Below are 288,358 nucleotides of genomic sequence, written 5' to 3' on the forward strand. Positions count from 1 at the left end.
CTAGCATCGTTGCTAATAGCTGTGCTGCTTTCTTCTTACCTCACTTCGTCTTGCCATCAATTGTCGGCTGTGATTTTTTTTTAAACTTTATTGAACAGTTCCGGAAACAATCACATTCACCATTACTGCCGCAAACAGTGCGCCGCTCTGTGACGTCTCCTTCTGTTAGCCGCACACGCGGGTCTCTTTGCGGTTCAAATCGGGACTGAGCTTCAAGACCTGCAGTTGTGAACGTAGCCTAAATGTGCTAAGATGACAGAGAGACCCCAGAGATGCTTTTAGCATGTTCCTGCTTCGGTTCTCAAAGGTATTGTCTAAATACAGACGCAAGCCTCTTTGCCTGCAAGCAATATATTATTTTCATTCCACTGCAGCATTATGACGTGCTTTGTGTTGATCTGTTGCATAAAAGCCTAAAAAGAAAACACTTCAACTACCTCATTTGTAGGTATGATGTGATAAAATGTGGAAACGTTTGAGGCACGGTTACCTGCACTGGTCGTGTTGTTGTTGTTCTGCGCGATACATCCAGGACCTGAATGAGTAATTAAGCCCGGTCATTACCGATCACAGCGCTGACACTGGGCAGGCCTGTCATATTTCCTCATAAGAGGAAATTAGAGGGATTGCGATGAGAGGGGAGCTTGCTAATTGGGACACGGTGCTGAGGCTGGTCTGTGTCATGGAGTTAAGAGGCATTTAGACAGGGCAGCAGACCTCCTCACGCTACACTGATTCTAATTTATCTCCCGCTCCCTCGGCCCCTGCCTCGCAGTGGCCGAGACCCGCCGTGTCACGGCTGCCATGTCACGTCCTCTCCCTCTCCGTCTCCTGTCTAATCCATATCGGTCCGTTTTCTGTCCATCTTCCCTCAGATCAACCCGTCGTTCGTGGCTTTTAGCTCTCCCGCGGTGGATTGTTGTGTTAACCATTAGCTTCTGGTTTGTCAGACTGGTTGTCTCCATCCACTGGGATTTCGCTCAGGTTGACCCTTTAAGCCCGACCATAAAGACATCATATATTTGTAGACACCGTCATTGGGCGGGTTCTGCCTGTGCTGCGATGCGTCAGAGCGTCCGCCATGTTGAATGTGGCAAATCTGCAGTTAGTCTGAGTCACTTAAACAGTATCAGAGGGACTTTAATCTTAGAACATACTTTGTATTCGTAATATTTTTATTTTTGTAATATTACGAGTTTATTGTCGTATCCTTTTGAGCTTCATTCTCCTGAATTTATTCTCGTAAAGAATAAAAATAATCAAAAGAATCTAACCTGGCCCTATTACTCCAGGACTGAAATAGTTCCGCAAACTGTGACTATTCTGGAAATGGCCCCCTCATAATATGAATTTTTTCTCATAATATTACAACTTTTGTCTTTTTTTTTTTTTTTTTACTTTATTGTCCTTGTACTTTTTTTTTCTCATATTAGTAACTTTCTTATTAATACTCTCCCAAAACGTCTGTTCCTAATCTGTGACTATACCAGAACGTAAAAGGTTCACATGTGACACGGTTTTATGAAATAATGAAGACCACAATGTTTAGATTTAACCAATTGACTTTTAGTTAATATATATATATATATATATATATATATATATATATATATATATATATATATATATATATATATATATATATATATATATAGATATAGATATATATAGATATATATAGATATATACGGATGTTATAGCGTTCGACGTTTCTTTATGCTTAAGTCGTATCCCCGTACAAAGAAGCCATAAAGAAAAAGAGACGTCGACAAGAAGAGTTCCAGCCTTTGTCCTCTGTCGCCGTCCACTTTATCTCGTCTGCCCTGACAACTTGCTAGGCGCCGTGTTTACGATGAAAGCGAGGCCAAAACCCAGCAGAGATAACAAGCTAGCAAATCAAAAGCTGTTTTTTTTTTTTATTTATCTTTAAAAAGAGAGGGCAAAAAAACAAAAATGTTTCTGTGCAGAGAGACCAGAAGCGTCTGTTCCTCAGGCGATCTTCTGACGCCCAGGGTGAATATTGAACCCACTCCACCAGCTTTTGCTCCGTGCTTTCCGTTCTCTTTTCAGGCAAGCCTTCCAACGTCCACTTTTGTTTTTTTTACGCTGTCGTTCTCAGGGCCGCTGCACGCGAGAGAACTGCAAGTACCTCCACCCGCCCGCTCACCTGAAGACCCAGCTGGAGATCAACGGGCGGAACAACCTGATCCAGCAGAAGACGGCCGCCGCCATGCTGGCTCAGCAGATGCAGTTCATGATCCCCGGAACAACCATGCAGCCTGTGGTCAGTGCTGGTTCTCTGCTGTGGGTAAATGACACGCCAACTCTGCTGTCCGGCTTACAAATCATTGCAAATGTGCGCTTTTTTTCTGCTGCCGCTCTGACACTGCGACGCAAAACTCCCAGCTTCCCAGCCGCCATCGCGGCAGGTGTGAAAGTGTATGGCTGCGTCTACGCGCAGCCAGGCGCAGCTAAAGCGGAACTTGCCTTTTCAGCAAAATCTGTCCAGGAGGCACAGAGGTGGAAAACAAAATAAATCTTGTCTCTCGCTTTCCGCTCTCGCCGCGTCCTCTTTGAAACATTTTCCTCTGTGTTACCCCCAGCTGCCTGTCCCCCCCCCCCCCCCCCCCCCAGCGGCTAACCTTTTCTCTCGTCTGCCATACATCCACGGCGGTACATAGCAGGACGCATGTTTTCACCGAAGGACATTAAGCCAGCTTTAACAGTTCCAAGTCATTTAGGTTATTTCTAGTGACTGATAATCCAGAATAATGAGACGTTTACATAAATGTCCTCAGTACACTGCAAAAACAGAAATAAAAATAAGTAAAATTTTCTTTAAATGAGTGTATTTGTCCTTGATTTGAGCAGGTAAGATGATTTGCCAATGGAATAAGATTTTTCCACTTAAAATAGGAACAATTCATCTCCATCATCTTATTTCAAGTGCAGGATGTCTAAATATCTTATTTTAGGGGTACAAATACTCATTCCATTGGCAAATAATCTTATTTACCTGCTCAAATCAAGGACGAATAGACTAACTTTAAGAACATTTTACTTGTTTTAGATCCGTTTTTGCAGTGTATTTAGTAGAAAGGCCTTTTAAACTCCATGATTTGGGCATCTTTCCTTATGTTTTGCACAATTGTTTGCAACATTTAGCAAGCAGAAGTCATTTTTGGACGGATTTAACGTCGGAGAGTGAAAGAAAAAAAGGTTTTAATATCAAGTTCCGACCGTACACTGCAAAAACGGATCTAAAAATAAGTAAAATGTTCTTAAAATTTGTGTTTTTGTCCCTAATTTGAGCAGGTAAATAAGATTATCTGCCAATGGAATGAGTATTTTGATCCCTAAAATAAGATAATTAGATATACTGCACTTGAAATAAGATGATGGAGATGAGTTGTTCCTATTTTAAGTGCAAAAATCTTATTCTATTGGCAGATGATCTTATTTACCTGCTCAAATCAGGGAAAAATACACAAATTTTAAGAACATTTTACTTATTTTTAGTTCTGTTTTTATGTCATTTCTCTCTCGTCTCTCATCTGCTTCCGTCTCTCGGTGCCTGTCAGTCGCTTGCTTTTTTGCCGAAGAATGTGGCAAAAGGGAAACCTCTGATCTTCTCTCCGTCCCTAGCAGACGTTTCCAGTCAGCCAGGGCATGGGCTCCAGTGCTGGGTTGAGCTACGCCCCTTACCTGACCCCGATGTCCCACAGCATGGGCCTGGTCCCCACCGACATTCTGCCCAGCGCTCCCGTCATCGTGCCCGGCAGCCCGCCCGTGTCGGTGACGGCCGCTTCCTCCTCCAACCAGAAGCTGCTGCGTGCCGACAAGCTGGAGGTGACCCAAGCAAACTGTTGGTTTTTTTTTTTTTTTAATGTTATAATTTGTTTTAGGGCTGAACGATTTTGGAAAATAATCTAATTGCGATTTTTTTTTCTTCATATTGCGATTTAATGCGATTTTTTTCCCCCCCAGTTTAATTTATCATGTCTTTTTAAACATATACAAACAACAAATCATTTTGTTTCCTCGCTGTGCAGATCAGGTGCTAAAAGACCCACAGCATCTAAACTCAGAGCAGAAATTATTGCGTTCTGCCTACGATATATTTCAACCAAAATTGCAATTTTGACTTTTCTCTGCATTAACCACAAGCAACAAAAATGGCGTCTAAATAAAGACGTTTGTAAACAAGGACTATTTAAAACAAGAACTTTTAATGTTTCTATTAATCAGAATATTATTCAAGAGAACAGCTTTTAGTTGATTTGGACATCAATCCTTGTTGAACATAAAGTGCAACCAATAAACAATTCTATGTAATAAACTGATTGACCTGTACTTAATGCTATGTATGATTATATAAACTCTAAAACAAGTAATAAAATTAGATTATCTCACTGCTGCAACTGTCTTCCCTTCCATGTGGAGGCAAACCCACTTTAAACATTTTACCAACACCTAATGGACGTGTCTAATTCCCTGATTGTTACATAGCCAAAAATTGCAGACCTCTGCGATTTGGAAATTGCGGTTTTTTAAATCGCGATTATATTGAAAATGCAGTTAATTGTTCAGCCCTAATTAGTTTACTGAAAAAACAAAAAAAAAAAAACAAGCCAGTGCTCGTGTTTCGTTTAGTACGGATCTCTGTAGGCGGGGACGGGAACGGACCGCCTCGTTCTCCTTCATAAGCCAGCGCCGCCGTTCTTGAGCATAAGTTTCTCCAAATACTTCGACTTCTTCTTAGAGCCGCCACGTGAGAGAACGAGGTATGATAATTCGCGGCGATCCGAGCTGTAAATTGACTCAACACGAGAAGCGGCAGCCGCCAGACAGCCGCAGTCAAACCGGGACGTTTAAAACAACTCTGAACGTCTCCATCTGCCCTCTTGGCAAACAAGTCTGGAGAAGAATAACTGTGGGATTGCGAAAGAGTCCATGAGGAAGACTTCTTTTTTTTCTTTCCCTTACGGCACCATATTTATCAAGATAAACAGTAATCTACCTAAGACCTGAAGGTGATGCGTGGGCGTGTGCCTGTATGTGTTTTTCTGCAGGAGTGCCATCACTTAGCAACTGAATGGAGCTGGCTTTAATTAAGCTGCATCCCTCTGAGACACGTATGCACTCCTACACCAAAGCCAACATGCATGCTCGTGTGTGTGTGTGTGTGTGTGTGTGTGTGTGTGTGTGTGTGTGTGTGTGTGTGTGTGTGTGTGTGTGTGTGTAAGTTTTTGCGCAGACATGTAGGCGTGCTTTGTTATGTGTAGATCGGCACGAGCATTCGTGTATGCCACATTTGAAATTATGGCTGAACGATTTTGGAAAATAATCTAATTGCGATTTTTTTTCTTAATATTGTGATTTAATGCAATTTTTTTTTCCAGTTTAATTTATCATGTCTTTTTAAATATATACAAACAACAAATCAATTTGTTTCCTCGCTGTGCAGATTAGTTGCTAAAACACCCACAGCATCTAAACTCAGAGCAGAAATGATTGCGTTCTGCCTACAATATATTTCAACCAAAATTGCAATTTTGACTTTTCTCTGCATTAACCACAAGCAACAAAAATGGCGTCTAAATAAAGATGTTTGTAAACAAGGACTATTTAAAACAAGAACTTTTAATGTTTCTATTAATCAGAATATTATTCAAGAGAACAGCTTTTAGTTGATTTGGACATCAATCCTTGTTGAACATAAAGTGCAACCAACAAGCAAGTTTATGTATTAAACTGATTGACCAGTACTTAATGCTATGTATGATTATATAAACTCTAAAACAAGTAATACAAGTTAGAATATTTCACTCCCTGCAACTGTCTTCCCTTCCATGTGGAGGCAAACCCACTTTAAACATTTTACCAACACCTAATGGACGTGTCTAATTCCCTGATTGTTACATAGCCAAAAATTGCAGACCTCTGCGATTTGGAAATTGCGTTTTTTTAAATCGTGATTATATTGAAAATGCGATTAATTATTCAGCCCTATTTGAAACAGGCCTATTTAGGTTTCCTTCGTTAACGCCAGTTTGTAAAATGAAGCGGACAAATCCATGCCTGCCTTCATTTTACCAACGCGTCTCCGATGTTTTAGATGTTTTCCTGTTCCCGGTCGGATAAAAAAAAACACTGGTTTTTGTCAACGGCGTGATCGTCTCGTCTCCCCCACAGGTCTGCCGCGAGTTCCAGCGGGGCAACTGCGCCCGCGGCGAGACGGACTGCCGCTTCGCGCACCCGAGCGACAGCCCCATGATCGACACCAGCGACAACACGGTCACGGTGTGCATGGACTACATCAAGAGCCGCTGCTCCCGCGAGAAGTGCAAGTACTTTCACCCCCCGGCCCACCTGCAGGCCAAGATTAAGGCCGCCCAGCACCAGGCCAACCAGACGGCCGTGGCTGCGCAGGCTGCGGCCACGGCTGCAGCCATGGTGAGAGCGCCGCCCTACTGGCCGCCCGCTGTGCTCTCAGGCACGGCGGGTCAAAACACTTTTAAGTGACGTGTTTATCCAACAAGCTTAGGGCTGCTTTTCTAATTCTGATGTGTCTGCCTGTTTACAGCTATTGTGAAACACTGTAAAAAAAAAAAAAAAAAAAGTTTGTTTTCTGTTTTATTCTGGGGACATCCGGAGGTTTTCTTTCTGTTTTGGTCGTAAATAGTCTCACCGCTGGCAAAAACAACACGTCTCGCTCACGTTGACGTACAATGTGGAGCCCTGCTTTATTACCGTGCACAAACGCTGCCTTATCCTGGCGGACTCTAGGCCACGGCTCGGCGACAACAGTCGCTCCGACGAGAGGACGGCTGTACGCGACAAACAGGGTTTAGCCAGACCTAAACAGATCAGGAACAATCTGCTGTTATTTCACCGCAGCCTTCTTTTATTTCTCAATGCCCTTGGTTCGCACGGAGACAATGCGTCGGCTCCCCCCCCCACCACCACCACCACCCACCACCTCCATCCCACTTCGCTGCTCTCAGTGATAAGTGCAGTTCTCTGCAGATCAGTTGCAAATTGAATCAGGGGTGGATGTAGCATGACGGGGTGGGAGTTTCACCCTGCTTTAGGTTGAGTCATCCCCACTGACAGGGGAAAAGGTAGAGGAGGATGTAAAAACCCAAAGTACGCCGTTCACTTTTGGCTGCCCCCCCCCTCCCACCCCGCCGCCTTCCCCCGAGGCATTGAGTGGCTTCTTTTGATTGGTCCTTTGGCTGCTGCACTTGCACACCTTGCACTGCGCCAGTGTGCTGACTGACTCCCTTTCTTTCCCTCCATGGCATGGGGCATGCTTTACGCCTTGCACACACACCGTACCTCTCATTGGCTGGCTCCATCGCTGCTTGCTCTTCCTCTCTCCCTCTCTCTCTCTCTCTCTCTCCTCTGCGAGGCCACAGTGTGGAATGACGAGGCAGGTTAGGCGTGTTCGCTCACGTGGTCGCAGCTGCATATGGAAAACAGCAGCGCATTTAAACCCTTCGCGTTCCCATGAACCTTTTCACGGTTTATGTCACTATTACTGTTACGTGATAGGCCGACACAAAGTAGCGCGCGATTGATACGTATGACTACAAATAAGTTGTAGCAGAATGGTGAATGGGAGCATCAGTCAGAGAAGCAGGTATATAGTAACTGTGGAGGAGCTGCAGGGATCCAATGAAAACTAGAGAAGGATCTCCGTCTCTACACTGCAAAAACGGAACTAAACATGACTAAAATTTTCTTAAAATTTGTGTATCTGTCCTTGATTTGAGCAAGTAAATAAGATGATCTGCCAATAGAATAAGATTTTTGCACTTCAAATAGGAACAACTCATCACCATCATCTTATTTCAAGTGCAGGATGTCTAATTATCTTGATTCAGGGGTCAAAATGCTCATTCCATTGGCAAATGATCATATTTACCTGCTCAGATCAAGGACAAAAACACAATGTTTAAGAACATTTTGCTTATTTTTTTATCCGTATTTGCAGTGTAGATGTGCTTGGCGTGTAGAACTGCAAAAGAAGGAACTAAAAGTAAGTCACATTTTCTTGAAATGAGTGCATTTGTTCTTGATTTGAGCAGGAAAGTTTAAACGATCCGCCAATGGAATAAGATTTATGCACTTAAAATAGGAACAACTCATCTCCAACATCGTATTTCAAGTGAAGTATATCCAATTATCTTATTTTAGGGGTGAAAACACTCATTTGATTGGCAGATAATTGTATTTACCCGCTCAAATGAAGGTCAAATAAACCCATTTCAAGGCAATATTACTTACTTTTACTTCCCTTTTTGTAGCGTACAGGTAGGTCCCTAAATACTGCGGCTGTGATTGCAGCTAAGGTTGGCATACAATACAAAGTATTGACCCAGTGGGGGTGCAGAATACAAATGAAATTCTCAGTTTCCGGATTTTTATAGGCGAAAAATAATGAAAATCATGAATCATTTTCCTTCCTCTTCACAATAACGCACAACTTCGTGTTGGTCTATTATATAAAAGGTCCGATAAAATACACGACAGCTTCCAGCTATATGAATACTTACAATATGTAGAAAATTCTACTTTAGCCTCTTGTGACTTGTGTTTCCTCTGCTTCGTAATTTCAGTATGCAGGCGTCATACGCTTCAGTTTATCGTCTTTATGACCCGGTTCCCAAACCACCTTCAGCTGTTCCAGTCTGTGCCGGAGGTGACGAGGGGTTAACCTCAGGACGGCGAGTTGTCTCGTCAGCATCTTTAATCCAATTGTCTCTGAGCCCTCGGCCTGAGCCGCGGCACTTTTTATTGAAGCGGATCCATAAAAATCTGCGCGTCCCGCGCCGCTAAAAATAGCAAAGGTCGCCGTCTATAATTCCACAAAGTGTTCAGTAGATAAGATTACCCACGGGCGGATGCAGTCGCCGTTGTTTTACCGTTTGCCACGTTGTGCTGCTTTGCCGCGGCTGTGACCGTCCTCCTCATCGCTAGTCAAACGCAGCCATCTTTGCTTTCCATGTCACCTCAGTAGGCCGCCTTTCATTCGCACTAACCAAGCGCTTCAGGTCTGCAAACGCCATCAGCAATGCAAGATGTCTGCACAGTGAGAAAACCCCCACATACATCAAGCAAGAGGCTTGTGCATGGACCATCGCATTCATGTGTTTTATTTATTTTTTGTTTCGTTTTATTTGTGCCCGGCATTCACTTTGAGTTGGAAAGTAAACCTGCCGAGGTCAGTTAGGATTCCTACATATGTACGGATTAAACTTGAAGCTATTTCTGTTTTTGTTTTTTTTTTATGCCATAAGCTTTGGAATAAACAGAGCTCCACATTCTGCTATTTAAACTCCTCCCAACTCGCGTCACTTTGTCCACGCTAAAAAGCTCCGCGCCCTCACAACTGACTCCAACCCATCACCAGATTTTTTTTTTTTATACGGACAGCACTACAGAAAGAGGGTGTGATTGTTTTTTGTTGTTGTTGTCAGAACCGCTGCAACGCAGACAGCCTCCCTCGCTAATTGTGCTAATCTCCTATTTGAAATAAGCCCGCGCAGGAGCCTATTTACTTCATTCTTATTTTCTTTGGGTGTTTTTTTATTTTTTTTTATTTTTTTGCCGGCTTCGAGGGCAGAGCTGCGTAATTTAACCTCACACTGCAAAAACCAACCTAAAAATAGGTCAATTTTTCTTAAAATGAATGTATTTGTCCTTGATTTGAGCAGGTAAATCAGATGATCTGCCAATGGAATAAGATTTTTTTTTTTACTTAAAATAGGAACAACTCATCTCCATCATCTTATTTCAAGTGCAGGATGTCTAATTATCTTATTTTAGTGGTAAAAATACTCATTCCACTGACAGATGATCTTAATTAACTGCTCAAATCGAGGACAAAAACACATATTTTTAAGAACATTTTACTCATTTTTATATGCGTTTTTGCAGTGCTGGTAGAGGAGCGCTGAAACTCTCGTCCTTTAATAGAAGGAGAGCCTCTGTACTGATCACATACCTTTTTGAGTGTAATCAGCTTTGTTCTTTGATATATTTCCAGTTAACTTTCAGGGAAGAAGAAAAAAAAAAAAAGCTCTCCTTGTAGGTTTATAGTACATATTAGAATCTTGCTTTTTAACCAAAAATGGTAATATAGCTGCTTTTTTTGTTTTTTCCGCTTTTGTACTAATTACAATAGTAGCTATGTTTCTTTAAAAGGTAAAAAAAAAACGAAACAGATTCTTTTGTTTATGTGCATGCCTATTGTTTTGTATGTGGTATACTGGCATTCAGATTATTTTTGTTTTTGTTTTTTTCCTTCTCACCTATCCACAATGCAATGCTGTCCCCCATGATGCACCTCTGCTTGCTGTTACCTGTATGTTAATACGCTTGAATCCCATTGGCCATCATGTGCTCGCTGCCTGCTAATTAAAGACTCAGTCGACTGCCAAAGCAATGAAGCGACCCCTCGAGGCAACTGTAGACCTGGTACTTGGACCTTTCACCTTTTGCTTTGCATGTAGCTTCTTTAATTGTACTTGTAGCCACTCACAGAATTTAATTTTGGCTCTTTTTTTGTTGTTGTGAAACCCTGTAAGACACTTTTAATGTGTAGACCTTTTAAGCAGTTACGAACACCTGTGGATTTTCCTAGCTTTTGTGTTTTTGTAGTGTTGGACGTAAAGCTAAAAAATAACTCCTGCTACCACACTACTTCCTTTTAATGTGTTTCCATTTCTTGCTTTTTTTTTTGGTTACGTGCCGTGCATAGAGAAAGTAACGCATTACAATAATACTGGTGCGGACGCGAGCGAGCGCGAGGCTCAGATCTGTGCTTTCTGTTTGTGTCTTGCAAGGCGTTCCCCCACGGCGTCCTCCAGCCCCTACCAAAGAGACCAGCACTTGAGAAGAGCAACGGCGCCAGCTCCCTGTTCAACCCCAGTGTTTTGCACTACCAGCAGGCGCTGGCCAACGCACAGCTCCAGCAGCCCGCTTTCTTTCCCACAGGTGAGCGCTTGCACTCGGGTGCATGCGGCGCACGGATGCCCGCGTAGGTACGCACGGCGTCGTGGGTAGGTTTGAGCGGTCGCATTGATCCCAAGCTAAGGGCCAGGGGGGAAGGACAGTGCTGCCGTAGACCAGAGCAACAAAAAAAGGGATATATTCAGTGGTGGTTCTAGACCAAATTTAGCAGGGGGGCCAGGGTGGGGCCAGTGTTTTTTCACAGAGGCACAGAACAAAAGATTGGGTGAAAAAAAGCCTTAATAGGTCAACATTTCATCGTTTAATATATTAAGTAAGCCAAAGAGCCACTTGTGGCTCTGGAACTGCAGGTTGCAGACCCCTGATCTTTTCTCAATACAGCAGGAGCTTAATGTGAAACAGCTACATTTTTTTTAATTATTGTTATTTTTTATATTTATTTTTAAATTATTTTGTTATTTTATTATTGGGTAAAGCCATAAACGTAAAAATACAACTGATCCAAATGACCTGTCAGTCACGGTATCTTTGTCAGCATTTATCATCCTAAGAAATTTAATATCATGTTTTTAGTACAGGGGCAATAACAGGGGCCAGAAACAGTTCTACAGGGGCCCTGGCCCCTGTTGGCCCCTGTCTAGAACCGGCCCTGGATATATTACCATCGAAATTTCATCCACCCGCTCCATTTTATAGGTCATTCCAAAAAAAAGTAAAAAAATCAAAGCAACTGGACTTGTTTTCCGTAGTTGAAGACGTTTCGCTTCCTCTCCAGGAAGCTTTTTCAATTAAAAAAGTCTGGAGTAACAATCTGGAGTAACAACATTACTCCAGATTGTTACTCCAGATTACTCCAGACTTTTTGAATTTAGAAAGCTTCCTGGAGAGGAAGCGAAACGTCTTCAACTACGGAAAACAAGTCCAGTTGCTTTGTTTTTTTACTTTTTTTTTTTTGGAATGACCATGACCTGGATGACTGAGAATCTTCACCGGTCCATTTTATAGTTTTTTTTTTCCTTGGCGTATGTATTTTTAACATATAAACTAGCTACAAAATGATTCCTACCCCTTAAACATCTCTGCACAGACCTCAAGTTTTATCTGGATTTTATGTCACAGACCGACACATAGTAGTGCAGGACGGCAAAAAAAAGGAGGAAAATAAAACATCGTTTGCACAAATACGTATTTGTATAAAATCCAATGTGGCTCTACATGCAGACACCCTGTACTCTAGATTAAAAGCCGTCAGAAGCCACCTTTGTAGTAGATCAAGACCAAATGTGGGTGATTGCAGGTAGGTGGGAGCTGCAGAGATCCACCGCTCGGGTGGAAGAAACATTTAGTTGTGCGCGCCACACATGCGTCTTTAATACCAAATGTGATTAAAGACTGCTACCTTCATTCCCCATGGCTGCAGCATCCTGCTGTGGGGATCCAGAGACAGGGAGGTTGATCCTAGTTACTGGGAAGATGAGTGGAGCTAAATACAGGTTAGTCCTGGAGGAACACCTAATCAAACGATCTTCAATCTGACTCTAGTTTGAGCTGTTTAGCAAAAACATTTAAGTGTTTTTTACTTGTACAAAAGGTATCACTCTCCTTCCTCTTTAGAATTTACCCAATGTTGTTGGTCTGTGATGTAAATTTCCAATAAAGCCCGCTGAAGTCCGCAGCTGTAACCAAAAGTATAAAAAATATATACTTTAGTGGTATAAATCAGCCGTCTACACTGCAAAAACTGATCTAAAAATAAGTAAAATGTTCTTAAAGTTAATGTATTTATCCTTGATTTGAGCAGCTAAATAAGATTATCTGCCAATGGAATGAGTATTTTGAACCCTAAATTAAGATAATTAGATATCCTACACTTGAAATAAGATGATGGAGATGAATTGTTCCTATATTAAGTGCATAAATCTTATTCCATTGGCAAATCATTTTATGTACCTGCTCAAATCAAGGACAAATACACTCATATTAAGAACATTTTACTTATTTCTAGTTCCGTTTTTGCAGTGTACAGCTAATATGTCAGTCAGTAGCAACAGCAGGTTGTAGGTATTTTATTGTCTCTTGTCTTGAGCTCCCCAATTACTTTATACAATTAAGCTTTAGGTCATATAAACTAATATTTAAAACCCCAGATGTCCGACATATAGAAAAATAAACCTCAACTATCTCAATTTAATCTAAAAGCCGATGGAAAAGTCAACCTCGATGTGCTTTTACTCTGTGTGTGACGCCACAGCTTTATTTACCTTCCCCTTATCTGACCTGAAAGTTATCGAAGTATCCGCGCCTCAGCTTTTACCGAGCAGTTTAGTTCACCGACAGCCGAGATGTAAAGGCAAAACAAGTTAAAGGGAACAGGGTTACTTCTGCGCCCTCCCACAGAGCTTTGTTAACCTCCAGCTCGGGTTGACGATGCCGGACGTAGCTGCAGCGCCGCCCACTAATGCAGGAGCCCCGTCAGGAGAATGCCTCCGCTTGCTTTTTGTCGGCTGCTTCCGTTATTAGCCGGCCTCACTGCTGTAACAGTAGCATCCGAGCTGACTGATGCTCTTTGTTGTTGTCTTGTCTAACTTTGTTGTTCTCCTCCTCCTCAATTAACCCATTTCTTCCCTCCTCTCTCTCTCTCTCTCTCTCTCTCTCTCTCCCTCTCTGTGTGTCTCACTCATTCTCTGTCTTTCTCTGCATAAACACAACAGGGTCAGTGTTGTGCATGACCCCCGCTAGCAGTCTTGGTAGGTCCTGATGTTGCTCTCTCACTCTCTCACACACACGTTGGGGCTGATTTCGGGGGGGATGAGGGAGGGGGGGGGGGGGTCTGCAGCCCTCACAGACGAGGCAGCCCCTCGAGGTGGCGGCGAAACGTTCCTGGGCGTCAACGCGCCTCCAGCGCCTCACGTTCGCCTCACCTGGAGGAGCTGCGGCTTTAAGCTCCTGTTTCCCCACCGGCCGACTCTGTTGCTAACGGCTCTTCTGCTCACGATTAAAAGTGCTGATCCGACACGTTTTGGTTTTGCTGTGCTGTCTTAACCCAGGAAATTTTAAATCAGTTTCCCAGAGAAATTACACAAAACGGCAATCCCAGCGGGGAAAGTTGCAGCGCCTCGCAAAAAGTGTTCACGCCCCTGTGGCCTTTGTCACATTTTGTCACGTTACAGCTACAAACTTCCAGTGTGTTCTCTTGGGATTTGACGCGGCGGATGAACCCGGAGTAGTGCATGATTGTGAAACATCAAATTGTTTAATTTTTTTTAAATTTTTTCAAATTCTTCAAATTTTTTCTAATTCTTAAACTTTTTCAAATTCCTTCACATTTTTTTCAAATTCCTTCAAATTTGTCAAACTCCTTCAAATTTTTTCAAATTGCTTCAAATTTTTCAAATTCTTCTATTTCTTCTAATTCTTCAATTTTTTCAAATTCTTCCAATTTTTTCTAATTCTTAAACTTTTTCAAATTCCTTCACATTTTTTTCAAATTTTTCAAATTGCTTCAAATTTTTTCAAATTGCTTCAAATTTTTCAAATTCTTCTATTTCTTCTAATTCTTCAATTTTTTTCAAATTCTTCAAATTTTTTCTAATTCTTTAACTTTTTCAAATTCCTTCACATTTTTTTTTTAAATTTTCAAATTCCTTCAAATTTTTTCAAATTGCCTCAAATTTTTCAAATTCTTCTATTTCTTCCAATTCTTCAATTTTTTCAAATTCTTCAAATTTTTTCTAATTCTTAAACATTTTCAAATACCTTCACATTTTTTTCAAATTCTTCAAATTCCTTCAAATTTTTCAAATTCTTCTATTTCTTCTAATTCTTCAATTTTTTCAAATTCTTCAATTTTTTTCTAATTCTTAAACTTTTTCAAATTCCTTCACATTTTTTTCAAATTTTTAAAATTTCTTCAAATTTTTTCAAATTGCCTCAAATTTTTCAAATTCTTCTATTTCTTCCAATTCTTAAATTTTTTCAAATTCTTCAAATTTTTCCTAATTCTTAAACATTTTCAAATCCCTTCACATTTTTTTCAAATTCCTTCAAATTTTTCTAATTCTTCTAATTCTTCTAATTCTTAAATTTTTTCAAATTCTGCAATTTTTTCAAATTCTTCAAATCTGATTTCAATGTTTCTCAGCTATTTCTTCTCTTCTGCATGGATCTTCTGCATCTTCTGCTCAAATCATTCTGCAGATTAGCATTCTCACTCGCTGTTACGCAGGAACAGCTTTTTCTAGTTTAAATAAATTTTTTCCACCGTTGCCACATTTATGGGGCAGACAAATAATCGTTTTACAGATATTATTGGTTTAGAAAAATGAAAACCACGTGTCACTTTACCATCACGTCACAATCATGCCCCGCTGTGGGCCGGTTCATCACCTAAAACCTCAATCCGCCGTTGTAACGTGACAAAATTCGATGGAGTTCAAGGAGCCTGACTGTTATTTGCGAGGCGGCAGCTAGAAATGAGTGCTATTAACATTTCCCAGAGAGTTTCCTAGAGTTGCGTGTTTCAGACATGTTGCCCCGGCAGCAGCCATGTGGTGTCTTCCTGCTGTCCACGTCGTCGGGCCAACTCATCTTTGCCCCCCCGCCGACCAAAATTCCCCCGTATCGCATCGCATTTAACTTCTCTGGGAAAGACGTAAAACTGATTTGCACAGACAAATTTCCTTACTTTGTGATTGTAATCAGCTTCTCTCCTCTTGTTTTTTTTTTGTTTGTTTGTTTGTTATTTCCCCCCCCTCCTCTCTCCCATGCTGTCCTTATCTTCCTCTCTTTCTTTCTGTCCTCCTTGCTTTGCATTGTGAATGGTTGCATGCCATCTGCCGGCGTAACCCTAACGATGGCTCGCTGGCCCCTCTCTTACCACATCCACCACCGCCGTCGACACACGCGCCACGACTGTTGCCATGGTTGCCATAATGCTCCACCTACCTGTTCATTGCTACCCCCCCCCTACACCCCCTCCTCCAAAACAAAGTCCCAATGATGTACAGTGCTACGCCTGCTACTGTCTCTGCAGCAACAACTCCTGCCACAAGTGTCCCCTACGCAGCAACAGCACCAGCCAATCAGGTTTGCTCCTTTTAAAGCTTTCTTTCATCAGTCCCCGGAGCTCTGAATAAGTGCTGCCTCCTAATAGTGAGCCGCAACAACCCGCAGCTTTAGCCGTACTCCAATCATCCATGTGGCTGCGCAGGGCGAGCTCACGCTGGCATGAAAGCCAGCGAGTGGGTGTTTTCCACACAATTTAAGGCAGACGGGGGGGGGGGGGGGGGGTGACCGAGCGGGCCTCTGCTCAAATCCACCACGCGCTCCTGGGAAGCACTTCTTCAGAGCTCCCACATTTGCAAGTAGTACTTGTGTTGTGTTGCACCACTTCCTTGGTTTTGTTTTTGCACGTCTAAGCTTTGTTCTCTACTTCTCCTGTCGTCTGAAACACAATGCGGCCTCTCAGCCTGCAGCGGGGGGGGGGGACGGCTTGCTTTTTGATGCAGAGACCACAAAGTTCATTTCCTCGCTTGCATTAAATCAAACTAAATGTTTCCTGTTTTAAGTTGTCGTTTTTAAGCCACTTATAAATAGGGCTGGAAGATCCATTGGTTCCAAAGCTTTAATTTCCAGGCTGATGTCTTGAGATGTTGCTCCAATATTTCTACATAATGTTCTTTCTTCGTCTATTTTGGAAAGTGCACCAGTCCCTCCTGCAGCAAAAAGCTCAACATGATGCCACTGCCCCCCCTGTGCCCTTTCTTTCCTCCAAGTGTTAACAATTGTGGCTAAACACTTAATATTTAGTTTCAGTGGACCACAGGACGAGCTCTTTGTCCCTGAATGCGTTTGCAAGCTGTAAACCTGTAATTTAGTACCAGACAGTGAGAGGAGAAAAAAAAAAAAAAAAAAGGCCTTTTCTTTCCATACACCGTAAATAAGTATCTGGTTTCCTCTCACTGCAAAAACAGAACTAAAAATAAGTTAAAATTTTCTTGAAATGAGTGTATTGGTGCTTTATTTGAGCAGGTAAATAACATTATCTGCCAATGGAATGAGTAATTTTACCCCTAAAATAAGATATTTAGGTATAATGCACTTGAAATAAGCAGATAAGTTCTTCCTATTTTAAGTGCAAAAATCTTATTCCACTGGCAGATTATCTTATTTACCCGCTCAAATAAAGTACAAATACACTCATTTAAAAAAAAAATTAACTTATTTTTAGTTCTGTTTTTGCAGTGTAGAGGAAACCAGATACTTATTTACGGTATTATTTAGTTCTGGTTTTGCAGTGCGCCCGTTTCGCTTTTTCCTGGATGCAGGATCACAGCGAGCGGTAAATCATACGAGAAAACAGACCCAGGCTACGCTTGTTAGGGTGAGACAGGAAAAATAACGCACGTCTCAGGACGGCGGCAGCACGCTGGCCTCGCTCAGGCAGCTGGCAGTCATCTGCTGCTGGATCTGTGCAGAGGTGCTCTGAGGACACACAGGAACGTGCTCCACATGTTAAGCTGCACCAGCCAGGCCCTTGATGTGTGTGCGGCCTTTTCTTTTAGATTACTTTTTTTTTACGATGCTATGACGGCGGTCCGACGTTTAGTCGCAGAAGCCCGAACGGCAACAGGAACGCATCCCTCTCCTCTTCTCCGTTGTCATTAATCACAGCCCCCCCCTTTTTACCCGACGCGGTATGGACCCTCATAGGCCGGCGGCGCGCACACTTCCTGTGAGTCACCGTCTCTTCCTGTAATTGGCATGCAGCAGAAGTAGCAGCAGGAAGCAGAGCCGCTCTTTAAAGATGCATGTGGGACAAGGAGCTGGAAGAAAGGGTGACGTCAGCCTCCGCTGTCTGCCTCCGTCTGCCTCCTCTCCTCTCCGCCCGCCCGGCCGGCAGTCAGGACGCAGTAAACGCACATCATCATCATCATCATCATCATCCTCATCCTCATTATTAGCCGTGCTACATGCAGTCCACGCCTTGTTTACTCCACTGGTCCCAGTCATGTGGGCTTTATCAACTACAGAGCCAGAGCGCTTTTTTATCGACGACTCTTGCTGTTCTCACCGGCCGAAAGCCCCCCCCCCCCCCCCCCCAACCCAGCTGGTTTGAATTTCTTTTTAATTCTGATCCTGAAATATAAATTAGACCGGATGTTAACAAATGTAGATGGACATCGTAAGATGAACATAACTAACGCATAGCCTCCAGTGTGATGCAGACAGGGGGGGCGACAGGTTCAGAGTCTGGTCAACTCACGCCCCCCCCCCCCCCCCCCCCCCCCCCCCCAGCCATTGATGTGACACGACATGAGGGAGCCAATCACGTCATTCCATGTCTGAGCATAATATTAACCACATACTGCCAATGCTGTGTCCCTGGTAACATCCCTGCTGCTGCTGCTGCTGCTGAAGGTGTTTCTGGGGCTGCAGCGCCCTCTAGTGGCAGATCAGACGACTGCGCACAGTTAGGCTCAGCTACACGCACAGGTCGTCTCATGACTCTTAACTGAATCCTCATCTGTGGCATCACCGCTCCGTTTTATGTAACGCAGCGCTTCCTTGTGTGCTGTGGAGCGCTCCCACCACACACCGCGCGTCCTTATGTCGCGTGTGTGTGTGTGACGGGATCAGTGGCTTCTGTCCTGCTGGCTGTGTGCTGTCTATTAGCAGGAACCATGCAGGGCTTTGTTCTGCATTGGCTTTCTGCCTGGGGCCACCAACATGAAGGCAGCCTGCAGCTTCTCTACCTTCACCCCCCCCCCTTACCTCATCTTTGTCTGTTTTCCTTTTTCTTTTTATCTGTTTATGTTTTTTTTGTTTTTGATGCGCTGTGGATCGGTTATTATATTACAGATCAGATTAAGGGTGACCTGGGGGGAAAAAAAATCAGAATTATTGCAAATATGGTGCCTTGCAAAAGTATTAACATCCTATAACACATTTTGCTACGTTACAGTCAACTTTAATGTATTTTATTTGAATTTATTGCGATAGATGAATACAAACATATTATTGTGTAGTAAAAATAGAAAAAAAGTGAAAAGAGGGGCATGCAATTAAATCCAGGAAGCCTTATGCTGCATTCAGACGAAACACGTTCTGAGCATCAAGGGCATCAGGGTTACAAGCAAATTCTATGGAGGGGCTCCAAGACGTCATGCAAATCTTGTGCTGTGCGTTTTGAAGCTTTACGCACGTTTCTTGCTGCGCGTTGGGCTTTATGGGCTTTAAGCGCCTCTAGAGAGCTCAACGCTAGAGTTGGAAAATCTGGACAGCTGGATACAGTTCGTCAACCAATCAGAGAGACTCTATGTGACGTAGTGGCGGATTAGCTGGAATGGGACACCTGCACTGCAAAAACGGAACTAAAAATAAGTAAAATTTTCTTGAAATGAGTGTTTGTCCTTGATTTGAGAACGTAAATAAGATGATCTGCCAATGGAATGAGTATCTTGACCCCTAAAATAAGATAATTAGATATTCTGCCCTCTAAACAAGATGATGGAGATGAGTTGTTCCTATTTTAAGTGCAAAAATCTCATTCCAATTGGCAGATCATCTTATTTACCTGCTCAAATCAAGGACAAATACACTCATTTCAAGAAAATTTTACTTATTTTTGGTTTTTGTTTTAGTTCGACAGAGGAAAAGAACGGGGCAGCTCCTCCCTACACACTGCAAAAAGGGAACTTAAAGTAAGTAACATTTTCTTGAAATTTGAGCAGGTAAATAAGATTATTTGCCAATGAAATGAGATTTTTGCACTTAAAATAAGAACAATTCATCCCCATCATCTTATTTCAAGTGCAGGATATCTAATTATGTTATTTTAGGGGTAAAAATACTCATTCCATTGGCAAATAGTCTTATTTAGCTGCTCAAATCAAGGAAAAATACACTAATTTTAAGAAAATTGTACTTACTTTTAGTTCCCTTTTTGCAGTGCATGAGACACTTTGCCACAGCGTTGAGGCTCTAGAGAGCGCGTCTGACTTTTACGTGCACAAGCGTCCAGGTTGAGGCGTTGCACAACTTTTTGACTCTGAAAAGGCGTTTTGTGTGAGTGCAGATTTACGCTGAAACAAATGAAAGTCCAGTGGAACCAGTTGGAACGCAACGTCCCTGCAGTAAAACGGGGCGGTGGCAGCATCATGCTGTGGGAAGATGGATGAAGCTAGATACAGCGCGATGCCGGAACAACACCGGCCATGATGAGAAAACAAATACTTTTGCAAGGCACTCCTAGTAAGTGTGGAACAGCAGGTTGGTGGAAGAGTCCCAACACTGCAAAAACGGATCTAAAAATAAGTAAAATTTTCTTAAAGTTAGTGTATTTATCCTTGATTTGAGCAGGTAAATAAGATTATCTGCCAATGGAATGAGTATTTTGACCCCTAAAATAAGATATTTAGACATCCTGTACTTGAAATAAGGTGATGAAGATGAATTGTTCCTATTTTAAGTGAAAACATCTTATTCCATTGGCAAATCATCTTATTTACCTGCTCAAATCAAGGACAAATACATTAATTTTAAAGAATATTTTACTTATTTCTAGGTCCGTTTTTGCAGTGAACCCAGCAACAACTAAGACAGACAACTAAGGTTTAGTTTCATCACTGCCTCTCTACTTACCTGTTGTCTTGATGTCTGAGTGTGCCTCAAAAGAAATAATATCAGAGCCGCCGCCACAACCTTGTCAAAGAGCTTCAGATAAGCTGATCCAAACTTACTGGAATCAGCAGGAAGAACAAATACGGTTGGAGCCAAATCCCCACACTGCAAAAACAGAAATAAAAATAAGTAAAATTTTCTTTAAATGAGTGTATTTGTCCTTGATTTGAGCAGGTAAATAAGATGATTTGCCAATGGAATAAGATTTTTCCACTTAAAATAGGAACAATTCATCTCCATGATCTTATTTCAAGTGCAGGATGTCTAATTATCTTATTTTAGGGGCAAATATACTCATTCCATTGGCAAATAATCTTATTTACCTGCTCAGATCAAGGACGAATAGACTAACTTTAAGAAAATTTTACATGTTTTAGATCTGTTTTTGCAGTGCAGAAGCCAAAAGCCATTGTTTAGTTTAATAAATGGCTGATTTTAATTTCGCGTTCACCCAGAGCTGACTTCTGCTTGTGAAGGTTTTGCCTTTTGGACGTAAAAACTAAAACAATCTCCTCCCCTTGTTGTCTCTGTGTCTCTCTGGCTTGCAGATCATCCTGAAGTGAGCGTCAGGAGGGAAGCGGAGTGTCAGGAAGCTGCACTAGGAAGCCCAAAACAGCCCCTCTGTAAATACTACCTTGCCTCTCCCATAGAGGTCCAGCAACCTGCATGCTAAGAGTGTAACACTTCAATTTAACCACAAGAACTGCAGTGCCGGTGTAACACACACACACACAGAAAACAGAAGATATACACATATATTATATATATATATATAAATACTGTATGTATTGTTAGAAAACAGGATACGAACTTAAAAAAAAGTCACAAATATTCTTATGTATTGTGCAAGCATAGCAGATACACTATTTTAGACCCTTTCGCCCCCTTTAGTTGGTTGAAACAGATGTTTGGTTGAAGCAGCAGACTTTAAAGAGCACCACACCTTCGCGTTCGGCTTTCTCCCGCGCTGCTTGAAACGTTAACTATCCACGGCTTGGATAAGGTGGCCCACAGAGCACACGCCCTCCTGAATCGGTCTAGTTTGTTTTTTTTTTTCTCTTTTGTTGCCCGTTGCTGCAAAGTCGACCCGCTCGCCCCTTTATTCGCCGAGCTCTGCTTGTTTGCATGCGGTCAGGACCGGAGAGGCTGACGGCCCGAGCCTGTGCCAAGGGCTGGACAAAGCTGGAGGGTGTAACCTCAGACATACCAAGCCTTGTTTGTGTACGTGCGAGTGTGTGCGTTGTGTGCGTCGTATCAGGAAACTGATGGTCTGCCGGCAGACTGCGACTCTAAGCGAGGACTTGCAAAAGATAGCAACTCCAGGCCTGGTAGAAGAGTTTTATCTCTTTTTTTTTTTTTTTTTTTTTTTTTTTTTTAGGACCAGGGGACATGTGAGGGACTTAAGTGCTAAATCTAAACTTAAAAAAAAAAAAAATTTGAAAAAAAATAACAAAAAAAAAACAAACGGTGCATTTGACGACACTCGTCAAGCAAAAAAAAAAAAAGATGACTTGAACTTGAACTGGAGGGCTATCTGTGACCGTCGGTTGTCCTGTCCAACCCTACTATCACCGATAATCCTGTTTCCATTTTAGAAAACTGTAGAAGTGCCTAAAAAATTTTAAAAGAAGCTCATCGACGACACATTTAAAAGAAAAAAAAAACAAAAACAACAAAAAAAAAAAACATTTCCAGGGGTGGATCGCTAAAGAGTCCCAACCACCACCGGCTGTTAAAACTGTACGGACTCCTTTTTATCGGGGGGGGGGGAAGACGTTTTACGCGTTGCCGGGAGACGGCTTCCCGGCAACCGCTCATTTTACATCACAAGTGACTTTACTGGAAGAAGAGGATTTCACGGGGATCGACAAATCAAAACTAGCTTTGTAGAATGTTTGGTGACGTTCCACGGTGTGTCCGTCGTTTCTCACATCGGTCCCAGCGGTGTACACGAGGGAACGCGAGTGAGAAAACAACGTATTGTAAAACTGTGTAATGTATGTAAAGTGTCTGTTATTTTGAACGTTTCTAGAAAATGTATTTGGACTTATTTAAAGAAGTTGTGTTGTGTCTACTATCAAGGTGTGTTTGAATTCCCGCCTCCCTCAACAAGCATTATTCTTTCTGGGGTTTTTTTGTTTTTTTTTTTAGGCCAAGATCAGAAAAAAATCTAATTTGGATTTTTATTTTAAGCTTTGTCTTTTAATGTTTTACTCCATTTGATCAAAAATCCGACATAATCTCATGGTGCTTGATCAACACTGACAATCCACAATCAAAACAGTTTTTTTTTTTTGTTTTGTTTTACGCACATTGTGCACTGTATGTACCCCGTAGCAACAATAATCTCATAGTGGCCAATAACAGGATTTTGGTCATTTTGAAATGAACAAAGGCCAATAATGTAATAACTTTCCAATATTATTATAAAGCTTTTCAGCAAGTACCCTAACATATGTTGTATAGTGTAATAGGGCACGTTATTGGCATGGCGTTGAAAAAAATCATTTAAAAAGTTAAAACCCTAACTCTCCTTTCTACCACATTTCAGTAAATTATCAAACTACTACCTGCACTTCAAAATAATTATTTAAGTATGCACCCATTTTATGAAAACATGAATAAGACATTTACAAATATTCTACATAAAGGTATTTTACAGCAGATATATTTCTAACTGGCTCTTGAATTTAGGAGGGAGAGTGTTGCACCGTGCTTGTCCTTTAAGAATAAATATCATCCAGTATATATTTTAAAAATCAAATTCCATAAAAATGGGCGAAAAGGTATTTTAATCCTAAGAAATGCAGTCCTATTTATGCATTACTAAATTATCAACTGCAGTTCTTTATTATTTTGTCATTATTTTTGCCTTTCAGGGTGCCCCCATAAAAACTCCTTGGAACCTTGTTACAGAGGAAAGTGCTTATAAATAATATCAGTTGTAATAATCAGACCCATACAGTGTTAATTTTTTAAGATTTATTATATTTTTGTCCTGTTTTTGTTGTAATATAACAACAAATTCTGTAGTTCAGTTCAGCTGTGTTATGTAGACTATTTTGTGTTGTAGTTGTTTAATTTCCAAACAACAAAGGGGCTCGATTTGAACCCCTATAATAGCTCTGCTGCCAACTAGTGGTTAAATATAGAATTTCATGAAAACTAGCCCCTTATTCCCAGAATTTATTTCCATTTGTATCAAAAGTTTCTCTATTGCCGTTAGCCGATGCTAAATTATTTATTTAAATATATCCCATACAGTTGATGTAAATTAGTCACAGGTCTCACCATACAGGACGCCTGAATTAAACTATATTTAAAAAATGTGGTTTGAATGGGAGCAAACATATTAACTGTTAAAAAATAAAATAAAACATGGCCAAAGGGTCTACAGAGGTAACTGCTTTACCACTAGCATGGCAAAATGTTTAATGTCTCAAATTGTTTATTACATTATTGGTTCTGTTACTGTTTAGGACGTTTTAAAATGGTCAAAATGTTATCGGTAGTATTGCGTTATCGGCCATTATTACCTTATTTGTTGCTACGTACACTTTTGTGAAAGGTGGTAAAATGTCCTATTTTGTTGTAATTTATCTTGCGTCGCTCTCGGCGAGGTTTTTGCTCAAAGATGATGTTGTAAACTATTCTGTTTTTGAGATGAATGTAATTTATTGAGCTGCGCTGCGTCTCTGCACGGGTCGGTCCTTTTTTTTCAAAGACGGAAGCCCTTGGTCCGGTCGGCAGAGGGAGGCCGAAGAAGCTCGCCCAACGGCGGAGCCGAAACCGATTCCGGTTCCGTCTCGCCTTTTCATCGAGGATGAAAAGAACATTTTGGGGGTAAAAAAAAAAAAAAAGATGACGACGGTGGCAGCGTTGAGCATAGTACTAGAGTTGCTTGTGTTATTGGAGGAAATAAAGTTTATTGTATAGATGACATTTTACCGACAAAAAAAAAAAAAGTGGGGGGAAAAAAAGGCAAAGAAAATTTTGAAAAAGTTGTACTTTTCACTCTAGTCTGATAGTATTTCATAACAATATTAAGTTGGTGCGGTGGCAACCAAATGTTGCAGTTACTAAAGTTTGGTATTTTTGTAAATGACATTGTTAAGTTGATTTTTGTTTGTTTGTTTTTTGCTAGAACACTGTACACAAGGTAGATTGTAAAGAAGATATGAACATTTCTTAATCTTCAATGAGAATATAACAGTGGACTGATATTTTCATTAGCAAATAACAGCCTCTATACTGACTGTAACACTTCTAGATTTAAAATCATCAATGTTATATAGATTACATATAAATATAAATATATATATATATGTAAGAACTAAATATTCTATAAATTATTAAGTTCGGATGTAAAACTCCTCCCCCGACAAAAGATTTTTAAGTTTCACACTGAGACGTTTTATTTGAAGCGTATTTATCCGTAGATTTTAGGATTGCACTTTTTTTTTTCCACTTCCTTTAGACTTCAAAGGCATCGGTAATTAATTTAACATATTGTTGCATGGGAAAATAATAATTTTCTTTACTTACTAAACGATAACATACTGAATGTTTTTAAAATTAAAAAAAAAATAAAAATGTCTGTACGACCTGCAGCAACCTTGTGTATGGGATCCTTTTCAGATGTAAGGTTTCTTGAAATGTGTTGGCTGTCACTGATGGGATGGTTTAAAAAAAAAGAGAGAGAGAGAAAGAGAGAAATGTAAGCACTTTCTGAGCAGTTGGTCAACTGAGCAGACTCAGCTTATCCAAACACTTTGCCTTATCTTGAGTCCATCGTGCTTGAGGTTTTATGTTTCTAACAGCTCTTATAAATTATAAAAAAAAAAACAATGACTTGAACGGTCTCACTTCTCAAATCCCTTCAGAGGTTCATTTCAAATGTGAGTCTTTATATCTGAGATTTTCTTTTGTTTTCTTTTTTTTTTTTTTTCTTAAAGGATTTAATGTGTGCGTCATAAAGCAAACCGGGAGGACTGCAACCGAGCTGGTCTCCTGAGTCTGTAGTAGCCACGTTTGGTCCCATCGCCTTACAGTGGAGCAGTTTGAGCGTGTAATTCGCAGCTTATGACAGCAGAGGGCGCTACAGAGGAGACCGCAGGTTGCAGCCCTCCTTCACAAAGTTAAACTGACAATAAGACCCTCATTGGATTCATAGTTTTAATGTATTCCTTTTAAATGTATTCTTTTGCATATATTTTGTGCTATTTTATGTTTATATAGTCAGTTGTTTCTTTGGTTCCAGCGAGATAGTGTAAAATTTATTGAGAGAAAGAAATAAAGAAAATGAAATAACTTTTGTTTTTTTGGCTTTGTGTGTCTTTTTATAATGTCAAGATGTTTTCAAAGAGACTTTGGTGCTTAAACTAGAACCATATGAAACCGGCTCGTCTGGAACATCCTTTCTCTGGAATGCCCTTGTTCTGGCGTTTTTCCCTCAAAGGCCCGCTCAGAGCCCCACAGTTGGACCCAAAACCCTACTGCTGTGAAAATAAAAACACGTCCTGCATTGAGTTAGAGCTTTTTGCATTTTGGGAATATCTGAGAGTTCAGCTGTAATGTTGTTTTTAAAATCACAGATTTAAAAGAAATGAAGAGGAGGCTAAAGACTGGTGAGATTTTAGCATTATTAATATTTTAGGATCATTTCCTGTTACCGCAGTAGAGAAAAGTAAAAAAAAAAATATTTGACATATGAGGGGTCATTAATGCCCCAATAGTAATTGTATAATTTGCTTGGGTCTGTCCAAGTGAGCTCACCCTGAGAGCAGACTGCAAGTTACACAAAGAAATCCCCAAAAACCGTAAAATGCCGTCATGGGATCTACAGCACTTCCATTCTATTGTTGATTTTTAAAAAGTGCTTGTTTGTAGAATCAAATAAGATTGACGGAAGAACGCAGAACAGATACGATTTTTTTTAGACAACAATATGTGAACATTTAATAAATAACTGAATATTCAGTTGAGTCTCATATTTTTTTTATCCCAAAATCATGAACTTCACTGTCTTAATTTGTGCGATGATTAAAAAAAATATAGACTTTTTCTGCGTTCGCAGCACTTTGAGATTGCACTGCCTTCAAGTTCATCTACAAAAATGAAATCTAATGTATTCAGCCAAAACAAAAGCAGTTTTCACCATTCTGTCACGCTTTTGCTGAAGATCTACTTGGGATTAAAGTGCAACCAGTTTTGCTGAGATATTTCCGGACTTGCCCCCAAGTTTCTACCCCCTGGTATTTCTCGGCCCAGTCCTAAGCTTTCCACTTTTGTGTTCTGTATCAAGGGTTTTTGTTTTGGAAATAGTCAACGGGGTTCCACGTCATGCGTTGAGGTGAAAAAAAGCTGCTGAGGATTTCTGCAGAATCAAACTTGAGACTACCGTTCGCCTCCTGAGCTGTCATATTCTAGAACAGGGGTTCCCAAACCAGAGACTGGTGATCTCCTTTTAGCGGGTGGGATTATGAGAATAAATTTGTATTTTTATAAGAACTCTTACAAAAATGTATTCCCACTAAGTTAAAATGAGAAATGTTGAGCATCTTGTAAAGTTTTACTTTGGTATCGGATTCAAAAATAAGAAAATACTAAATCTTTTTAGCACATCAACAAAAGAATCATCTAGCCACCCCAAACAGGTGACACCCCCTGATCTAAAACTGCAACCTACCAGGAGGCATTAAGAGATCAGAGACATGGCGAAGGAAGACCAGTACCGAGCCACCGCTATACAAGACAGGTTGAAATATCAAGGCTGGGCCAAGAAAGATTTTAAATGGCCTCGTCATTGACCTTATGCCCCTATTAGTGACTTTAACGACCATATTAGTGGCCTTAAAAGACTATTAGGCTACGTTCCCACAGCAGGCAAATGTGACCCAAGTCTGCTGTTTTTATGGTTTTCATCTTTTCACTTTTTTTTTAAATAAAGCTTTATTGAGACCTGCAGTAGGAACTCAACCTTCGTGACCTTAATGCCCTTGTTGCCATTTTCAGAATTATAGGATTTTGGATGAGAGGTGAAACCCCTTCAAGAAACAACAGTAGAAGTCCATTTGTCTTCTACATAGGGGGCAACTCACCCTGCAAACTATTTTACTTTTTTTTGCTAACCGTATAGATTGATGTCCTATAGTCCTTTTTACATATCCTAGTCATCATTTTGACAATTTACTACAGATTTGTTGAAATCCTGCTTTTTTGTCCAAAACCCTCTATGTGGCGCCCTCTTCAGGTTCAGCGAGTGTCTTGCATTGAATTTCAAATCAGTATTGCCATTGGCTCAAAAGATTTTGTGATGTCATTGACAATAACTGACGCTGGTAGCTCTGCCGCTGTGGAGCATAAAGGCGGCTACGTCTCGTACGCCTCTGTAGCGAGTTGCAGCTGGAGCAGTGAACGTTGCTGTATTTCTAGCGATTTTCAGGTTGGCGACAATTATTAGCTTAGCATTCAGTTAGTTTATTTAGCATTTATTTAGCTTTCTCTAGTAGCCCAGACCTGACCCGCACGTTTCCTGGTCCGCCGGGTGAGTTACACATTAAGGACATGTTTATTTATGATTTTCTTTTTGATTTTTTTTTTTATTATTATTATTGTAATGTCCAGACCTGACCCGCTGGTTTCCTGGTCCGCCAGGCACCCCCTCTTCTAGACACGTTTTTTTCTTCACATTTATTGTGATTGGGCGTAGTAAGGTTCTGCTACAGGGGTGAGTTACACTTTAAAGACATGTTTATTTATGATTTTATTTTTTATTTATTTATTATTATTATTATTGTAACTTTAAGCCATAACAAAATTAGAGTGAGACACTTAAAAAAAAGCCCTTGGTTCTGGTACAGGGGTGAGTTACACTTTAAAGACATGTTTATTTATGATTTTCTTTTTTATTTATTTATTATTATTATTGTAACTTTAAGCCATAACAAAATTAGAGTGAGACACTTAAAAAAAAGCACTTGGTTCTGGTACAGGGGTGAGTTACACTTTAAAGACATGTTTATTTATGATTTTCTTTTTTATTTATTTATTATTATTATTATTATTATTATTATTGTAACTTTAAGCCATAACAAAAGTAGAGTGAGACACTTAAAAAAATGTAAATAGCAAATTATAACAAATTATACATTTCCACGTATAGATATTCTAAGAAAGACAAATCTTAAATGTTGGTGTCTGGGGTTTCCTATTTCTAATATTTTAGATTGACTTAGAGGACTGTAGTTGCTCAGTAATAAAATGGATAGATTGCTGTTGTTATATTATTTTTTCAGACCTAAGTGACATGAAAATGTGGGGTTATTTTTCCGAGCAGCCCCTCCTCCCCTCCCTGTTAAATAGTGGCACTAATCACCCTCCATATCTTCCAGGAAACGCTAGCATCCAGAGGATGAGCCGACTCCAGAGGCGTGGATTCCCAGCCCCACTGTCTTCTTTAAGGCTACATCTGCTCTTTTGCCTTTGACTCGGCTCAACCCCACGGTGCAGAGAAATGTAGCCCTGGTTCCATTTCGTCTGCGCCCTAAAAAAAAAAAAAAGAAGAAGATGATCCGTCTTGCCGTTTCTAATTATAGCCGCTCTTATTTTTACCCCACCGCCGCCTTATTGCATTATGGATGCCCCAGGAATGGTGTCCCTTCGAGGTAGCGTGGGAATATCTCAGTAGAGAGGCTGCTCCAGCATCCATTCCTGTGTGGCTGTGGGAGCATCCCCGTCTTCCGGAGGCTGGCCGCGGGCTCCTTGTGCGTGGGGATGCGCTTGTCTCTCCTCTGCGCGCCGGGTTTGACTCCAGAGGAGCGGTAGGGGCGATGCGGGAGTACAAGGTGGTGGTGCTGGGCAGCGGCGGGGTGGGCAAGTCCGCGCTCACGGTCCAGTTCGTCACCGGGACCTTCATAGAGAAGTACGACCCGACCATTGAAGATTTCTACAGGAAGGAGATCGAGGTGGACTCCTCCCCGTCGGTGCTGGAGATCCTGGACACGGCGGGCACGGAGCAGTTCGCCTCCATGCGGGACCTGTACATCAGGAACGGCCAGGGCTTCATCCTGGTCTACAGCCTGGTCAACCAGCAAAGTTTTCAGGACATCAAGCCCATGAGGGACCAGATCATCAGGGTCAAGAGGTGAGACCACGTGTTCCTCCATAGATGGGTTCTTCTCCACGCTGGTAGGGATGAGATAAGCTTGATATAGGCCACATGGCAGACTGCCCAGGGCGGCACCGCCTAGGGGGGCGGCACAAAGGCTGGGGAAATAAACCTGGAAATGATCCCCTGAAAAAATACCTTCAGGTGCTCTGTTAATGACGTAACGATTATGCTGTGAGAAAATATTGTTGTACACCACATATTCTGATGACGCCGACGTTGGTATGTATTATGCTGCTAAATCAAGGGCCAATGTGAACACTTATTTAAAGTAGTCTTTTCTGCACCTTCGTCCATCTCCAGTTCAAAATCTGACACATTTAGACATTTGGATTATTCTTCACTAATTTTTTTATTTTATATTTTTTAAACCCAGCAAAAGTTTTTTTTTTCTAATCTGGAAAACAAACACACACACGCAACTTTACAATGAAACAAGTGTGAAAATGATTCATCTAAATCAGTCAACGTGAAATTGGTACGCTGCTGTTTTTAATTAGTTGTAGGGTGTAAAGTTGTTTTGCAGAGCTGGCTTTGATGAGGAAGTGGGCTTGTTTTTTTTTTTTTGTTTTTGTTTTTTATTTTGTCCTGTTTGAGGCAGCATGAGCCATTTCTGCAAGAACCGTCAGTGATGTGTGGGGAACCGACTAAGAAAAATGGTTAACTCAAAACATCAAAAAACACTTAGAAGGCCTTTTTTATCCCAAATGAAATCCGGCTCAACAATCCCATCCTGCCATCTCCCTCCTCCTCCTCCTCCTCTTCTTCTTCTTCCCCTGAGTGCTTCGTGAGAGGCTCCAACCAGCTTCCCCGAACAAGAGCCCAGCTGCAGCTCACCTGTCACACAGCAGCTATCTGAAGTCTCCCAGATTTCTTCTTCTGCGTCTTTCACACTTGATTTAACCCTAGGGCGGCTTTGATCAGCTCAGGCAATGACTCAGTCTATCCACTGAGCTCATCTGTGGGGGGAAAACCTGCAATCTATCCCTTTCTGAGCGGTGATGTAGTTGTAAATTCTTGGCTCTGAGCCTCTTTTAATTTATGTGAGGCTGCTCGCTCAAAATGTGTTGAACAGATGATTTGGTTTGCTTTTACTTCAAGACCGAAGCCTGTTAAAAAAAAAAACAGGACTAAAGATAACAAAAGCCAGGTTAAATATTCGATTTACCTGCCATCTCGAGGTTTGAGGTGAAGGAGGGGCTAATTAATGAAGTGCTGCGGGGTTAAATTCCCATTTGTGAGGTTCAGCTCAGCTCCTGGAGCGAACCGGATGACCCGAGTGGAAGCGGCAACCGCGTCAGAGCTGACGACGCACAGCAGAGGCGAATGCATGAGGGAACTCCACAGACATGAATAATATAACGATGGCGAACAGCAGCCTCCAGTCAGCTGACGCCCTTAACAGCTGCCTCACCGAGCCACCAGGTTTCTACCTGTATTTTTACTCTGCTCTGCATAACCTCAGATAAGATAAAAAAGCCTCGGAAATGATCAGGATTATACAAGGCCTTGGTTTTCCCGTTACAACCACAAACTTCATTGTATTTTATATGGATTATATCAGGGGCGTCAAACTCATTTTGGTTTAGGGGCCGCATTCAGCTTAATCTGATCTCAAGAGGGCCACACGAGTAAACTCATTGCAAGATTAAATAGAACTAATAAAAGTGGATGTGTTGATTTTTATATTAAATGAATTTCACTTTTACACAATATATTATGAATAACCTCACCGTTTTTAAGAAAAGTATGTGCAATTTCAACAATACTTTTACTCAGTTAAACATTTACTTGTGCATTATGCATAAGAACTGATCACAGTGATTGGACAATGTTGAAAAACATTTATTCAAATTTTTTGGAAGTTAAAAACACTGTCCTGCATGACAATATACACCAAACAGATAAAAATTATGAAATGATTATAAATTTTCCACATCTGAAGCTCAGCGCTACCATCTGCTGATTAAAACACAGCACCACCTGTGGACAATATAGGAACTGCAGATTTTCAATTAAACCAAGTACATGTTTTTTTCAATAATTGTTTTATCATTCTCTTCCTTTTATCTCCTCTTTCTTTCACCTTTTCTTTTTTTCTTCTTGTTCTTCCTTTCCTCTCCTACTTTCTCATTGTAGTGTCCATATCATTTGAGATATTCCCCGCATGAATCATAATAAAACTATTCACATTCATAAATCAAGCGGAGCACTATGGCAAAAGCAGTACTGCTCCACTTGTGAAAGACAAATCTAATGAGCTCTTTTTGGCATTAAGACAACAATTCTTATTGCCACATTGCCAGCAAGGACACTGGGGGAAAAAAATCATTGTTGAATAATGATAATGCATTTAGCCAACGGGCCGGACTAAATTGTTCGGCGGGCCGGAACCGGCCCGCGGGCCGTATGTTCGACACCCCTGGATTATATGTTATAGACCAAGACGGAGTAGAGCATGGGTGTAAAGTGGTTCTAAAGCCACATATGCATACCTCTCAACTTTTGACGACTGTTGAGAGTGAGATTGTTGACGGGGGGGGGTGCTGTTGTTCCATTCAAGACTGTCCAACGGGGGGGGGGGTATGGTGCTGTCGGTCGATTGAAGACGGTCACTATTTTACTCGGACTTTGCTTTCATTTTACAGTTTGTAATAACACATGACGACTTACCATTTAATTCGCACACAACACGGACCGTACAACTGTTTCACTTTGGATGAGGGAAACTGGTTTGCGCGGCGGCGGTCCTTGCAGCTGTGTTACCTCTACTAATGGACGTGCGGAAACCATTGTACCGCAAATTGGTTCCGCCATGACGCGAAGCGTCCGTACGCGTGCGTTTCAAGAGTGAGATTTTCGTTGTAAGATTGAGATTTTCAAAGTAATGCGTGTGAGCGTGTGCAATTGATGAAATGCGTGTGTCACACGGTCAATGCGTGAGAGTTGAGAGCTATGCATATGGCTTTAAAAAAATAGAAAAAAATTGGTGTTTTTAGCCCAATTTAGTCTGATACAAGGAGCGCATTAATCTGAAAAGCAGCCAAATGGCTCATAGTCGCTTTTGAGGTGCTGCAGAGATATGCAGCTCATGTGGGAAAATCTGTGAGTGGCAGGAGGAAATCAACAGGAAGTCTTATTTGTAGTAGTGTAGTGTGTGCTGCAGTCAAATCATGCCAAACCTTTCTGCCCGCATGCGAAACGCAATATCCAGCACCATACCTACTAGTCCGCTAATGCAGACCTAATACTTACAATTATGCTCTAGCAAATAAAACGCAACGCAGTGATTGTTATGGTGACAAAATGTGGAACAAATCAAGGAATATTAAAGAGTCCAGTGTCTGATCAGGGTCTAATGATCAGGTTCTATATCAACACATGCAGAACTGTATTCAAGCAACACTGTTAGCTCCTGGACTCCATTAGCTAGCTCTCCTCCTTCCAAACTTGTTGCTGAGCCAGCAGCAGAAACAACAAACAGCACACTGAGATGCGTGCCCACTCACTACAGCTTAATGGGATTGTGTTGGGTTGGCAGCCAAGAAGACATCAGGCCTCCATTAGGCAGCCACAGGAATGCTAAAGCCTATGCAGGGAAGCATGGGCAACAAAAGGTAAGATCCCGCAGACTCCTGCTGGGCGCGCAACTTTAGCATCTGATCCATCCGACCTCATGGAAATTGTTATGTGTGAAAAACAACGTCCGGGTGTGGCCCTCCCAGCTTTCCGATCACCTCCTTGCTGTGTTGAGGTTTATTGTCCCCTAAGCCCAGGAGGAGAGAGCGCGTTCAAAGCAGTGGAGCCGCATTTTCACGCTGCACTGATGCTGTGTCTAATGGCAGGAGGTGAGCGTCACGCGCTGCTGAATGGGAATAGGGTGGAGAGAGCAAAACTACGCGTCCCAGAGGGCACTTTGGTGTAGGTACGAAGCAGTTTTTCTGACCAGAGGCTTTTAGTGTTTGCAATCAGGGTGGAGAGAGTTGTTTAAGCAGCCGGCTCCTAGCAAAGTACTAATTGGATTTGATATATTTACTGCTGCATGCTTGCTGAAGACTTTCAGCATAGCTCATCATTTAACACACGCTTGGAAGCTGCGATAGATCCGAAGATACTCTTAGTGGTGTTGTTCCAATCCAGTCTAGAAAATAAAAAAAAAGAATCCTTTTGGTCTAAAGATTGTAACTAAATAACAAAAACAAAGTCCCCCCCCTTGTTAATTACATGGCAACCTCTTCAACTTATCTTGTAACCCCTTAGGGGTACAAAAACGCTTTGATGTCTATCTCCAATTTGCCACATTTAGATGACTATCACCGCTAGTCGCCACCAGGGAGCTGGAAAACAGAGACTGTACTCCCAGATGCCAAGTGAATGGAGAGCGTGAGCGTCCATGTCGTTTATAAAGCGCCTACAACCTTTTATTGGCTGAAACAGAGAGAGAGGTGGGGAGCAGCTTTTATAAGTCCAGTGTTTACCCATTCAAGGTGTATTTTCATTAAGTTATAAAGGGGGTGCAGGAAGTTCTGTCATAACCAACCGTTACTCCTGAAGTGGACATGTTTTAAGATAAGAGACAGGAAATACTCACCAGTCTGCAGGGGATTACAGAATTAAATTTTAAAGAAATGTTATGTTTATACAGGTTATGTTTCTAGAAAGTTTCCAGACCCACCTGCAGAATCAAAATCTGGACAACAGATAATGAAAGTGCAGCCGTGAAACTGAACGGGACTTAACCAGGTAATCAGGAAGGTGACGAAGGGCCTGTTTGGGAGTGAATGGGGAGAGGTGAGGAGAAGAAGACCCTGGTGGCTCGTGGAGGGAGGTTTCCGTAAAGCAAGGTAGACGAAGGATGGAGGTCTTGACAGAGGCTGAACCGAGCGTTGAACAGCGGGCAGGCGGTGGGTTTTCCCAGTGAGGAATTTCACTGAGACGTTTTGCCGAAGAGATCTGGGTTTGTTGTGCGCAGCAACCAAAAGGTGATGAAGACAAAGGAGGTGAGCTCAGAGCAGACAATCTTCCACGGAGGAAGACAAAAACTCAAAAAGTTACAGTGATGAGCTAAATGGGCTTGACTCTACCAAGAACGGTTGATCATGAAGTGGTCTGCAAGTCCAACAGCTCCTTAACTCTCCAGCAGCCAAATGGAAGATCGTCAACAGGTGAGTATCTCTAGCAGAGATCATCTGTTCAGGATCTCACACACCAGGATAATGACAATATAGGGATCCAGAGGATTTTTTTTAAAGTCAGCAGAACTAGCAGGTTTGTCATGTTTTTCAACTGAGTACGACAACACGTTGCTTTAGGTTATTGCCCATCATACACTTGTCGTACTGTAGCATGGCCAATTCAATCCCCCGCTAAACCAGGCTGACAAGTCAAAAATACTGTGGTATGAGCGATGAATCCTCTAAATGCCACTTACACCATACATGTGCACCACTGCTACAAAAGTGCTACTTAAAATGTTGCAGCAGTGACAGAAACGTACCGCCACTCACTATCATTCCACGCCATGCAGACGTTCCACTTGCACTGATGAAGGTTTAATTAACTCGGCATGCTGAATGCTTGGGTCGGCTCCAAATGACAGTAGTTGGACTTGTTTTTTGGTTAATTTGGCTAATTACTGTTTGACCACTTGAGGGCACTTATAGACTCTATAAAGACTCCATTTAACTGTCTTCCCAAGATGTTATTCGGATAATTGCACTTACTCTGTTCCTACACGGACATAAACAACATTTTTACCAAACCAGTTGTATCGTAGGCAACCCGTATACTCCATTGACATGACTGGCATTAGGGTTTGAAGAAAAAAAAATGTGCTCCATTTGATTTTAAGACTGAATTTGTAAAACACTATTTTTTCATGTCCCAGCGTATGTGGCAGGGTTAGAAACTGTGACAAAAGCAAAGAAAATTTAGAGGTCGCTAATTTTTTGGCCACTTGAGGGTAGTAGAAAAAAGATGAGGCCACACTACTGACCTATGAACAGCCAAGTTAAGATTAACATAATAAAATGCTGATGCTGTTGTAGAGTGCTGTCACGTGTGTTGCCACATTTTTTATAGGTTGACCTAAACGGGAATAATTTAGCACTGATTTTCGCTATGAAATTGGTAAGATTGGTTTAAATGTGCCCAAGACTATCAAGCCACACAAAGTTTGAGAAATGTTTTATCTGTGATGGTGATTTGGGATTAATTTTAATTGTCTTTGGCTCATGAAGTCCTTATAAGCTTACTTAAATCATAACTGTCAGTAAGATGAAAATACGTGAGTAAAAAGTGCCTGGATTGCATTAGCGGTTAGAAAAGCTTGTTACCCCTCTCTTCTCTAATACTCTAAATATCCTCTTCACTTTGAGAAAACACAATAGTTTCATCTTAGTCAGACCCCAAAAAAAACAGTATGTTACAGTAAAACACAGTAAGTTTCAGTATGGCCCATGTACTGTACTCATCTTTATTGTTATGGCATGTAAGGCAGCACAGAGCTGTTGGTATCACTGTTGCCTTGCAGCAAATTAAAATACAAAATAAACACTCCTATGGCAATTTCTTCCATTTGCGGTTATTTGTTGTCGTGAGTAGTCTTCTTGTTTAACTACCAAAAGAACAGCTGCTGATTGTTGATACGTCTTTACAATTAATTGGGCAAGTTTTTCTATCTGCTTTTCATTTTTGCAAAAGATAAAGAACATCTGAAGCAAATGTAAAAACTTTCATATTGAAGGATCTGCACCCCAGTCAGATTGGGTAAAGACATAAAGTTGGGAAAGCAAATGGATAGTTAGAACAGGCCCTGACAAATGCCAATTTATACTATGATTAAAATATTAAATCTATTCAATTTGTCGTGTTTTTAGTAGACAGTTATTTAATAAATTGCTAGATTGGTTCAGATCTTATTTATCACACTGGAAGTACTTTGTGCCATTTGACAATTGGAGATCTCAGCGAACAAAGCTTACACTTGAGGTTCCTCAAGGCTCCTTTCTTTGACACCTTAGCTCCGATTATGGAGCACTACAACATCTAGTACCATGTACCATGATGCACAACTTTATGTTTTTGTGTAACAACATGACCACAGTCAACTATAGGCACTCACTCAGAGTGGATGGGTCAGAATGTTCTCCAACGTACTACAGAAGACACAGAAAAAAGTGTTTTAGGCACCAGAAATGCAAGAGTTAGAACCCAAAAACCTAAACAGAGTCAAGAAACCTAGATGTTACTGTGGGCGTAAATTTGAGGATCCACACAAAGTCTATTGCATAATCAGCCTCCCAAAAAGATTGATATATAAATAACAGTAATGCGTTTTCTTTCAAGACAGACTACAGAGAAATTAGCAAGTTTTATTTTTTGAGGGTTCGCTTGTTGTAATTGCGTCAATACTTGTCTCATTAAATAACAATCACCCAAAACGCTGCTGCCAGAGTCCTTACCAACATCAGAAAAACGGATCACATCACACCCATTCTTAAATCCCTCCTTTTTTTTTGAGATTGTAAGTTTTAAAACACTTTCATTGGTCTATAGGGCACTGAATGGGCACTAAATTAATCTTGAGTTGCTCGATCGGCATAAACTTTGCAGACTCCTTTATGTCTTCAAACACCTCCTCACTCGGAGTCCTGAGGACCAGAGCTAAAAAGGAGAAGGTGGGATCTAGTCTCTATCCTCCTGAAAACCTGAGAGGAGCACAATCTGTTTTAAATTCAGAACCGAGAACATTACTCTGTACCGCAGCTTTCCTATTAAAGGTCAAATGTTACTTTTAGCTGATTTAGTCTTTTCTTAGCATTTCATGTTAAGAAATGCTAAGAAATGCTCATGTTTTTTTCAATGCATTTTTTTTGTTTGAATATATATTTTTTAAATGATCTGTTTTTTTTCTTTCTCACTGCAAAAACGGATCTAAAAACAAGTAAAATGTTCTTAAAGTTAGTCTATTTGTCCTTGATTTGACCAGGTAAATAAGATTATCTGCCAATGGAATGAGTATCTTTACCCCTAAAATAAGATAATTAGACATCCTGCACTTGAAATAAGATGATGGAGATGAGTTGTTCCTATTTTAAGTGGAAAAAAATCTTATTCCATTGGCAAATAGACTTATTTACCTGCTCAAATCAAGGACAAATACACTAATTTCAAGAAAATTTTACCTATTTTTAGTTCTGTTTTTGCAGTGCTCGTTTTTTTGTAAAGCACTTTGAATGACCTCCTGCACGAATGTTGCTTTACAAATAAACTTACCTTGCCTCACTAATCACCGGTCCATAGAACCTATAAGTCTCAAAATAATCCAAACTATCCCTTTAAGCTCCTGTCTGTGGGTTCCCAGCGTCTTTCCTGCTTAGCCTGCCGATTATTTTAAAGCAAGTTATCTTGGTTTATAACAGGATTATTTACAGTCTGTTTATGTAATATGCCCGATTTCTCCGTTGTGCCACTTGCACGCCTGCAGTATGGGCTCTACAGAAGCTTTGTTCTCCAGCAGTAACACCCATTGGGAGTTGACGCAGAGTTGGTGCTGTAGAAGCTGCGATTGTTGCGATACAAGGCGGCGTTGTTGCACACGCCGCAACTCTCTCCTCCGACAATGAATTAACAACAGATGCCGAGAGAAGAGAGAGATGGCTGCGGGGCCTCGTGCCGGAGACGCCTTGACTGTTTGTTTGTAGTTTACATGTGTTTTTCGCCCCTTCTGTGGGGCTTGTGAAAGCGAATTACTGAAGTCACTGCGGACATTTAGCACAGCAGGTAGCCCAATAAATGTGATGCAGCCGTTGGGGGTTCTGAATGGAAAACCATGTAAAGATGCATTTTGCGTGTGTGTTGGAGTGGTGCATGTTTGTATTTTTCCATCCAGCAGCCGAAACAACACCCTGCAGAGGTAAATGGCAATAACCTGTTTTTCGTGTGGCTTGTTAAAGTTGTTCCAGATTCCCCCTGCGTGGCGATGATGCAGCTTCTTAACCCGAGGCTGTTCCGAAACCGAGCTACAGCTTCAGAAAGCTCCACCGAAAACATTTTGTATTATTCTCAAAACATCTTCTGATTCTGCGGCTCTCTTCCCGCCCTTATTAACACCTGCGGGAGTTTCAGCCAAGCACTCGCAGCATATTTCACCTGAGTTGAAATCTCCTGGACATGGAGATGCCTTCCAGCTCTTTGGCTGTTTTTTTTGGGGGGTAACAACTGTCCTTTTTGGGCCCTTGAGGGCAGCTAAAACTGGATGTTGACCCATAGTTCACATCTACACCAAAAAAAGATGCTGTGACAAATTTGTTCACAAGCTATTTTAATCGACGTTTTACCCGGATCCGTTTTTTTTGCTAGAATTTATGTTGAGAAATCCTAACTTTAATCTAACTACATTTGTTTATTTGAGAACAATGTTAAGAAACAATAGTTTTTGACAAAAACACCAGTGTACAATTATTGGGACCTCTAACAGCTTCTTTAACACACCGTAAGTGGAGCTGAAGCGTTTTGCACTTACATTTAGTTGATAATTAAATCAAATCACTTTTTAAGTTGATCATCATTTCTAGGAATGAATTAGTTATCCATGAGTTCCTGTTTCCCTGGGGTATAAATCGGCCGTGACACAGAGGCCTGTTTCTTTAAGCTAGAATCTAGAGTAAGTCTCCATAACAGCCATCAGATACTATTTATGGGCTACTTATGGTTTGGGAGTAAAACTGTTTGTGTCCTACCATCACAAACGTAAGTGGGAAGTTTTCTAAATGCTACAGGTCCTATAGCTTGAACTTTGTGCTTCATTTTACAAGACAAAGGATAAACATTTAAAAAAGGCACATTATCACTGTTAGGTATGGCGGAGGTTCTGTGATTCTGCAGGCCTGGTATTCCTCTAAATGGCCTGGGAACCTTGTTAGAGTGCATTATATCATGATTTCTTTGACATACCGTATTTTCCGGACTATAAGTCGCTCCGGAGTACAAGTCGCACCAGCCGTAAAATGCATAATAAAGAAAGAAAAAACATATATAAGTCGCACTGGAGTATAAGTCGCATACTCCCCCAAAATAAATTTTGGGGGTAATTTATTTGATAATATACAACATCAAGAACAGACATGTCATCTTGAAAGGCAATTTTAATTAAAAATAGAACGGAGGCAACAACAGGCTGAATAATTGTACCAGTGTTTCCCGCAGCGCTATCTTGGCGAGGCGGCCGCTTTGCCAAACTCACACTACCGCCTCGCCAACATTCCAAAAAAAAGTCGATATGCTTGCATGTTTATTTGACGGTAACAGGCGTTTTTTTGTTGTTGCTTTCGCGCGTGCATATAGTGAAATAACAGGCGCTCCCCTCCGCCGGTCGTCCGCGCAAAGCTTGTCTTCTGTTTGGTGTAAAAATAAAAGGTGTAATGATATACCGGTAAAAATGTGTAATAATTTCACACATAAGTCGTTCCAGAGTATAAGTCGCACCCCCGGCCAAACTATGAAAAGAACTGCGACTTATAGTCCGGAAAATATGGTACTTAGATATTTTAAAAATGTACACTACATCTGGTGGATTATTAGATCTATAAGGACTATGATGGGAGAAAAATGACCAAACCAACACAGAGATGTTTCCCCAAAACACATAAACAACCTTCCTCCTCGACCCCTCTCAGTCCCCAGATCTAAACCCAACAGAAAACCCATGAGGTCAAACATCTAGAGAGACTTGGTAAAAAGAAATGGTCTCTCTGTAGGGTCCAACCTTACAAAATATTACAGAAAACTACGTGTTACACTGTTGGCAAAAGGGGGGTGGGGGTACAAAGCAGGAACAGCAGATTGAACTACCTCTGATTTAGTTAATTTAGGATGCATTTAATTCCAGAGCTTTATTGTTCAGAGATCATATTTGGGGGAAATACCCCAAATATTCTCTTGTGTTTTTATTTCGTATGTTCATAGACTGACGCTCAGCTACACTTGTATAGACATATTGACTAGTATAATTCTGGAAACTGATGGACTCCGGTGCTTAATCCCAACCCCTGACTGATGTATTATTCAATAATACATGACACAGAGCTGTGCAGCGCCGATCCCTGCGGTACGAGGCTTCTTCATGCTGCGTTAAGCAGCTTCGCATCATCTGGTGAGGAAGGAGCAGCAGCTAGATGCTACAACAAACAATCCCAATACAACCCCCCCGCCTCGCCCAGGAGAAGCTGGCTCTCCCTGTGTCTTTGCAGTTATATATAGAGTTTCTCCTGCAAGCTTGTCAGATTGCATTTGTCTGCACGTTGCTCTCTATGTTCACACCTCACGCCCTCCAGACTTGGGCTTTCCAGGCAAACGGGCCCATGTGAGATGCCTGTCCTGCTGAGGTCAGCTGCTTCTTGTACACGCGTGTGCTGAGGGGGGTTAATGTCAAGCTGCAGGGAAGTCTTTGGCATTCAAGCATTGGCTGCTGCACTTTTACAGCTGGCTGGTGTGTTTTTTTTGTGTGTAATTCTGATGAAAAATGGTTGCCATTTCCTGCAGCTTTTTTTGCGAAGGTTGAGTGCACAGACATATATACGTAGACGCGTCGTTGGGCGCAGGTTTGCACGTCAACGTAACCGCCATATTGTATGTGGCAGAAAAAAGTTGAGTTCTGTTGTAGTGAACGTGGATCAGAGAAAATGCCTCATTCCTGTGCTGCATGGAAATCTGTTCTGGCTGATTTCACTACTTGTGTCTGCCTTCTATAAACTAAGGCTGCACCATGTTGCAAAACTGGACACACTAAAGCTGCAGAGTGGCAACACTAGGAAAAAGCTGTGCAAGACCATTCTTTTTCAAGGTTTTTAGCTTGCATACAGTACAGACTATTGCATTTAGACATAGATGTGCATACATAGATTTTCAAGTATTCTAAATAAACCAAATAATTAGCTGTGTGATTTTATATATATATATATATATATATATATATATATATATATATATATATATATATATATATATATATAAATAAATAAAATCACACAGCTAATTATTTGGTTTATTTAGTCACATGTGAAGTTTTAGGAACATACTTGGGGGAGTATTAAAGAGGTAAAACTACTAATATGAGAAAAAATGACATAGGACAATAAAGTAAAAAAAAAACATAAAAGTGGTAATGTTATGAGAAAAACGTCATATTATCAGAATTTAGAGGGAACATTTCCAGAATAGTCACAGTTTGCAGAATTATTTCACTCCTGGAGTAATAGGGCCAGGTTAGATTATTTAAATAATTTTTATTCTTTACGGGAATAAATTCAGGAGAATGAAGCTAAAGGGTATACGAAAATAAACTTGTAATATTGCAAAAATAAAAATATTATGAACACAAAGTATATTCTGAGATTAAAGTCCCTCTGATACTGTTTAAGTGACTGAGTAAATGCAGATTTGCCACATTCAACATGGCGGACGCTCTGACGCATCGCAGCACATGCAGAACCCGCCCAACGACGCGTCTACGTAAATAATGTCTATGCTTAAGTGGACTGAGGATGCCAGCTGCGTCTTTAACATTTGCGGGTCGTCGCTGCGTCGTGTGAAAATGTTCATGCTGCTCCGTAAGTATCCCACAAACTTCTGCCCGGCTTCGCTCGCTCCGTCTCTCTGCCCTCGTCTTTGGGCCAGTGAGACGTTTGCCAACTCTTTTCCACACCTCAGCTCTTTTCCCAGCAGAGCAGTGTGGCAACAGGCCACCCAATTTGTAGATAAGAGCCTAATTTCTCAATAGCACCAGCGGATCGATAAGCCGGGCCTGAAAGCACTTAGGGGTGATTGATGGTCGAGGCTATTAGCTGGTCTGTGCCATTACCTGTTGTGAGAAAATATACCTACTGTAATTGACATTCTGCTGTTATGTGATAAGTGAAACATGAGGGGGGTGTACTCGAAATTAAGTTTTATGTTGAAATGAAGTCACACCAGGATTTATTACAGTATATCACACAAGTATATTAGTCCACAGTTCGGTAAAGGCTCTCGTTTAGCACTTTTTTTTATGATCAGATGTTCTCGGGGATGTAAAAATCCCCGGAACCGATTTAAATCACTGCCCGGATTTTAAGTGTTTTTGGCCTGGGATTGTTTTAATTAAACTGCGTTGGAGGGGTTTCTAGCCCCAAAAACAGAGGAAGGGTTTATGAGCCTGACAAAGATGGATGATGATCTAGAAAAAGGAAGTCAGTAGTGGGTAAACAAGCAACCGTGAGGATTTCTGAGACTTTGACAAGGACTGAATGAGCACACCAAAGCTTCTCTGACACAGCAGCTCTGGTGGGGGGGTTCCCAGACGTGGTCCAAGCAGGGAACCGTTGGGAACAAGCCAGCCAGGGATCCAAGCAGGGCTGCTGTGCAGTCTGGAAAAGTATGGGATCTGGTTTCAGTACTAAGAAAATGAGAGCATTTGTGTTTCCAGATGTCATTTCCTGTCTCACTACCTCTATGTCCTTTCATCCTTCCCTTGAGTCCATCTTTTGTTACGCCCTCTCTCCCTAATCTCCTTCATTCTTCCCTTGTTCCTCGTATCCTTGCTGGCCGTCTTCCTTCCATCCTTCCTTTCCCTTTTTCTTCATGTCCTTCCATCTTTCCTTTCTCAATTCTTTGTCTCTCCTTCTCCCCTTTTTACTTTCCTGGTGATCTGCAACCATTCCTTCCTTGTGTCTTCCTGTTTTTTCCCTCCATTCGTGTGTCCTATTTTTCTTCCTTCCTTCCCTTTGCGCTTGTATCCTACCTCCTTTCCTTCCCTAGTGCCGTTCCATCTCCGATTGCTTTGTTTCTTCTTCCCATATCTCCTTATTTCTTCCCTTTTCTTTGTGTATTTCGTTTCACCTTCGCTTCTTTCCTTCATTTCTGTCTTCCTTGTTTCCTTTTTTCCTTCCACTTTCTGTTTTTTTTTTTTTTTTTTTTTTTTGCTGATACGATATGCAAACCCTGCCAGCTATGCACAGAAACCTTGAAAATGTTGGTATTTCTACAATAAATGTGCTCTAAAAGTCCAATCGTTGAGGGTGGCAACCGTAAAACCCCTTGGATGCAGCTACCCAGACACAAAGAAGAGGAAGAGGCTATGCTATGCCTGGTCTGTGCACATCACAAGCATTGCGTTGTCTAAACGAGCCATGGAAAACGCTACCATATAGTTCTTCGGCTCAGCTGTGAGACTACCTGGTAAAGCATGGAGGCGGGAGTGTCTATAATATGGTATAGTATAACACTAGTTGGCTGGATAACTTCCAAACTTCACATTAAAGTAAAAAAAGACAAAAAAAATGTTGTGGTAAAAATGTTTTAGCCAGTCCATCGAAGTTGGAAGAAAACGTCAGAGTTCCTCCTTTCTCTTGGTGAAATGAACTGTTAATGTGTATTATTCGCACGCGGGGGGGGGGTGGAAAAATGGTTTCTTCGACAGCTAATGTCCATGTCGCCCCGTTTTAGAGCAGCGCATTAGCTTTATTCAATTATTCAGCAACTTATCCCATTACTCCTTCGTATCGATGGCTCACGGGGAAGAAAGTTGGGACCGTCGGCCGCAGAAGCTTTTTGATCCCGGGAAATATTCTTAGTGCTTTCTTTATGTGGAGTTTGGTGAGCTTGAACAGGATGTGGAAGCTCGTTACGTAACGTCTCCAGGAATAAATAGAGCGAGAGTGTTTTCCAACCGAAACAGCTGTTCTTTATCCCGATAGATATTTGTTTGCTGCCTCCTACTGCTGTCGGACAGCAGGGGAGCCTACTGGGGGGGCTGGAGATGAATGTAGCTCCAGTGTTCATTGTTCAGCAGCCTTATTGTTTTGCAGATGCAGTAAATAGGCCAACAGAGCTGCGGCTATGTTAAACTATCATGTGTATCTCATTCAGGCTAATAATTGATCCAAATTCACTCTGAATGATGAGTCCTTTAAAAGGTAACAAATGATTTTCGACTACTGTTAAAAAAGTATTTGCCACTTTACAGATTTCTGTTCTTTTTGCCTTTTTTGTGGCACCTAAATGTTTCAAATCATCAACTCAATTTTAACAAGAGACAATGATAACCTGAGTAAATTACAATAAGCAGTTTTCCAATGATGATTTAAAAAAGCTCAACCAAACCAACCTGAGAGTATGTGAAAAATGAATCGCACCTCTGGTTAAAGGATTCACTATCTGTCATTAACCACATTTTTTTGGTTTCATTTCAGCCAAACCTGGGCTTAACTTTCAGAAACATGAATTCACATAAATAGTACCGGTCTGACAACATGAAGTAGGATGAAAGCACATAGTACCCTGAGCCAAAGAGAATTCAAGAACACACGAGAAACAAAGTCACAGACATCTCTCAGTCTAGACTGGCCTACAGAGCCATTACTGAGGCTTTTGGGACTCCAGGGACCCGCAGTGTGAGACATTATCCATCCAGCACATTAATGATTCACCCAGGAGGTCACAAAACAACTCAGAAAAAAACATCTAAAGCTCTGCAGGCCTCACATGCTTCGGCTCAGACGTCATGATTCTGCAATAACCATAAACCGCCATGGGAGAATTTCAAGGGGAAAAAACAGGAAGCTGGTTACCAACTTACACACAAAGATAAATATCACATTCTCCAAACTCCATCTCAATGACTCCCCAAGACTTTTTTTTTAACAAATTCAATGGCCTGACCTCATAAATGTGGACGCACAACTTCCAAAAAGCTGTGCTGTGGACGGGGCGGGGCCGCCGTGCTGCTTCAGGACCTGGACTGACTGCTGTAATTAAAAGAAAGACGATTTCTGCTCTAGCCGTGAAATCACAAACTTCTCACACACCTGCGTTACTCAGCACAAATCTGATTTAAAGCAAACCGGCAACTTCCACCTCCCCATGGTTGGAAAGGAAAAACAAGTCAAGGTTGGCCTAGTCAAAGTCTGGACTTCAATAAGGTTTTGATGCTGTGAAATGATCTTAAATAAGGATTGAAATCCCTCCAATGTGGCTGGATCAAAGCAATTCTGCAAGAAAGGGTTGACCAAAATTCCTTAATAGCAATCTTTAAGACAATTTCCACAAATGCCTGATGGCATTTGGATACTTTTTTCCATCTAATACAGGGCCCTGCAACCTTTACAGTCTAAAGAACCATTTTGCCTATAGTCCACTGGAAATAAACTCACTCAGAGCCGCAAATGTTGCCTGGCCTTTTGAAAAAAGACAAGTTCTGATAGTTTTGATAAAGATCTACTGTAGGAAATATGTTGTCATCGTTAAAGAAACGCCCTTTTATGTCTATTTTGAGGTTTAAACAAAGAAGATGGACGGGATGTTGATATTTCTGGCTAATGATGTAAAAAAAAAAAAAAAAGTTTCCAACATAATGAAGAAACATTGATTTAAAATGAAATATTATTGGCACTTTTAGCATCATTCAGTTGTGAAAATTAAACACAATTGTTCCAAGAAAAAAAAAAAACCTGCCAAAACATGCATTTATTATCATCACTACATTTAAATGCCATAATAAAAACATCATTTGTAGCCAAAGTTATTAAGAGCCACTGTGGACGGCCCCATCCCTCTTTCTTTACAAAGTTAAACGAGTCACAATCTTTGTCTCCTCTGCAGGTACCAGCAGGTGCCGGTGGTGCTGGTGGGTAACAAGGTGGACCTGGAGGACGAGAGGGAAGTGTCCCCCAGCGAGGGCCAGGCGCTGGCCGAGGACTGGGGCTGCCCCTTCATGGAGACGTCGGCCAAGAGCAAGACGATGGTGGACGAGCTGTTCGCCGAGATCGTCAGGCAGATGGACTTCTGCCCTCTGCCCGACCGGAGGGAGACCTGCTGCCCCGCCTGTAGCATTCAGTAGAAGCCCGGAGGAGGAGTGGTGGTGGACGGGGCGGTAGAATAGTCATTAGAGTGCAAATGTATTCATGTTAGACGGTTTAGAGGGGCAGTGGGAGGTAAAAAGCCAACTTCTACGACGTTTAGCTGTTCGCTGCGGTAAATGTAGGCGAATGCTCTCTGAAAGCGGGTTAGGGGGGGGAGTTAGATCAAAAAATATCCATCACCTCTCAGACAAAAAAAAACTGGATTTTCACTTGAACAACAAAGCAACACTCAACCTCTAGCTTCCATCAGCATCTGGTTGATTCATTCGGAGTGAAATTCTGAGGTTTCCCCTAAAGCGCCGCGGTGCCAAAGCCATCCACAAAGAGGATTGTAGTGCTAAATGCTATGTGGGAAAGCAGCCATAGGTTAACGCAGGTATGGCAATGTGCTCAGTGGCTTCACTGGTCTGTTTTCCTCCGTTTCTGTTTGTCTTTTTGCACTTTGGGGACATATCCGGCAGTGCGAGACCTTTCCACCATGTAAACTGATAAGTAACACCACTGTGATGGGTGGGTAAGGGGAGGGTTGCACAGAGAGTTCATTTCACAGCAGGACCCGCCTAACTTAACTACGAATGAATGAAAAGATGCAAGAATGTCTAAAAAAAAAAGATAAAACGCACCTTTGGGGAGAATTCCTGCAGAAGATCCCAAACGCTGACCTACTGTGGATGATGTGTGCATGAAGCTGTGCTGTCACACTGACACTGAGTACAATCGGTCCTCGCCCCAAAAGAGGCAGTATCAGTCAGTCAAACGTGTCGTTGAAACGTCCGGACACTCGTCTTCTCACTTTACGGATTGGGTGCATATGCCTTGATACGTGTATACGGTAAGCGGAAGTGTCGGCGTGTAGCTCGTCTGTCTGGGTCACATCGGATATGTTAGTGGTTTGATGTCAAAAAAACACTTATTTTCAACAAAAAATAAAACTTTATGCACAAGCGTCTCGTGTGTACTCATTGCTTATGTTAACGTCTTTGCAGAAGACTGAGGAGGTAACAGGATTAACAGTTTTCTGGTGCCCTCTGGTTCCGAAACAAGATATTTTATAATCTTTTAATGTTTTGGGGTGGGTTGAATTTTGAAGATCAAGCATTTTCTGCCATTAATCTGGCTGTAAAGCCTTTATCAAATGCATCTGAATGTCTTAATGGGCTATTACATTCATGTGGGCTTCTAAAATATAAAAATGAGATTTGACGTTAATGATGATGGTGATCAGTAAAAACAGCTACACAGAATTAAAGATAAATAAATGATGCACTGTGTCTGGAAAAAGAGTGAAAACTGAAGCATCGATATCAATACACGCCTGCCTCACACGTAATAAATTTTACGAAAATGTTCAGAATGAGATTCTTTCACACAGCTGAAATAAATCTAAACAATATGCTTAAGTTCTCCAAACTCCTCCATATTCATACTAATATACTGCATTTGAACCTGGATGCTTTGCGTTTACTTTTCATTTCATTATTAAAACCCACTGAAACATTAATACCTGCTGGAGGCTTTTTGAACTTCAAGTGTCCTCTCAGCTCCTACACTTTCTCATTTGATCAAACAATATTTGAATAGTTATGGCCAATAAAAGATGTTTGGCTTTATATACATAATTTAAAATATGTGAAAAAAATGTATTTGGCAAAAAGTGCCTCCGTCTACTCCCTATCATGAGCTTTATTATTGTTCTTGTGAAAAATGGAAACATAAATAATGCTATTTTTTGTACTGTTCCTCACACTTCAACAAAGAAGGTATATTTCGAACAACAAGAGAACTAAACCAAGCAAGTAGTAAGTAAGGAAGGCATTTTTTTCCTTTGTAGTAACAAAGCTTTTTGGCAATTAATATTGAGGAGTTGGAAAGCTGGGTTGTTTCCCCTTAGAAGGTGCTGCATTGCCAAAGCCTCTCCACCAAAGTCAAGTATCTTGTTTTGGTGGAGGCAGTGATGGTATGGAGCGACATCTCCTTGACTGGAAAAACAAGATTTGTCCTCATTAGAGGCTATTTCAATGCAGAGGGATGGACAACTAAAATAATATGTAACTTCCAATATAGTTTTTATCCATAACTACTCTAAGAAGTGCATATCATTTTTCTATTTCAGCTTTATTTATGAAATGTTTAGCTGCTGAGTTCCTGGGGGTAATAAAATTGCTGAAAATAATAAATGCAGCTTTACTTATTTAGCTCTTGTCCCACTATTGGCACTAGATTGGCAAAAATATATTTGTGCTGTCTGCAAACAGAACGAAATATAGAAGTTTAGAAGCTTTTCAAATATTGTTAACACAAAATAAATAACAGTCCCAGCATTGAACCACAGGGAAGCTTTTAAACTGTAAAAACTGTAAAATGAGTTGTTTAATCCAGCCTGTTGAAATCTTTTGTCCAAAAAAAAAAATTTCAAGGAAGACTCCTCTGGTGATTTTTTTTATTTTTTATATCTAAGAATACGTCTTCACAATTTCTTATTTGTTATCTATAGCAGCTGGGATTCTTTTTAGAAACATTAGTTATTCTTCATGTTACAAATATGTGCTGCTCTTCACAAATTGTCTTGCTCTTTGTAATTAAATCCTTATGGAAAATAAATATTAATAAATAAAAATCGCAAAAATTTAGAAGACAGTGACAACAGAGAAAATATCCTGCTGTTACATGGTATTTTAGCAGATGTCATATTATCAGGAAATGCATCTGTCTGAAGAAACAGGTTAGATCTGTGAAATAGGTCCTACACATTTAACTAAATATACATAGCCACGTTATTCCAAGTTGTTGATTATTTTTCCTTTGGCTAAAATGAGAAGGTCTATCATTTTTTTTTTTTTTTTATAGTTTTAAACTGGAATATGTAGCATAGTAGAAATATACTGTTTAAAAAGTGGAAAAACTGAAGTTCAGGGCGTGAGCAAGATGTCGTCGACGTGGTGGCAACAGTGACACCTGGCGTCCGGAAGTGGAACTGCAGTCCGGTCTTTATTCCACACGGAACGTTTGTTTCGGCTCCACGGCGGACAGAAATGCGCGGTGCACACGGCTAATGCATGGCGTCCTTCAACCATAGCCGTCTCTAGCTAAAAGTTTATGTGTCTACTGCTCTGTAGTTAGTTTTAAGCTATTTTCATCCTATTATTTGTATTGATATCCGTAATTATGGCGACAAGGACCGCGTGTCGAGTTTTCCAGAGACGTAAGTAGCTGCTAGCATGAGAGCATGTAGCAGGAGAGCGCGAGGACGTTAGCTTTACGCGTTTGATAACGACAGCAGGTGAATGCAGAAGGATTATAGAAAGGTTGCCCACGGTCACAGAGGAAACACATTAGTGACACTAGTTTGTCCACATATTACACCTAAACAAAGCTCTTTCTGGGAATGGACGTCCAAGAAGATTCAGCAGACAGTCAAACCTTAGAGAAACATTAAAACAGAGAAACATTAAAAGAAGCAGTCCGAGCTCATGACAGTGACTGAAGAAAGATGTAAAATTATGTCTTGTTGTGAGTTTCATGCATGACGAATGTGACCAGCAATACCAAGGCTGATTAAACATGGTGACACCGGGTTTGTTCTCCTGAAGAACAACATAAACAAAATGCTGATGTGTGCAGCCCTTCCCAGCCAGGAGAAATCATTTTCTGTCCCAAAATATTCTGGCAGCATGTCATAGTTTTGCCTCTAAATGAATCACAAGTAGCAAGAAAATGATATATATATATATATATATATATATATATATATATATATATATATATATATATTCTCGCACGGTTCCTGTCTGGCTGTGTAGCATTAAGAATTGCTGTCTTTATGCCAAAAAGAGCCCAATAGGTTTTACTTTCACAAGTGGAGCATTACTGCTTTCGCCATAGTGCTCCGCTTGATATATATATATATATATATATATATATATATATATATATATATATATATATATATATATGCAAATAGCTTTATTAGATTTTATTCTGGGACTTTCATGATGTTCAGTGGACACAAAAACAGGAAGGTTGAAGAGAAAAATAGAGAAAAAGATGAGACGAAATGTTAAAAGGGAGAAAAGGTGAAAGAGGAGAGAAAAGGGAGAGAGAACAATAAAACATCATCTGAGTCCAAAGAAAAAGAAAAAGAAAACCAACTGATAAAGTATTACAGGTACAAACAACCAAGACCTTGATGCTGTCACTGAAGAATACATAGTGTTATTTAATACTAGATGTATAAAGTGAAAGCTAAAGCTAACTATAGAGGTTGTCTGTATAGAAGTGACCTGGATCCAAGCACCTGTAGGTGTTTGTGAGAGTGCATTTGTGTATGTCAGGTTTATCCATAAGAAAAATCCATAAAGTGAGAAGCTCAGTAGTGGTTGTGAGGAAACCATATTAAAGAAAAAACTGGAGCTTATTATGAAGAAAGTTGTTGAGCAGTTCCCCCAGTTAAAGCCCAGAAATGTAGAGCTGGGGAGTAACAAAAATAAATGGCTGCAATGAACTGAAGCAAGGCTGGAAAGACGAGCCGTCTAATTTAAAATAATATCTTATTTCTTAGATTGAATTGATGGGATCTTGTGCTTCTTCATCTTCTTCCCGTTTAAATCCTCTCCTGGTCCACTCTCAGGCTTTGCCTCCGCTGCAGCAGCTCTGCGTCCGTCGCCCGCGGAGGTGCGCGGCCAGCGTAACGCCGTCTTCTCCAGGGAGCAGGCCAGGCAGAGAGCTCTGTACCCCCGCGTCGAGAAGATCGAGGTGACCGTGCGGGGGCCGGGACTGGACGGCACGCTCCTGATCATGAACAGAGGGATGTCCACGCCGCTGAGCTGTGCCCGGCGTAAGTACGACGGGAGGCCCGCACTCTGAAGCTAAACGTAACTTTAAACTCTCTGAAACGACTTTGTTCTCTCAGATCTGACCGAGCATCACGTCAACAACTCCGCTCTGGCGATCGTTGACGGAGAACCGTGGCCCCTCCACCGGCCCCTCACCCACTCCTGCACCCTCACTCTGCTCACGTTCAAAGACAGCGACCCAACTCTCGTCAACCAGGTACAGCAGAACCATCAATTTCTTTGGAACGGGGGTTTGTTTAGAAACGTTTTTGGCATTTATTTTTCCTTCTGCCCCTCAGGCCTACTGGCGTTCCTGCGCTGCCCTGCTTGGACAGGTTCTGGAGACGGCGTTTAAGGATGATTACGCCGTGGAGCTGCTCAGCACGCCGGAAGTGCCAGGTAGAGAGGAACGCTTTCCCACGTCTTAACCCTCTCTGTAGTTTCAGAGCAGAGGACTTTAAGAAATGTCTGCTGGCTATCCCGGTAGCCCAAAAAGGACCTGAACTGGAGCAAAGCTGAATGATAACTCGGAACAGTCTGAACAATAGGGCCTAAAAAAAACCCTGATTAGTTCACAATACATAATTTATGATTTAAATTGATTTTTTTTCTTCTTCTTCTTAAAAAACTGTTAGGAACAGTGAAATTATTCAAACAAACTTTTCTATTTGACACAAAAAATTAACAAACCAAGATGAATTTCACTATTGAGCTTCAAATGCAAACCTAAAATAAGGCAAAATAAGTAAAAGGTTCCTGTGGAACAAAAATGAGGGTCCCTATGGTGATTAATAGAGCAATAACTTGCCTTTTCACAAAACTCAAACAGAAGCTGCCCGTGCCTGTGAGACGTCGCTGAGGGAAAAGGTTGACCCAGGCAGCTCTAGCAGTGAGACAATAACGGTAGACAGATTTTAAGTGAAGCTGCTAAATTACCAAAAACCCGGAAAAAGTCACTAGACTTGTTTCTAGTCCCTTTTTTAGTAAAAGTTACTATAGGGGTCTGAAAAGTCCCCAAATATGAATCTCTAAGTGGGAAACACTGGACTGTCGCCTAGTTTTCCTTCTTTACGGAGAGCAGCGCAGCAGCAGCTTCATGTACTAGACAGTAGCTGGAGGAGATGGTTTTTCAAAAGTACATTTTTACATTTCACAATGTTTAAATTAATTTTAAACTCTGAATATTATTACTATAAGTGCACAAATATACAGTAGCTATGCTCTATCGTATGCTTTACATCGTTTTAACATATTTTTTAACTGATTCTGAAGGTGTGGTGACTTTTGTTTTGGTGGGCGGTGTGCCACGATCAAAAAGATGTAGCGGAAACCCCTCTCTTTAGAGTATATTTTTCTAAACATGTATTCAACATTGCAAGCTTTTACCAAAACAATTTCCCCTTTCAGGACTTTATTATCCTGCAAAGTTACTTTATTCTGGAATCCACTGCAATTCACTGAAATTCTTAAGCTGTATGCAGATGAAATTTCCTTCTGTACGCACTCTGTGCATACAAAATGACAATAAAGTTTGTCTAAGTCTAAGTAATGTAAAACTAGGAATCATCACATAAAGTGGTCTTAGAATAACACTTGTTTTATGTCCTCTTTTCACACAAAAAAAACATAAATGTCGACTTTCTAGAGGAAACTGAACAATGTAATCATGAAATGTTTTTTTTTGTCCCTCAGGAAGATTCATTAGGAGGTCATTAACATCAAAGATCCTCACAAAGGCTGCAGAAGGGCTGCAGATCATTTTAGATTCACAGACTTTAACGCTGCTGTTCAGAGTAAATCGTTTTGAATTAGGGCAAATGTAACGTGGGATCAATCTTCTGTCTTTGTTACTTTATTATTTATCATTTTTCATGCTTTTCATTTGTTCACAGAAGTTTACTGTAGCTTTGGTGACAAAGTGCACGTCAAATAAAGCTTTGCTACTTTTTGTCTGCAATAATAATAATTAAAAAAAAAGTTAGCTTTGCAAAGTTTTCCCAGTACACCTGCAGATTAAGTAACATTTTTGAACTGCTGGGAGACTGGAGAGATGTCCATCTTTTTGGGCAAAAATTACTTATATATAATAATAACATGTTTCAGGAATTTTTATTTTTAATATGTAGATATTAAGATTACAATAATTATGGTTTTACGCTGTCCTTTCACTGTAAAGTCTTGCCATGGATAGCTTGATGGCAGCATGAAAACATCTACTGCATTCTGCAGTATTACAAGTTACTAATGCAAATTTTAAGTTGGGTATAAGTTTTAATTTGGGCTTTATCGTCGATTTGTCCGTGGTTACATTAAAATAACTTGACTGACACAATTCACTATTCGTTTGGACTTTTTCCCCGTTTTTTTTTTTTTTTGCCTTAGTGTTGGTAAATAAGGCAAAAATGCCTTTTTTAACGCTGTGAGCTTCACCATCACGGCCATTAGAGCGACTAGGGTACACTGGATGATTTGATTGAATTTGACTTTGGAAAGTGCCTTGAGATGACATGTAGCGCTATATAAATAAAACTGAATTTAATTGAACTTCCGTGTGGGCAGAGTGACGTTACAGTTGTCACGTCAATGGGGCAGTTCTCAAATGACGTTACATTTTGCCCCGAGACAGCTGGTTTCTCCACTGGTCGTACAAGCAGAGTGCAAATTACTTTTGCAACAACCGCAATACTAATTATTTTGGAAGATGACGACGTCCCAGAAGCTTCATTTCCACCTTATTCAATGGAGAAACCCAGCATAGAACAGCTGAAATGTAGAGGCCTCAAAATGAGCGGAAAGAAAGCTGTATTAGTAGAAAGGTGGGAGAGGCTCTCCTCTCTCGCAACGGATCGAACCTGAGGAAGAAACCCTCTGAATCCGCAGAGAATTACAGCTAATACTAAGAAAAAATATACATGCATTATTACAGGCCTATGTTTTAATGTGTTATAGAGCTGCTTTCAGATCTGGGCATCCAAATGTTGGCTCCTTACCACCGTGGAAATGTAGAGAGCACATCTGTTTTGTTGCTGCCATATTATTGTCTGTTGAGGCGATATTTAGGACAGATCTGTTCACTATTTGACTCAAACAAGTAAACTATTCAAGCGTTATCACTCTGCTTGTACGAATTCAAGATGGCCGCCCAGCATGCGTCTAAATTTAGTAATCTAACGTCATTTGAGGAACAGTCTATTGCTTGACTCTTGAATCATCAGGATAGTTGATTAACTCTACTGCGCCATCAAGTGGACAATAAATTTATAATAGGCAGAGCGATTATTTAACGTGAATCAGTGTTTGAAGCTTCAATATTAATAAATGAATGCCGTGTGTAATGCCAATAAACTAATTCTGGTCATGATCTTAATCCCTCTCTATGATAAAACTGCTTAAACTGAAAGGGAAAACGCAAACTACTTTGTAGTTGTGCTTATAATTAATAGTTTTGAATTTCCCCATTATGGGAGAATTAAGGTAATTAATTATCTTAACTTCTGATAATGAGAACTTTTATTTAATCAGGTAAAGCCTCTTCAAGGTCTAATGAAATCTCTTCTACACTGCAAAAACAGAACTTAAAATAAGTAAAAAGTTCCTAAAATGAGTGTATTTGTCCTTGATTTGAGCAGGTAAATAAGATGACTTGCCAATGGAATAAGATTTTTGCACTTAAAATAGGAACAACTCATCTCCATCATCTTATTTCAAGTGCAGGATATCTTAATATCCTATTTTAGGGGGTCAAAATACTCATTCCATTGGCAGATAATATTATTTACCTGCTCAAATCTAGGACAAAAACACTAATTTTAAGAACATTTTACTTATTTTTGATCCGTTTTTGCAGTGTACAAGCTAAAAAAAGTACTTTAAATCCCTTTTGAGGCGTCAAACAAGCCTCGACTGACACTCCGCAGCATCGGCTCATTGGACACACCACTGCTGTGCACTACGTTTAAAATAGGCCAACATTTCTGTATTAAAACCCTTTTTCGTGGCTCGTTGCTGCATTAAAACACCAGTTTCTGTTTTGTGACTTCCCGCAGTGACTTCAGGCGCGTTCTGCTGCGACGTCGTCCTCGACCCTCGGCTGGACTCGTGGACACCCTCTGAGGTAATGCAGATGAAAACTGCACCGACCTGAACATAAAACATGTTGGTTTCTGGGAAAGATGGCGGTGACCGGTGCGGTTCGGGATGTGCGTGGATTTTTACCTTTGCTCTCCCGTGCATCAAAGCGCCTCGTCTCTTCTCAGGAGTCTCTGCGCTCGCTGACCAGAGGGGCCCAGCAGCTGATCCATCAGAACCTGGCCTGGGAGCCTCTGGAGGTGACGCCCTCTGTGGCGCTGGAGGTTTTCTCACATAGCAGGTAAAGTTTTATCTGATCTTTTTTAGTATTTACCTCATAAAAAGGGAAAAAAGCACAACCTTCTTTCTGTCTCTCAGGTGTAAACAGGAGGAAGTGGAACAGAAAGCAGCACACAGTCCTAAAGGCACCGTTATGCTCTACAGGTGAAATTATGTTATTATTATCATTATTGTGATTATTACTATCGGTGCCAACCCTCTGTATTTTGTTTTTAGATGCGGTGAGCATGTGCTGCTGAGTGGGGGCCCCCTGGTGGCCAGAACAGGCCTGTGCTCCCAGTATGAGGTGACAGCCGTCCACAGCCTTGGCCAGGGCCCCTGGGGCCACCACCGCAGAGCTCAGGGCCTCTCCCTTCCTCTGCAGCTACAGGTAGGGGATGAGCCATACGACCACGCTAATTTCTGCCACTTTTAGGCTCTTAAATGCAACACATGCGCTTAATTTTTGCTTTTTTTTTATCAGTTTACTGGAAAATGATTAGATATGACTAGTTTAAAGACACATAATCCTATTTAACTTAAATTCTATTTATTTCTGGTACATTTTAGTCTAGTGTTTAGTTCTAATAAGTTTTTTTATTTATTTAAAGATGTTGTTGATTCAGAAATGTAACTTTTATTGACTTTTAAGATATTGTCCTGGTATGCAGGGTGTGAAAACTCCCCACTTCAACCAGGAGGGGGCGGTGTGCACATGCCATGTTTAATCCCTTAGAAGCGTCTATTAAATTAATGCATTAGAGATAAGATGAAGGACAATTAAAGGAGAAGCAGAGCTCCACTTAACCCAACTGGATTAGAAAATAAATGTATTCCAGACTTAATTTCTCAATATGATCTCAAAGTAATGTTTCCATCCATCCTTCGATCTGCCCCTCTTTCCTTCAGCTGTTACTTCCTCTCCTGGTGATTGGAGATTAGGGTGCTTGCTTCCTGGAGAGCTTGCAAGGTTCTGGGTTCAAATCCTACAGACTGCCACTCTGGGTCCCTGAGCAAGACATTTAGCCCCAATTTGCTCCCCAGGCGCCGCCCTCTGCTCCCTAAGGGACGAGTTAAATGCAGAGGAAGCATTTCGTTGGAATGTACGCTGCAATGAAAAATAAAGATAATTATAATGAAAGTAAATCTTCCATCACTCCTTTCTACTTCTTCTCTTCACTACCCCCCCCCCCCCCGCCAGCATCCATCATATCTTCCATACATCTGTATACGTCCTTCCTTCCCTAGCTCCATACTTCCTTATTTGTCCATCCTTTGTTCCCTACATCATTCACACATTAGTTGCTTCTTCCAGCTAGCATCCTTCGTCCCTACATCCGTCTATCTTTTTCCTTCCCTAGTTCGTTCCTTTCTCTACTAGTTCTTTTACTACTTCCTTGCCTAGTTCCTCCCTTAGTTCCCTCCTTCCCTAGTTCCTTCCATCCTTCCTTATTTGTCAATCCTTTGTTCCCTGTATCATTCACACATTAGTTGCTTCGTCCAGCCAGCATCCGTTCTTTCCTACATCCGTCTATCTCTTTCCTTCCCTAGTTCCTTCCTTCCTTCTCTAGTTCATCCCCTAGTTCCTTCCCTAGTTCCTCCCTTAGTTCCCCCCTTCCGTAGTTCCTTCCATGCTTCCTTATTTGTCCATCCTTTGTTCCCTGTATCATTCACATATTAGTTGCTTCTGTCAGCCAGCATCCGTTCTTCCCTACATCTGTCTTTCTCTTTCCTTCCCTAGTTCATTCCTTCCTCTACTAGTTCCTTTACTACTTCTTTCCCTAGTTCCTCCCTTAGTTCCCTCCTTCCCTAGTTCCTTCCATGCTTCCTTATTTGTCCATCCTTTATTCCCTGTATCATTTATACATTAGTTACTTCTGTCAGCCAGCATCCGATCTTCCCTACATCTAACTTTCTCTTTCCTTCCCTAGTTCCTTCCTTCCTTCTCTAGTTTATCCCCTAGTTCCTTCCCTAGTTCCTCCCTTAGTTCCCTTCTTCCGTAGTTCCTTCCATGCTTCCTTATTTGTCTATCCTTTGTTCTCTGTATCATTCACACATTAGTTGCTTCTTCCAGCCAGCATCCGTTCTTTCCTACATCTGTCTTTCTCTTTCCTTCCCTAGTTTGTTCCTTCCTCTACTAGTTCCTTTACTACTTCCTTGCCTAGTTCCTCCCTTAGTTCCCTCCTTCCGTAGTTTCTTCCATCCTTCCTTATTTGTTCATCCTTTGTTCCCTACATCGTCCACACATTAGTTACTTCTGTCAGCCAGCATCCGATCTTCCCTACATCTAACTTTCTCTTTCCTTCCCTAGTTCCTTCCTTCCTTCTCTAGTTCATCCCCTAGTTCCTTCCCTAGTCCCTTCCTTAGTTCCTTCCTTCCGTAGTTCCTTCCATGCTTCCTTATTTGTCCATCCTTTGTTCCCTGTATCATTCACACATTAGTTGCTTCTTCCAGCCAGCATCCGTTCTTCCCTACATCCGTCTATCTTTTTCCTTCCCTAGTTCCTTCCTCTACTAGTTCCTTTACTACTTCCTTGCCTAGTTCCTCCCTTAGTTCCCTCCTTCCCTAGTTCCTCCCTTAGTTCCCTCCTTCCCTAGTTCCTCCCTTAGTTCCCTCCTTCCCTGGTTCCTTCCATGCTTCCTTATTTGTCCATCCTTTATTCCCTGTATCATTTATACATTAGTTGCTTTTGTCAGCCAGCATCCATTCTTCCATAAATCTCCTTCCCTTTCCTTCCCTAGTTCCTTCCTTCCTTCCCTAGTTCCTCCCTTAGTTCCCTCCTTCCGTAGTTCCTTCCATGCTTCCTTATTTGTCCATCCTTTGTTCCCTGTATCATTCACACATTAGTTGCTTCTGTCAGCCAGCATCCGATCTTCCCTACATCTAACTTTCTCTTTCCTTCCCTAGTTCCTTCCTTCCTTTTCTAGTTCATCCCCTAGTTCCTTCCTTCCTTCTCTAGTTCATCCCCTAGTTCCTTTCATCCTTCCTTATTTGTTCATTCTTTGTTCCCTGTATCATTCACACATTAGTTGCTTCTTCCAGCCAGCATCCGTTCTTTCCTACATCTGTCTTTCTCTTTCCTTCCCTAGTTTGTTCCTTCCTCTACTAGTTCCTTTACTACTTCCTTCCCTATTTCCTCCCTTAGTTCCCTCCCTTCCGTAGTTCCTTTCATCCTTCCTTATTTGTCCGTCCTTTGTTCCCTGTATCATTCACACAGTAGTTGCTTCTGTCAGCCAGCATCCGATCTTCCCTACATCTAACTTTCTCTTTCCTTCCCCAGTTCCTTCCTTCCTTCTCTAGTTCATCCCCTAGTTCCTTCCCTAGTCCCTCCCTTAGTTCCCTCCTTCCGTAGTTCCTTCCATACTTCCTTATTTGTCCATCTTTTGTTTCCTGTATCATTCACACATTAGTTGCTTCTTCCAGCCAGCATCTGTTCTTCCCTACATCCGTCTATCTTTTTCCTTCCCTAGTTCCTTCCTCTACTAGTTCCTTTACTACTTCCTTGCCTAGTTCCTCCCTTAGTTCCCTCCTTCCCTAGTTCCTTCCATGCTTCCTTATTTGTTCATCCTTTATTCCCTGTATCATTTATATATTAGTTGCTTTTGTCAGCCAGCATCCATTCTTCCATAAATCTCCTTCCCTTTCCTTCCCTAGTTCCTTCCTTCCTTTCCTAGTTCCTCCCTTCCTTCCGTAGTTCCTTCCATGCTTCCTTATTTGTCCATCCTTTATGCCCTGTATCATTCATACATTAGTTGCTTCTGTCAGCCAGCATCCGTTCTTCCCTACATCCGTCTATCCCTTTCCTTCCCTAGTTTGTTTCTTCCTCTACTAGTTCCTTTACTACTTCCTTCCCTAGGTCCTTCCTTAGTTCCTTCCTTTCGTAGTTCCTTCCATCCTTCCTTATTTGTCCATCCTTTGTTCCCTGTATCATTCACACATTAGTTGCTTCTTACAGCTAGCAGCCGTTCTTTCCTGCATCTGTCTTTCCCTTTCCTTCCCTAGTTTGTTCCTTCCTCTATTAGTTCCTTTGCTACTTCCTTCCCTAGTTCCTTCCTTAGTTCCTTTCGTAGTTCCTTCCATCCTTCCTTATTTGTCCATCCTTTGTTCCCTGTATCATTCACACATTAGTTGCTTCTGTCAGCCAGCATCCGTTCTTCCCTACATCTAACTTTCTCTTTCCTTCCCTAGTTTGTTCCTTCCTCTACTAGTTCCTTTACTACTTCCTTTCCTAGTTCCTGCCTTAGTTCCCTCCTTCCGTAGTTCCTTCCATCCTTCCTTATTTGTCCATCCTTTGTTCCCTGTATCATCCACACATTAGTTGCTTCTGTTAGCCAGCATCCGTTCTTCCCTACATCTGTCTTTCTCTTTCCTTCCCTAGTTTGTTTCTTCCTCTACCAGTTCCTTTACTACTTCCTTTCCTAGTTCCTGCCTTAGTTCCCTCCTTCCGTAGTTCCTTCCATGCTTCCTTATTTGTCCATCCTTTATTCCCTGTATCATTTATACATTAGCTGCTTTTGTCAGCCAGCATCCATTCTTCCATAAATCTCCTTCCCTAGTTCCTTCCTTCCTTTCCTAGTTCCTCCCTTAGTTCCCTCCTTCCGTAGTTCCTTCCATGCTTCCTTATTTGTCCATCCTTTGTTCCCTGTATCATTCACACATTAGTTGCTTCTTCCAGCCAGCATCCGATCTTCCCTACATCTAACTTTCTCTTTCCTTCCCTAGTTCCTCCCTTAGTTCCTTCCTTCCCTAGTTCCTTCCTTCCTTCTCTAGTTCATCCCCTAGTTCCTTCCCTAGTTACTCCCTTAGTTCCCTCCTTCCGTAGTTCCTTCCATGCTTCCTTATTTGTCCATCCTTTGTTCCCTGTATCATTCACACATTAGTTGCTTCTGTTAGCCAGCATCCGTTCTTCCCTACATCTGTCTTTCTCTTTCCTTCCCTAGTTTGTTTCTTCCTCTACCAGTTCCTTTACTACTTCCTTTCCTAGTTCCTGCCTTAGTTGCCTCCTTCCGTAGTTCCTTCCATGCTTCCTTATTTGTCCATCCTTTATTCCCTGTATCATTTATACATTAGCTGCTTTTGTCAGCCAGCATCCATTCTTCCATAAATCTCCTTCCCTAGTTCCTTCCTTCCTTTCCTAGTTCCTCCCTTAGTTCCTTCCTTCCCTAGTTCCTTCCTTCCTTCTCTAGTTCATCCCCTAGTTCCTTTCCTAGTTCCTCCCTTAGTTCCCTCCTTCCGTAGTTCCTTCCATGCTTCCTTATTTGTCCATTCTTTGTTCCCTGTATCATTCACACATTAGTTGCTTCTTCCAGCCAGCATCCGATCTTCCCTACATCTAACTTTCTCTTTCCTTCCCTAGTTCCTCCCTTAGTTCCTCCCTTCCCTAGTTCCTTCCTTCCTTCTCTAGTTCATCCCCTAGTTCCTTCCCTAGTTCCTCCCTTAGTTCCCTCCTTCCGTAGTTCCTTCCATGCTTCCTTTTGTCCATCCTTTGTTCCCTGTATCATTCACACATTAGTTGCTTCTTCCAGCCAGCATCCGTTCTTCCCTACATCCGTCTTTCTCTTTCCTTCCCTAGTTCCTTCCTTCCTTCTCTAGTTTATCCCCTAGTTCTTTCCATCCTTCCTTATTTGTTCATCATTTGTCTCCTAAATCATTCACACATTAGTTGCTTCTTTCAGCCAGCATCCGTTTTTCCATACGCCCATCTTTCTCTCTTTCCTTCCTTAGGTCCTTCCCTCCTTTCGTAGTTTCTCCCCTAGTTTCCTTCCTAGTTGCTTATTTGTCCATCCTTTGTTCCCTACATTGTTCACGCATTAGTTGCTCCACCCTTTCTTTCTAGTCTGTCTTCATCACCCCTCCCTCCGTCTGTCTATCTTCCGTTCCTCCTCTCATCCGTCTGTCCTTTCATCCTCATGTGTAGTTTTTTACAGATTCCATCTTTAAAGCCTGACTTCTGCTTTTAGCACATTTGGTTGCATTTAGCCGGTTTTAAAACCGTACAGCTTGCAGTTGCAGGAATGTGCGCCTTGTGTTTTTGAACACGTGCCTGCATGTCACGTTTGCTCCTCCTTTCTGCAGGCTCATCACACGATCTGGAGGAAGCTGAGGCAACGGGCAGAGAAGCCGGTAAGGACAATAAACACGTCGGGGTTTTTTCCACCTCCGACAGCCGCAGCATCAAAGCTGAGGTGCTGAAGCCAGCTGACAGGAGCCTCTCGGTGTTTTAGAGGTTGTTGGACGCGTGTCCGCGCTGCAGGCCCGTCCACACTGCCTCCTGGCTGCAGCCGTCGCCTCAGATGTTGAGACGCAGCCAGAGGTTAGGATTTACCGCCGCTGTTTTTATGGCGTTCGCTGTTCTGCTGGCAGAAGCAGGGCAGATGCATCGTGGGCCGTAATCTTTAGCAAACAGCAGGTCCCTTCCTGCTGGTGCAGGACCCAGTGAGCATAACATCAAAAACACAGACATTAGCCGCAGATCCAAGGGAAAAAAACTAAGTATTTTTAAACCTCTCCCAAGTTGGGCGCTGCAAATGGGCGGAGATTTGGACTGATTCAGAGAACAATCTGCTGCGTTTGCAGGCAGCCGGGAGAAGGATCAAACATTTTGTCATCTGATTTCAGCGTTTTTCACGTCTGGATAACAAGAGAAAATATTGGTATTTTTAGCTAATTTCCTGCTCCACTGTCTTGAATATTATGTCCTTACTTCCATACTTCATTTCTTTATTTCCTTGTGTCCTTCCTCCCTTCTACACTCGTCTCCTTCCCTCCCTCCCTTTGGTCCTTCTCTCCTTCATTCTGTGCTTTTATTCATTTTTTTTCTTCCTTTCCTACCTTGTGTCCTTTGGTCTTCTCTTTCCTGTTTCTCTTTTCTTTCCTACTTAACATCCTTCCTTCCTAGTCTCCTTCCTTCCCTCTTTTTGTCCTTCTTTCCTTGTGTTCTTTCTTTAGAATATTTTCTCCTTTTTTGTCCTTTATTTCCTTTCTTTCCACCTTTTCTCTTACCTTTCTTACCTTGTGTCCTTTTCTCCTTCATTCCATGCATGTTTCCTTCCTTGTGTCCTTTGGTCCTGTCCTTCCTTCCTCCCTTCTACACTCGTCTCCTTCCCTCCCTCCCTTTGGTCCTTCTCTCATTCATTCTGTGCTTTTATTAATTTTCTTTCTTCCTTTCCTACCTTGTGTCCTTTGGTCTTCTCCTTCCTGTTTCTCTTTTCTTTCCTACTTAACATCCTTCCTTCCTAGTCTCCTTCCTTCCTTCTTTTTGTCCTTCTTTCCTTGTGTTCTTTCTTTAGAATATTTTCTCCTTTTTTGTCCTTCACTCCTTTCTTTCTACCTTTTCTCTTACCTCTCTTACCTTGTGTCCTTCTCTCCTTCATTCTATGCATCTTTCCTTCCTTCTGTCCTTTGGTCCTGTCCTTCCTCCCTTCTACAATCGTCTCCTTTCCTCTCTCCCTTTGGTCCTTCTCTTCTTCATTCTGTGCCTTTATTTTTTTTTTCTTCCTTTCCTACCTTGTGTCCTTTGGTCTTCTCCTTCCTGTTTCTCTTTTCTTTCCTACTTAACTTCCTTCCTTCCTAGTCTCCTTCCTTCCCTCTTTTTGTCCTTCTTTCCTTGTGTTCTTTCTTTAAAATGTTTGCTCCTTTTTTGTCCTTCATTCCTTTCTTTCCACTTTTTCTCTTACCTCTCTTACCTCGTGTCCTTCTCTCCTTCATTCCTTCCTTGTGTCCTTTGGTCCCGTCCTTCCTATTTCCCTTGCCTTTCCTTCTTTCATCCTTCCTTTCTTGTCCCTTTCTTCCTTCATTTTGCTAATTTTTTCCTTCTTTGATTCCTTCCTTTCTCTTTCAACCTTGCACCCTTCTCTCATTCCTTATATGCAGTTTTTCTTCGTTTTGTCCTTGTGTCCTTCATTCCTTTTCTTCCTATTTCCCTTGTCGTTCCTTCTTTCCACCCCTCCTTTCTTCTCTCCTTACTTCCTTCATTGTTTCCTCCCCTTGTCTCCTTGCTTTCTTTTGCTCCTTTTTTCTTATTTCTACATTTCTTCCTGTCTTCCTCATTTCCTTCCTTGTGTCCTTTCCTCTGTCCTTACTGTTTGTTTTCCCAGGTTTTGTATTCAAAGCTTGCTCACCATAGACATATCAGATTTAAATTCATGGTAATTTTTAGTTTTTCCTATTTAAAAATGCAGAAAAGTGACAGAGTTGTTAATTTGGGTCTTAGTTTCACATGAAAAATGTGTCGGTCGCCTGCAGCAAGGTTCTGCAAATTTAAAGTAGGCTGAAAGTTGATTTACGGCGGAGCCATGTTGGCAGAATGTATTTAGCTGCAGCCTTTCTGGCATCAGTGATTGCGTCATTTAAAGGAGAAAAAAAAAAGATGTTCATTAATAGAAACACTTAACTTGGCAGCCGATGACACTGTGCGCTGTGTGGCCTACATTTTCCTGAAATAAGACTTTTCTGAGCCGTGGCGACCTGCTGCCGGATCGTTTGCACATCCCTGTTGTCTGCAGAGGCGAATATATGCAGCTCCCATTGTGTGTGTCACGTGTGCAGCGGGGGGACGGCGTCCTGCTTGTCCTTTGTGTCCCATATGGTGACAAAGCAGGTATGCCACCGATCAGCAGCCGAGTTAGAAACTTCTGTGAAGGGCAGATAATAAGGAGCTGTTACCAAATTATGTGTTTTTTTTAAAGCTTTTAATGGATTCAACCCTGCATAAAATCCAATGTAACTGGATAAGTAAATAGAGTCCATCTTTATATAATTTAATCTGAGAATAATGCACTCACTTTTCCCTGAGTGGAAAAAAAATTTTGGTTGGAAAGAGTAAAAGTGTCGTAGTTGGAGTAAAAACAAAATGCAGGTTCACAAAAATGTTTTGTTTTTTTTATTAAGAGAAAAATCGTATCCAAACTGACCCGGGGTCTCGTTTATAAAACATCATGTAGAATCCATACTAAAAGTGTACGTACGCCAAGGAGAAGAAAACGGCGTATGCCACACAAAATTCAGATTTATAAATCCAGGCGCACACAGATTCCCTGTATAGATGAAAACAACCCGATCATGTGACCACTAAACTTTTAACATTTTCTTTGTGATGCTTTTATTGTATATTATATGTTTTTTCTTATGTATTTGCCTGCCTAGGGACTACGGATGAAAACTAGCTTTGTAGCTTTAATCCGGCATATTTACATTTGTTTTTATACTGATGTTCATCAATGTGCTTTGTCCCTATTCAAATAAATAAATAAATAGACGCCAGCTGTACCTGAATGTTTGCGTACCTGGCACCGCCTCAGGTTCTGCCCTCTACACGCCCAGATTTCACCATAAACGATCGATGCAAAGCCCCTCATGGGTGTTAATGTGGATAAAAACGGGTCAGCTGATCGTTTTTTTCCGTCATGGTGAAATGGCAACCATGGAGAAAAAGAAATTTTCACATTAAAGGACATAAAATTAACTGCATTTTTTATCGCCCTATGAACGCCTCACACGCTTTGAGTTCAGATCGACAATCTGAGGAGGGAGGGCGACCAGGAGGAATGAACCACCCAGAAACTGGAGGTGTTGCCACTTTCCCCCTGTTGGTTATTGGAGAATGCAATGGTCAGAAAATCTTTGATTGATGAAATCGCGTTCTGCAGGTCCTCCAGCCGTGCAGCATTACGCACGAGTGTGTTTGACCGTTTACAGCGATTTAAAGTGATTGCTGCACACCTTGTCACAATTATCTGTTAATCTCACCCTGGTGATCATCAGGGAGAGGAATGTGATGGTAGAAAAACCCGTTTAAATGTTGTGCAGACTTTTAATCAAGATTTCAGACGGCTTAAGCATTCTTTTATTTATTTGAAGGGTGCAATGCAACCGTGAAGAACACGTTGTTTTTGATATAATGATGTTGATCTATGATTAAAGTCTGATATGGAGGGAAATAATAGAACGTTTGAGAGGAATCCTCGTGCAGTTTGGCTTTAAGTCACAACTTTACCATCTGGGTCCAAAATGAGCTGCCGAACTTTTGCGTGGAAAGTGACATGCAGAAGTCCCATTTTGTACGTACGCCAGCTTTATAAATGAGGCCCCTGCTGTTTTGTAAAAAATAAAAGCCATCTAAACCTGGTAACTGGGTGTGTGACCCTTGGCGGTCGCCTTTTTGACCCACTCAATTTCCAGAATTATCGTAATTCAGCCGAGGTCCAACCACGGCTTCTGAGTTACATTGTAGTCCAGACCTTAAATAGTTTATTTATTTTAGTTTAGTTTTTTTAAGCCATTTACAGGTGGACTTTGGTGTGGTCCATCACCCAAATACCTATGAGGTAATAAATGACAGTTTTTCTCAAGGTAACAAACTCAGGATATTATGCTTGTTACGGTGACAAATCAATATAGGAGTCAAATGGTTTGGAATGACTTTTTTCTCCTAATCTCAGATAATAACAAATTTTAAAGGCTGCATTTTGTATAATAATATAACACTTTGAATAATCCTGTAATATTCAATAGGTGAGAATATTATGGAAAAGTTTATTTCAGTAACTTTATTCACTATGGGAAACACATTATCTAGATTAACACAGACTGATGATGTTTTAAAGCCTTTATTTCTGTTAATAGATTCCCCCCCCCTCCCCACCTCTTAATAAAAACACACAAAAAGCAAAACAGGTTAGATTGTTATTTATCAAAAGCAAGTCACTGGCAAAATTCAAGCAAAATTCAATACAATTCCTCTTTTCTTTTTTACCTTTCATGAACTTAAGTGAACAGCCTCCCTCTCCTTTCCCCCTCCCCAACTCCATGGTCTTCTTTTAAGATTAAAGTATATCATAAGAAAGCAAATGAGAAACAAAGCGCATAAAAAAAAAGAATATATATATATATATATATATATATATATATATATATATATGCCTGTACATAAATTATTAACAAAGCAAATGTAAGGTGCCGGTGCTGAAACATTAAATGTAGTGGGTGGGTATCATGCTTACTTCTCAGTCATTAAAACAAAATAGTTGAGCATGAAGCGTCTTAAGGTGAAAAGGTATTAGGGGTGTACCGCTGGTGGCCCCGCAATTAGCAGCAATTTCCCACAAAACCACACAGTGAGGCTTTACAGTGAGACATCCTGTGCTGATAGTCTGTCTAGATAGTTAAGTAACGCTCTCCAATGCTTATAGATCCTGTCGGACGAACCTGTAAGTGAGAATTTGATCTTCTTCAGTATCAAAGACCTAAAACGCCATGTAGCCAGACCTTGATAGATGGTGGTTGAGGAGACTTTCTTAGTAAAAGTATTCTCTTACGAGCAATAAGGGAAGCAAAAGCAATAATGTTGTTTTGATTAGCAAGTACCTTAAGCCTGGTACGTCTGAAATTGTTTTAAAGAATGATTGCCAAAACTTTTGACAACTTGGGACATGCCCAGAACATACATGTGGGTAACATTGCAAGGGGTCTGCAAGCATCTACTACCTTTCTCATTGAATTTTTCCTTACTATAGTGCAACTTGTGAAAGACTTTAAATTGTATTAGTGAAAATCTGGCACAACTAGATGATGAGTTGACAGCAGCAATAGCCCCTTCCCAGTAACTCTCTGACTCCCAGTTCATCTTGATCTTATGTAAAGTGGATTCACTGGCTGATGACAGTAAATTATAGTAGTAGTACGACATGTGGCCCTTTGACAGGGATTTAGATCCATCCCAAAAAAAAAGTCAGATTTGTGTAGATTAAAGGTAGAAATTACTTAGTCGAAGTTTGCAAATATACCATCAATATACCAGTCTCCTAAACTATGTAGCCCCTTGTTTTCTGATGCGGAGAAACGTGGGTTGATCTTTGCCGTAATGTACAGGTGATTATTGCAAATGGGGGTTGCTAGGAAAAGTGTGAGCAATCCGAAGTGGCGTCTTATTTGTGTCCAGATTTTTAGTGTTACAACAACAACCGGATTATAAGTTAAGTTTGATGGGGAGAGCGGCAAGGCACTGCGCTTTAAAGCCAGCAGCAATGAGGAATAGGAGGCTGACTCATTCCGGCACCAGCTGGATTGAGGGGAAGTAAACCAAGATATTATCTCATGCATGTTGGCCGCCCAGTATTAACTAATTAAATTGGGTAAACCCAGTCCCCCCAGCCGATTTGTCCCTACATAACAATGTTCTTGAGCGTTTACAGGCCCAGATGAATTATGAAATAGTGCCGTTTAAAGCTGTGAGAAGGATTTGAGAAGGAAAACGGGTAAACATTGAAAAACATACAAGTATCTTGGTAACGCATTAATTTTTAAAATTTGGACAATGGTAATTCCATCTTTGTAAATCAGATTTGACTGTCGTTGTTAATGAAGTGAGATTTTGCGCCTGCATTGTTCACAAGGAACGTGTAATTGTAAAGCTGAGGTATTTAAGACCTGTGTTGGCTACATTGAAGGGTATAGTTGATATAGCCAATAGCTAATTGGTTGATTGGGTAGTATTCACTTTTAGAAATGTTTATTTTATATCCAGATAGACAACCAAAATAATTTAATAATGTCAGGATACGTGGGATACTTGACAGACGGTCACTTATGCATAGCAGCAGATCATCTGCATATAATGAAACTTTTTTTTTTTAAGCCCCACCTTTCAATGCCCTTAAAACCTGCCTCCATTTTTTTTTAAAGTCGCTGACAGTGTTCTCAGTCATCAATGCAAATAGTAAAGGGCATAGCGGGCACCCCTGTCCTGTCGTTGATTGTCTGTACACATTGAAGCACAGGGAGTAGAGAAGAGTAGTGTGACCCATGAAATGAAGTCAGTATTAAAACTAAACTGTCTTAGGGAAAAGAGTAGATAAGCCCAGTCCACCATGTCGAAGGCCTTCTCAGCATCAAGAGAGATTATGACCTATGGGACATTAGCAGATGGAGAAAGAAAAACATCCAGAATATTTCTTATGTTGGAATATGAGTGCCTTCTCCTTATAAATCCTGTCTGGTCTTCTGAAATTATCGAAGGGATCTTCTTGTGAGTTAGGGGGGTAGAAGCTTTTTCATGTGGGAGCAGGGTGCCTTGTTTGAATGAATGGTTGAACTATTTGAGTAATAGCGGAGCTTACAGAGGGACCTGGGGATATACCACTATTCATTGGCTGTATAGGTTATTTAATTTGTGAGAGAGTGAGAACTACAAACAGGTAACCTGTTTGCTGTGTAGCAGCGCCCTGAGATGAATCGCCCCGTTTAATTCTCCATGTTTTCCAAGTAAATGACTCGGCGCCTGCACCAGTCCAGGAAGGATATTTCCAAAACAAACTGCTAAATAGGCTAAACGTTTTCGATTAACATGTGCTTTTTTTTAATCGCCATCCGAGGAATTTAGTCACATCTTTCTTGGCTCACATTTTATCATTTATCATGTGTCGTTTCCCCTCGTTCAATAACTCTTTTGATTGTAAGATCCTTTCGTATTCTCATTTTTATGGCATTATCAAGCACACATTAGTAATTACATTCTGTGTTTAGACGCTTAAATTAGTCTCCCTTTCAGCATTAACCTCCTCATATTGCTGCTCTCTGGGGAGCCGTAGACTTTGATCCCAGATATTTAAGTTATAACGAGAGGCAAGGCAGGATCATTATAGTCTTATTTTGAGTTTTTGACTTTTGGTTCTGTTTGGTATCTGGGAAAAGTTTAACTATCTCCAAAGCTGGGCTTTATCTCTAGTGTTTGGTGTGTTGGTATTGTGAAATTGCTGAGAGCTGCTGGATGTTTCTTTCACTCATCCTTTAAAGCTCTTAAAATTCAGATAATTTTGGGTAGAGTTTTGACTAAATTAGAAATGCAAACGCTTAAAATAACGTGTTTGCTTAATAATGTGTTTGCTGTTTTCTGTCTGTTCTGATAGTAATTATTGGTAAATTTAGACCAGAGGCTATTTTCTTGTTGCTATTACTCTGTTGGCATGTCTTGTCTTTCCCATGTTGAAGAGTAGCTAGAAGAGATGGACCTCTGTGTAGATTAGGCTTCTAAACGAGTATGAATAAGAAAAATTTGCTTTTACATTTATTTTATTTAAATCATCTGAGTTTCCAATAATTATGCAGCAGATATTATTTCTTATTCTTTTAGTTTTTTCCCCCCCTCACTGAATAAATGCACTCAAAGCTTGAGGCCCACTGTTCTTCTTTCGTCTGCCGCAGTCAAATGTGTCGTTTTTATGTCGGACAGTGCAGTTGTTTTTGCGTTTTTGAAGGACATCCACCTCTTGGACGTGCCTGGACCCAGAACACGGCAGAAACGGTTCAAAAAGAGCAGAAGGCGTGGGCGGACGTGTTTCGTGAGCCGGCTGCAGGCAGCAGGGAGGCACGTCCCCTGTCTGCCTCCAGCTGGCGCTCCAAACACTGCCGCCCACGCCGCAAAGGAGCATCACGACCCCACATCCATCGCTTCGGACATTTAGCCATTTCTACGTCGTTCTACCTTTAAATAAAAGATGTGGCTTTGTTTTGTTTTTTCTTCTGTGGCGTCTGCAGGTCGATGTGCCAGAACCTGAAAACGTGACTCCATCTTCTCCTCCCGACCCGGCTCAGCCTCCAACCAACCAGTAACCACCGTCCACACCGTTCAAACCCGCCACCGTGTATCACATTTGTTCAATAAATGCTAAAAACAAGCCACAAATCTCCTGCCCTTGTGTTTCTTCTGTAGCGTGAACTTGGGACACTTGCAGCTGATCAGGCTGTAAACACGTGACCAAAAATAGATAAAGTGACACATGTGCAGGCAGCCTGCTTTGCAACAAAGGCTGTGTGTCTGTACCAGCAGCTGTTGTGTGTATCAGTGGTCAAACAGGTGGCTGCTGACCCCCTGAGTGTGTCTGGCAAGACACCAGGCGGTGTCCTCTTACTTGTTTTCCTCAGGATTCCCATGGCAAAAAAGGACTCAACATTTCTCCCAGAGGCCGTCCGTCGTCGTCGTCGTCGGGAAATCCCGCTCACAACCAATCTGCATCCAAAGGAACCGTCTGCACTTATTCCACAGATCTCCGTCACAAATCTAGGCTGCAGCTGTTGCCGGCGCTCAGGCACCCGGATCCAAACTGCACACGCAGAGGAACGCACCCTGGGACATGTGCTGCGCCATGCAGCACCTGCACCAGCGAGGATGCTTGAACGTGTGCCCTGAATGCCTCGCTGCCGCGGTGCACGAGTGGCGTTCAGGGAACGTCTGCTGCTTGATTAGGATTATTGAACAATGTGCTCAACCAGATTAGACGCAATAATGTCAAAGCAGCAGCAGGATTTATGCTACATCTATCCTCGTTTTGTGTGCGTGTATAAAATGAGCAGCTAAGTGTGATGTAGTCATTTCTCCTTTAGGCTGGATAACCCATTTCCAAATCCACAGGATCTATAAAGCAGGTTTACAGGCTCGGACGGCGGCGTCTGCATCTGGACGGCCGCTACGGGTCGACACCACGCCGTCGAAGAGGGAGCTGTGTGACTAAAACGGAGAACAACGTAACATTTCTCTAGTTGTTAAAGCAAAGAGACACATTTTCTGTGTTTTGGCCTCTACTGTCCACCCTTTGCGTCCAAAACGTCACTAACGACGTAGTTTATGCATCAAACAAAACGATATTTAGACACATCTGTTAAGGTAAAATGGTGTTTTCAAGCTGAAGTCAATGCAACAGCTCTGTATAAGGAGTTATTGATCAAGTTCAGTAAATATAAAGTAAATATAAATACAAACGGGACAAAATGCAACAGAATTTCAACAAAAAAAAAAAGTATGTTTGCTTAAAAGAAATGTGAATATTTTGGTCACTAACTCGCCGTGTCCAGCCTGTATGAAATAATAAATTGCTCGTTATCGCGGCACAAGAAGTCAGCCCGGTTGTTAAAGTCGCATTACAAACACAGGCTTTAATGTCATTTATCTGAGGTTAGTTATGTGAGGGGGAAAAAAAGCATTCGTTTTAATTTTTGCTTTTAAAGGTGTGGCATGCATGCATGCATAACTGTTTGTAGCTGCCCACCTCAGCTGTAAGTACTCTGGGGGTGTCTCTACCTCCTTTTTTCACCTAGAAACCGGAGCTCTGTTCAGAAGAAGGCTCAACAGAGACGGTCCTTCCTCTGGCATCTCCAGATGTGCCGCCGCTGGTCATCCTCTACGCTGCCATCATCCAGTCTATCACCCATGGTTTGGGTCACTGAGGCTGATCTTCCCTCCGTGGAGGACTTGTGCTGGTCTAGGGTCAGGAAAGGGCAGCTAACGTCTCCCCCTGTCCCCACACATCCACACATTTCCTCCCAGGCTGACTCTTAACGGTCAGATTACCCAAATCGATACCCTGCGTATTTGCACAAATCCAGCCTCTTTGTAGAAACATGTACATCTACACATTTTCAAATCCATTTTATTAATGCTTAATGTCTTCATTAAGAGCAAAAGCGAAACCGGAATCAAATTTCTTGTATGAACCAACTTGCAGATCAAAGCTAATCCTAAATATTATTGTTCCCAATAGCCTAAACTCAGATTTAATGCCACACATTTCTCAGCTTTTTTAGACTCAGACTGGAGCATGATTATTTTTTCAAATAAATCAGTTTAGCCCTGATAGCCATCTCCCCTGTCCCTGCTGAAGAGAAAGCTTTCCCACAGCACGATGCTTCCAAGTTCATTGGGCCACAGCGAGGAAAAGTGTAGATTTCCTGGTATTTAGGTGCTACTCTGTAAAAATCCCAATAAAATAATTTAAAGTTTGTGGTTAGGTGATTAGTTGAAATTAGTAGTCTGTTTCCATCTAACAAAAGCATCAGTTGTGTGCGTGAGGATGGATGCCTGTGGTTGTGAGGCCACCCGGCGGTGCAGTGCGCGTCTTTGGACACGGCGCTGCGCTCTAAGCGCTCCGCCGCTCTGCCCGCCTCCCTCTCCCTCTCCTCTCCTCCCTCATCTCCACCTCAATCTCAATCAGCGCCGAAACGACACGGCACGAAGAAAAAAGAAGGAGGGCTAACCTAAAAAAAAAAAAAAAAAAGAAAACAGGACATTCATTCGCGTACGTGACACTGACCGATGCTCGCTGTTCTCCGCCCGACGTCTCCGCCGCCGGCACGCTGCGCGCCGCTCATCCCGCTGTAAAAGCAGCTCCGCGACGGGGCAGTCCGGTTCCTCTCTCTCCCCCCCTTCCCTCCCTCCCCCGTCTGGACGGCGGTTTATTCCCTGGATGCTGGATGAACGATCGGAGAGTTGTGAACAAGTGTGAGAAGAACGCCGAGGCTCCAGGATCTGCCTCCCCGCTCCGTCCAGGGACGACGCGACTCAGCCGGAGTTGTGGGCGACAATGGAGGGGACGTCCCTGTGTCTTCCTATTGTTATTTTACTGATGCAATGTAAGTGGAAACGGAAAGTATTCGACCAAAGGGAGCACTTTCCTTTTAGTGTTTGTGTTTTGAAACGCGGGATTAGCAGCCGAAGTGATCCGGCAATTTATGATGGTTTCATTGGCTGGATTAAAGGGAAACACTTAGCCAATTAGTTTTAACGCTTTGGGAATAAAATCATGTTTTTTTTAAAGGTGCTAGCCAGACTCTTTCTCTGGAAATCAACAAAAGTCACTTTAGATAATAGTTTGTCTCCTTTCATGTCATGATCAGGTTTTCTATTTGTTTTTGCTGTTTAGTTGCAAAATTATTTAATCAGGATAAACTCTACCCTCTGAAAAACATGAGTTGAGAGGTGTGCTTCTAGTGACATCACAAAAGGCACAGGGCAGCCAATCAGAGTTCTTTTTGATATTTCCATTAGATTCTTTGATCTGTTTTTATTCGATACATCATCCTGCTGCAACTCTGTGCCATCATTTCGATCGGCCCCGGGTGGAAAAGTCAGCTCAGACTTTCAAGGCACGCGTTTTATGAGTGGAAGAATATTGCATGGAAACTAACCGGACGGAGAAAATTCAAGCAGAAGCTTTCAGTTCAAACACGTTTCAAGTTCCGCTTCAGCCTCGTTATCCACTTAAGCGTCCATAATAACGGAGCCAGACTCCGGCTCAAACATGCCTTCCGACTCAAACGCGACTCCAGTACCTTCAAAGTGTGTCGAAAGCTGCCCGTCTGGCATAATGTTAACTAAATCCAGCTGGTCGTCTCTTTTCTTTTGCATCGTGTGCCAAATTAGCAGCTTATTTTTCAATGTACTTTATATATATATATATATATATATATATATATATATATATATAAAAACTGTACTCTGTGAAATCCTGACCTTTAAGCTGTGCTTTTATTGCTTATGTTCATTTGTTAGTGAAATAAAAATACACAAGGCAGGTCAGAAAGGCAGGAAGGTATTTCAGGTCATAATAATTGGCAATTTGTAGCCTGGTTCAAGGTTAGAGGACAAAAAAAAACAAAAAACAGAAGTTGAGAGCGGGTTGTTTTATCAGAGCGAGCTGGGCTGGGTTCCTAAAGGTTTGGCCCCTGAATGTTTTGCACTGGCGTCTCGCCACATAAAGGCGTTGGCAAGAGAAGAGGTAGATGTATGCATGAGTCCGGTGAGAAGCTACTTCCTGAAGACCGGAAGGTTGGTGGGAGGGGTGGGGGGGCAAGCTGAGATTAAATTTTAAACAATGAGCTTGTCACAGGGTCCTTACTAATTATCCTGTTGTGGAACCCGTGTGACGTTCACGGAGGAGGAAAAGCTTTGATGGATGCGAGGAGACAGTGCGAGTGAGTGATGCACACTTTGCTCTGTGCCGGTGACATTTCGCCACCTGTCAGGCCGCAGAGTCCAGAGCTGTATGTTTTCAGTCTGGTCGCCTCGGTTCTGCTGCTGATTTCTACTGCCCGGCCAACAAAACCCGACGGCAAACCGGGGCGTGTCTCTATCCACCATCCCTAATACCAATCTATGTCTCCCACACCACACACATGGTGTGCCTGACCGAGACAGCTGTTGCTGCCTGCGTTGAGCTCACACAGTCGGGCTTTGTTCACAAGGACGACGCGCGCACACGCACACACGTGCACAGAGTTCACGTCCTGTTTTTCTGTGCCATCCACTTTATCTCCATCGTGCAGCCAGACAGGGCGCTTCCTATGGGTCCGTCTCCCTCCGTCTCTCATCTGCTCCCTGTTAATTGGAATAAGTGCTTTTAATTATTGCTGCACCGCGCTTTCTGACCCCGGCTCAGGCCCTGCCAGCGCCCTGCCCGGTCTCCGTAACACCCTGTACGGACCTCGTAGGGAGAGAGAGCCACGCCGCCTGCCAAAAAGGCTCGGGAGAGCGCCGTCCGTCTATTTTCTGCTCGGCCAAGACGCTGGCTTGTCCCTCTGAGCTCATAATCTCCTGCCGCTGTGTTCGCTTCATGTTAATGCTTTGCTCTTAGAGCGCAGGAGCATTTTAATTAACACTGTTTGATGCTATATTTGTAAACCATCGGGGGAACCTCCTGCTGCGACGCTCATGAATAACTTATCAGATCTTTCTAAACAACTTTCTAACTTATTTATGGTGGAATAATCTGTTCAGTCCGACGTGACAAAGGACGCTTGGCTTAGTCGCCCGTCTCCTGTTTCCCGGACTCCCCGTCTGAGTGATGTTTTGTCATTAGTTTTTTTTTTTCTCCTTCCTCCCAGAATGCAAACACTGAGCCAACCCTGATATGATGATGCTGCTGATTGGACCTGGGTCTCTACTGACATTTAAAACGGCTAAATAAAGCCTGATTAGATCTGACCGGTGATTGCCGTCAAGCTCACTGACCAAGTCCCAATAGCTGCCAGGGTCCGTCTGCAGTCTGGACTCTGTTCCCTGTCCTGTTGTTCATCTATCTGTCCATTCTTCTGTCTGTCCGGCCAACCGTCCATCCGTCCATCTAACAGGGCCGTCAAGCTGCATGGATGAGCATGTTTGCTGGGGTTTAGTCACAGAGCCGTACTAAACCACAGTATGTTAACATTAGCTATTGCGCGATAGTAGCAGATCTGTATTTATCGTTTACCCCGAGGCCTTTATGGTTAGCTGAGGTCCTAAAAACATGTCAGATGTAGTGGGACCTCACATGCAGTCGCTTTTCTGATCGTGTGTCTGTGCAGGCACGTTGTCGTCCCCTGCTATGTTTCCGATTTTTTCCCCCCTTAGACGTTCTTCAAAGGTGGCACCGGGCCTGCTCTCACGCGCTGCACATCAAGAGTTTCTCTCGTTTCTGGTTCCCGCTGTCGGAGACCATCTCCTTCGCCTTCAGTCCCACTCGCTCTTTTATTCATGCTCCTGCAGGTCCTAAGTCCCCTGTCCCCACCTCCTCCCTCCCCCCCCCCCAGCCTCCTCAGTGCGACTCTCTCGCTCTCCTTCACTCCATTTGTATTCTATTCTTAGGGACGCTCATCTCTCCTTGATCGTTCATTCTCGTCCCCTTTTAATCTGATTGCATCTTTCCTCCTCGTCTCGCCCCTCCTTTGGCGAGATCGTGCTTCCCTGAGGGTGTCGAGATACGCGGGCCAAAGTTACGATAATCCTGTTAAGCCGCCTTAAGTTAAAGCATGTCGGACTGAGGGAAACGGAGACCGTCTAGGGGGAGGGATACACTTTATTTGAGGCAAAATTAGGAGTGAAGCTCGTGTGAGCTGCTCCAGATTTAAGAAAAGGCGTTTGCAGACCTTGCTTTATGATGCAACGTGCAGATAACGTTTTTATTTTAGTCAGGGCTGCAGTGTTTACTGTGAGCAGCAGCTGACGTTCTTTGCTGCGGCAGCCATCTGATTGTATCACGCTGTTTTATTTGACTCTTCCTACCTTTTTGTCTCAGCTTTCCTTTCTTTTTTCAGCCTGCCCTTTCCATTTTGCTCTGGGAAGCCCTCTGCAACTCCCGCAGCATATAATACACAAATAATGGAGCCGGCTCAGGAAGTCGGGGGTTAAAAGGAAACCGGACAACTGAATAACGGCAGCGTGCTTGTTTTTAAATTTAGATTTGTCATTTGAAAGAACAATTCTCGGAAAACACCCTGCTTACTCGCCAGGGTAATTTGGCTGGCTGAGCTTTTGTCATTCTATGCAGATGACGTCTTACTTTGACAAAATCCCAGTTTTGCTGCTTTTTAAGAATTGGTAGGGTAAGTTTCAGCCTTGTGCCTCTGATCTAAAGCATCAGCATGTGATTGATTACCTGGCCTCTGCAGCCCTTGATGGCTCCCAAGAAGGTAATGCAATTATTTAATTCAGGTGTGCTGCAGCAGAAAAACATGTAAAACATGACAGTGGGTCCTGAGGAACAGGGTTGAAGACATCCCAAGGAGTGGACATCCCACTGGGTTCAATCCGATGTTAGACTACCTTCTCAGAGTATAGTGTTTTTTCGTCAATTTATTTCTGTTTTGTCACATTTCAGTGTTTAAAATTGTCAAGATAGATATCTTTATTGTCATTTTGCACAAAGTGCGTACAGAACGAAATTTCGTTTGCATACAGCTTGAAAAGAATCACTCTAGAAATCACTCTAAAAATCACAGTAGATTGCACAATTTTTCAGGATAAAGATGCAGCAGCGATTTATGTAAACGATTGAGATGAAAAACAATGTAACACTGTAAGCAATAGTCTATTTGTGGCTTCAGTCAAACAAAATGTAATGAGACAACATTAAACAAAACTTAATCAGACAAATCACATGCATAGATTTAAAAATGCTAATTTTTTGCAGTGGGAGGCTAAAAGCCACCCATGGCAACTTAGCCCTATATGAAAATGTAATTGTTTGCCTTGTTAACACTTGAAATAACCACAGTTAACTGATTTTTTAAAAAAAATTGTATATTTGTTTTTTGAAAGTGATTTCAACTTGACACGTCACACTGATTGGGGGAAAAAAAAGAAAATTACCTAAATTGTACCTGTCTGACAACACGAAGTAGGCTTAAAGAACTGAACCCCAACGCTCCCAGTTTTAAGAAATTCAGGAGCAGATGGGGAAACAAAGTCCCCATCTGTAAACCAGACTGCTATAAACTAATCAGGTCAGTAAAAGGCTTTGGCATCCTGGAAGAAATCTCTGATTGATCCTACTGTCCTGCCTGTCATCGGTGCAAGAAAAAAAAAAGGCCATTTCTAAGGCTTTGGGACTTGATCAAACCACAAGCTAGAGCCAGCATCCAGAAACGGGGATAGGGGTTTGCCAATCTCCAGGGAAGCTGCACCTAAAAATAGCAAAGTGAAGGTTTTTTAGTCAGCCTATTGAATCTTATTGCAGCCGTTAAACAAGTTACTTCATGTTCATTTAGATTTAAGCATATTCTGCAAAGAAGGGTGGGCCAACGTTCCCCTTCAGCGAAACAAAACAATGATTTCCAGTTATGGCAAACTACTGATTGTAGTTCTCAGCACCAATTGTTAGGTTTGGATGGTAATTTTCTTACAGCTATTGTATGAAAGTAGCATTTTGGATTTGAGGTTTATGTGTGACAAAAAAAAAGTAAAAACAGAAGAAACCTGGAGGAGGGCAACAGAAACACTGAGAACATAACTGAGGATATTTTAAGCCATTACTTTGAAGGTTGTTTTTTTTTAATCCCTCACTTCTTTTGCATTTCGAAGTAGGTTTTGGTTTAGCAGCCGAGAAAAGCAGCAGCTGCCTCCTCGTCTTGTTTTAATGGGAAGTATTGACACAGAAGGCAGAACGAATCCCCCCCCCCCCTCTCTCCATACGCTAATCCGGAGCAGCCATTGGGTGAAACTATTGGCAACTTCCACCCAACCTGGGTTTAAATAAACGCGAGGCGAGATCCTCCTTAACCCTGCAGGATTAAGTAAAAGGAGGGAGTAATGCTGTCCTTACTGCTGACCTCCTGGAGCAGGCCTGCTGTGTTTACCTCATACATCAGAGTCCAAAGATGGCCGCTAGGTATTCTCCTCTTGCCGTCTGGGAGCATGTGAAGCATATCAATTCCCCTCGTCTCCTAATGGACGTAGGGGGGATGTTGCATGGCGGATTTTCTGTTGTTTTAACCGCCCACTCTTCTTCCTCCCAGGTTCCCCCTCCGTTCCCGTGACCGTGTCCACCACCAGACATAAGGTGGAGGTGGAGGAGTTCTCAGGTGAGCAGCAATAAAGAAGCGAAGAAACCCGGGCGGCTAAAAATAGACCGGGCCCGTTAACGAGCCGCTGATCCGTGGAGGGAGACCCCTGATCGGTCTCGCTCTTCCCGCCCCTTTTTCAGACGCGGTGCTGTCGTGCCTGTTCCGCACAGAGAGGGACCCCAACCCGCGCATCGAGTGGAAGAAGAAGGCGAAGGAGGTGTCGTTCGTCTACTACGACGGACGCTTCAGAGGTGAGACCCTGCAGACCCCCGATGAATTAGTACACACTGTAAAAAGGGAACTCAAAGTAAGTAAAGTTTTCTTGAAATTTGTGTATTTTTCTTTGATTTGAGCAGGTAAATAAGACTATTTGTCAATGGAATAAGATTTTTGCACTTAAAATGAGAACAATTCATCTCCACCGTCTTATTTCAAGTGCAGGTTGTCTAATTATCTTATTTTAGGGGTAAAAATACTCATCCCACTGGCAAATAGTCTTATTTAGCTGCTCAAATCAAAGAAAAATACAGTAATTTCAAGAAAATTGTACTTACTTTTAGTTCCTTTTTGCAGTGCAGCGCTGATTGAATCATCAAAGTTAGCACACTGCAAAAAGGGAACTAAAAGTAGGTCAAATCCTCTTGAAATTAGTGTATTTTTCTTTGATTTGAGCTATCTGCCAATGGAATAAGATTTTTGTACTTAAAATAAGAACAATTCATCTCTATCATCTTATTTCAATTGCAGGATATCTAATTTTATCCTATTTTAGGGGTGGAAATTCTCATTCCATTGGCAAATAGTCTTATTTAGCTGCTCAAATCAAGGAAAAATATACACATTTTAAGAAAACTTTACATACTTTTAGTTCCCTTTTTGCAGTGAAACAGCTGAACTTTGTGGAATGACCATGAAATTACCAAGACTATTTATCAATGGTGTCATTGCATGAAAGCATAACCTGCCACCTCTGAGTCTCTCATCTTTGAGGCTGAATAAGTCAATGATTTGACACGTCTGACCTTACTGCCGCCGCCTCCTGGCTGCCTCACAGCCGAATGTGGTTTGAATTAAACATTTGAATTCCTTTCGTCATACCTGCACGGTCTTAGAAAGATGTCCGCTATCTAATCAGTTGCTGCTACTAACAATCTAATTAATAAGCCGGTTAAGAGAACCGCTGTGAATCCTACATCTTTAAAGATTTTCTCTGGGATCTTTGCGGCTGAGTGGTGTTCCTGTTGAAAGAAGGAGAGGGTGTGAGAAGTTTCTGACAATGCTAATTAACCAAATATCATCAGATTCCTCCAAGAGAATCCTTCACAGCAACTAGAGATACTTTAGTTTCTTTTTAACCCTGGGTACAATTGGCTCTCTGTGGCTTTGGTTACTTTGTTGGGACAGCCGGTCCTCAGCAGGGTAACAGCAGACGATGGGATGATTCTTTACAAAAAGGTTTTGTAACATTTTGCTGCCTGATAAGAGTTCACTGCAATTATCAAACGTGTTTCATTCTTCCATTCTGTCCTCGTTTTGTCCAGCTCCGGGTTAGAAAATTCAGGTCTCATAAACTCTCCAGCTCTTTTTTTTTTTTTTTTAGAAAAAAACAAAACCTCCATAGCTGCAGTCTTGTCACTTTAGGTTTCCATTTTCTTTGGACGATTACATCTTAGTTGGGATTCACCGAAAAACGTTCCTGCCATCCCTTCAGTTTCATTTAGCGTGACTTGTTCATGCCACTTACCACTGCGTGTCCTGATCTGGGGGTAAAACAAAAAAAAAAACTTAATTCCTGTTAGATATGTACTGCAAAAAGCAGTAAAAGTGTCTCTCGTGTACACGGTTTTGTAATAACTCAATTGCCAGGCTGGATTTATCAGATGCCCGCTGCAGCTTTAGCTCTCAGCGAGGCGAGACATTTCCTCTTCCTGACCTTCTGATATTCCTCTCAGGTCCCTTCGAAGGCCGAGCAACCATCGACGGGGCGACAGTGACGCTGCACAAGGTGACCCAGGAGGACGCCGGAGAGTACCGCTGCGAGATCAGCGCTTCCCTGGACACCGTCAGCCTGGGCGAGACCAACGTCACGCTTAATGTCTTAGGTAGGGGCCAGGAGGACAACTAGCGACAGCGACGTTGGGGAGCCCAAAGTTTTGGCTCACTTTCTCTCCCTCACCTTGTCACTCAGTGCCCCCACAAACCCCCTCGTGCGAAGTCCCCGCCTCGGTTGTGACGGGTACGGCGGTGCAGCTGCGCTGTCGGGACCAGCAGAGCGTCCCACCTGCTACGTACTCCTGGTTCAAGGACAACAAGAAAATCAGCAACCCGCCCCGTCACGCCAACGCGACCTATCTAATCAACTCCCAGACGGGAATACTGGTGAGACAGCATGCAGATTAGGGGGGGAGAAAGGAAGGCAGCTGGAGCGTTTATCACACTCTCCTTCAAGCTGTATCTTATTAACAGGAGGTTAGAGACGGTGTCTTTCAGCAGTAGTCGCACTTCTCAAACGAATATGACAATTTCCCTGATCCCGAGTCTTGCTCCAGGATTCTAAGGCTACGTTCACACTGCAGGCCTTAATGCTCAATTCCGATTTTTTTGTGAAATCTGATTTTTTTGCGTGTCCGTTCACATTTCCAAATATATGCGACTTGTATGTGATCTCCTGTGTGAACTGCATTCATACGCGCAAGTGTCCCGCATGCGCAGTACAGGACGCGATGACGTCATACGTAGCAAGCGTGCTCATTGTTTGTGGAAGTAAACATGGATCGTAACGCTGAACCGTATCTTGCCTTCTTTACGTTATTCTCCAACCGGAGCCAGCACATTACAACGCAATCTTTTTAAGAAGATCGAAAAGGAAGATAGCCAAATTTTAGCGACGTAAGCGGGTTTACTGATACGGACTTCATTCATAATTTTCGAATGACAAAGGCAACCTTTATGTGCGTCTGAACGGATCTCTTTAGCGCTCTCACGTAAAGACACACCTCTTCGGCCAAAGCGGTGAGTAAATGCGTTGCCGTGGGGCTGTATTGAGTTGCAACAGGTGCTTGTTACCGCACAATAGTCAACCTCTTTGGCATAGCCAGGTCCACCGTTAGTGACGGTTGTCGAGTATGAATGGCTACGTTCACACTGCAGCCTGAATTGACCCAATTCTGATTTTTTTTTTTGGCCAAATGCGACCTGGATCTGATCTTTTTATGACAGTCTGAACGACACAGTTCAGATTTTTTCAAATGCGACCCAGGCCGCTTGGATATGTGGTCCTGAATCCGATACGTATCTGATCTTTTCAAATGCGACCTGTGTCTGTACGGGCAGGTCACATTTATCCGACCTGTACGTCACCGATACTCGACAAACGTCAATAACAGTGGACCTGGCTATGCCAAAGAGGTTGACTATTGTGCGGTAACAAGAACCTGTTGCATGTCCGTTCAGCCCCACGGCAACGCGTTTACTCACCGCTTTGGCCGAAGAGGTGTGTCTTTACGTGAGAGCGCTAAAGAGATCCGTTCAGACGCACATAAAGGTCGCCTTTGTCATTCGAAAATTAGGAATGAAGTCAGTATCAGTAAAGCCGCTCACGTCGCTAAAATTTGGCTCTCTTCCTTTTCGATCTTCTTAAAAAGATTGCGTTGGTAATGTGCTGGCTCCGGTTGGAGAATAACGTAAAGAAGGCAAGATACGCTTCAGCGTTACGATCCATGTTTACTTCCGCAAACAATGAGCACGCTTGCTACGCATGACGTCATCGCATCCTCTACTGCGCATGCGGGACACTTGCGCGTATGAATGAAGTTCACACAGGAAATCACATACAAGTCGCATATATTTGGAAATGTGAACGGACACGCAAAAAAATCCGATTTCACAAAGAAATCGGAATTGACCATTAAGACCTGCAGTGTGAACGTAGCCAATGACGTGTAGGTCGTATAAATGTGACCTGGCCGTACAGACACAGGTCACATTAGATACGTATCGGATTCAGGACCACATATCCAAGTGGCCTGGGTCGCATTTGAAAAAAATCCGATCTGTGTTGTTCAGACTGTCATAAAAAGATCAGATCCAGGTCGCATATGGGCAAAAAAAAAAATCGGAATTGGGTCACTTCAGGCTGCAGTGTGAACGTAGCCTTAGATGCACAGAAGGTTCTTTCACCTCCTCTCTGCAGGAGTTCAAAGCCGTGGCCAAAGAGGACAGCGGTCGCTACAGCTGCCTCGCATCCAACGGAGTGGGGTCGCCCAAAATGTGCGAGGGCAAGGACATGACAATAGGTGAGTCTCCTTTAGCTCAAAGAGGCTGCGATGCTCTCTGGCTGCTTCCTAATGAGCGTCCTCCTCTTCTTCTTTTTCTCGCTTTCAGAGGATGTCAACATCACAGCGATCGTGGGAGGCGTGGTGGTGCTCTGCCTGCTCCTCCTCGTCTGCGGCTGCGGGGGGATGCTTTTGCACCGTAACGGCTTACTCACCCGTAAGTTTCCGCTCGCGCTCATACAGTAGGTTAATTGTTGTTTATTTTATTCTATAAAAAAAAAGCGACTGACGTCCACTCTGTTTTCTCCCCCCACGGCTGCGGCTCGTCCATCAGAGGGACCCAGAGGGAGGTAAGAGCTTTGTGATTGCGTTAGCATTGACGCGAAGAAACGGCGAGCAATTACTTCATATTCGTGCGGATTGTTTTGGACACGATTGACTGATACCAACAGGTTTAAGTTAAAAGGGTTAAATTGAGATTTTTATTCATTCACCCAGTCTGCGGAATTGATCTGACTGTCCGGAACAATCCGCGCAGCACGAATATGAAGTAATTGCTTGCTGTTAATCAGCAGGAAGCACAACATTGGCAGGAGAAACTTCTGTGGGCAATTAAACTGATTGGACTGCTAATTTGAAATGGATTATGAAGATACTGCAGGCATGAGAGTGTGGTCTGGATGCTGTGCAGCCCCTGCTGAGCCTGATAACCCCAAACAATGGAGGCCTGGCTTAGATAACAGGAAGGACTTGAACTTTCTGTTCAATTTCCTTCAAAGTAATGAACCCTCAGTTCCATTTTGAACACCTGAGCTTGTCTCCTCTTCCTATTTGGACTTTGCAGACTACCTTGACCCTCAACACTCCTGATTTTCTGGCACTATTTCCTTTATAAGTAATGAACCTTCAGTTCCATCGTGTACACCTGAGCTTGTCTCCTGTTTCTATCAGCAGATCTTGTTTTCATGAACTTTACTAGTTAATCCCCTTCCTTTACTAGTTAATCACACCACAACATTTAGTCAACTTACAGCTTTTATCACTTCCTCCTATTTCCACATTTTCTGCTGGTTGCCCTAACCAGGATTTGAACCCACAATCTTTGGGGCCAAAGCCCACTGCACCAACCATTGGGCCAACCAGCCTTAAGCATTGATGCGCGGAGGTCATATAAGTGATCCAATTGCCAGTCAGAGCGTTTTAATTTTTGTTTAAAAATCTGTAGATGTGCAATAATGGGTTCAGATCTTTAATCAGCCCAACTAGAGACCTGAATGACGTTCGAACCCCCAACCTTTAGGTCCAGAAGGCGGCGTCTGAACCATTGCACCAACCAGCCTTACATATTCACACATGGATGTCACATTAGTGCTTAAACTACCTGTCAGGGTATATCATTATGTTAAAAAACCTAGATATATGCATTAATGGTCTCAGATCTTTAATCAGACAGCAAACATTCGAACCCACAACCTTTAGGTCCAGAGTGCAACATCTGAACCATTGCACCAACCAGCCTTATATGGTGACACATGGATGTCACATAAGTGCTCAAGCTACCAGTCAGTGTATATAACTTTGTTAAAAAACCCAGATATATGCATTAATGGTCTCAGATCTTTAATTAGACCAAACAGGGACCTGAATGAGATTCGAACCCACAACCTTTAGGTCCAGAGTGCAACATCTGAACCATCGCACCAACCAGCCTTAAGCACCAACACATAGATGTCACATAAGTGCTCAAACTACCAGTCAGGGTATATCATTTTTGTGAATCAATGGTTTCAGATTTTTAATCAGTCCAACAGTGTCTGAACCATTTGAACCTCCAACCTTGGGATCCAGACCACAGAACCATTGTACCAGCCAGCTGTGACTGACCCAGTTCAACAATTTCTACCTTCTCAGTCACCTGAGGCACCGGAGGCGTTTGAACCAACAAACTGATCCGGCTAGTTGAATTCACACCAATAAGGTGACCCTGCACATGTTATGCAGTTTATTTAATGAATCGCACTCCTTGTCTGAATAAAGCTACAATGACTGTATGTTGTGGGACGCGCTTCGATCCGTTGACGCAGAAACGGGGATAATCTTGTAATCCCTTCATTCTCTGATGGATTAGAAACATCCATCTTTATCAAACAAGTTACAGCATATTTTTCCTCCCTGTCCTTTTATGGTTAAACTTATGTATGCAAGTACATTTCACACAAATGAGGTTTACATGATCTAATCCTTAGATCTGGTAGATCAGCCTTTAAAGATTATCTGACATCTGTGCCGACAGGAGAAAAAAAAAAAAAGCCCCGACAGGTTCAGCTCTGTAAAAACACCTTCGCTGCAAAGACTCAATTAAGTTAATCTAAGTTTAGCAGCCACTAAAAAGCATGAAATAAGCAGAGGAAACAGGCTTTGTGATGTGTTTATTAACGTAAGCTGCATGTGATTGGCTGCATGATTCCACATATTCATAAAGTCATGTCCCTGTGATGTCTCAATTTTATGTGAAACAGCAAAAAATATCAATCAGTGTCCAGTTGATTGAAAATCCTCCAGATGTTGGCACCTGTCGAGCAGACCGGCTCCGTCACACTAATGTTTTGTTGTTTTACTGATAATAAAGTCTAAATGTTATTATAGATTCGACTGAGCGTGCAGGATTAAAGACATTGTTGCTGTATTTTTAAGTGTGGTTGTGCGGACTACCTATGGGTAACTAGTATGTTACCTGCAATAGACGGCGATCACAGCAATCCCAGTTTGTAGATCCGTCAGGATTTTAAGGAATAAAGTCCTGGTAAGAGGTTAAAATCAATTAATGGCTTTTTTTTGTATAGATTAGTAGGCCCTGGAGGTAAAGGCCAGCAGCTCATGTTTCTATAACTTGTTGGTGAGAGAAGCAAGAAGTGAAGGTACATCCTGTATAAAAAAAATATACTGAGAATAGTACAAACAGGGTTAAATTAACCAGTCAATGTGAACAAAAAACTTGAATATGTTTCACTCAGAAAGAGGACTGGTGATATTTCCCCACCTTCTTTTCACCACTTTCTGTGTAAAAACACATTTGCTTTAAAAAAAAAGACCTTGTTATAAAAACAGACCTATTTAAAAATGCAGGAAACATGAGGACATTTTATTTTTTGGTCTAACATATAAATTACGATACAAAGAAAGTTTAAAAGCCTAACTTTTTTTTTTTTTTTAAATCAACCAAAAAGGATGATTTTTTTTTTTTGTGGCGTTTCCTCAGAAGTACCTGTATCAGGCTTTAAAGGGTTAAGATGTTAAAAGTTTTGTGCTGGGCCTTCTGGCCGTTAGCTACGCCAGGACGGGTATCGACTGCTATTTCCGCCGCTTCAGGAAACACTTGAACAAGCAAAAAAAAACAAAAAAAAACAAAAAAAAAAAACTTACAAGCGCTTCTAGCACAAACTAAATTAGGAGTTTTCACATCGTCACTCTGCATCACACCATGTGCACAGGTAGCGTAAAAGTATTATGCTCCTCGCTCTACCGGGCGCCGTCTGCACAGGAAGGCTTAGATGTCAGATGTCGTTATCAGTCCACAGAAAAGGTCAACTTGTATTCATCTTTGTTTTTATAATCCCTCTCTCATTTTTGCTGTCTGTTGTTTTGGGATTAGACCAGTGGAGATGGGAGTCTCAGCTGATCAGTGGGAAATTACACTGAGCAGCCACCATGCACGCAATTACTCACAGCGACATGATTGTTCAAAGGAGAGCAGGAAAGTAAACGGACAGTAAAAAAAAGCAGCAAACTACCAAAATTTGTCCTAATGTAGATCCTGTTCTGCTAAATTAATTCATAAACCTGCACACTGCTACACTTCTGGATCCACACACACGTCATGCAGACCTGGTCCAGCTCACCAGGTATGCATGCTCCCCTAAGCACTGGCTATGCTGCAAAAAAAAAAAAAAAAAAACACCTCAAGATTATCCCAAACAACGTGAGCTGCAGGATCCAGTTTAAAGTGTCTCTTTAAAAGGCGCCTGCAGGTAGTCTTAACGTTTTGGTTAATCCAGGTATACGGCACGAACAGAACCCGTCTTTAAGCAACACATTTTTAATGGGGGGGAGGAGTATTAACTACCTGTTTTGGGTTTTGTGGTGTAGTTACCAACAATCAGTATCTTAAACAAGTAAACAGCAATTAGAGGAATACATATTTAGAGAGAATTATTCACATGAGAGGTAAGCTAAGCGTCACTAAGATGAAGGACATTTTATTTGATAAAACCACATTAGCCCAAAATGTTTTTAGCTTTTGGAGCAAAACCAATGTTATCACCTTTTTTTTTTATAAAAGTACTGGCAGTGTAGATGCCATTTTTCTTTACACCAAAGGCAAACCATCTGTTCTGCAAGAACATTTGAGTTTAGTTGTTGGTGGAAATAATAATAATGTTGCCTCGTCACACAAACTCCTAACAACCCCACTTGTGACACCGAAAAGCTGTTTCAGCTGCAAGCTCGCGTGTTTCTGTTAATCTTGATGATCTCTAAAGAGAACATGAAGTTCAGTTTCTCTGACTTTACATAAGACCAAAAAAAAAAAAAAAAACTCAGTGCCATCACCCAACAACGGGGAGACCCTGACGGTTCTCGAGTAGACAACATTGAGAGAAAGGGTCATCGCTCCAGAAGCTAGCCGTTAATTAATGGAAGGTTTAGTGGAAGGAAAAACTATGCTAGAAAAAAAGAAAACGTGCACAAGCAACAGGGAGGATACTGACGAGGCGCGGACCGCAAACTGCGTCGGACCTTCGAGAACCACATTTCCAGAATATAGGCTGCAGCTGTTACTTTGCCGGTGTAAAGTCGGAGCCAGTGGTAGACGAAGGAGAAACAGCCGGCACCGTTTCATCAGAAATGAGGACTTTGGAGCGCCGATAAAGGGAATTTTGAGGTTCATTTAGAAATCAAGGTTACAGAGCCTGAGGGGAGAGCGGGGAGCCTCAGCATCCACAGACTGACAGCAGCTATTAAAACACCTCGGGCTGTCCACCTCCATGCTGCACTGAGACACTAATTCATGCAAAAGAAGCCCTGACCATGTTCTCAGTGCCTACACTCTACAGTACATGGTCATTGTTTCCCGTTGGCAGACATTTCTGTATTCGCATATATATATATATATATATATATATATATATATATATATATATATATATATATATATATATATATATATATATATATTTTTTTTTTTTTTTTTTTTTAATGGCCTGACATAATATTCTATAACTTCCAGAGGAACTGAATGTTGCTAATAAGCCACAGTCATCAGAAATAATCAAATATATCACTCTGTATGACGGGTTTCACTGGTAAACTACATTTTGATGATTTCTAATTATAGTTGAACATTCCTGAAAGCTTTCATCACTGTAGCCTAAATTTAGATGTAAAAAATATTGAGCGGGACAATTAGTGGAAACCACAGATGGCAAGAACCAGCAGGGCAAAGCGCCTAAACAGCTCCACAAGTCCATGTTCATGCACCTCTAACACTAATGGTTGAAACCTAAACTCCTGCATGGCGTGCCCTGAGAGTGTGACATGTTAAAGCCACCAACCTGACACCCACCCACCGCCCCCCCGCAGGTCATTTTGGATCTCCCAGTGTCACGGCGCAGCCCACATCAGCAGCCAAACCCTGCACAGAACAGACGACACGTGAGTTTGACACATGAGGACAAATTTACAGCCAGAAGAGTTTAAATCTCATTACAAGGCACCAACTCCAGGAAACGGCTGAGCATGGCCAAGAAACGGTCCCCCCCCCCTCCCCCACGTGGGGAAATAAATCGTAGCCATGGCCGCTTTGTTTGGATTAACGAGATAAGGTGTTAATTACTGATCGGTAGAAGTGCTGCTAAGCTGATGTCTTTTACTCTTGGAGTCATTTCTTTTGTTTCCCCCGGTTATGCTTCACAAGAGTCAGGAAGATCCCGCTCTCTGAATTAATAAGTGACGTAAAATGTAGCTTCAACATGTTAAGTATCATGATGCAAAAAAAAAAAAAAAACCATCAGTCCAACATCTAAGTGCTTCTAGTAAAAATAAACAAAATGTGCCTCGGTTACTTTTAATAGTTATTTTTTTCAATTCAAAAGCGTTTAAACAATCTCAGTGAATCTGAATAATTCTTTGAATTCAACTTTGACATCTATACATTATTGAGAGAGATGTAATATTTATACATTCTGGCAGGAATGCTAATATGCTTAATAAAATATGTAGATATTTCATTTAAAATTTAGATGATCCAATGTGCTACTGTGGAACTGACTTCATTTTTTCATAAAAACTTAAAGTTTGAAATGGATGTAACAGGCATTTTGGTTTAAAGTGGGACAGTGTGCTGTAGTTATGAGTAGTCAGTATGTTACCTGGAGTAGAGAGCTGTGGGTCTGATCCCAGCTTGGAGAATCACAGAGGATCCTTGGAGCCAGGAGCATAAGAAATACCTTTACTTTTTGTTACTTTTGTCAGACTGTTACAAAGTTGGGTGCAAAGCTGATAGTGTGCACCCCCCTGTTGAAGAGGCAGGTTATTAAAATGTAAAAATTTAAGATATGACAAATCAAAAACAATGCATTATTTCTTGAGCTAATCACAAAAAAAGGACAATGAAGCTATTATGCTAAAATCCCTGTTTGATTTTACCTAATCTAATCTCAGAGTCAACGCCGGCCATTAATTATAATAATTTAGCACTTTGAATTGTGTTATTACTGACAAGTGCTTTATAAAAAAAAAACTTGCTTTGACTTGATGAATGTGAAATAATGCTGAGATCTTCCTCTAGGGTGTTCTTGACTTTTGCTCCTTTTACTTAAAGCCATAGTTTATAGAGAGAGGTTGCAACATCTTGAATTGATCTCATCACGCAAAAGTATCAGTCAGGGGAAGAGTAAAAAAAGATCTACACCCCTGCAAATAGACCCTTAAGAGAACTAGTTCTATATTCAGTTCAGGTTAAAACGAACTGATTCATGTTCATAGTTCACGGTTCCAAATTTAACATGTCTTTGCTAGTTCATCACATTTAGTCTAAAATGCAGTAACAATGTAGGTTACCTATTTTATTATCTCCTGTTATTTTTGTTTACATAAATTGTATTTCTTACGACTGAATTCCCCAAACAGCTGCTCTAACTGAAATATTTAATAGTTTCATCAATGGAGAACATCATTTTGGTTGAAAAACATTGATTTAGACCACGTTTGCATCTTTAACTCTAAAATATAAATAAAATCCTGTCTCTGACGATAAGACGGTTAAAAGTAATCGAAGTTACTAAAGGTTTAAATGTATACTTTTGGATCAAAATATTTTTTTTTTCCACTGGAGAAACTACAAATATGGCAATTAGAGCTGCTGTTTTGGGAATTCGCAGAGTCTACAATACAGTTTATAAAAGCAAAGACAACAAGAGAGAAAAAAAGCAGATGCTTGGGCGATTGCCCAGGGCGGCACTATAAGAAGGGGCACAATAAAGACTGATCAAGTTTTTAAAGGATGTGTTGCTAATAGAGATCAGGCACTGTTGGCGACAACCATCTTTTGACAAAAGTACTCAATTAGCGTAAGAAATGAAGTGAAATGGTGAAAGGCTTGTTTACAGATCCAAAGCAGAACTGAAGGAGGAAGAACCAGCACGTTTTGGTACATCACTGTTCATGCTGCCTCGTGATTGAAGCTTTGACTCAGCGTTGCCTTTTTGCCCGGTTCCATGTGGGATTTACAGATGTGAGTCAGAACGCCGCTGTCAGATGCACTCACCCTGGCTTTTGTCTTTCAGGTCCAACATCAGCTACGTCCCCCCACCCCAAGAAGTAAGCGCCCTCCTTCCTGTACGCGTTTGCTTCTGTCACCCAGAGTTTGTAAATTGTTTTGTTTCTCTCCCCGTCAGCCCCAGGATTTCAAACACACGCAGTCATTCATGCTCTGAGAGGCTGGCTCCCCTTCAGCGAACAATAAATGGGTGGCGAGAGGTGCCAACTCTGGATCCGGATGCGTTTCCCTGCTTTTGGAGTCGGATCGAGCGTTTGATCTTCCAGTTAACACCAACCGGGCTCATCGCTTTATTGTGATTTTATTTATGGTTTTGATTTAAGTTCCTCCTCTTTGCTTTTTGTGCTGTTCACCTTTTACCCATCAACATCCTCTGCTCTTACGGGACTAAATGCAGCGTTTCGGTACGCTGCTGCCCCCTACTGGTGACATCTTGAAAACTATCCTTTGAGGATCAGACTTGATTTTCTTCTTTTTTTAACCAAAGACTGGTGTTTTATTTAAGTGACTCTTATTTCTGTTTTAGAAATTGCATCTAAGGGGAATTCTCTGAAGCCATACTGAATTATTTCAGTTGTCTCCTGACTACTCAGACTTAAATACAGCTTACCTCCAGTCAGTATTTTGTCTTCTGTCTCAGGCCCAGACATCATTAGTCCCCCCCCCCCCCTCCTCTCATGATCTTAGTAATAACAGGGGGAATAGTCCAATATGTTCCACTTGAGACCAACCCCATTTCCATCCTGATGTGCCTGCATGGTCTTCTTTTCTAAATGTATACATCTATCTACAGTATACCTCGTGCCTTTTTAATTTGACTGTCATATCGATCTCGGGATCACACTTTTTTGTAAACAAACTTGCCTTATTTTTCTGTCTTTATATATATATTCTTGTGCCACTGTTTATCAAATGACGTGTGGATGACTTGACAGAGTTTTATTCGAATGGTGGATCAGTAATAAAAAGGTTTTTCTAATAAATATTTTCCCCCATGATCTTTTTCTCTTTAGGAAACGGCACATTTTGGCACCCAATTCATGCGCTTAGGTGAAACCTGCACTTTTAATTTTGCATATTTTTTTTTTTATATTGGTTCTGGATGCAGCCTCCCGAGATCAATCTAGGAGCATGGCTGCACAATCCTGAAATTTTAACCACTGGGTCAGATAAAAACAGCATTTCCGCTGCTATTTTAGGCTTCAAACAGTCATCCTGGAGAGACTTAAATGCATCCCTGACCTTGTCATAATGTGGCGCTCTCAAGACTAATTCAGAGTGACAGCCAATTTCTATCTGGGTCACCAGACATTTGGCTCACTGTAATTCACAGAGTTTCAGATAAGAAGAATGTTTCACTATAAAATCGGAGGTGGCGAGCAACATAATCCGTTCATAGAAAGCTAAATTAAAACCTAAATATCTAGAATAAGGTAGTTTTTCCTGAAATTAAATATGAATCCAACAAATTAATTTGCTTTTTCTGGGGTTGGCACTTTGAAAGAGTATTCCTACCCCTGTAACTTTCTTTCTCCCCTCCTCCATTCTGTCACATTAAAGCAAAGTTTTCTTTGGATTTATGACATACTAACACACGGTCGTGCATTAACAGTGAAGAAAAATACATGCAATTAAAAATCTGAAATGTAGCCTCTTTACTCTGACACCGTTTGGTAAAAAAAAAAAAAAAAAAAGAGCAACAAATTGCTTTCAAAAGACCCCAACTTGGTAAAGAGAGCGCAGCTGTTCTGAAAACAGACACCCTAAAGCCCGGAGAACTCAGCAGACGGGTCAGATAAAGCTGTGAAGTTATGCTGTGGGCTTGCTGCGCTACAATCAGGGTGAATTCTGGGGGGGAAAAAAACCTGCAAAAGAGTTTAAAACTGGGCCAGAACCCAAAACATACAGCTAAAGCTAAATTTAAATGATTTAGATCAGGAAATATTCATGTATCTGAATGGTCCAGTCAAAGCCCGGACACATCCTGCATGAGATTGCAGGTTTAAATGCAGCAAAAGGCGATTATGCAAAACACCGACCCAGAGAGGACGTCACACTTTTTGGATTTTTAGATCTAAAAGAAATACATAATTAGTCCATTGAGGGAATGACTGAGCATTTAAACTAAATGAAAAATAAACTCAACAGCAGATCAGCAGGAAGTCTTAATATGATAAACCAAAGTAACAATCAGAATTTTTTGCTTAAATACGGTCAAAGGCTTGAATTTGCCACCATCTTTGTCCCTGATGTTGGAGAAGTAAACTCTTTAAAATGACTTCTTGCTACGCACCTAAATATCAATCAATCGTCAGGTTCTGGATGAGTGACGCCACAAAGTGTCCCATATTACTGTGAAACTATCCAGCTACTATATTTACCCTTTTTGACGGTTACAGCCGGCTGAAATTAAATTCAGACGCTTTATTCACTCCAATCTTTTATTAAATACATCTTTGTGACATGTAGATTTACAACACGGACGTCCTTCCGTTGCCGCCTTACTCAAATTTGGGCTCTGTGGGGTTAAAAGAAAGAGAAAAGGCATTAAACACCAGCTACAGCACAAACTGTCAAAATTTATTACAGAGGCAACAATGACGGCCTGAAGCTGAGCGAAGAAGAAGAAGAAGAAGAAAGGCCTCCTAAATCTAAATCCAACACAAGTCATCTTTCTTTCTGACTGTCACCGTCTTTGCTATTTTTAGACGCGGACAAAGAGGCGAATGACAGCGCATCTCTTCACAGAGCATAAATATTCATGAAGAGCGTGAAACGGTGTCTAAGCGAAAACTGGCCGCGTCACAATAAGCGCGTTCCAGCGTGGCGCCGAGAGCGCGGCTATTTTTATTAGCTGAAATTAATTGTGGGTATAAACTGCTGGCTGCTCCATATTTGCCCCCCACCCGAGGGACACAATGAAGCACTTTACTTAATCAGAGGAATAAATCACGGCTCCGTGGACGGACTATGACATAAACTTACACGCGTTAGCCGTTTCATAAATAACGGAGCGCCGCTACGCTGTCTGGGTTCCTCCGTCCTTCAGGTAGAAAAACACCGGCCTCCTACTTCCTCTGACTGCTCTGCAAACTGGACACTGAAGAACGGGGAGAAGACAAAAAAGGACGACTAACCGGGGAATTTGAAGTCTGGAAACTTGGTGAGGTCTCCTCCTCCGTAGAGCCTCTGCAGCTTGGCTTCTTCCTCAGACATGTTCCTCTGGAACTCAGGACCCGCATCCACGACGCCCCCGGCAGCCCTGGGAGAGCCGAGGCGACGGCGAGGTGGACGGCAGGACGTCAGAGAGAAGGGGCGAGGAAGGGAAGCAGGAAATCAGCGACATGCCAACAAGTAGCACAGCTGAACTCTAGACGTCTAGGTGGAGCGTGCCGCACTAAATGTCTGCGGTGAAGGAGGACAGAAAAAAGAAGCAGCCACTGACTTGCTCTTGCCGCTGTAGTCCCTGATCTTATCCAGGAAGAGCTTCTGGATGGGGTCCAGCTCCTTGGCCTTGTTGAAGACCACCGCGGAGATGCCGATGTTCCTGCGCAGGGTGAGGCTCACGGCGGAGCGCAGCAGAGAGGTCAGCTGGGACAGCCGAGGCAGCGACATCTGGAGGAACAGGCAGCTTAGATCGCACATATAACCAAAGTGTTGGAGCTAACCAGGCGGAGAATTAAAAAAACAGCAATTTTTTCTGAAATATTTTTGAATTCTCATTTGGTCCCGCCTTCTTGTATTATGATTTAAATGCACTAGGAGTTTATATTGGACTAATGGGCCGCGTTGTTATTATTCCCATAACATCCAGCAGATGTCGAGCTTTTAATTTGTTACTGACAAATTAAAAGCACTAAGACGTAGCTCAGTCTGAGCCTGCTTCACCGCTGCTGCAGTACGAAGCAGGGAAGCCTGCCATCTTGTGCGCAGCTGATTTAAAGCAGCAGCTCGGTAAAGCCTCCTGCAACATTCACGACCCAGTTCAGTTCTGAGCCGACTGTCGTTTAAATTTCTTTGCCGAATTCAAAAACATCCATTAAATCGCTTTTCTAACCCTGTTGGTTACTGAACATGACAACTTCAAGGGTCAGCAGGTTTGTGTTAGTAGTTTCAACCTGGAAACTACTTGGTTTGGGATCAGGGATAAAAAAAAATACATCCCTACAGAGCATAACAACTAGAACTCAGTCATAATGACGGCTAGAACCAATTCCAGAATCCTGGTCCATTTTCTCGTCCCTTCAAACTAAAAAAAAACAGCTGTTTTGATTTGTTAAAATATCTTTATTTGCGCTGAAGACGCAATATTTGGTGGGCAGCTTTATTTCAAGTGACATGCATTTATTCTGCGTGTGCCAATTATAAAATTTGAACAGTTGAATTGACTTTTAGGTGGCTAACATTTATGTTATCTTGATTTTCATCCACTGACAAGCAAAAACTAAAAACTGTCATTAAATTCAGTAGTAGCTTTAAGTGCTTGATACAAGAATACATTTTATCGCCAAGTTCTGCTCTTTATAGAGTAACGAAGCATAAAAGGTGATATTATTAGTACATCATTGAGAAATTTATTGAACTGTAAAAGTATTTAATAGTCAACTGAGTAAAAACATTTAACTACTTTAGAGCACAGGGTGACCTTAAGATCCCAGCTACTGATTTACCGACAATAAAATCTGTATAAAAGCTGATTTTTCCCCCTTTTATCCTTTAAAAGATAATGTTATATAAAATAAAAAAGGTTAAATTTTATCCCACCCCTGAAACAACCTAATAAAAAAGTAAATAGTGACCAGGAGTGTCTGTCCGGCAGTGATTATTTGGAAGCAGCTGAAGCTAACTTTAGCCTTAGCAACAGCTAGTCCCGATAAGATTCTAACTTTGTAACCCACGTTTCTTTAAATTAGCCCTAAATACTTAACCTAAATTATCACAATGAAGTTCCCCAGCCTCATCTTTTAGTTACAGTTAAGCGTTTGTTGTTAACTCATAAACAACTGCCTGTTAGAGCTAACGATGCTAGAGGAGCTAACTATGCTAACGGAGCTAATGCTAACGCCTGCGAGTGTTGAAACGCTCAATTAAACTAAACATTTTAGACGCAAAGCTTCCAGTTAAACCTCTGAATCCATTAAATACCCGCACCCAGAACACATATAAGTCACAAAAACCCTGAGACGGTCGATTTTTTAGCAGCAGTTTGAGCCTCCGAACATGAACTCACCTTGGGGTTGACACTCAGAGCACAAATGTGGAGAGCCGCGGTGAATTGTGGGAAAGAAAAGGCTTTATCGTGGACAACACTGCCCCCTGTTGGCAGCTTTGAGTATTTATAAATGACGTTCTTGTGGGTGACATTTTTAATAAATAGCGGCAGTATTTGAACCCTTAAAGATTTTAATTCAAATAAAGTAGGTTTGATAATGGAACGTATTTAATTTATTGCTGGTGAAAAAGCTCAATCATTAGTCAATGGATATTTGTGGAAATGTATTTTTTAGGTGTTCACCCTCCGAGTCTGCATACTGCATATAACCGGGAAACAAAAAGAAAAACGAAATTGCTGCAAGGCAATTCAAACACCTGAACATCTCAATTTTCACGACACTAACACAAATCCACATGCATCTTATTGGGGTTTATTTGATAGACCGACACAAAGTAATTAAAAATAGCCATTCACCATTCAACATCTGAAAAGTGTGGCATGCTTTAGCGTTCATCAGCCAAGTTAATGTGTGCCATTCCAGCAGGAAGTCTTTTGAGGGTCATGTCTACTTTTCTAGACTTGTTTTATTTCTTCAAAATTTTAGCTCGAGCTATTCTTTGTAAAACAGCCCTACTAAGAACATCTGTAAACAGCAGAATTAAAATTTTGCTTCAGTCTCAATTGTGTTTAGGTATGGACTTTGACTGGGCCGTTCTAACACGCATGCCTTGATCTAAACCATTCTGTTCTCCCACCATAGAACAGTAGGTTTTCCTTCACACGTCTACTTTACCTTCCACCTCACCTCAGTCATAGATCTTCTGGAGGCACCAAGTTGGACTGGATTTTATTTAAAGGTATCGGAGTAAAAGGGGATAGTGGGTCCATACCACTTTTTGCAATTCTTTATTTGGAAAACATGAACAGGTTTAGTTTTCCTACTTTGTCTTAGTGGATGTTAAGAGGTGAACACAACAGACACAGGCAGTGGTTGTCTTTTGGACAACTGTCAGGTCAGCGGTCTTCCTCATTATTGTTTCGCTTACATAACTAGACTGAGACCATTTAAAGGCCTTTTCAGTCAATTAGCCGATTTGTGTGGCACAATCCGTCTTTAACATTGGACTTTTTCACAATATTCTAATATTCTGAGATACTGAATTTGGGGGTTTCTTTAGTTGTCAGTTATAATTATCAAAATTAAAAGAAACAAACACTTGAAATATATCAGTCTGTGTGTAATACAGAAGCTATAGAAGCTTCACTTTTTGAATGGAATTACTATAAAAAATAAATAACTTTTTCATGATATTCTATTTGTGACCAGCACCCGTGCGTGTGTATGTATAGATAAAACAGAAAATATGAAAATAAAAGAGACGTCACATTTTTATGTACATTCAAAACTTTATTATGGAATACAGTGTAGAAAGCATTTTCCCAGTCGATGCAAATGGCTTGCACAATATTACACAAACCAATATATACCCCACAGAAAAAAAGAAAATCCTGCTTCTTCTATTCTACTGAGCACCCTCTGAAAAAACAAGCTCACCCAACTGCATCCCTAAAATATACATTTCACTCAGTAATTCATTCATCATGAGATCTATAAACAAGTGAGAGAGGTTCCACTGTAGCTCTTTACATGTAGTTTTTATCTTATTTCTTTTTTTGGCCTCTGCCTTTACATCGTCCTCCAACCTCCTGCCATTTGTGGATGGTGAACGCCCTTCTGTCTGTGTGTCAGCTTTCTGAGCTCATGGCAGAGAGGTGAGCAGCTCGCCTGGAGGAGAGGAAAGGCGAGGAAGGGAGGGGAGGTGCAGCGGGAAGTGAAAATCCATTATATACACAGACTGCCTGACTGGCTGGTTATCCATCTGGAACTGCAAGTCATTTCCTCTCCTCCGCCTCCCCCTCTTCCACCTCTCAGCACTCCTAGAGCAAAACTAAAACAAAAAAAAATAATAAAATAAAAAATAATGAGACAGCATCGGCTTACGACTGGACAAACACGCGACTGAAAAGTGACAACGTCAGGGTTCCTACACATTTTTTTTCAGAAGAGTCCAGACTCAACTTCCCAGAGTCCCCCATAAAAAATAAAACTTCAAAGTTCACCAGTAAAATATGACAGATATTCAAACGTGGAATCTGAATAAAAAAAAAATGGGAACTAGGAGGAAGGAATGAAGGAATCAAGGAAAGAAGACGGGTCACAATGGAGAACGGAAAGGATGAATGCCGTGAAGCGGGGAGGGAACATAGGACACAAGGATAAGAAGCAAGGTGGGACGAGGATGGAAGGGTACCTAGAAAGTACGAAGGACAGAAATGAAGACACGCTGAAGGGAGAAAGTAGCAAAGGTAGTAAGGTGTGCCGTTTGCAGACAGTGTAGGAACCCTGCAACATGGAGACGTAGATACGATCCTAACCTGCTGCTCATAGCGTTCCTCTGCACCTCCCCCAGAGGAACGTGAAGAGTGAGCACGACAGGGGGGGTGGGGGGGGGGGATAATGTCAGAACGGCGCTACACGCAAGGATCTTCAACGACATACTTTGATGGAGGATCATTTACAAAGATGCATCTCCTGTAGCCTCAGGACAGCCAATAAGGAACTTTAACTTAAAAAAAGGAGGGGAACAATCTTTACATGATATCAAAGCCCGTTCGTCTAGATTTCTATATATTTTTTCCATTCTTGTTTGATATCAAGTGATCACGATTGAATACTAAACGTACAATCTTGCTAGAATGACAATCTATACGTGAGGAAGGATCTCCAGAGAGAGCAGCGTTAAGATCCTGGTGTTTTGTTTTTTTTTTTTTTTTTTCTTCTTCTTCTCCAAATCCTGTTGTTGTTGTTGTCATGCACACTACATAAGGAACAGCTAAGACTTCGGCAAAAACGTTACACGCAATTTAAAAAAATGACTTTACATCAGTTGACCTTTTTTTTTTTTTTTTTACTGTTTTCAATCTTTTTTGAAAAAAAGGAAAATGGAAAGGATAGAGGGAACCTCTAAAATAAAAACGGCTCCTGAAGAACACATAATCACTACTGCTGCCATCGTTATCGTCAGCTTCTCACGACGTCCTTCAGAGCCTCTTGTGTGGCTCCACACAGCCCAGCTGTTGTATGAAGGGAAGGAGGATGGAGGGATGGAGGGAGAAAGGGAGGAGAAAGCAGGGCGGAGGGGGGGGGGTCACTTTTGCTCTCCAGTGTGGACTGTAGGGGGAGTTGCAGCGCCTGAACTTGCTCACAATGCTCAGCTTCATCATGTCAGAGTGCAGGAGGTGTCGGCAGGAAATTATGTGAAATGACAGAAATGACTTCCAGGAAGGTGTTGATCGGCGGCCGGGTCAACTGGGAGCTGATCGGTGTGGAGAAAGTGTGCTTGTGGTCCTCCCCCCCCACTTGTACGTCAGCAGGCCCAGACGCAGCAACTTCAACTCCTTTTCTTTAATTAAAAAAAAAACAAAAAGGCGTCTTGCTCCGGTAAAGTGAGCAGAGAGGTTTGGCAGAAATGAAACGAACCCTCACTACAGACTACTGGCTCCTCAGGACGTGGGGGCGGGGCTTAAGGGGGGGCAGTGTTGGGTGGGTGGGGGGGAGGCGGGGGAACGGGTGCGATGCGTTTGGGGGTGATGGTGTGTTTATGAGCGCGGGTGTACGTGTGACTTTCTTCTCAGTTCATCTGCTCAAAGAACTTGTAGGTGGGGTTCTCGTAGCCGTTCTGCTGCATCTTGGACAGGTGGCGCTCCTCGGGGGTGACGGCGGCGTCCACCTGGAAGGGAGAGGGAGAGGGAGGGGAGGTTACACACGTATGTACAGAAACGCTCCTGTGGTGCAGGTCCATATGTAGGAGGGAGAGGGGGGCAAAAACATGTTCTGGGTTTCTTCTAATGACAAATGAACAAAAACAAAGTGGACTGATTCATGTTCTAATCTCAACGGCTAATGAACTTCCAGAAATGATAAACGCAGCTAATTAAAAATATGAGGCCAGCTAATTAAACGCTGCGAAGGCGTTAATCCGTTTGCTTTTAGTAAGAGCTCCTTCAATCATTTCAGATCGAAACTCTTCACCACTGAGATAAAGAGGGCCACTGCTTTCTGCCTCCTCTGGAAAACCTCTAAAATCTGTAATACGGTGAATAACCTGGACATGATGACCAAAGGACAGACGGTTTGTGATCAGGGACTTCACAGAACGAACAAAAAGGAGCTTCAGCCATTTGTTTGGCATTTAAACCAAGTTAAACTCTGCAGCTAACTAGATCTAGAAACAAAAAAAAGCAAATACTTTTTTCTTTTTTGATCGTTTGAGTTTTCAGAATTCAAAAACTCTAATATTGATGAGCAAACCCAAAATAAAGATGAGTATTTAATTATAAACAAATGTAAAAAGCTTTTTCCCTCCTATTTTTATCCCTGATCAGAGAATCAGTCGTTTTCCCCCCATGATGCTGAATTAGCAATTTTCCACTTTTATCCAGAATTGGAAAAATGGTTAAAAATAAATAAATAAACCCAGGAGCGCTGCTTAATAACCTGATTCTCTATTTGCCACAGCTTTTAAATAGGACGATGTAATAGATCAGGGATGCAAAGGACAACCTGAATGCAGTATTTGGTGGGTTTACATTAAAACTATGATGTCCAACAACATCTTTGGCTCCTTGGAGCGTCTCTCAGGTCTTTCAGTGCAACAACAGATGTAGGTTTAAGGGGCCAAGATCTGGGTTATTCCTATTCAACATATCTAATATTGTGCCGTTTTACTTTAAAGAAAATTTAGTTCAACTACACAGGCTGTCACGCCCATACAAGCAGATCATCATCAATAAACAGATTACAGAGCCCCGAATAAGTATTCAAACCCTCTGCAACATTTTGGCACATTACAACCACAGATTTTAACATATTTTATCAGGATTTTATGACAGACCAGCAGGAAGTAATGGATTTATCATTTTACCAATCATCTGACCAGACCTTCTTTCACATGTCGGCTTTTCCCTCTGCAGAACGCACATCTTAGCTTTCTTTCAACAACGGCCTTTTCTTCACACTCCCTTACAGAGGCCAGATTTGTAGCGTGCAAAACTAACAGTGCAGATTCTCCCCCTAAGCTACGGCGGGTCTGACTAAAGCTCTATTTGTGGGTTGCAACGGGACAAAGCGCCTCAGCCGTCTCTAACCTCGATGACGCCGTGGTGGATGGAGGTGTACTGCTTCTTCCTCAGCATCACCAGGGTGATGACGATCACCGTGGCTATGACGACGCCTCCGACCATGAGGCCGATGATGGCGCCCTTGTTGGAGCTGACGTCCTCGGCGAAGAAGACCTGCGGGAGTTAAAATGACAGATGGTCAACAAACGGGAGAGAGGAGCTGATGCGCCTGGTGCAGATCTGCAGGGCGGTCGACGTTTGTTCCCGACACGGCGGAGAGAAACTCTGGGAGGACGAATGCTGTGGCATTGGAGAGCTGAGCAGGGAAATAACCACTGAGCTATATAATACACTGGAGTGCTGATTTTGCCGAAAAACTGAAGTCACTGGCCGCCATCTTGCTACTCCCTACTCTCACAGAATCCCATAGGATTTGGTTGCAACAACAAGCAGTTTTCTGGCTGTGTGAAAACGTTTCACAGGTAATTCTACAGTCAGTGGATGTACTAACACTATCAACTACTAGGAAATTAGGTGCTGAAATATTTTACATGTTATTCATATTAAATATATATATATGTATATATAAGTATGTGTATATGTATATGTATATATATGTATACACATATGTAAATATATGTTTTTGTATATTGTTATTTATATATTTCTAAATGTTAAACATACATATTTAAATGAATAAAATGCAAAATATTTTCTCAGTACTTGATATTTTTAGAACATAACATAAAAGTATATGGCATTTGATATTTTAAAAAAGTCTTAAGCCCCCCCTGAACATGAGAAAATCCTCGTTATTCTTTGCTGTAGCACACATATTCCCTAGTTACTGGGGGGAAATAGGGAGTACCAATATGGCGGCTGGTGGCTTCAAAGCGACTCGTTCTAACAGACGGTGATTAGCACTCCAGTGTATTATATAGCTCAGTGGAAATAACTTCCTCAGAGAGAATTGTTTCCTTCCTGTAGCGGTCAGGTGACGTACCGACTCGGCTCCCACACTCTGCACCGCATGCATTCAACAACGGATCGCTGCACCCTGCGGCGTCTTACAGATAAACCATAATGGCTCTCCTCCTTTCCTGGAGAGACGCGGCGTGCAACAAGCTGGGAGGTCAGAGAGCTCGGTGAGAGGAATCGAATCAAAACCAACAGATAGCAGATGATCCAGTAAGAGGCGACTCCACGCTGGCTGCTCACGGCGCGTGCACGAAACGTGGCATTAACGACACGGAGGATTATGGGATTACAGCCTTTAGGTGAGAGGTGTGTGCGAGGATGTGGCGCAGAACGCATTGAGGTTCTTTTGGGCCGCTATGCCAACGCTGCAGGAGATTACATTTTGATAATCTTTAGCGCAACTGGCCCCGGGTCAGAGCAGACAAACGGCGGCGTGGGAATCCCACGTGATCAGAGGGCAGCGCATACGGCGTGACGCACGCGTCGTTGCAGTTGTCTCTATGAGCACCGCTTGTCTCCATGGTGACAACCTTGAGAGTGTCCCTGGAGGACAAGAAGGAGACGTGGTGGATGAGAGCTGGTGAACTCTGAAGCTCGCCAATTAAGACGCCGCAGCATTCGGCAATGATAGAGAAAGGTGAATGTAATCATTTTATTTTTTATTAAGTTGCAGGCATTTGGTCTGTTTTAAGAGTTTGCTTTCAGGAAGATTCTGTTTTTAACTTCAGACAGGGAGAACAAATGGTTCTCCCAGATAAGGAATGCCTTGCCTTATCCAGCTGTGAGTGTTACAGGTGACTGATCACCACCCCCAATAAATAAAAATGGTATAATATAAATAAATAAATATAAATAAAGCTGGTATGGTATAAACCTGCTCCCCTATTTGTGTGCAAACCCCCATGTTATAAACTCCTGACCCCTCCTGTCCCTTCTTTGAAGTTTGATAATAAACGCAGATGATCCCAGACTGTCAGGGAGGGAACTTCTCCCGTTTGGGTTTTTTTCTCTGCCCTCTTCTATAGAAAAGTCTAAACTTGTGTTTGTGTGGTTTTCCTTGTAGGATAAAAAGGGGTTATTTAATATAACCCTATCAGGCAATATCAGTCGGCTGCATGAGCTTTACCAGTTTCTGGTGGTGGACTTCATACTCGGTGCTCTGTCTGTCCTCCGTCTCCATCCGCATCTCGGGAATGGCGTCCATCTTCATTCCGGTCTCTGGCAGCAGGAAACAGAACGACGTAGATTACGGCGAACCGCTGAGACAAACGTGCCCGACACACACGCTGCTCGTTTTCTTATCCGTTTATAAACCACGAGTATTTTCTTAATTACATAGCGACAGATGCATTTATTCATAAATGACTGCTGGCGGGTTAATGAATTTACATTTTCAGAGGTGTGGCTTATTAAGAAGCTGCCGTTGCTCTTTGTCCGGGTGGACCACAGCTACTAGAAGGTATTAAGAGTACATCTATAATTAAATCAGTTTTGTACTATAAATAGCAGCCACGTAGATAAAAAAGAAAAGAAAAGAAAAGCCTCTTCCTGCCACCAGAGGGAGCAGGAAGACAACGATTCCTACCAACCAGTGTTTGGACAAATCTGACACCTCAGACAGGACTTACAGGGCTTCCTACATTTATTGCTAGATGCTACGGTTATAGTAAGTCACTGCAGCTTTTGCAGCTGCATAATATCTGCAGGACATCTAATACCTAACACAGCCTACTCAATATACTTTATAGAATCGATGCTTGTTTTATAGAAAACAATGAAAAAAGCTTCACGTCATTGTGGCTGTTATAGACCAAGTATCCCATAACAGGTCATTTATATTTTAAGTCAATATTTACTACCAATATTAATAGGTAAAAGAATTTTATTCGTCTTGGGGCATCTTGTTCTTCTGCCTCGGGTTGTATCAGACTTTTCCCCCCCACACTTTGACCGTCACATCAAAATAACAATCAGGTTTAACTTCAAACCCGCTTCCTTATTTTATGGTTTCTTGCCTTCATACCCCAGAAGCGTCCATGGACGTATGCAAAAGTGTTGAATCCAGCTATGTAATCTCTGTTCTGCAGCAGAACCCTCAGGTTTTCGTAAGTGCAGACCGAGATCACGATGGACCAAGGTTGATCCTGGGTTCTGGATCTTTTCCCAGTTTAAAGACAGAAGGTGCTCCTTAGTTTCAAGTCACTGCTTATGTTAAATGGTAAATAGACTAAACTTATATAGCGCTTTTCCAGTCATGCTGACCACCCAAAGCGCTTATGTTCATCTCATTTCTTTACATGCGTGCCAAGGAACCCGCTGCCATCAGGAAGCATCTAACGGCGGGCCTGGATCTGCGATCCCCTAACCCCAACCTTTCCATATAGGCAGATCTGGATGCTCACACAGCCCAGTGGCGCAGAGAAATATTAATGTGTTTTATGTCTAATTCACACCGAAGGAAAACAGAGAGAAACTTATGTTTGTAGAAACTCAGATCAGATAAAGATAATATAAGTAATTATTAGAGGTTCTCGTGAAAAACCATACATTTTAAGGCTTCCTTACCACCTTTACCAGCAAAACTGTCTACACTGCAAAAATTAAACTAAAAATAAGTTACATTTTCTTGAAATGAGTGTATTTGTCATTGATTTGAGCAGCTAAATAAGATGATTTGCCACTTGAATGAGATTTTTGTACTTAAAATAGGAACAACTCACATCCATTATCTTATTTAAAGGGCAGAATAACTAATAATCTTATTTTAGGGGTCAAAATACTCATTCCATTGGCAGATAACCTTATTTACCTGCTCAAATCAAGGACAAATACACTTGTTTCAAGAAAATTTTACTTCTTTTTAGTTCTGTTTTTGCAGTCTAAGTACCTGAGCCCACATGTTTTGGCCTAACTTATATCCACCTAACAGTGTTTTCTGTAAGCACCCTGGTTGTCGGCGTTCTGCTGGTTGAAGCTCTCCGGGTGGACGAAGCCGACGCCCCCCAGGCCCAGGGTGTCCTCCTGGGGCAGCAGGTCAGTCTGGCCGTCGCCGAACTCCTGGTCGGGCATCAGGGCGTCGTTGCCGTAGCTCACCCTGGAGTCCGTCTGCAGGTTGGCCAGCTGCTGGGCCATCTCGGCCTGCTCCCTCTGCAGGAGCTCTGTGGGAGGAGGCAGGAAGGAGGGAGGAGCTCGTCAGAAAAACAGTCATCCGCTTGTTATTCATTGCAGCCCGCGGACACAGACGTTAAAAAAACGGCGTTTGTTTTTTAATCTTCGCTGAGTTTTATTGGGCCGCACAGAATGAGAGTCTCAGACACGCAGATGGTCGCATGACGCCATTAAAACCCAGGAGCCCACAGAAACCTTGGGACAGCAACGGCGAGAGGGAGGGAAGGGGATTTATCTCCGCGGCAAACGGTTTCATTTGAGCCTGAACAGAAGAATTAGGCCAAACTGCTCCAATGTCCTTATCAGCAGGGGGAGGAAAAAAAAAAAAAAACAGCGTTTTCTGGGGGCTGGAATTCAGAGCGTTTAATCTCGGTTACCCGTAACACAATCAAGGCATTGAGCGTTTCGCAGCATCCGCCCGACATTTGGGTCACCAGCCACAAAGAGTAGGAGAGATTTATATCTAAAGCTGCGCGATATGACTTGGAGTGATTATTTCTGCTGAAGCTGCCAAATCCCCACATATTTGTGGTTTAACTTGTGTTTTAGAGTTACACAAGTTTATATGACGCCAAAACATTTCCAGAAACTTCTGGCTATTTCTTAGGGCTGTTACATAGTAGAGACCAGTGGTTGGTGTAGAGCAGGGGTGTCAAACATACGGCCCGCGGGCCGGATCCGGCTCGCCGAACAACTTAGTCCGGCCCTGTGGCTAAATGCATTATCATAATAAAAATAAAATAATATATATATTATATATATATATTATTTTTTTATTTTTATTATGATAATGCATTTAGCCACAGGGCCGGACTAAATTGTTCGACGGGCCGAAAAAAAAAAAAAAATATAAATAATATATATATATATATATATATATATATATATATATATATATATATATATATATATATATATATATATATATATATATATATTTTTTTTTATTTTATTTATTTATTTATTTATTTATTTTTCCCAGTGTCCTGTCTGGCAATGTGGCAATAAGATGCCACAAAGTGCTCATCAGATTTGACTTTCACAAGTGGACAAGATAAAAGGAAGAGAATGATAAAACAATTATTGAAAAAAACATGTACTTTGTTTAATTGAACATATGCAGTTCCTATATTGTCCACGAGGGGCGCTGTGTTTTAATTAGCAGATTAAGCTTCAGGTGTGGAAAAATTCAAATCATTTCTTAATTTTTATCTGTTTGATGTATTTTGTCATGCAGGACAGTGTTTTTAAGTTCCAAAAAATGGGAATAAATGTTTTTCAACATTATACAATCACTGTGATCAGTTCTTAAGTTCTTAAGTTCTTAAGTACAGTTTAACTGAGTAAAAGTATTGTTGAAATTGCACATACTTTTCTTAAAAACGCTGAGGTTATTCATAATATATTGTGTAAAAGTGAAAATAACTTAATATAAAAATCAACAACAAGTCCACTTTTATTAGTTCTATTTAATCTTTCAATGAGTTAACTCGTTTGGCCCTCTTGAGATCAGATTAAGCTGAATGCGGCCCCTAAACCAAAATGAGTTTGACGCCCCTGATGTAGAGGAAAACAAAATGGCCACAGTGAAAGATGGCGGCGGCGGCGTGCTGTGGAGACGCTGTTCTAGAGCGGGGATGAAAGTGAAACGTACCAACTTGGTCCTGGATGTCATCAGCCACACCAGGAACTTTGTAGAGAAGGCCCAGAGACTGGTTCATGCGCTCCTCAATAACACGCAGATGAGTAAGCACCTGTCGCATGAACGTACGTACAGAAAGGGAAGAAACGGGACGTTAGAATAGCGGCTCTGTTGCAGCTTTAAATAGCAATACTCGTTAAAAGCCTGCGTACCTGAGGTCTAATCTGAGCGGCCTTCTTGGGATCCACCATGCGGACGTGTTCAAAGTGTTTGAGGGTGTGCTGCCTGTCCTTCTGCTCGGCACGGACGTACTTCTTCAGCAGGCTGAAGACGTGACGGGGCTTTAAAAAAAAGACAACGAGACGACAGACGCCATCATGCATGGGAATTATTCATGGAGCGGGAGAATCTTCAAAAGGAAAACGTGACGGGGAACGTTTTTGATCTGAAAGCCTTTTAAAAAACGGCATCAAACGGCGCAGCCCCTCCACAACAATGACCAGCGGCGTCCGTCAGGAGCTGCGGGGGCGGCTTACCCTGGGCGGGTCCTGCTGCAGAGCGGTCAGGTAGCTCTCCAGCGCCAGGCGGCGCCGGTCGTTGAGCAGAGCCTCCACCCGGGCCATGTGGGTCTCCACCAGCTGCTGGCGCTCGCTGGCCGCCTCCTGCTCCAGGGCCTCCACCTTCTCCTGGAAACGCTGCACGGATACCCAGAGTTACAATAACCGGGTTATTGTAACTCGGTTACAATAACCCGGCGTTTTCCACGCTGCTCTTACTTGAATCACGGCCTTCTTGTCGGCGCGTGGAAGATTCTTGGCTTCCCTCTCAGCCTCTTCCCACTCCCTCATCACCTGAACACAAACACAGGAAAACGTTTATTAAATCTGGTCCCAGCAGAACGCTCCTAAACATATTGCTGCTTTTCAAAAGCCGCATGAAACGAGGTCACGAGTCCTTTTTAATGCTTATTGGTCAAGGTGAAGTACACAGGGATTCATGTCAGAGTTCCAAGTAACTTTCAACCTACTTTTAAAGTCTAAACGAAAAAAATTACTGTGAATTTGTTAGCTTTTTTAACCCTAGAATGGTCAGAATATAAATATGCAACCTGTAAAACATGCATATTATATATATTAGATAGATAGATAGATAGATAGATAGATAGATAGATAGATAGATAGATAGATAGATACATAGATAGATACATAGATAGATAGATAGATAGATAGATAGATAGATAGATAGATAGATAGATAGATAGAGTATGTTTATTTTTCCTTTAAGTGTTTTGACAATTATGAGATTTGAAGTTCATTTAGCCAAGTAAAATATCAGAATGTCAGGTTTTCAGAGGTCTGGTCCTCAGAAAAAAAAAGATAATAAAATAAATCAAGCAGAACCTTGAGGGATTTTATGAGTAAATAAAAAAAAAATCTGAGGGTGAGAGTGGAGCAAGTGCAGCAGGACGGTAATCTCAGGCCAACGACGACCATCCAGAAACGTGCAGCTAATGCTAACAGCGCAGCTTAGCATAAAGCGATTCTCTCAAATGAGAAGTGCTGACATCTGCTGTCTATTTTGTCAACGGGGAGTTGGGGGTGCGCCTCGTTCTCGTTGGTGCATGCATTAGTTGTGGACCGGTGTTCTGGTCGGCAGCGCTGCACGCTCTGTTCTGCTACTTGCGATGTTATTTTTTAAACTAAGCTTTTCAACCTTTTTGTGACACTGAAGATGAACTGAGCTGTTTTCGTGGCGGCAGAACAGACGACCGAGGTGATGAGAGAGAGCAGAAAACACAGGAAACAGCTAAAGATAAAGTCTGTGTAAACTTTATTAGTTTTAGTTCACTCTAATTAGTTATGGCTGGATTTATTCAATATGCTGTTTTATCCCAAGCAAAGTCATAGAGCATCATGCAAATAAACCTGAAACATTGAGTAATTCGGTATGCCATAAATTAGAAAAAAGATGACTAAAGAGTAAATAAAAAAAAACAGGAACGTTAATTAGCCTGAATCCTTTAACAAAATGAAATAATTCAATAAATAAATAAAACCCAAAGTTGCTCCTTGCCCACCACGGATAAGGGGAGTCTGAGCAGAATGGATCAGAGATGCTTCATTTCAATGATCCTGCATCACGGCTGACTAAAATGACTCTTTCTGATCCAGGAATTCCCAAAGTATTTGACTTATTCTACGTCCCACGATGAATGGGACAAAGTTAAAGGGACTGGATGATAAACAGCAGCTCTACAAAATGCCATATTTCCCTAAAATGCTGGCTGCTCTCTTAAGAAGCTGAGAAAAGGTCCAACTTATCCTACATAAAAACACAGCAAGCTTGATTTCCAGGCCGTGAAAGAAGCCGTGGACGCAGACATTGTGTTTGTTTAGTGGGACGGACGGATGGACAGACGGAGACGAGGAGTAAATATAACTCCCTGCGTTTCCAGACCGGGTAGAAACCACGAGAACGGGAATGACAGCTCCAGCCGTTTAAGTTGCTTTTCTAGGTCACTTCATGGACCCCAGAAACGTGATGCCACATCCTTCTCCATACTCCCTCCCTCTGACTCACTGCCTGGACTCTCTCTCCTTTCACTTTCCCAAAGCAAATTATCTGACAGCGCTCCTAAGGGAGAAACCGAGCGTGGAAAAAAATAAAAAAAAAATCAGAGGATGCTGCGCCTGTAGCCATTCCCTCACAATAAACCGAATTAGCCAGAGTGCAGCACAAACTCGACATCTCAGAGCTATAAAAAGCTTATTGCTGCTCTCGTCTGGAGTTTCACAGACTGAGGTGGGAGCGCACCATCTGGATCTCCATCCCACATCCGGACGGGTGACAAGAGAAGGCAAGTAGAGTAGAAATGCCTCGTTTTCATACGTATCCGTTAGATTCTTTGGTTTAAATTATGTTTCTGTCGTATCAGCTCATGCTCTTGCCTCCTCCCTCCAGTACCTGGGACATCCTCTCCCGGTGCTTGGCCTCCAGACTCTCCTTGGCTTTCTGGAAGTGGGCGTGCTCGTTCTCGTCGGCGGGCGTCTCCAGATAGTGGTCCACCGCGTCGGGGGAGCTGGGCGTGGCCGTGGGCACTGCAAGACAACGCAAGAGGAGAGAGAAAGGGGCGGTGAGGAGATGTTTCAGCGAGCAGGAGTAAAAGGGATTGGCAGCGTTGGCTCACAAACACACACACGTCCAAAAAAAAGGGTTAATAAGGTTAGAGGGAGCAGAGAGAATAGGAAAACAAGATAGCATCTGTAGCGTCTAGCTTTCAAGCAGTGGGTAAACGCATTAGATGACCCATAATGCATTGCAGGAAGAAGACAAAACCCTCTTCCTTAATTATATAACCTCATTCAGAGCAGGTTAGAGCTATAATAGGGAGACAGGAAATAAAGCGGACGGGTTACAGCGCTCAACTTTAATCTGAGGAAAGTTGATTATCTATCAAACGTGCCGCCCAATCGGTGCGCTACTGCAGGCGTGAAGGTCGCGCATCCTGTGGAAAATCGGGCCGGGCCGAGTCCTTTAAAGGAGCAGCTCGGCTCAACTGGACAGAGCGCGTCGCTGGAGACGTTCTTACTGAATGCGTCGCGTCTCATCGGCCTCCTCCGAGGCGAAACGTGACAAACTGGCTTGTGTCCGCCTGCCGTCGGTCCAGAGGAGTAATCTAACGAGGGGTTTGTGTGTTGCTGGATTAAAAAAAAAAAAAAAAATACAATAAATAAACACCCTGCTGCAGTGTCGTGACTAAAGCAGCGCTTCAAACTGTTATTTGTTTATTCATAGCTGCGAACTTCAAAGCGCCGATTATAAACCCCGTTGGCTAGAAAACCTCGCTTTTGTGGGCAAATTACGATTCTCGACTAAATTATTGTGTTAGTGAAAACGCGCAACTTTCACACATTCAAAAATAAAATAAAATCTTTTGTCACATTAGAGTCACAAATAACGTATTTATTGGGATTTCAGGCGACGCACCGACAGAGTAGTGCATAATTAAGTGAAAAAGACGATACTTTCATCTAGATCTAGATTAACGAGTTATTTTACTCCGACAGCCCTAGATCAAATCTAGTGCAACCAAGCCATCCAGTAGTTAAGAGTCCATCTGTAACTTCATTGTAGTATAAACACAGCTGTTCTGTGAAGGCAGATGTTCAGTGATCCTAATGCATCAGTGGCAGCATCATCATCATCATCATCATCATTATGTGGGGATCCATTCCTTCAGCAAGGGCAGAGAACACCTACTGGGCTCTGCAAGACTGAGCCTGGGCAGGGAGGGGTTCCCTGAATGTGTTATTACCACTATTTTAAATGACTGTGTTGATAGAGCATCTATGAACAGCACATTTCAAGTCTCAATGTTTATATGTCTATTCTGACTATGCCTGTGCTACTTTACCAAGAGGAATTGGGTAAGAATTTTACTCTAGATGTGCAACGCTGGTGGACTCATTACCCTAAAAACACATTTGTTTAAGATTGCCTTCAACTGTTCTAGTTAACTGAATCACCACTTTTTTGTTCTTTTTCTATCTACATTTTATTCCTACTTGCTTTGATTCTGTTTTATTTTGCTATATTTTAATCATGTAAAGCACTTTGCATTGTCTTTGTACTGAATTGTGCTATATAAATAAATTTGCCTTTGCCTTGCCTAAATGAATCGCAGCAGTAATCGCAGCTAAATGTGGTTTCACAAAGTACTGATTAATAGAAAAAACACAATGTACTTTATTTATTTGTAAAAGCATCTTCGAAAAAAACCAAAAAAAACCTGCGTCAATCATGTACCGCTTTGTGTGGCTCCATCACACAAAATCCCAATAAAATACTTTGAAGTCTATAGTTGGAGGTTAAAATGTGAAAAGTGCTTTTAGAACAGAAAAAAAAAAATAAAAAACACCTTCCATTAGCTGCACCAGCGCTAAAAACAAACAAAGCAAGACAGACGTGGCATTTGCTTTAATTAGTTTATATGCATCAGAGAGTAAAGCAGTCGATTTATCACGCATGCAAACCCGACGTTGGTACGGTGACGAGCGCGCGCATTTTTAGGCATTCCTCCTCTGCAGGATCCTGCAGGGAGATGGAGAAAGCACCTGGGTTTTTGCTCCAGGGCAGCCAGTCAGTTTGTCGCAGAGACGCAAACACACATTCACTTGGACCGAGGTCGCCGAACGGTGAAGGCTGTAAACCTAAAATCTGCCATCAGAGGCTAACAAAGCACCGTCTGTTTCTTGTTTACAACTAAAGTCCGCTGTTATTTGGCAATGAGTTATAAAACAGAGCTTTATCGCCGTCGTTTCTTCCACTCCGAGTGTAGCAAATCGATCTCACAAGGGAAGATGAGCGCTGCATCCCATTCCGCCGCTTGCTAACAGCGGCTAATTGCCATCTGGGGGAGGAGACGGCACCCATGCACCCTCAGGTGGCTTAACCAATTAAAGTGGAAAAATCTTTAATCAATCATCTCTAGCTATACTGCTGATAACCGTGCATCGCCGGGGTACGAGAGAGGGAGCATCTAATGTTGCCCTGATGGGTTTTTCCCCCAAACCACAAAGGAATATTTCATTTTCTCAGAATTGCAGGAGGCCAATCTGACATCTGATTTCAGTAAAGCGAGGGAATAAACCGGAGCGCACGTCCTCCGAGACGAGGAAGCAGCAGCAACACGTCAAAGACAGACGGAACGATGTGCAGTGAAGTGTGGGTTATTGCGAAAACAATGTCTGCCTGGGTGATTTCACAGCTCACATTGATGCTAAACTGATATGCAGCAGACAGCCGCGCTGGAAACGCTGCAGTTACAGAAAAAGAAGGTTAAGCTAAAAGAGCACAGGGACTAAAAATTGTTGAACTACTGAATTGTAAAGATGCATTTTAGAATAAGTTTTAAGAATAAGCTGATATGCAGTACGCATGCTGCATTATAACCGGATCCATTACAGAGCTCGTTCCCATGCAGTGCTTAAATCATTAAATTTACCCCCTTTTTTTATGCATCTGCACATTAAACCCATGCATGATAGCATCACAGCATGACATCCAGCTCATCAATTTTTGGCACCAGCAAAACTGGGCTGTTTTATGACGTACGGCTGCATGATGTTAGAAAATAAGGAGCTAGTTTTGTTGAATAACTTGATGACAGCTGTGATAAAACCCAGTTTTTTTTTTTTAAACCCCGCCTTTCTCCTCTAACAGCCTCTGCGCAACAGGCCAGGTGTCTTGAACGGCGCTGGAATATAATAATAAGTAATGCGTTCCAGAACAAGCCTTTGCATTATTAATATTGCACACAGTGGGGAAACGCAGAGATATATTTTGTCAACCTTTCATTTATTTATGTTCAACTCAAATGAACAAACTAATCTGTAAGAGGCTTATATTAAAAGAAAGAGGAAAAAAATAAATCACTGGGTTGAGATAAGCTGGTTGCATAAATGCTGATTCACTTTCAACCTCTTATTAGGGAGGCATCAGCCATTAGTTATAAGGAATCCAACCGACATCCCAGTAGGATCTCCCTGACATGCGTGTCTTTCATCCACAGCCGTTATTCGCAGAGATTACAGAGGCTTGAAACATTCCTGACGGCACACACTGCCTGCAGAACAACCCCCCCCCCCCACTCCCCTTGCATTATTCAGGTTTTGTTGCCTAACAACCTGACATTAAAATGGATTGAGAGGTTTCATCATTAGATTTTTTTTACTGCAAACAAACAAATAAAAACAGAAAACTTTACCCTCTTCCTCTTAGTCACCGCGGCTCAGTCTCTATGTCTATGCCACATCCTGCCTCTGGGATTTTTGGCTAAGCTGCTGCAGCTCCTTCATGTTGGTAGGTTTTCACTTAAGAACAAGTCAAACCACAGATTCTAGGATTTAAGTCTGGACTTTGACTAGGACACTCCAACATATTTAAACGCTTCCCCTTAAACCACCCGGTGTTACTTCAGCAGTATGCATCGCCTCATCATCCTGCTAGAAGATCAAATCCCAGGCAGACAGATGGGTTTTGCTCCATAATAGTCCTTTTTTCATCAATTTTACTCTTCCTTAAAGCCCAGCTCCATGGAGCGTGCAGCTTACGGCAGTCCTAAGGACAGATCCTCCAGTCTCTGATGTGGAGCTAATCAGCTTTCCATTTGAAGATGGTGGATCGGATGAGGCTCCAAGTGAAACCCCACAGATTTTGACATTGTTTTTCATAACCCCACCCTGACTTGTACTTCTCACCAACCTTGTCCCTGACTTGTCTAAAGAGCCTCCTGCTCAGTGCTGCTGCACTGCAAAAACACAACTAAAAATAGGTAAAATTTTCTTGAAATTAGTGCATTTGTCCTTGATTTGAGCAGGTAAATAAGTCTATTTGCCAATGGAATAAGATTTTTTCCACTTAAAATTGGAATAATTAATCTCCATGATCTTATTTCAAGTGCAGGATGTCTAATTATTTTAGGGGTAAAGATGCTCATTCCATTGGCAGATATTCTTATTTACCTGCTCAAATCTAGGACAAATAGACTAACTTTAAGAACATTTTACTTGTTTTTAGATCCGTTTTTGCAGTGTGGAGCCTCTGAGCTTTTCAGGAAGGGTGTGTTTATACCGACAGATCATGTGACGCTAAGATCGCACACAGGTGGGCTTTAATTCACCAACTATGGGGCCTTTGAAGGTAATTGGTTGCACCAGATCCGTTTTGCGACTTCACCAACTTGAGACTATTTTGTGCAAGCTCCATCACATAAATTAAGATGAAAAACATTTTAATTACAGGTTGGAATGTCACAACATAAAGCACTGTAGGTATCACTTCCTCAGCATGATAAACCCACACACCAATGCTCAGTGAAGGGAGTAAACAATAAGGGATCATAATTATCTACTTAAAACTGAACGTTTGTCTTATACTGATGAAAAGATCAGACAATCTCCGGTATTTTCTACATGTCTGAACTAAGGTGTGGGGTTAAAAGAGCTGTGTAAAACAGTGTTAACAGTGTGGTTTGAAATGATGTGTTATATCCTGCGCTTTGCAAAAAGTAGTACACTGGAAGCTTATTTTATTAAGTGTACTAAGTATAAGCCTATGTCTTAGTATTAATGTACTTCTGTTTATACGTTTCAGTAAAAGCATACTCCATTATACAAGTATAGAAAGTATAGTTTATAAAAAGTAAACTTCTTCATTTTAAGTAAGAAATAAGAAGTATACTTGAATAAACTACTTTTTGCTAAGGGTCTGAATTCAAGAAATGAACAATTTGTGATTAAATTGTCTGATTTAAATCCATTATAACTTTGGTTATGTGTTCATGTGATTTACTGTGAAGGTCTAAATATGTGGTTAGAATTTGCATTTATTGAGGGTTATTAAATATTAATGATTGATGACCAGTGGGAAAAAAAATAAAAATAAAAAAAATAAAAATAAAAATCACTGGGCAATAATCAGTACAACCAGTACTGGTTTATATTATTCATAGCACAACAGCTTCATTGCATTGCTAACATAGCTATGAAAATGTGTTGATGAATAATAATAAACTCTTGAAAGTATATAAAACTTAATGTAACAGTAATTTGTCTTTAATATTAATGCGCAACAGAAAATATTTGAGAACCAAACTAAATCCAATTCCTTGTATGAAGTAACTTGGTACACTGCAAAAACGGACCTAAAAATAAGTAAAATGTTCTTAAAATTTGTGTTTTTGTCCTAGATTTGAGCAGGTAAATAATATTATCTGCCAATGGAATGAGTATTTTGACCCCTAAAATAAGATAATTAGATATAATGCACTTAAAATAAGATGGAGATTAATTGTTCCTATTTTAAGAGCAAAAGTCTTATTCCATTGGCAGATCATCTTTTTTACCTGCTCAAATCAAGGACATATACACTCATTTTAAAGAAAATATTACTTATTTTTAGTTCTATTTTTGCAGTGGAATGAAATCTGACTCTTTTCTTTCATGGAATCAAGACTTTCTGTTAACGTGGAGGAAATTGTGATTCAGTTTTGACCCAAAACCTTCATGGTCTGCTAGAAACGGTCCACAGGGCTACATTTCTCAGTGTCACTGTAAAACCATCTGTGGGGTCACCTGAAGAGGGCCGTGGATCAGAGATCTGTGAGATTTGGAGAACCTCTTTTGCTTTTCTACATTTTTTTCCCCCTCCAACAGATTTATTTTGCGTTTCAAATAAACTGCACAGGATATTTGTCACATTATAGCTGGAAAAAAAAGATTTGCATCCACTGGCGATGTATTGTCACTGCACTAGGGGAATGATGAAAATCTGACCCAGTTGAAGGAATCGTCCATCTAAACGACACTCACACACCCGTGTAGGAAAGTAAGAGGACAAAAAAAGTAGAGGGAGAAACGTTTTAGAGTACAGCAGGAAGGGTATCGGTCTGAATAATGACATGTTAGGCAGGAATATGCGGCTGGAGGCGAGACGTTGTGAGCGGCGGGCCAGCAGATTAAAAACAGAGTTAGAAACAGAGCGGAGCGGCTGGTTAAGGCTAGCTGCTGTCGGCAGGACTTACTGACGCTGCTGCAGACAGCCAGGCAGTACTCCTCTGACTCAAAGTTATTCCTGTTGCCTCCGCAGCCGCCGTAGATAAACTGAACACAGCGGCCCTCCTGGCGGTCAAAGTACCAGCGGGGCAGCATGGCCCGGCATGGGCCAGTCTCAGCATTGGCCCAGCACACATCTTGGAGGACACATACACACACACACACTTATTTAGGAAGTAAGAAATCACCCCAAACACTCATTTAACAGGCTGAATATGCACAGTAAATAAATCAAAGAGCAACATAATGCACTGGGGTGAAAACGTCAGGCCAATTTAAGGTGAAAATTAACGGAACGTGGCTAATGAAGGCGGTGAGATGACAAGCGAGTGACGTGAGGTTTAACCAAACGGGCGTCGTCTGAAGCAACCTGAACACGATGACTGGTGGCTGCATTAAAAAAAAAAAAAAACCCTCTTACCTCTGACAACTTCCTCCACCGACTCCGTGGTGGTGGTGGTGGTTGTCGTCATGGCAACGTTAGTGGTGGGCTCGTCGGCGTCATCGGCGTTGTCGAGCGCGTCGCCCTCGTCATCTTCATCCTCCTCCTCCTCGTCCTCCTCTCCATCTCCGTCCTGGTCGTTGTCCAACAGATCCTCCTCCTCTTCCTCCTCCTCGTCGTCACCATCCTCTTCCTCCCCCTCCTCTGGCACGTCCTCGTCCTCCTCTACCACAGATGGTTTGGTTTCCTCTTGCTGCTCTGCTGGCTCTGGCTCCCGCACCATGCTGAGAGACGGCAAAAAAAGGGAGCGAGTGAAGGGAGGGAACAGGAGCCGAGCGAGAAGACCAGGGTTCCTCCACATGTTTTTACATCAAATTACAGACGTTTTCCCAAACTCAACGTGTTCCAGAGTTCTCACTCCCTTATGATCATCTAAAAAATTTGAAATGTTAGAGGTCACTGTCAACATATGGTGGATTGGGCTTTAAACAAGGAATCTGGAGGATGGAGAATAAGGATGGAGGGGGGTCAAAGGAAGGAAAGAAAGAAGAAACTCAAGGGAGGAAGTAGGAGACAAGCAAGGAAGCACTGCAAAAACGGATCTAAAAACAAGTTAAATGTTCTTAAAGTTAGTCTATTTGTCCTCGATTTGAGCAGGTAAATAAGATTATCTGCCAATGGAATGAGTATTTGTACCCCTAAAATAAGATAATTAGACATCCTGCACTTGAAATAAGATGATGGAGATGAATTGTTCCTATTTTAAGTGGAAAAATCTCATTCCATTGGCAAATAGTCTTATTTACCTGCTCAAATCAAGGACAAATACACTCATTTAAATTTTTTTTAACTTATTTTTAGTTCCGTTTTTGCAGTGAGGACGGAAGATGAACACATAAAAAAAGAATAGGACACATGGAAGGAAGAGGGGAAGTAGGAAAGACAAGAAAAGGAAGGAGAGGACAGCATTTAGGTATCAGGATAATGAATAAAGTACGGAAGTATAATTTATTTTCCAATAGTGTTCCAGAGTGAGAACCAAATTTCACACCAACACATCACTGATACCCACATTAAAGACATTTTCGCTCCATTTCTTGAACCCCGACAGACATATTTCAAACGAGTCGAGGAAGGACTGAGGAAGTGAGGGGGACAGGGCCGTCCAGGTGTGTGTGTTCAGCCGGTGTGTGTGCGTGCGCCCACCTGTTGTCGGCGTAGTCCGTCTCCACTCCGCCCCACCACACGTCAGAGTCGTCGGCGTCCTGCTCTACGCTGTCTGCGCCCCGCTCCGCCTCCGTGGGGCAGCAGACGAACTCCACCCCTCTGAAGCGATCGATGCCACACGGCAACAGCATCCCGTAGTCGTGGAGATTCATGGTGCGGTCGCCGCAAGACTGCGCGGGAGCAGATACAGAGAGGGCGCGTTGAAGGAGGAGACGCCAAAAGAGTGAAAACGTATCAAAGCAGCAGCAGCAGTGTGTCCTCACCTCCTTGGCTACGGTGTGCCAGTGCAGGTGGCTCTCGCATTTGTCCATGCGCTCCTGGTGGAGGAACTTGCACTTGTCCGGAACGAGCAGGGCGTCGCTCACAAACTCTCCCACTGCGGCACAAGCAGAACAAGCTCAGGACTCTCAGTGACCAGACGACTCAGCAGCAGCAGAGGAAGACGGGGGACTTACCCAAGCAGCGGTAGGGCACCACTATGTGCATGTGGCTGCGGCACTGCTTGCGGCCCTTCTTGCACCAGTTCTGGATGCTGACCGGCTGGTTGGCCTCCACCACGTTGGTGATCTGGAGCTCTGGATACACCTAGAGACACAACATGGCAGCGTTTGACAAATCTGAGACTGAAATACACCTTTTAACTTCCTCCTCAAAGTTTCTGCTAATCTTTTTTAAAAAAAACAACGTATATTTAGTCTCTTCCTCCGGCCATGAACACATTCTCTGGCCTGTAGACCTCAGAGGCTCGTCCCTCTCCAAATAACAACACTCCTGTTTTGGTCTTCTAGTTTGGCTTCACACTGTTGATGCTGAAAACATCAAAACGCTTTTAAATGATTTTACCAGCTGTGACGACGGAAAACACCAGTCCATCTTCTCTCGTCTGTTATATGTTCCTAAAACTGATGTATGAGCTGCAGTTTTCTAATATAGATATTTAGATATGTTTTAAAGTATGCTACGTTCAGGTTTTGGTTTTCCTGCCTTTGCCTAATTACAAGCCAGCCGCGACTGTTGAAGCAAAGTCACATGAACACAAGCAGCTTGTTGACTAAGCAGAGATTACATGTCATCCAGAGAAACTGACAAAAACAAACAAACCGGCTTACAGAACGTGTCGTTTTTCTAAAGAAACGCTCTCCACCTTTATGTTCTTTACATATCAGTGAGTTCAGTTTGGTAAAGTTGCTTTAAACTCGCTAAATTAGCCAACATTTTTTGAATGACCCAGTGATTTTGTGTTTAGTTGAATCTCTCTCGTGGGTGGAATCATTAACAGAGTTATAGCTTCCATTAACTATATGTTTTCTCTTTGTTTAGCCTGCGGTAGAAAGTAATCTGGGCTTTAACAGCATCCTGGATGGGGCCACTAACAGTGATTGTTCTTACTAACAACCAAGCCCGCTTTGTTTCTCTGTATATTAAAAGTTGGCTTTTAATGGCTCCCTGCTTCTATGTTTAGCCTCGTCTCTTTCTTGGATGAAGCCACTGATGTCATTAATTATGACGAGTCCAGTTTTAAGTCTCAGAGAAAGCTCTGCTGTCTCTAGTTGTTGCTTTTTCCTGGAAGAAACTACTGATAAGTTTACTGCTACCAGTAACCGTGTTCTTTCTCGCTTTCTTTTTAATAGAGAGTGCTCCGGGTTGAGTGCTTTCTGTGTTTAGCTGGGTCTCTTTCCTGGACAAAGACATCTATACCGCTGCCACCAACTAGCTGTACTTTTGTCATTCCTTCACAAAGCCATTATTTGCTTAATTAATTGCTGCCTTGAACTCTGTTCTCTCCACTTTACTTCTACAGATGGCACTACGAGTTCAGTACTTCTGTGTTCAGCCGTGTCTCTTTCCTTGAAGAAGACACGGCCGAACTTGTCGCTGCCGCCGACTTTCTAAACATTTTTTCTTTCCTATAGAAACTAATCCCTGGCTCATGTTTTTCATTTTTATATTTTATCACCGTCTATCCTGTCCTCACAACCTCTAACAGGTTACAGACGTCCGCTCAGACTGACCCTGATAAGTTTAAAGTTTAGTCTCAGGGTCCTCACCAGCACATTTTAGAGTAAACTTTGCCTACAGGACAACGTTACACTGAAATTAGACCATTACAGTAATTTTTTGAGTCTAACGTAGGGCTGAACGATTTTGGAAAAGAATCTAATTGCGATTTTTTTTCTTAATATGGCGATTTTTTTTTCACCGGTTTAATTTATCATGTGTAAAATGAATACAAACAACAAATCAATTTGTTTCCTCGCCATGTGGATTAGTTGCTAAAAGACCCACAGCATCTAAACTCAGAGCAGAAATTATTGCGTTCTGCCTACAATATATTTCAACCAAAATTGCAATTTTGACTTTTCTCCGCGTTGGCCGCAAGCAACAGAAATGGCCTCTAAATAACGATGTTTGTAAACAAGGACCATGTTAAATATGAACTTTTAATGTTTTTATTGATCAGAATATTATTCAAGAGAACAGCTTTTAATTTAATTAGACATCAATCCTTGTTGAACATAAAGTGCAAAGTCCAACCAACAAGCAAGTCTATGTATTAAACTGATTGACCAGTACTCGATGTTTTGTATGACTATACAAACTCTAAAACAAGTAATAAAATTAGATTATCTCACCGCTGCAACTGTCTTCCCTTCCATGTGGAGGCAAAACCACTTTAAACATTTTACCAACACCATAAAGGACGTGTCTAATTCACTAATTGTTACATAGCCAAAAATTGCAGACATCTGCGATTTGGAAATTGCGTTTTTTGAAATCACGATTATATTGAAAATGCGATTAATTGTTCAGCCCTAGTCTAACGGTCTAATTTATGACACGGATGTGAGCGCAAAATAGAAAAGTGAGTAAAGCTCTTGAACGTGCATCAGTGCAGCTATAAACTTCCCGAACCACATTAGCTAATGCTAGCTTGTATTAGCTTGACCAACGGCACCCTTCGAGCTGCACTACGCAACGCTCCTCTTTGGGAACGCATTCAGGGAACGGAACGACACACCAACACACTTGCGTGCCCCGCTAGCCGTCCAACGTTGCGCCGAAAAAGAAAAACCCTGGTGAGGACCCTGAGTCCTATTAAAAACGTAGCGTTTCCTCTTCCGCTTGTTTAGAAGGCAGAATTGCTGAAACGTCAACAACTTGATACAATCAGCAAGGTTTTCTTTAGAAAACGTTTTACCAGTTGGTATTAAATCACAACTGAATTAATATGCTAAAATAACATTACTGAACTGGTTCTACCTCACTAAATCTAAACTGCAGTTTATGACCGAACTAGACAAATCTAGATAAAGTCCATCTAGATAAAGTGACTTGAATTAAACAGAAAAGAAGATTGCAACTTCCAAATACCTTATAATACGGAAATTTCTCAACAAAACTGCCCCTGATATTTAGTGAATAATCATCTGCCTGCATTTTGAGGTCTGCAGACGAAACAAACCGGCATGGACGACTTACCTCCTGGCAGTACTCCAGGATACCCTCTTTGGTGCCGATGCAGCTCTTGGTGCCAGAGGGGTCGGGCTCCCACTTGCCGCTCTGCACGTTGATGTGCATGTTGAGTTTACCGCAAAACATGGCCACCTGGGGCTCAGCCAGCAGACCCATGGAAACATCTGTGGGAACCTGAGGAAGACGGGGAGAGCGGCGAGAAGATTTAATAAGATACAAACGCTCATTAAACTCAAGAGCGCCAGCAGCCAACGATGCAATCCAGATGGGATTAAGTCTTCTTATTAAGGTGGAAGAGAGGATGGGAGAGGAGCAGGGGAGGATTGTGATGCGACAAACGAAAGAGGAGTTTCTTTAAAGATGTTGTTCATTTTGGCAACAGATCTTGTTTGAAAATGCAAAACATTGATTAAGATATCTGATAAATACAAATGTATTGAACTGTTTTGTGTTGGTCAGTTTCTGTGCAGGTACAGAGCCCTGCGTGATGATTTGTACCTCTGCTTTTGTCAGCTGCAGCATACAGGACAACAACAACAACAAAAAAAAAGGTTTTGTGCAGAGATTCCCCTCAGAGAGAAGGTGCAGACAAACCGCTGAATGTCTGCATTGTGCCGTCAACGAGCTAGAACAAAACGGGCGGAGGGGGGGGATGAACAGACGGAGACAGAGGGAGGAAGGAGAGGGACTGTTGCCACTGTATGCTCCCTAATCTTGTTAATGGTTTGAAGGCCCTGGCAGGCGAACAAATGTTGTTTTGTGAGATGGATAGCATATTTCCCCCTGCAGACTTGAATCTCTCCCAGCAGCCCTGAGCATAAAGTCCCCCCTTCATGAAGGCGATAGCTGCTGGGGGGGGATGTCGATTTGGATTCAATTTAAGGCCAGAAACTCAAATCTCTGGACGGATTTAGCAACCGCGTACCTGGTGTAACTTCGTCGGCTTTCATTATACCCCCTTTAGCTCGCAGTGTTTATACAGCTGGCATCATCCGAGAAGCCCGTGTTAGCCAGATTGCTCCCAAAGACAACAAAGCAAAGCAGGACAGAGCGTGCCAGGTACACAAACATGGGATGAATGCTGAAGAAATCAGCACCTGCACAATGTAAAGAAATCAAGCGCAACGGAACCGTTTTAAAACCAATTTACACATATATTCTTTGTTTTTTTTGTTGTTGTTTTTTCTACTGCAGGTAAACCAAGAGCTTATCTAATTTTGCTTCCAGATCACAAAATCAACGTTGCTTTCTTAGACTCAAAAAGCGAGACGAACAACTCTCACTAAAGAAAATAAAGTTATATTTCCAGTGAGCGAGGATTCTGCATGTCAGTGGTGCACTTAGCTTGTTGGGCTCTTACAGAGCTCCATGTCAACATTTAATGTATATTTTTTCACAGCCGAATGGATTGCATGCCATTGTTTTCTTGATTTTGTGCAGCCATAATGCAGAGAATGAGCTAATATGATGCCAACACCCCGCAGCAATAAAATTTGCAACGGATGGTACAAGCTGAATTATCTACAAATCTGGCAGCTATGGAAGACGGTCAGCAGAACAACCATCTTTGCTTTCTTTAGACAGAAACCTATAATTTCAATCTACAAAACAGGATTTATTGAATTATCTATATTTATTTCTGTATATAAACCGGATCCATCTGGCTGTTAAAATGCCTTGAGATGAAACTGAGCTGAATGAGAAGTTAATAACAATCTGATACAGGTTAGTGTCAGGAAACTTTACATTAAAGAAAATAATATTTTTTGTTGCTTTTAAAAAATAAATAAATAAATAAATAAAACATCACGCTTTGAAAGTTTCCTTGTAAGTTAGACCAAAAAGTACATTTTCCTCATGTTTTCTGCATTTTTATATAGGGGAAGTAACATAGATTCATGTTGTAAATTGTGTGTTCAGAAAAACACTGACTTTGTGGAAGAGTTGGATGATACTTTGAGTTATATGGTTACAGGATCTGCTTTCACCAGGGAATAGACGCAAAGATTTCTGTTTACATGGAGCGACGCAAAGGCCAAATCATAAAATGCTCGAGTTGGGACATCTTAAAATCTAAACTCTGCTATTATTTTCTCTTTGTATTACAAATATAACCAACATTTACCCTTTAACACACTGCGTGGTGTTGCCTCAGCTCCTTAAATAAAGATTTACAAACCCTGCTGATTGGAAATCAGCTACAAAACTCAGATCGGTGTAAAAAAAAAACAAAAAAAAAAACATTAAGAATGTCGATACAAAACTCTAAAATAAGTAAACCTACTTCCAGGGCAACAAGTCAGGCTGAATTCCTGCACATCACCAGCAGCCATGCACCGTCATGGCCGCCATGAGTCAGAGTAATCCCATTGTTTTTACGCCATTCCTTCCTTAAATGCCGTTAAAGCCATCACACGTTGCTGTGTTAAACATAAGGCGCCTGCCCACCCCCCACACACCAGGGTGTAAGAACCCCCCCCCCCCGTCGGCCACGGCCGCCCTCTGCTCACATAAATGACCACCTAACGCTGGCGGCCATTACTCTTGACACGGAGCCATCTGCAGCGCCACAGAGGATTATTTAGGGCTCTGCTGCTCCGTTCCCACGCTGCCATCTGCGAGGGAGCAACGCTGACGGAGACCACGTCTCGCTCCTCGATAGGAAACCGCCGCTACAAATAAGGCACCTGCTAATTAAGACGGTTCTGAGCGTCTTCTCCGGCGTTACGAGGAGCTGACGCGCGAAGCAAATCGGAGCATTCGTCTCCGCTTTGAGGCACGCGTAGGGAAATCAGTTCACTGCCGGCTGCCTGTTGACATCAGAAGCCTTGGTCATCCTCGTTTGGTTGGCAAATCCCGGCCTCCTCCTCCTCCTCCTCCTCCTCCACAGATGAGTTAGACAATGAGCCTTCGGGGTCAGGAAAAGGGTCAGGGACTTTTTAAAGCCGACAGGTGGAAGGAAAACAAATTCATGATCAGAATCTAGAAACATTACTCTGATCTGACTGTCCTGTGTCCTTCATCGTTTACAGAACTAGGGCTGAACGATTTTACAAAATAATCTAATTGCGATTTTTAAAAATATATATTGCGATTTAATGTGATTTTTTTCCAGTTTAATTTATCATGTCTTTTTAAACATATACAAACAACAAATCGATTTGTATCCTCGCCGTGCTGATTAGTTGCTAAAAGACCCACAGCATCTAAACTCAGAGCAGAAATCATTGCATTCAGCCTACGATATATTTCAACCAAAATTGCAATTTTGACTTTTCTCTGCGTTAACCACAAACAAAAATGTTCTCAAAAAAAAGATGTTTGTAAAGAAGGACTATTTAAAACAAGAGCTTTTAATGTTTCTATTAATCAGAATATTATTCAAGAGAACAGCTTTTAATTGATTTGGACATCAATCCTTGTTGGACATAAAGTGCAACCAGTCAATGTATTTAAACTGATTGACCTGTACTTAATGCTATGTATGATTATATAAACTCTAAAGCAAGTAATAGAATTAGATTATCTCACTGCTGCAACTGTCTTCCCTTCCATGTGGAGCAAACCCACTTTAAACATTTTACCAACACCTAAAGGACGCGTCTGATTCAATGATTGTTACATAGCCAACAATTGCTGACCTCTGCGATTTGGAAATTGCTTTTTTTTTTTAAATCACGATTATATTGAAAATGCAATTAATTGTTCAGCCCTATACAGAACATTTGGGAAAAGCTCTAAAAAGGGTTCGAAGTTGAGCATTTCCTTCTGGATCTGGTGCAGATGGACCCAATGAGAGGCAAATAAACGCTGAGGCACCACAGTAGGTATAACTACCTACTGTGGCCCCATCTGAGCTCTGGCTCTCAGCCTGACGGTTGGTCGTCCTGCAGGGAGGAAGGCCGCTGTAATCTGGGCACTGTGGATTAGGACAGCAGCCCGCTCGCTCTCAATCTGCCGCGATAGCCATCTCATTAACCCACTGGGTAGAAATCAGGCCAGAGGAGGCACAGGCTGCGTGACCTCGTGGAGACTTAGCCATTACACCCCAGGCACGTGGCGCATAACCCCGTCCAATAATGACAGAGCGTTGAAGAAACGCTGCCTGGCTCATTGTCGTGTTGAAGCTTCTCATCCACTGAAGGATATGGCTGCTGTACCTTAAGACTCACATTTAAGGGTACTGTTCTTGCCCGAATCAGCGCTTGACAGCATCGTCGCTCCTTTAAGTACAGGTGCAGGTCGCTGCACTGCAAAAACAGAACTAGAAATAAGTAAAATATTCTTAAAATGAGTGTATTTCTCCTTGTTTTGAGCAGGTAAATAAGATTTTTTGCACTTAAAATAGGAACAATTCATCTCCATCTTCTTATTTCAAGTGCAGGATGTCTAATCATCTTATTTTAGGGGTCAAAATACTCATTCCATTGGCAGATAATCCATTTTACCTACTCAAATCAAGGATAAATACACTAACTTTAAGAAAATTTTACTTATTTTTAGATGCATTTTTCCAGTGTGGAGTATAAGACCGCAGTTTTTCCTGGTTTGTCACAGATCTTCGGTTGTTTTTGGGTCTGGATTTTGACTTGAATGTTTCAACACAAGGTTTGATCTAAACCACATGTCAAATTTAAGGTCCACGGGCCGAAGCCGGCCCGTCAAGGCAATTTATCTGGCCATCAAGAGCCAAAAAAAGGTATATTCCTTTTAAAGAGTATAAAGTGGCTAAAACTGTGCCTCCTGTAGCGAATGTTGAGTTTTTTTAACTGTGTAACAGGATCCTGCTACTAGACGTCAGTTTTCCCACAACACATTAAAAACAACCCAGAAATGTCCAAAAAGAGGAAAAAGTGATGCAGAACGATGAGTTTAAAGCTTAACTAGCCCTAATATCAACTTTTTTTGCAGATAAACTGTATAAACTCTGTCTAAGGTGCTACTTTTATGTTGCTGGATCCATCGCAGCCTTCTATTGTAGCTCTGGTTGCATGTTTAGTCACGAGACGCGGTTGATTGCCCTGGACTTTATTTAACATTAAAAAGATAATAAGATTAAAAGGTGAAGCTTTTCTTTGAACAGCAGTTTCTATAAAAAGGAAGGAAACCCCAAAGGAACAATCTAAGTAAAACAATAACATTGAAGTTTAACGTAGTAAACTGATTAATAAAAAGGCAGATTTACTTGGGCAATTTGCTGGAGTGCCTCTGTCCACGCGGCTTTACAACAAGCAGGGCGAGCTCGGCGCAGCACTTTTGCATGAAACCTCTCTGCAATTTCATTAGAAAAACGGGCACTTAAAAAAAAAATAATAAAAAAAAAAAAAAAAACATTTTGGGTCACCGTTAGGATTCACGACCCAAATCCCACTCGATTGAGTCTTAAAACACGTACAGCACGATGTCATGCAATAGCTTTTAGAGATTACTCTTTACCGCTGGAACACAGAGTCTTTATTTTCTCCACACCCCCCTCCCCTGGGAGCTGGATTTTGATTAAAACAAGAAGTAGATGACACCCCCGCCCATCCAATCTAACAAGCAGTTCATCAGCAGAAACATGCCGATCATGAAAACATTCCCATCCAAGAGTCGGCGCCTAGAACCTCGCGTAACAAACACCAAGACGGGTTTATTGCCCATTACGTCTAAACGGGTGGGGTGTCAGAAATAAACTAATATTATATCACAAGCACACCAAAAGGCAAATAAATCTATTTTTACAGACAGGAAATAAAAAAAAACAAACTGTTTAATGTGCTGTTGTACACACACACACACACGCCACCTTTGAAGTGTCCCCGATGGGCGCTGGTCCTGCAGCGCTATTAATTGCACGGTCTTATCTAAGTGGCCCAGGACTGCTGTGGGGAGCTGGAGGGGGGGATAAACAGGGGGGGGGGGAGGGGGTGGGTGTGGGCGGGGTGTCTCGAATCAGCTCTCATCCCAAAGGGAGCCTCCCCAGAGAGCGAAAGCCTGACACACACACACACAAATGTATACACACGCGCCTGTTGTCTAGAAAACCAGCGGCTGACATGTCAGGGCCGGCCGTTACCGATCCTGTCCGTACGCGTTCAACGTTCGTGACGGGACAAGGTTTTTATGGGGTGTAACACACCCGCGCTGCTTTCCTCAGAGTTATTAATCAATCGTTTACAGCGTTGGGGAGGAGGCCAGACGGCGGGTGCATCACTTTGCTAATTTGTTTGCTTTCCTTAAGAGGACGCGTGGCGGCAGAATTAATTAGGACAAGTGGGGCCTGAATGAACGGCTAAATTCACGCAAACGCTTTAAAAAACGCCCTCGTCGATCAGGCGGCTCCTCAGGACCGTCCCTGACTGGGACCGAGGGCGAGGAGCGGATCAGATCAGACGGTTTGGCTGATTACGGGCCGGCCTCGCTGCAGAACCACGGCTTTAATTACAAGACGGAGAGAGCAACACAGAGACGGATCCTGATTGGTTGAAGGAACAACAACACTAGGAGAGGGCTGGTTTAAGCAGAGAAGTTTCTTCAATCGATATTTCTCAAACCATCTGTGAGGCATATTGATCTCCCACACTTATTCAGGTCAAACAGACATGATGAAAGGTTTCCTCACACCAGGACCCGTCAGTGCAGCTGATGGCGTCTTGGAGCAATCTGCTCACATCCGATTGGAAGCGTGTAAAGAATCCCGTTTGGAAACCTTAAACAGGTCCAGACCAAACAGAGGAGCGTGGATGGATGGATGGATGGATACACCTGCTGCTCCAGGGACCTGCCCGTTATAACACCCCCACCCCAGTCACAGCCGTAGCAACACCATTATCCAAGTCATCTGGGAGCCGTGATTTCATCATCTGGGTAGTTTGCTTTGGAGACAGAACTGGGTTAGCCGTGTGTGTGTGTGTGTGCCAGTGGGCTTTGGGGGGTTTATAGGCCTTATATGAAGGTTAAATGTAATTGTTGAATTGTTCTGCCAGCTAGATCTGTCCCAACGTCGTTATCCAGCTCCAAACAACTCCGTGGAATGCATCAGTTTTCATACCCTAGCTCTGAAAACACACAAATTAGCTTATTTCAGCTGCAGACTTAAAATATGAGAACGTATCACATCTAGGCAGCATCGTTTCTCGGGGCGCAGCATTTGTTGGCCGTTGAAACATTTACCCGCTGACGGGTTTCATCTGAAGGTTTCCCTTCAGGAAGCCGAGGCTGGCTTCTGCACTGCAAAAACAAAACTAAAAATAAGTCAAATCTTCCTGAAATTGGTGCATTTATCCTTGATTTTAGCAGGTAAATAAGATAATTTGCCAATGGAATGAGATTTTTACACTTAAAATAGGAACAACTCATCTCTATCATCTTATTTCAAATGCAGCATATCTAATTATCTTATTTTAGGGGTGAAAATACTCACTCCATTGGCAGATCATCTTATTTACCTGCCAAAATCAAGGATAAATGCACTAATTTCAAGAAAATTTGACTTGTTTTTAGTTCCGTTTTTGCAGTGTGATTGGGGATTGTGCTTTATCCGGCATCTGAACCTAAACTATTCAAACTGGCCGATGCATTGATTTAATCGATCAATTTGAATTTACAATTTATTAAAGATTTTCTTTCTGGACAGTCAGGATTTCCTCTAGCATATGTCCTCATTGGGCTTCCATAAAGAGAATAGCCTGCAAAGCTGAATAGACGTCAAGCCATAATAAAGAGGAAACTTTTACTGTAATATGAGGCACTTTATTCATTTTTTTAAGTTAGTTAAAAGCCTGTTCTCAGCTCATTGTGTAAAACCATTAGCAGCAAACATGTTATATTTTCATTGTTCACGATGGCAGTGCCGCCATCTTGTTTTAAAAGCATGTTACACAGTTTGGATTTAGTTGCAATTTGAATTCAGACGAAACGCTTATAATAAAAACAAGTTTTTAAAATAATTTCTTTGATTTCTTTTTGTGAAACAAAAATGAGGTGAATTTTTTTTTATGAATTAGATCTGCAATAATATTTTATCTCTTCTTTCTTTAAGTGGGGATTTGCTATAATAAAATCGGAGGTTTTATTTTTACGCCACATGGCCTGGCCTTAGATTCATTTTAAAAGCCAACTGTATGAAACCTGGCCAGGATTTGTCTTTCACTTTTCACTCTAATTTAACAATTAGCTCTTTTGCATGGCGTATAAAAATAAGATTTGTAAATATTCCTACACTCTTTACCCTTTGTGACTGATTAGAGCCCATTAACCCCCATTAGAACCAAATAAAATCCGACAATCCTCATAATATAGTGCTTTCCCACAAATAGCTAATATATGTAAGCCTTTTCCTTTAAATTAAGACAAAAGGATCATCTTAAATGTTTTTTTAAACTAAAATGTTCTAGATCTCAGGAAACACTTTGTTTCTAAGGATATTCAGTACACGATTAAATAAGAATCCATTTTATTTAAATATTTGATTGCGACAAAATGGAGATTGTTACTTTAGCGTCTAAAGGTAAAACCAGCAGAAAACACCCAAACATCAAAACATAATTTTATAAATGACAATTAAAATCTTGTATGGCGAGGAAATGAAGTCTGAAATGATCTCCTATAGAAGTGAGCGAGGAGTTTCATCCTTGTTGCTTTAAATTAGGGATTTTCCACATCATTTCCTCTTACACCCCGCAACAATGCGCGCGCTTGATTTGTTTTGCATCACTTCTATTTGCAGCACAAAAGGCGGATGTCCGCCTCTGTCCGAGCAGGAAGCGGTAGGAACTCGGTCGGGACACCTGCTAATCCCCATCCTACCTGCTCATGTATGCAGAGCTCCAAAAACAGGTATTATATTCTATAATTCCCCTTTAAAAGCTGGCCAAAGACGGCCACTATTAATATTTCAGCGCACAAGATTCATATTCATTTGTCTGGTTATTAACATTTCATGCAACCGATATCCACTTGCACACGGGACTTTTGCTGTAGCGGCTTTTGGAGGAAAATGGTGAGGAGGATGAAAGGATGACTAAAAAAGGGTGAGAGAAGTAACAGCGGCTAACGCGGAGCAGCCTAATTATAGTCAGGCACCTGGGGAAGGCCACGGCGCCATGGCAACGCTGAAAACCTGCCACGGTGGGAGGAGAGACATGCAAAGATTACATCATTTCTGCAAGCAGATGAATATGTGCTGACAGATGGGAGGCCAGGTTAGGAAAAGATTCTCTAATATTCTGAATAAGGAGGTCAGGAGTGTCTGAAGAAATCAGAAACAGGTCAGCGTCCTAAATACCGAATAGAAGAATTAAATGTCAAAGTAAAGAAATATAAGCCGAGGACAAACCCATCTTCCTGCTATTACAGCCAATATTTCTCTGGAAGAACTCAAGAGGCAGAAATCAGTCTAGAAATCAGTCTACCGTTTATTATTTGCACATTTCAGAGCTGGATATGTGAAAATATTTAAGAATATTAACTAAAAAAGCAGCTCAGACCACACATTTAACATTAGCAATGAAAAACATTAAACATCAACTTGTTTAAAAGAATGAATGACGTTTAAATAGCATTTGGCTCAGAACATCTGCAGCTTCACAGAACATGGTTTACAAGTCAACCAATGCCTTCTTGAAGCTTCTCCTTATAAACTGCAGCTCTGGATAACTCAACCAAAATGGCAGAAACGAGGACAGTTTTTTATGAAATCTGCGCACAGCTTTGACAAGCTTACACAACTAGTAAAAGGGTTTCCTCCGTTTTATTTAGCGCCGTTTTTAAAGTGGGTTTTCTACACTTAAGCCCAGAATTTTCTACCAGATTTAAGCCAGAACTAAAGCTGGGCCACCTAATAATGTAACTCCAATAGGTAGAATTAAAATATCACTCTACACTACAAAAAGGGAACTAAAAGTAGGTAAAATCCTCTTGAAATAAGCGTATTTTTCTTTGATTTGAGCTGGTAAATCAGACTATTTGCCAATGGAATAAGATTTTTGTACTTAAAATAAAAACAATTCATCTCAATCTTCTTATTTCAAGTGCAGTTTAGCTAATTATCTTATTTTAGGGTTAGAAATCCTCATTCCATTGGCAAATAATCTTATTTAGCTGCTCAAATCAAGGAAAAAGATACAAATTTTAAGTAGATTTTACTTACTTTTAGTTCCCTTTTTGCAGTGTAAACTTCAATATGGGCTCCTCCTTTCTCAATTTGCTATAATATGGAAAGGACTTCATTGTAACAAAGGATACAAAGGACTTCCCCCCTTCCTGTTATAGGTATATTATTATTATTATTCAATCTAAAAAGAAGAAATAATTGTTATTTTGTAATACAACACGGTTTAACACAGTTCCTTTATAAATCTTGATGTGTTTTGCCTGGTTTTGCAGCCCATGGCATATTTCATAGTGTAGCAGCGAGGTAAAAAACGACTGTGGACTGATGAACTTTGTCAAATCGTTGTATGCGCTTTAATACGTTGAAGGTGAGCTGCAGGAAGAGAGGTGGAAGGAGACGATGATGTGAGCAGACGGGTGAAGGTACGCAAAAATGGAAGTATGGACCACGGAAAAAACTTGGCGTCAGATCTGAACGAAAGGCCGCTCACTTGAGTGGAAGGAGCGGCGACTGAGACGGCGCTCGGTGAGCGGAGGGAGGTGAATAACGCCGGTGTGCATTAAGCGGAGGCTAGACGTAGTGTGAGGCTGCTGCGGAGTAACTGCGCGGGTCAAGGAGGGCCGCTTCTGGGCTTATTACGCTGAACGTGTACCAACAGCTGCTTACTCAGCAGCAGCAGCAGCAGCGGCCGGGGAGAGAGAGACTTCATGGTGAACTCCTGATACAGGTGGAAACGACCGCCGCATGGTAATGACCGCTTCTGCCCGGAGGGGATTTGATGCACCAGAAGAAGAAGAAGAAGAAGAAGAAGAGAAAACTACCATGAAACAAAGTAGATGTTTGACCTTTATAAGGTGACTCTTGGATAAATGGACTCTACAAACTAAGAGATGCCTTTAAGGTCCTGGATACTGGAACAACCTAGAACACTGCAAAAACAGATCTAAAAATAAGTTAAATGTTCTTAAAATGTGTGTTTTTGTCCTAGATTTGAGCAGGTAAATAAGACTATCTGCCAATGGAATGAGTATTTTGACCCTTAAAATAAGACAATTAGATATACTGCACTTAAAATAAGATGGAGACAAATTGTTCCTATTTTAAGTGCAAATATCTTATTCTATTGGCAAATGATCTTATTTACCTACTCAAATCAAGGAAAAATACACACATTTTAAGAGCATTTTACTTATTTTTAGTACTGTTTTTGCAGTGAAAATAAACCGTTTCATGTATCAGTAGCTGAACCGCCAGCAGGACAGCCGTTAAAAATGCTGCAGCATCATCTGGACTGCACTTGATTTATAATCTTCCAATTGCCTCCACCTTCTCAGACTTTATCAAATACCAGATGGACCAGATGAATGTTTGCCCTCGGCTTCCCTCAGAGGCCGTGTTGTAGAGCACAAAGCGGGCCTTTTAGTCGCCAGTAACCAGCGGAATCAGCACTGCTGGATTCCTGCCGTGCCTTTAAAGGGATAAAACACCACGAGCGCACAAAGAAATTACCTGTGAGAGTCACAGCACCAGGCATGAACCGAGGAACAGACATGCTCAGTGGATGTCAGAGGCTCATCCTGGTTACCATGACGACGAAAACAAGGGCTGAACCCAACAGTACCTGACATCTAAGCACAAAACCAAATCTTTGCATTTGAAAAAATTTTAAATAAACCCCTATGGGTACAAATTAGCTACTTTTCCATCACCAATACTAAATTATTCCCATTCTAGACAAAGACTCTGCATTGGTTTTATTTAACCCAAAGATTAACTCCATCTAAGCAGGAGAAGCCTGACTTCTCTCACAGCCGTGCGCTTCCTATACCAGGAAGGGACTTTGTCCCGTCACAATTATGTAAGAGAATCATCAAGATTGACTCAAACCAGTTCTTCACCCTTCCCGGTGTTTCTGGGACACAGCAGGTTAGCAAAAACAGCTCTTCTCTTTCTCAATGACTAGATCTCAATTTGCTCGATGCCCCAAAAGATGCTCCATTTCAGCCTTTTTCTACCTCACTTTAGTGCCAACAATTGCCCATCAGCTTATTTCCTTTGATTGTCAGCCATTTGTCATGTCATTTTTATACAAACGTTACGAGTATACTCAAATTTAAGCCATAATACTATATTACTCACTGGAAATATGACACAAACACCTTTCCATGAACCGTGGTTCTGATTGCTGTTTGGGCCGGTCAGCTCCAATTAAATATGAGAGATGGTGACCCCTGGTCCAACCAAAATGTCTATAATTTTCTATGGGTAATGATGCATCAATCATTAATTGTCAAAGAGGAATGTGGAGTCTTTTTTTCCCTATAGCTACATCGCAAAATAGAAAATCTTTGAAAGAAAAAAATGGTGTAAAACAATATATGCAAATCATTTTAAATCATTCAAGGCCTACAACACCGTTTGTGTCAATGAAAGAATAATTTCTCCCAACCACCATCAGGGCTGACGATCAAAAACATGTTCCTATGTTGACACCAGAAACATTAAAAAGGTCGACCGTGATAATGCCGACACTCGACCGCTCAGTCACAGTCAGGTTCCCTTTTCTCTGCTGTAAAATGACTTTAAAAAAAAAAAAAAAGGATGTCATCCTTGCTTCTGCTCATCACTTCTATCTAGGTGGAGAGGGGCAGCTTTTATAACCCAATAAAGACACTTATCGGCCACTGCTTCCTCCACAAGGGAACTGGTGAGTTTATCACATGAATTAGTAGCCTTAAAGGTTATTGTCCTTGTTTGTACTCTTTTTACAGTAATCAATTTGATAGAATAAAAGATTTGTGACAAAAAGCTTAAAGATTTTGACTCTAGACGTTGGTGATTTCCTCTCCAGGTCTTAAAACGGAAAACTTCTCTACCATTACCAGCCGATTTTTAACTGATGCACTGCAAACTATAACTCTAGCACCACTGCTGCCTTTCATTTTAAACGGACACTGCGCCTTAGGCAAAGATTCAAACTCGCTCTCTAAAAGCAGTGCAAAGGTTTTTTCCGTAAAGACAATTAAAGCAATGCTGTCGAAAATGCCAGCCAAAATCTCAACACCGTAGCTCAAGCGGACCTAAAACTGCAACGCGAGCAGCGCAGAAGGTGGCAGAGTGAGAGACAGCAGCCATAATAGCATTAGGGCCTTCTAATAAGAGCAGGCTGGTCCGCCCCGGGCTGAAAGACTGCAGTATATACACACAGACAGACCGAGCACCCATCCAAGAGGCAGTTCCCAAACGCTTAGGAGAACACAAAGGCTGGCATCCAGCTCCCACGCCCCACAGTTACAGCCCCCCTCTGCAGGGGAAAAGCGCCTTCCTTCAGTTGTGTGTTTAAGAAAGAGGGATTGTTTAGACAGCCTAATCACCAAGGCAAGAATCAAGCCCCAATGAGATCAAAAACTCGCAACATCTCCTTTCAACTCAGGCCAAATCTCGTTACGATTCACTCTGAGCATTCGAACAGCTAATCACACTATCAGTGCTGCCTTTGAAGTTACAAATGTAAATACCGGAGTTCAAAAAAAAAAAAAAAAAAAGGTACCGTCTTGCTGCAATGACCCCAAATGTATGATGAACAAAGTACTGAAAGCTATTCATTCCAAGCCCACTGATTACAGACTGCGAGGAGGAAACGGTGTAGATGTGTCCCGATTTCACCTCAATGGCAAACAGCTGCACTAGCTGTACAGTTTACAAGACATTAAAAGACACGTAAATCTGTTTGAAAGCTTTAATGGCAATCAACTTATTTATATAGCATAGATTGACAACAAACGTCACTTCACAAATACAAAAAAAATCCAATTTACATCCAGAAATGTGCTGTATACAACCCATTGGCAAATGCAAAGTTAACTGCATACCAAAAATTTTCTTATTAACTTGTAAACTATTAATGACGACTACAACCACACATGAACTCTGAGTGCTGTTAAACCACAATTGGAAATTGGTTATTGTACTATACACTTGTGATTATTAGAAAGTGGAATTTCTTCAACGGTAAAGGGGAAATTGTAGCTTTAGTGTCTTAGAAAACATAAGTAATGAAGCTCTGCTTCTTTTAAGTGTAGTTTTGATTATAGCAGCTTTCTATGATCAATGAAGGCGGTTCTAATATTGTAGAGGAGCACCATCAAAAAATATATCACTCTATTATTATTAAAACTACTTTATAACACTGATGAAACTAGTGCATTTTTCAGACTATAAGTCACACTTTTATTCATAGTTTGCCTGATGCTGCGATTTATATTCAGGAGCGACATATATCAGATTAAATGATAATCCATATTGACCAGCATGAACCAAGGAGTAAACATTACTGTCTATAGCCACAAGAGGGCGCTCTAGGCTTGTGAAAGCCATCCTGCTCCTGCATCACTTAAACATTAATCGAAACATTAACTTTTAGACAACAAAAACTGAACACGTTCGTATGTTGTTTCACCGTTTCAGTCTACATTCACGCAGCAGAGCGTTGCGTGGTGCAGCTCGTTATTGGGCAGTCTGTGAAGCTAATAGCAGCTAGCGCTAGCTTACAGGTCTGTTATCCGTGCAGGTTACAACTTCACTGATGCACGTGAGCTTTATGTTGCTCTGAAACATCTGTGTCGTACTGTTAGCTTAGCACGTAGCATCGTTACGCTCACGGTCTAATTTAAACATAATTTTGAGAACTTATGCTGAAATGCGCTGAATAAAGCCGTGCTGGATGGAGTGGCTAATTTACTCCATTCATCCTTTCAGGTAGGTTCCATGTTATTCAGACGGTTTTTGACGCAGCTGTGTAATTTAATAAATTGCAATAACAGATTAAGTGTTTTATTTAAACAAAAAACATTTAAAAACATTTTTTATGAAGCCTTTTTTGACTGATGCGATGTATATACTGGAGCAATTTATAGTCCAAAAAAATACAGTAGTTTAATTTAATTTCATATACATTTACTGCACTAGTCTTGGATTGTTTCTTTACTTTAATACTTATGTACTAAAGTACAAAGAATACAAGATTACAAAACTACCTGTACGTTACTAACAAATTCATCTAATTTGGGTTACTTTTCTATTTTAAGATTCAATAGGGGCCTGAAGTAGACATGTATGGTATAGTGTTACATTTCTTTCACAGAAACTAAGTTACTGTGAGCAAGTTTACCAGTTACCATTGTGGCTCCAGTTGCCTGATTAACAATTGCCCTATTTATATTTTATATTGTGGATCACATACCAAGTAGATCTTTTTTTGTCCAGGTTTTCAATGATCTATGTAATAAAAGTGCATTTATTTGAGCGCATGCTTAAATAGCCTATGGATGGTCCATGGAGGAAGGTCATCAAAACCTGGAAACAATGTACATCTCAATCTCAGGAATTAACTTTAAATCAGGCTTTATCTGAAAACAGAATGCACCCCAAATGCCTTGTTGGTTAAAGGCACACCATCTTCTGTCTTTGTTTAAGCTTAGAAATATAGGTTTTTATTATTTCTTTGAAAAAAAAAAGCGTTTGCTATTTTATTTGAAGTATAATTGAAAGTTTAGTTCACTGTGTCGATAACTGATATAGGAGTGTGTAGCATTTTTTTTTTACTTTACTAAAATATGCTCAGCCAAACAGACCGAGATCTTTTCACATTTCAGTGACGTCACATGGGACTGACGTGTCAGAATTTGACATTTATTGTAGCGTTCAGCCACTAAGCTGTTCTCTTTAAAAAATAAAACGCTACAAAAATACATAAGCAGTGATTTTTCTTAAAGGTGTAGCTCCGCAGGAAAAACTCGTTATATTTTGTAGATTTCAGTCCCCCTGTAATAAACTTCAAACGTGAGAGAAAGGCGTGAATGAAAGGGAACGTGATGTTTAACTCTCCTGTTGCCTTCCCAGCTTCCCGACCCTCCATAAATGGTGCAGTGCACCGCCGCCATCTTACCTCTCCATTCTCTAGCCGTGGACGAGGGGCGTCGGTAATGTTTGTTTCCCAAATTAACCGTCCTTTTTTACGACCCCCCATCCCTTAAATTCAGAGCAGAATCACGCGAAAACCGCGTCGATAGGCGACAGCCGGGCACACGGACTTGTGTCCAGGATAAAAACACGCACACCCCGTCTCAAATATGAGCCCTCGGGTTATGGAAAAAAAATGAAACAATACGCGTTTATCCGCCGTGAAAATCCAGTACAATGAGCGGTAGACGCGTTTTTTTTATGACTACGACGTTTATGGGTATGTCCTCGGTGTTATTCATGGTGTCTTATGCGACTTTTTTGATCACTTCACATTACGGGAATAAAAAAAAACAGTTAAAACAGAAAGTGGGAGAACGTGATATTGTTCAGCACAACACTGATGTAACAGGGGTTTAAACGCACCGACTTTGATCGAAAGAAACACGTCACCGAACAACGACAAATGGCTTATTTACATTTTCCGTTATTATTTCTCGTTTTTAGTTATATTAAACGTGACCACAGACGATAAAATGCCTGTAAAATCATTAAATTTCAACATCCTTACGGATCACCAAACTAACGGTTTCGACATTTTCAACACTTCCGGTTAAACCTTCACCGTAAAACAACCACAATGGACGTTGTTCAAGAAAACGTCCAACACGAATAAATTAAAAATAATAATAATTAAATCTAACTTCCCTTATCATACGAAATGCCCACAAAAATCCAATATTATGTGTAAAGTTGACCTTTTTATTTTTTCAAAACCATTACCTTTAATTTGAAAAGGGAACAGCCACTTCCCTTCCGGTCAAATCTTAAGCTAACTCGTGTTAGCTTGACTGAGATGGCAGCAAAACAATATGCTGGAAAAAAAACGCTCATTCTCGCCTCTTAAAACGAATATTCCTTACCTCCACAGCAAGGGCCGAGGCCACCACGGCCAGCAGGAGTAAAGTCACTCGGTCTCCCATGTCGTTGGCGACAGAAACGCGCTTTAAGGGCAGCGTTTTTTCTCTCCTGGCGGTTTGTAGCGTAGTAGTCGGTGTGCTCTCCGCCGGTGACTCCCGCTGTCTGACGGTGAGCGATCCTGAAGCTCCACAGCTGCTCGGAGTCGGATCACCTGACCGCAGCCGAGTGGGATTAACGCACCCCTCCCTTCCTCGCGTTGTCGCTCTAACCCACTTGGTTGTTTTTTTTTCATCCCCTGATTTTATTATTAGCGCACATACGTACAAACTCGCAGTTTCAACCCATTTATTTTCACGCTAAAAAAAAAAGAAAATCGAAATATTTAAAAGGAAACACCCAGGCTGTGCTGTTAAGTGAGCCAAATTATTTTCAGATGTGCTTTCTCGCCTATAGTACACAGTCTGGTTGGCTGTTCCCCTTTTTCGTTTTGCAATTTTGTTTTTTTAATTATTTAATCATGAAAAAAAAGCTCCCTTGCCTCTGGTGACATCGTCACATCATGGATTGATTTTCTGCAGCAGATGACTGACCAACATTTACCTACCTGTACTGTTGGTTACCCTAAAAGTGAAGTTTTTAACTTTTAATCAGGTCTAAAAAGATTCAGAGGAAGTTTAAATCTTCCTTGAATGGAAAATAGGAATGAGATTCGTCCAAAGACTCTTAATCAAAGGCAAATTTTGGTGCACCCGAAATTGTTTAATTTATTGAACTTGGCTAAATACACCAAGCATCTTTAAAGCAAGTGACCTAAATCCTCTTATTGGCCAAGCCAAAAATATTGTGTGAACTGGATTCCTTTATTTCGATAAGGCAAAATGTACAAACCCTTTTTAAGTTTTGGATTTAAATGATTTACACACCTTTCCTAAAAAAAATAAAATTACATAGCTCATAAATCAGTGAGTGGAAAGTTGTGCTTTTATAAAGTCTTTAAAGACCCATTAAGGACACCACCTATATATATATATATATATATATATATATATATATATATATATATATATATATATATATATATATATATATATATATATGCTTGTTTGCAGGGCAACACAGAGAACCATTCTCACACACAATAAGGAGAATTTAGAGAGGCCAAGTAACCTAACAGTCATTCTTTTGGACTGTGGGAGGAAGCCGGAGTACCCGGAGAGAACCCACGCATGCACAGGGAGAACATGCAAACTCCATGCAGAAAGACCCAGGGCAAGGGTAGGACTTGAACCGAGGACCTTCTTGCTGCATGGCGACAATGCTACCCACTGCGCTAACAGAGTATCTCTTTGGTTGAAAATACATATAATACATAAAACACAAAAAATTATTATATTGTCCGTAGACATCTGAACCTATTTGTTTAGCATCATTTTATGTTCCACCCCTCTTGAACCACCCAATTCCATATCTTAAGTGAGCAACTGCTTAAAAAAAATAAAAATAATAATCTAAAACCAAACAAGACAGATGGAGGTGAGAGAACCCTCTGACAGAAAACCTACTTGGTTCTGAGAAGAAAAAAAAAATTTCACACACAAAGTAGGCACTGTTTTGCTGTTCTGTTGTGGTGCAAAAAGCTGACGAACCAAAAAGGGGATTCAGAAACTTTGAACTTCCAGCACCTGCCTTTTTTTTTCTCTGTCAAACTCTACCTATATATTTAAGATTAGGTATTAAAACTCTGCAGCAGAAAAAATAAAGTCATAATTCATCACCCAGCTGGGCCTTTGTTAATCTACATCTGTAAAGAAGACAAAAAACACACTGTTGGATAGTATCTTTAAGTGAATAACAGGAGACAGGATCCTGTGTCTGCATTTAAAAACATATCTTTAATTTACAACACAAGCACACAGTAAAAAAAAAAAAAAAAACTAAAATATACCTGACGTTTATAATGATGAAGCTCCATCAATTCACAGTTAAGCACAATTAAATCACTTTCTGTTAAAACATGTGGGTATACCCCACCTTATTTAAAAATGGGGCAAAGAAATGCAAATGTCAGCATATAAGAATCCATTTTTTTTAGCCACCGTTTAAAGCCTGCATTTTTTTCCCCCCTGACAATTTCTTCCCACTCGTGATATAAAATGATGGGAGGAAAAAAAAATAAAAAAAAATGGTCTTCACCTTCATCAAAGCATAGCCAGTACCTTTGATGTGCGCCAACAGGGGCAGAAAGTACAGGTCAGAACAGTTAAGCTGCCAACAAGTTAAGTCTTTCAGACATGATGAGGCGTGTGTGCGTTTCCAATCCTGACCCACATCTTTTTTTTTTTTTTTTTCCCTGAAATGGTTCTCTTCTCACCAGAGGTTCTGCTTCAAAGCAGTAGCAGTGCATTAAAACTGTGTGTGTGTAGGGTGTGTAGGGGTACTCTGACTATATCCACTTTTGAGTTTTAATTCTGACAATTTTTAGAAGAGCAGCCGCGACGAGTGTCCGTTTATGTCCGTGTCGCCAGCTTCCAGGGAACGAGGAGACGGTCCGCCCGGCGTGTGATCGAGGAGGATTCACTTGCGGGTGAAGCCCGGGTAAGGAGGTGGCGGAGAGTAGCTGGCTTGCTGAGGCTGGGCTGGGGTGTAAGGCGGGGGTCGTAATGATGGTGGGTACATCTCATAGTCGTAGGTGTAAGGAGGCGGAGGACCTGGGTTAAAAGAAAAACGACAAATGTTAGCACTACATTAGACGGATACCCTTTGACATGAATCAGGCCCACTTTAAGCCTTAAACAATGCCCCAATTCTGCTGTTTTCAGTTAAACAGCTGCACCATCTAGTGGTGGAATTGCATAGTTGCGCTTTGAAACGAGGACCAGATCTGTAGAGCATCAAAAATTGACAAATGTTCTGCCCGTCTCATGTTAAAATTACAAAACTTAAAGCAACAGAACCCTAAAAAAATAAATAAATCACACTACTTCTTCCTCCTGCCCAACAAGCCCTGCATCCTTACTTCTGTCAGGATACCTCAATAAGTATTTTGGGTCGGGAAGTAATGTAAAATCTTTATCTACTGTGCTCAACTGGTTCTGATCTATTGTTGTCAGTCATCTAAGCAAAGATTACTTGTGGAGTTTATCATGGCTTCTTCCTTGGGCCACTTTTTTTAGTATCTATAAGTTCCACTTAAAGTATAGGAGAACTAAAACCCTTTAATCAGAGTTCTGATTATATATTTATATTTCTGTCATCCCGATATGACTGTAGTCCACAGCAGTAACAGAGTCTGTGTCAGACTTTCTGGCAGCTTCATGCAGAAAGTTGTTTTTGGTCCCCAAAAAAAAAAAAAAAAATGCAGGTAAAAGTCCACCGAGCATGCAAAAATAAACGCAAGAGATCAGATTCCTGACCTCCACCCGGAAAGTCTCAGTTCCCAAATCAAGGAAGTATTGATTAATTAAAAATATATACCGTATCTGTTGTGTTTGGTCTTGGGCCTAAATGCATTACAAAGTGCCTTGTCAGGTATAAACCATGATATCCGACATGAACTAAAGGGCGGGCAGGATTTAGTTTCTGTGCTTCTCAGCTCTGTAACCAAATCCCTGGAAAAAACTCGGATGTACAGAAACCATCAGCTTCTTCAGCAGCTCTGGATCGAAAACATCACAGTTTAATATGGTTTCATTCATAGTTTAGCCTTTTTGGATTTACATTTTAACGTGTCTTTATCCAGTATTTACATTTTACTATTTCGTATGCATTTTATTTTGTTAATGCAACTTTCTTCCTCCCACTTCCATTAGTTTCCTGAAGAGCCCTGTGTACAGGGGAAAAAAAACAAAACAACAACCATGTTTTGCCTCTTTTGTGGCGTCAGATACAAGTTTTAAGAATCTCATATTGCCATCTCGGGTCAGGCGGCGTCTTCCTGAAACCCGATCAGCCCTGCAGGGCAGCGCGAGTGCAGCTCAGCTACCGTCCCATGAAGGAGAAACACAGCGGTGAATGAAACATTGTCAATAAATGATGAGGGGGAAGGAGGAAAAATAGCAACACAAAGGCCAAGGAGTGCCACAGAACGCCAGCTCTGATGCATGGTAATATGTAATCGTTTAAAAGAGATGTATAAAAACAAAACGAGATACTGTTTTCTACCTTCAAGCATCAACAGTGTGAAGTATCTGGAGGAGTATTAGTCAAGCTAAAATGTTTTTCCACTTTAAATTTTAAGAATTGTCCTCTTCTCTTGCTCAGAAGAAATCTCCCTAAGGCTGCTTTTCTTTAAATTAGAACATTACTTAAGGCCCGGGAAAAAAAATATATATATAATTTTTGCAGAAATGCTATGACCTACACCCTTCTGTATTTAAATAGCACCCTCGCCATAAAAGGTCACTGCTAAAGAAGCTATCAGAATCAGAAATACTTTAAATAATTTTTTATTATTTTTAGCTGTTCACAGAGTGCTGCATCCATCCACATTAGTGGAAAGTTGAGTGGAAGGAAAAAGTGTGGTAGCAAAAAGATTCACACCAACATTTAGGGCTCTAATCTTGCCACTGCAAACATAATTAAGATTGACAATCATGCATTTCCAAACAGATGATCATGCATAGGGCAAGTGAGCACAGTATTTTTACTTTTTGCCTGCTGGAAATTGGAAAATAATAAAACAGATTTAATAGGGCCCTAAAAAAGGATAACTGCAGCCTTAAACATTTCTGCAGAGGAGTTGCGACCCGCACTCCTCGGCAGAAATGTTTAAAATGTAGCCACGGCAGAGGGTTTTAAAGCACGACATGTTTAAGGTCATTTAAGTCCAGACTTTGACTAGGCCACTCCAAAGCTTCCTGTTGGTATTTAAGTCATTCAGGGGGCTTTGTTACTTTTATTTTACATATTTTCTTTTGTATCAGGTCTAAGCGAGTCTCCTGGTTTAGCTCCGTTTTTCATCTGCACCTCAAACCTAGTGTAGCATTCTTTACATTTTGACATCACGAAAACCCTGACTTGAGGTATAAACTAAAGCTATTAATGGTAAAGAAGACAGTATTTCTTAATACTTGTGAGATGCATTTGTATGAATAAACCAGTAAATCCTGGTATTTCTAGGCCATTACTGTGGTTTGCTATGGTTTAAAGACCCAAAACATTTGAGCAAAGTCAAACAGTTTAAGAGTCAATAGTAACACAGACTAAAGAAATGCAAGTAAACTTTTGGCTTTCAAGAAAGTTATTTAAAAAAACATAAGTTAATATTGTTGCATTTAGCAAACATAATACAATTTAAGTAAGCATAGCATATCTGACCAAGAATGGGAAAAATTGTATTTTAAATGGGAAAAATTGTCCATCCGCATTAGTGGAAAGTTGAGTGGAAGGAAAAAAAGCGTGGTAGCAAAAAGATTCACACCAACATTTAGAGCTCTAATCTATTAGTTTGTAGTCTATTTTGGCTTCTGCAAACATAAGATTGGCAATCGTGTATTTCCAAACAGATGTCTTGTAACAGAGGAAAGAAACAAGAATAATCATGCATAGGTCATGTGAGCACAGTACTTTTACTTTTTGTCAGCTGGAAATTGGAAAATAATAAAACAGATTCCCCCCACTTTATGTCAAGTGGGGGGGGGGGGGGGATGTTTCATTTTATACGATGCCTGTAAATATCTGGTTACAGCTGTAAATAATTAGATCACACTTTCTAAAAGTCTTTCAACAACATAAATGTGCTACTTTCAATAAAACAAAACTACGAGGATGTCCGGCTTTCTTTGACCCCCACCTGGATATCCCTGGGTGACGGTGTTGATGTAGGAGGTGCTGAACACGCCGACCCGCGCTCCGCGTCCATTCTTCATGCACATGCACACGCAGAGGAACAGCGCTGCCACCGCCCCCATCAGAAACACCACGCCGAACACGATGCCGGAGATGGCGGTGCCCCTGGAACACGCACAAACACACACACACACACGCGCCGTGAGCACATCCAGATATGCGAGGCCTTCCCCATCAGCACCACCTCCCCCCCTCTACCCGTCACTTCCACGGCGCTGCCATGGAGATAAAAAAAACCGCCTCATCCCATCTAACCCAAGTGCGAGGTGTGTGCAGATCGTGCGACGAGAACATGTGCGCTCGCCGCAGAGTAGTCTGAAGAGGCACTCGGGGAGAAAAAGGGCTCGTTAGTCAGATAAATGCAGCCTTTTTTGCTTTGTGCAACTGGAGCAAGGGAGGACATGGGGGGTGACTGGAGAGTCACGAGCCGGTCTGCAAGGTAAACAGAGGTTTGACAGCTGCATCTTATGGGTGATGGTTGCAAGGGATCAAAAGGTCAGATGCTTTATTAAAATAAAATTAAAAAAAATGGAAACTGCAGTGGAAAAAAAAAAAAAAGTTCATAGCGTCTCCACTCACTTCCTTTAAGTGTTAGGATGTCCTTTGAAAGTACAAATTGGATAATGCAGTGTTAGGAGATAATAAGAGGCTTCCTCGCGACCGAGGCTGTTAAAGCCTGGGTTCCTTGACTCAGCAGCCACCTTCACTAGGTGTCCATCCAGCAGGTCAGAAACTCTGAAATCAGTCACCTTTCACACCAAAAAGAAAAAAACTCTATAACAAGGGATAGAAAACAAGATCAATGATGGGAGGAAAACGGCAACACAACAGAGTGAGTTAAGAACCAAACACGCTGGTGCTATGGTGCCTTTCTTATGGAGTTTACTTACGAGAGGACGTCCCCGACGTAGGCGTAGTAGGAGCAGCAGAAAGGCGGCGATCCGTCACAGCAGTACTCTATGCAGGCTTCACAGTGTGCCTCACAGCTCCCTGCAAAACACACGGCCGCATCTTTATCAGCGTCGCCTTCTCGCGTGTAAACGACCGACAGAAGCAGCGATGGCTCAACGGGAACCCATTCACTTCCCTTATATGAGATTGTATATCATGAGGGCTGGTTAACTGTTTTAAGAGCAAAACAGAAAATCAAGCACACATTTAAAATACTGACCCCACCCCTGTGTGGCCACTCTGCAATATTTACAGTATTTCTGGCTCGATCTGGTTTTGTTTAAAGAAAAGATGGATGGCAGCCGAACGTGAACCAAATTCCCCAATTCCTTCCAGATCGGTGCCTGCAGTCAAGACGACGAGGCGGGCTCCTGTTGCTCTTATTTAGGACATGAAGTTAATTAGGAAAAGTTTATTCATTTAAAAAATTCCTCACTCCTGTGTATTTCAAGCGTTTATTACTGCTCATTTAGATTATTATGGCTTCAGGCCCGGTTACGTTTTCATGTTGAAATAACGTCTAAATGGCTCACAGACGTCCAAGTTTGGTACATATTTGGTTCAAAAGAAAAGTTTTGTGTTTTGTTTTGTTTACGTCCAGAAAGAATGAGTAGTGCAACAAAATATTATTATTATTTTTATTTTTTTTAAATCATCTCCAATGGAAATCCAGGGCATTAATACATCATAAGGCAAATTTAATTCATTTTTTTAATCCAAATTAAACTTTATCGGTGTTGTCTGGCAGTAATCTGCATCTTCTCCATGTTTACCAGCCAACACTTTTTTAAATTACAATTATCCCTCCTATGGCAACAAACCTAAACGTGGACTCGCCACATGCAGGACACGGGTTAGCATTGTTGCATTCCTTCCTCTAAGCTTCCCCTGAACCACAAAGTCAGCGAGATCCTTTCATATAGATGGCGAAACCGTGGCTCTGCTTTGTGGCCGTCTCGTAGCAGCTTGGGGTAAAAAAAAAAAAGGAAATCCCTCAGCAGCTAACTTGTGCTAGTAACCAATTGGGCCGTCAAGCTTAATGGGTGGCAAACAATACCTCGTCTTCCGGTAGAGAGTGCCACTTAAAGCATTTTTGGGGAATTTCGGATACAGTTTCCCATTCAAACCCCATCTTACAGTCATACATTACCATTTCAGCATTTTCCACCTGCAAACAAACCGTTATTTATTTATTATATATATATATATATATATCTATTATATATAGCATATATATATATATATATATATATATATATATATATATATATATAATATATATATATATATATATATATATATATATATATATCTATACCACTGTAAAAAGGAGCGCTACCGCAGGTCATTCATCCCTGCTGCCATCAGACTTTACAATGCTGCACTATACCGGCAATAACTAATGTGCAATTACTAAGTAATACCCTGTGCAATAACCTGTGCAATAATCGTGTTAAATAAGTGACTTCAGCTGTTAGTTATCTCACTACCTCACTGTTCTTTACCTGGTACCACTTTAATGCACAACGTCAAATCTATATGCATATAAGTCACCTTGAATGTACATAAGTCATCTTAAATCTCTGCTTTATTTCTCTTTTTCTTGAGCCACTGTATAAATGTTGACACACTATATAAACCTCATGCACTTTTTCCTCCTTTTGGCACCTTCTTTTGATTACTGAGCCGATCAATAAAGATCAATAATGTCTATCTTATCTTAAATAATCAAAATGCAAGAAATCTCATATACAGTTTAATTGGGTGTTATGTTCAGGGAATGTGAATTCCTTCCCATTTCTGTTGAAATCTGATCACAAATAACTAAAATGGTAGAAAAATTACATACCTTAAGGGCTGGTATGAGACCTCCTATAGCAGACAGCTCCATTTCATAAAATCTGGTACAAATCAACCAGGGTTACGAAACTTGTTAAACAGCAAAAGAGGGAAATGACCAGAACTACCCAAGAACACCGAGTCATCACATTGACAACTGAGCAATAATAAAAAACGCTCTAAAAATTTAGATTCAAATTGCAAATCCAAAAGTAAATTTACTTAGAGTCCAAGTTCAGCAGATTGGTTTACGCTGACAAGAAAAATAAAATGCACAAACTCACTGAATTGTTTAAAATAATTCACAACATGACCACACGGGGGAAAAAAAGGCAACATTTATCATGCAAGCAGCTCTCAGTTATGGCTGACGTGCAGAATGAGGCAGACGGACCAATCCAGGACACACATATGTGATGATGATGACATCAGAAATGGATGTGGTCCACTGCTGGATGCCAGGATAACCTTTTCCTTTAACAATGTGGGAGAAAAGCTCGCCTAGAGAAAATAAAAAAAAGCATCACGGGCTACTCTGTAGACGGCAAATAATAAGAGGAGGATAAAAAATAAAAAGCACCAGAGTACTCCAGCTTACTTTTGTCTAAAATAGTAAAAGATTTAAGCTTTTTTTCTGTTATTTCACAGGTTGCGTCAGGACTTGCGTGACTTAACCGCCTCTGATGCTTCGCTCTTTACAAATGCTCCCTGCTAAAGTTTCTTTTATCTGTGAAAAGATGAAGCAGCATAACAGGACTGGCCCTTTAACCCAGCCGCTCCGTTTAGGAGATTCATAAAAAAAATAAAATTAAAAAAATTAAAAAAAAAAAGGACCCCCAGGGTCAGAGCATGGAATCAGAACACAGCGGGGATCAAGCAACCCAGCTGCTAAATGAATTAGTGATGAGGGAGATGATGTGAAGTTTGCTAAATATGCACGCTCTCTTAAGAAATACTGGAATCTGTTGTGAAATTCAAAGCCTATTCAGCTCAAACATATTTGAAGGTATGAACGTCTCAGCATAACCGGTTACCTACTCTCCACCTACACAGAGCATTTATTACAGAGGTAGCCAAGAGGGTCATGGGCACTCTGGAGGAGCTGCAGAGATCCACTGCTCAGGAGGAAGAATCTGTAGACAGCACTACTAATAGTCAAGGACTTAAAAAAACAAAACAACACAGTAAAAACAGGAGCCATCATTAACGTAATAACTATATAGATACACCTGTAATTAATGATTGCAGAGTGCAAACTCTTCCAGCATGGTTGGGACTGTTGCCATTTGTTTTTACCGAGCTCTCTTTATTGCAACGTTGGTTCAACAGGACCTCAATTAACATCCGAATATTTAAAAAATATGGCTTAAATGAATTGTTTGTGCCAAGTTCAACCCCGCCACATCATGTAAATGCCGTATTTGATATACTAGGATAATCGACTGGAATGGTTATTGCTATTAACTCCTAAATGCCAAATGTCATCATCTTTTCTAGTTATTGCAATAAATGCCATGATCCATCGTGTTAAAATTTCAAGTCCGCATCGCCCATTTCTAAATCCATGGTGGTGGCAGCATCATGCTAAGGGAATCCTTTCCTTAAGTAGGGACAGGGAAGCTGCCAGAGTTGATGAGAAGATGAAAAGAGCTATGTAAAAAATATATATCAAATGCCAGAGTTGAAAGGGTTACGCATACAAGGCTAGCAGACCGGTTTGCTTCATGAACCTCTGATGAACGACAGCGCTCAGAAAAAAAAAAAAAAAAAAAAAAAAAAAAAAAAAAAAAAAAAAAAAAAAAAAAAAACAAGCAAGCGGCGCGCACTCGCGCGTACGCGTGCGTCTTTGCTCAGGGATCTGCTTTGTCTCCGCACTCAGTCAGGCTGGAATGATGTGCGCCTGGAGGCGAATGTGCGCATTTTCAAAGCCAGAAGTTCAAACACAGGTGGGACAAACTAAAGGAAGCACAGAGCTGATTTTTTTTATTGTTATTCATGACTAAAACGGGAAATAAGGCATTTAAAAAGGAGGAGCTGCACTCTTTTTTTTAAGTTTTTAAATGAGAAAAAGGTTATTTTCATTTCAAACATTTTGAGGGTGGTGACTCACCCTTTTAATTAAACAGTACCTCCCTAAACACTTCCCACTGGCAGTCTCCTGGGGACCTCTGTCTGGGTGGTCCCCTAAGGTCCTGGCTCGTGTCTCTCCCCACGCTGGGAGACAATGGGGGCACCATGTCCTTCATCCACCCCCTCCACCCCCCTGCCTGCTGTTTTCTCCCCCTCTCTCCACACCATCAGCTTGTCCTCTGGAGACCATCAGAGCTCAAGTTTCCCTGCAGTTTTGAAAATCCCCCGATTTCCTGCCTCTGCAAGCAGGGTGTCCGAGAGTCACATGACCAATTAAACTCATTAATGACTGAAGTGCCAAAATAACAGAAGCTGATTTAAAAAAGTTGAACGTACCAGTGAATAAACCAAGCAGCAGAGTGTTCCTCAGAAGCGCCTCCGTCCTCCGTCTCCTCCAGAGGTTTTCCATGATCTCCTGCTGTGAGCGGTCCCAGTTTTCTACCTGACAGTAGTTGATAGGAGGGCGGAAAAGCGCTTCTTCTCTTCTGTTCAAGAAGTCACACATTTGGCATGTTTCAGCCGAGCCCTTCGGCAAACTGGGGATTTAAAGCGAGGCTCCCAGTGTGGCTCTGTCCCACGTGTGGACGCCTTTCCCGTCCCCACACCTCCAGCAGACTGCCTCTCAGGGGTTTTTATTCCCCTCCCCTCGCCTTCCCTTCCTCCCACTCCCCCTGGCGGGTTTACAGACGGGAAGTCAGCCACAAGGTGAGAGACAACTTCTGGTTACAGTTTTCAAAATAATAATAATAAAAAAAGATTATAATAAAAAACCGATGTGAAATATTTACAGTTCTGTAGAAAAAAAAGAAAAAAAAAGAAAAAAAAAAACAGCGTTTATTAAAAAGGGAGAAAAGCTTTCCAAAGTAGCTTGGCAATATAGATATTAAATTTTCCCTGTTGGAAAAATTATGAACTAGCTTTATTTAAATTGGGTTTTTTTAGGGTCTGTTTCACTCAATCACATCCAGCCTCCCCACAACAGAAATAAAAAATCAATCAATAACTTCAACAGAACGTGTCTGACAACATGAATAGGCCAAAAGAACTTAATGAAAGAAAAAAGGGAAAAAAAAAAAAAAACACACCCTGACACCTCTATGTCCCGAGCTAAACAAATTCAACAGATGATGAGATTTAGCATCATGCTTAGTATGCATATGGGTTGAAAAGCCATTTTGAAGCCTTTGGGACTCCAGTGAATCAGTGAGAAACTACTGCTGAACATCTTACAAGCTAAAACATGATGAAAAATCAAGATTTGTGTAGAAATATTCAGTGGACTGATGAGATAAAAAAGGGACATTTTCTAAAAAGGGGGTGCTTCCCTTTTACATCCGGAGTTAAACTAACACATAATTCATACCTGCAGTCAAACATGGTATTAGTGGTGTAATGGTCTGGGGCTGCCAAACTGCTGCTTAGTGATCTGGACAATTGTGCCCTCTAATCAGAAAAATCCCGAGAGAGATACTCCAGCCATGAGTTTGTGACCTGAAGAGGATGAGAAAATGGACACATTTTTCCCTTCAGTTGAGATTTTGTGTTTTTATTATTTTAAATGTGAAAAGAAAAACAGTAATTCACCATTGGATCTGTGCGTATTTTGTAATTGTAGCCTTTCAGAAACCAATTTAATCTTTTTTTTATTTTACAGCAAGAATTTTTATTTTTATGATTAAATCAAAGAGATCAGATAATAAATGCTTAAAATAAAACAAAATCACAGGCAAACACAAAAACAGATCCTTTTCCGTGTTCCTCAACAGGGCCCTAATTAAATGATAATTGTATACCAACTCCAATGACAGGACGCGTTGTTATGGCTGTACACCTCAAGGACATATTTTTCCTTAAAATAAAACTTAAGAGCATACCGAATAAACCTCATGTGGGCAGTGACATCACGACAGGTCATATGTGTTGACTTTTACAGCGGTGACGTCACATACGCAAGAGTAAAATGCGGAAGTTGACGTGTATAGACATAGATAGACGATATATAGACGCCTCGTCAGCGCGTCCGCCATGTTGAAAGTGGCAAATCTGCTGTTAGACCTAGACACTTAGTATCAGAGAGACTTTAATCTCAGACTATATTTTATATCTGTAATATTTTTATAATAATATTACTAATTTATTTTCGTATCCCTTTGGCTTCATTCTCCTGACTTTATTCTCATAAAGAATAAAACTAATTATAAGAATCTAATTAGCCCCATTACTCCAGGACTAAGATAGTGCTGCAAACTGTGACTATTCTGGAAATGTTCCCCCTTAATTCTCCTGACTTTCTCATTTTAGTAATTTTATATCTTTAATACTGCACAGGAGGGAAAAAAACATGGACGCTCGCACAAACGCCATTTTTTTTTTTGTTTTAAGCTATGCTGAACTGTTCGACTGCACACAAAACGCTATGCAACAATAGGCGGCTATCCTTCATTGCTCGTTCTGCCACTATGGCTACTGTCGTTAAAACATTAACAATGACAATACTGTTCTTTATGGTATTTTGTGCATACAAATGACGCCGACAGCCTTCAGAGAAAGAACTACAAAGTGCGCGCTCTCTTCTCTCCGGGCATTTTTCATTCATTACCATGAGGTGGGCTCTGCTTTTGCGTCATACCACCCAAAGGATTCTGGGATTCCTTGTAGCTCCCAGGAGCTTTGAGAGGAAGCATACAGGCTCCTTTCCCTACCTCCTTATCAACACACTGCACTATTTAGAGATTACCTATGGTGACTGCTGACACACTTCTGCTTTGGCCGAAGAGCCCTTACCCAAAAAGACGTTTTCCGATTATTGTGCAGCTCCTTTATTCATGCTGGTTCAGGATAAAATAAAGTAATTTATGAGAGGCTGCAAGACAACAACTGTTACAAAAATATTAGCAGAAATTATTTGGGGGAAACCTTTCGCATTTTTTCTTTCAAGCCGGCAAAAATGTATAATTTTGTAGTGTTTGCCCATGCCCTTGGTTGTATACATGATTTTGATAGTCGGTGCTTTTATTTTGAAGGGAGCAGCTTTCTTCCTTCGTCTCCTCGGTAACAGCCTCCTCCTTGATGCACTAAAAGTAAATCCCAGTGTTTCTAGGCACATGCAAACCTGCGCGCATGGATGTGCCGTCACACCGCGACTTCTGGCGAGACAAAAGCGGAGTCAGACTGCGGCGACCCACGGCCACACATCACAGCAGGAGTGCACCAAACAAGCAACTTCACACATCCAGCTTTACCTTCTAGTCAAATTCACCCCCATGCCCCTTTAAAGTGAGACACCCAGTCACACTTGTTTCTTTTAACAAAGTTGCTTACTTGTTTTTTTTGTTTTTTGTTTTAGAAATAAAATGTTTTTCCAGGTCAAAAAGGATGCCCTTTCTATTGAGAAACACCAACAAGCATGTCCACGTCACTTCCTCACACCCAAATCTTTTGCAGCCTCTTGCAAATCGTCGTCCAACACTGCCTTCATATAGTTCCGTCCATCTCTCCAACAATAGCTTCCCTTCCCCTGCTGGAGAGAAGCATCCTCACAGCATGAGGCTCCCGGCACCATTCCCCCCCACAGAGCGCATGATGAGCTCAGGGTGTTACCATGGCATTATGTATGCAGGTCAAAAGGATCACTTTTGGCTTCAAAAAAGCAGTTTTTTCCATCTTTTCTGCATCTCTTACGTGGCTAATGGCAAGACGCCAGCAATTCAGACTTGTCGCTGTTCTTTGAGGCAAATACACAGCTAGTTACAGATTATCCCACCCGAGCAACTAGTCTCTGCAGCTCCTCCAGAGTTACAGCGGGCCTCTTTGCTGCCTCACTCTCGTGACAGTGTTAAATGTTGTCTTTGGATTATTCTGGGCCAGAACACACCTAATTAGACCAAGCGCAGCCTCAGGTGAAAGATGTTATGACAGAGCGCCCGAGTAAGAACTTTAACTTTACCTACATAGAAGATTAAATTGTCATGTTTGTGCATGATCTACCTTTGGATTCAATTCTCCCTGTGAGGAAAAACAAGCATGGAGCATCCCCAGCAATAGTTGTGCAGACAGTCCACCAATGCCTAGCCTGCATTAACCAAATTACTTTCAAGCCCAAAAGGTTGATTTTACCTTTTGAGAGCTGCCACAACATGTATTTAAATGAAAAATGCAAACAAGTGTGCAAATAATTAGTCTCGACGTCATAAAACAGACAATTATGAGCATTTATTGTTTTGTGAACATGGATTTCCTCTGTTTTTGCCTGAAAGCTGATCTGAATCCATTAAATATGCCCCCAAAAAAAGCAAAGATAACCTGAGAAAACGGCTTTCAAATGATTAATTCATTAAGGGGGAGGGAGAGAGATATTCAAACCAACCTGGTATTACTTTTCAGAACACCACACATGTAAAGAACGCCATGTTTTGCCTTCAAAAGGTGGATTCGTTTCTATTTTTACTTCACCCTGGTGAAGAGTGCTGCAGGCCATGAAGCATTCACGTTTAGCGGGGAAAAGTGGATCACATTTTCTCTAATTTATACAAACTTTTACAGGCAAACCATGGGGTGGCAAAAGGATGAGGGCAATTTAGCTCTCGGAAATGCCACCCACTTGGAGGAGCGATGATTCACAATGCCTTCCAGATGTTGCTTTCAAGTCGTAATAAAGTACTGCGAGAGACATGTAAAAACAAGCAGGTAAGGCCCAGCAGGCTGCATTTTCATTCCAAGCGTTAAAAGGTGACACTTTCTTTATTTCAATCATTTCAAATGAATGGTGGCTCCATCCAGACCCCCTAAATAATAGCTTCTAGTTCCTGCACTGCAAAAACGGAACTAAAAATAAGTAAAATGTTCTTAAAATTAGTGCATTTGTCCTTGGTTTGAGCAGGTTAATAAGATGATTTGCCAATGGAATAAGATTTATGCACTTAAAATAGGAACAACTCATCTCCATCATCTTATTTCAAGTCCAGGATGTCTAATTATCTTATTTTAGGGGTTAAAATACTCATTCCACTGGCAGATAATCTAATTTACCTGCTCAAATCAAGGACAAATATACTAACTTTAAGAACATGTTACTTATTTTCAGATCCATTTTTGCAGTGTGCTCCTCCTGTTCCTTGATCTTTCATGGGGTCAACAGTAAGAACTCTATCATGGGGAGGAAAGGAGCTTTGGACTGCTGTGACATCATGTCCTGCAAAGAATTGTGGGATAGCTAAAGGGTTCTTAGCGCAGATAAGGAACGTTGCGGGGTTCTACCCACAGGAGGGAGCATACAGGCTACATTTCAGGCAGCACTTGTGGCGAACGCTGACGCACTTTGGCTAAAGAGGCCTTGCTCCATAAGGGTATTTGGATTGAGCTTAGCAAATCATTCTTTAACCAAATAATGTTTTGTCTAACTCGGATTTGCATTGTGAATGGGTTGAAACATATCAAATGTTGTTCTAAATTAGTTAAGATAATTTAACTTCATGCCATATTCTTTAAGATTAACCTTTTTTTTCACAGCTCTAGTGGCTCACTTTCAATGACAGTAGGCTGACAGGAAGGTAGTGGAAGAGGGGGAGAGTCATGCGGCAAAGGATCGCGGGTCGGATACGAACCCGGGTTAATTCAGATAAACAACATTCTATAATAGTGTTCACAGGATGTGCATTTATTTCTGTTGATAAATTATTATACTTGAAGAGAAATTGTCGCTCTTTTATTCCATATGTGTGCAGAGTTTGCTGTTGAAAGAACGACAGTGAATCACAACTTCTACTATTGTCCTAATATCAGATGTTTGGGCTGATATTCACCGGACAATACCTAACAGACCGAGGTTTATCTAATAATCATTAAATAACTTGAATAATGGCACAGCAGTGCACTGCTCGGACCAGTAGGAACTGGTGCCAGTGCCCTAGTGGCACAGAATATTGTGTTTAGTTTGAAACACTCAGTGACACATTATGTCAGAAATTACGACGATGACCAATCTTTTTCATAAGGGCCTAATCAGAGGATAATGATTTCCTTTGTATGGTGGAGCGGAACATCGTCTTCCTTATAGAGCCACAGGAAGTTCACACGTGGGCTCTGGCTCTCTGTGACTCTGCTGAGGCGCTTTCTAATATCTAGATTGGGGGGGGGGGGGGGGGGAGATGCTTCAAAGTGGGAAAATTTACCAACCACCCTTTAAAAGAGGTATGGGTGCAATCAAAATAAAAGTGCACCATGGCAAAATAAATCATGGGGTTAGTACCATTGTTTTTTTTATGGTGTGTGTTCTGCATGGGTTCACTTCAGGAAATCGCTGGTAGGCTATAGAGTAGCAGCGTGACTAGGTGACTGCTTGATTGCAAAATCTAAAATAACTTCTTTGATTAAAGCACTTTGAATGTGGAGAGAAGGTAAGTCACTTTCTCAAGGCTCTGGCTCGCTCAGATTGACGTCAACTCGCTCAGGAAATGCATGTCTGGAGGTTCGTTGTACGCCAGGAAGAGTGAAGTCTTGCGCTGACGTCTGATAAATCGAAGCGTCAGCTGTGATCGAGCAAAATAGGAAAGCATTTAAGATCCCAGAGTGTTGTGTTGATATCCATCATCTGCTCCAGCAGCAGATTTAGGCTGTGAGGCAAGTTGTTACATCAAATGCAGTCAATACTTAATTCTGTTTACTGAACAGTAAAAACTTTAAAATAGGAATTTCACTTTTTTTTAAACTGAATTATTGAAATCAGATGTGTGATTATATAATTTATTGAGACACACTTGTCCATGCCTAGCAAGGCGTAGAGGTGATTAGACTCAGAAAAGGGATCCACAGCTCACCTTTTCCCCCTAGTGGTGTAACCTGGAGTTGTTTGCAACATGAGCAGAAAAAAAAAGAGCAAATTTGTTACAGTATTGCAGAGGCACGATGAAAGCCTCAGTTTTCTCTGAGATTCGAGCTTTGGAGGTTTTGCTCTGATTGACAACAACCATCTCGGTCATGCTTGTATATTCCTGAACAACATGCAGAGAAATCCTCAGAAATACCCAAGTAAAAAGGTTTATTTAGACAAATCAAGGGGGGGAAAAAAATGGTTTCAGAGCTGGAAGCCATTAGAAGATAAAAAAAAAAAAAGGTCTTACTGGGGAGAGTGCTGATGGTCCCTGGGTGGGTGGACATCCGTGTGGCAAAGGTAAACACTGTGACCCAAGCTTCAAGTAAGACGATGAAGGAAAGACAGGTTGGCGGTGCAACGCTTGCCCTCATCAGAGGTTCTGCTGCAACATGGATACTATTCAGAGATAGAGACTAAATGAACAAGCTGTGGGATAGTAAATACTCCTCTAAGAAGCTTGCTACTACTACACGGGCTCACTATTGTGTCCAGGTCCTCCTGATGAGCTCGATGAGAAGCAGGTGTGCTAACTCGGTGGATAACACCCACAAAGCTACATCAGCACCCCAGAAGCATGACATCCTGTCTGTGCTGGGTGGGGAGATTAGCCTGGATCTTTGTTCTGCCTCATAAGTCACAATTCAAGGCATTTTAAACTTTTTAGCTAGTGCTCAGACTGTGCAGACGCGCTAATTTTTCCTGACCTATGACAGTATATAGTATATAGCATGTCCTCGTGTCTTTCCAGTTTTGAAGATGTGCCAAGAAGTGGACCTCTTTGCAAGGCCATACCATAGGCATTAAAACCCCCTTGTTGCTTTAATCAGTTAAAACATGAACTATATCATTAAATATTTAATTTGTTTTATAGCAATTGTCAGGGATTTTTTTTTTTTTTTGCTGAGTGACTAAACGTACCCAGATGAGGTTAGATTAAAAGTTTTCATTGTGAGATAGTGCTGTGATAGGATATCATTTTTATGCTTTTTGTGACGCTTGTTTTGGTTCCAGATTACATGTCGATGGCATCACATTAAACAGATATCACTGGAATTAAAGCCTGGTTTTTCAGACAAAATGTATTTATTAGAGCTTAGCCTCAAGGCTTAGGATGAAATGTGTTCAGACGTCAGATAAGGAATGGGTCAAGCTTCTTAAAATCAGTCGAAGTCATTGCAATGTCTTTAGACAGCTGTTTGAGTAAAAAAGGGCCATCTTTAATTCATTTTAGAGAGGACATTTGTGATCGTACCAACATCTTAGTTGCTCCTTTGCACTGCAGGAAATTAATCTTCATGTTGTGACTATGGACCTTGAAACCATGAAAACGCATCTATAATAACACGGGGTTGGATTACGATGACCTTTTATCCATCATATCATGTTCTTTAGATGATCAAAAGCATCACCCTGCAGTCTTCTGTGAATCCATGATAAATGACCCTTTAAATTAATGATCCTCTTCAGGTAGTTGAGAACTCAAAGCTTTTGAAATGATCTGTAATTAATTGCCTGCATAATTTTATCTTCAAGCAAGGATTTAATTGTATTTTCCTTCCTGGAATGAGTGCTGTCCACCCAGACAGGGCAATTTTCGTCACTTTAATCTTTTTTTTTTTTGTAAAGTTCTAGGCATATACCTCCTCATATTCCTCCATGCCTCAAACTGCTCAGTGTTCCTCAAAAACTCTAAGAAAGACCTTTTTCTTTGGTGTTCAATCCAGTTAGGCGACAAGACCAAAGTAAGGTGTACCGTGCAACCTTTAGCCACTAGGGGCACTAGACCTATAACTTCCAGGTTTAGTTCCCCTGAAGGCCGCTGGCAACACTATGCTGTTCCAAAATTAAACAGTCTCCCTCCCTGTTTTGGAATCTGATAGCTGACCACTTTGGACCAGCAGATAGAAGTCATGGAGTTACGTGTTAAAGTAAGGCCACAGTCACCCGTCTGGATTAATATGTCTGATCAGGTAAGTGTCATTTCTGCTTTGTTTTGTCGTTACCTGACTGCATAACCTAGAATGGGTAGTGCTCCAGGTCACATGACCCATTCACCGATGGCTCAGACCCTCTCAGGTTACATAGGCGGCTGTATATTGGCCTGAAAAATCATTTACTATATCACAAATTAAGCTGATACTGGGGTCACAACTTCCACAGAGCTGCTTTAAATTTGTTGAATGCTGTTTTTCTAAGACGTTTATTTTATTTTATTTTTTTTGTAGTTGCTAGTTCCATGTTGGTTTGTGTTTCTTTACTTAAGTAACCATTTCATTTGTGACTAGCTCCAATAATCATTCAATTTCAATTGTAGTGTGAATATTGTTTGGGCCAGTTTTCCAAAATATGAATCCTGTTTACTCCTTGAGATTGCACAATGAAATAGCTTCCTGTAAAGATTTTTCTATTTGAGACTGATTCTTTTTTTTCCACATTTATGTACTTTATAATATATATATTACAACGTGTAGCCATCTTTAAAGGAACAGCAAATCTACCAACTTCATAACGACAAACCACTCTTTAGAAATCAGCTGAACAAGTCAACGTGATGCTTTATTCATGAATCTAGGACCAAATATATATATATTTATAAAACTGTATAAATACTCTATATAGTCTACATCCTTCTGTAATCTCAGTTACAATAAAAAATAGTAATCTTTTTTTTAAAAAGGCAATGATTATATTTAACAGGCTGTACAAAAATAAATAACGTTTGTATATTCTATACAAAAAGAAAAAAAAAAAAGAACGTATGAAACACAAAGCCTTCTCAGAAGGCAGGAGAGACTTCCTTATGAAGCAGTAGCCGGAGACAAGTCCCTCTTTTGGTCTCCAATTACACCCACACACACTTACACACAACACACATACATTCAGCCACACTCTCCTCTTTGGTCTTTTGAGCTCCCTCATTGGAGGTTGTGAATATGAAGGCAAGATATGGCTAAAAGACAAAGTACTGAGGCATTTTGAGAAACGGGGTAACGTGATGTGCCAAAAAACAAACAAAAAAAAAAAAAGACAAAGTTGAAGTGCTTCAGGTGTCTGATAAATAAATGCGGACGTAGGTTTGAAAATAAACACTATGATCTTGTTTTCCATACCTGATGGGATGTAGATGAGCTATTCTTCTTTATATACACAATATAGTACCCCTCCCCCCCAACCCGCCCTACCCCAAACACTAAATATTATTGGTCTGTCCAGCCCAGCTTGGACAAACATACATATATATATATATATATATATATATATATATATATATATATATATATATATATATATATATATATATATATGCATACAAACACTTTGACACACAAACAGTCAAGCTAACACACCGAGCATGACATTAGCATGGTAAGCAGCTTGCTTTTTCCTGCTAAATTTAGAAAGATGTGCCACTGGTGACAGGAAAGACGTAAAGATGTGGTCGGTCTTTGCCGCTGTCACGTTTGTTCAACATTCGGCCCTCGGATGGAGAGAGGGAACAGGTAAGTATTGCCAGTTACAATCACAACAATTGTGGACTTATGTGCAGCCCTGGTTGTAAACATTCATCGACCTCTTTAGATTGTCCTTGGGAAAACTGTTGCAGAGAAGACACGAGATTGTCTTTTGTAGCGGGAATCTGGGATGGAAGGAGATAAGATTGTAGACGCAATCCCTTCAGCAGGCCCTCTGAATGCACATTTCCAGCAGGGGCCGCGGGCGGTCTTTGGGGTCACAGTTGTCAAGGGTTAACGTGCGTTCATCGTGTCCAATGCAGTGCAGCGGACGCTTGCGGAAGCCACGGCCGCAGGTCTTGGAGCATTCTGACCACTGGCCCGGAAGCCAGGTTGGGCACGGCTGGGAGGCGCAGGACCGTGAGACCAAAGGTCGAAGCTCCTCCGGGCACTCTCTCGACGTACGTCCCTGCAGGTCCAAACACACAACCTCTCTTTGTTGCACACCTCCTCCACAGGTCTGAGAACATGGACCCCACTCCCTCAGGGTCCACTCGGCACCACCGAACTCTCGGATGGCATTAATTGAGTGGTGGCGGCCTCCTTTGTTGCTAGTGGCCGAACCAGCGTTGTTGGGTCTAGGGGCAAAGTAGCTGTACTTCACTCGGGGCCTCGGAGCTTCGCCTACAGACAACACCTGGATGGTGAGGGGCTCCGGGAGTGGAGCAAAGCTTCGGATACGCTCCAGGGTGGCAGAAGAGCCACTGTATCTCAACAGCGCCCCTTGGATGGCGATATCGGTCTCCATGGTCATTAATTTATAATCGCCATTTAGCAGGTATGTTCCATCCAGGCGACGCACTGCCAGGTAACTGTTATCTTGACGACTATTGCCAGGAGAACGCTGTTTAACGTCCAAGTGGGTGGCACCGGCAGGAATAGTTACAACGTCCTGATAACCGGGCCTGAAAAAGAGATGGAGGCAAAACTTAGAGGCCGAAACACTGACAAGTGTGCAATAATGGGATAAAATTTATATTTACTTGCTTAAAAATCTGGCATATGCTTACCTAGCCCGCTCCAGAGACCCAGACACTTTCTTGCAGGAAGATCCATCCCCACCACAAACACCACACTTATCAAAGCGCCGGTTAGAGCCAATGATACGATCACACCCAGCCTTGACACACTGGCCTTGTACACAAACGGAGGTGGAATCTGGGCTGCAGGCTGTCCCATCAGCCACCTGGGGTCAGCAGAGGGATAAAAGAAAGACAATAAGAAGTTTGTCTTATAGATAAATCTTCTTGATTAAGAGACGTGGGCCAGAGCCTGTTAAAGCGAACATACGAAACATGTATTATTAGTTTACCTTAGGTTTGAGGACAAAAAAGTATCCAGTCCCCTTGGCCCGACACACCAGTTTGCAGCGGTCTCTGGGTGAAACTCCAGCATACTTGGGCACCCACTCGACACCCTCGCCTGAACCCAGCGACACTTGAGCTGACATATCGTTGTGGGCCAAGCACTGCTCCTCACGAAACGACAGGCCTGACGACAGAACCACAAAGATCATATGTAATGCCTCCCAGACAACCGAGCAACGTTGGTTACTTCTGGCTCTGCTGCAGTCCAAATCTCTTACCGTTGGTGTCTGGACAGACTTCAGTGTTGCAGGAGCGGTACTGGATCCTCTTGCCTTCGCAGTACTTGCCTCCATTCTTTGGTAAGGGGTTGTCACAAGAACGGAAGGAATACTGCACGCCACCTCCACAGGTTCGGGAACAATCACCCCAGGGACCCCACATCCCCCAGCCACCGTTAACCGGAGTCTGGTAGGGATATACAAAAACAGGTTTAAAGAAGTGCAGACCCAGCAGACATATTCAACAAAAGAGTACAAAGAGAACAGCAGAGCATGTTGACATTTCATCTTACCTGATGTTCAGCAGCCAGTGTCTTATTGAGACATCGTCCGGCCAGGCAGTAACTCTCATGCCCACAAGGTGTCCCGTCAGCCCAGGGGAAGTTCTTGGTCAGGCAAGTCATATAGCCATTGGATGTGTTCACAAGGCACCACAGAGCTGCGCACGTGGTGCTCGATTGTGGGCAGTGCCTGGAGTCCTCTCCAAAAGTCAGGCGACACTGATGATCGGCACTGTAGACTGTCCCTGGAAGAGGCTGAGGGAGCGACTGAGGCTTGGCTGGCTTATCCAGCAAGCACTGACCGTGGCCGTTGTCCAGGAAGCTGGTGATCATAAGAGCTGAGCAGGGAGACCATGGCTGCTGCTGGTCCAGATTGGACAAGGTGGAGGCCATCATGTGGGAGCTCCAGTGGGCACCATTGACTCCTGAACAAAGCTGGGCATCATCATGAGGCATGTTGAAGACGTGGCCTGAGAGAAATACACCAATTAGACCGTCAGCACCCGTATTATGAGCGTGCATGTCACATAGTCTTTGTAAATGATGTTACACTCAGTTTTACCCAGTTCATGTGCCACTGTGAATGCTGCCTGAAGCCCATCATCCTCAATGATGGAGCAGCTTCTCTCAGGGTCGCACACTGTACCAACATCCGCCATCCCCAAGGTGTCACAAGAATGGGCACCACAAAGATCCTAAAAGAGGAAACAAGAGAATTTTAATGATGATGGGATGACTACCGATAATTTATTTTCCCATTTAACTAAAGTCTAATCAAACTCACAGTTCTGGTGAAGAGCACGGCTGTGTCGTAGTGCTCCGGGTGGCGGTCACTAGGAGGGTTGTGCTGCCGCTGCCACTGGCAGAAGTTGCGGAGGGTCATGGCAGCGTTGGTTGACACCTGAGGCCCTCGCTCCTCCTCGTATACCACCAGCAGCTTCACCACAGCCAAGCTGATGGAGTTGAGGATGCTGGGGTGGTGGTACAGGCGGGACGCCACTGCCATGATGGTAAGAAGGTAAGGCTTGAGCCCCGCACCGTGGAACTCGGCCATGGACTGGTCAGCTACCAGCATGATCTCCAAATAGCGCGGCGTGGAAACGAAGCGCCTGGTCCTGTGGTGGGCTGAGGGGGGAGGTACACAGGTCAAATGGTGAAAATCATTTATGGTTGTGCACAGCTCACTCTTAGTGTAAGCATTTTTAATTTAGAAAACTAATTTGTCAGCTGTACATCTCGATAAAGTATGCTATATTTTAGTTTCTGTAGCAGCCTGTCACCTGTGACTCACAAATCACACCACCGATGGCTCCTCCTTCTTGGCAATCTAAAAGTTGACCTTTTAGTGTGGAAAAATTATGCTAGCGAGAAAGGAGAGAAAATCCTTTCGGGAAAATTAAAACGGCGCGAGTTGTACCAGGGGGCGAGTTCACACATCTCAGCATTGTTGGCCCGGCTGCTCCCAACCGCTGCCTCCCCACCCCTTCTCTCCACTTCTCCTCCTCCCTCCTTTACTCCCTCTCTGTGGAGCTCCAAGTCAACCAATCAGACTTTAGGTATGGCAGAAAACTATTTCATGGCACACTGTAGCTCATGAGGTATCAAATATTCTCTCTTACAAAATATTTTAATCAATACCAAAATAAACATTATTTTAAATGATGAACTCTAAAGGTGTTTGTTTTTGAAAAAAAAATATATATTGATATTATCAAGGAAAGATTCATACATTCATTAAATGGATTTATACATATAATTTCTCTTAACATTGTAGCACTGTCGGCACTCCATATCCTCTGTGAACGTCTGTGCGCTGACAAGATAGTTGGGTCTTTCGCACAAGCTGAGCACTATTGGCGCCGCACACTGGCTCTTTCCTACCAAGATCGCCGATTTATATTAAATGTGTTTTTTGTTTTGTAGTTTTGCGCAATAGGGAGAAACCGCTTGGAGATTTTGCGTTACCTTTCCTGCCCTGTCGCGTTCACAACAATAAAGATGAGTAATAGTGCGTAAAATGCGCTCAGTGTTACCTGTCTGGTCCGCGTTAGGGGCTCCGTGACTGGCCTCCTGTTCCAGATTCCTTGGCACTCTCTCCTCGTCCTCGCTGACCCCACATTTGGAGCTGTCTTTCTCGCCCAAGGTTGCGCGGCTTCTCCTGCGGACCATGTGCGCATCCTCCTCCTTTCTCCCCCGGGGCAACCCGGTGGAGTTCAGCGGCTGGATGAAGTACTCCTCCCCCTGGAAGTAGAATCCTCCAGTGAGCCCGTGGCACAGGTTGAGCGCAGCGGCGGAGCGCTCTTCTCCGTTCACGGTGCCGGAGAAGAAGCAACCCGGCTCGGCGCCGCTCTCGGCTTCCCGGTCCGGACCGGACTCGGGGCTGCCCACGACGTGGAAGACGAACCCAGGCGCCAGGAAGGTCTGATCAGGCTCCAGCTGCAAAACCAGCTGCTTCCCAAAAACGTCCAAGCGGTAGAGCCTGGTCTGCGCCTCCTTCTCCTTCTCCTCTGCGGAGAGAGTCCGCCATGGTTCGCTTTCGCTCTCTGACCGGTCCAGTCGGACCGGCACCACGGTGCTCTCCTCCCAGGCGCAGCGGGCTGCGCCGACGCACAGAAAGGCGATTAAACCAATAAAAACGCGTGAAAACCACATCATGCTGCTGGGAAATCCAACAAGTGGATATATTAGATTTATTAGAAAAATAAAGTCTCTGCAATAAAGTCAGTAAAATCCTTTAAGTTGGCTATATTTCCACTATGAGCTTCCACAACACCAAAAAAGAAACGAACTCCAGTGCAATTAAAGTTATGGGCAGGCTTGACTCGTTGAAAAGAAGTCCTTGAGAACAGCAGTAAATTCCAACAGATCTCTCTTTCTCTCTCTCTCTCCTTTCCCCTCTCCAGATGTTTCTGGTTCTGGTTTTGAGTTTGGGAAAAGGGTCTGGTCTGTTCTCCTCTGTTGTCTTGCAGTCAGATGAGTTGCCGGTCCCTCCTATTTATGTATCCCAGCTGGGCCGGCACCACCCCCTTTCCTGAGCGCTCTGTGATTTGGAACAAGGGGCCAGATCCCGTGCGCAAGAGAAACGCACAAGCGTCCTGGAGCGCTGCCAGGATAATCAATCATCGTGGAGGTTGGGAAATCTTCAGTCAATCGCGCACACTGCCCATTTCTAACGCATCGTTTCTTTTAACTTCTGAATGTGCATACATGTGTTGGAGTGAGTTCGCCTGGCTCATATACATCTCAGCATTCTCCAAATCTAAACTGATGTGACAGACAGTGTGCGGCTGATACGCAACTGGAAAGGAAAAAAGGTCGGTCTGGCTGGGTCTCCACGAACCATAGTCACCTTCTCCGTGCCAAGCCGGCTGCGGTGCGCCCTGACCGGCTTCCAGCAGCCCCGCTCCGCGGGGAGAGGGAGCGAGCAGGGGCCGCCGAGGTCTTAAGGTGGAGCCGCTCCTCCGCCGGGCTGCTTCTGCGCTCCGGGGAAAGGAGCCGAAGCCCCCGTCGTCCTGCTCTCGTCCCCCGCCCGCTCTCACCTCTCCAACCTCTATAACAGACAGGAAGAGTTTACGCTTGAGTTTCAATAAACCAGCCAGAGAAGAACAGAGATGCTCCAAAATATGCTTTTTCACACACCAGGGAATGCATTTAAACAAAATCACTTGAAAAAACACTTCGATTCCTACTGAATGAAGGCTTTAAATCACCAAAATGATATTTCTGTGTCACATAAACAGCCATTTAGAAGCTGTAATAAATAGGCTGATATGCGATGCTTCGATAATAATGATCATAATTTCCCACTTTGACACACGAACGAACATCATCGATCAGGTCTGTGGAATTATCGCAACGGTCCACCTTAAAGCCTCGGCGCTGAAAAAGAAAAAAATGTTGCAATTCATCTATTTTCCACTAGATGGCGGGAAATCCCTTGGAAAGACCCAAAGACTGTTGCTGGGGCTTTTCATGACGCGTTGACGGCTTGACCGACAGGTGTCGCCCTTGTGCCACCATTGAAACATTTACTACGAGGAACCGATCACACGGGGGCAGTCTGTCACTGTGCTTTTTAAATAATCTTTACCCTGGTGCTTCTCATTTTATCAGATTAAAAACTAGAAGCTTCAGTGTCGGTGTTATTACATGCCTATGACCAAAACTACTCGTTATTCTAAATATTTTCTACCTTCTGCAATTAGTTTCTTAAACTTGATTAAAGTGTCTTGTTTGCATTTCTGACCACTGGTTACGAAAGGTTGTAGCACATACTTCAATTGCCCTTCATGGGATTAATAAAGTTTTTCCCGATTCTGAGTCTGCAATCCTGGAAGAAAACCTGTTGGAGGCCGGGTAAGGACTTGATACGTACACAAAGGTTGTGTTAGAATGGCCTAGTTAAAGCCCAGACTTGAACTCAAGCGCGGATCTATGGGAAGACATGAAAATCGGTGTAAACAGGCACTTCTCTTTTAATCTGACTGACTTGGAGCTAATTTGCAAGGATAACGGACTGAAACATCAACGTCAAACTCAGACAAAAGAAGAGGGAAAGAAGCCTTTCATTATTCTTTCAAATGTTATAACTGTTGCTCTGTTTTACATCACGGCAGTCCTAGTTTATTGCTGGCCATACTCTTAGAACTGTTCAGCAAATCATGGCGAGCATGTGAAGGAAAGTCCAACTTTTGACAAAGTTCTCCTCTCAAACACCACGTTCAAGGAGTGTAGTTTCTCTCCCAAAACATGGCATTGCTGGCCTTCCTGGTAATTTTATCCATTCTGTTGGTGTCCTTAAAACTCAGGCTACAGGCTCATAGAACATTTGTATCTCCCAGGAAATGGTTAAATGACCTAAGTTGCCTCATAAACTGGTACAAAAATGTGGATATAGATTTCAAAAAGGGTCTAAGCCATCTCTTTTTATCATCCAAGTACAGCACTCGCCCTCCTCCACCATGAACCACACCTTGGTCCTTCTGAAGTCTACAACCAGTTCTTTATTCTTTGTCCTACTGAGCTGTGAATGTTTTTTTTTCTGCTCCACGTGGCAAAAGTTGTCCCCCATAGTCCTCTCATCACAAACTACGGACGATTCCAACTACTGCATGTCATCAGAAAACCTTCGAAGGTGGTCAAAGGTGATACGTGGAGCCCCGGTGTTGCTGATCATCTTATCCAACAAACAGCGCACGTATGCACACGTACTGTGGTCTACCTGAACGATAATCCAAAATCCACTATCCACCTGCATCGCTGTTCATTTCTCGCCCAGCAAAGCCGGTTTGTGGTATCAAACGGATTAGAAAAGTCAAAACAAACAAACGTCACCCTCATAGTGGTTGCTGGGTTATCCCAGTGAGGGGGGACTCGCATGAGCAGGTAGGCAAATAATGTGGTTGTCAATCCATCAAACTGAAACACAGATTCATCTCATTTGCTTGTTCCACATCGCCCTCTACCCTCCCAAATATATATATATATATAAGCCTTGGGATGCATTCAGCGAGGCAGTCGAGGTTAAGGCCATGGGATTCACAAGGCTTCTCCCAGTGTGTCCCCTCCAAGCAGCCCTGCAGTGTCACAATGGCTCCATCTGTCCATCTCCTCACAGTCTTACAACTAGCCGACCCGCTCGTCGCAGGAGGAGAGGTGAGTCAGGTTGTGGTCGGACCTGCCCAGAGCGCGAAGGACCGAGGAGCTGTAAGCATCCTTCATGCGCGCGTACAGGAGCTCTATTGTTCTTCCTTCTCTGGTGGGGGCAGCTCATGTTGTGGGATCCTGTTTACTGGGTTAAATTCATCAGGGACGGCGATAAACGCAGTCAGGTGTTGAGTCTGTAGCTGGGCACTTGCAGCGAAGACGACGGGGAGTTTGCAGGTGGAATCGCAGCAAATGGCAGCCTTTCTGATTTTTATCTGTGCAAAAGGCTGAAAACTACTTAGCATTTCCCTTCGTCGTAATAAGGCGCTACTTTGTGTCGGCCTTTCCCAATTAACCCAAATAAAACACGTAGATGCCGGTGTTTACTATATGAATTAAGAATTTTTTAAATAGAGATTTGGAAAGTTCAAGGAGGTGTAAACACTTTTTTTCCACTTCTCTTTCGGAATTTAGCATTAGTGACTGATAAATTTCCCTTTTTTGACATATTTAGGTGTTTTAGCCTACATTCTTTTACCTTTAAATGTTTAAACTTTCCTTCGGTGTCTCCGGCAACATTCAGAGTCTTTGTTATAGTATTTTTTGGTTCCTTTTCCCTTGTATGTGCAAGACAATGACCAGTTAATTAACAGGTACCACGTGAGAGCCGTATTTATACAATGCAGTGAAACCTTAACCTCCTCAGTGCAGGTAATTGAGGTGTTCTGTCTCACCTTGTGCAGCTAACGAAGCCCCTGATTGGCTGCATCAGGCGTGCCTGAGACTACATCTGATTTACAATTGTTTTCTCTGGTGAACCCTTGCACACATTTGCTTTCTTGTATATTACTGAGACAAAAGTAGTCTTATGAAAGTAGTGTTGAGGTTTGAATTTTAAATAAATCCTCCTGATTCTGGCTTTATTTACCTATGTAAACTGTCCTCATTTGTTTAGCTGAATACAAAACACCTGAACTGTTTGCAAATTCTAAGCCAATTGTAATATAATTTTTTTTTTATTTAAGTGATTAGTTCTTGCTGATTTTCTTCAATCCAAGATTGAATTTTTTTGACAACTTATGGTTCTATAAATGCGTGATTGAGTTGGCTCTCGAGATATTAAGAGAGGCTTTTGTTAAATTTTCACCTCTATGTGATTGCCACTGTAATATTTTACTGCATGTGTATTGGCAACAACTCATGATAACCAAAACAGTCACTGACACGTAAACCAGCATGTGGCGATTTAAATGACACGGACACAAAGGTGTTTAAATATATAGATTTTATATACATATATTCATGTGGATGGCTAGAAAAGAAAACACTATATTCTTACATAGGATTGTTTCAGCACAGTCATATTCCTATAGTTAAATAGTAATTTGATACAAAATTACTATAATAAATAAAACTCATCTCACTGTTTCTTTATTCACACATAGAAGTTGTACAAACAATAAATTACAAGTTCAGTGCTGTGTTTCCGGCGGTCTGCAACAGGCGTTACCCCACTCGAGGAGTCAGTATAGGTTGTGTCGTCAGTCAAAAATACAAAAAATAAAAAATAGTTTTTCCACTGCTTGTGTGTGAGTGTGTACATTTCTGGTGTATATATGCTTTAACACTTAAATGTAACTTATCTATTTATTATATAAATGTACTTTGTCAGTCTGCATTGTGTGAGGCCTCTCAGTTGCAACCTGACCTGTGTTTTGTGTTTAAAACATTTAGTTTTTGTCTGTTGCATGGTTTCTCACGCAGGAAAGCGCGATGGGTGCCAGGTATATTAACACAATTACAGGAAGGTGTTTCTTACGTCCAAGACACGAGAGATGAGGTAATGTCAGGAATACAGTTGGTTTATTTTACACAAATGAATGGCCTCATAATAGTGCAGTGCTTTGAAACAGCCCTGTACAACTATCCTCTGTTTTTGTTGAAATATTTCAGATTAACAAACAAATCTTAATATCAGACGAAGATAATTAGATAAAAAAAGAAGCTATTTTTGTATGCAGATTGGTGCACAATGTGCTGTTTTTGAGATCTTTTCGCCTACTTCGTGTTGTCTGACCGGTACCATTTCACAATTGCTTTATTCCAGAGATCCGTTCAACATAACTAACCACACGCAGACCCGGTTGCTACCGGGTACTACTAATACTACTATCTGTAAAAATCAAGAAGTCGCTTAGAACGAACCTATCTGACAACATGAAGTAGACCAAATTATCTAAAAAAGCAACACTAAATGCCCAGACCTACATACAAAAATGTTTTTTTTTTATTATCCAGTTTGTCATTGCTGAAGTTAAAATTATTGTGACAAAAAATAAAAAATAAAAACAGAAGGACTCTGTATAAAGCTAAATTCGTTTCATGGCACTATATATTGTCTCGAAAACAAGCAGACACATGCTCTGTTGCATCTATTGCTGAATTACCGGAAGAACGGTAATGTCACATGGAGGGTTGAAGATTGTCAGAAGTTGGTTCGCTTAAATTACAGAAAAGGATATTCCTCTTCTTCAGTACATAGCATAATGTCCTATAGTCAAGATATTTTTTCTTAAAGCAACAGTTTAGAAATACACTTTTGACAATTTTTTTTTGTTTCTTTTGTTTTTTATTTTATTTTGGAGATCTAGCTGAGATGATTGATACCAACGTCAAATACTGTGCGCACCGAGGCCACACCCTGTTAGTTTAGTGGAGCATTAAAGAGTGAACTGGGGAAAAGTAAAAATACAACAATGTGACAGTTTCACAAAACTAAAACAAAAATTACATTTAGACAGTCCAGACTTCCCAAATTCCACAGTTGTGGAATATAAGACAAAGAAAGTGAGCTTGAATGTATTTTAATTTTTAAGAAAAATTAAATATATATGTTCTTTTAATTTTTGTCTGTAAAGATGATTTGTTAAAAAGGTTGTGTACTGAATTTTGTTCTGTTAAATGAAGAAAAAAAGGGTTTTGAAACTTTAAATCTTGAAATGTTAGTAAGTTATTTTTTTTTTCGTGTTACTTTTAAAACCGTTAGCTAATGTTGGGCTGTGGATCATTTCGTCTTTATCATTTTGTACCCTTAGCTGCAATTACATGACCGCCCTACTTGCACTTTGTACCCTGACAATTTCATTAACCGCCCGTGTTGCTTTATTCTCTTGGTAGTTAAGGGTTTTTGATAAATTAGGAAGATAATTCATTAAAAGGCACCAGTCTAATGTATAATTTAATGTCATGGTACATTATTCTCTTATTTATTATTTATTGTTGGTCCAGATTGGACCAACAAAAAAGACAAATTAAATTAAGACAGAAAAACTAAGTGACCACCTTGTCGTATATACTATATACTATTTTGGAGGTGCCAAATTTTCATACAGTAGTTTTTGGAAAATTACTTTAAATCATGGGCTGCAAAATGTACCTTAACCGGCTAGGAATCGACTCATAGTTGGTACAAATTTTCCTGAGGCAGGCAGCTCAATTTTATACCAAAAAAATGTTGGCATGCAAAGACCAAAAATGTAAAGGTAGATTCAAGATATTATGCAAGTTAAAAACAGATTTAAAAAAAATAATAATTACTCCACTAAAAGGCTGCATTAGCATCCCTCTTTCTGTCATAGCAAGTTTCCAGGGCACACACAATCCTATCAGAGTTCCCTGTTAACACACAAAAACATGACAGCTATCCAGTTCCCATAAAACAAAACTGGCAGCCTCAGGAAATGATTGAAGACGGTTCAAAACACAGAAAAACACAAAAGGCATTGACTGAATCTGCAGCTCAGGAGACACATTTCCCCCCCTACAGTGATGATTATCAGTCAGTAGGACCAATACCTCTGCCCACATTTAGCAGACGTACCCGACAGACACGTCCTACCCAGATCGGCTGTAACGAGTTGAAAATTAGCAAGTTTGAGAGGATGAAGTTGGTTTACTGCTGTTACACCTCTGAGCTGGCAATGGAGGTAGTCGGAGCTAAGTTGTTGAGTACATGTGAAGTGGGGTACTCTAACCATTGATGATCTTGCCATGTCATCTTGTAAGCAAACGTCACTATTGGGGTGAGCTGCCTCTGTTTGGCTTGTGCGCGTTCTTGAGAATGTCGTTTTCTTCCCGGCTTAGACACGGCTGACGTTCTGCGACCCGGACCGCGGTGAGACCAATAAGCTATCTGACCTTTTTAGCCTTCTCTTTCATCCCTGATCTTTTACATTGTCACAGGGATACTGGGACAATGCTCTGACTGCAAGAAAAATGTTCACTCCCATTTTTTAAACGTAACCATCAGCCAAATCAGATTTATACATTAAGAAAATCTCTTTTCATTGGTATATGTGAGTTTGTGTAGTAGTTTCAGTGTTTTCTTCGGTTTGTTTGACACACCTAAATGTTTCGGATTAGGAAACGCAGATAAACTGAATAATACAAAAAGCAGTTTTTATTTGATGGTTTTATTCCTCCAAACCGACTTGGTCCTATGTGAAAAGGTAATCGTTTCCATCTGATAAATCGTGAATCAATCACATCGTCAGCGGCCACACTCTGACCTGATTGCTATCAGACTTGAACCAAACCGGTCTGACAACATGAAGTGGGCTAAAAGATCACACCCCAATCTAAAGAAATTCAAGAAAAGATGAGCGATAAAGTCATCGGCAAAGGCTGCCTGCAGTCAAACGTTGTAGAAGGGTGACGGCCTGGGGCTGATTCAGGACCCGGACGACTTGAAACTCTCTAAGATTATCCAGTCATTAGCCGGTGACCTCAACCTCGAGCCGTTTTCGGTCAATGATCCAAGATAGACCAACAACTTTAAATCCATTTGAGACACTGTAGTTACCTTAAACAGGCCGTTCATGCTCCAAAATCCCAACAACTTGGCTTATTTAAAACAATTCTGCGATGAAGAGTTTGCTCCCTGGCAATTTTAAAAGACTCACTGCGAGTTACAGCAAATGCTTGATGGCAGTTGTTGCTACAGTCGTGGCAACAACCAGCTGTTAGATGTAAGGGGTGGCTCTATTTTCACATAGGGCCAGGTAGTTTTTTTTTTTTTTTATTCCTAATAAATAAAACCATCATTTAAAAACGACTTTTTGTATCAACCCAGGCTATCTTTGTCTAAAATTCTAATTTGTTTGCTGATCGCAAAAATGGGGGCAAAAAAAGAAGAAGGACCTTTTTTAGGACTGTGTTTAGGGGTAACAACTGGAAGATAGAAAACTCGAATTAATGGCGAGGCATGTATAATATGAGGCGTAGCTATTGCTTAGACTTAGTTTGTCAGATTGCCATAAAGACAGGCGAGGATCCAGTGAATGAGTGTTTTCTATCATATTTCCAACAGATTATAAATTAAGAGTCCAGCAATCCAGAGTCCGAGCTACTGTGCAGACCGGGTGCTTCCCCTTGTTGGGGCTATTGTCTCAGACAAATTCAGGACAAAAGACAAAGCAGTGCGAGCCGACTGACAACAGCACTTGGAAGCATAAAAAGACACTCATGCCATAACAGGGCAAGACTCACTAAACTGTGAGGGTTTGGATGGTGACGTAAAGACAACCAGCTATTGTCCATGTGGAAACTGCATGCAACGTGCGTCCTTAGCTATGCCAGGGCGATACCTCTCCGTTTTGCTAATGTTCTGCATAGCTAGAATGATTCCAGGTCATTCCTATGTCAAATACAGTCCTGTACATTTTTTTTTCTCTCTACCCAGTCTGTAAATCTTCTAAGGAGTCCGATCCTGGCTTCATTCGCCAACATTCATAATCTTTAGGATTCCACGTCTTAAACGCACCGCTTCAACGTCGTACATCCAACACTTCGGATCTGTTTAGATCTATACAATAAAACGTCTCTCTGCGTCTGTGCGCTCCTGCCACTTCAGCATTTCTTCACCAAACAGTGTTTGAAGGCGGAGGGGCGGGCGCTCAGAACGCAGCCCTTAGACAGTTTACCATCCTGGTCCTTGCACTGTACCGTCCGGCTCTGCCAGCCAGTATCGCAAGTCCTGGAGCACGTCATCCAAGGTCCCGTTACCCACTTGGGACCCGGAGGAGGGGTTGAGGGAACTGGACCTGTAGTTGGCCTTAGGGCTAAAGCAGCGGGAGTAGAGGGAGCGGTAGTGGTGCTAATCGTGGTGGACCTCGTCGTGGCAGATGTGGTGGTGGTGGTGGTGCTCTGCGAAGGGGTCAGCTTTGAGTTTGAATGCTGCTGTGCGGCTGTCCACCTCGGCATGTAGAAACTATAACGGACATCGAGGGGCTTTTTTGCATCTGTAGCCAGGATCTGGACCACCAGCGCTTCTCTGAGAGCCCCGGGGCCCATGCTGTGGAGCCACTCGTCGCGCTGGGTCCAGCCGCTGTAGTTGAGCAAAGAACCGTTGAATGGGATGATGGTCTCTGAGGTGGAGATCATGAACTTGCCGTTCAGGAGGTATTCGCCACCTGGCTTCCGGAGGGCCAGGTAGGCGGTGAAGCGGGTCTGGTCCTTGGCCATGTGCTGCCGGACTTTGATGTGAGTCGACCCCGCGGGGATCTTCACTATGTCGGTGTAGCCTTTGCTGTTTGGTGGTAGAAAAGTCAGAGTAGATGATATAACTGGCTGTTTGATGAGACAGTTTTAAAGCAGTAGCAAGAATGAACAAGACAATGCATCAACGAAAGCACCAAACAATGCCCAATTAACTTTAGATAAAAATATATGCTTTTTATATCGGAAGATAATTAGTGACATTGGCAATGATGGAGAGATTTGAAGCTTAAGTCGGGATGAGTCTGTCCCACGTGGCTCACCCAAGCCACCAGATGATTTCTCTAAGTCTCACCTCCTCTTGGTGAAGTTCCCAACGACCCGTATACAACCCATGTTGTCGCCTCCACATATACCGCATTTGTCGAACTGGAGCTTGGAGCCAATGATGCCGTCGCAGCCGGTACGTACGCATTTCCCTTTCACGCACACCGAGCTGCTGTGAGGACGACACTCGGTCCCATCCACCACCTGGATGCAGAAAGTCACACGTTACCTTCCCCGTTCTTTACGAGAGAGCTGCTGAGTTAGCAACGCAGCTCACTCACCCTCTGAGAGAACACCACGTAGTAGCCCGTTCCCTTCGCTCTGCATGTTAGCTTGCACACATCTTTAGGGAGAACTCCTGCGTACTTGGGCACCCACTCGACAAAGGTCTTCACCCCTTTGGGGTCTGTCTGGGGACCGTTACGAACTTCACACTGTTCTTGACGGAAACTCTTACCTGCAGAAACAAAATGCTTGTAATAAAAGACCGAGCTCCGAGAGTCTTTCGTGATTTCCTGCTCCGTTTCGCTCACCTGAGGTCGGGCACGGTGGAGAGACGTTGCACGTCCGATGGATGGCTCTCTTTCCTATGCAGTAACGCCCGTTGTTTCGCGGTGCCGGGTTGTTGCACAGCCGCTGGGCAAACTGCACACCGCCACCGCAGGTTCTGGAGCATGCACCCCAAGGTCCCCACGAACTCCAGCTGCCGTGGTTGGATGCCTGGGAGGAGGCGAACCGAGGGGAAGCAAGAAAGGAAATGGAGACGAGGGAGAACAATTAGGTCTTACTGGAGATACCGGGTGCCTGACACACCGTTATCCGAGCCACGTGTTTTAGGAAAAATCTCCGAGATCTGCAATAAATAAAAATGCATCCTTCACTGGAGTCTAAAAAGGAGTCGACTATCATGTGATGCCAACTAACATCTTGTGACAGACCCATGGTCTTCCAGAGGATTACCAGAATTAAATTCTTCTCATATTTCCCCTTATGAGTCATCAGTGAGGAAAATTGCTGGATAAGTAACGTTTAGTAATTCATCCGCTCTTTTCCAAGCGCTCTACAGAAACACATTTTCAGTGTACTTCCAATTCTTAGGGAGCCCTGCAAAAATATTACTACACCCTTAACCTTTTCACATCTTGTCACCTTAGAACCAGACATTCAGTGCAGTTTAATGGAATTGTCTCTCATAAGCCAGAGAAAAGCAGCATGTAATTATAAAGAGGAAGGAAATTATTCGAACGATACAGATGGATTAAAGGATCTGAGGTCTAAAACCGTGGGAGAGGGGTTTATGTTATGAGTGATAAAACTGGGAGGTAACCGATGCAAACCCAGTCATCACTTGGGCTGCATCCACCCATGCAGCCGTCTGCCAAGGATCTAATTGTGCTCCTCAAACATCATGTACCAGATAAACAGAAAAACGAATGCTCTACGCATCCGTTTTTTCCCCCCTAAACGCCTTTCTGATTTTCAGCATCTTTTTCTTCCCTTTCTGATAGCCTGCCAAGGAACGATTCGGTGTCCTTACAGTCAAATTTGATTTCATTTAATTTGAGGCCAGAGTAGCAGTCGCATGAATACGGCGGACCACACAGTGAAGTCAGACAAAGCATCTCTTTCCCTAACAGCACCTCTAAGTAACGTGTTTATTCCTGTTCCAGGAGCAATTTGGCTCCTGGAAACAAATGTGGAGATGTGAGCATATTATATCCCATTATATGATATAAAAAATAAACCTGTTTTTGGGTGCATTTCGTTTTTCTTTCTCACGTTCTGGTGCCCGACTGTCCGCCTTACCGAGTAGTGCTTCTTTCGGGTCTTGTCCACACACTTCCCCTGCAGGCAGATGCGCCCCTTCCCGCAGGGCGTTCCCTCCACCGCTGGAAGCTTCTTGGTCAGACACACCATCTGTCCCTTGCGAATCACCGAACACCACAGGCGGGAACATACGTCCATGCCCGGACAGACCGTGTACTCGGGCCCGAAGGCCAGGCGACACTGTCGGACGGCGTCGTAGCTTTGGCCCGGGAGCTCCTCCGGCCCGAGGAGGGGTTGGCGAGGAGAGTCGAGGAGACACTCGGCTGTTGAGGCATGGAAAAATGCGGAGTAAATGAAAATCCTGGACGTTTAATGGCACGCCTCAGTCCATTCAGGCATTGTGCAGGGCTTGGTAACCCTTCATGAAAATATGGTTCAAACTTAAGCTTTAAACACAACATAGGGTGCTTTACAGTTCTGTGCATGCACAATCTTACTAAACTAGGCCTGTGATACTTTAGACTGAATAAAAGCCCTGCAGCTGCCGCAACAGATACTGCCAAGCCTGAAATTATAGTGTTGGTACATGAATTATGCCAAAAGCCTTGGAACTGCAGTGCAAAGTGTCAGCAGCGATGCTTTATGGCTGTCATGAATGAAACTGCTGGACGAAACCGGAACGCGGAGCATAAATCATTTTAATCTTTGGCTAAACTGCAGCTACACTCTTTTAGGAAGGTTTACAGGATTGTAAATTCTAGCTTTTTAGGTGATTCCTTTTGCCAATTAAATGACCGTGGTCGGAAACTGGAAATAAAGAAATATCAGATAACATAAAACAAAGTGTTAAAGGGTGTAAAGGGGTGAATATTTTCACAGGGCACCTTATTTATTCGCGTTGCACTGTGCTGCATTTTCCTCCTGACTCACCATTTCCGTCATCAAAGAAGTCGGTGATGGTCGAAGACGTGCAGCGGCTCCAGGGTTTGGAGGCATCGATGGAGGTGAGAATGGAGGACATGAGCTGCTTGTGACTGTTGACCCCAAAGCGCTCCTCGCAGAACTTCGAATCATCATGGGACAATCCAAGCAGGTGACCTAGAACCCAGACAGTGATCATATCAAATGAGCAATTGGACGCATGACATATAGCGAAAGTTAAGCTAGACGCGGGAATTCTGCGGGCTGACAAAAACCAAACCAAATCTTTGTATTTGTTTCACCTCAGGCACTGTTTGCTTTTAGTAACGTGAGGGAATGTCAGGGCCTGTCCTGTATATCCGAACGCACCGTGCAGCAAGAATCCGAAAAGAAAACATTACTAAGTGCTCGGTTTATGGGGTGGATGAGGTGATTTTAATCCACGAGAAGGACGTGCTGACAGAGTTCTCGTTTTGCATGCCCCGGCGTGATCCTGGTTCTCCTTCGTGTCGGTGGTTACCTATCTCGTGAGCGACGGTGAACGCAGCGTGAAGGCCGTCGTCCTCGATGACAGCGCAGCTTCTCTCCGGAGAGCAGATGGTGCCGACGTCCGCCATGCCCAGGGTGTCGCAGGAGTGGTGGCCACATAAATCCTGCAAAAGGGAAATGATGCACATCTAAATTGCTGCTTAAAAGGGCAAACAGCAGCATATTTCCAAGCCACAAAATCTATAAATGGTACATTTGATACAAAGAAATCATCTTCTTTTCTCCAACTATTAAATTAAAACAATTTTAGACAAGCATTTGTAGTTACCTCTGATGTCTCATCAGGGTTCGTAAAGGAAGACTAATACACAAAAAAAAGACTGTTCTTCTTGATTTAAACAAAATAAAATCTTTAGTGAGAATATGCAAGTGGCTGCAACTTATCAGTGACACATACAGGGATGGAAAAGGCACTTTTGCTACCACTGTCATTCTACGATACCGCTCCCGCTGATTTTGTCTGAGGATAATGAAACAAACAAACAAAAAAATCTTGCATTTAAGGGAAAGAACAATCCAAACGTGAGAGACGACAACACAACACAGTTCATACCATGGCTACGACAGACAGCTTGAGTAGAGAGTGAAGAGTGAGGACACAAAATTCACTTCAGGCGATGTTTGTGAGACTAAAGTTTTTGCTTCTTTTTTAGGAAATCTTTACTGTTTCTGTGTCCTCTGTAAATACAAAATATCAGCTGGTGTCCACACCGAACAACAACTGCTATATAAACATTCCTTCCTTATGTGTAGAAAAGTGAGACTTGCATAACCACTGTGCACTGTGTATTTGTTAGTGCAATTGGCTGAATGTGGCGCTACTGTGACATGCTTTGAGTTACATTTATGACTAGAAAAGCTTTTTTAAAATTTCGGTCTATTATCCAGTACGTTCACACTGTTGTTTTAAGAAGGAACATGCAGACAAATGCCTGTGCAAATCAGAGTATCGAAGGAGAAATCGCAACGCCAATCTCAATGGCGCCAGAACATTTGTGTTTCGAATTAAAGCTTATACCATTGAATGCTGGTGATGTAGAGGAACTTTAATTCTTGTTTCCCTCCCTCTGCCTCAAAGCAGGTATTGATCTCTGCTTTGATTCCCACACATGTCCATGCAGACGACACCTCCGGCTTGATGGCCTGGCCTCGCTGAGAGCAGAGATCAATCCTCTAATCATACCACCACATCATCACGCACCTGTGCACGCTCATACACACACACACGCACACACACAATAGCTTAGCTTATACATTTAGACGAGGGACGTGCATGGTTGCATGTAGGCAGACGTCTGTATGGGGGAACATTAGAACATAAGTGCACACACGTCCCAGGGAGAAGATGAATCGTCATGTTAAGCGGTGCTGACAGGCCTGCTGGGATGTGTGTGAGGCTCTGTGGGGTGGATGTTTACCCGTTCCGGTCCGATCGGTTTGGAACAAACTCCCTTGTGTTCTGCACTCTCACACATGACTGACTGGGTGGGACACACAAACACACACACACACAGAAAACGTGATAACTAAATTTAAGAGGATGGAGCGCATTCTTGCACATACAGAGAATGCAGAAATGCTGACGCTCACAACACATACACATTCATTATAGCGAACAGGAAGCTTCTGCCAGCTGACTGCTGGATACATGAGAAGCAAACAAAGGCCGATTCTGGCTGCATGGATGGCTTCTGAGAGCCGGACAGAGCTCGAGTTCCTCCGGACTTGTCTGTGCGCAGACAGGCATGACGATTGTAGAGGAGCGCTGCTGTACTTTTATCAGAAAGTTGGAGATGTCTGGTGAAGTTTGACTGCTTCCGTTATGCCCCTCCTCTCAGAATGACTTCGGCATTTATTCGTCCTCTCTCCGATTCTTGTACGAGATCAATTTCAAGTACACCTGGATGAAGGCTGGTAAAACTTTGTAAAAGGAAACGTGCGGGAAAAAGATGGGGATCTGCTGCTAAATACTGACATGTGAATAATACCTGAATTAACCTCAAACCACATGTCAAGCTTGTCTAATTCCCTTCTCTGCCAAGACTCGGCAGAGACTTGCTTTTTTATCCTGAGGGTTCTGAAGGGGGGAGGGGGGGAGGAGGGTGGGAGGGAGGGAGGGAAACAAAAATAAGTTCAGGTATCAGCTGCCAGGGGGGAAAAAAAAGAGGACGGAGTGGTGCCGGAAATTAAAGCGAAGAAAAGAGAGAACAAGGGGTTACAGTAATATTGGCAGAAACAACAGAACAGGTGGGACGCTGGTTTGCAAAGGTCAGGGCCTAGATCACAGCTGTGCTTGTGTGTGTGTGAGGTATGAGACCGCTGGAAATCTAAGCCAGCGCTAGTGTTAAGCAAACACAGCCAGACGTGCGCACACACACACAGAAGTTCCTCTTGGAGAGGGTTTAGCTCACTCTAAAATCCACAGCCAGGTGATTCCAGCAAACCAAAACATCAAATTTGGTCCAAATTTATTAGATTGTTTTCTTCCTGTGTTACAGTCTCTGGACTAGAACCTAAAAACATCTCCCACAAACCCATGTTGGGCCATAGATGTAACATGTGAGTTTAAAAGTCAAATGTAAATTATTTGACCACTCTTCTATGTAGACTGTAACTTTGAATAATATCTAAATGTTGCCCATATAACAAAAGTCAATCCTCAATGTATGCAAGTTCACGCTATATGAGGAAGTATGCTAAACGGGGAAAAGTATGGAATTTGTGTGGAAAAAAGTATTTGTACTTTGAGACTTTATTCCATCCATTTTCTAAATGTTGAGAGCTTCCTTTCATCCCTAGTTTTCTAATTTTCTTCCTTCAAATTGTCGTTCTTTGAATCCTCCCTTCTTCCATCTATTCATTCTTCCTTTATTTCTTCTATGCCAATCCTACGCATGTCCATTCTACCATCTATTTTGTCTCTCTCCTCCTTTCCTTGTGTTCTCCTTCCTTTTCTTGTATCCTCTTCCTTGTGTCTGTTTTGCATTTCATTCTTCCATCCAGTTTCTTTTTTTTTTTGCCAGGTTACATTTCTAAAACTGCTGATTGTTGAAATATCTACCATAAAACCAGAGCCAACTTTAGTATTTTTATTATTTGGAAGTGTAAGCAGGCACGAGAGTCTGGAAAAAGGATCTAACATTGACAAGAAAACTGTGAAGGAAACCCGGTTAAGCTACGGGTTTGAACAATCTTAATATGTAATAAAGTGCCTGTTAGAATTTTAATATTAGCATTTGGCAGCTTATCAGAGGCCTTGCTAGCATTAGTTTAGACTGAGCATATAAAAAACTCTATTCAGTTTGATGGAAACTTTATTTAAATTATGTGATAGAACTAAACTTCAATTAAATAAGGCCTGACCTGAATTATTTTTAAACCATAGCAAAATGTTTATCTTTGGTGGTTTTATCTTAGCAAGCATGTTAAATGGTTTAAAGCATTAAGCTGAATATAATAGATATTTTATATAGCTTGACATTAGTATTGTTATGAAACCTTTCATGGGGGGCGGGGGGGGGGGGGGGCAAATGGGGCCATTTAAACTCTTGGGGTGGCACACTGAAACTAAAAACCATAATTTTAGGATTGTATTCTACTGTTGTAGCAAAGCTGCCTGTAGAAAACTATCAGAAAGACTTAAGTAAACGCCTACTAACATCTTTTGGTTTATGGTTTGATTTTTAATGTTACTAATGATCTAATTTGCATAGACCAATAACAGTACAGTTAACATTTTGAGTTGAACAACAATTCATTTTTATTGTGTAATTACATTAGGAATAAGGTGTACATTTATTAATTTATTGAAAAACAAAACAATTACTAGGGGAAAGTAGATACTGGCAGATACAAATAAAAGCGCGAGAAAAGGTCAGGAAGAGCGTTTGTCTTGCTAGCTGCGCATGATGGGATGAAATGCTAAACTGACGCTACTTCAAATTAACACTGGCCAGTGGGGTGGCCAGGACATGGCATGGGGGGGGCATGGCCACCCATATGCCACCCCCTGGTGGCGCCACTGGCCTTTGCTAGCATAATGCTGATCATTATTGGCATTTAGCAGCACAAGGCCTGGCCATAATGTCAATAAACTATAACAAAACTATTGATATCTTTATGGCTATATGGCTATGTATTAGCATTGGTATGAGGTGCCTGTTAGCATAATGACAATGACATTTACCAATATCTCAACACATTTGAATACACAAATCCAAGTCCTGGGAGCTTTAATAAATTCCCCACTTATAGAAATAATTGCTTATCTGAACGCTCAAATGTATTTGGCCCCATAATGGATTTTTTCTCATATTTTTGTCACATTTAAATGTTTCAGCCAGATATAAGAGACAGATGATACATTGCTGGCCCCCTTTTTTGGAGGGGGTGTAATTTAGCCACACTTGAGGGTTTGTCTATTTACGAAGACAGGAATTATGATTTTCCAATAACCTGGCTCACGTGAATAACAGAAATCACAGTCCGTGTTGCTGAAGGTATTTTTCTTTCTTTGCGGGGACACATGAACTCGCCAAATGTTGGCGCTCAAAAGGAAATTTTCAACCTTGATTGTGAACAGGAGTGGGCTGTATCTCACTTATGCATTCCAGTTTGAAGATTATTTGTTGTTCCAGGACAAATCAAGATCCCTGGCCAGTTACATAACGCCGACAGCCAAAGAGCCAGGGTCATGGCTTTGGGATCCAGGAGCCGTCTGCAGGTTGTCAACATGTGCCAGACGAAGTATAGCATGTGTGAAATATCAAGAACATTTAAAACAAATAGTAGGACGGACTGCGACGGGGCAGACGGCTGGGAAAATGTACACTTCAGTGTACAGACGCACAGAGAAGAAGCTGTACATGACATAACAATTTGGAAGGGGAAGATTTTGCAATGGTTGTGTGTTTTCCAACATGTCTTCATTTGTACATTTCACACAAAAGCTAAAAGGTACTATGACGTTAATAGTGTTTTTTTTCTCCTTCGTATCTTATTTAATCAGTCTTTACAGAATAAACAGAACTCAAACTACAGTGCCTTGCAAAAAAGTATTGATACTCCTGAAACATTCTTAGATTTTGTGAACATTATTCAAGAGGCAGCTATGGAAAGACTAGAGGAGCTGCAGAGACTCACAGCTCAGGTAAGAGAAACTGTCGACTTCCTTAGTCATCCGTTACACAAATCTGGCCTTTAGATTGGCTAGAAGTATGACAACAAATCTGAAAGATGAGACCAAAACTGAACTTTTTCTTCTACATGCAAAACACTAATATGCAATATTCGCCACCACAAGAAGCAGTGGTGGTAGCATCTTCCTGCGGGAATTCTTTTCTTGTTGTAAAATACAGGGCAATTGTGAAAGGAGACTTGCTAGAAGCTGCAAAGGAATTGAGACTAGGTTGTAGGTTCACCTTCCAGTAGGACATCACTAAACAAACAACCAGAACTCTATTAGATTGGTTTGAATTAATGGTCCTAGACATTGATCTCATTGAGCATTTTTAACAAAAGCAGAACATTATTATTCTCAGATCCTCTCCTTCCAATCTGATTAATTTGAGCTATTTTGCAAAGAAGAATGGACAAAATGTCAGTCTCTGGTTAACACGCTGCAAAAACGGATCTAAAAATAAGTAAAATGTTCTTAAAATTTGTGTTTTTGTCCTTGATTTGAGCAGGTAAATAAGATGATCTGCCGATAAAATAAGACTTTTGCACTTAAAATAGGAACAATTCATCTCCATCATCTTATTTCAAGTGCAGTATATCTAATTATCTTATTTTAGGGGTCAAAATACTCATTCCATTGGCAGATATCATTTACCTGCTCAAATCTAGGACAAAAACACAAATTTTAGGAACATTTTACTTATTTTTGATCCGTTTTTGCAGTGCATTAAGATAAATAAATCCCAATGAAATAACGAAAATATACAAAGAAATGCATTACCACCCTAACACACTAGGGTCTGTAGTAATAATAAGATAAGTTTAAGGGGTATAAACACTTCTGCAGGGAACTGAATCTAAAAGTAGGGCTTTGTGTGCCATCCAAGCTTACAGCAACACAACCATGCGTAACATTTAATGTTCCCACATACAGAGAAAACACTCTAGCATGTCCCCAGTGTCCTCAATGTATCCGTTGTCTTGTTTCAGTGCTGGCATGTGTGGAACTGGGTGACACTGTCGTATGGGTCAGTTCTCTGGGAGTACTGGGTCTGGGAGTAATTGGACCCAGCCACAAAGAGGCGTATTCCCCTCCAACCCCTGTGCCACTTGTGGCGTGCCATGTGGGAACAAAAGGCTGGTTTGACTCCGCAGTCGGGACAGGATCCACTTCAGAGCCCCAAAGAAAATCGCTCCAAATACTCAGATAAAATAGCTGTTTCACAACTAAAACTTATTTAATACCTGCAAACATTCAATTGCACTGAGTGGAAACTGCATTTTCCTGTTTCCATTTCCATTTTTCCAACCCCTAAAAATCCTTAATGCACATTCTTATTTTTAAATACGTGAAACCTGCTCTGTTTTCCAACTCAAATGGAGGAAAACAGGAAGCAAATTATGTTTTTTTTTTCTCCCCCTTCTACTGGCATTCTGTCAGTGGAAACACTAATGGGTGTAAACTCCTAACATTTTCTGATCTCTCCTAGACTCGCAAAAAGGGGAAATGTGGTGTGGCAACTTGTGCAAGTGTGGTTCTTTAAAAGAATGTGGCTAAAATGGACATATTTTACAACTTTCCCCAACGGTTTAATGCCTATACAGAAATATGGGTGGAAACGTATCGCCGCAGACAAGAGAATCCCAAAGGAATGCAGCTTTTACATTCCGCTTTCACTTATTCTTCAGGAGCTGCTCGGTTGTGTTTTGAAAAGTGCCTCTCTGCTTGTTGACACGGTCGACAAAGTAACCAAAACTAATCCGGTTAATAGCCTTTAACGGCCAAAGAGTTTAAAGGTTAAGGTGAGTTTGCCTCAAAGGCAGAACTTTAAGTGTTTCTCCGACAAGATAGCTGGATTTGAAAGCACTTTCTTATCTGCAGGATGTCAGCGGATACACACGAACCAGCTGCTTTATTGCTAGTCCTGAGCTAAACCCCCCTTTTTGACTCTAGAACGACCCCGGTTCTACATGATATAGATTCAACAAGGTGTCCCGGCCTACTGGCATAAAAGAAAAATCACACAGTTCTTGCAGATTCTTCGGCTGCACATCCACGATGCTAACCTCCCGCTTCCCCACATCCAAAAAGTGCTCTTTCAGATGGAGATCTGCTGGCTGTTGAGGCTATCGGCGAACGGTAAACTCATCGCCATGTTCAAGAAAAGAGTTCGGGATTATATGAGCTGGCAGGTAAATTAATAAAAAAGTGTTTCCATGAGATTAAGGCTGCGTTAGTGTGAAGGAAATTTTTTTTACAGTGCACTGCCTGTCATATTTTATGAGGGTTTCCTGTCTGCTTTCATCCGCTCTTGGTGTCTGGAGAGGCATTTCCGTGCCCCTGCCAAAACCAAACATCTGAAGGATTCGACCTCTCTCTCCCTTGGCTCTTTCGGTAACCCCCCCATGCAGGTGCGGTGGTAACATGCTTACTGAGGAACCACAAGGTGTTTGGCATGCAGGAACTGTGCCACGCTGCCAGCCAGCTGACCTCTGGTATGCACTACCAGCTGCCTTCCCCAAGCATGATTGTGACAGCTAGGCACGAGCGCAAGGGGAGCCAAAGCAATGACACCTTTTTTTTTTTTTTTTGCATGGGCCGAACACAGCACAGTCCAAGGCGAGCTTTCTGACAAGTAATCCGGGGTTAACCACCATGAAGCCACACCCGGAGAGGTGAAGAATGCATGCAGATTTGTTGCTGCCCTGCGGCTTTGGGCCTGGCAGTCAAATGAAGGCACGAAGGAGGAGGGTAGTGAAAGGGATGGTGAAAGAAGGGTTAGGCGAGTGTGGTCTCGGTAATCATACGGCCTGAAGGAGAGGAGATGTGTTTGTTATTCTGACAGCTCCTCCAGTCTGTAACTTCTCGACTCGACTGACAAGACGCTGGAAAAGCAGCAGAGAAAAAAAAAAATATGTGCAACCCGGAGTGATGAGAGACAGAATTAAGTAGTTTGGAGTGACGAGCAAACACAATGGAAGTTCAGGGGGAGGTGTCGGGAGGTAGTTGTGCAATGCGACCAGCAGCTGATCCCAGGAATCTCCTGTCCTGGGAAGAACGCGGCGGCGGCGGTGGCGTGCGCGCGCCTTAGATCACACATACTCCTGAGCTGTCAGGGGATTGGGAGGGGGAGGATGGAGACAGAGGAGCTCGCCTAGAAAAACACCAGGCGCAGGAAATAGTGTTTTTAAGGCCGCTTTCAGTAGTACACTTGCACGATTCAGCAAAAAGGACATGTGGGGGGGAAAACAGAAACACACATAAGGGCAGAAAGGACCACAATGCAATAGTTTTTAACAAGTCATTTAGTAATTACTCCTATATATTATAATAAAAAAATTATACCTGTTTAGATGTGCTAATAATTGAATATCTACATGTGAAATTCTTAAATTCAAGTTTGACTTCATAATGTTTTTAAATCTTACAGGATTATTTCAGTATCTAATTATCTCGATGTTCCTGTGCTGCAGTGCACAGTGGCATAATTTAGACTACCACTACAGCTCGTGAAAAAGATCCTTGCCTCTGATTGGTTAACCTGGGCTACAACTCCACTTCTGGCCAATTATATTGCCTAAAGGACGCAACAGCGCCACCTACTGGCTTTGGTTGGTAAATCTGAGGGAAAATAAAGTCATGATGTGCTGCAGTTAGCTTTGTTGCTGGTATGAGCTTCTTGTATGACAATCTTGATTAAATATACCATAGATTCAACATACCATGTTAACAAAATATGAAAAGAAGAATAATGACAGTCAACTTTACTCAAAACAGAAAAGCAATTAGTGGAACTGATGCTGATATAATATAATATTATGATGCTAATACAGTTATAGTTATGTGAACTGTAAGTATGGGCGACTTACGGTGGCTGACAGGGGGCAAACCAGCAAGAGAAAAAGGCTGAAATCATAGATTTCACAGAATATGAAAGATGTTGCAACTACCAAAAAATAACAGCAAGTTAAAAAGCTCCAGACAACTAAGGGGAGTAGGGAGACTCAGTAAAGACAAGCACGCTAATATTAATATAATATTGTAAAAAAGTATGCCCACGTGTTTAAAAATGACATGAACAAAAAACATACCTTTTCTTTTATCCCTCCAACTTTCTGCTGGGGATAATGTTAATGTTTTTACTGAGGTCCTGGTCCCATAGGACTTGGTGGTCGACTCCCCCTGGTGGTCTGGCACACTTCTGCTTTTTAGGGTGAGTTTGCAGCTTCTTTTCAACTTGCTGTTCTGTTGCATTTGTTATTTGTTGTCTATTTTGGAGTTTCCATTTTCTGTGACTGCAGCGATTTTTTTTCTTCTTATTCTGTTGTAGCATGCTTGTGGCGCTTTCAGTCATCTGCTGTGCCTTTGGCCCTGTTTGCCACCGTAGTAACTGCCAGTGTGTAGGAATAAGTTTTCCTCAAACAGCTCTAGAAACATCTTGTCACTCTTATACCTTCTCTTGTTTAAATCGACTTTCCATCGCAAAGTTAAGATATGTTTTCAAAACCAAAATTACATATCTTGGCACTGGTAAACAGCCCATGCCTAGTTGTATCACATGAGAAAGAAATAATTAAATAAAAAGTGCAATTATGTATACTTTTTTGTAAATAACATTTCATGAATAATCTATGGATGCATTTCTGAATTAAAAAAAATTTACTTATTTAAGTACACATTTTTTATTAAATTGTGGCACGTTTGCACCTCCATACTTCAATTCGTTTATTTATTATACGTCCCCTAATTTACAGTCAAACCACTGACATCTGGCAAACTATATAAAAAAAAAAAATTCTGATGTCCCTCCATTAGACCCCAAGGACTCTCTTCCTTGTGTGGGAGAATAGTCATGAACATCATCCTTTTTGTAACTTACCACATGTAGCGCGACACTTTCCAAACAGGAGAGTAACTTGCATTAAAAAACAAAACAAAAAAGTAAATACATTTTTCTCTGCAGGGACGTCTAATGTGTTGAGTGAGTGACCACCAAATAATAAAATACTCAAAATGCACAGTTTCTTTGTAAACAAAAACAATTTGCAACTGTTGGGGATCTATATACACGGTGTGTATATATAAAGAGTTATAGCGAATCACCTGTAAAAGAGCAACCACGTCACTTTATCACACTTGGCAGAGCCTCTCTTCCCTCAGTGCCCCAAGATGTGTGGAACAAACAGGTGGTCGTGCGTAAAAGGCGGAGTTTGTTTACCTGCCTGGTGAAGAGGATGGCTGCGTCGTGGTGCTGTTGGTGGTCGTCGTCCAGCGAGTTCTGCTGGTTCTGCCACTTGCAGAAGCTCTTCAGCGTCGCCGCCGCGTTCTTGGACACCTCCAGCCCCTTCTCCTTCTCGGTGACCGTGATCACCCTCACCACGGAAAGCCGGATGGGGTTCTCGATGCTGGCGTGTCCGTACAGTTTGGAAGCGATGGAGGCCAGTGTGAGCAAGTAGTGGTTTAAGTCCCTGCCGTACTTCTTGGTCATGGTGTCGTCCGCCACCAGGAGCAGCTCCACGTGCCTGGCGCGCGACACGGACCTCCTGCGCCGCGCGCCAGGCTCCGTGACGAGGCGGCTCCACCATCTCCTCCCTCGCGCGCCGTGCCGCTCTTCTCCCTCCCGCCTCCCCTCCCCGCGAGCTCGGCGTCGGCGTCTCCCCGCTGCGTTCCTGCGCCCTCTCTTCCCGTCGCGCGTGCCGCAGCTCTCGCGCCCCTCGCCCAGAGCCTCGAAGCTGAAGCTTTCGCGCGTGAACACGTGGAGCGCGCTCTCCGCATCCTGGTCGTGCAGGGCGCGCAGGTCGTGCTCGTGTCCCTTCGCCCTGATGATGGGAGTGATGGCGTAGCGCGAGTTGTTGACGGCGAAGAAACCCTCCAGACCTCCACCGCAGAGGCTGAGGACGGCGAGGGACTCCGGGTTGGAGTTCACCGTTCCGCGGTACGCGCATTCCCGCTGCAGCGGCGCGGGGCTCTGTCCCATCATCGCGAGCACATACTGGGGGCTGAAGTGATGCGACAGCACCGCCTCGTCCCGCTCCATGTCCAGCTGAAAGCGCCTGCCGTCCAGGTACACCAGGTAGCCCACCTTCCCCCCGCCGTTGTAAATCCGATCGATGGTCCGCACCACCCCGTCTGTCCTCCGGGCAGGTGTGAGCAGCGAGCCGCTCGCAGGTGGAAGATAGAACCCCTGGAAGGGAGACACTCCGGCTCCAAACTCCACGACGCACAGCGGCAGCAGCAGCAGCAGCCGAAACCAGAGCATGCTCCCGCTCAGAGCACCGAGGAGCCGCAGCATTTTTCACTCCAACCCGAAAAACATTTAGAGCTCAGCTAAAACATCCCCGGGGTGGCCGAAAGGGACTACTTTAGGAGGTTGCTGTTGTCCGTGCGTAAAAGCGCATCCTCTCCTTGCCCGGACTCTCCCCACCCCCCCTTACCCCTGTGCATAAGGCGCACAGCAGTGACCGACAGGCTAGAAAACAAAACCATTGAGAAAGAAGTGGGGAAAAGGGGGAGAAAACAGAGCGAGAGAGAGAGAGAGAGAGAGAGGAACCCTGTGCAGCCTTGAAGAGGACTGAGCTGAACTTGGGAGAACAAAAACACAAAGTTTGCTCTTAATAGGACCCGCAGAGGGAAAAGTCCTGCCCCCTTTGCGCTCAATCACCACTCCTCCACCCCCTCTTCTCTTCTCCCTGCCTCCCTCTCCCTCTCTCTTCTTCAAATCAGGAGTAAAGTCAAGTGGTGGAGTAGAAAAAAACCCGAACAATGCTGCCTCTGGAGTGTCCCTGGCGTTTAAAGGAGCACTACAAGCCACGTTTCTGCTAGGATGTAAACATTAACGCAAAACGTCAACAGCGTATTACCCTTTTAATTTATCCATTAAACTCCAAAGTCATTTTGTACACTTTGGAGTTTTTAATAATTGAAGTCCAACACGGTTGAGGCGGAGAGGGAAATGGATAATTTAGTGCCATTCCCAAAGCTGGAACATCACTGCTCCCATGCCAGAAATTGTGTGTGTGTGTGTGTGTGTAGGGGGGGGGGGTGTTAGTGCATAGAGCGGGTTCTGCATGGCTCCAGTTGCAGGAGAATCGACTGCAGGTGTGTGTCCGGAGATGTCGTGATTATTTATTGGAGTTCCCCGGCTGCCGCTGTCGGGATGTCGTGCAGAGAAGTTCGTCGAAGCTGAAGTCACCGTTTCAGTCATGCACAAACACCCTCCCAGGGGCTGCTGGCAGAGAAAAGGCGTTTTTTTTTTTTGAAAGTTGCATGCTCCGTTGCTGAGTCACCTGAAAGTTTTTACGCTTTTCCAGCGTACAAACCCCCAGGATGGCTGCTCGTTGCCGGTGGAGAACGTTTGTGCATCCATAAGTCTTCCATTTCCTCTGAGTGAAACGTAACCAGAAGACAACCAAAGGGGCGAACATGAGGCATCCCCATCAGACGCCTGAACCATTCTCAGCCAGCTGTTTTTAATTTGGATCAGCAGTGTCTCTAAACTTACTCATCACACCATCTGTAAGGCATAATTTATACCCCCCCCCCCCTTTTTTTTTTTTGCTTAACTGCAAAGTTAACTTGCTGTGGACTGCAGGTCAGTTGCCTGAAAGCAGCTTACTCAGCTTCCCTCACACACGCGCCACTCTTTGAAACTAGTTGCTGTTACCTTGACAAACCGGAGCAGCACCCGCCACGATATTACGTTGCAAATTTTCTACGTCATGCGGCGGAAGGCCGTTTTTTTTTTTTTTTTTTTTTTTTTTTTTAGCCGGCGGCTTTCCTTTAAGCTGCTAATCCGAAGCCTTCTGCATGACTGACCGGGAGCGTGGGCAAGTGTGCACGGAGCAGGGAGGTTTTTTTTTTTCCCCCTCAGGGTGATCTTAAATTCAGAATATGTAGAAAAACTTCATGTAAACATCGGAAGGGGCCAAGCGAGAGGAACCCCGTGATATAAAACTCTTGCCACGGTCCTGCTCTTCTTCACCTGACGACAGACACCAAGTAGGCTCCAGTGTCAAGTTGAACTTGGTGCCCATGTCACCCTCCTGTTACGCAACGCATCTCCCACCCCCCACTGCCCGTCTCCTTTTTCCTTCAACCACCACACCTCCCACACACCGATTTTCCTTGACACCAAGCTGCCAAAGTGCTCCGTCTGAGGCTGCGAGACGCCCCGGACCTCTGGAAAGGCAGCAGACGGCGTTTTATTTTTTTTTATTTTTCCAAATTGCGTTGAGAAATGATGCAGCTGCGAGCTAAGTGGCATCAAGCCTGAGCTGAAATGAACTATCCTCAAGCATCTTTTCAAAGCCCTTCTGATAACACACAGCTTTGGCTCACTCCACATCTCTCCTCTTTGAATCTCACGCGCTCAGCCCATTGGATCGTTTTTAATCCCCCCCCCCCCCCTCCTCCTCCCATCATCTGAAAGGGAGACGCATCTATGCCAAAGCATCCATACGGATGTAAAAACGCCCCCGTTATCCACGCGCACAATATCACACAGTAACCCGGATCGCACGTGGGACGCGGGCTGGCACTATGATGTGGCAAACCAAAACAAGTCAGGGGCGCGTGCGTGAACGGCGCGTGCCGAGCCACGTGCGCGCAAGGGACCGGCCCACTTCCTGCAGCGGCGACCGAGCGGAGAGGGAATCCAACGCGGCTAATTGACAGGCCGAGCCGCTTATGTAACCGCGGGGCTCTGACGGCTGGGAGCTGCCGCCCTCCCCTCGTCTCTGGTCTCCATGACACCCCCTCCTGCCTCCTCTGCCCACACGCGCTTCTTCCCCCGTCGCATCGCGGACGCCTAAACGACCGATCAGGGCGACGGGTCTTGGTTTGCGGATGCCAGGTCTGCTCCCAGCATCCGTCCTGCGCTTTCTCGACACCTGCACATCCCCCTTGCACACACACACACACACACACACACACACACACACACACGCTCCTCCGGAAATGAAAAGCCAAACATGAACCTTTGTCTCCAGACTGAGTACATATATTGATTCAGGAGAGAAAACAAAAGGAGGCACATGTACACAGCTGTAAACAGAGAGCATAACAATGGGATGAGTCGATGCAAAAAAAGCTTAAGCACTTGTTAAAAATTGAGTCAGAAAGACAGCAGCTTCCACGTCTGCTTAGAGGACTCCTTACATGTTTAAAAGCTCACACCAGCTCGTGAAATACTTCACTTGGAAGATCTACACAGGCATACAGTACATTTTGTCCCGGGCTTACAGAGCAGGAAGCTGATCTCCAGACCCAGAGTGAATTATTAAAGCATGTCTGACGGCGTAAACCGGCGTAAACAGAAAGACAAGAAATCAACACGTACAGGACAGAGCTAAGAAATGATTTCAGTGATTCGTCACGTTTACATTTTCATTCTTTTCCAACACGTGGGGTCTCTAAAAAGCGTACCCACCACTGTTCCGACTTACAGGTTTGAGATTTCAGCACGTTTTCCACATGTAATGCACCATGTATCCAGAATAATTCAAGACTTACTGAAGGGAGAGATTAAAATAAAAATAAGAAGCAGCAGCAACCTGGTTGCATCAATTAGCACTTTCTTTGGAGCAGCTTTTGATTCGGATTAATCTTTCAGCTTCTTCTTGAGTTCACGCACATCAATTCTTCATCGATCATCAAAATTGAACGGTGGAAAAGCATAATGTTTTCAGAAAGGATTTTCCTGACATTTGCTCTTTTGCATCCTTTACGTAAAGCCAAAACGTGCAAAAGTACAAAGAAATCCAGCATGGCGCAGTGCAAGCAGTAACCTGTAAACATCTCTTGTATTTTAATATCTCCCAACACCATGTGGTACAATGCTTTATGGTGTCTTGATACCAAACATGAAGTTTATACCCATTTTGAAAGGTTAACTTCACCAAAAAAGAAAACAAAAAACAAGCTGCGAAACACGGAAGTGACAGCGTTATGCTCTGGGGTTATTTTTCAGAAAATAGAAACGCCACCAGGAAAAAGCTTCCAACTGTCTGCATTTGTCAAAATGTAACAGAAGAGTGTCTGCGGCGGAAGAAAGTTAAAAGTTTTGGAATGACCTACAGAAAATCTCATAATCTGATAGTTGTGGGGCAAACATCACCGGGTCGAAATCGACCGAGTGCAGAAACTGAATTAAAAAGCTGCTTTTACAAAGTTCAAATATGTTAAGGGCGTTCACACGTATGCAACCAGGTTGAGCCAGTTTCTTTCTGGGATTTTCTCCTCTAACAGGTTTGCCTTTGCAGCTAAATGTTTCCAGGATACATGCGACACATGTGTAAAAGAGTTTCAAAACGATATGTCGTGGTTTCATTTTTCTCTTTCACACAACTGCTTTTTTAACAGGGGGTGTGTACACTTTTGAGAACCACTGAGCATCCTAAAATGATCATTCTTATGCTGCATAATGCTTAAAGAGGCTTATAAGAGTGTTTGTTTGTTAAAAAAAATAAGTAAATTCTCCAAATTTCTGGGATGTAAGAGGCAAATTTTGTAGAAAGTGGAATATTCTCACAAATCTATGCGATATAATTCAAGGCAAAGACATGATTTACTTAAAGAAACAAAACGCTCTGCAAACTGCTAACGTGATTTAAATTAAAGCCTATTTCACTTTTCTCTCACATAGAAAGTACTCCTGGACCAGTGCTTCTTTGCTCTTTTTGTGCTATGCACTATACTCTCAGTCTGGTTCTGCTGTAGAGTTTCCTTAATGTTAAAGGGGGAGTTTTCCTCTCCACTGTCGCTACATGCATGCTTGGTATGAGGGATTGCTGCAAAGTCAACAACACAACGCGAGCGACTGTCCACTGGTGGCTGCACGCTCATCCAGGTGGAGTGAATGCTGCGAGTCAATGACTTGATGCGATCTGCTGGGTTTCTGCTTGTATAATTCAATAGAAAGTGCCTTGAGATGACATGTGAATTGGCTCTATATAAATAAAATTAATTAAATATACTTTTGACTACTATTCTCCGTTTCACTTGTCTTTGTCGGACTTCTACCTCCAGTAAAAAACAGTTTAGTGTGACATAGTTCTAATGTCAAGCCAAGTCCACCTCTGATTGGTTGATTAGAGGAGAGCTGTTTTCAGAGATTTAGTCAGATTGACACCAAAATTCAATGAGCGATTGAATCAGGACTGATTTTTCACGTTAATTTCTTAATATCATTCCAGGATTGTAAATTTAATTCTTTATAAAATGAGACCTCACTCTTTGGAACTTATGCTAATATTTGCAGGCTCTTTCGGATCTGTAACTTTACTTTTTCTTCCCAACACAAATGCTCTTATAAGCCTCCTTATTTACTCAACATCACTCAAACACACTGCACAATACAGGTAAACTTCTTTAAAAAAACTAAACTAATAAAATAACTTAAACATTTGGTGCACACGGTGAAAAAAAATATTGGAGTTCTTTTATGTTCAATATAAAGCAGCACTGGTATTTTAAAATAAAATTCAAACGAGGGTTGCAGAGTCCTTCAAAGTAACATTCGCAGAACGTATACGCAGCAGTACAACTAGATTTATTCAGCTGCTCTACATGTTTAACTGATATATGTTAATTTACACCTCACAAATAAGCGGGAAAGAATCTCTGCAACGCTCGTTAAATTATCAGTCAGTATGACAATGTTTCCCAGCTTATGAGTTCGGTTTAATATTGCTTTCGACAGTTGAAACAAACGTATAGACGTTTCTACTCTGGAGACACCCGTTTCTAAAGAAATACTGCAATGCACGTTTTCAGTAAAATCTGTCATTATTAAGGTGTTCAGAACAACCTTAGCTTAAGTGCTTGGCAGCAACAGCGGTACTCAGGGAACTCAACTCGAGCATGAACTTGGTCTGGATGCGAAATGTAGACAGAACTCCAGAGAAACCCTTGGACATCACATGTCTGACTCATTGAGTCGTTTCAGCAGACATGATAACTCTCTCTCTCTCTCAGTCTCTCATAGAGAGTATAGTTGTAGCTGAGGACTGTGTGCTGCCGCCAAACAAAGGGAACGTCTGTAGGGGGGTTTGTGGTTACATGGTCCTCAAGTACAGCGACTAAACTGTGAAATAAGATAAAGAGCTATGATAGAAAGTAAGGAGATAAAAAACGGTTAAGATCCAGGAGTGTGTGCTGAATTTATGGGAATAATAAACTGTAGGGACCAGGAACAGGAGCTGGTCTAATGGGCTGACCAAGCTTTATCCCAGTTTAGAGCCGGACGCTCTGCTAAAGCTTCCAAACCCAGTGTCAGACAGGCTGAACTCCTCTGTAAACATGTCGGGCTGAGTAAAATTCGTCTCAGTGCGTTATTTTTTTTGTTGATCACGGAGTTGTCTTTCTGTTTGTGTGCGTTGAGATTCGGGGCATAAGTTAGGGTGTAACCACCAGCTTCAGTCTAACTTGCAATGATTCATGTTTGGCTAAATTACGTTGTACAATCACCTAAATGCTACAGCGGGGGAGGAAGCGCTAGGAGTCTCACTCCCAGACTGCTGTGTGCGCTCCGTGATGACACTACCTGCACAGTTTTAACTAAAGAAAGGCATATTATTGACTCTTTTGGTTTCCTGGTATGTTCTAACATTTCTCCTTTAACATATTTTAAATACAATCCGAGGGGAATCCAGCCCTTCTGCCGGGGTCAGCTTTAAACCCAACTGTTCTGATCGGCAAACCTGATTGGCTGAGCAGCGTACAGCGTCACATAATGTCATTATTGTCATGTCTTCTTGTCCTGGAGGAGCTCTATGATTTGTTCCTTTGGCTTTTCACTGAGAGGCAGCACAGGACTGTAGGTCAGCGCTGAGCCGTTGGTGGACAGGTGCTGGAAGGCCATAGAGGACTTTTCAGCAGGGCTGCAAAGGCGATGGAAGCGCTGAGGAGTCAAAAAGTATTAGTTAGAAAGATGAAATCAACAGTGTGATATATAATGAGCGCATCACGTTGAAATTCACCTGTGGCAGGGTTCCAGGGGTGGTGATCAGAGCGTAGACGGCCCAGATGGGGAGGAGGGAAACAGATGAAAGGGTCAGGATCCAGCCGAGCGTGGTGGCCCATACTGGAGCCACCAGTCCTTTACCCAGGCTCAGTGGAGACCAACGCACCAGGGAGAAAATAAATGTAGCCTGAAACAATGCAAAAGGGTGCGACTTCACAATCTCGTCCCAAATGTACAACATCAAGTGGATTCTGTTGACCCTCTTACAGTTTAAGAGGTAGAGGAAACAGTGGCTGGTCAGGTTTTACACCTATTACACACATTATACTATTACCTTTCACACACGTAAACTAAATTCAGAGTCTTACCTGGGAAAATTCAATGTTTTTTTTTATTTCATAAAAATTTGATTTCCCCCCCCCCTCCAAGATTGCAAGAGGTAGGGGTGTAAAGACGAAAGTAAAAAGCAGTGGTGTGAATATGTTTCACTTTTTAGACACATCTTGTTGTAAATTAATTTAATAATTATTACAACAGAATAATTATTCTGCATCCATGCAAGGGCAGGGCCTAATCCTGTTTTGTAGACAAAAAAGAAATCTGTACTACGTAGATTCTACTCCTGGACAGCTGATTAGTCTTTTGAATCGAATGACTGAGAATTTTCACCAGCATATGTTAGTTATTCGAAGCTGTTAGCATAACATTACGCTAACAGCTAATGCTAGTGGAGAGATCTCTGTTCTAACATTATGCTAACAGCTAATGCTAGTGGAGAGATCTATGTTATAACATTAAGCTAACAGCTAATGCTAGTGGAGAGATCTATGTTATAACATTAAGCTAACAGCTAATGCTAGTGGAGAGATCTCTGTTACAACATTATGCTAACAGCTAATGCTAGTGGAGAGATCTCTGTTATAACATTATGCTAACAGCTAATGCTAGTGGAGAGATCTCTGTTATAACATTATGCTAACAGCTAATGCTAGTGGAGAGATCTATGTTATAACATTAAGCTAACAGCTAATGCTAGTGGAGAGATCTATGTTATAACATTAGGCTAACAGCTAATGCTAGTGGAGAGATCTCTGTTATAACATTACACTAACAGCTAATGCTAGTGGAGAGATCTCTGTTATAACCATAGCTCTCAACTCTCACGCATTGACCGTGTGACACACGCATTTCACTGACTTCACACGCTCACACGCAACACATGGCATTTCACACGCAAACATGGCATTTCTCACGCATAAAAATCACAAAGCCCGTCTGGGCTGCGGACGACAAAACTCCGCCTTCTGCTGAGCTGTTTCGGCTTCTTTCACAGCTTGTGGCCATCAGTAATTCCTGCTGCAGTTCTTTTTAACAGAGCAGCAGGAAGAGTGATCAGAGTTATGAATAATTTTAGTCTTAACAGTGGTGAAAGTGAGCCGGTAAGGTCCTGTACCACGTACACAGGAGGGGAGGGGGCGGAGCTGCTGCCAGATGACCGGTTCATTCAGAACCGGTCATGGCTGCACGCTGGATCATAAAACAGTTCTGCTAACCAGATGCAGTTTAAAACGCCACTTGGTCAGTTATAAGTTTCGTTTTTAACTACATGCACCGTATTTCTGTGCCTCCGCGCTTGCTCCTCTCCCTCCCCTCCTTTCTCTCGGAGCAGGTGCTTTCTGGGCAGGTGCGCTCTCGTCAGTGCGCCCAGAGCGCACTGACGAGAGCAATAGAGATTTGTCTGGTCAGCGCGGCGACTGACTGAGAAACCTGTCGCTGTGAAAGGTGATAATGGTTATAAACTGTAACAGTCTAGAAGTGCATTGAGCTGAAAAGAGGGATACATCAGCAGCTGGATCGTGCGTAAAGACGCAGCGGGAACCTCTGTGTGCTTCAGTGTTGCTGCTGAGGGGATCATAAAGGCTTGATGAAACTCAGCCTGATTCACCAATCAGGTTATAGATTTACAATGATAAACAACCCATAGATGAATGTGTAACAGTATAATAACTCGGTCAATAATTAAAAACTACTTAATTTTATTCAGTATTATTTGAACAATTGTGTATTTTTTTATGTCTTAATCCATTAACTGAACAATAAAGTATTTATATGTCTCTTTCTCTTTTTAATAAAAGTAATACATGTCTACTTCATTGTCTGGGGGATAAAAATGAGATGGAGTTGACTCCACCGGCTCTTCCAGGGTCCGGTTAGCCCCGCCCCAAACAAGCTCCGCCCCCAAATTAGCATAATCTCACTCTTAACTTTTGATAAAAGTTGAGAGGTCTGGTTATAACCATAGCTCTCAACTCTCACGCATTGACCGTGTGACACACGCATTTCATCAATTGCACACGCTCACACGCATTACTTTGAAAATCTCAATCTTACAATGAAAATCTCACTCTTGAAACGCACGCGTCCGGACGCTGCGCGTCATGGCGGAACCAATAGGGGGTTTTCAGCTGACGTCACGCTCACGTGACTACTCAGCGCGTCCGCCATATTGGGTGGCAATATGGCAGTCGTTTCGCACCGTTGACCTGCATTGTATGACGCCTTAGGCAGTATTGGAAGTGAACAATGGGGAAAACGTGTTTAATGGTTGGTTGCACGGCCCGTGGAGGTGGAGATCAACGCTCTTTCTATCGCCTACTAGCCGTAATCGTGAATCAGTGTGAAAAAACAAAACAGCTGTCTGAACAACGCCGTCACCTATGGCTGACACGGATATCCAGGTCCGATTTGGACGGTGTTAAGCTGGAATACGCCAGAGTCTGCGGTGCTCACTTTGTCACAGGTAATTAACTGTTAAGTATTTAAAACACGTAAGAAGAATATATTAATAATAGGGCTTGGGCGTCATGACTTATTACTTTCCGCGGCTGTCATGTTGACTGCCTCCGCCGCCTCTACTGCCTATTACTACCGCATACTGTACTCCCTCTCTCAGCCGTGTTTTAATTTGATTAATTTCACCTTAACTTGATTTCAACCATGGTAAACCGTTGCTGTATTGTGGGCTGTAACAGCGCAACACATGATCGCCATGGGAAAAACATAGAAACAGATTAATTTTCCACCGCTTTCCTGCCTGGAGGCGCAACCACGGAGAACAACTGTTAGTGATAACAAAGAGTCGTCGGCTCGCTTGGATCGCGGCTGTAAGTCGACCGAACATAACTTTCCACAGTATCCCGATGTCAATGAGAGTGTGTTCTAAACGTTTGAAACACATAGCAGCAAGTTAAAAGTACATTACATGCGCGAGTGGTTGTTAGCACTGACGGTTAGCAGCTACTAAACTAGCATGTACCAGAGCCCGTCCGAGCGCAGCTTACCTTTGAACGAGTTGCTGTGTTCCCACTGTTTGCTGGCTTTATGATCTGCAGCTCCTACCGGCGCCAATACGGTAAATACAACTTAATTTTGCACTGGTCATTGTTCTGCTTAAATAATTAAAGCCGCGAGCGGCGTCGATCGGCCCAGAGCCCGTCCACCGGCCGCCAGCCACCACAGAAGCATGCAACACATTTGCGTCGGATTGTTTACATTTTTACCATCTTATTAAAACTCACCCGTCCACGTATGATGGCGATTTCCTTGATGTACATAACCAGATGTGAACTGGTTGTGAGCCTCTAGACCCTTGTAAGCTCTCATTTCCTCAAGAGTGTGCAGAGGGTTTTCACCGAACACCAGGTAATGCATCTGGATTACGGCTAAACAAGGCACCGTGGAGGGCATACGGGTCCATATGGTCGATCACGGAACATTTCCTCAGATATACGTCCTTATCTGGTCGCTCTAGCCCGCTGGCGTACTTATCCATTCGCGATACGATAATACGTGTACGACAACTAGAGATAAGGAAGTGTGCCACCCAATATGGCGGACCGGAAGTTGGCCAGTGACGTCAGTGAAAACCCCCTATTTGCGGTACAATGGTTTCCGCATATCCAGTAGTAGAGGTAACACAGCTGCAAGGACCGCCGCCGCGCAAACAAGTTTCCCTCATCCAAAGTGAAACACTTCTACGGTCCGTGTTGCGTGCGAATTAAATGGTAAGTCGTCATGTTTTATTACAAACTGTAACATGAAAGCAAAGTCCGTTTAAAATAGTGACCGGCTTGAATCGACCAACAGCCCCCCCCCCCCCCCCCCCCCCCGTTGGACCGTCTTGAATCGAACAACAGCACCCCCCCGACCACAATCTCACTCTCAACTGTCGTCAAAAATTGAGAGGTATGGTTATAACGTTATGCTAACCGCTAATGCTAGTGGAGAGATCTCTGTTATAACATTATGCTAACAGCTAATGCTAGTGGAGAGATCTATAACATTAAGCTAACAGCTAATGCTAGTGGAGAGATCTCTGTTATAACATTATGCTAACAGCTAATGCTAGTGGAGAGATCTCTGTTATAACATTACACTAATTTGTACCCACATTTTGTACCCTGGCATTGCCCTCCAATTCATTCCCACTTTCCTTTTATACTCATTTGCTTGCTGATCAGTTTAGTTTTTCGGAACTAAAGTAATTTCAATAATAATAAGTATATATTTTCTAAAATCTCACATGTATTTAAGAGTGAAGAATTTGTGATTTCTGAAGACTATATTTTATGTCATTTCCATTTATTTTGACTCTGATCCCTGTTTGGGCCAGTTTATGCTGATAGCAGACAACTAAATCTTTTTTATACCTAACATTTATGGGTATGAAATGATCCAAACTCCAGAAATGTGGACTCTAAATATTGTAATCTCAATAACAGCATGATTTTCCATATTTATTGTAAAGATTTACATGGTTAAAGGATTGAGAGTGGGTTGCCCAGTTGTTCTGCGTCACAAGGAACTGCAGAGAGTTTTACCCCACAAATAGAGATAATGTTACAGGTTTTTTGTTGGTTTTCTAAGCTCAAAGCTGCAAAGATTTGGTTTATATCCAAATACTGTAAAGAAAACGATGAGCATTCCCCATATAGCAGCTGACGTCTGTGCAGCCTTTATTTGAGGGAAAAATATGGAGTAATTAAATTTTGCTCATTATGGATTATAATGGAATGATTTAGTTTTGCAGAAGCTAAATGGATTAACTACGTGACTCAAATAGTGCAATTGTGTAACCTACTGAAGTTGAAATAAACACTTATTGTGAGTTTTAAGTTACTGTGGAGAGCTGTTCAGCATGATGAAAGACATCCCTACCTGTCCTCTCTCTGTACTGTGCAAAAAACCGAACATGATGTTGTGCTGCAGTTGGAAAATGAGATCACGTTCGTTCTTAAGATGAAGCCCCAACAACAACAACAGATGGATTCCTTCCTTGGAATGCAGAGCAGCGCTCCTCCTCAGCAGCTTCCAGAGCAACAGACGGCGGCAGTCAGCCGGGATCTTTCCAATTTTTACAAGGCTGCGCCCAACTACCTTGAATAATAGCTTTTCTGACAGCAACCACCAGAAGAATGCCGTGAGCTTGGCACTGATCGGTGATGCAGCGGAGGCTGCTCAGATAAGAGCGAAACCGGATATAGATGAACTGGTGTGGCCTCATCACACCAGCAGAAAGTGTTTGAGAAGGGTTCAACGTCGCTTCAGGCATCAGGCAGGGTGTCTGCAGATTCCTTCATGTCAAAATTTGATACTTTCTAAGAGGCTTTAATTTCCAGAGCTTTCAATCATTTTAGCCCATTTTAAGTATAAATCCTAGAGGTCACAATGAATTTATGGCAGGTATTTCTAGAGTGGTCAAGCATTAAATATGTACTGGATAATGGTTAGAGATACATGGATTGAGTGTGAAAGGATTGACATAAACAGGGTGGATAAAAGACTTTAAAATAAAAGGATGGAGATATTGTACATTTTAAACGAGGGGATAGGGAATGAAGTCTGGAAATACAAAAAGTTTTCCCATACCTATGAGACCTAAAAATACTAGAGCTAAATTGAATTCATTTCCAGAGTTTTTCAGGCTGGAAATGTATAAAATGGAAATGGAAAGGTGAAGAATTCTGTTCAAGGCACACAGATACCACATATGGTTGCTGTTGAACAACTTTTTTTTTGCCTCCTAATCATAATTCTTCTGAATGAGGAGTGTTTTCCCCTCTCTACCACAAAGAAGTCGAGATATTCTGGTAAACCTTCAAGCGACACAGACTGACTCACATACGTCTAAGGAAGGTTTTCTACGTACCACATCACAGCGAGGTGGCACGGTGTGGTTTGAAAAACGGACGGAGGTTACTCACGGTGCACACGGCCGGAGTCAGGTACTTCCAGCACAGCCTGAAGACGGCCAGGGGGGTGTAGCCCGTCATGTCTTTGATGTTGTCACTGAAACGCTCGGCTCCTGAGGAACAAGAACAGGAGCTTCGCTTTAATGCAGTTCGGTTAAAAAGTGTTTGGCACCTTATGCATTTCTGTTCTTCTTGTGTTTTTTTTGTCATATTTTGTTAAATGTTTTGCATCATCAAACAAACACTGTCAGACAAAAGTAACCTGAGCAAGTGCATATATCAGTTTCCAAATCTCAGTTTTGTTTATACCGTGAAAAAAAGGCTATCTAAACCAACTTCTATAGTATGTAGAAAAGTAACTCGGTTAACATGTTTTTAGTTCAATTTTACTACCCCATGACCAGGCCTGATCATGGCTTAAAACGCAGAATCAAAAAAACATCCACTTAGAAAATTTTCTGACAAAATTAATTAGATTAAAGCATTAAAAAAGAATCACCCTGAAGTAAAGGATTTTAAGGTCAGATGAGAAAACTCACTATCTATCAGTGTGAAAATGGTTACAATTGCTGTTCTAGGTGCTTGGGACTCAAGAAAACCACAGTGAGAGCACTTATCCACAGTAGGAGAAAATGTGGAACAGTGTGCTCGGCTAACCAAAATTATTCCAAGAGCCACATCACTGGCTAATCCAAGAGGTCACTAAACAACCCAAAACGACATCTATAGTGTTGCAGGCAAAAATCTAAGGCAATGAGACAGGCTGGGCAAAAATAAAATCCATAGATTGCAAGGCGAAAAAAACACAGCGGAAAGAAAACAAACCTAAAGGCACGTCTCACTTTTACCAAAAAATATCCTGACAATCCAAGACTTTTGGGAAAATATCCTCCACTTCAGATACAGAATATCACAATGACATTCAAACTTGGTGGTGCATCTGCTTTGCTCCTTTAGGACCTGGACGACTTGCTGCGTTAGATGGAGCCATGAACTCAGGTCTGGCCATCAGTTTGTGACATTCAGCCCAGTCGCGCTTGGCTTATTTAGCAGGGCAATGATCCAAAACGACCTCTGAATGGCGAGAAGAAAAACACACCAAATGGAGGCTTTTGAGTGGCCTAGTCAAAGTCTGACCTTAATTGGATTAGAAGGTGTGGCATGACACGAAACAGGCTCTTTATGCGCTGAAAACCCTCCAAATTGGCCAAATTTAAACGATTCCGCAGAGGAGAACGGGGCAAACGGTTCTCCACATGTAAAAGACTCATTGCCAGGTATCGTAAACGCTTAATGGCAGCTGCTGCTACCCAGGTCGGCACAGCTGGTTAGTAGATTTAAGAGGTGTATATATTTTCATAACCAGGTTGGTTAGGATAGCCCCCCCCCCCCCCGCCTTAATAAACAAAATCCTTATTTGAAAAATGCTATTTGTTTTTACTCTGGGTATTTTATAACCAACATTCAAGTGTCACAAAGAAAGCAAAAATACAAGAAATTTGTAATGGGACAAATATTTTTTTTCACAACCCCCTTTAAGTGTTTGGAGGAGATCCAGACCACCATTTTTATACTCGGCGGCAGAGAAGGCAAAAAAAGAAACACAGATCAGATTCTTTTTTTTATTTAATCTGCTGTTTAACCTTTTATTTCCTGCAACCGAGTCCCCGAAAGAGTCATCCTCTCTTTGACCTCATGTTAAATATAGAGTCCTCAAAAACTGTAGATTCCCACAGCTATAAAAAAAGAGGCGAAAGGGTGAAGCGCAGTCCTGACCGCTGCGTTACCCAAAACCCCCGAAACCGACTGCTGGGAGAGCGACCCGGCTTGGCCCTCATACAGAAACACACGACATGAACAGATTTGGCCTATTTCTTTATAGTAGTAAAGTTAAAAGCTGACAATGTTAAAAACATTAACCGGGCTGTGCTAATGGGGACCAAACCACAAGCATCTCTCATTTAAGCTAACAACGTCTCGTGCAGTTTTAGAGACCCGCTTCTGGACCGAGATAGGGGCTCCCTGGGGCCGCCAGGGGCAGATTTAGGGCCCAGCAGAGACAGATGGGGGGGGGGGGGGGTCTGGAAAGGAGCCAGTGTCTTGACAACAGAGGATGGCTGCAGCCAGATTAATATACAGGCTCCTGACTGGAGGTGGAATGCAGGAGGTGGACAGCTCGAGAATGTGCTTCTATCAGAACGAACTACATTCTTCAACGACGGCATTTTTCATTAAATTCTGACATACATTTAAATGGAAAGGTAAGAAAGGAACAAAAGTTAAAACAAGAGAGGAGATAGATGCATCCTAAACAGGACAAGAAGAGAGATGGAAAAATAAAGATGAGGAGCGAGGGGGCGGGTGTAAAGCAGCTGAGTAAGGACAAAAGTTATTAAATGGAAGTGAGAACAGAGAAAGATGTATATGTAGGAGGAAAAAAAAAACATCAAAAATACAGTTGACTCCTGATTTATAGTGCACTGCATCTCTATTTAAACATTTAGTAATTATTTATTGCATATGCATTCAGCCCAGTGAGTCAACACATTGCAGAACCCCCTTTAGCTGCAACTACATCTGCAAGTCTTTGGGGCATTATCTCTACTAGCTTTGTGCATCTAGACACTAAAATGTTTCAAATCTTGATTAGACTGGCTGGAGAACATTTGATAAACATAGTTTTTAAGTCTTGCCTCAGATTGCCAATGGAGGTCTGAGTTGGTCTGGACTTTGACTGGGCCGTTCTGACACATGAATACACTTCGATCTAAAATAGTCCATCGCAGCTCTGGCTTTATGGTAACGTGTTTTTTTTTTTTTGCCATGATGCTGCCACCATGTTTAACCATTGGAATCGTGTTCAGGGGGACCCCATACATAATCTTTTCTGAATTTTTAAACCGTCTCCAACTTCTCCCCTGACCTGTTGCGCATATTCCTCTGAAACATCCCAGTATGTGCGCACCTTTTCTGCAAGGCACAGTGTGTTAAAACTGAACTAAAAATAAGCTACATTTTCTTAAAATTAGTGTATCTATCCTTGATTTGAGCAGGTAAATAAGATGATCTGCCAATGAAATAAGATTTTTACACTTAAAACACAAACAACTCATCTCCATCGTCATATTTCAAGTGCAGGATGTCTAATTATCTTATTTTAGGGGTCAAAATACTTATTCCATTGGCAGATAATGTAATTTACCTGCTCAAATCAAGGACAAAACACCAAATTTTAAGAACATTTTAACTATTTTAAGGTCTGTTTTTGCAGTGAAGGCAGCTGGGATTCATACCGTAGACCCAGCCGATGGCCAGCGACTGGAAGATGGAGAGGAGCAGCAGGCTGGCTCCACTGCAGGAGAAGTGGTCATAGATCTGGAACACATACAGGCCACCCTGTCCGCAGTGGAGGCATACACAAAAACTCTTTAGTTTATGCAAAGAAACGTCTACCAGGGGACAGATTTTAGCTCTTTATTTGCAGAAATAAAGCCGTCAATTTAGGCGAAGGCGTATGAAACTCACCGGCGTGACCATGACCAGCCCGATCAGGAAGCAAACCACGCACACGAACAGCAGCAGCAGCTCTCTGCGGTAACCTCGCCGGATCACGTGGGGGTACAGGTCTGTCACCGAGGTCATGAGAGCCTCCAGACTCACAAACTGAATCAAAGAAGGAAGGGGGGGGGATGTGTGCGTGTGAGCTGACAGCTACACACGCCGCTTGCATCGGGGGTTTGATTAGTAAGGGGGGGACTCCACCTGCGTGTCGAGGCCCAGCATGATGATCATGAGGAAGAAGCAGACAGCCCAGAGCTGAGGGACTGGCATCATGGCAACGGCTCTGGGGTAGGCGATGAAGGCGAGGCCAGGCCCTGTTAAAACGCACGATAAAACAACGCTGTCAGGACTAATGTTCCTGTTCTACCTTTAAAAGGTCTTTTAAAATCCTAACATATTTCTCCCAAGGGAAGGAAACTAGAATATGTGAAAATATATATCCACTTTAAAACACGTTAGTCCACTTCAGTTTGAAATATTCATTCATCAAAAAAAAAAAAAAGCCAATAATGGTTGGTATATTTATTAAACTTCACATTTTTAGGCTATATTCTTGCAAAACAGCCTAAAATGGCTTGAAAATGAAAAATCAATTGGCTCCGAAAACCACTTTTCACCTGACTGAGCCACGGAGGCTATGTCGACACCCTGCTCTTCAGCCATGAAGCCCAGCACCGAGAAGATGGCGAAGCCCGCCAGGAAACTGGTGGCGCTGTTCAGGAGGCACAGCATGAAGGAGTCCCTGGGAACAAACACGTGACATGATGCATCGTCACGTGATCCAGCCCAGAAAAAAAAAATTTGGCTTTGTGGGAGCTAGAGACGGATCTGGGGGAGCGGAGTGCTGTGTGGGAAGCTGAGACTGTGGGAAACATGGCAGCGAGGGCTTTTCTTTGAGGTGGGGCTGTGTCAGGGTGTTTTCTCTGCCCATTCCTGCCATTCCTTCTGCAAGCCATCGGGCCTGTGGGAGCTAACGTCTTACGTTTCTCTATGTGTGTGTGTGTGTGTCAAAGTGTGCGTTAAAGTGTCTCACTTATAGCAGTCGTTGTTGTATTTGTTGTAACTGCCCAGGGCTGTGAGACTTCCCAAGCAGATTCCATAAGAGAAAAAGATCTGGGTACCGGCGTCCATCCATACCTACACAGAGAAGAGGGGAACAAAAAGGAAGGAACAGAAGTGGTTCAGCATTGAAATTCATCTATAGTTCATTTTAATGCGTCTTGTTGGGACTTTACTGGATAGACCAACGACAAATCGAGCATAGCTGGGAAGTAGAAGGAAGAGGATGCGTAGCGTACATTTATTTTTTTTATAAATAATAAATAAGATGTGGCGTGGATTCGTATTCAGTTTGTGTTTAGGCGTATATGCACTATTAGTTTTGTGCATTTCAGATATAGGCCATACGCCGCAAAAAGGGAACTAAAAGTAACATTTTCTTAACATTAGTGCATTGGTCCTTGATTTAAGCAGGTAAATGAGATTATTTGCCAAGCTCCACAACATTCCCAGTCTCCCTGATGTTTTCTTTGGCTTGTATGATCCTGTTTGTTCACCAATGTTCCCTAAAGCACCACTGAGGACTTCGCCGAGCTGCTGGATTCACGCTGAAATGGAATTACACACAGATGGGACTCCATTAACCAACTGGGTGACTGAAGACTATTTTGTGCTGATTTTTGTGAATTTCTCCAATGTGAGATCAATAAAGCCTATCTTATCTTTTATTTTGGGGTATCAGAGTATAAAAATTCACACTTTTCACGTTTTTATTTGCAATAAAACATGAAAAAGAAGAATTTTCCTTCAGTTTCACCGTTATGCACGACTATTTGTCGCATCTAAAGCGAAACATCCAGTTTATAAACCAAACAGGTTTACGGGCTGATATTTGAAAAGAAAAACTGTAGAAAAGTTCAAGCGGTGTGGATAATTTTGTAAATAACACCTGAAAAAAACTACAATATATATATATTTTTACACATTGTTGCAGAATTGAAGGAGCGTTTGAGTACCTGAGGGTCAGCCAGGCGGGTGACGTTGGGTTTGAGGTAGTAGATGATGCCCTGGGTCGCTCCAGGCAGCGTGGCACCGCGCACCAGCAGCACAAACAGCATGACGTATGGGAAGGTGGCCGTCAGATACACCACCTGAAGGTAACACACACGCATAGAGAGGAGAAAGGCATAAAACTCGTTGAAGGAGGGAAGCAGTCAGACTAAATGAGTGCAGTCTCTCTTTCTGCTCTTTCTTCAGGGGTTTTGGAGCTTCGTAAGAATGATTGAAGAAAAAAAAAAGATTTCAGAGCTATAAAGCATCTCCCGAGCTTCATTATTGCTGTTAGGAAGGAATCTCTTTAATTGGAACATAAATTATGTAGAGCTTGTTGAATTTTTCAACTGCAGCAGTTTATGGAGGAAACTCCTGTAAAGCAGATTAGATGGTGGCTAAAGTGAATATCCTGTGCATGCAAAAAAAAAGGTTCTGGGTTCAAATTTGTCTGCATGGTCTCCGTCTGTATGCGTAGGTTCTCTCCTGGTACTCTGACTTCCTCTCACAGTCCAAAAACATGAAAGTTGGGTTAGTTAGTAAGTGTGCATGCATGGCTGAGTGTCTCTGTGATGAACTGGTGACCTATCCGGGGTGCTGTAATAAAAGTAATAAAATAACCTTTTCATTTTGCAGCTTTTTAGACATTTTCTTGTGCACCAGCAAATCTCTCTCTATCTTTACCTGCAAGTTTGCCAAGGAAAACTATTCCAATTAAAAACAAGACTTCCTACTTAGTCTTTGCCTTGCCAAGTAGAGCCAAGGCATTTTGCAAAGCTTTTGCTCCATTTAGAGCAAAACATGCCACATACTGCATGCCTTTGAGCAACGTGTGCTGAAAATGATGTTCGCCTGGGTTTAGTTTAAGGTTAAAGTGGCGACTGATGAAGTGGAGGTTGGTTCCCAGGCTTAAATGGAGTAGAAGGTGATTGACCTAGTAATTAGAGAGCATTGGAATACCGGGTGTAATTGTGTCCGACTAAATAAGAGCTTTGCCGCTTGGCAGACAGAGCAAACCGTTTTGGAAAAGCTTCCAATGTGAAATTCACCTTTGCAGAGGGGATGCAACAACACAATGATGTCTTTGGAAATTCAGCAAAATAACATAAAAAACCTGTTTATGAGACATTTGATATCTACCAGATTCAAGAGGTGATGTTTTGACAACAGCATGCCTCAAACACAAATGATGATTCAGTCACCATGTGGAAACTGCGTTGCTAATTTAGCTGAGGTCGGGGAAAATTGTCTGTTTTTACACGATGATCTCACTACGGCTCCCCCCCCGGGCGTCACCAGGTGCCGCTCCATTTGGGACTGAAGACGTAAACTCAGAAGCTCTTCAGAGTCAAACCGTAACTGCCTTATGCAGAGAAGATAAGTGATTGTTTACCCTTAAAGGTAAGTGCTTAGTGACTGCTGGTCCGCGTACGGTGAGGACAGCAGCATTTCGCACGCAATCGTATGAAAAAGTGAAGTCGGTTCTTTATCACAACAACCTCACATATCAACATCTAATATTTTTATTTATCTCGAGGAAAGTGAGTAAATTACAGGTAAATTACTAAAATTAATCTTGTTTTAGTCTATGAAACAACAGTGTTAACACAAATGTTAGGAACCTACCACCCAATAGCTAGCGTTACCACCTCGGGCTGAGATGAAAGTTAGCGCTGCTTTTCGTGTTCAGCTGTGAGATGTTTAACAGGTTTTTTTTTTGGGTGTACAATCCGTTTCCAGTCACCTCACAGCATCTAAGACGGTAAAAGATCTGGGCTTTGATTCGACCAAGGATTTTCTATTTCTTAATTCTCAGTCAGGCCTTGGCTAGTGCTACTTCAGCATTAGTGTTTTTTTAACAGATGGTCTCCTATTTTCCTCAAGCACCCTCGGAGACAAGGTAGAATCCATGTTGGATGTGTTGACGGTGAGCCGACCAGGTCCTGCGGCAGCAAAACATCCCAAAACGGTCCAACCTCCAGCGCGTAACGCCGTATTTGCTCTAAGCTAGACATGTTCTCTGTTCTGGTTTTATGCAGATTTAGACTCATCCGTCCAAAGAACATTATTCCAGCAGTCCTGGACTTGGTTTACGTTCTCTTTGGCCTTCATGTGCGGCCTCCTTCCAGTTATTACAGCCATACAGTGGTATGGCTGTAATAACTGGAAGGAGGCCGCAGTGGCCGCATACAGTGGTATGGCTGATTTTAAATTATGTCGAGGCCTCTTTACATCTCTTTACATCCCTCACTACATTCTCTCTCTAAAGGAATCAGGCGGCCCTTTGGACCTCACAAATGTCTTTGCTGTCACTTCAAACGTCAGGAGCACCAGGTTAAACGTCTGAGGCTCAAACAGGGCGAACCGCCTTCAAAATGCAGAGTCATGATGTTCTCATGTGGTCAGCAGGAATGACAGGAGGGATGTCCCATTTTATTACTCACTAGAAATCACAGTTTATCTAAATGACATTTAACATGTATTTCCTTCTGTCTTAATTGTTTATTTATGTAACTGCAATTTCCAAGGGATTTGGGTATTCTAACCGGTCTGTCTTATGTCAGACAGCCAGAAAAAAAAGGATGTGAGTGTTCATAGAGCACATAAATATCTGGACTATTTTAGGGCTGAATGATTTTGGAAAATAATCTAATTGCAATTTTTTATCTTAATATTGCGATTTAATGCGACCCCCCCCCCCCCCCCCGGTTTAATTTATTATGTCTTTTTAAACATATACAAACAACAAATCAATTTGTTTCCATGCCGTGCGGATTAGTTGCTAAAAGACCCACAGCATCTAAACTCAGAGCAGAAATGATCGCGTTCTGCCTACGAAATATTTCAACCAAAATTGCAATTTTGACTTTTCTCTGCATTAACCACAAGCAACAAAAATGGCCTCTAAATTAAGTATTTGTAAACAAGTACTATTTAAAACAAGAACTTTTAATGTTTCTATTAATCAGAATATTATTCAAGAGAACAGCTTTTAATTGATTGGGACATCAATCCTTGTTGAACATAAAGTGCAACCAACAAGCAAGTCTATGTATTAAACTTATTGCCCAGAACTTAATGCTATGTATGATTATATAAACTCTAAAACAAGTAAAGTTAGATTATTTCACTGCTGCAACTGTCTTCCCTTCCATGTGAAGGCAAACCCACTTTAAACATTTTACCGACACCTAATGGACGCGTCTAATTCCCTAATTGTTACATAGCCAAACATTGCAAACATCTGCGATTTGGAAATTGCGTTTTTTTACTTTGGAAATGCGATTAATTGTTCAGCCCTAGACTATATTACTCAAATAAAAGCAAAAAATTAGCGCACATGTTGCGTGTATTTATGCTGGAAGTGTATAACAACGTGGGCAGAATGCTGCTGACCTTTCCGGTGGACTTCACGCCCTTCCAAACGCAGAAGTAGCAGACGAGCCAGACGACAGCCAGACACAGCGCCAGCTTCCAGCTGACGGGACCCAGCTCATCCAAAGTGCCCGACAGGCGGAGCACCTCCCGCCTGAAAACACACAGACGCGTTAGCTGCAAACAGAGGCGCTGATCATACCTTTAAGTGACACTTTAAGCCCCACTCACTCCCAGAACTCCATGACCGGGGAGGTGGCGTTCTCGGGCACGGCGCTGGCGTTCGCCGTCTGGTTGTATTTATCGAACAGGAAGCAGGCGTCTGCGGAACACAAGGACAAGCTGTTACGTTTTTCCGTCGGTGCCGCACCGGTGGGAGCTTGCGACGCGCCGCCTACCGACCCGTGTTCCAGGTGTTGTTACAGTGGGACCACGGCAGCTCCGCCTGGAAGCTGTAGAACAGGTAGAAGAGCGCCCAGGCCAGGATGACTATGTAGTAGACGCAGCCGTGCAGGATCATCACCTGGCTGGCGTAGCCGAGACCTGCGCACACGTGAGAAAGACACGCTCTTACGTCGCTCCCAAGTCGCTCGAGTTTCAGATAAAAGCCTCCGTTTACCGCGGCCCTCCACTTGCAGCCCACACCTTGTAAATCTTCATTAGGAATGAAGGATCTGATGATGTGGAGTGGGCTGCAGACAAGAAGGCCGTTTGTCTGGATGAAGGGCTGTTTGTTGAGTCCGCTAATGAAATTCAGCCCTTTAATCGGGTCCCGAGAGCAAATCAGGGAGCAGCTCTCACAGAAGCTTCCCTTTGTTAAGAGTGTTTGCACAAGGTGAGCAAAGATTGCAATGCTCTCCACGAGGAGCAAGAGCCACTAATAGTAGTCAAACAAAAAGTAAGCGTGCAAATACTGTGCCTTGTAAAAGCAGTCATAACTTTACACATGATTTTATCTTACAACAACAAACCTCAATGTGTTTTCTGAGGCTTTCCATGTAATAAACCAACACGACACAGCAGGTAATTATACTTCTTTACATACAACAGAAATCTGAAAAGCGCAGACTTTATAAGTCTTTGTAGGAGAACTTTTTACTTTAGGTTTTCCAATCAATCGATGACCCCCACGCTTTGCTTACTAGACCGCGTTTAAAATAGCATTAAAGCGATCCAGAAGGTTTATTTGTCGTGTTTACTTCAGTAAAAGCCGATAAAGATCTGCTGCATCTGCTCAGTTTGCTGCACCTATATGCAAATAAAGCCCGCCAGACAAGCGGATCAAAGGGCATGAGATTGTGTCCCAGAGTTGGACGCTCTAATTTAGCTGCTATTCCTCCGACTCACGAATGCAGTTTTAGAGCACCTGGTTGTGTGCTAATTCTTCATCAGGCTGTCTGGATGTTGTGCTTCATTAACGTCTCGGTGGGTTGAGCGAAGGTTTAACCGTGACCTGCAGCGCGATAACAGAGGCAGCAGTGATTTGTACGCGAGCCTGCTGCTGTCAGAACAGCAGGGTGGAGGACAAACGGGAAAAAGTGCTAAACGCTCTAAAAGTTACCTCTTTGTATATTTGAACTCTTCCCAAAACTGGGCCTGAAGTCAAGGCTACCGTCATCAACCCCCAGTGTTTGCCATGTGGAACTAGACGTTCCCATACAGCAGAGGTTTTGTCTCTCCTTCCCCAATTTCCTGCACAGATAAGTTTGGTTTATATTGTCTGGAGAAGTGACTTCTGACTGGCTGAGATCCTTACAGATGAGACGTCACGGAAGTTAAATAAAAGTGACGTTTTAGATAGCACGTCTGGTGGTTTAAGAACGATTTGTCTGACTGCACTCTTGTGATGGAGCAATATCTGAACAGGATAATTCAGGGGAGTTATTTTTGGAGCTGTCTGCTGGCAACGATGACAGGAAGCGCGCAAGTGTGAAGCATGGTGGTGGCAGCATCATGCTGTTAGACTCGTTATCAACTGTACTGGTGTGTTGCACAAAAAAAGGAGGATTAATTAAGGAGGACACATCAAAACTGGTTCTGGAATGGATAAACCTACAACCAGGTCGGCTGATTTTGATTTTTTTTGTAATGGGGCCCAAAAATTCCTGGCGGCACCCCTGCTTACAACCATCCTGAATATTTAAAGCTTGCTTAAAAGCCTTGAAACCAAACAATTTAAATCTACTGCACCAATTCTGCTCAAACGTCCACGCTTGCTGATGTGGTCAAGGTGCATCTTGCTCTACATTGGGATCAGCAGGTCATTTTAAGCCTGCGTGGACTAAAGAAACTCACGTTAACCTTAAGCGTCCACGCCAAACTTTTGCCCAAAGGACAAAATCAATTAGACAATTATTCCCCATGATGAGTCGACGTAAACTTTCGGCACACAGCTGGCACTGAAGGTCCAAAGATGACTCCGTAGGTGGACACATCAGCCAAACAGGAGAAAAACGACAACACCTGGAGGCTTGGGGGCGAGGACGGCCCTATAAGAATGTCGGAGGACCCTAACCCGCAACCTTGTCTTATCACCTACGGCATCAAAAAGAAGAAAACAGTGGTTCTTTAGAGAACCGCACATTGTGTACATACCGTACTCTTCTTCTTGCCGCACGTTTTCTAGCATTACTCAATGGAGACATGAAGATTACACAAATCCAAGAAAACAGGATTTTAACCCGGAACTGTTATATTATGAGATCGCCGTCTTGAGGAAGACTGCTGACTTGACAGCTGTCCAGCAGGCAGTCATTGACACCCTCCACAGAGAGAACAGATCCTAAAAGGCTCACACAGATTGCTGTATCCAAGCATATGAACTAAAAGTTTAGTGGAAGGAAAACATTTGGTTTGAAAATGGTACGTAACTCTGTAATAACCATGGTATCGCAGCGCTTGATCGGCCAGCAAACTGGCGTGGCTTAAACCCTATAGGAAAGTATTGCGTGCTCACTTCCGTCAACTTTTCAGTGAAAATACAAACAGCAAATAATCTCCTGATGACGTCCTAAAAAAAACAAAAACAGGATCACCTCCGAATAGCGGGCAGATTGTCCTCCAGGCGCTGACCCCTCCCAGGCTGGTGTACTGCCCCAGTGAGGTCTCCAGGAGGAACAGGGGGATGCCGCACAGCACCAGGAACAACAGGTAGGGAACAAAGAACACGCCTGAACACAAACGACAGGTTAGACAACTCTTCCGATCAATCCACCAAACCTATCAGGCCGGAAACAGAACACGGGTCACATTAACGTGGGTATGAGGTCGACTCCTTTTCTCCTTACCGCCTCCGTTTTTGTAGCAGAGGTAGGGAAACCTCCAGACGTTGCCCAGCCCGATGATCTGTCCGGCCACGGCCAGGAGGAACTCGGCCTTGCTGGCCCACTGGCCTCGGGCCTGCAGGCCGTCTTCTTTCCCGCTGAGGAGGCCTCCCTGGTGGAACTTGGTCAGCGGCTTGTCGGCGGGCTGTGAAAGCGGCTGGTCGGCCATCACCGGTTCTGGCAGGGATACACACACACCCCTGAGAGAGGGGGGGAAAAAAATGATAATAAAAACCACATACTGGAGCAGCAGCAGACAGACGACATTTAACTATAAAGAGAGGTAAAACAAAGAGCTCACATCTTAGCAGCTGGGAAGGAGAAACTAAAAAGCTGTGAGTAATTCTGACTGTTTGGCTGCGTGCTTATCTCCTCTGCGTAGGTCTCAAGGACAGCTAACGCGGGCGTGTGTCTTATCTACCGCCTGCAGGACACCCAAGGCCTAAATTTGTTTATTTCTCAACATGTCTCATCATTTTCATTAAAAAAAATATATATTTTTTCCCCCCACATATATTTAAACAACATGCTTAAAAATTGTCATTTTTACTGAAATTTATTTATGGATTAATGTTTAAGCACATTTGAATCCAAACCTGGGGGGGGAAATGAATTTTATATACATTTAGGACACATTTTTTGGTTTTGTGTGGCCCTTAGCATGACTAATAATCCATCAAATCACTCAGATTTGATGGAGCGTGATCCATGAACATAATATATATATTTTTTTTATTGGCCGCAGACTTTTAATTAGACTCGGGCCATTTTAACGCATGGCTATGCTTTGATCTAAACCACGCTGTCCTGCTGGAAGCTTCAGCCAGCTCCATCCATTCTCCCCCATTAACTTTGACCAGCATCCCCTCAGCATGATGCTTCCACTACTCTGTTTCTACAGGTGTGTTCAGGGTGAGGCGTTTAGTTTTTGCTCATACGTAAGTTGAAGGGTAAAAAGCTTAACTTTGGCCTCATGCCTCTTCTTGCCACGACTAATGTGACGCGCAGCAGATGGCAATAATCTGAACCTGTGGTAAAAATTACTTCTAATAATGCAGATTAACCACAACTAAGAGCTGGATTAATAATTAGTACAACACAGATGTTGACGTCTCACTGCAGTTCATATGACACCCTGACTTTTTCTTAAGTAAGTATCTAATACAAGATGTAGAGGATGAGTTAAAGGGGCCTCGCTACTTTGTTGCCTTTATGTAAAGCCTCTCAGACGGTTTATCTCTGTAAATTCAAGGGTTTTATTGATAGATATGGCGGTTTGTGTAACTTTCTCATTTATGCCGGTGACCTCAGTGCGTATCCCATCCTCACCGCCCCCCCAGGAAACCATGTGATCAAATAACGCTGATGTAACAAGTCCAAACCACCTTTCATAAGTCCAGCTTCGCTACCCAACGCCACTGCGCTCCCCATAATTTAACAGAAACGACGACGTAAGGACAATTTGAGGGTCCCGTCCGCCTCTGCCGCGCGCTGTGTCACCGCATGTAACACATTGTTGTCACGTCACGTAACGGTACCGGTGCAGAAGCGAGCAGCAGAGGCGTGTTCAAGCCGCAGGATGCTGCTCCAAAATCCCGCCTCGCGTTAAAAGCCGCCTCGCGTCCGCGTTCTGAAGCTTTCGCTCCGGCACGCGCTGTGGAAGGACGGCGTGCGGACAGCTGGACAGGACGGTGCCTACCTCTGCGTCTCCCGTGCTTCTTGCACACCTCGGCCACCCCCCCCCTCTGCCCCGCGTGCGCGCAGAAGTGGTCTATTCCGGGCGTGGGCAGCTCCGTGTCCGCTGGCCGCGCTTCTGCCTGGCCGAGTGCCGCGAGTCGGAACCGAATTGTCAACCCAGACCGTGTTTAAGGGTCCGGTCCGAGGAATGGATGCCCACGGGCAATATAAACAGGTTACCAAATGAACCGCGCGGCATCATGGGAATTGAATGCTTCCACCCCTCTCTTTATTGTTTCAAAACTTCAAAGATGCCGCCCCTCGTGACGACTTTTGTTGTTTCCGCTACCTGCTAAGCAACTCTCGAGCATTATGAAATGACATATTCAGCTCCGGTTACGCATCAATACACCATATTCAAGACAAGACAGAAAAAGTTAAATAATACAGATTGATAGGATGTAGCTCCCTTAGCAAAAAGTAGCATACTTGAAGTTAATTTAATTAAGTATACTTAAGGATAAGTATAATCTTAAATCTTAGTATTAATGTACTTAGTCTTAGACTTCTGTTTATACTTTTCAGCACAAGTCAATATACTATTGTTAAGTATATGAAATATAGTTTATGAAAAACTGCCTCATTTTAAGTATGAATTAATTATACTCATAGTACACTTGAATAAACTTTTTGCTAAGGGATAGGATAAATGAAAGCAGCAGAAAGGTCGCATTGGTAAGAAAGGGTTCACAGTAGGAGTTCATGCCTACTATACATGATATTTGTGTCTAAAGAAAGCTGTTAAGATTTTTTTTCAAACTTGTCACAGTTGTCAGCTCTGATGCCGAATGGATAAAAAAAAAACTATCATCCAGAAAGTACTTATTTATTTTTCTGAGCAACACAACGTAGACATATGATTATTATTCAAGTCCAAAAGTCAACAGATAGCAGCACAAAAAGATCCTTTTAAAATTATAGTCTTAGCCTTTGTTTACTCTCAGCCTATCTAAAGGGAAGTGGACAGATCAGGCTTTTCGATATTTGACCTATTCTGATTTTTCCCCTCAACTTCCAAAAAAAAGGAAGTTACAAAAACAATTTACCATGTGATGCACGGCAAATGGTACATACAGTGCCTGGCAAATGTATTTAAACTCCTTAAACCATTCCTCATTTCACTTATGCAACCACAAACTGCAATGTATTTCAATGGGATTCTATTTTGGTTGAAGTTGAATGAATCATTAACCTTCCCCTTCACCTGTTGCACAAGTACGGTGCAGAGACAATCCCTAGTTTTGTTCCTTGCAAGTTTGCTGTAATGTTGTCTAGGGGTATTCTCTCATATGCACCCTTCAAATATTAATTTTCATATTTACATACACTTGGTTTCATGGGGGGGCGGGGGGGCTCTGGTCACAAATGATGGAGAGGGCAGTCTATTTTGGTTTCTGAAGAATATGGAGCCGTACCAACAAATGAAGGTGAAGGTAAGGCTGGATTCAACAAAACAAGAATAAAAACGAATGCATAATTCCTGTATTATAACAATAAAACCAAACTAATTGCCACTTAATGCCTTGTATTGCAAAGAGGCATCACAGATTTAGCTGTCCAACTAATGCAAATATTTCAGAGCCTAAGGTGCATGTAAACATATCTAGAAATAATTAGCTAAATAATGGACATTCCTTTTTCAGTGGCACTAAACGTTCTAGTACTTTTGTGCAGGATCGGCCAGTGTCTTCTCTAAGGCTGTATTTGTTTATGAATAATTCACCTAGGCAACATGATTGGCTAGGAATACTAAATGCCCTTTCTCCCTTGATATTTGGTATTTGTGTGCTAAAGTTGGAGAAAAACACCAGCCCTCCCTTTCATACTGTTGGCCTGTAAATGCCTCTAACAATTTAGGCCACCTGAAGCAGCTCTAAGCATGTTTAACGTGCTGTGTCATTGCCTGTGCTCAATCAGCAGAGCATTTATAGCTTCAGTAAAGCAATGCAGTTTGTTGCCAACGGTCTGGTCTATGGACTTCATTCATAAAAATCACATTCCAGTGCTCTAACATATTAGGCAACATTATTTGCAGTATAAATCACATACAAAAATAATGGACCTTGTGGTGTGAGCAGTGCAGACGCGCAGTCATGCATGTCTGGGCTCCAGACTCCTGGATCATGCAGTCATCTCATGAAAAGAGTAACCCATTTGTTTTTGCAATCTGAAATTAATTATACTCTTCATGCTTTCTGAGAACTGTAACCTTGATAAACTGCTAAGAGTACCGGCAACCAGTGAGTTTGATTTTTTTAAATCACTGCCCATTTTACTAACTGGAAATGGAGCTTGGGCTTTAAGTCAGGTTGCTGAGATGCTCGGTTTATCCATCTATAAACATGGTAAACATGACGGCTCTCCTGTTCCAACAACCTTCCTAAATTTGTCTGCGCTAATCTCTAGGAGCTGCTGGTTCTTCTAGCTCTTGTAATTTTTTTTTTACAACTGGTTTGTTTCACACTGCATTATTTAAGATCCAAGGACTATGTCCAGAGAATTAAACACCCCCACATCCCATACACTTAGGCCCATAAACATGTGGACAGAGAAGATTATCTATTTTTTTTTAACAATCCCTTCATTTTAGGAGCCCAACAGTAACTGGACATATTAAACAAATGAAGATAAAATGACCATTTCTAATAGTGGAAAACTGTGCAAAATGTATGGTCAAAAAAAGTGCAAAATGTATTCAGAGCCACCTAATAACATATAGTATGGGGAAGTTGTGTTGAAAACTGTATTACACCTCCAGCCCAACAGGTGGCAGTAATAAGAAAACAAGGGAATCACCAGTTGTTCCAGCCCTTGCATCGTTTTTAACTTCTGTTGCCTAGCAATCCGTGACAGCAAAGCACAGAGATGTGAAGCTGCAAAAATTGAGTGTGAACTATTGCTCCTTTCTTTGGTTCATTTAATACTTGAGGAACTCCAGTGGTTTTACTGTCATCGCAGGCAAGAGATAAAGATGAGCGAATTATTGATTTCCTCTCCCGCTCACACATTAAAGTTAAACAAAACTATATGGTTTTGAAGCTGGACTTTAATCTCAGCCAAACTTAATAAACCCCGGTGTTATTTTGGCTGTATGTTTTGGGTCACTGTTTATCTATATTGTGAAACGCCGCCCCAATCAGTTGACTGCATTTAGCTGGATTTGAGAAGAAAGTTAGTCTCTGAAAACCTCAGATTTCATTCTGCTACTTCTGTCCTTACTCACATCACCAATAAAAACTAGTGACCCACTGCTGCACACACAGCATATGGCCATGTTTTACAGATAATATGATATGCTTCAAATCATGAGCTGTTTCATGCCTTCTCTACACTTTCTTCTTACCATTGATCTGGTGGAGGAAATTCCAAAGAAGGTCCTTCCATACCTCCGCTGGCTTTTTTTTTTTTTAGATGTTTTTAATAAAGTCCAATGTAGCCTTTCTGTTTTTGAGGCTCAGGAATGGCTTGCACCTTGCAGTGAATCGTATTTATTTTTATACAGACTTGTATTTATGATTAAACTTGGATATTGACACGTCTACCTCCTGCAAAGTGTTGTTAGAAAAAACTAGCTAAAACCCTCCATAAACCATAACCACAACCATAAACCATATAATACCCCAAGCTATATACATAAAATCCTAAACCAATGATAAATAGAAACCCCATAAACCACTAAACAGTTTAATCTTGGCTCCCATATATATGTTCCCTGCCTTGGTCCAACCTGGAACCTTCTTAGAGCACTCGTTTCTGCATGGGCCTCTTTTAGGCCACGGACCTGGACACAACAATGTCCATTGTATCGTTATAATTGAAAAATTTTAGTAAACAGTCTAGTGACTGTTTTAATGCGTACCATTATTTGCAAGGATAAAAAAAGGCATTAAAACCCAACTTTAAAATATTGCATTTGAAAACCATAGGATTAATCTTTATGCAGATGATATACTGCATTAACTATTAAGTGTTAACCACTGTCTTAAATGTTTTTTAAATGTGGTTTAAGTTGACAATGTTCTTTTGCCATTTATAATATTTTGCCCTAGCAAACAGTATTATTAAAATACACCAAAAATCAAACGGTCATGTTTATAAAATTGGAATCTATCAACTAAGAATAAACTGTCTAAAGTGAAGCGATCACAACAAGTTACCCCTTTGTAACCCTTTATATCCTATTTTAACCTTACCATCTATTGTTCTTGCCAAAAGCTATTTAAAGGGCCACTAGAACAAGATATCCAGTTCTGTCGATTTGCAGGTTATCTTTATGGTTATAGCGATATGTGTCTGAGATAAGCTAAAGGCTGCTAAAATTATAGGTCAGGTCACACAATCAAAGGTGATGATTAAACACGGGGATATAGCTCTTAACCCACATTTTTAAACCAAAGGAAAGCATAAGCTACAACCATACATAAAAACAAACGGCAAATAATTGCTTCCATATACAAGAGTTTAAACTGTGAGAGGTTTTAACTAATACACTCTCCTCACTCTCTGATGTTCTCACTTTTATTAAACAAAGCAGCGCTGTCACTTATTCACACCCCTTAAAATTCCTACAAAATTAATGTAATGTAAAATTAAATTTGTGCTTTTACTCACTGTGAAAACAGCTAATCATCAGTTCATCTTTCAACATGATAATGATCCAAATCAAACAAATCAGCACAAAAATAGTGCACCAGACAATAGAAAACTGCTAAGTAAAAAGATTTACTTAGAGTTTTCTTAACTTAAAACACAAAGAAACAAATTTGATAGTGCTGTATGTGGCACAAAACTGAAGCAATCTTTCTAGAAAATATAAAGTACTTTTTATATTGATTAAATTCATGTTAAAACTCTAAAGTGAAAGTATCAAAAGTGTAACCATGTAAATCTTTAAAGAGTTGTGCTATCAGCTTTAATTAAGTCACAAAAGCACAAATTCAACATCCAAGAAGAAGAAAACAAGGACTTACTGCATTGTAAAAAAATTCCTTCTACTGCTTAAGTCTGTAATTAACTACCAACACAAATTTATGTCAGTTTATTTCAGGCATGTTCATTAGTTAGAAACTTTGCACAAAGGAAGTCAGGATGGTAAAGGTCAAGAGCCAGTAAGTGGTAAAAGGTCTCAACAATGCACAAATTCCCCAGCTGCAAGTGTGCTCTCGACACGCAGCCTCTCCAAATGCAAACGGCTGAATTCCCAGGGGTCAAATAACCCCCCCAGCATCAGGAGTCCTGTAATACAGTCTCTATTGTTCTGCCTTAAAAAAGAAACCCACTAGCCTCTGTAAAGGCATGTAACTCAAGTAATGTGTAACCATGTAGACTCTCCGAGTGCTTTATGGATAGTTTTATAGGTGTCTGGTACCAACCCTCCTTTAGCATGACTGTTGTGCTTTACAGCCTCATGTTTAGCAAAAAAAGGAAGTAAAAACTTTAGATTTTACAGTGACACAAATTCAGCCATGAATTCTGTTTATTTTTTTCTACTAAATTTCACATAAAGATGCACAATCAAAAATCCTAGCTCTAGTTGTGTTAAAGAAACAATAGGCAGAAGAAAAATGCAGACTTACGTTACTCTCAAGATGCAACAATTTTTCCTGTTGCGCAAAAGTTGGAGGCTGTGAGCTTATTATTTGTTCGGACAACCATTTCTGTGTCGGTTTGATAATTTTGTTCTGAGTTTGGATCATTATCCTACTGAAAGACCCACTGATGCCTTTTGCTTTTTGTAATTCTTTTTCTGGATTTTTGTGACACTAGTGGCTCATTTTGTCAAAGTAGGCTGACAGGAAAGGGGGTTTGAGAGAGGGGGGAAGACATGCGGTGAAGGACCTCAATGCCATAGGAAGCTAATGCTGCAGAGCTGGTTTACGACACATTTACACACACTCTTTTGCACATACTGAAAAATCTTTCTCTCTGACCCCATGTATGTCGCATATGTCCCAAAGCAACAGAACTGACGCAAAAGATAATCTAATATATTTCAAGAATGGTCCAACAATAAAATTGTTATTTTCACACAGCATCCTTTTTTGTAATGATGAAGACTCCCTTATCTCAGCATGCTGGATCCTAAAAGTGCAACTTATGTCTTGACCTATTTCTGAATGACTTGGCTAATAATTATCTGACCACCTGGGAACACTCATTGCATTCTCTGATGATTTGTTGAAACTGAAATTTGAACAATGAATGAACGTAATGGCAGAAGAAATGTACTCCGCTAAACACTGAATTTCACAACATTAATCCGTACACAAAAGCACCTTTCAGACCAGAAATGCATCAAAAGCAACATCCATTCTTCAAAGACGTGAAAGGGCTTAATATTCAAATCTTCTCACATTTTTACCTGAGCAACAGATGTTTCTTAGTACATTAATGTACGTGGCAAGATAAGGGATAGATAGATTTCCACTCCTTAAACCATGAGCTGAATAAAAATTCAGCAAATGTGGTTTAGTATTTGTAGTTAAAGGCATTTTAGTAGCCTTAAACCTAAATGTAATCCACCTTGGGATAATGATCACTTACTGCAGATCTAAAAGTTTTAGCTTTAGTTTAGACCAGAGATTTTAGCCTAGACACAACCGTTTAGACATTGTTTAGACATATCTACAAACATAAAATCCTCACTGAGCAGTCAGCTGTTGGTAATAATGATCATATAATACCTCAGTGTAATGTTTTAATTGCATCTGTGTGAGCGAACAACAAACGTGTGTGTGTGAGGACGTTATGAGATGGAAGGTGACTTGAAGAGTAGGTGTCAGGTTTACCTTGTTTCCTGGCCTGGTTGTTACAGACAAGATACCAGACACCTGCCAATTGGCTCACTGTGACCCGATCTGGCTGCCGGCTGCAAGTTAACAAGCCCATGCAGACACATTCTTTACAAGAGATTACTGTGGCCACAGCGAAACCATTGCAGCGAACAGGAAATTAGACAAACATGACCAGACTCTGGCTCCGAAAAATGCATATTTGCATTTCCTGGTTCTTACCGGATTTAAATATAATAAATTAATAAGCATGCAAAGAGACTTCACGATCAGACAAGGGTAGGGCTATTTTAGAAGGATGGATACAAGACCATTGTTTTAATTAGGGTAAAATCATTTAACGCAATAACTGAGATTACACACAATGAGCTATTGTATGGCAGATTTAGCCTTTATGAAAGAGTGGCAGGAAGAAAACATGAAAGGAGTCCTGTTTATGCCCTGCTAGACACCATGTGGTGGGCCAACAAATGTCAGATGACACCAAACTTGAACTTACAGAAGTAAGTGGTGGAAACTAACACTGATCACTCTAAACACACCATTCCTACTGAGAAACACGGTGGCAGCAGCATCATGGACTGAAGCTAATCAGAGTTGTTGGGAGGACAATCTGTTAAAGGCTGAAAAAGGCTTTTAAATCATACCATTCCTAAAGAGCAAAACCTGGAGTTTTCTACAGCTGTGTGGAATAAAGGGTACCATAGTGGCACACCCCTCCCCCACCTATTGCTGCACATTGATGGTCAGCAGTCTGAAAGAAAGCCAGAAATTTGCGTACTAAAGAAAAATTCAGCTTTTTAGGAAATATTTTAGAGAACCATGGCGTGAAAACTAAAGCAGTTAATCCATCGCTGTTATGAAGATGAAACTGCAATCAGCAGGCTACCTGAGTAAGAAGCTAATATCTGGTTTTATAATTTTTTTTGTTTCCATTCATACAGTAACCTTGAATCTTAATGACAGCACTTTCAAACAACATTTATTATTATTAGTAGTATTATTATTCCTCAGTTAAAAAACTGTGTGTGAAAAAAAGTGTTGAAGATTTAAGATTGTTTTAAATTAATTTGACAGTTTTTCCTCAATCACAGAAAAATTTAACATTACAGATTAGATTTTTTTTTTTTTTGAATATTTGCTTATCATCCTCCACTTACAAAGACCCCCAAATATTCATGAGTAAGACATTTAAACTGACAACCAAGAGCCTCATTCTGGTAGGAGATGAAACCTGGTTTAAGTGCGGCATGCATTTCGCTCGGCTCGGTTTAAAATACCAATTTAGGTACATATTGTTAGATTTTGTGAACAGAAACGACATTGAAATCAATGAAAAGAAAGTTAAGACATATGAAAGTCCAGTATGTATAACTGATGCTGGATGGCAATAAATACGGGTGGACTCCATTCATTTTGGCTTACTCTACACATAAGAAAGGCATTTTCTGTTCCTAGAGACATACAATCTCCTCAATCTAAAGTGCTGCAGGAAAGAATCCGATAATAGAAGCCTGAGCTGAAGCCAATAATTTGATTAGAATGAGATAAAGTCAGTTGGAGACAATGAAAATCAGTCTATAGCTGAAATTGGAGGGACTATCACTTGTCCTCTTGTTGAACTTACCTCTGTTTGTGGATTTCTCACTAAAACCCTCGAGACGGTGCCTTAATGAGGCGGATTAATTGAGACCCTGCTCATCCTGATCATTTTACAGAGAAGTGGGTCCGACCCTGTCTCTCCCTCGCCCGTCCAGCCTCAGCCTGTTATGAGCCAGACTCTCCGGCAGACCTGGGAGATCTAAACAAAGCTGGATTCCTGTTGATCACTGAGCCTGAAGTAGGGGGGCCAAATCATCATATCATGGGACTTGTGCGAGTCTGGATGGTTGACTCGTGAGAACACAACCCTAAAGCAACATTTAGACAGTGCCTTTAAAGAGTTTCCTTCCTTTGCAAATGCTGTAGTGGCAGAAGACAACATTTAACTCCACGATATACTATAAAAGATACACGTTTTCAGTTTGCTGCTGTAAAAGTAGCATCCTACGGTGCTCTAAAGAGTTGGAGTGAGTGCCGAAGTCGTGCCCTTTAGTCAGCAAGTCAACTGTAGAGTAATTAATGCCTCTAATCTGCCTGAGGCTCCCAGATTTTCACACTCTGGGCTGCAGTCGCCCCATGGAAGAATGCAGAGAGGGATTATCTGAAAACTTCAATTTATAAGCTGCTTTTCTGCTTTCACCGATAGCAAACAAGCTTTCTCACTGTGAAGAATTAAAGATATAAGGAAGAAACTAACATTGAAGATATAATGACGGGCTAATTTTCAGTCTTGAAGATTGATAATTCGATTAATCACAATGGACTGGACTATACAAAGTGCGGCACAGATTCTTGTTTTTGCTTTTTCCACTTAATAGTGATAAGAAAACAATTACATTTTCCTTTCATAGAAAGCCTGCCTGAATAAATATAAAATGTAACTATCAAATGATGATTGCATTCATTAAGAGTGAAAGACGTGTCAAACACCAAGCTAGCCTTAAAAAGTAGAAAAAAAAAGAATTGTGGAGAACCTAAAGGAGATGTTGGTGGTGGTTTTGTGGGCTTGTAGATGCAGTCGAACCACATTCTGCCAAGGCCCAAATACAATGTGTGGCTGGCCATAGCTGAGCAATGTCTCAGAGAACTTATTTTTACCATAACTTAACCCCAAAAAGGCTTTTAAGCAGTTTAACATGGCTTCTATTGTCACAAAAAGTGGTTTACCTCCTCTCTGAGAACATCGTTGTCACAAAAGCTGGAGCTTAAGATATAAGATCTACTATGGTTGTAATGGTCAGGTAGATAAGCTGGTTAACTTGGACTTCCAGAAGTTGATATGCTAGTTTTTTGAATCATTGGTGGACTGAATACTATATGATTAAGTTTAAAGTCACAAAGTGATGGCAGGATATTCTCGCCCAGGGTTTTAAGCTAAAGAGCAGAGTTCATGGTTCCCTTGGTTATAGCAAGTCCTGCAGGTCCTGAAGAAGCAAAGGTGCCACTATCCTATCACCACCATGCTTGACTGTCAGATGTTTCATGGTCCATCCAAGATGTTATTTTGAGTTCTTCTAATTAGCAGTGCTTTTCACCAGGGAACTCTCCCATTGAGGCCATTTTGCCCTGTCTATTTCTTATTGATACAAGCATCTGAAATGAGCCATGTGCAGCCTTAGAGAGCGGGTGAGGAGCTCTGTTATCCGTGGGGAGCTTAAAGTAGAGCCACTGCTTCTTTGCATCAAAAGGAGCCAGTTGAGGTGGTTTGGGATGATCTAAAACAGGGGTGTCAAACTGATTTCTATATTGGGCCACTTTGGCATCATGAAGTCATTAAAAGGGCCAGTTCCACCTGTATAGATGATGGTTTTGATTTCATAATTTCATCCACAGTAACATAAAAGTAGCACTGTAGGCCCAGTTTATACAGTTTATCTGCAAAAAAAAAGGTCGCTATTGGGGTGAGTTACACTTTAAACTCGTCATTCTGCATCACTTTCTCTCTTTTTGGACATTTCTGGGTTGTTTTAATGTGTTGAGGGAAAACTGACATCTAGTGGCAGGATGATGTTACTACACAGTTAAAGAAAATCAACAAATTCGCTACAGGAGGCTCAGTTTTAGCCACTCTATACAATTTAAAATGTTATATGCCTCTACTTTATGACTTGATATGCCTTTTTTTGGCTCTTGAGGGCCAAATAAATCGCCTTGACAGGCCGGATTCGGCCCGCGGGCCTTGAGTTCGACACGTGTGATCTAAAACATTAAAGTTGACAAACGGCAGAAGGAATCTGTGAGTGGGGTAATACTTATCGACAACACATTAGTTTGTTCATCCCTTTTGATTTGTCATCCTCCTTCAACATCGTCCCATACGAAGGATCTTGGATTTTTGTTGTCTCGCCAGGTCGATAACCACCTTGTTGTTGCCACTTCTCATCATGCAGATAAAGCAACATGAATGAGCTGGCTCCAATACAAAAATAACCCGAATGGCGCTGCCAGCTCACTGCAGCAGAAATGTGCATAGCCCTTCCAGTAAGGTGACCCAACTGTGTTTCAGTAATGAGGAAGTAACACATTTAGTTACAACTACATTAGCACATTATGAAAGAAGTTTCATAAACACACACACAAAAAAAAAATCATGGATGCCACTTATTCTCTATAATAGTCCTGCCAGTAGCCCATGGAAAACGGGGAGCCTGCTTAACAAGAGCCAGTCCCGCCACACGCCGATGACAGAAAACTGCCCTTCCTGAACGTAAGAAGCTAAATCCAAGAAGCTGCCTCAGCATATGCGGTTAAATCGCACGAGAGGGTTGGAAACATCCGTGGTCACCTTTGGCAGCTGTTACAAAGTCCCCTCAACTAAAAACAGGCTCAAAAATAAACCAAGGGGGCTACAACTCAAAATGACATCAGTCTGCATCAGCACAAACAGGGAGAAAAAAGGTCTTTAGGTGACTGCAACCATGTTGCTGGCAAAACAGAGTGTGGTTGCCATGTGTGTTGGACTCCCTGCAGATCAATTTAAATGCTGCCTTGCCTTTAATTATAGCGTTTCCACAATTACAAGTTACACTGCAGAGCTGGAAACCCCTTGTACTTAACAATGATCCTGTACCATGTGCAACAAGACAGAAAGTATTCATATACACTGAAGTTGTTCCCATTTGGTCAAGTTACAACATTCAAATGTGTTTATTTGTTGTTTTTACATGAACAAAATGTCATAAGAAAAGTATAACTTTTCATTTTTTATAATAAAAATCTGGATTATTTCCTGTATTTGTAATTAGGTATGTCTCTACCATCTTCCCAAATTCCACAGATTCTCAGTTGGTCTGACTGGGGAACACTTTAAATTGAAATACTTTGTGAACCATTTTATTGTAGCCCTCACTGTCAGGTCTTTTATAGCCTCTAACATGTTTCCTTGCAGTATTCGGGATTGCTGCATCCATCTTCCTGCACAACCCGACAAACTTCCCTGTTGCTGCTGAGAAATCGTTCCCACACCATGTTCCCCTGCAGGGATTCAATGTTCATTTTCCTCCACTCGATGTGTTGCAGGTAGGAAAATAAGTCCAATTACCACTGAGCTGAGCACCTTTCTTCACGTTCACGCTGTACCCTACCTGGCTTGTGGCAAACGTTTATTGGCCAGGTTTGAGTTTACGACTGGTAGTTCTCCTATTATTCGATTCTCCCACCTAGGTTTTGCATCTCTGCAGCTCCTCCAGAGATACAATGGACCTATTTCCTGAATCTGTGATACATTTCCTGTCTGGGCAGTTAATCTAGGTCATGTTTTGGTTGTTTTAGCTGTTGTGCGATTCAACAGTGCTCTGCGAGGTGAAACGTTCTCTCTGACCCGCCTACCTGTGCTAATTGGTCTTCCTGGTGCTGTTTGTTCACTAACGTGCCCCAACAAACCTCCGGGACCTTCGCAGAACACCTGCAGGCGTACTCACGATGGTTGCACTTGATTTTTTTTTAGGGCTATCAATGGAAATAGGGCTAGATGTTTAGAATTTTCAATTTTTTATTTTTTTTATATAAAAACTTTTTTTTCTCCATTATATTCACAATCGAGCTCCACTATGTCGATATAACACAAAATCCTATCACATTTTTTTTTGTGATTGTGATGCTGAAAAAAAGTAATGAAAATTAATATTTCTGTAAGTAACCCCATACGTCCTCATGCTATAAACTCTAAAGGTAACAGGAACCTCTTCTGAAAGGTTCCCTTGTTGAATTACCCCTGCAGGTAATCTGGTCTGCTGTTTTCAACATGTGGGTGTGGTGATGTACTCATGGGGAAAGGGAAACCTGTTCAACCTCGGTAATCAAAAAGTAACGTGTAAATATGTGGGCACATCATGCGGGCTGACACACGTGATCTTCACAGGTGTTAACAGATAATTGGAAGAAAAAAAAGGGGCCGATATGCGGAAATAAAAGCAGGAACTGATATCAGGCATGTTACCTTCGTGGCCAGCATGACTCAGCTTTTTGCATAAGCCAGGTTGTGATGAAAGCATGTTACAAAATATTTTATTTTAGTTTACAGTATTGGGTCAGAAACTCTTAATCTACACTTTTAACTAAAGTGTTACACATTTTTAATTTTAGTTAATCTGTCTTTATATACATATATATATATATTATGCAACAAAACATCCAAAAGTCTGGACACAGTGGTTTCACACACACAACTCATGCACTCATGTATTACATACAAAATGTTAAATAATGGATTTAAAAATAAGAAAATCCATTATTTAACATTTTGTATGTAATAGAGAAACACACACACAAAGAAACACGTGCACACTTGTATCTTGCCCCTAACCTTGGTAACTTGACACTGTTCTCTTTGTATTCCTCCTGGGTAGGAAACACATAGGCAGCCAGGGCTAGAGGAGTTATAAAATATCCGCTCACACGAGGTGGGAGGAGCAAATAAGCGCCAAATGTACAGGTGGGCTCCGTTTTATTCCCCTATTCTTTAAAGCTGACATCTAACCTTTGCCGTTTTTTTGAATAACGAAGAACAAGTTACTTACCTCCCCGTCCAATCCTGAGAAACGAATGAATTTGCTCCGAGGACATGACAGGTGTACTCATGGGGGAGGAGCTTCAGAACAGGAGCTGCTGGAGCAAAAGTCTGCATCCCAGTGATCGGAATTTTTTTATTACATGTATGATTACGGATAACAAGGTGACGCTTTGATGACATGTAACATTGACCAAAAAAACTGCCTTTTCTTCATAACTTATCTTTTCAGAAAAGAATAAACAAAGTTTTTATTTAAAAAAGCGTCTTTGACTGACCTCCATAATTCTATAACATCATCTCTTGATAATGTAAGCATGGTTTTCCCTTGAATTCATGTTTATACACTACCCATTTTAACAGGCATTGCCAGTCTTTTTAAATGGGACACATGGGCAGTTGCCCAGGGCGGCACTAGAAGAGGGCGTGCCCAACCAAGATACTTAAGATTTATCTGTGCTTTCCTCTCCTGAAACAGTTTTATATTGCATTTAGCCAGGCACCCCCCTAAGGGTTAGTATCAGTATCAATCTGCTGTCAGTGAGGCGAAAATTAGTCATGTCTGAGTGGTAATTTAACAGTTCCAATGCAAGCAATTTTTTAGGAAATCCATTTGTTCCCCACGAATTACACAGTTCACGCAAGGACTGTCTCTATGCACTACTCCATCCCTTATAGCATGTAAACACCAACTGGGACACAAATGAGATACTCTCTGTTGTCTGGTCCCAGCTGTGAGATAATGACACAACATTAAGTTGTTTTAATACTTTTGAGCTTAAACTTATAGATGATGGACTCCGTATTGGAATACATGCATTGCATTAGTTTTATAAGTTTATAACATGAGGTATGAGGTTACAACCTAAGTGTTTGTTTGAAAGGGCGTCTAATCCTTGAGCGTGGTACAGAAAGCCTTCTGTTTCTTAGAGACCTTTATTTTACCTCGTCTCCTTAAGTGGCCAGTCCATCTGACACCAACAATGTGCTATGAGAAAGTGCTCCTGGCCTGTGCTCAGCAAGGAAAGGTAGTCAGGGTAAAAGGGATTCGGAGGAGTAGGACTGTCAGCAGCGAAAAGAAGGATTTAGTGCGAACTATGCACAACATTCCTCAATCTTTACAAAGACTTCCCCATTAGCCTGCTTGGCTGGAGGTCTGTTATTTACCGGCCTCTGATTTCATGCTATTGTGGCATTTTGATAATCCCCCTACAGCTTTATAATTTGACAGATTATCTGTGATCATGTTAATGCATGTTTGTTACACGTCTGGAGTTTCAGGTGTAAAACCACGAGGCATAAAAGAACAGAAAGCACTTTATTACCACCATCATTGTCCTCCCTGGGAGGACAAGGGGTACGGCTCTTGGACTAATGATTCTTTTTGAGCATGTGAGGCTCAATCCGTAAGTGTTTTAAATTTAAATACCTGATTATGTTAATGCTTTCCATGCTACACATTGTGGATGTGACTTCAATTAGAATTGGGCTTGAATTTTCCTTGAAAACCAGAAAGTAAAGCAAGTCTAATCAATAGTTAAAAAAAAAATAATCTAAATGGACAGGGTTTGCTTTTATTCACTAGATAAACGTTTTCTCTGCTTCCTGTGTTCCTTCAACATTGACAAATATAGTTCCTCAGCTATTGTTGTGATCCTAAGATAGTGTTTCTCTTCCCTCATCTCCCTCTTTTGCTGCTGATCTAATCTTAAGGCAGGTTGGTTCCTACTGCGCTACACAATCACTTGCAACCCTCCTACTCATAAAAACAGAGCATAAGTGGACCAGCAGGACTGGCATGCAGTGAAGGATTGTCCATCTGGAGTGAAGCAATTCAGGCCTCTAGGTGGCCATGACTCTGGTATTTCCAGTGTACTTACCTGGTGTTTGTGTCCTAGATATGCATACCTGGAATTTACCCCGAGCCTCCACCAGGACAATCCTTGGATCTTTTATCCAATTACCTAAATTACACAACTACTACAACACACACTTAGGAAATTCATCCCTTTCACATTTTATCTCCTCACAACAACAAACTTTCATTTTAGATCATTGGGATTTTAAGACAAAGTAGTACATATTGCATTGTGAAGTAGAAGAATATACATGGCTTGATACATGGCTTTAGACATAAATAAAAATCTGTATAGCATTATGGGCATTTGTGTGGGTCAGAACCTTTGTAGCTGTAATTGCAGCAAACGGTGGTTCTACAGTCTTTTGATGTAGGTACAGATTTCCACATCTATAGACTGAAATCTTTTGGAGAAGCGCTCAAGTTCAGTCAGCATCAGTCAATATATATTTTCAGGTCCTGCCTCGGATTCCTAAGTAGTTTTGAGTAATTTTAACACATGGTTTCCTATACAATGCTTGCAAAAGTATTCACCCCTCTTGGAAAAATGTCATGATTTGTTGCCTCATGACCAAGAATTGAAAATTAATAGTTTGAGAGTTTGCACCATTTCATTTACAGGGACAAGTTTGAAGATGATTTTTTTTTTATTATTGTGAAGCAAACAAAATAACAGATTTTTTTTTTTTTAGCAAACATAAGTATACACCCTCCTTAAAGTAATTACTTTTGTAGAGGCACCTTTTGCAGGAATTTCAGCTGCAAGTGTCTTTGGATCATTTAATTCCTCAAGGCTAAAACGCTCCAGCTCCTTCCTGTTTGACCGTTTTCAATTGAGAACAACGAGCTTCACGTCTAACCACAAACTCTCAGCCACTCCAACACATTTAAATATTTCCCCTTTAAAACCACTAGAGGGTTGCTTTCCCCCCCCCCATCACAGCCAGACCAACAGGTTTTTCTTCAGAATATCCCCGTATTTAGCACCACCCATCTTTCTCTCGATTGGGACCAGATTTCCACAGAGTCCCTGCTGCTGAAAAACATCCCCACAGCATGATACTGCCACCACCATGTTTCACTGGGAGAATATTGTTCTTGGGGTGATAGGATATGTTGGGTTTTGCACCAAACGTTGCAATTTCCTTGTTGGCCAAAAGGTTTAGTTTTAGTCTCTTATGACCAGAGAACCTTCCTCCATACATTTGAGGTGTTGCCACATGCCTTTTAGCAAACTCACGACGTGCTTTTTTCCCCCCCCATCAGCCTAGGAGGCGAATACTTTTGAAAGGCATTGTAAGAAATTATTCATGGAAGGTGAAAAGAAGGCCAGATCAGAAGCAGCTTACATCGTCCTTGACACAATGATGCCTCCACAGCCGTGTTTCAGGACAGCTGCAACGTTATTTTCAAGATATTTGCTGCAAAAGCTTTACCATCTCTTGCCTTTCTTGCAGTTTCATAACATGATTAAACATCTACCTCCATGTTTTAGTACAGGTATTTTTTAATAGTTATTTTGTTTTGCTCCCTATTTTAATTTTCACAGAGAAGTTTTCTAGTGTATTCAAACAAACTTTTTAGCCTTTACCAACATTTCCCCACTCAGGCAAATAAATATGTTACTGTATTATAGTTAAAAAAAAAAAAGCTGGTAGAAACCTTCCATTATTTTTTTTTTTAACCAAGTTAAAATATTTTGGCTAAATATTTTGGTATTTTCCTAAGTCCATTTAAAATTCTACATTGAAAATGTATGCTTCTCTGATATTTAATGAGCTTAGGTAGGGGACTGATTAACACTGTAATGTATAAAGGCACACTGCATGCACGCATACATGCTTATGTTTTGTTGTACTTATACTGTGCTTTTGTTCAGTTAGTTATCTATTTTGGTTAGTGGATGCATGTTAGAAGAGATTATATGGACTTAATCTTAACAGAGTCTAAAATGCTGTAGCTGCATAATGCTGAATCAAAGTATAATTGTCCTTTAGCGTCTTCTCTTTCTCTATCTTTCTGCTCCCTGTATCTTGGTCTAATTCCTGTCTGACCAGATCATGTGACCTTTTCTCAGAGTTATCTCGTGTAGTCTGGGTATTCTGTCTCGACATCCAGTTATTTGGGACATTCCCTGTCAGCCAAAACCAGAGCATTGGGGGTTTATGCAACGCAGACCCCTGTTTGGGCAAAGGTTTTCACATGATGACACTTTCTTGCCAAAAGGGCTTCTGTTGGAATAGCTCTGTAGGGGAATGGAATAGATAATTGCTCTAATCTGCTTGTACAGTGATACTTGAAACGACCATTTGTGGCCGCAAAGGACTTACTAATATAAAAAGTTATTCCACTAAGCTACAGTTGTAAAGGCAATGGAATGATTCCATTTTCAACAAGGTCATATAAGGAGAGATTTTTCCATAATTAGCAAGCTATTGGGCATTAGGAGCTCCCTGAAATTCTATAGATTAAAAAAGCTGTTTGTGAGCCATTATTATTGAGGGTCTGTGTTGATTGTTTCATTCCTGCCTCCATTCACCTTCTGTCCTGTCTTGGGTCACAGAGCTTTAGTAAGGATGAGCGGACAACCTATTTGGCACAAAGTTCTGGCCACAGAGCCAGACATAGGAGGAACATTAGGAAGAGAAATTGGGTTGACCAATAACAAAGGCAAATAGACAAAATATTGACTGTAGCTATGCCTTAGCACACTATAAAATCTTACTTTCAACAATTATGGCAGATAAGTTTATAGAAAAGATACCCTAATTGATTTCCAAAATATTGTTTGAGGGCTACATTTCTAAATAAATGTTTAGCTGTTTTGGCTTGACTTAGCTTTAACTGCTTGCAGATGAAGCAGCTTTTTTTTGTCAAGGAAGTGTAAACATGTGGTCTTCCAAATTATGACTGACAATGGGAGTCATCCTGTTTTTAATTATATTGAGCGCACTCCCTTTTACAGATTTAGCCTGCCAAAGCTGAGTTGGTGTAATCCATATTTGCTTTGACACTGGGACATAATATTAGCAAAGTTCTTTTTAAAAACTATTGCGTATCGCTATGAAAATGTACTTGGTGCGGATAATGACAAACTGCGTGATGGATGGACATTAACTCATTCACATTCCTCTCCAGTTTTTCCACTGGTGGCTGTAAATCAGTTTTGTTTCGAGTTTTTGTTGTGGGTGGATGGAAAAAAAAAAAAAAGGACAACCCCCCAGAATTTGGCTGTCAGCTTTAATTCTTCGGTTATTAAAGAATGATGCAGTCATTTATGGTGTAATTATACCCACACCCTATCCAACAACTGAGAGTGGGAAATGCATTCCACGAATCTTTGCTCAAACACCTTCTATGCCAAGGCATGCAGGAAGACGACTCCAAACAAACAGCTTCGCACCTTTCAACCAAATACTTAATAAAGGGGCTGTGAAACCAACATTCAACCGTCATTCTCAGTAATAACAAAACTGAATAAACATGCTCATTCTCATAATTATCCGCCAACGTGTTGTCACATTGCAAAAAGCTATAAACAGACCCTAAACAATCTCAAGAGTTTTGAAGAAATCATTCATACCTTAAAAAGTTACTTTTCTAACTTCCAGCTGTGGCAAGCTGTGCACTGCTATAGCTAGCTTGTTAGCTATAGCAGTTACAACAAATGGATTTGGGGGGATTCAAGTGTGATATTGTTGTTTCCGTCGTCCTTACAACAGTGCTACAGCTAACACTTTTGCTAACTCACAACTAATTAAAAATACTTTATTCTTTGCAGATTTTTGAATGATATTCCTATTGACACCAAAAGCATCCACTGTCCTGTCAGTGCTTATGCTATCGTTTTCTATAACAGTGCTGCAGCAGGGAACATTTCTAATTACATCTCAGTTGATGAAAAACAAATTAATATTCACTGCTAGTTTATCGTTGTGGTTGAGTTCAGTTTCTAAATATCTTAATACAAAGCCTCCACTTCCTGTGTACACTTACCATAATCATCTGCCTAAATAATGGTCTCCACATGAACAGGTCCTAAAGAACCCCATAACTTTTGAACCAATAATTCATGTTTATTTTTAAACAGATACTTTTCTATCCTCCTGCAGCAACTAGCTGTGCTGCACTGCTAAAGTTAGCATGCAAGTTGACAGGAACAACAAAAGAAGATTTGGACACTTGATATGTGTTATTTTTATTTCTGTCTTTTATAATAATGCTATAGCTAACAACCCATTAGCTTTTTTTATATATATATATATCCTGTCAAGCCCAACAGAAGTGGAGCATTGCTGCTTTCGCTATAGTGCTCTGCTTGATATATATGCAAAAATTTTATTAGATATTATTTTGAGATTATTTTAAGTTCAATGGGCACAGAAGGTAAAAGATAAATAAAAAGAGAAAAAGATGAGGCAAAATATTAAAAGGAAGAAAAGGTGACAAAAATAGAGTAGAGGAAAAAAAAAAAGAGTACAAGAAAACTTCCTCGGACAACCTTTCAGCTTATAGAAAATTCACTGCTGCTTGTTTAAAGTTGCAGTTGAATTGTTTTATCGTTTAGCTCTGAAAGGCTCAACTTCCTGCACTGACACACAGCAGCCCCCACTGGCTGTAAATATCTATTTTCAAACTTCCTCCTGCAGCTAGCTGTGCTACACTGCTGATGCTAGCTTGAAAGGTTCAGTGTTTTTTTTTTTTGGTCTATCATTTTCTTAGTTTCTTCCTCTAACAGGGCTACAGCTAACATGCTTTGCTAACTGCTTCTTTAATGCGGCTTGTCTAAAGCTACGGTTGACACCAAAACCATACATCTCTCTTATGCTACAATGCTAATGCTAGCTTGTACCTAAAAAGTGGCAAAAAAGTTAATTTGCAGGTTTCTACTGTTCTTTCTTTACTTTAGTTCTCTCAAGAGGGCTGCAACTAAGCACATTTCTGTAAATCTATTTTAGATCAATTACCATTAATCAATGTTGGTGCTTTAAAATGTTATTGTTTTGCTAAGTTGCAATGTCCATCAGCCCGGAAAGCACTCCCTTCCAGTGCAAATGCTACCGCCTGGTTCTAATTAAAATAGTAATATACAGCTCCTCCGTGGAATTAAACATTTGAATGAAAATGTTCTCATGACAGCAAGTGTAAACTGGTTTTGTCGCCATTTGCTCATGGTGAAATATTTACAAGCCATTAACGGTCGACACACAAGCAGAGGCTCCTTTATTACAGCCGTCACCTTTCAACAGGCACTTATTTATTAGAGTGGTTGGAGGATAGCAATCTGACAGCACGTGGGGGCTCCCTGGACAGTGCCAAGTCGTCCTTCTTAGATGACACATCTGGATTCCTGAGCAGTAAACAAAAGCAAGGAAAAGAACAACGGCAAACCTTGCTGCCAGAACACGACTCCACAGCATTAACATTCTTCTGGAAAAAATCTGAGGCTTGTAAGAGGAGCCGCAGAGAGAGGGGTGGGTGGTGGTGTCAAGGAGTGCATCAAGTGATTATGTGTATTTGGCAAGAGTAAAGTAGACATTTCAGACTTTGTGTGCATTTAATCCCTTGCTTATTTTGCTTTGTAGAGCAAAGGTTCTAGTATGCAGGAAACTGTATTTTTCACCAGGACCTGGAGGAAACATTTTGCAGGAAGGATCTTTCCCTTAACCCCCAACAAGGCACCAAACCTCAAAATCCTTTGCTGCGACTATAATTAAAGGACCTTTGTGTGGGTCCAGCCCTTGTACCTTAAACTAAGCCAAAAATAGGACAGTAAAGAGCTACATAACAACACAGTCAGCTTCTGCATGACACATGCATTAGTAACCTTCTCGGTGCTGGAACAGCATCATACATCTCAAAGGATATGTCAGGATGAAATCACACTCTGGAAACCCCAAGAGAACGATGAAAAAACCTAGGCAAATATACCAATTGTTTAAGGATCAAACCTTAAACAATAAAGAAGAGAAAACTCCATAAAAAAACACGATATGTTATCATTCAGTGTGGAGCTGAGGAGAAGGTATGGAGGAAGCACAGTTAATATTAACAATATGTCCAGCAGACATTTGAGATGCTCCTCAAATATGCTAAGCCACAAACGTTTATTGCTAAAGAGGCTGACTCTTCACAGAGTGCTGTATCAAAACATATGAATAGAAAGTTTAGAGGAGGGAAGAAGTTTGGTAAAATAAGAAGCACATGCAGCAGGAATTACTGCAACCTTGAGAGGGTTGTGAAACAAAACCCATTCAAAAGCTTGGGGGAAATTCTCAAGAAGTGAACAGTGACTTGAGTTTGAGACACACTTAAATTCCTAATTTAAGACTCATGCCCAAAAGGTTTGATTTTGATAACTTGAGTCTTGGTGTTTTCCTATGAAGAAATGAGCTTGATTATTAGTCAGTGATGTTGGTGGATTATTATGGGATGTTAATGCCTCTTAGCAACCTGTTCATCCTACCTGCAACTTCATAATAATGACCACATGAATTTCTCTCCAAATTAACTCTGCATTAAATAACTTTGGATCTTTTCGGAACAAAATAAACTCACCACCAACATCCTTTTGTTATTAAGCAAGCTGCACTTCTGCCTGGAAATGTCAAAATAAAAGCACTTCCTGTTCTGTTCATTCATAAGTTTAGTACTCATTTAATACACTTTTCAATTCAATTCAATTCAATTTTATTTATATAGCGCCAAATCATGAAACATGTCATCTCAAGGCACTTTACAAAGTCAAGTTCAATCATATTATACAGATTGGGTCAGATTATACAGATTGGTCAAAAATGTCCTATATAAGGAAACCAGTTGATTGCATCAAAGTCCTGACAAGCAGCATTCACTCCTGGGGAAGCGTAGAGCCACAGGAAGAGTCATCTGCATTGTACATGGCTTTGCTGCAATCCCTCATACTGAGCAAGCATGAAGCGACAGTGGGAAGAAAAACTCCCCATTAACGGGAAGGAAAACCTCCGGCAGAACCGGGCTCAGTATGAACGGTCATCTGCCTCGACCGACTGGGGTTACAGAAGACAGAGCAGAGACACAACAAGAGAAACAAAAAAGCACAGAAGCACACATTGATCCAGTAATCTGTTCTACATTAGATGGTAGTAGCGGGTGAGCCGTCTTCTCTGGATGATGTCACAGTTAACAGAACGCCAGACCAGGTGTACCTACTTTGACTTGTTTATTATATTGTAAATTATACCTCAAATGTAAAGATCTTTACCATTTAGACTAGAGAACAGAGGTTTTAAATGTGCATTTAGAAAATGGTTTTTCCAATATTAAGAATTATCCTCCCTCCAAACTATATTTAATGGAATATATTATAGAAGGAGTGAAGAATATGAAGACAGGAGTAAACAGGGGTTAATTTGATTACAGAGACAAAAAAAACAAAAAAAAATTGAGTCAACATTAACAGATATAATAGATTTTAGTCTATTATTTTTCTTAAAGTATGAATGCTTAATTGTTTTTCATGGGGTAAATATATTTAATCGGAATAAAGTAATGCAGTCTTTAGCCTCACAACCAGATTTAGATGTTTTGGATGGTGAATTTAATGTTAAGATTAAAATATAGCTGTTAATACATTAGATTTAAAGATAAGTAATATATGGTAATTTAGGCCTAAGAGAAACAACACAGTTTTAGAAATTCTAAGCTACAGTTTTGCAGGGTTAGAGATGAACTAGATGTCTGTGGTTTGTTTAGAAAATGTCTCTGTGTGTGGTTATCTTCCACTGGGGTGTAGGCCCGCCTCAGGAGGGCAGGGCTGAGCTGGCGGCACTTGGCATACCTGCAGCTTGTTTTCTTTATCAAGAAGCCAGGATTCAAGGAGCTCCCAGAAAGCCATTCAACTCTTGATGACCCTTGTTTGAGGTCCTAAGCCTTATGAATCCAATCCTTGAGAAATACTCTCATTACTTACCTTCTTCTCCTTTGTGTATACCATAAGATTTACCTGTAAACTATAATGTCAATGATCTGCACCTGCTAAAATTCTTATTTGGAAAACTCAATTGGTGCATGGCTGTTTCTGTCAGCTCAGCGTCGGTCTTACCTGGCTGTCCACCCTCCAGCGGTCAGTTGGATCTGCTCTGAGCCTTTCTTCGGTCTCGGCACTCTTGTTGCCTCATTTCATTTGCCTCATCTTTAATTTCTGCTAAGATCGCCCCGTCTTCTTTCCTCTTACAGATGACTCCAGGAACAACTGGACAACAGCCAAGCTCTGAGCCAGAAAGATTTGCTTTCAATTAAATCCTTTCGTAGCATGTTCCGTCTTCTTCTTCAAACCGTTTCACCCTGCGGCTCCGGGGCGCTTCCAAACACCACGACTCTTTTACAGACCTTGACTGATGGGCATCCCTTTGTAAGGGCTTGGTGCCCAAGAGGTCATTGCAAAGTCGATCAATTTAAAATCGAGTCTGGTGTCCCCTTTGGGTTTTCAACCCCTTCCACCTGCGCAAGCTACCCCAAAGACACAACAAAGACCAGCTGTCCTTTCTTTGTGCAAAGGAACTTCCTCAAGGCCAGGAAAAACTGGAACATTCAGGGAATTTAATGTTCATTTTATATTTGGCAGCATTCTTCTCCTCTCTTTGAGGTTGTGGCCATAAATCTATTAAACGGGAGTGAAACGTGTCCAGAGTCAGCGTTTTTTTGTCCCTTGTTTTTCTAGATAAAGCAACACAGACTGTTTTAGCTGGAGGGGTTGCCATCAAAACGAAGCAATGTGTCCTTAAACAAGGATGACCTTTTAGCATCATATTTGTCCCCCCTTGTGGAATGCCGTTACTCATGAATAACTTCTTATAAAAAAAAAAATCATAATTTTCCACTTAATACATTGACTTCATAAGAATATTCTGCCTCTACACGAATGATTAAAAAATGTGAAGTTGAAATTGTAGGATTGACAGGTTGTCTCTCCTTGCATCATCCATAAAGTGTTATTCATTGCTGCTTTGCGATAGGATCAGTTATTGGCTGAAACAAACCATTTTGCAAACTTGTGACAACATGCAATTCTGTGGTATGAAGCACTCATAAGAAATTTAAGCGCCGGCAGAGACAGAATTAAACCGATGTAAGAAGATCTGTCTAGAATGTTGTGTGAACGAAAGCCTGACCCAAAACCATGTAGGCAAATTTTGCTCTGCCTCTCGCATCGCCTGAACCCAAAACACGAGATGCGGAGACAGAGCCAGAGGATGGTTGGAGACAGCTGATGCGCACCACCACAAAAATGCAGTTTAATTGTGGCAGAAGCAAACACAGCTGCAGGTTGGGGCATACTCTCAAAACAGTGCAGCCTGATTAATGCCTCTAGTTTCCTTTTAATGCTAAATAATCCCATATTTTACACAATCTAGTCATGCTGCTCATTGTGGGTTTGTGCATCTCACGTCCCGAAAGTAATTTAAATAAACCCCCTGAAGTTGTTTTAATGTTAAAACTGCTAAGGTACCAACAATAAAAACATAGTTTGTCATTGGGGTTTAAGTAGATCATATAATTGTGAAATTTTCTTTTCATAACAAACTCTGATTGGAGACCATCTGTGAACATGGATTTTAATGCAAAAATCCTGAACTTTAACTAGGCATTTCTCCTGGATATGCTTTGATATAAGCCGCCCCATTATGGCCACGCTTGCATGTTTAGGGTTGTTTTTCTGCTGGAAGGTAAACTTACGACCCTGTGTCAAATCCACTGCGGTCTTAAAGGTGCCATGACATCACCGTATGAACCATTTCATGTAGTTAATATTGCTACATATGTAAATTCTCCAAACAATTGAATAAAAAAAACAAAACATCAGCTTGTTGGTTTGTCAGGCCAAATGTCCCTCCTCAGTAAAAGGTTGGGTACGTCAACGATATGCAGCGCTACCTAGTTGACTTTACTCTGATTGGCCACAACCATATTTGGAAATCCGGTCAAAAGCAACAACAATAATCAATTGTTATGGTTTTATGGCTAATTGGAGTGTTTGTGATGTCAGACAGCCGAAGCCAAGCTGACCAAAGGCTTTAACTTGGTGGTGCAGTTCAACACAGTGGGACCGAAATAAATAGCCACATGGACCACGGTGTGGCGGGGAGATTGCTGCCAGCACTGCCGTGACACAGGAATATCCAGCTGGCTGCTAGCCCTTCACCATGGTCATTGCAGCCGGTGGCTACAGGAAGATGGCAGTGGTTTGGCTTCAGTCAGTCAACTGGATTTTTAAGTTACAAAAACACCTTCCTTATATTTGAGAGCATTTAGAAATTAAATAAAATGTATGGGTAATGACAGCATTGTGGTCGCCTCCTTCTGTTATGGTATAGATTTTTTTTTAAATGCATTTATTCAAAACCCCTGACCTAAATCCTCCACAAGAAACAGTCTTTAGTAAAATCTCCATAAATTAACTTCAGCTGCTCTTCCGTTTCTACCGTCCTACAGGAGTGGAAACTTCATGCTATTTTTTTCACCCAAGACATATCAGCTCCCCTTTTTAGTAACCGCTGTGAAGTTAGTTTGAGGCTGAATATGGGATATTCGCGCCCTGCGGGTTCTGTGGCGCATGTTTGAGCCGATACAGGGAGGCTGATCTGCCGTCTGCTGACTCCTCCGCCTTCCTCCTCTCGAGTCAGACATGCCAGCGCGACTTACTGCACAGTTGAGCTGTTGGCAGATTCTCCATCCTGAGCCGTGGATCTGAGCAGCTCCAGAGTTACTGTGGAACTCCTGGCTGCTTCCCTCTATTTTGTTCCTCTTGCCCGGCCTATCTGACTTGATGACCATATTTTACTTGGTTTGAGGTTTTCTACTTTCCGATGATGAATTGAACATCTTTCTCTGGGATTTTCAAAGCTTGTGATGTTGTTTTATCACCCAACTCTGCTTTGAACCTCTTCAGAACTTCATCCTGACCCGTCTGCTCTGTTCTTTGGCCTTTAAGCTGTTTTTTTCACCCATGTTCTCGCAGTACGTCATTTACAAATTACGTGACTTCTGCAGGTTGCACTGGATTTTATTTACGTGCATCAGAGTAAAGGGGGCTGAATACAAATGCACGCGACGCTACCCAGATTTTTATATGGAGAAACACAGGCATATGCGTCTGTGCAAACCTTTTATATTTCGTTCAGCGAGCCTGGCTGTGACTTGAGATTTTTGTCTCTTCCTATGGATCCAGCCACTGTTTTCCTGTGGGAGGATGTGTGACAGGAAACAGTGACTGGTGTGAATTTCTTGCACGGTTTGGGCAGAAACTTCCTGTACCGGCCAATGCCAGCTTACAGAGACCAGACATCGTGAGAAAAAGGCAGCCTTATGCATCCTTTGAGAGATGAAGACAATAAGAGATCTGTGATCCACAAATCGCTTCTGACAGAAGGATGAAATGGTTGCAGCTTGGGGCTTTGTCTGCTGAAATGTAGGCACTGCTCCGGTTGGAAGGAAGAGCACAAGTTCTCAAGGTCCATCCATATCAGATCCTCATTTCTGGTCATGAGATATGAATCACGACAGAAAGGACAAGATCAAGCAGCCGAAATGAGCTTCCTCCTTAGGGTGGCTGGACTCGGCATTAGTGGGTGAGCAGCTTCATGATCCAGAGGGAGCTCGAAGTAGAGTTGCTGCTTTTCTGAATCAAAAGGAGCCATAAGCCCCATTTACACTACCCTTTTTTAACCGATCCATGCCAAGTTTGGACCAAGCTTGGATCAGTTAACCGTGCCGAGCTTGGTTCGTACGACCGGTTTGTACGACCGCTAGCACGGTTCCTCGCCTCCTAGTGACGATCTACGGTAGTACTGCTCTCTAGGATCGAACGAGGGAATCAATCCAATCAAAATGACGGCGCCCGTAACATTCAGGAAGTTATGTTTGGTTATAATTGTGATACTTCGTTGTTTGCAGAGAGCCAAGCGAAGAAGGCAACCTTTGGTAAATTTACTTGACAGAGTCGACTTTTGGGAAGTGGATGACAAATGAACGTCTAATCAGGGCTAATAGACTCAGGGAACTTCGACAGACGATGTTCATCACACTGCTAAGCAGAATCATCCCTGGAAACCGTGTGGCACGGTAGGGAATCTAGTGTTTTTATGAATGTCTGAAACCGAAAAATTAGTCAGCTGACTGTAGGGCGATGACACGGTCTGCTCATGCGCTCTTTGTTATCAGAGAACCGAGCCACTGAAAAACCGGGCTGAGACCTACTATCGAACTGGTCTAGATTTAGCGCAGTTCGGTTGTGTCTGGCACGGTTCAGTTCAGTTTGTGTTCCATTTACATTCGATAGTTATTTCAGTTACCGAGCTCAGACCGTTCTCGGCACGGTTAAAAAAGGGTAGTGTAAATGGGGGCAGTTAGGAGTGTTCAGGTGCAGGATGGCTTAATGGACCTTCATAAGAGATACCAGGGTGAACCCAAAAGGTGGAGAGGCTATATTTTCTGTCTGGCGTGGCAACGTCTTGAGGTCCTGCAGGATGAGCTGGATAGTATCGCTGGGCAGAGAGATTCCTACCCTGGATCCAATCTGGGATAAACAAATAGATGGATCTAATCTCAGACAGTGAGAAAAGCAGGTTGTGTCTTTTTTGTACAGTGTTTCTGATTTTAAGTGCATGTGCTGTACATAAAAAAGTCAATGTTTGTTAAAAGTTGGTCAAAGAAACAGACGTGGAAAAAAAAAAACTAAATGTTTTCTTGTCATTGACATTCTTGAGTGAGAATAGAAGAAAGATGCCCAAAGCGCTCGATGGCAGATGGGAAACAGCTCTGCTAAGAATGCAGAGAAGAAAAAGATGAAAGATCACAAGGGGAAAGGTGCAAGCTGCAACACAATACCGGAGGAAGAGAGCGGGAGCTGGGGAGGAAGACGAGAGGTTTGGCGGCGAGGGCTTCCCTGAGAAAGCACAGCTGACGGTGCGAACCTCCAGCACGCTCATGACAGGCCTGACCACATCAACCCGTTGACTTTAGTTTTTAGCCTCCCGGAGTCCAGGCCCACACACACGCTCCCGACCCACTGCACTGTAATGTGCTGCGACTGAAGGAGTGAATCTCTGATTCAAGGCGTATAACCACATATTCTATCGCTATGTTCTTTGGCTTTTAATTCTGCTTCTTTTACGCGCAAGTCCAGCGAAAATGGTTTAGGTGCAGAGGTGAGTGTGCATGCCCGGAGGCTTGCTGCTGCAAATTAAACTTGGCGTCTCGTTTTAAAAAGGAAATGTTGATTATATCTTTGTTAGCAGGTTTATAAACTCAGTTTTTTTGGCCAAAACCGGTTCAAAAGGCAGTGGGTGATGGTTTCTTTGGATTTTAGAGTGTTTCAAGAAAAGACCACACAGCTTCAAAAGCAGCTACATCCTTTTACATATTTTTCATGTAAGTTTTGAATTTTTTGCACTGAAACAAAAACACCAACCAAAACACACCATGTTCCAGAGAAAGCGGGGGTGATTTGTCTAAAAGGAAGCGCAGATACTTACATTTTGCTGAATTAAAAACAAAAAAAATACTGTGGTCTTGTGATCAGACATAGAACTCTGTTCCATTCAAGAATTTGCTACAGAGGCTAGTCGTGGCACCCTGAGGAGGGGGTGAACAAGATGTCCCCCCCAAAGATAGCAAGGATCAGGATATGCAGGGAAACCAGTGTTTGAGGGGACAAATTGACAGAAAAGTTCAGATTACTGAACTTTCGCTTGACTCTAGTTGTGCGACCACCACACTATTTCGCAGTTTTGCTTTGCTCTTTTTGCCAATTCCCACTATTCCCAATCGGCTTGTCCCGATCCGATCCACGTATCGGATCGGACGCCGATATTGGCAAAAAAATGCGTATCGGCAAGGCATGTAAAAATGCCGATCCAGACTGCCGATCCAGTTTAAAAAAAATCTACATCTTTATTACATTTTATCCAAATGTTAAGGTTCTTCACTGCTACCAACCTGGATCAGGCAAAGGAGGCAGTAAAAGTAAAGGTGAGGAAAATGGAACAAGAGCTGAAGACCATGCCCTCTAGAGAAGGTGTGGCTGAAGCTGAGACAGCAAGGCAACCACCAGCAATGCAGGCTGGAAGCTCAACCAGCAGCCTGGGCTGCTACTTTGACGAGATACTGGAGGAGAACTGCACAGTAGGTCCGTCTGAGCAGCAGATCACCCCAGGGGCACTGTTTCAGTTGGAGAGCTACCTCGGTGAGCCTCCACTTGGACGTGAGAACAATCCTTTTCACTACTGGAGAGACAATCAGGCTCGACTACCCACCCTGGCAGCAACAGCAGCCAAGTTCCTCAGTGCTCCTTGCACCAGCATTGAAAGCGAAAGGCTTTTTAGCGCAGTCTCACTCATCATTGATGAACACAGGAGCAGGCTGACACCTGAGAATCTTGAAATGCTCGTCTTTGTAAAAAAGAATCTCCCCATCATGCTTGGACAGCAGTCAGGGCAAACAGTTGAAGGGAGTGTGTAGATGGAGACTAGGTGTGGAGGAGATTGGGGAGTATAAGGCATTATTGAGTAATAGCTCACAATATTATTTGCACTGATTTTTTTGCTCCCGATCGCGTCTTTACATACGGATAACATGTAACCCACTTCGCTCCCTTCGCGTTCAGCGTGAACGCAGCGGAAGATGAAGAATGGCTCTTCCACCGCTACAGGTTTCCAGCCACAATCATGTTTGACCTGTGCTTGGAGCTGCAGCCGGTGTTGGAGTGAGAACATGTGGCCTGTATCCACGAACCGACTGATCACAGCAGTGTTTCTACTACAGGGGCATTTCAGAGAGAACAAGCAGGTCAATAAAGAATATTTACCAACTGATCCCGAGTGGAGCCACTCCAGCAGTGAGGATGAAAACATCTGTATGTCAGGCCAGATTTTTTTTTAACTGTATATACTTCTGTTACGTGTCCGGCAGACTAGTTCAGAGTGCAGGCTGGTGCCAGTTTCTAATTCTGAGCTGTGATTTGATGGAGAATTTTTAAGGACCAATCAGGACTGACTACATCACAAATAGTTTCCTTTCTATCAAACTAGTTAAGTAGCTTGGTGTCACCCATGTAATGTTTTTGATGGACCTTATTGTTAGATGAGGATATCAGCAATTTTATTACTCTTTGTTTCCACTCAATAGATGTTAGTTAGGCATAGTTTTGTTACTTTGATTTTGCACAGCCTAAAAGTTCCTTTCTCGACATTTTGCGCAGCTTTTGGGACTTTTTTGGTGTCAAAGAACAAGTAAAACCTTTATTCACTTTTACAAAGTCTCAATTATTGTGATTGTTCAGGTCTCCTTTTCAATCCAGGGATCATAACAATTACAAAACACAATAATCTTTGTGGTGAGAAGTTAGTTACTAACTGATGTAAAACTGGCAGAAAATCCGAATCTGAACAGACAAGATTACACCTACATACAAAAATCTCCATCAATGTGACAGAGATGCTTAATTTGCTATTAAATTGTATTTCCATCAGCTTTGTTGCTAACTTTCGTTACAGAGGTGGTCCAATTTCTTGTCACAGGCATTACAAATTTGAAAATAGAGGCTAATAACCACAATGTACCCTACTTTTGATCTTCAATTTAATAGTAAGGAGGTGATAAATAGTTAGATCACTTGAACAATGATGATGATCAGACATTACTTCTAGAGATTTGCCCAAGTCCCTTTTTTGTGCAGATATATGAGCTACCATCTCTTTATTGGCCTAACTGTCGACAACTAAAGTAAATAATGAATGTGAATTTATGGTCAGTGACTGCAAAGACAATTGATTTGACCGTAACCACTTCACGGCATCTTAAAGCTCTGTGGCAAGCGTTAATTTGCACAGAGTGCTGCGTATCTGAGTGATCATTTAACACACCACTGTATGCACTGTTGTGCAATCTCTAGGCAAGCAAAACATAAGGAAGTTTGACATTTACAGGAAAACATCCAGATTAAAACCATGTTCATTAGATGCGGATGTCAAATATTATGGCTATGGTTGTCTGTGTGAAATAAAAGCTTATTTTGGCTAGACCTAAAAGTCCAGCAATCACGTTTTTAAAGGGATGAGGAGAAAGGAAGTTTAAATGGGTAAAAGACTCCAAGGAGCCAGTGTTTTGAATGTTTAAGATCTTAAACTGGTTCATCGCTGCTATTTGAATAAATCGCACATCTGTAATTCAGCACTGGATGACATGCCTGGAAAGTAATTTGGCCAGTTCGGTCAGCTGCGTTGCACCAGGGAAACATTTAAAACAGGCAGGATACGAGCACCTGAGGACCAGAGCTGCATCACTCTCATTTCCTCACCTTTCCTTAAATAGCATAGGAAAAACTGGGTGTTTTTACTCCTAGGAAAAAGTGCATCCATTTTTATGCTTGTGAAAACAAAATACGTATGAAATGACAAACTGACAATAAATTTGTAATTTAGAAGAAAATCTACAAACTTTTAGGAAAAGTGAAAGAGTTTCTGTAGTTTTAGTGGAACAGTGTGCTGCTATTTTTTTTTAACACATCTATGATTTAATTTTTTTGTTCTGATTCCTCGTCCGTTGGAAACAGATGGAAAATAATCCAATGATAACGTGAATTATCCATATTCGAAAGCCATCAGCTGAAGCCACAGGTTAAGCTTTGCGTGATTAAAGGTGCAGCCGCAGGCGGCGGAAAAAAAATAGGCATACAGTATCTTGACATATCCAAGCTTCAATAGGACATGTGTGAACGTTATTATATGATAAAAAGAAAATACATTTTGCTTTTTTCAGTTTCCTAACCAGTTTTCTTAAAAATACACATCACTGTACAACAACAATACGACAGAAGTTGCTAACATAACCAATCCTCCACCAGTAGCACCAGTTCGCCTGGTCTAAAGCTTCTTTGACTCCTGAATGTTTATGGCTAACGGTCTCTTCCTGTTAAAAAGGAGTTGTTCTTTCTCACCTTCACCACTTTCTTGCTCAAAATGAGTGACTACAGCAAAACCAATGGCTCAATGCAGGTGAATGGTCTCCCTTAGAAAACTGTTCACACATTGGTGTCAAGTAAATTTCACTATGTATTGTATAATTTGGATTGAATAGGACTGTTTATACGTGGATCTATAAGACTGTGTTCTTAGGAACTGAATTTGAACTCATTTGGATTGTGTATAATTCAATTAATTAGATCCCTTCATCTTGTAAAGTGAACTACTGTTCGTTAGGGTGTCCTAAACTGAAATTAAATTATTTCCCACTTAGGCCAACATTCGGTCCACAGTCTTAGTTCAGATGCCACAGAAAAGGTGTGGGAACTTCTCGGCACATCATTAACTATCTAGATATTCCAAATGTGAGATACAGCCATTTTTTAAATTCTCTACTCCTGATGTTGATAAAACATGCATCATTCCCATGCACGTTACGAAATACTCCCTTTTTAGATTACAAGGATTGTTTCACTGCCATTTTTTCTGACGAGGGAGAGAGAGGAATATTATAAAGCACAACACAATAACCATACCCTCAGCTCCCTTACCAGACATCACTGGTAGAAATGTGTAAAAAGCTTTAAAGAAAATTAATTAACTCTGAAATAACGTGGTAAGTAGGAGCAAATATGCCCCAAACTTGGCAAGTTAGCCACAAAACCGACAGATCTGCAGCCATATTGCGGCGTAAGATTATGCAGCTGCAATAAAACAATTTATTAAGGGTTTACATCTTTTCACCAGGAAGATAATATAGATGAAGCGTCATTCATTGTCTAGATTACAGTTTATCAATCGGAACAATCCATAGGACCAGATGTTCGCATTTTATAACATTGTTTCCCCGTCTCCTTCCTTTTAGTGCCCTGATTAAACACAATGCCACATGAGCACACACTGGCTCAGCTCACACTGCGGATATCTCTGATATGCTGCCTGCTCTCAGAGGAAGAACCGTGGCAGAAAACCACAGGGGAACAATCAGCGAGCTCTGCCCTGGAAGAGCTGCCCTTCCCAGGGCGACAGAGCTATTGAAGCCTGGGTGGAGGTCCGGCGGGCTGCGGAGGGAGGGAGCGGAAAGCTTGGAAGGGAGGGTCCGCCCCTCTGAATGACCCTCTGAGCAGCAGCCAGGGCTATCCTATGGGGTCTCGCACACATGGAAACACGCCTACTGTACGCATCACTCTTCGCCCCTGGTGACGGGAGCAGCTTCCTCTTTCACACACTCGCACGCCGAGCCAACATCAACACGCCCACATTGTGTTTGATCTGCGTTAGCCGGTCGCTCTTTAGCAGAATCGCACCCCTCCTTGATCCCTGAGCTGAAGAAATCATAAAATGAGATTCTTTACTTCACTTTTGACTCAGAGTTGAGATAAACACATCCTAAGCTGGATATATTGTGTATAGTCCGCGCAACCAATAAAAGTCATGCATCCCGTTGGGATTAAACATGATGTTCCAATACATCAGGTTCTAGGAAGTTAAATTAATGTTTTTTGTAGCAATATTTGTAATCGCCCCCTTGAATCAATACCTATAGAACCAGGTTTCTCTGCTAAATAGTCTTTTAGGGGTACGTCTCTACTCTACTAACCCTAACCTTTTTGGGTAAAAAGATCAGCCCTGCTCGATTGGGAAGCATCTCTGAACAAAGTTCCTTCAGTCCTGCACTGAATCGGGCTCTTCTAGAGCACGATTACACTTTGACCCAAACATGGTGGGACCATTGTTACCAGTTCATTGCTGGAATATGAACCTTTAACAGATTTCCTTCCACCACTGCCCCCCTATCCAGCTTCATCCATCTTCCCATCAACTCTGATCTCTTCCATTGTCACTGCAGAAGAAAAGCATCCCCACAGCATCATGTTGCCACCACGATTTGTTCGGCGCATTCATTTTCAACCGCAAGTAGCATTTTACGTGTAGGCCAATATGTTTAAAAGGTTTGCCGTCCCCTCCCTCAATCATAGCATGTGGCAAGCATTGAAGTTCTTATTTGCTTCCTTGTTGCTGCACTTCCATTACAGATCAATTTGTAAAGTGCACGACTATCATTTCTCCTGTTAGCAGATTCTCCAACCAGAGTTGGGCATCTCTGCAGCTCCTCCAGAGTTGACGTGGACCTCTTGCCTGCTTCTGATTACTGCTCTCCTTTTGCACAGCCATGTCTTGGTAGCACTGCAGTTGCACCACACTGTTTGCATTTGCAGGCGATGGCTTGATCACCGCTCTGTGAGATGTTTCAAGCTCTGTTTTGAACTTTTCCACAGTTGAACCGTCACAAAACCGTGTTGCTTCTAGTGATATTAAGTCGCCCACAGCTGGAGAGCGTTCACTCATTGACTAGTGCTGGATTTTATATGCAACCCCTTAGTCATTTTCCTTTGACTTTACATTTATTCAATTCTAGAGAATATATATTAAAGCTTCAAGTTGTAACTCTGTAAATGCTCAAGCTGCAAGTCAGATTTATATATGCGTTAACATGGCATGCGTGATATAAGTTCTGACAGTCTGACACACCCAGAAACTCTCTTAAGCTGATGATTATCCCTCTTACATTGTGTCAATAAATACTACATTGCACCTACATACTTTATAAACAGCATGTCTGAGCTTTTCCCCCAGCACAAGACTGTCAAGAATTAAGTTTTTTCTTCTTTTTTTAGGAGGGGAATATTGGTGCAAACTGTCAACACGGTAGGTTCTAGGGAGAAAACAAAAATCCAGCCATGTGGTTCTAGTTTTGCCTTCTGCTAAATCTCTGAAAAACAGGCGGCGAAGGGCTTTCGTTCGTTCGGACTGCTGGACGTCTCCGAAATGCCAAGAATGTTTGTTCTGGTTCAAGATGAGGATAGTGATGATAGCTCTGCAGATGGCGGTAATAGTTGCCGTTGTGGAAAATAGTGATTCTGGGAATACAGAGACTGATGCAGTGGGACAGGCTACTATTTCTGAAAAGCTGCAATTTTAAGAATTTCAGGTTAAGTACAACATCAATAGTCGCTTTTTAGGAAAATAGATGAGCATACTGTATAATATACAGCCTAACCTCTTGGGGGTCCAAAGATTATTTGCTGCTGATGTGCTAAATTAATATGTCCTTCCTTGTGAAATGGATACCATAACTTTACAAAGCGCTCAACATTACTCATTTTAACACAGGGAAGCTTGCATTATTTTTGTAGGGATTCTTATAAAATAACTACATTATTCTTATAATTTTATGACATACTCATGACCCCCCCTCTCCCAAAAAAAAAAAAAAAAAAAAAAAAAAAAGAGATTCCTGCGCGCAAAAAGGGGGTCGAATGTCTCTGGCACTTTCATTTTGGGGGATGCAGGCTGAAAAGTTTTGGAACCCATGCTCTAATTAAAAGTCTGTCTACTAAAAAAATATGTCCATGTACAATATTTGCAAACCTACCCCAAAGCCCTCAATGGGCTTTCCTTCATAATCCTCCAAATTTTTCTACAAAAGCTTTTCCTTCCACTTAACTTTTCAATAATATGACCAAATACAGCACTCTGAACAGCCAGCTTGTTTGACATTTCATCTGAAATGTCAAACTTGGGCTTCGATGTACAGTATAGCATGACCATTTCCTCTTAAATTTGAGTTCATACAGGAAATATTTATGTAGCAACTTATCATTATGTGGAGGAGGAACAAACTGCACTTTAACAAAGCAACGTCTACCTGATAAACTTAATGCTCACAAACCTCCTCTGTGGCTGCCTCAGTGGTCTGTCTGTTGACTTCCTGCCCAACTTAATTGACCTAGCCGTGGCATGACTTGTGCCGTACATTCACCCCTGAAGATAAACTTAATTCAGTTTCATAATCAGACTCTTTAAAGTTGCTCCTCTTAACCGGTTTAGCAATTATAGATGATCCTCGTAGTCCTTCGGTTTTCATCCACTCATATTCACATCCAGCAAAAGTCAGACTTTAGGTCTAGTTGACATGCAATTAGTCCTAAATGGTACCAACGTCCTGTTTTTAGGAGAAGTTTGGCTACAAAGTTTTTTTCTGTAGTCAAAAAAGCTTTTACATTTACATTTCTGCTTTAAAAGTATAAGAAGGCCACTTATGGTTTGTTTAATACTTTTAATTTATTCAAAAAACTCAAAGAGCACACACTGCATAACCTTCATGTTCCTCTTGCCCTTTACAATTACAAATCGAAGGTGTCAGAAACACTTTTGGTATGAAATCCTCCAGTCCTGGCTGTAGGACAAAGGTTCAAATGATCACACTCTGAAAATGACACCTAAAAATGTGTCAAAATTAGCTGCAGGATACAATGGGTCTCTGGATTCCCCTCTGCTGAATCTCTCATGAACTACATGAAACAGTGTTGACAAATGCAACATAATAGACAAACCACAAAATGCCCGTAACCGAGGAATCTGTTGTGTGTGTGAAGAATGTGGTTAGCAATGACACTTGTAGTTTTCTTTGAACGGCAGCTAGTCATTAAGATCCATTTTGGACCCCCGAGTTAAACTACAGTGAGCTCCCACATGCTTCTTTCTACAGAATGCTGTTGCACAATGTCAGCGCATATTCTTGCTATAGTTAGCAATTATATTGTGTAAGTAGCCTTTTAAATTGACAGTCAACTTCATTTAGTGTCATCTTGGAAATAAATCCCCCAATCCAGCCAGGCCTTTCAGAGGTTTATACAGTTTTGACAAATTTAGCTAATTATTCCCAAATATTCAACATATAGAAAGCCTTTTTTTTTTATTACTCTCTAATTACAGCAACTCCGACTGAACATCTGTCAAGGAGGGGACAAAATATTTTCCAGACGACGTTCAGCTGGCAGCTTGTCCGTCTTCTCGTCTCTCTGTTTGTCTCGCCACGTCGGAGACAAACGGAAGATTTCGGACGATATCTTTGCTCGGCTTCTGTTATTCCATTCTCTCCGTCTGCTTGGCAGGAAACATCCGGTTCCCATTAACTGGGGTCCCTGTTCTGGACTTCGTCCAGTCGTCGTTCCTTGCAAACACCATATGGTTGTCGGTCTCCCGGGCCTGTTTTTTTCCACCCAGCATTGCTGACATTTGAGGACTCGATTGCAGGTTGTTGAAAGGCTACGTCAAAGCAAATCAGTCGGAATTGGACAAAACTGACTCTGCACAGAAATTCAAACATTAAACTAAAAGTGCCGTTACTCCTATTATCCTGCTGATAACCGCCTATCGCTTGCAAAGAGACTTCTGCCTCCCGCAGTTTAAATTGAAGGCCGATCCCGACGCCTCTTCCCTTTCTGCAGGTACCGACCTGACCAGACTTAAGCCAGTTTCATCCTCCTGGCTGACACCTTCCACAAACAAAAGACCCTCTGATCGTGAGAGTATCCCTGAACACCTCACGTGCGAATCTTTCGGAAAATGTTCCAGGTCGAGGAATGCGAACGTAACCCGCCGCCAGTACCTGTCACTGTAATTTGACAAGACTTAATCCGCAAAGAGGCACAAAAAAAGGGTTGAATCAGGGTGTTTCAACATAGTAATAGGTGTTATGTAGTTTTTCTTTAATGCCACATCACAACCTTGCCTTATATGTTAAACCGGTTGGTTGAACTGCTTTGTCTGGCTGAACTGAAATTAGTCTGACCCTGGCAGACAAAGCAGCAACATCCCGGGTTTTACTGTGGAGCTATCGCAGGGTCCATCTGTGACGAGCGCCGTGCAATTTTACCTGGCTGATCTCACCAGATAGCCCTGCTACGCCGGCCCATTCATTTTTGCTCTGAGCCCCCAGACCAGAGCTCAGCGTCTGGCTTTAAACTACAAAGTGGCAGAGGAAAAGTAATTGCTGCCCAATCTGGGAACAAAGCCAGTATAAACTTCAGAGCAACATTTAAATTACATGGAGACGAGTCACGGCTAAAAGCGGGATCCGCGTTAGGGTATCCTAAAATGCAAAGCAGTAAAATGAATGACAACTTAATGAAGAAAGTAACCATTATCTGTTATGGAGCTGTTATCAGCAGTCAGTATCTTGCTATCTTAATATAAACAACATAGTTGCCAATCAGAGAGGCTAATCTGCCCTTAAGACATCTTCAGCTGCAAAAAATAAATACTATTTTATAACTTTTACACCACTGTCAGTTTTGCAGTAAAGAGTCAACACAGAGGTCCATTTTAATTAGTAGTGAAGACTTATTTGGGAAATGTTTTGCTACAGAGCTATACAGGGAATTTTTCTGGTATAAGGCTGACACAAAGACCAACACAGTCTTTATTGTCAATAAACATGACTTCACGCAGAAGCGGCAATGATGGAAAATAAAAAAGTCCTATGAACTATCATGATATATTCAATGTTTTACCTTGTTTTAACTTTTCTTGGCCCTTATTCACAGTAATTTTACAGGAAATGGAGGAGAGATGTAGCAAATATAGTAAAGGTGGGAATTGAACACGGAATGTTTGCGTCAGTGAATAATAGCATATGTTTATAGAAGGCGTGGTCTTAGCATTATTAGCAGTTATGTAGCCCGGTGCTACACTGAGTTCTTCTAAAAGTGCTGTTTGGGGAAGATATCCGACACGTTTTACATACAGCGCTCCACATCAATCCTGGTAAATGCTCCCTTTGGTAGAGTTTCAGAATGGAAGCTCACATCAGATGTTGGATCGTGTTTTTATCACTTAAGGCAGCTGGCAAAATTGAAATTCTTTCTGTCAAGACAACTCCTTTTATATCATCCCGCCAGGATTACTGTAAAGGACTCTTATGTTGGAGTGAATCAGTCTTTGCTTTCTCGTCTACAGCTGGTTCAAAACGCTGCTGCGCGTCTTTCAACAGGAACTCCAGAAACAGCGCATGTTACCCCAATTCTGGCCTCACTCCATTGGCTACAAGTACATTTTAGAGTTCATTTAAAAATTATTATTTTCATTTTTAAGCCCTCTCAGGTCAGCTGAACTGCATCTCCTGGGGGTGCAGAGATCTAAGAGGACATCAATTATAGGATAACTGCTCCTGCACATAAAAGAAGCTCCTTCATTGCCCACTTTAAAACTCATCTTAAAACCCACTATTTTTCTTTGGCTAGCGAGACTTAAGCTTTTGTTTTAAACTGGTTTTATTGTTTCTTTTAAGCGTTTTCATGCATCATCTGTTTACCTTAGTTTTTTAGTGGATGTGTTTTAGCTTGTAGCGATGTACAGCACTTCGTTTCAGCTGTTGGCTGTTTTTAAGCGCTTTATAAATAAAGATGGTATGGCATGAGGAAGGTGGCTGCAACGATGGATGATTCATTAACAAATGGAGGCAACATCTTTGTGGTAATTTCACAGAAACATTTTGTTAAAGAGTCTTTTCAGAGTGTGGCCTGGCTTTAGCTAGCAGTTGATTGCCTGCCTATCATTAATCTGTTTCTGCAGACTGCTGTCAGCCACACGGTGTCTATGATGGTTAAGACAGTGACTGCTAATAATAATAATCATCATTTTTATTTGTTATTGCAAGATACATTCCAATAAAATCTGTCCTCTGCATTTAACCCATCCCATAGGGAGCAGTGGGCTGCCACTGTCTGACATTCAGGGATCTTTCAGAGGCTAAGGGTCCTGCTCAGGGGCACAGAGTGGCAGTTTGTGGGATTCAAACCGGGGAACCTGCGCCCCTTTTCAGGACGCAAATCCTTTTTTTTAACCACTAGGCCACCACTGCTGCAATAACCTCATTCAGGAGTAGCAGTGTGGCTTTCGTCCTGGTTGTGGAACCGCGCACCCGATCTATGTCTACCTGGGTTTTGTAGGTGCCTTATGATGATGTCACTCAAGGTTATTTGATGCAGATGCTTTGGGAATATATATTACCTGGGTTGCTTTTAAGGTCTGTCTGGCGCTTTTATGTCCAAAGAAAGAGCTATCTTCCATTTTCAGCACAGAATGGAGCTTTTTTTCCCAGGTTATACTCCACCAGGGCTGTCCCTCGTCTCAGATCCTGTTTGAGTTGATCATAACTGAGAGGAGCGGAGAATCTGATTTAGGAACTTCTGGTTCTCCGCTTTGCTTTTTGTGTCTTCGGGCCATGACCTCTAGTGAGCACCGAAGGCGTTCTTAGCAGATTGTGAAGAGGCCCAAATGACAGGTAGCTCCCTCGTGGCTGCGGCCAAGGTTCTCAACAAGGAAGGATTGGATTGCTTCATCCAGGTCACTAATCTCTATCAAAGCGAGGAGTTCACATGTTTTGGGCTCTGGAAGTTTAACACTAAAGATGACAATCTTCAGCCTTTGAACAAAGTACAGAAAATATGTTCCTTATGTTTTAGTAGTAATACAACACTTGGTCCTTCCACTGGACCTTTCCTGTATCCGGATGTATATGTGAGTGGGCTAGTGTATATTTTATAGTTTGCAGAGAAAGAAACAAGCCACACACCCCAGCTCAGCTCGCCTCTACGATTCTCCCCTTTGCCATTGTTACCCTATTTATGTCTCTCTTCGATTGAACATCTGGAGACAATCTGGACTCTGTGCGTTCCTCTGTGTGTTTTTGCATCTCCTAAAATGCTGACGGGGAAGTTTTTGCGAGGGCAGACAGGGTTGAAAAGAGCGATGCACGACGAGGGAGAATAGGTTTCCACAATGACTCAGTCTGGTCACTCGGGTTGGGTTAGGACTCAAAGTCGAGAGATTTTGCCTTTTTTTCCCCTCATAGTACCATCTTCTTCTTGATGAGGTTGTAAAGATATTCATACTTTTTCCACATTTTGTCATGGAGAAACCAAAGACTTCAAGGCATTTTATTTGGTTTTTATGGGACAGACCAAAGCATAATACCAAAGCAGACTAGTGCATAATTGTGTGGTGGAAGAAAAACGAATGGTTTTAAAACGCTTCATTAGCAAAAAGTAAAGCTGTATCTAATAAAATACCAATCCAAGTTCATCTGTTCTCTTCAAGTCTCAGGTTTGTGGGCAAACACATATCATGAGGACCATAGAACAAGTCTGCGGAGACATGACAGGGCTTTAATCTGAGAATCAGCCACGATGCCCGTGTTAACTTTGGAGGAGCAGCAGAAATATGCAACTCATGTAGAATAATCTGTCAATTGAAATCCACAAATTTGGCTTTTATGGAAGAGTGGTGAGAAGAAAGCTAATGTTGAAAGACTTTAATCCAAAAGCCATGTTGGGACATGGTGAACATGAGGAAGGAGTTGCTCTGAAATTGAACTTCTTGCCTTCCAAGCAAAACGGTATATATGATATGAAGAATACCATTTCCCACAAGGAAACATGATGGCTGCAACCTCATGTTGTGGGGGTGGTTTTCTTCAGCAAGCACAGGAATGCCAGTCACAGTTAAAGCAAAGATAGATGGAGATAAATCCGTAACTTTCTGGGAAGAAAAACCTGTCAGACGCTGCAGAAGACTTGAAACTGGGGCAAAGGTTAACCTTGCAGGGGAACGACCCTAAACATCCAGCCAGGGCTTTAATGTAATGGCTTGGACCAAAGCATATTCCTGTGGGAGGATGGCCCAGTCAAAGTCCAGACCCAAATGTTTCCTTGATCTACTCTGTGTCCGTATATTGCTTTAAATCCCAAAACAACGCGTTCAAGTTTGTGGCTATAGCTTTAACAATTCAAAGGGTACGAATACTTTGAACAAGCTGCTGTAGATCCACAAACACATCCACCACTTAATAGCACAATTGCTTGTTCTCCAGCCTACAAATTATTTTCCCTGTTTCACTGTATTAGCGTGTGGCAATGTCAGCAGCGGGTGCCAAACCAACGTTCTCACAGTGGGACTGGTGTAAGCAAAGCCAGAGCCAGAGCACAAGGTCAGCGGCCGCAGCTGTTCGCATGTCCTCATCCCTTGAAGCAACCATGACCTCACCGCAAGCGCTGGTTCCACCTCGCTTCGAAGGGTGAACCCGAAACTTCACAGCTTAACGCTTAGCTGCGCTCGGACATCCGCTGAGATCTTTTCCCGAAACGCCATTTCTCATTGGAGGGCCTGGATACAGTTAATGGCGTGTTGAGTGATGTAAAAATGGAGCGTTTGCTGGTACGGTTCTGCCAAACTGACTTCAGAATATCACAAAGTGTCTATTTTCCCACCAATATTTAGGTCTGCACCGCTCTTGAGCTTCTACTTACAAAGCGTAGCCTTTGTCTGCATATCATTAAGGATACAGACTCTTATTCCAAGCACGAACTTTTCATTCCTCTATCACCTCCTTTGCCCTGGAGTCACTCTGATAGTGTCCAGAGGATCTGTTTTTCATCATCCGCAACTTAATGGCTGCTGATGCAAGACAGTCTCCAGGATCATGTTCCCACCCCACTAATACCCCTAAATGCACAGCAGAAAAAGCCAAACACACCCCATTTGGATTCCTCATTTATAAAGTTACCCCGCAAAGTAGTAAGAGACAAACATCCTAATTTAATCAAGTATTGCATTTTGTCCTTCACCCTGCCTTGAAATTCAATATATTTTGGAAAGTTCCCTCGCCCAATCTTTTATTTAGTGTTTAGAAAGACTTCTTTCAAGGGATTTGGCTTCTTCACTTAAAAGGATTGTCCCGGGCCTCGAAGATCAAAGGTCAGTTCTGTGTCTTTGACGTTTGTCTTCTGCAACTGCGTGCTTTGAAAGACCTCGTTTGAGCACAATAACCAGTAAAGCGTACGGTGAATGTTACATTTAATAAACCTTGGATTTTTTATACTTACCTGCAGCTGGATTTAAATGATGTTGTCGTGTTGATATGCCACTCTAAAGTAAATGTTTGCAAACCAATGAATCTCATAATGAAATCAGTGACATGTATCAGAAATGTTTTTGTACATTTTTCAGGATAAAGAAACAGTATATTTAAAACAAACAGATCATAAAGACATAAAATATGAAGGGAAAAAAATCATTGCGATCTGGTATTAAGGTAAGGGAAAACTACCCTAACATCTGCTTAATAATTTAAAAGTAAAAGAGATAAACAATGCATCTAAAGAATAGAGATACTAATGCTAATTTTATACTACACACCACAAATGAAAGGTGAAATTGAATAATCAAACAAGTGAAACAAATTAACTTACAAGAAAGTGGGTTTTACAGCTTTCCAGAGTTCTGACACCCAACATTAATGTGTGGAGACGGAGATAAAAGGGTGCAAGAATTCAAAGCCTCTGAACCACAGTAGATGGGTCTGCTTTCAACACCAGAACCACCACAACAAAACGTGAACAAGTGTCAGACTGTGGTCCGAAATCAGACCGGAGTCTGTCTCTCTGTTTGGCTGATGGGGAAATCTTTGCACAAGCAGCTGTCCAGCCAGAATACTGGTTTTAGCTCAGCGGAAAACTGTTCTGCTCAGATATTTACAGTTTTCACTGCATGCGCACCATTTGAAACCCCACTGGTTTATCATCAGTCTATTCGGTAAAAGAATAGACAGTTATTTCTTTCCAAATTATTAACGTGTTTTATGTTGTTGTGGTTCCTGAGTGATAAATGATCTACGAAGGGGGGAAAATATCCTAATGCTAAATTTCTTAAAACTGAAGCAACATTGTCTTTCTGCTCTGGAGGATTTTATCTGCTGTGACCTTAGTGGCACTGTTATTGTCACTGATTAACTGCACAGTGTCCCAAATCTAGACACATGCTCAGTCTTAGAGACTAGTGGGTATAAACAGATGAGATTTATGGGACACGAACTTAATGGTCCAAGTGACATTAGCATGAGTATGAATCTTCACTCAGACTGGGAGACTGTTACTTCGCTTGAAATATTTGTTTCCCATCTTTTGGAACCAGAGCTACAGTGGGTTATTTTTCTTCCTGTCACTGTCGAAGAGGTACAAGATGAATAAAAATATTGCAAAGCTTTACACCAAAAGAGAAAAGCAACATGCATTCAATGCAAACAAAAATGTGGATCGCAACCAAATCCAGTAGGGTGATCTACTTCGGTGAAACATCTGGTGGTGGTCGGGCTAACTTGTTCTGTGCTGCTGATTCTTTCTGAATTTAGCTCTCCTTTCAGCTGTGTGTGCTTCCTGGAGAGAAGAGGACCTGTAAGGAAGACCTGCTCAGCCAGCCAGAGGTGGATAGAGGATAATGTGGGGTACGTCATGTTGATGTACACAACAGATGAAAAGGAAAGGTAAAAAAAAAACTCTTTTAGAGTTAAGAATTGTAAATTAAAAACCTGTTTTAACTTTCAAGGCAATGATTCTATTGAACGATTTAATTAGAATTTCACATTCAGGGTTTAGCAATAAGGTCTGACTAATAGATATCTTCATCTTCTAAGTGAGCAAAACACCTTAATCTTTTTACAAAAGCCCTTTGACATTCAGGTAGATCCAGGGAAACCAGTGACATTGACTAGTTGGTTATTAGGACTGTGTCTACAGCAGGGGTGTCAAACAATTTAGTCCGGCCCGGTGGCTAAATGCATTATCATTATTCAAAAAAATAAAATAAATAAATATATATTATCTATATATATATATATATATATATATATATATATATATATATATATATTTTTTTTTTTTTTTTCCCCCAGTGTCCTGTCTGGCAATGTGGCAATAAGAATTGTTGTCTTAATGCCAAAAAGAGCTCATCAGATTTGACTTTCACAAGTGGAGCAGTACGGCTTTTGCCATAGTGCTCCGATTGATTTATGAATGTGAATAGTTTTATTATGATTCATGCGTGGAATATCTCAAATGATATGGACACTACAATGGGAAAGTAGGAGATGAAAGGAAGAACAAGAAGAAAAAAAGAAAAAGTAAAAGAGAGAGGAGATAAAAGGAAGAGAATGATAAAACAATTATTGAGAAAAACATGTACTTCGTTTAATTGAAAATCTGCAGTTCCTATATTGTCCACGAGGGGCGCTGTGTTTTAAATCATTGATTTTAAATCATTTCTTAATTTTCATCTGTTTGATGCATTTTGTCATGCAAGACAGTGTTTTTAAGTTCCAAAAAATGTGAATAAATGTTTTTCAAAATTGTACAATCACTGTGATCAGTTCTTATGCATAATGCACAAGTAAATGTTTAACTGAGTAAAAGTATTGTTGAAATCGCACATACTTTTCTTAAAAACGCTGTGGTTATTCAAAATATATTGTGTAAAAGTGAAATTCATTTTTTAAAAAAATCAACAAGTCCACTTTTATTAGTTCTATTTAATCTTGCAATGAGTTTACTCGTGTGGCCCTCTTGAGATCAGATTAAGCTGTATGCGGCCCCTAAACCAAAATGTAACCCCTGGCCTACAGTATGAGCCATCAAGGATATTTTGAAGGTACTTGGAGCAGAGCTGTTTTTGCAGGGGAAAAGTGAAATCTGCTGCGAACTAAACATTTCCTGATTTATGCTGTTATCTTATGTTGTAAAGCATGTAGAATGAATAATCGTTTTTATTAAAGGGGGTCTTGGGGGGACTTTGTGGATTTAGTGCCTGTCTTGCGGTCAATGATCCAACGACTTATAGGTCGACGTCCCTCTGGAACAAGTTATAATACAGTAGAGCGTGGGGGGGGGGGGGGGGGGGGGGGTGGGTTGATGTCGGATCACTTTGTTTCATCTGTCAACACGCTCTCACACTAAGGCATGGTTTGTGTCTGCCACAGATTGATGACAGGAAGCCGCTACCCATTGGCAAACTGCGTCACTCAAGCCTACGGCCCCTGACACACTGACACACTGATGCTTCAAAGAACAAGCTCTCCTCACAGACAAATCATTGTTAAAAGGCTAAATGGGGTGGTCAGTAAACAGAGAATTAGGTCAACTCCCTGTGGCAATGGTCAGTGTCCCAGCGTAGCACCATCATTACCAGAACACCCTGGAAAGGAACCAATTCCAAAAGGGATTTATTGAATATCTAGGGGGAGCTTTATTAAGTGTTGCTGAGTAGACGGGCAGCCGTTTGAATAAAAACACGGACACGATCACAAACGGTGACCCAGAACTTTAATTGCCATCTTGTTATGCGGCGTTCGCACAGAACTTTGAATGGCTTCATGGTTCATGTCAGCAGGACAGTTAACAAGTCCCACTCCGTGTCCGTGAAGGCCTTTATCTGCTGCGACACCTTCACACGTGTTAGAAAGCATTTTTGGACTTAGCATAACAATCTGTCCTTCCAAAAGGAAAGGTCTTTATGGGATGTTAGGAGGCCCAAAGGGGAGTCTTAAATCCCAAAGAGTTGATCTTCGGGTTGAAATATTGTTGTTGTCCTCTCTTTTTAGTAGGTTCATATAAAGGTGGAAAAACTGAACTGACTAATTTAAACAGCAAGAGAAAGAAAATTCAGGGAGGTAAATCCATCACCAGTAGAGTGGCTAAGATGTTGCACAAGAGTCCGATGTGATTTACCACCAGCTCAAACTACTGCTTCAGATAACCCTCTTATTAAAGAGTTGCTTTTTCATTCCTCGTCTTATTTTTATGACTAAATCTTGCCCTGCCTGCTCGCCTCTCCTCTTCCTTCCTCCCATTTTTAGTACGTCCATGCCGATCTGAATGTCCTGAGGCAGGAATGTGTTTGTCTAACCCATATTCTCTGATAAAGCACATGTGTGAAATGAAGAGAACTGCAAAGGCATCCGAGGCGCTCACATACCCGCGTCAACTCCGTTCCCTCTTTTTTCCATCCAGAGTTGTTCTCCCTGCCTTCATCCTTTTGACCCTCTTGTTTTCCATCTCCATATTCCTGACAATATTCCCGAGAAGCAGGAAATCTAATCAGCGAGGGAGTGTCCTGACAGATTGTTGAAGGTGAGGGGTTAGTTATGACTGGCGGTACAGTACTAAACCTCCTGAAATTTCATCTAAACCTAAGAGCTGCAGCTGGAGAGTTGGAACCCAATCGTTATTTTCAGTAAGACATAGGCTAAAATAAAATAAACTTACATTTCCCAATGTTTTATTTTGTTACAGAGATAAACCTTCACAGTGGAGACTAAACTGTGAAAGATGGTTTTGACTTATGCTTATAGTGTACAATTCTAATCTTTTGAATCTCATGTTTAGATTCATTCAGATTGTGCTTCTTAGATAAAGGATCTATGAATATATAAATGATCTTACAAAGAGTGCATGGAATCGTTCATGGCTAAAGTTGTGCTTGCTATCATTGACAATTTAAAAAAAGGGTAGCTATTAAAGACTGGAGTTGGAGATCCTTGTTTTAAAACAGAAAAATGGAAGTTGCGACTAATTCTAGTCCAGCAACTGTTAGTTTTTTTTTCTAAATCGAGTGAATCCTTTATTATCATGCTCTTGGAGACACTCTCCAGCTAATTCTCCCAATGGGTTACCAGACCAGATATAATCAGTAGTCCCTCTAGCAACTGGGACTGCCCAGAAAAGTGAGATGGCCAAGAGCCACCTCGATCATTTCACCTAATTCAGAGTTGTTGCTCTGCTTCAAGCTCCATCTGACGGATTGAGCTCCTCACCAAGTCTCTAAGCCCAGTCAGGGATCTCACTCTTACAATGATGATCCATGTTTAATGACCCAAGATGGGAGTCAGAATACAGATGGAGTGGTGAACCAGGAGCTTCATTACATTACTGCAAACAAACCATCTTCTGCGCCATCTCACAACCACTTATGAACAAGAGAGCAAGATCAACACAGCATCATCTGCAAAAAGCAAATATGGGACCCTGAGGTTTGGGAACCAGACACACTCCTTTCAACAACTACGCCATGAGATCCTGTTGACGAAAACCTCCAACAGGATTGGGGAGTCCAACCTGCACTGGGACCAAGCTTGAAATTGTGCCTGGAAAACAGACCAACCTCTTCCTATGGCTATAGAGGGAGCTGAATGCCCTGTAAAGCATCCTCTACATCACATACCCCTGCAGCAACTCCAGCAAGATCCATCTCCGGATCTACAAGATGCATACAACTCCACAGCAGATTCATTTCTTCCAAACACAACACGTCTGCGCCTTCACTCAGTTTTAGGCAAATTGTACTATCATGGCCCCAGGACCTGACTGATTTATGTTGTGCTAATGAGTATTCTTGATTGGGTCTGAGGTGATAAAAGATGATCTCTCAGGAGATTTATGAACAGGATTGCAGGCAAGATCTCACACGTTTAATGTGTAAGGTTATTTTAAAGCTGGTTTGTTTCTTTTTTAGGAATGTATTTAGTTTCCATCTAGTTTGCATAGAGACATAAAACCCCTCCTGTCAGCATGTCCGATTAAGGCTTACATGTTTGCCGGCATATAGAGATTCAAGATGCTTAGATATACATCCAAGTTAAACTTGAACCCGGTTAAGTTTATGATCCTCCTGACGTTTCAGCTGCCGAGTACAGATGTGTCTACATCCATTATATATGGTCCATATCTCCTAGTTCTTTATTCAGTCTGCTGCAACTGGCTGGACCCAAACAAAACAAAGAGCTGAACGGAGCAGACGGTCATGGGGGCTAGCTCACACAGAGAGAACAGTTGGGGCCAGTAACTGTATATCTCCCATAAGCAGGAGTTGGTGATAGCACTGAGAAATGGAAAATAGAAGATGGATGAGAATGCAAGGGAAGACCAAAGAAAGATGTGAAATCGCATGTGCTGCCTCAGTACTTTTTGGCCCTAATTTGTTTGGCAGAATTGAAAAATGAAAAGGCAAAAAGCACGAAGGCAGAAAAAGCAAGATCCAGTGACTGAAACTGATGTGTATCGATGACGCTATTGAAGATATGGAGGATAAAAGGGTTAAGCCTGGTTTATGCTTGATGCATCCACGAGGTCCACGTGGCTATGTTATATAATTTTGGCTACCACTACCCTCTGAACGGCCAAAAATTTCCGCTCCACACACCTGGGAGACTTCCTAACTATGCGGACAGTCCCGCATGGAAAAACATGGCGGACAAGCAAGAGCTTCTCCTGGTGGAAGTTCGTAAATATAGACATCTTTATGATTCGGCCCATAAAGATTCCTGGACAGCCATTGCTGTCACTCTTGGCAGAAAGTAAAGGTTGCTTTATGCTTGACACACATACATTCCACGCAGAAATGGGATGTGCAGACACGTCTGCAGCATTAATGCTACGTGCAAGCTTTTCCTCCAAAGTAAGCACTATTCTCCTAGACTCTGGAGGGCAGCGTTGTGCTTCTACGCCAATTGTACCACACCCCACTACACATACAAGTAGAAAACACAGTTGTTTCCAACATTTAAGGCTCTTACTTTTCTCTATGAGTGACAGTGATTTCTGTCCAGGAATTGTTAATTTGATTATCACAGTGATCTTTATGGGCCGAATGATAAAGATGCCTTTATTTCCGAGCACATGCTGCAGACGTGTCCGCACGGCGCATATCCGGGCGCAATGTACGTGCGTCAAGCACAAAGCAATCTTTGAACTGACTGACAGCATTGCTTCAGCTCAGGTCTGGCATACAAAGCATAGAAGTTTCCTGAAAAACTGAATTTTCAGTTGAATTAGTTATAGTTTAATTTTTCTGCTTTTACCGAATACTTCACTTTTTACTATATATTTCCTTTACGTTTGTACTGTTTTAAAATATTTTAATTTGTCAGATTATGGAATATGAAACGGGTGACGGACAAAAACCTTAAAATAAAGTCTTAGTTACTGGGTCTGCACCCGGTTCTCCTCCCATTATTACATGCTCAGTAAACCTCCATATAGAGGCACCCAAAAGACATCCTGATCTTATACTGGGGCCCTTAAAATGTTCCCAGGTGCCATGGTCCTGTAGCAACCTCACAAAATTCCTTGATAGACACAGTCTTACGTCTTTTCCAGGTCCACAACACATGTGTTTAATGTACAACCAAAGTCCCACGACCCCTTCAGCACCGTGGACGAATATCTGGTCAACTTTTCTACAACTAAGGAGAGAACGTCTTGATAAGAGGTTCGGCAAACTATCAGAGCATCCTTTTCAACAGGTTTGCGGCATTGACCATTACACCTGAAAATTCAGGTGTAATTCTGGCTACTTCAACTGCTGGTAAGCTAATATTCATATGCAGCTTATATATCACCATCCATCCATCGTCTAAACCCGCTTACCCATGCAGAGTCGTGAGGGTGCAGGTTCTTATCTCCAGCAGTTTATCACAATTTCACATAGTCTCCGAAGCACTGGCTTTGATCCAGAGATCTCGTTAAATGTTGTTTTATGCGTCCTGCATGGCCAACAGAATTTGACTGCAATAAATGCATGACTTTCATGACCCAACATTAAAAAACAAAAATCCTAGGAATGAACGCATGTCCAATCTCTGTAGTACAAGCCTCTCCTGATGCAAAACATTACAAAATAATTAATCTTCAGTATCAGTGCTAAACAACGGGTAAACCAGGTTGGAACGAAATTAGATAAACAATATAAAAGGAGTATGAACAGATCTGTTTTTAATGAGGTTTGAGTTTAAAATGGCATGTTGGAAATTATTTGTAGCCTTCTAAATGATCTCTAGTAGCATAACAGCAACCTTGCTCCTCTTACAATTACTGACCAGCATTTTGGATGTTTCTACAGGTATTTTTAATCGCTCCCCTTTAGTGATGAGCTCAAAGACTTTGACGTTGGACCCTAACCCTAACCCACCCAAAGCATTGCATAAATTGCAGAAAATTGACAGCATTTCCCCAAAGGTGACTCCGGCATAGCGTGAGATCTGTGAATTGGTTTCTTCAGCCTAAAGGTGGTGTGACTCACAGAACCAACAACCTTTCTAACTAACAGGTGGCCCTCCCTGACTTTCTCCTTGATGAAAAACATAAATATGCTCCAAAAATGTACTGCACATACAAACAGGGCTGCAGAAATATTTACACACACACATGCAGTTTATATATTGTGGCTATGGCTGGCACCAGACGCTCTGTGTGTGTGTGTGGAGGAACCAGACTAACCCTGCGGGATGAGCTGTCAGTCTCAATGTGTTACATGAGTGATGTCAGACTGCGGGCATTATTCCTGCACTGGGCTGGGAAGATGCTGGTGTTCAGTGTGTAAATAAAATGGCTGTTTTTCTGGCCAGAGAGAGTTAAGACTTACTGTGAGGGTACCTCTCTGTCCATCTGCAGGCCTCTCAGAACCAAAGAAAGTCTACGGACACAAGTTAATATCAAGCTAAAATAAAAGCGCTAACGTTTTCTGTCATACTGTTACCATGCATTAAAGTCCTTTTAATGAGAGGCAAAAGAAACACTGCAAAAAGGGAACTAAAAATAAGTAAAAATTTCTTGAAATTAGTGTATTTTTACTTGATTTGAGCAGGTAGATAAGATTATTTGCCAATAGAATGAGATTTTTGCACTTAAAATAGGAACAATTCATCTCTAAAATAACATAATTAGACATCCTGCACTTGAAATAAGACGATGGAGATGAATTGTTCCTATTTTAAGTGCAAAAGTTTTATTCCATTGGCAAATAGTCTTATTTACCTGCTCTAATCAAGGAAAATTACAATGATTTCAAGAAAATTTCACTTACTTTTAGTTCTGTTTTTGTAGTGAAGTGTCCAAGTGTCCGGCGTAGCAGTGCTGCCTCTCCCTGACCCGCCACTGCACACTGCCGGTCAGCTGGCTGAAGGAAGGCTGCTAAAGTTGGTCCTTGCTCCCAATAAATGCAAAACATTCTGTTCTAGTCTCAAACAAACATGGGCAGCACAATTTCATTATTTTCCTGTAATGGTCAGGCAGCCGTCGCAGAACCAAAGCGGGCGGAGAACGGGACTCTACTGGAAAAAATACAGTGTTAAAAGATGAAAACAACCTATTCTCTAACGATCTACTGATCGTTAAGAGTTTTTGACCTTTTTGCTCGTTAATGTGCTCATTTTGGATGGCAATGCCTAATAAACTCAGATAAAGCTACTAACTAACTAAACTCTAAATGACCCTGTCCCTTAAGGGAAGCTTCCCTGTAGATATATGTCTTGTATCTGGCTTCTTATCATCTAGAAAGAAAACTTTGCTACACCTTCTTCCAAAAATCCAGTCCACACATGTCTCCGTTGGATTATAATATGCTCACTAATGAGATTCAGGGGTATGAAATGACATCCACACGTATTCCAGTTTGATCCCAAAGTTAGCTTGGGGAACAAGAACGTTTTGGATTTCTTTCTGTTAATACTTAGAAAGCAGATACCCTGCATATTTATCGAAGTACACCGCCTTGCAAAAGCATTCACAGCTCCTGAATGTTTGCTGGTGAAGATTTTCAGTCATCCAGGTCATGGTCATTCCAAAAAAAAAGTAAAAAAACAAAGCAACTGGACTTGTTTTCCGTAGTTGAAGACGTTCCGCTTCCTCTCCAGGAAGCTTTCTCAATTAAAAAAGCTTGAAAAGAATTTCTCAATTCTTTTTGAATTGAGAAAGCTTCCTGGAGAGGAAGCGAAACGTCTTCAACTACGGAAAACAAGTCCACTTGCTTTGTTTTTTACTCCTGAATGTTTGCATTTTCTTCATAAGGTGGTACTTGATTGTGAAGTGGAAAGAAAATTAAGCATTGCACAGATTGTGGTGTAACAGATCTAAGAAGAGGTCCATCTACTGACTTTGAAGAAGCCGAGAACCAGGAACCACGGATAGAGACCAGCAGAAACCAGGATTGAAAGCAGTGAAACTTTCATACTGAAACCTTTTCCTTTCGAGCAACGTCACAAATCTGGATGGTTTTCCCCTTAAATGTCTGCATTCAGAGACCCTCCACAGTATTAACCACAAAAAGAAAATCATTTAACAACGTTACGCGGTTCCAGTTAAACTATTTAACCCCCCCTGCCCAGTATGATAGACTTACAGCAGAGCCACTGGCCAGCTAAACGCTGGCTGTCATGTCAGATGAAGGAGTTTGGGGGATTGTTTGGAAAGTAGCCGTCTGTACATCCTGCCTGCTGCAGCTGGGCTCTGACTCGGATCTCCCGTCGGACACGCAAACCCCAAAATCACGCACTTAGGCTCAACTTGCATTATCTTCTTGGTAACCGTTTTGTTTTTCTTGTTTCATTTGCCTCATTTAGGAGGATTTTTCACTCGCGGCGTGTTTAACCTTGTCAGGGGAAGGCCGAGGAACTGAACCTGCTTCCCCGTGACCTCTATCGCTGCTGTCTTCATCGCTTTTTCTTTATTTATTTCAGTCTCGATTGCTTCCGGCTCGCTTCGGCTCCAAACCGCTGAGCCATATGTCCGTTCCTGTTGGGCGTCGGATCCCCGTCGATGTGGGTGAGCCGAGGTTCAACGCTCGCTCCGTCCCAGAGCGCACTGAACTGTGTGTTATTTCCTTGCTGGCAGAGCTGCACAGAAACATGCAAACCTAATACTTTTTTTTCTAAATGTTTTACACATTATTTCTCATGTCTGGAAATAAGATTAGATTAAGCACTAGTTTTTAACATATGGCTATAGAGTTTTACATTAGCAAAACAGCAGAGCGGGGATTAAATTACCATCTTCCTCCTCCGTTCTTTGTTCACGTCCATCAGATAGACAGCACAGGAGCAGGGGTCTTCGAGACCCCAAACCAGCAGCTGGATAAACTTGACGCTGTGGTCTGTGCAGTGGGAGTGATCCTGCCTTTTACTGATGGTTCCTCGTTAGGAAGATCCCTTAATCAGCATGTGGATGAGTCACTCGCGTGCGTAGGTCGACCTGCCACCGTCTTCATTAGCTGCGCCCACAATCCTGAATAAAATGCAAACTGCATCTCAAGTCATTTGGCAAAAAAAAAAAAGTTTTCTGGCAAACTTCTGCACCTGATTTGACCTTTACATCAGAAAAGTCTGTCTAAAAAAAAATTATTTATACCCCTCAAGTTCAAACCTCAATTCATTTTCTTGGGATTTTACGTAACATGCCAACAAAAAGTCCTAAATGGTTGTAAAATCTGACCAGGAGGCTACAGTTTTCCTCAACCTTCACAAATAAACTGATAAGAGTGTTATGTATGTGTCTTCCTTTACCCTGGTACCCCTAAATAAAATCCAGTGCCTTCAGAAGTTGCATAATTGCGTTGTAGTCAACGTATGGAAGTAGGTGATCTGGTCAGAGAACATTTCTGCCGGCACACAAAATGCTGTGTTGCAGAAAACTAGCAGCATACCGACCCCACTGTGAAACATGGTGGCGACGGCATCATGCTGTGGGGGGATGAAGAGGAGGGATGAAGCTGAATAGTAGGTAATCTTGGAAGAAATCCTCTTAGAGGCTGTGAAGGACTTGAGACTAGGACACCTACTAGCAGAACAACCATAAACGTACGGACATAGCTTCAGTGGAACTCCTCACCTTTGACTCCGTTTCTTCTGCAAGCATTATGCTTTAAACGTAAAATACATTTTCAACTTACCTTAAAAACTTTATATTTTTTTAAATCACACAATTCACCTGTTTTAATTCGCTATAAACTGACCTGCGAGCTCTTGTTCAGTCCTTTTAAGCCAGGAAATATTATTGCATATTTGCTCAAATTAGATATGAAGCAAATTGAAACCATTTGAAACTGTCTTGACAAACTTTCTACCATAAGCTCTACTACTTTAAGGTGTAAATAAAACTGTCACATTAAGCCGCAGTTTAACATTTCTTCCTTGTGTTTTAAAAGTGTCCCAGAAACTAACAATGTTCCAGTGAGGATTTTAAAACATGCTCTTACACAGTTTCCTCCAGAGGGCCAGGTTAAAGCTCCGGCTTCATTGATCCAAGTGAGCCGGTGTGTGTTTCTAAGTTCGATCCCAGTCAGACGCCGTCCCCTCCGTCCCCCCCCCTCCGTCCCCCCATCTCCCTGCCAGTTTGCCAGGGAAGCCCCGGCTGAAGGATCTCAACCTCCTTCACTAAGTTGTGACAGTCTTTCTACAATGGCAATCATTTGGCTTTATTTAATTTAAACTTACCTAAGTAAGGGGAGCTGGATACAGATGCATGCCACACTTTTCAGATTTTTTTTTTTTTTTTTTTTTTTTTTTTTTTTTAACGTTAAGATGCAGCAATTTCCTTCCACTTTAATGTAATCCACTATTGTGTGTTGCTCTACCCCATAAAATACATTGAGCTTGTTTTAGGTACTTGGAAAAACTGTGGCAAGGCTCAAAATCCCCCAGACATTAATTCATTTACTCTCTGACTGACCCTCTATTCTCTGTAATGGCAGGTTTATGGTATGAAATAGGGACTACTGTTGGAATAACATGCCAAAAACCATTAAGTGATGCCAGAAGTATGAACTTTATGTCTTCTTGATGGTCCACTGGGATTCATGGCTCTCTGAACAGAACCAGTCAGACTACGGCACCACCCTGCAGCCAAATCCATCTCTAACCAGGGAATCTTTAGGGTCCGGTAGGCGAGTCGGAACCTTTCTGGTTCCAAACTGGTTCTTTTGATGCCATTACATCAGTTTCATTCTCCTCTCACAGGCAACGTTTTGGGACTCGTGCAGAACATCCCCCACCCAACCACCACCAGTCTTTGTCAGGGTGTCCAGGACCAACGTGAGAACTGAAAACGATACTACAGTGAGTAATGAGTGAAATTTTTCGAGAGCGAGCACATGTGTGTGTGGAGGGTGTGTAATCCAATCCGGTCTAACGGGCAGCCTCCCACAGGACAAAGCCAAAAGCAGCAGGTGTGCGAGGCAGAGAGACAGAAATGTTTATCCCGTCAGACTCCGATGGCTGAGTGATTCTGAATGCTCAAAGGATGCAATTAATGATGGGAATAAAATGGCCACATTTGATGAGGTCGGTGTTCTGCATCTCCTGCTTCTACTCCAAGACGCTTTTTGGGTGTACAGTGTTGCTAAAATAGCATATTCCCCATGAGGTTTAAACAGGTTTTACTTTTATGTTGCGCTGTATCATCAGTTTAATTAAAATATCAGCCAACGATGAATGTGAGTTAATTGAAAAGTCAGTTTTCAGAGGAGGATTTCATTTATTAAAGGGAAATAAACGATCCAAACCAACCTGGCCCTATGTGAAAATGTACAGGGGCGTTAAAAATGTTTGCCTTCTTTTTAATTTTTATGATTCTTTTGCATGTTTGTCACACTTAAGTGTTTCAGAACATCAAATTTAAATATTAGACAATACAAGTAAACACAACCCATAGTTTTTAAATGAAGGTTTTTATTATTAAGAGAGAAAAAAAATCCAAACTTACATGGCCCTGTGTGACAAATCATCAAATCCGGTTTTCACACCACTGCAAATACCCCGCTCATTGTAATTATTAAAAAAAAAGTTATCTTAGAAGATGATGTAAGCTAAAAGATCAAAAAAGATCACAAAATATGCTCCAACCTAAAGAAGCTCAAGAAAAGATGAGGGGAAGAAGCAATTTCTAAGGCTTGCAGCCTCCAGCAAACCACAGTAAGAGCCTTTGTCCACAAATAAAGAAAACAGAACAGTGGCAAACTTTTCCAGGAATGGCCAGCCTACCAAAACTACTCCAAGCGCATCACCGACTCATCCAAGAGGTCACGAACGAACCCAGAACATCAAGAAAACTAATGCAGAGGTTGGAGTTCATAATTCAATTATATGAAGGAGCCCATGAGAGAGTTTGAAGGACAAAACCACAGCAAAAGACCCCGAAGCATCGTAAAGATCCCCAAGAATCTGTGGAAAATATTCTTTGGACTGATGGGAGTAAAAAGTACACGTCTTTAAATCTGGACTAAAACTAACACTATACTGACGGTCAAACATGGCGCTGGGTCTTTGCTTCTGGACTAACCATGAATTCTGGTCTCCAACAGAAAACCCTGAAGGAAAATACCCGGCCATCGGTTTGTGACCATGAGCTCAAGGGCACTTTGGTCATGCAGCAGGACAATGTTCAAAAACATAACAGCGAGTCCCGATTTTAATCACAATCCAGAATAAAGGTTTCAGAGGCATTTCTTGCTCTGAAACCTGTAAATGTGGCCAAATTAAAACAATTTTACAATGCAGAGAAGTGAGATACCCCCAGTGAGATACCCCCAAGTGAATTACATCATAATTTTACATTTACTCAGATAATTTTTGCTTTATATCACAATTTGTTTGATAATCTGATGAATTTAAGAGAAAAGTACAATCAGGAGAAATCAGCATGGAGGCGACTACTTCTTGGGAGCACCGTAGGGTCACATCTCTGTTCCTCTTCTACCCTAACTGGCACCGACAGCGGCAACACCTCATTTGGGCAGCTGGAACAAATTGGTCCGGAGCAAAACTGAAATCCATCCCGGCCAACACACGCTACGGGGCGGAGCTTAACTTCAGTCAAAAACCCCAATGTTGACTTAACCCAGGCCTGCAAGCTGCGCGCCGTCCGGGCTCGAGCTCGTGCCTGACATCCACGTTTGAACTCTGACCCTTCCGGGTCGGCCGGGGCTACGCAGACGGCATCCTGGCTGGGCGACGCCGTTTCTCTTTGCAGGGCAGGGGCTGCTTGTTAAGGGAGATAACCGTCGTTAACAGCAAGAAGCTACGAAGAGCAAAGCGGTTTGGAGCAGCCTCCTATCATGCGTGATGAGTTTGTAACGCTTGTTGCCACTTTTAAAGAGATAGTTCATCAAAGCCTGAGTTTATTTTGCATTCAGCCTATTTCTAATTGAAAAAGTCTACATTATATTGTTTTTTTTTATGGGTTACCAAAGATGCTCACTGAATCGAACCCGGATGCCTGAGTTTGCATGTGACTCTGACATCAAGTGGGTGAGGAGTATTGAGCTGTGCTTCAGCGTGTCCCACGAGGCGCCCACGCTCTGTGGACGCAGCATTAATCTTGTGGCCCATACGTGTTGGAAGTTTTGTCCCGCTGCTGTAAAGCGCAGCGAGTTCGGCATGATCTCACGCTCGGTGAATGCCTTTGAAAACACCCAGCTCATAGCTGGTGCTAAAACACCACGGGGATGTGGAAAATTGCAAGCAGTTGGGCTTTTTTTTTTTCAGTTTCATTTTATTTCCATATGCACATTGAACATGACTAACACTGCAGCAGACAGCTGAACTGGCCTCAAAGTGAGTGTGCGTTAAAAAAAAAATGGGGCTATGACAACTTTCACAATTTGTTGCAGTCTACTGCTGTGGGAAACATCAATCTTCGCCGATGAAGCTGTTCAAAATTGATGTTGAGTTTATCTCTAGAAAGACCTCTACTTTCTAAATAAGCCTTCTTCAGCAAGGAGTTTGTACTGCATCCAGGAGCTCCTACAACAAGGCCCAGCTCCACAACTACTACTACTCCTGACTTCCTTTACATACCGTCGCCTCACGGGCTTCCACACACCCCAGAACCATCAGAACCTTCTCCAGGGACTAAAACCAATCATTCAATCACTCACAACACTCCTCTGATAAAACAACAAGATAGAGATCCAGTGGACCTGGAATCCTGAACCAAACACGGCGTTGCAGGAATGGTGTCCTGGGCGAGCTCCTCCTTCAACTTCCAACTTTTATCCTTCTCTATATTCAATGTGATCCTAAAGCCAAAGAAACAAAAGCATTTTTATGTTTGTTGCATATATGCTGAATATCTAATAAATCTGAAACTGAATCTGTTTCATGCTGATTCATGTAGTTTAGTTTTGAACATATTAAGATTAATTTTACTCTTTTAAAGCATAGAGTCATTTAAAACCCAAGTTCTCAAACTCTCTTGCTTTGGATCATCACTTCAGATTTTGAATCAGGGCAGATGCGTAGAGGGAAAAAAAGGCTCTAAAATGACGTCGAATACTGAGGCTGAATCCATGTTCCAGGTGGATGGAGGAAAATTTGAATCTTGACTGCTTTAATGAAGAGCAAATGTAGCAAAAAAGACGACCCAAACTAAAACATTCAACATGACTGGATCCTGATAAGCCAAGGCTTTGTGATGCATCCTCTTCTACTTTTGTTCTCCCAACACATTAGCTATGTTTACATACACAAAATTTCACAATCACATTAAAATGTATTCAAATTAATCGGAATTTACCGTTTATTTGGGCACACGATCAAATAATCTGATCAGAATGGGCGTGTATATGCACCTGGCTTTACTCAGAGTAGAATCACTCTGACATGTGCAGTTATCAAATTCCCCTAAAAAAAACTACAGAAGAAGAACTTCTGTCTTTGCTAAACTACAAAAATAGTAAACAAAGCAGAATTACATGACTTTGTTTGTCTCCCGAACGCCCAGGCTGGACTAGCACAAAGTTCCCATTACGGTTGAAACGTTACTGAGTAATCAACAATTTTGAGCTCTTTTATGTTTTCAAACAGAGAGGTCGACAGTTTGCTTTCCGACGTATTTCAGCCACTCACTAAAGCAGAAATACGTCACGTTTACGTCGGGCGTATATGCATCAGTTTGCCACATTCAGAAGAACTTGATCCTGATCAACGTTTACATGCATGTTGATCTGATTATCAATCGGTATGAACCGCCCCTCTCATTTGGATTACAATTTTATTCCGATTGAACTTAATCCGATCACCATATTCCGATTGGCTTGTTCACATGACGCATTTTTATTCCGATCAGCCCTTTGTTCCGATTACTTTTGACCATGTAAACGTAGCTAGTGAGTCAAGAGCCTTTTAGGAAAGTCATTGACTTAAAAAAAGACTTGCAACCTTCTTTAACTAGACAACATTCAACTACATTACTAAATAAAATGGTGGAATGGATGATTGTCATCATGGATGTGCAAATCTGCACCCAATTTCTAGGGAATGAGACGTCATGACTGAAGCACAGCAATCAAGCTATTGATTATGATGAATTATGGTGAATTATGGTGATTATGGTGTGCGGGTACTATTACCACCACCTGAGGATTAATAGTAAGAAAAGAATCCCCTCCCTCTGCTGCCCGGAGGAGAGGTTTGATTTTTAGGTGCTCTATCTATGCTTTATACTACATTGGATTCATGTGTGTTCTAAAATTGCAACCCTGCCAATGTACTGACATCTTATGCAACTCATGAGATTGACTTGTAGTGATTGCAATGTGCACAGTTTGGAAACCGTGCTGTTTTTCTATTGAAACACTTTGGTGAAATCCTAGGGTAGAAATTAATAATGTTATCCAGCTGTGTTTCAGTGTAATTGTGGAGTTTTTATGGATAGGAAATATATCTCTGCCTAGTGGCATCAAAATATAACCATGTTTGAGAACCAAATTTGTGATTTTGCCAGTATTCTGCATTATGTAAGACGTCTTTATCTAGTTCTTTATATAATTTCTTCCCAATGCTGCCACACTTTTCAAGTATTCTTATAAAATCCGAAGACTGGACTCACCCATGTTCTTTCCATGTGTTAAACATTTTCCTTTCTAGGAACTTACAGAACAATGCCCTCTGGGCCCCTTTCTGCTGGAAGGGCGCTGATAGCCGATGATGCATTGCAAAAAATGTGCTGAAAACATACATCCCACATCTCTAATGAAAACTCAAATCTTTCCCAGACTCTCTGTGAAATAAATCTCCCCCCCACCCCCTCATTTAACTACGTATATATGATGAACGATAACAGAAGAATAGCAAAACAATCGTGTCTTTTTTAAGGAACGTACCCTCAACCCTGGTGAGGTCACTTCACAGACGCATGGAAGACACACCAGCTCTGTTTTTTATCACGGCTAACATCCGACCCGAGTATGAATAGTGGGATTTAATGGGAACGTTCAGGGCTAAATTCCAGGAATATAAGACTTAAAGTAGCTTCAACTTATCAAACATGTCTGATAAGAGCCTAAAATAAACAGTAATTTGTATTATCCAGGTTAACTATCATAAGAAGCATCTAACATGATGAAATTGCACCATCCAAAGGCAAGTGAAGCCTGAAAATGCACACTCTAGTCATTTGACAACCAACCCTTTTTGCTCAGGTTATGTTGAAGCTATGAGCCAACATTTTTTTCTCAGCAACTAACTGTGCAGCTCTAATAAAAAAACACAGCTGGATATTAAAGTGTACTTTATATGACTGCAGGATTTTACTAAAGTTCAAAGAGATCTAAAAAAGCAGGGTTATGAAAACCCTTTACTATTTCCACGTTGTGCACATTCATGCGTCACAGTTGGCAGTGCACACTAGCAGAATAAGGATAGACAGCAAGGATTTAAAACCAAATGTGAATTTCCAGGTAATCAGATGGCCTTAGAAAGTATTGTGGCAGATGGTAGCATTGGTTTTGAAGCATTTCCATCCACTCTGAGTGACCTTTCCCCTGAAGCATAAAACCCAGAGGAAGAGGAATGCATTGCAGATCAGAGATCCTGGGTTGTAGTTTGATCGGTTCAGCTTTAGTCTCGGGGTCGACATCCAGAGACCCTGTTGGCTTTGGCCCTCTCGGGGTCATCCAGCTGAACTCTGGGCCTCGGTGTGTCGGCCTCCGGGCTGCTCGCCTCAACTCTGCTGCTCGACAGTCTTCAAGCCCCTCTGTTCAACTCCTGTCCTGCTCCACCTGTCCAGTTTTGGGCTGCTTTTTGTTTTGGAAGCCGCCCTCTGGGCAAATGGCACCGTCATGATCTGTAGCTTAGTTTTGAGATTGGCTTTTTAACTTTGAATCTACCTTGCATTTCTGTTATGCACAGTATTTATCTTCATATATATATATATATATATATATATATATATATATATATATATATGTGTGTGTATATATATATATATATATATATATATATATATATATATATATATATATATATATATATATATATATATATATATATATATTTTATATATATATTTTCTTATATAAAGATCTCCTGTTAAGCCTTGCATAGTCCCAGCTTCCCTGTCAGCTGGTCCACATTTATTCATTTCTGTCATCCTTTGGAAATTATTGTAATCTCTCCACCCTGTTCTGATCCCCCTGGTTTGCTTTTGATCTTTGTCAGATCCACTCTAGCCAAATCCTGCCGCTTTTGCCTGTCAATTTTCTCCTTATGTGCATCTCGTTGTTGGGTTTTCTTTTTGCCACTGTGTTTTTCATGTTTTGACCGGAACGATGGTGATGGTAAGGCTGTACTGCATGCAGGAATGATGGGGCTAACTGGGGAGATGGGGCTCAGTCAAAGTCTGGCTGCTTGATGAATACTCTGGGTGGTAACGATGCTAAAGTTTTCATGCAACTCCTAGCTTTTAATCTGGTAGAAAGTGCCAAAAAGTGAAAAAAGATAGGAAACTCTCTTAGTACTCAGTAATATTTCCCATCTGAGGGCATCACAGCCAATAAAAAGTAAAGGATTAGGCTTACTCATAAAATTCCTGGAGTGCTCTAGTTTAGGGATCAATAGAAGACTTGCGTCCTCAGCAGTGATGAAATAAGCTACTCCCCAGCAGACATTTTGACTTGGTTTTGAATCAGGAGGGAAACAAAAATGTGTTAAAGGCTGCAATCCATTTAAAAATGCAAAGGGTTGCATAATAACACAGTACTCATGCAAAGATGCAGGGGGAGAATGCAGCACCTTTTGCTAATATGAAAGCGTATTCTCCCTTACCAAGGCCACAATCATGGCTGATATATTATAAATTCAGGAACCTAGTGCACGCTTTCCTCAGATTTAGCCTTATTTTTTACTGCTTTACTCAAAGTCACCTCAAAATATATTTGCCAGCACTACAGATTTAGAGAAAATATCCTTTAATCCCCAAAATGCAACATAAAACAATACACAACCTTGCTTGTTGCTATTGTACCCTCTGTTTATAAGAAAGCTGTAATAAGTTGGGGGAGGTTCCTCCTGAAACAAGACCTTTTTGAGAAGTTTAATTAAAATGATCCTATTTTTCTAATCTGAGTGCTCAGGACCTTTTAAATAATTACTAACGGTAAAATTTAAATACTGTTTATAGTTGTCAAACGCAGAATGTGTTAGTGCAATAGTGAATTGCTCTCATCATAAAGACTGAATTAAATTAAATGATTTTTTTTAATGAAATTATTTTGCTTCTGATTGGTCCATTAAAATCTGTCAAACAACATGCAACATTTGTATTTTGAACTTTAAAATAATTTTTAAATAAATGTGTATCCTGACAAACATACAGAAATGACCTGATTCTTTGATGTGTAATAAAACACTTGGAACAGATTGAATGCTTCAGACCAGAGATTCCCAAACTTTTCAGCCACTGACCCCCAAAATAGTACCAGCATGGACACATGACCCAAACATTTCTACAAAATCAGTCAACCATAATAACAATAATATGATAATAATTCAAACAGCATCAACAACCAAGTGTATTTGTTTTGTATATTTCTAAGTGACCTTTTTATAGCTTTATAAATGACAACATAAAAATGCTTCACCTATATAATTAGTGTTTAGTTCCTGTAAAGGATCTCAAGAACCCATACTTCTGACCATGACTCCAAGTTGGGTAAGAATCAATGCTTTGGACTGAGTTTGGACAGATTATCAGACTAGTTTATCTAGTCTGAAAATACCAATTAATTAATGAAGTAATTAATTAATTAGTTAAAACCATTTAACATAGTTTAATGACGGGATTCAAATGCCAATCTTTATTAATTGCCCTCAAACACTTATATACATCTTTAAATGCCCAATTCTGCCATAGCAATAGATGGTTCACACTGCTCACACTGGGGCAAAATTGTATAGGATAAACAAACTTTTAAAAAAAAATCAGCACCAATATATAAATTGGTACAATGTTTGTCTTTAATTCCTAAATGAAGTAAAAACAGAAAAACAAATGGCTAACTCAAAAAGCCTCGTCTTGGTGTTCTCACCGACTAAAAGCTACCTGCTTCCTTCTTTCCATCGCTCTAATGCTACGCAGCCTTCATCTGTGCAGCAGGCTTCTCAGACTATTTCTGACGCTAGCAGGACATTCCCTCTCACTCAGTGAGAATCTGGCTCATCTGAGGGGAAATTACACCCAGTGGTTTGTTATGTTAATAGATCTTGTAGACCAGCTTCTCAGGGCGCAAACTGTGTGGTCCATGGCTTCAGCTCGTCTGTTGGGTGTCACTCTCATGTTTCTAGGAAAAATGTACAGTTTCTCTTTGACTGTACGTAAAAAAACAGGGAGTTCAAGCTGCTGTTATTGCTACCAATGAGACATATTTCCATTTTCGCAATGACAGAAACCTCTAATTGTGTCCTCTCAGTCAGCATTCATGCACAGATGTGTGTTTAATAAGATTTTTCTTTTTTATATGAAATGTGGGCAACGATGTATACAATCAAACCAATGTGAACACGCAAACTCTACTTTTCCGTCAAATTTCTGTCATCGTGTTGTGGATTAATGACCGTACAGGATGAGCTTTCGCAGTCCCAGAACACCCACGATGAGTGGCCCACCACAGGGCCACTGTAGCGCAGCACAGTGTGTCTGCAGCAGACTTAGAAGGCTGCCTCCAGACAATCTGCAGATTATGACTGATGATAATCCACAAGTGGACGGATGAGAATCTCCCTAGAAGTGGTACGTTTAGCCAGAGTTGCATGAAATTGTCACAGAAATTGCAATTTATAGCGCAAAAAAGGGATTCAGATAACAAGCTAAACATTGCAGTAAGTGGCAGTATAATGAAAGGAAGGCTGGGCTTAGGCTTGTTTCCAGTAAAAATGACCTTTTCCTCCATCTGGCATTGATTTGTTTAGTCTGGTTTGGTTGTTTCTTACCTGAAAATTATTTTATGCATGTCCATCCATCTAGATAGAAACTTTTCACCCATTCTGTTATGTAGGCCTTGTCTAGGTGCACCTGGTACCCCCTTTTGCTTAAAGAACTGGCTAAATTATTCATAGCATAGATTTAACAGAAACATTCCTCTGATGTTTTGGTTGCAATCATGATGGCATTGCACAGCAGATTTGCACATCTGCACATCCATGATGACAATCGTCTATTCCACCATTTTACTTAGTAGTGGAGTTGAATGTTATTTGTCTAGTTAAAGAAGGTTGCAAGTCTTTTTTTAAGACAATGACTTTCCTTTGCGATTGCCAGCCTAAATTTCCTTTTATGTCATTCTGAATATTTGAACAGAAAGCAAGCACAGCTATTTGGACACTGATATCTGTAAAGCTAATTATTGGTACTTCCGGTCTCGTAAACTGTCGCAAATGGGCAATTATTTGTGTTTTTTAAAAAGCAAGCAGGGACGGCCAAACGCTGAGAATAAGATGCATAAAAGTGGAAACTGTTGCGCGGAAATTAATGGATTCCAGCGTCTGCGCCAACGGCCGTGCCCAACCCTATCTCGAGCGGGTTTCCGTTCGGCTCGGCCGTGCCTCGGTTTAACACGAGTGTGTGATTGACTGGTTGGTGGGGGTGGAGTAGCACGGAAGTACCAGGAGGAGCAATTAAGACTTTTACGAGAGGAACTACATTTCCAGTCCTTGTGTTATTATTGTAGCAATTTCATGGGAGCGGGACAAAAAACAGCTACTTAATACAGGAGAGACAAATGGAGATTTTGGAGGGAGGCTGATGCCATCATGCACACCGGTAGACCCCCCTATGAGTTATTGCTCCCTGTAAATAATCTAAAGAAGCAGCCCGTTAACAGGGTCTAGGTTGCTCTCCAAATCTCTGCGAAACTTTTCCACAGTGCGAGCTTGTAAACCGCACCATCATTAACAACCCTCCCACCCACCGTGGAGACAATTGCTGTCTGTGAAGTAGGGAATATTTTTATCCTGGGAAAGCTACTCCAAATAGAGTTGCTCCCTCTCCAAAGTATTTGGCTTTCTTGCGTTTGTCCAATCCATGGACAGATTCTACTGGCAAACCCCAAAATAGGAGCGGGCAGAAAATAAATTGGATGAATGTGTATAATGACAACGATGCGAACATGTCTTCTGGGAAGGAATTACATCTAATTGAAACTACAGATATAGTTCCTCCCACAGGAAGGCGAACATTCACAAATCAGTGTTTGGGCTGAATGCACCACAGTGACACACATGTTAGAGGACGTTTTCACAGTAGCATGAAGAGATTCTTGTCCTGAGGCCCATTAAACACAATCAAGTCCGCAAACATCAGTTAAGTATAGCACAGGGTTGCAACCTAAATATCCATTTCTAAACCTTTTTAATCCATATTTTTAAAAAAAGATGCCCTTGTTGGAGACCAAGGTTGCTCATATCATACTTAAATGTAAAAAATGTGGGCAAAAAGGAGGCAAAAGTGGACCAAAATATGTTTGTTAATACAAAATACACTTACAAAACCAGTCTGAAGGTCTAAAAATCCAAAATGGGACTTGATGATAACAAAACTAAATAAATCCAAACACAAACCAGTAACATGAAGGGAGGAAGACAGCAGGCAGAACTGCTTGGGGCAGACTAGAGCAGGTGCACGTCTAAACTCTGAATGCTCCAGTGAGCATAATTTGGATCATAATCCAAATGTTTGAGTGGAGAAAACTATTTTACCATAAACCCGCCAAGGCCAGGTGGTCCTTGTAAGTTTTCTGTCAGAGGACCCAAAGAAATAATCAAAAGAGTTAACCAAGAATCATGAGGAACTCGTGGAGCGCTTCAGAAAGACCTGAAAATACTAAGTTAAAATGTTCCCATTGAAACAGCAACTTATGTACTCTGGGCACAATCACTGCGCAAGACTCCACTGCTGAAGAAAGTGAAATACTATTTGTATTTTCCGTTTCATTCAGTTTATTTTTTTACCTAAATCAGTGAGATAATGCCCTCACATCCTGCTCGCGTTGTTCTGCATGTTTTGGTTGAGCATATCTGTGCGAGCCTCTGTTCTACGTCCTTCGTGAAGCAAACCTCCGTACTAAAACACGCCTCCAAAGCAAACAACTTAACAAAACACATTAGTTAAACTGTTGGCCAGAAATTACGCCTCGTATGGTGTCCCGTTAACAACTACTTTCCTCTTGCTACTTTATAAAGGCTTGATTTGCACCAGCTGAACGGCAGATCTGTGCTTTTAAATTTGGTGTTGTGCAAAGTCTTCATCTCTCACTTGTCCGCTGCCTTCATGATTGAGATTCACGTCTACACCCTCTATTTCCTTGCAAACTGCATCATTTTTTACCCTGCTGCTTCTCCTGCTGTGGGTTTAGTGACACTTTAGACTATAAGGAATCACCTGAACGTGGTTCAACATCTTGTCTGTGTATAAGCTCCCTTTTAAAAGCTGATCTGAGGCCAGCTGGGTTTCAGATCTGTGTGAGTCATCGGCGGGAGACATCTGCTGAGCGTGCAGAAAGGAGACAGAGGTCAGAGCTACAACAGCAGAGGAAGCTTTTCCTCCTGCCGGCAACCGATGGAGCCCTTCCTGTGGGATTCTGCTTCCACGATTATGATCTTAAGCAGCGTTTCATAAACACACCACACTAAAGTGTTTTCCTTTCAGCGCCTGAATCTTCTTTCATCTTTATCTGCTTTCCTCTCTTCTTTCTCTTTTATTCTCCTTGAGTTCTCCGCTATGGTGTGACAAGTGTTTGCAGACCTTACATCAACAATGCCTTTTGAGTCAGCAGTTCTGATTAACAATTTTGTTTTGGATTTGAAATCTGTACGGCATCTAAGACGTTCTACTGTGCAGCTTTTAGTGCAACTTTAAAGTCATTGCTGTTTCTGTGATTGTCATGCAGAATCTGAAATATGAATGCTGGTCCAGACCATGATGCTCTGGTGCAGCACTAAGTTTTTGCTGTATCTGGTTTTAATGTCTCCATTTCGACAATTCAAAGTAAAGCAGCAATCCTAGCTTAAAAGGTTGCGTGAAAAATGTCTTTTGAAGGTGCTTTCAGAGTATTCGTTTACTGCAAAAGACTTCTCCACACCTTACTTTTCTACCTTCACTTCATTAGAAAACAAGATCCAGGTCTAATATGATGAGTAAAACAGCATAAAGGTTCTGACTCTGTGCATTATCATTAATGCAATAAGACATGGAGCAACGATTTTACCTTTAAGTCCTGATGTAAGGTCTGAATTGCAGCATAATTTTTAATACAAGTTTATTCAGAGTCGGACACCTTTATTAGTATCCTTGGTAAATACGTGACACACCCGGAAATTAAATGTATCTTTTGTACCAGTACCATTATTTCCCCCAACAAACAAAAATCCAACCTTTAATTTGGGAATTTAATTTAATACTATGTTAATGTCTGAGATGGTTGATTCTGTGTCTGCTGCACCACTTCTCTATTGATGTGGCCATATTTTGTTCCACCTGACTCATTTTCATGGACCATATGATTTTTCTGGTATATCAAAGAGTTCATCATGCAATGAAATCAACCAACAGCTTTCCAGATCCTCCTCCGTACTTAACAGTAGGCATCTCGTTTGTAATAGCAGAGCTTTCATACAATTTGCAGGCATGGATTTCTTGTCTAATGGTTGTTATGGTGAGATGGAGACCCCCAAGTTGCTACTGTATCAGTCATTTTGGAGGTTTTTACTTTCATTACCACCTACTTCACTGTGCGTGTTGGACACATGAATATGGGTCCCTGTCAAGCATTGTAAGCAGTGGCTAAAACAAGAAAGGGCCTTGTGTGTTGCATAATTTTTATACCAAAAAGAAACAGAAGGTAATTAAAAAAAATACAAAAAATTAACAATAATGTACTTAAAAAGTACATTATACAGTCATATTCAACGAATTAGAATATTAACAAAAGGTCACTCGGTTTCAGTGACCGAATTAACTAAAATAAACAGATTATATCAATGAATGACTCAGACTGATGTTTAAAAAGGTACTTTTGGAAACTTTTGGTTTCTGCACCAGTATTTGTGGCACACTTGTGATTTTATGAAAAACAATTGTTTATCCAGGAATTGTTAGGGTTCTCTGTTTTCCATGCTCTCTAACTCTTCACAGGTGGCTACAATTGATGAGTGGGCGTGGCCCCCACCTGCGGCTCATTTGGAAACCCTCATCTCTGGCTTAAAAGGAGTGCACAGACAGCTGGAAGACGCCAGAGTGTTACCCCGTCGTGGTATGCCTAGGCCACTGATCTGTCTCCCGAACTTCGTACCTGTGAGTTTTTGGAAACCCTGCTTTTGGACTAATCCTGCCTCCTGTCTTCACCAGTTTGTCGTGTTTGGGTTTACTCCCCTGTGTTGGCTCCGTACTCTGAGGACCAGTCGTCCGAATCCTCGCCGCTCAGATTTTGCTCTGGCATCTCCTCTCCTACTCATTTGGTGGTACCAAGCCGGGCGTGAGAAACCCCTTCCTGGATTCACCTGGTTCGACAGTCACACTCTGGTTCTTCCAGCTGCTCCTCCTGCCTTCCACCGCAGTGGTGCTGTTCGGGCCCCCCGCCTGTATTACATCCGCCAGCCCTCCTGTCACTCAGCCACCACCTCCCATCAGAGAGTTACAATCGCAGAGTTCCTTTTTCACTCATCCCCCCCGGATAGGTCTCCCCGTCCAAACGGTAAGCGGCGCAACTTCTGGAAGATTTCCCCCTGGTTCGTTCCTCAGTAAAATATCCTCTTTCTTCCCGCAGTCGTTCCAGCTCTGACGTTCCGACCTCGTTTGCTGCACACATCGTCTGCTTTCCCTTTGTTGAGCCCAAATAAACATCTTAAAACTGTTCCTGCTTCCATCTGTGTCTGCATGTGGACCAAACACTTAAAAAACCATGACAGGAATAAATATTTGTATTTATAAAGGTCAATTTTTTTCTAGAATTTTTAGTTCGAATTTTTGCTGATTAATCGTGAAATAATAATAAAGTGTTTTATAAACTTTTACCAGGGGTTACAACAGAATTGTTTGCATCTCTGTATTGTATGTAAAATAAGTTTTCATTGGTACTGGCCTTTATTTCATAGTTATTGTTTAGAAGCTAGGAAAAAAGATTGATTTTGAAAGTTAAATCTTCCCATTTTTGTCAACAACATGTTGACAAAACATGTGGATGTTTAAACACACAACTGTAATATTTTTTTTAGCTCATTGCCAGATTACAGTCAGTCTGCGTCTAACTAGAGTGCATTTTATGCGGGATTACCGCCAAACTAAAAGTTCTTTCATGTTGTGCATCAACCTTTTCTTGCAAATGTAGCAAACACTTTATGGAACAATTTGCAGACACAATTAAACTTGCAGATTTATCAGAAGCTTGTTTAAAACAGTACCGGGATAAGATTTTTCTCATTGCTATGATGTTGCTAGGTCCTCCTCCAGTTTCCTACAAACAGAAAGCCGTGCACAAATATTTACAGGACAGATGATGAGTTGCAAAGTGAGTAAGCGAATTCCCAGAATGCTGAGCTGTGGCTTTACAGGAACTGAACAGGATGACATCAGAAGTGCCAAACAAACGCAAACCAACACAATCATTTGAAAATATCACGCCATTTCTTTCTTCGGTTCCCACTGCTGCAATGTGCTGTCCTCACGAAACTGCATCAACATCTTTCCAGCATTAACTCTGATTGCAAATATGTCTTCTTCCTCTTCAGAACGGTACATCTTAGAACACGATGACTAACCAGCTCCATCCAGAAGGATATTTTGCTTGAAACATAATCAGAAAGGCTTGAATAAATATTAGATTGCGTCATATTTTCTAAATTACACTGTTGGGGCGATCGGTGCCTGATGGGTAACTCATGTAAGCTGTCATGTTGTTGCGTCTAATCTTCTTTAAAAGGTCCAGCAATGCTGTTTTTTGTTTTGCCTTCGAATAATCTGGAAACCGAGCTCTTCCAGAAGGATGGCTTTATGTACTGTTACCAATTTGGTTCTGATGTCAAAATGAGGAAACCACAGACAGGTTCAGGGGCCAGTTCTAGGATGACCTTTGTGGCCGAATAACAGGTGCGTGGAAAGGATTGTTGTCAGCAATGTGACAGAAGAGAGCGTGTGAACTGCAGCTACTGAGTTCCAGATTTGGTTCCCATAGAGAGATGATGGCAGTCAGATTTGAGAAGGAGTCATCCTAGGAGTTTTGTCATGATAGTTTAACGGAGGCCAAGCTGACCAAATTTCGCTCTTTTTCTTTTTCAAATCTTTCCTTTGTTTCTGATCCTTTTTTGGGTTACCTAAATAGCTGTTGTATTATTACAACAGATTCAATTACTAAATCGTTGCTTCAACTTTTCCTGAATTAGTTGTATTCGATTTTGGATTTGTCTTTCAGGTTCTTTCATGTTTAAATATAACATTTAGCATTATCAGTCATTACTTAAAAGTTGGACACTTCCAAAACGGTCATCAGGCTTCCACTCTGACCTCCAATTACAGCCACACTCAGGCTGCAAACTGCAGTTTATTTGTGCAGCACCGCTGTGACCAAAGCAAACAGCATGCTTGGCCTCTGCCTCTCAGCCTGTCGATGGCTTCTTCAGCAGCCACCTTTACTCCGAGTCCAGCTCGGTTCACAAAAAAAAAAAAGAAAAAGAAAAACCCCGTAGACAAGATCCTGAGGTGCTTTCGGGAGGCCCAGACCACCGCAGGCTGAGAACGGAGGCCAAGGCCAGATCCGTGGGCTGCCAGATGTGGGGGCGTGGGCCTGTGGCTGGCTGCACTAGCTGACCCTTAGCGTGTGTGTTTACACACATGGGCTCACATGTATGGATGTTTCAAATTCATCGTGTCGGGAGGAGGGAAGCGGATGCTGATTAATATGTTTATGAAGGTGCGCATGCATCATGTGACACAGGAAGCGGCTCAAAGGCCAGAGACATGGTTTTGGACGGTATGGACGATGTGCATGTGAATCATACGCGTGTCTGAGAGGTGTACGTCTAGCTGCTCCCCCTTAGACAGCGAGACGGTGTTGTTGCAGCTGCGCCCGGACCTCCTCCTCTTCTTCCTCTCCTGACTAACACTTCAGGTGCTTTCCAGTCTTTTACTTCTTCCTCCTTCCCTTCCTCCAAACCTCCC

At 41.8% G+C, this 288,358-nt stretch overlaps 10 protein-coding genes across 31 annotated transcripts in view; 4 read left to right on the forward strand and 6 right to left on the reverse strand.

Moving 5' to 3' along the window:
* Positions 1 to 25,972, forward strand: part of mbnl2 (muscleblind-like splicing regulator 2) — a 61,363-nt gene extending 35,391 nt beyond the window's left edge. For 2 of the 20 annotated variants that reach the window (XM_021313355.2, XM_012857267.3), the window contains exons 3-9: positions 2,120 to 2,308; positions 3,646 to 3,849; positions 6,196 to 6,456; positions 10,432 to 10,485; positions 10,854 to 11,004; positions 13,692 to 13,727; positions 21,210 to 25,972. In XM_021313355.2, coding sequence (XP_021169030.1) covers positions 2,120 to 2,308; positions 3,646 to 3,849; positions 6,196 to 6,456; positions 10,432 to 10,485; positions 10,854 to 11,004; positions 13,692 to 13,727; positions 21,210 to 21,334 — 1,020 coding nt within the window. In that variant the 3' untranslated portion in view covers positions 21,335 to 25,972. Of the gene's footprint in view, positions 1 to 2,119; positions 2,309 to 3,645; positions 3,850 to 6,195; positions 6,457 to 10,431; positions 10,486 to 10,853; positions 11,005 to 13,691; positions 13,728 to 15,970; positions 16,066 to 21,209 lie in introns of all 20 variants that reach the window. The other 18 variants (XM_012857268.3, XM_012857275.3, XM_012857273.3 and 15 more) reach the window with 18 other exon arrangements.
* A 3,066-nt stretch (positions 25,973 to 29,038) lies between these two features.
* On the forward strand, positions 29,039 to 47,673 carry LOC105921509 (ras-related protein Rap-2a). Its single transcript, XM_012857283.3, has 2 exons — positions 29,039 to 29,806; positions 46,469 to 47,673. The coding sequence occupies exons 1-2, from the start codon at positions 29,301 to 29,303 to the stop codon at positions 46,704 to 46,706; spliced, it is 744 nt and encodes a 247-aa protein (XP_012712737.3). The 5' UTR covers positions 29,039 to 29,300; the 3' UTR covers positions 46,707 to 47,673.
* A 2,050-nt stretch (positions 47,674 to 49,723) lies between these two features.
* mrpl39 (mitochondrial ribosomal protein L39) lies at positions 49,724 to 70,581 on the forward strand. Its single transcript, XM_036128445.1, has 10 exons — positions 49,724 to 49,930; positions 51,356 to 51,562; positions 51,638 to 51,777; positions 51,860 to 51,959; positions 55,607 to 55,674; positions 55,817 to 55,929; positions 56,007 to 56,072; positions 56,145 to 56,298; positions 61,983 to 62,030; positions 70,440 to 70,581. The coding sequence occupies exons 1-10, from the start codon at positions 49,894 to 49,896 to the stop codon at positions 70,512 to 70,514; spliced, it is 1,008 nt and encodes a 335-aa protein (XP_035984338.1). The 5' UTR covers positions 49,724 to 49,893; the 3' UTR covers positions 70,515 to 70,581.
* A 2,259-nt stretch (positions 70,582 to 72,840) lies between these two features.
* On the forward strand, positions 72,841 to 92,089 carry jam2a (junctional adhesion molecule 2a). Its single transcript, XM_012857284.3, has 11 exons — positions 72,841 to 73,307; positions 78,945 to 79,010; positions 79,133 to 79,243; positions 80,945 to 81,094; positions 81,181 to 81,371; positions 83,185 to 83,287; positions 83,376 to 83,483; positions 83,601 to 83,616; positions 88,904 to 88,975; positions 91,108 to 91,141; positions 91,219 to 92,089. The coding sequence occupies exons 1-11, from the start codon at positions 73,259 to 73,261 to the stop codon at positions 91,255 to 91,257; spliced, it is 939 nt and encodes a 312-aa protein (XP_012712738.1). The 5' UTR covers positions 72,841 to 73,258; the 3' UTR covers positions 91,258 to 92,089.
* Positions 92,090 to 93,527: 1,438 nt separating this feature from the next.
* atp5pf (ATP synthase peripheral stalk subunit F6) lies at positions 93,528 to 96,413 on the reverse strand. Its single transcript, XM_012857287.3, has 4 exons — positions 96,331 to 96,413; positions 94,546 to 94,715; positions 94,238 to 94,362; positions 93,528 to 93,618 (listed from the first exon to the last, which is right to left on the reverse strand). The coding sequence occupies exons 2-4, from the start codon at positions 94,713 to 94,715 to the stop codon at positions 93,602 to 93,604; spliced, it is 312 nt and encodes a 103-aa protein (XP_012712741.2). The 5' UTR covers positions 96,331 to 96,413; the 3' UTR covers positions 93,528 to 93,601.
* A 1,297-nt stretch (positions 96,414 to 97,710) lies between these two features.
* On the reverse strand, positions 97,711 to 139,232 carry appa (amyloid beta (A4) precursor protein a). 2 transcript variants are annotated; one of them, XM_036128430.1, is made up of 16 exons: positions 139,022 to 139,232; positions 122,048 to 122,215; positions 119,023 to 119,152; positions 118,831 to 118,943; positions 118,547 to 118,737; positions 117,320 to 117,624; positions 116,868 to 117,035; positions 110,249 to 110,382; positions 108,061 to 108,135; positions 107,821 to 107,979; positions 107,497 to 107,625; positions 107,297 to 107,396; positions 105,420 to 105,632; positions 103,601 to 103,692; positions 101,524 to 101,670; positions 97,711 to 100,106 (listed from the first exon to the last, which is right to left on the reverse strand). In XM_036128430.1, exons 1-16 carry the CDS (start codon positions 139,079 to 139,081, stop codon positions 100,008 to 100,010), a joined length of 2,283 nt encoding a protein of 760 aa, XP_035984323.1. In that variant the 5' UTR covers positions 139,082 to 139,232; the 3' UTR covers positions 97,711 to 100,007. The 2 variants fall into 2 exon arrangements, with proteins under 2 accessions (XP_035984323.1, XP_035984324.1); XM_036128431.1 differs by lacking the exon at positions 116,868 to 117,035 and having other exon boundaries at positions 139,022 to 139,229.
* Positions 139,233 to 141,368: 2,136 nt separating this feature from the next.
* cyyr1 (cysteine/tyrosine-rich 1) lies at positions 141,369 to 157,164 on the reverse strand. 2 transcript variants are annotated; one of them, XM_021313403.2, is made up of 4 exons: positions 156,905 to 157,164; positions 145,757 to 145,856; positions 144,811 to 144,971; positions 141,369 to 141,727 (listed from the first exon to the last, which is right to left on the reverse strand). In XM_021313403.2, exons 1-4 carry the CDS (start codon positions 157,026 to 157,028, stop codon positions 141,594 to 141,596), a joined length of 519 nt encoding a protein of 172 aa, XP_021169078.2. In that variant the 5' UTR covers positions 157,029 to 157,164; the 3' UTR covers positions 141,369 to 141,593. The 2 variants fall into 2 exon arrangements, with proteins under 2 accessions (XP_021169078.2, XP_012712745.2); XM_012857291.3 differs by lacking the exon at positions 156,905 to 157,164 and adding an exon at positions 150,123 to 150,412.
* A 2,028-nt stretch (positions 157,165 to 159,192) lies between these two features.
* On the reverse strand, positions 159,193 to 165,201 carry adamts1 (ADAM metallopeptidase with thrombospondin type 1 motif, 1). Its single transcript, XM_012857290.3, has 8 exons — positions 164,069 to 165,201; positions 162,820 to 163,160; positions 162,598 to 162,730; positions 162,048 to 162,505; positions 161,755 to 161,941; positions 161,482 to 161,660; positions 161,180 to 161,355; positions 159,193 to 161,074 (listed from the first exon to the last, which is right to left on the reverse strand). Exons 1-8 carry the CDS (start codon positions 164,688 to 164,690, stop codon positions 160,333 to 160,335), a joined length of 2,838 nt encoding a protein of 945 aa, XP_012712744.2. The 5' UTR covers positions 164,691 to 165,201; the 3' UTR covers positions 159,193 to 160,332.
* Positions 165,202 to 168,949: 3,748 nt separating this feature from the next.
* On the reverse strand, positions 168,950 to 189,877 carry LOC105921515 (A disintegrin and metalloproteinase with thrombospondin motifs 5). Its single transcript, XM_012857292.3, has 8 exons — positions 188,138 to 189,877; positions 177,712 to 177,844; positions 177,201 to 177,368; positions 176,310 to 176,593; positions 175,037 to 175,223; positions 174,785 to 174,960; positions 174,532 to 174,707; positions 168,950 to 174,267 (listed from the first exon to the last, which is right to left on the reverse strand). Exons 1-8 carry the CDS (start codon positions 189,209 to 189,211, stop codon positions 173,589 to 173,591), a joined length of 2,877 nt encoding a protein of 958 aa, XP_012712746.2. The 5' UTR covers positions 189,212 to 189,877; the 3' UTR covers positions 168,950 to 173,588.
* A 2,014-nt stretch (positions 189,878 to 191,891) lies between these two features.
* On the reverse strand, positions 191,892 to 214,848 carry LOC105921517 (sodium- and chloride-dependent GABA transporter 2). The gene is made up of 15 exons (XM_036128146.1): positions 214,741 to 214,848; positions 214,404 to 214,639; positions 214,152 to 214,286; positions 211,519 to 211,659; positions 211,348 to 211,438; positions 211,138 to 211,270; positions 207,708 to 207,842; positions 206,726 to 206,829; positions 206,310 to 206,434; positions 205,894 to 206,006; positions 205,657 to 205,794; positions 205,425 to 205,527; positions 202,144 to 202,244; positions 195,897 to 196,067; positions 191,892 to 195,817 (listed from the first exon to the last, which is right to left on the reverse strand). Coding segments are annotated over exons 1-15 (1,884 nt in total). The 5' UTR covers positions 214,743 to 214,848; the 3' UTR covers positions 191,892 to 195,661.
* Positions 214,849 to 288,358: the final 73,510 nt, after the last annotated feature.

The sequence above is a fragment of the Fundulus heteroclitus genome, chromosome 24 (assembly GCF_011125445.2).
Source record: "Fundulus heteroclitus isolate FHET01 chromosome 24, MU-UCD_Fhet_4.1, whole genome shotgun sequence".
Taxonomy (NCBI): domain Eukaryota; kingdom Metazoa; phylum Chordata; class Actinopteri; order Cyprinodontiformes; family Fundulidae; genus Fundulus; species Fundulus heteroclitus.

Coding starts and splice junctions, on each gene's coding strand:
- atp5pf (XM_012857287.3), bottom strand. CDS start 94,715: ATGTCGCTGCCTCGGCTGTCCCAGCTGACCTCTCTGCTGCGCTCCGCC. Junction 94,363..94,545: donor GACTACAGCGGCAAGAGCAA/GTCAGTGGCTGC, acceptor CGGCTCTCCCAG/GGCTGCCGGGGGCGTCGTGG.
- mrpl39 (XM_036128445.1), top strand. CDS start 49,894: ATGGCGACAAGGACCGCGTGTCGAGTTTTCCAGAGAC. Junction 55,930..56,006: donor GAGGTTTTCTCACATAGCAG/GTAAAGTTTTAT, acceptor TCTGTCTCTCAG/GTGTAAACAGGAGGAAGTGG. Junction 56,299..61,982: donor CCCTTCCTCTGCAGCTACAG/GTAGGGGATGAG, acceptor TCCTTTCTGCAG/GCTCATCACACGATCTGGAG.
- LOC105921515 (XM_012857292.3), bottom strand. CDS start 189,211: ATGCTGCGGCTCCTCGGTGCTCTGAGCGGGAGCATGCTCTGGTTTCGG. Junction 177,845..188,137: donor CCATCCTCTTCACCAGGCAG/GTAAACAAACTC, acceptor TCCCTTTTGCAG/GATTTATGTGGCCACCACTC. Junction 177,369..177,711: donor CACCGTCGCTCACGAGATAG/GTAACCACCGAC, acceptor TCTGGGTTCTAG/GTCACCTGCTTGGATTGTCC.
- cyyr1 (XM_012857291.3), bottom strand. CDS start 150,291: ATGTGTGACTTCTTGAACAGAAGAGAAGAAGCGCTTTTCCGCCCTCCT. Junction 145,857..150,122: donor GCTGCTTGGTTTATTCACTG/GTACGTTCAACT, acceptor TGTGTTTTGCAG/GGAGCTGTGAGGCACACTGT. Junction 144,972..145,756: donor TACGTCGGGGACGTCCTCTC/GTAAGTAAACTC, acceptor TGCGTGTTCCAG/GGGCACCGCCATCTCCGGCA.
- appa (XM_036128430.1), bottom strand. CDS start 139,081: ATGGGAGACCGAGTGACTTTACTCCTGCTGGCCGTGGTGGCCTCGGCC. Junction 118,738..118,830: donor GGCACACCGTAGCCAAGGAG/GTGAGGACACAC, acceptor GCTCCCGCGCAG/TCTTGCGGCGACCGCACCAT. Junction 105,633..107,296: donor TGACATCCAGGACCAAGTTG/GTACGTTTCACT, acceptor CTCCTCCCACAG/AGCTCCTGCAGAGGGAGCAG.
- LOC105921517 (XM_036128146.1), bottom strand. Junction 214,287..214,403: donor CTGCTACAAAAACGGAGGCG/GTAAGGAGAAAA, acceptor GTTTGTGTTCAG/GCGTGTTCTTTGTTCCCTAC. Junction 195,818..195,896: donor CCCCTGGAACCCTGCCACAG/GTGAATTTCAAC, acceptor TTGACTCCTCAG/CGCTTCCATCGCCTTTGCAG.
- LOC105921509 (XM_012857283.3), top strand. CDS start 29,301: ATGCCCCAGGAATGGTGTCCCTTCGAGGTAGCGTGGGAATATCTCAGT. Junction 29,807..46,468: donor CAGATCATCAGGGTCAAGAG/GTGAGACCACGT, acceptor TCTCCTCTGCAG/GTACCAGCAGGTGCCGGTGG.
- jam2a (XM_012857284.3), top strand. CDS start 73,259: ATGGAGGGGACGTCCCTGTGTCTTCCTATTGTTATTTTACTGATGCAA. Junction 83,288..83,375: donor GGGCAAGGACATGACAATAG/GTGAGTCTCCTT, acceptor TCTCGCTTTCAG/AGGATGTCAACATCACAGCG. Junction 88,976..91,107: donor CTGCACAGAACAGACGACAC/GTGAGTTTGACA, acceptor TTTGTCTTTCAG/GTCCAACATCAGCTACGTCC.
- adamts1 (XM_012857290.3), bottom strand. CDS start 164,690: ATGATGTGGTTTTCACGCGTTTTTATTGGTTTAATCGCCTTTCTGTGC. Junction 161,661..161,754: donor AGTCTGTCCAGACACCAACG/GTAAGAGATTTG, acceptor TTCTGTCGTCAG/GCCTGTCGTTTCGTGAGGAG. Junction 161,356..161,481: donor TTTTTGTCCTCAAACCTAAG/GTAAACTAATAA, acceptor TGCTGACCCCAG/GTGGCTGATGGGACAGCCTG.